Source organism: Macaca nemestrina, chromosome 10 (genome assembly GCF_043159975.1).
Source record: "Macaca nemestrina isolate mMacNem1 chromosome 10, mMacNem.hap1, whole genome shotgun sequence".
Taxonomy (NCBI): domain Eukaryota; kingdom Metazoa; phylum Chordata; class Mammalia; order Primates; family Cercopithecidae; genus Macaca; species Macaca nemestrina.
Window position 1 is genome coordinate 79795539 of NC_092134.1, and position 243793 is coordinate 80039331.

At 45.6% G+C, this 243793-nt stretch overlaps 7 protein-coding genes, 1 long non-coding RNA gene and 2 pseudogenes across 58 annotated transcripts; 3 read left to right on the plus strand and 7 right to left on the minus strand.

Moving 5' to 3' along the window:
• The first annotated feature begins 21510 nt into the window (after positions 1-21510).
• On the plus strand, positions 21511-150204 carry LOC105474264 (cyclic AMP-dependent transcription factor ATF-7). 6 transcript variants are annotated; one of them, XR_011609139.1, is made up of 13 exons: positions 21511-21652; positions 50076-50144; positions 102165-102261; positions 112275-112393; positions 118640-118777; positions 122179-122336; positions 123260-123359; positions 123898-124011; positions 124632-124784; positions 133159-133356; positions 134523-134631; positions 141096-141436; positions 146573-150204. XR_011609139.1 is itself a non-coding variant. In XM_011728763.3 (12 exons), the coding sequence occupies exons 2-12, from the start codon at positions 50097-50099 to the stop codon at positions 141311-141313; spliced, it is 1452 nt and encodes a 483-aa protein (XP_011727065.1). In that variant the 5' UTR covers positions 21511-21652; positions 50076-50096; the 3' UTR covers positions 141314-146424. The 6 variants fall into 6 exon arrangements, 5 of the variants coding, with proteins under 5 accessions (XP_011727065.1, XP_011727068.1, XP_011727066.1 ...); XM_011728763.3 differs by lacking the exon at positions 146573-150204 and having other exon boundaries at positions 141096-146424; XM_011728766.3 differs by lacking the exon at positions 146573-150204 and having other exon boundaries at positions 118640-118714; positions 141096-146424.
• Positions 42915-43455, minus strand: LOC105468028 (developmental pluripotency-associated protein 4 pseudogene; annotated as a pseudogene).
• On the minus strand, positions 112505-124776 carry LOC105474263 (uncharacterized). Of its 2 annotated transcripts, XR_011609142.1 has the most exons (4): positions 124656-124765; positions 118965-119100; positions 117673-117815; positions 112505-112642 (listed from the first exon to the last, which is right to left on the minus strand). It is a non-coding gene; the product is annotated as an uncharacterized lncRNA (long non-coding RNA). The 2 variants fall into 2 exon arrangements; XR_982734.3 differs by lacking the exon at positions 118965-119100 and having other exon boundaries at positions 124656-124776.
• Positions 150205-151261: 1057 nt separating the features above from the next.
• LOC105474262 (neuropeptide FF-amide peptide precursor) lies at positions 151262-152073 on the plus strand. 2 transcript variants are annotated; one of them, XM_011728758.2, is made up of 3 exons: positions 151262-151388; positions 151619-151740; positions 151868-152073. In XM_011728758.2, exons 1-3 carry the CDS (start codon positions 151287-151289, stop codon positions 151983-151985), a joined length of 342 nt encoding a protein of 113 aa, XP_011727060.1. In that variant the 5' UTR covers positions 151262-151286; the 3' UTR covers positions 151986-152073. The 2 variants fall into 2 exon arrangements, with proteins under 2 accessions (XP_011727060.1, XP_070927753.1); XM_071071652.1 differs by lacking the exon at positions 151262-151388 and having other exon boundaries at positions 151508-151740.
• A 254-nt stretch (positions 152074-152327) lies between these two features.
• LOC105474271 (TARBP2 subunit of RISC loading complex) lies at positions 152328-158678 on the minus strand. Of its 4 annotated transcripts, none has more exons than XM_011728805.3 (9): positions 157261-158678; positions 156539-156708; positions 155617-155719; positions 154954-155049; positions 154287-154359; positions 153941-154058; positions 153494-153621; positions 152910-153111; positions 152328-152766 (listed from the first exon to the last, which is right to left on the minus strand). In XM_011728805.3, exons 1-9 carry the CDS (start codon positions 157311-157313, stop codon positions 152609-152611), a joined length of 1101 nt encoding a protein of 366 aa, XP_011727107.1. In that variant the 5' UTR covers positions 157314-158678; the 3' UTR covers positions 152328-152608. The 4 variants fall into 4 exon arrangements, with proteins under 4 accessions (XP_011727107.1, XP_011727109.1, XP_011727108.1 ...); XM_011728807.2 differs by having other exon boundaries at positions 156539-156703; positions 157261-158675; XM_011728806.3 differs by lacking the exon at positions 157261-158678 and adding an exon at positions 157014-157137.
• Positions 158679-159151: 473 nt separating this feature from the next.
• Positions 159152-177909, plus strand: LOC105474270 (mitogen-activated protein kinase kinase kinase 12). Of its 5 annotated transcripts, none has more exons than XM_011728803.3 (15): positions 159152-159297; positions 170783-170956; positions 171056-171264; positions 171593-171776; positions 171967-172158; positions 172744-172902; positions 173052-173210; positions 174035-174143; positions 174382-174491; positions 174679-174795; positions 174916-175053; positions 175211-175826; positions 176017-176087; positions 176174-176447; positions 177110-177909. In XM_011728803.3, exons 2-15 carry the CDS (start codon positions 170820-170822, stop codon positions 177206-177208), a joined length of 2574 nt encoding a protein of 857 aa, XP_011727105.1. In that variant the 5' UTR covers positions 159152-159297; positions 170783-170819; the 3' UTR covers positions 177209-177909. The 5 variants fall into 5 exon arrangements, with proteins under 5 accessions (XP_011727105.1, XP_011727103.1, XP_011727104.2 ...); XM_071071646.1 differs by lacking the exon at positions 159152-159297 and adding an exon at positions 167395-168599; XM_071071647.1 differs by lacking the exon at positions 159152-159297 and adding an exon at positions 167399-168599 and having other exon boundaries at positions 171066-171264.
• A 915-nt stretch (positions 177910-178824) lies between these two features.
• On the minus strand, positions 178825-206735 carry LOC105474267 (poly(rC) binding protein 2). Of its 30 annotated transcripts, none has more exons than XM_011728794.3 (15): positions 206604-206735; positions 204111-204255; positions 203609-203632; positions 203486-203518; positions 202955-203071; positions 199516-199647; positions 197764-197892; positions 196306-196380; positions 194011-194103; positions 192887-192928; positions 191589-191661; positions 191037-191075; positions 190046-190098; positions 186498-186667; positions 178825-179034 (listed from the first exon to the last, which is right to left on the minus strand). In XM_011728794.3, exons 2-15 carry the CDS (start codon positions 204177-204179, stop codon positions 178998-179000), a joined length of 1086 nt encoding a protein of 361 aa, XP_011727096.1. In that variant the 5' UTR covers positions 204180-204255; positions 206604-206735; the 3' UTR covers positions 178825-178997. The 30 variants fall into 30 exon arrangements, with proteins under 30 accessions (XP_011727096.1, XP_011727095.1, XP_011727094.1 ...); XM_011728793.3 differs by having other exon boundaries at positions 190046-190101; XM_011728792.2 differs by having other exon boundaries at positions 196306-196392.
• Positions 206736-216148: 9413 nt separating this feature from the next.
• On the minus strand, positions 216149-221752 carry LOC105474273 (proline rich 13). 3 transcript variants are annotated; one of them, XM_011728811.3, is made up of 5 exons: positions 221600-221752; positions 221401-221489; positions 220664-220702; positions 219604-219977; positions 216577-216773 (listed from the first exon to the last, which is right to left on the minus strand). In XM_011728811.3, exons 3-5 carry the CDS (start codon positions 220680-220682, stop codon positions 216726-216728), a joined length of 441 nt encoding a protein of 146 aa, XP_011727113.1. In that variant the 5' UTR covers positions 220683-220702; positions 221401-221489; positions 221600-221752; the 3' UTR covers positions 216577-216725. The 3 variants fall into 3 exon arrangements, with proteins under 3 accessions (XP_011727111.1, XP_011727113.1, XP_011727112.1); XM_011728809.2 differs by lacking the exon at positions 221401-221489 and having other exon boundaries at positions 216149-216773; positions 221600-221751; XM_011728810.3 differs by lacking the exon at positions 221600-221752 and having other exon boundaries at positions 221401-221573.
• Positions 221753-228225: 6473 nt separating this feature from the next.
• On the minus strand, positions 228226-228325 carry LOC139356937 (U6 spliceosomal RNA; annotated as a pseudogene).
• A 4410-nt stretch (positions 228326-232735) lies between these two features.
• Positions 232736-243321, minus strand: LOC105474274 (anti-Mullerian hormone receptor type 2). Of its 6 annotated transcripts, XM_011728816.2 has the most exons (11): positions 241724-243310; positions 241238-241420; positions 240809-241000; positions 240468-240545; positions 240137-240255; positions 239791-240021; positions 236025-236139; positions 235086-235258; positions 234737-234884; positions 234432-234568; positions 232736-233226 (listed from the first exon to the last, which is right to left on the minus strand). In XM_011728816.2, exons 1-11 carry the CDS (start codon positions 241770-241772, stop codon positions 232933-232935), a joined length of 1719 nt encoding a protein of 572 aa, XP_011727118.1. In that variant the 5' UTR covers positions 241773-243310; the 3' UTR covers positions 232736-232932. The 6 variants fall into 6 exon arrangements, with proteins under 6 accessions (XP_011727118.1, XP_011727115.2, XP_070927756.1 ...); XM_011728813.2 differs by having other exon boundaries at positions 240809-241420; positions 241724-243316; XM_071071655.1 differs by having other exon boundaries at positions 241238-243309.
• Between the last annotated feature and the right edge of the window lie 472 nt (positions 243322-243793).

The window sequence follows — 243793 nt, forward strand, 5'->3', positions numbered from 1 at the left end:
CACTTCTTCTGAGAATCACTTGAACCCAGGAGGCAGAGGTTTCAGTGAGCCGAGATCATGCCACTGCACTCCACCCTGGGCGACAGAGAAAAGACTCTGTCAAAAAAAAAAAAATTTTTTTTTTTTTTCTAGGGGGTTACTAGAGGTAACAATGAGTGGTGTCACTCCCATTTCTACCCCTTGACTCCTGGACCTGTGAATCTTGTCTATGGAAAAAATAACATCATACGTTGGATGCTGATTCAACTCATATGTCCTCCTGGAGAACCTTGCCCCAGCTCTTAATTATATATTACCATCTAGCTGGAGCTGTAACTGAGTTTCCAAAAGGACATTCCACCATTCTATCAAACCAGCTATTGCAGGATGGTGGGGAATATAGTAAAACTAGTGAATTCCATGAGCACAGATCCATTGGTGTGCTTATTTTGCTGTAAGGTGAGTTCCTTGATCAAAAGCAAAGCTGTGTGAAATACCACGATGGTGGATAAGGCATTCTATAAGCCTACTGATGGTAGTTTTGTCAGAAGCACTGCATTCAGGGTAAGCAAATCTGTTTCTATAGTGTCTGTTCCAGTAAGAATAAACGCCACTCCTTCCATGATGGAAGCTGTCCAATGTAATCAGTCTGCCTCCAGGGAGCTGGCTTATCACCCTAGGAAACTGGCCACAGTGGGGACTTAGTGTTGGTCTCTGCTGCTGGCAGATTGGGCACCCAGCAGCAGTGGTAACCAGGTTGTCCCTGCTGAGTGGAAGTCTATGTTAAAGAGCCCATGCATAGGTTCCATTCCTGCCACCATGGCCATTTTGTTTATTAGCCCGTTGGACAATGACAGGGGTGGCTGGGAAAGAGGGCTGACCGGCATCCATAAAATGGGTCACCATATCCACCTTTTTTTCTTTTTTTTGTTTATTATATTTTTATTATACTTTAAGTTCTAGGGTACATGTACACAACGGGCAAGTTTGTTACATAGGTATACATGTGCCATGTTGGTTTGCTGCACCGATCAACTCGTCATTTACATTAGGTATTTCTCCTATTGCAATCCCTCCCCCAGCCCCCCACCCCCCGACAGGCCCCTGTGTGTGATGTTCCCCCCACTGTGTCCAAGTGTTCTCATTGTTCAATTCCCACCTATGAGTGAGAATATGCGGTGTTTGGTCCTCTGTCTTTGTGGTAGTTTGCTGAGAATGATGGTTTCCAGCTTCATCTATGTCCCTGCAAAGGACATGAACTCATCCTTTTTAATGGCTGCATAGTATTCCATGGTGTATATGGGTCACATTTTCTTAATCCAGTCTAGCATTGATGGACATTTGGATTGGTTCCAAGCCCTTGCTACTGTGAATAGGCCGTAACAAACATACGTGTGCATGTGTCTTTATAGTAGCAAGATTTATAATCCTTTGCGTATATACCCAGTAATGGGTCAAATGGTATCTCTAGTTCTAGATCCTTGAGGAATTGCCACATTGTCTTCCTCGATGGTTGAACTAATTTACACTCCCACCAACAGTGTAAAAGCGTTCCTGTTTCTCCACATCCTCTCCAGCATCTGTTGTTTCCTGACTTTTTAATGATCGCCATTCTAACTGGCATGAGATGGTATCTCATTGTGGTTTTGATTTGCATTTCTCTGATGACCAGTGATAATGAGCATTTTTTCATGTGTCTGTTGGCTGCATAAATGTCTTCTTTTGAGAAATGTCTGTTCGTATCCTTTGCCCACTTTTTGATGGGGTTGTTTTTTTTCTTGTAAATCTGCTTGAGTTCTTTGTAGATTCTGGATATTAGCCCTTTGTCAGATAGGTAGATTGCAAAATTTTTCACCCATTCTATAGTTTGCCTGTTCACTCTGATGGTAGTTTCCCTTGCCATGCAGAAGCTCCTTAGTTTAATTAGATCCCATTTGTCTATTTTGGCTTTTGTTGCCATTGCTTTTGGTGTTTCAGTTATGAAGTCTTTGCCCATGCCTATGTCCTGAATGATATTGCCTAGGTTTTCTTCTAGGGTGTTTATGGTCTCAGGTCCAACATTCAAGTCTTCAATCCATCTTGAATCAATCCTTGTATAAGGTGTAAGGAAGGGATCCAGTTTCAGCTTTCTACATATGGCTAGCCAATCTTCCCAGCACCATTCATTAAAGAGGGAATCCTATCCCCATTTCTTTTTCTTTGTCAGGTTTGTCAAAGATCAGATGGTTGTAGATGTGTGGTGTTATTTCTGAGACCTCTGTTCTGTTCCACTGGTAGTTCTATTTTTAGTTCTTTGGGTAATCTCCATACTGTTTCCCATAAAGGTTGTACTGAAATTCTCACCAATAGTATGTAAGCATTCCCTTTTCCGCTGCATCTTTGGCAACATCTGTTGTTTTAGCCCTTTTTTTTTTTTTTTTTTTTTTTTTTTTTTATGAGACAAGGTCTCTCTCAGGCTGGATCGTGGTGGAGTGATCTCAGCTCACTGCAACCTCCACCTCCCAGGTTGAAGCAATTCTTGTGCCTCAGCCACCTGAACAGCTGGGATTACAGTGTTTTTAGACTTTGTTTTTTGTTTGTTTGTTTGTTTGTTTGTTTGTTTTTGAGACGGAGTCTCGCTCTGTCGCCCAGGCTGGAGTGCAGTGGCCGGATCTCAGCTCACTGCAAGCTCCGCCTCCCGCGTTTACGCCATTCTCCTGCCTCAGCCTCCCGAGTAGCTGGGACTACAGGCGCCCGCCGCCTCGCCCGGCTAGTTTTTTGTATTTTTTAGTAGAGACGGGGTTTCACCGTGTTACCCAGGATGGTCTCGATTTCCTGACCTTGTCATCCGCCCGTCTCGGCCTCCCAAAGTGCTGGGATTACAGGCTTGAGCCACCGCGCCCGGCCTAGACTTTGTAATAGCCATTCTGACTGGCGTGAGACGGTATCTCATTGTGGGTTTGATTTGCATTTCTTTGATGATTAGCGACGTTGAGCATTTTTTGTGTGTTTGTTGGCTGCTTGTATGACTTCCGGAAAACGTTTATGCCTTTGGTCACTTTTTAATGGGGTTATGATTTTTTTTTCTTGTAGAGTTGGGTCCCTTAGAGATTCTGGATATTAGTTGTCAAATGCACAGTTTGCAAATATTTTTCCCATTCTATAGACTGTCTATTTACTCTGTTGATTGTTCCACTTAACTATTAAAATCCTCTGCTACCGAGGTCATGCTTTGGTGAGCTTTCATATGGGACACAAATATCTTTCCATTTTTTTTGCCCAAAGAAGTCTATCCATATACCTCTTTTTCGATTTCTTTGTCACCAATTTTCTAATCATGTTCATTCCAAGTCCATGACTAGCCAGCCAAACTATTGGCTACAGACCATGAATCAATATATAATAGAATGTTTGACCATTTCTCCTTCCAAGCAAAGTGAACGACCTGGTGTAATGCTTGAAGTTCTGCCCCACTGGGAGGATTTCCCTTCACCACTGTCCTTTGGAGTGTCCCAGAAAGGGACTCTTGTGTGCAACTGTCCACTTTTGGGTGGTGCCTGTGTAATGTACAGAACCATCTTGTAAATCCAGCCCGAGTCTTTTTTCCTCTGTCAACGGATCATAGGCAACATTCCATGAGGCCATAGGTGCAGGCTGGGAGAGAGAAGGCAGAGTAACAGCAATGGGGGCTAGAGGTATTTGGATCACTTCTTCATGTAACTTACCTGTGCCTTCAGGGGCTATTCAAGCCCAATCATGTACACACCACTTCCATTTGATGATGGAATGCTGCTGTGCACGCCCAATGTTGTGACTTGGTGGGGCAGATAACACCAAGTTCATGATGAGCAGCTCAGGTTTCATGGTAACTAGGTGACCTGAGGTTAAGTATTGAGTCTCTTTTAACACCCGGTAGCAGGCCAAAGAGCTACTTCTCAAAAGGAGAGTATTTCTGGCCTGGCACGGTGGCTCACGCATATAATCCCAGCACTTTGGGAGGCCAAGGCGGGCGGATCACCTGAGGTCAGGAGTTCAAGACCACCCTAGCCAACATGGCAAGACCCTGTCTCTACTAAAAATACAAAAATTAGCCGGGTATGGTGGCAGGCGCCTGTAATCCCAGCTACTTGGGAGGCTGAGGCAGGCAGAATCGCTTGAACCCAGGAGGTGGAGGTTGCAGTGGGCCGATCGCACCATTGCCCTCCTCCAACCTGGGTGATAAGAGCAAGGCTCTGTCCAAAAATAAATAAATAAATAAAATAAAGAGTACTTCTTTGCAGAGGATTGAAGACCTTTGAGAGTGTCCGTATCTGCCCCTGATACTTCAAGCACCACTGGATCTGCTGGATCACATGGCTCAAGCAGCAGAGCTGCTTGCACAGCACCCTGGACCTGTTACAGAGACTTCCGTTCTGGGCTCCACTCAAAACTGGAAACTTTTCAGGTCATTTGGTAAATGGGCTGGAGTAACATACCCAAATGGGGAATATATTGATCCTAGAAGTTTGAGGTTATAGTGAGCTATGATCGCACCCCTGCACTCCAACCTGGGTAACAGAGTGAGATCCTGTCTCTAAAATAATACAATAAGGCAGGGCGAGGTGGCTCAAGCCTGTAATCCCAGCACTTTGGGAGGCCGAGGCGGGCGGATCACAAGGTCAGGAGATCAAGACCACGATGAAACCCCGTCTCTACTAAAAATACAAAAAATTAGCCGGGTGCGGTGGTGGGCGCCTGTAGTCCCAGCTACTCAGGAGGCTGAGGCAGGAGAATGGCATGAACCCGGGAGGCGGAGCTTGCAGTGAGCCGAGATCGCTCCACTGCACTCCAGCCTGGGCGACAGCGCGAGACTCCGTCTCAAAAAAAGAAAATAAAAAAAAATAAAAAAATAAAATAATACAGTAATAATAATAATATCAATGTAATGGACCAGCATAATATCTCATGGAAGAAAACAGCAATCAAGATCTTCGTGAACTAAATTATGACAGTGGACTGGAGAGTTGATATAGCTCTGAGATAGCATAGTGAAAGTGTATTGCTGGCCTTGCCAGCTAAAAGCAAACTGCTTCTGGTGGTCCTTATTAGATACCCCTGTGGTTTCATCTCCAGCCAGTCAATTGTTTCAGTTCCCCAGGCCTCTGCCTGTCAAAGTACCCTTAAAAACCCTAACCTCTGAATTCTTGGAGAGGTGAATTTGAGAAATTTCTCCCATCCATCCTCTTGGCTGGATCTGCAATAATTAAACTCTTTATTTGTGGCAATTCTCAGTGCATTGGTATTTTTTGTTTGTTTTTGTTTTTGTTTTCTTTTTTAGACAGGGTCTCACTCTGTTGCCCAGGCTAGTGTACGGTGGTGCGATCATGGCAAACTGCAGCCTAGACCTCCTGGGGTCAGGTGATCCTCCTACCTCGGCCTCCTGGGCAACTGGGACTGCAGGTGAGTGTCCCCATACCCAGCTAATTTTTTGTATTTTTTGTAGACATGAGGTTTTGTGATGTCGCCCAGGCTGGTCTCAAACTCCTGGGCTCAAGTGATCTACACACCTTAGCCTCTCAAACTGCTAGGATTACAGGTGTCAGCCACCACACCCAGTCTAGTGCACTGGTTTTTTTCAGGGCAGTGGGCAAAAAGAACCAGTTGGGCTATAACTTGACCTACAGAGGAGAGGGATCACAGAGCTCTTTGAGGATGCTGGGGCCCTCTCACAGATTTATTTCTCACAGAACGGTAAGTCATCTGGACCCTCCCAGTGTAGGTAAGTAGGTCTTAAATGACAAATGCACTCTAACATTCCAATTCCCTAAGCCTTTGAATCCCTTCCTCTGCATTAAACCAAGACAGGTCCAGCAATTTCAATTCACTCTACTATGGGACATCTTTGGAATATGTTTTAGCCAACCACTCAAACTGTTAGAGCACTTTCCAACTCCTCAAGCAGCAACATTCAATGCAGTAAGCCCGTATCAATAAACTGGGCCAAATCCAATTTTGTGTTGCTTACACTATTATCCCAACCCTTAGTATCTATTCCCATACATGTTCCCCAAATTTCAATTTGTATAAATTAGAAAACTCAAGTAGTCTTTTGGAGTGTAGCCCACCTCCTCCTGGGTCACACTTTATACCTCACCTTTAGACACCTACTAGGACTCTTTTATTTATTTTGAGGCCAAGTCTTACTCTGTTTCCCAGGCTGTAGTGCAGTGGCACCATCTCAGTTCATTGCAACCTCCACCTCCTGGGTTCAAGCAATTTTACTGCCTCAGTCTCCCAAGTAGCTGGGATTACAGGTGTGCACCACCATGCTCGGCTAATTTTGATATTTTTAGTAGAGATGGGGTTTTACCATGTTGGCCAGACTGGTGTCCAACTTCTGGCCTCAAGTAATCTACCCTCCTTGGCCTCCCTAAGTGCTGGGATTACAGGTGTGAGCAACCATGCCTGGCCAATATATGATTTTAATCATCCAGTTCTCAACAAAAAATTGTGACACATGCAGAGAAAATCTGAATCACACAGAAAAAAAGCAGCCAATATCAATTATCCCTGAGAAAACCCAGATGTTGCACATACTAGATAAATATTTTATTTTTATTTGTTTATGTTTGAAAGAGGGTCACGCTGCTCTGTTGCTCAGGCTGGAGTGTGGTGGCACAATCATAGTTCCCTGCAGCCTCGACCTCCTGGGCCATTGCAATCCTCCTACCTTAGCCTCCCAAGTAGACAGGACCCCATAGGTGTGTACCACCATGCCTGGATAAGGTTTTTTAAATTTTTTGTAGAGACAGCGTCTCTCTATGTTGCCCAGGCTGGACTCGAACTCCTGAGCTGAAGTAATCCTCCCACCTCAGTCTCCCAAAGTGCTGGGATTACAGGCATGAGCACTGTGCCTGTTCAAACAATTAAGGAAACCATGTCTAAAGAATGAAAAAGAAGTGGCTTTGTTTTCTGTTTCTTATAACAGAATACCTGAAACTGGGTTATCTATTTATTTACTTATTTATTTATTTATTTTGGAGATGGAGTCTCACTCTGTTGCCCAGGCTGGAGAGCAGTGACGTGACCTTGGCTCACTGCAACCTCCGCCACCCAGGTTCCAGCGATTCTCCTGCCTCTGCCTCCCCAGCAGCTGGGATTACAGGCGCATGCCCCCACGCCCAGCTAATTTTTTGTATTTTAGTAGAGACGGGGTTTTACCATGTTGCCCAGGCTGGTCTCCAACTGCTGAGCTCAGGCAATCTGCCCACCTTGGCCTCCCAAAGTGCTGGGATTACAGGCGTGAGCCACCACGCCCGGCCGGCAATTTATTTTTAAAAAGAAATTTATTTCTTTGTATTCCTTTTTATTTAATTCAAACAGTCATTGAAGGAATTTGTTTCTTATAGTTATGGAGGCTGAAAAGTCCAAGGTCAGGGAGCTGCTTCTGGTGAGAGCCTTCTTGTTGGCAGGCACTACAGAATTCTGAGGTGATACAGGGCATCACATGGTGAGGGGGCTGAGCATGTTAACTCAGGTCTGTCTTCCTCTTGTTACACTGTTTCCACTCTCACAATAACCTATTAATCCTTTAACCCATTTATCCATGAATGGATTAATCCATCCATCACATCAGAACTCTCATGACCCAATCGTCTCTTAAAGGTCCCACCTCTCAATACTGCCACATTCAAGGTTAAATTTCTACATGAGGCTGGGCGCAGTGGCTCACGCCTCTAATCCCAGCATTTTGGGAGGCTGAGGCAGGTGGATCACTTGAGATCAGGAGTTCCAGACCAGCCTGTCCAACATGGTGAAACCGCACCTCTATTAAAATACAAAAATTAGCCAGGCATGGTAGTGCATGCCTGTAACCCTAGCTACTCAGGAGGCTGAGGCAGGAGAATCGCTTGAACTCAGGAGGTGGAGGTTGCAGTAAGCAGAGATCACGCCACTGCATTTCAGCCTGGGCGACAGAGCAAGACTCCGTTTCAAAAAAAAAAAAATTTCCACAAGTTCTGGAGGGGATAAATATTCAAACCATAGCAGAAAGTATGAGAAATGTGTCACCAAATAGAGAATATCAATAAAGAGATAGAAATTATGACTGGGTGTGGTGGTTCACATCTATAATCCCAACATTTTAGGAGGCCAAAGGGGGAGGATTACTTGAGGCCAGGAATTTGAGACCAGCCTGTTCAACACCCCACCTCAATTAAAAGAAACAAAAAGAAAAAAGAAGAAAAGAAATTATTTTGAAAGAACCAGTCCAGACGCGGTGGCTCACGCCTGTAATCCTAACACTTTGGGAGGCCAAGGCAGGTGGATCACCTGAAGTTGGGAGTTCGAGACCAGCCTGATCAACATGGAGAAACCCTGTCTCTACTAAAAATTCAAAATTAGCTCGGCATGGTGGCACATGCCTGTAATCCTGGCTACTCCGAGGCTGAGGCTAGAGAATTGCTTGAACCTGGGAGGTGGAGGTTGCAGTGAGCTGAGATCATGACATTGCACTCCAGCCTGGGCAGCAAGAGCGAAACTCCGTCTCAAAAAAAAAAAAAAAAAAAAGAACCAAATAGGCCAGGTGTGGTGACTCACACCTGCAATCCCAGCACTTTGGGAGGCCAAGGCAGTCAGATTGCTTGAGTCTCTGCCTACCCTGTCTGTATGAAAAATACAAAAAATTAACTGGGCATGGTGATGTGTGCCTGTAGTCCCAGCTACTTGGAGGGCTGAGGCAGGAGGATTGTATGAGCCCAGGAGGTCAGGGATGCAGTGAGCCAAGATTGCACCACTACACTACAGCCTGGGTAATACAGTGATACCCTGTCTCAAAGGAAAAAAAAAAAAAAAAGAAAGAAAGAAACCGTAGTGTTGAAGAGTACAATAACAGATGAAAAATTCACTACAAGGTCTCAACAACAGATTCAAGCAGACATAATGAGAAAGACTGAACTGGAGGCAGGTCAATTGAGATTATCCAATCTGAGAAAAAACAATCAAAAGGAATGACGAAAAATGAACAGAGCCTCAGAGACTTGTCATATGTCATCAAATAAACTAAGGTGAGGAGAGACGAGAAAGGGACAGAAAGAATATTTGAAGAAATGGCTGAAAACTTCCCAATTTGATGAAAAGCATTAATTTACAAATCCAAGAAGTCCAACCAACTCCAAGTAGGAAAAATTCAAACAGATCCACCACTACACACATCATAACCACACCATCAAAAGACAAAGATTAAGAAAGAATGTTGAAAGCAGCAAGAGAAAAGTTACTCATGTGTACAAGGGATCCTCAATATGATTTATCAACAGAAACCTTGGAAGCCAGAGGCAGTGGAATGACATCCAAGAACTAAAAGAAAAAGACTGTCAGCCAGGTGCCATGGCTCACACCTGTAATCCCAACACTTTGGGAGGCCGAGACAGGCAGATCACTTGAGGTCAGGAGTTCGAGACCAGCCTGGCCAACATGATGAAACCCTGTCTCTACTAAAAATACAAAAATTAGCCTGGTGTGGTGGCACATCCCTGTAATCCCAGCTACTTAGGTGGCTGAGGCAGGAGAATGACTTGAACCTTGGAGGCGGAGGTTACAGTGAGGCAAGATTGCACCACTGCACTCCAGCCTGGGTGACAGAGCGAGACTCCATCTCAAAAAAAAAAAAAAAGAAAAAGAAAAAGACTGTCGACCAAGACACTACATCCAGCAAAGGTATCCCTCAAAAACTAAGAAGGCAGGTGCAAAGGGTCATGCCTGCAATCCTAACTACTCAGGAGACTGATGATCAGGATGATCACTTGAGGCCAGGAGTTTGACACTAGCTAGAACAACATAGTAAGACCCCATCTCTAAAACAAAAATGAAGAAGAAATTAAGACATTCTCAGATGAACAAAAACTGAAAGAATTTGTCACTAACAAATCTGTCCTCTAAGAAATACTAAAGGGAGTCCTTCAGGCTTAAATGAAAGCATACTAGATGGCAACTCTAATCCATATGAGAAAATAAAGAGCTTTAGTGAAGATAACTGTATAAGGTAAATATAAAGACAGTATAAATATGGCCGGGCACGGTGGCTCAAGCCTGTAATCCCAGCACTTTGGGAGGCTGAGACAGGTGGATCACAAGGTCAGGAGATCGAGACCATCCTGGCTGACACGGTGAAACCCCATCTCTACTAAAAAATACAAAAAACTAGCCAGACAAGGTGGCGGGCGCCTGTAGTTCCAGCTACTCGGGAGGCTGAGGCAGGAGAGTGGCGTGAACCCGGGAGGCGGAGCTTGCAGTGAGCTGAGATCTGGCCACTGCACTCCAGCCTGGGCCACAGAGCGAGACTCCATCTCAAAAAAAAAAAAAAAAAGACAGTACAAATATAATTTTTGCTTGTAAATTTCCTTTTCTCTTGTCATATTTAAAAGACAATTATATTTTAAAATTATAAATCTATGTTGATGGGGCTGGGCATGGTGGCTCACACCTGTAATCTCAGCCCTTTGGGAGGCAGAGACGGGTGGATCACTTGAGGTCAGGAGTTCAAGACCAGCCTGGCTAATATAGCAAAACCCTGTCTCTACTAAAAATACAAAAATTAGCCGGGTGTAGTGGCTCACATCTGTAATCTCAGTTATGCAGGAAGCTGAGGCACGAGAATTGCTCGAACCCCAGAAGCAGAGGTTGTAGTGAGCTGAGATTGCCCCACTGTACTCCAGCCTGAGTGTCAGAGTGAGACTCTGTCTCAAAAAAAAAAAAAGTCTATGTTGATGGGCATACAATGTAGAAACATGTAATTTACATGACAATAACTGCACAAAAGAGGAAGGTGAAAATAAAGCTATACAGAAACAAAGCTTTTATTTACTGTTAAAATTAAGTTGATATTAATTCAGATTAGATTGTTATAAATAAAGATACTAATTGTAATCCCCAGGGCAAGCACTAAGAAAATATTTCAAAAGATTATTAAAGGAAATAACAAAGGAATTAAAATGAGACACTATTTAATACAAAAGATAGCAGGAATGCTGGAATGGGAGGGGAAACACAAGACATATAGAAACAAATAGCAAAATGGCAGATATAAGTTCTGTCTTATAGGAATTACACTAAATGTAAAAGGCAGAAATTTGCATAATTAGCAAAAAAAGTATGATTCAACTATAAGCTGTCTACAAAAAACACATTATAGATTCAAAGACACTTATAGGTTGATACCCGATGTGGTCACTCATGCCTGTAATCCCAGAACTTTGGAAGGCTGAAGTGGGAGGATTGCTCGAGGTCAGAACGTTGAGACCAGCCTAGACAACACAGTAAGACCCTGTCTTGCTAATTAAATAATAACCTCACTTTTTTTTTAACAGCAAAAAAAAAAAAAAAAAAAGAAAAAAAGACATTTATAGGCTGAAAGTAAAAGGAAGAAAAAAGATACATGATGCAAACAATAACCAAGTAATCTCAATTGGCTTGTCCGAATATAAGACAAAAAAGCACTGAAAGTCAAAAATTGTTACTAGAAACAAAGAAGGACATTTAAAAATTATTAAATGGTCTTTTTTTTTTTCTTTTCTTTTCTTTTTTTTTATCCTGAATCTTGCTCTGTCCCCAGGCTGGAGTGCAGTTGCGCAATCTCAGCTCACGGCAACCTCCGCCTCCCAGGTTCAAGCGATTCCCCTGCCTCAGCCTCCTGAGTGGCTGGGACTACAGGCACACGCAACCACGCCCAGCTAATTTTTTGTATTTTAGTAGAGACAAGGTTTCACCATGTTGGCCAGGATGGTCTCGATCTCCTGACCTCGTGATCTGCCTGCCTCGTCCTCCCAAAGAGCTGGGATTACAGGCATGAGCCACCATGCCCAGCCCTTTTTCTCTTTTTTTGAGACAAGGTCTCACTTTGTCACCCAGGCTGGAAAGTAGTGGTGTGACCATGGATCACTATAGCCTCAAACTCCGGGGCTCAAGCAATCCTCCCACCTCAGCCCCCCAAGTAGCTGGGACTATGGGCACACACTATCATGTCCAGCTAATTTTTAATTTTTTTTGTCTAGATGGGCTCTCACTATGTTGCCCAGGCTGGTCTCAAACTCCTGGGCTCAAGTGATCTTCCCACCTTGGCCTCCCAAAGTCCTGGGATAACAGGTATGAGTCACTGCACCCGGGCAAAAGGTCAATTTTATCAATCAAGAAGATGGACAAGAAAAGAGAAAAGAAAAAGATGTAGCAATTATCAACATAAATGCACCTAACAACAGAGCTTTCCAAAACATGAAGCAATAATTGACAGATTTGAAAGAAGAAACAGGCAATTCAGTCTGGGCATGGTGACTCATACGTGTAATCCCAGCACTTTTGGGAGGCCAAGGTGGATGGATCACTTGAGGTCAGGAGTTTGAGACCAGCTTGGCCAACATTGTGAAACCCCATCTCTACCAAAAATATAAAAATTAGCCAGGCATGGTGGTGCGTGCCTGTAATCCCAGCTACTTGGGAGACTAAGGCAGGAGAATTGCTTGAATCCAAGAGGCAGAGGTTTTGGTGAGCTGAGATTGTGCCACTGCACTCCAGCCTGGGCAACAGAGTGAGACTCCACCTCAAAAACAAAAACAAAACGGAATAAGCAATTCAATGATAATCGTTGAGGACTTCAATACCTCCACTTTCAATAATGGATAGAACATTTAGACAAAAGATCAACAAGGAAAGGGAGGATTTGAACAATACTATTAACCTACTAGACTTAACAGATATCTATAAAACACTCCACCTAACAATAGCAGAATATATCCTTCTAAGGTTCACATGAGGGTCAGGGGCAGTGGCTCACACCTATAATCCCAGCACTTTGGGAGGCTGAGATTGGTGGATCTTCAGAGGCCAGGAGATCGAGACCAGCCTGACCAACATGGCTAAACCCCATCTCTACTAAAACTGTAAGCATTAGCCAGGTGTGGTGGTGCACGCCTGTAATCCCAGCTACTGGGGTGGCTGAGGCATGAGAATCACTTGAACCTGGGAGGCAGCAGTTGCAGTGAGCCAAGATTGCACCCTGTACTACAGCCTGAGTGACAGAGTCAGACTCTGTCTAAAAAAACAAAGAAAAATAAAGTGCACATGAAACATTTTTCAGTATAAAACATATTTTAGGCCAAAAAATAACTCATAAATTTTAAAGTATTGTAATAATGCAAAGTATGTTTTGTAATCATAATGGAATAAAATTAGAAATTAATCACAGAAGAAAATGAGAAATTCACAAATATGCAGAAAATAAAAAACATATTCCTAAATAAACAATGAGTCAAAGAAGAAATTACAGGGATGTTAGACGACCCTTTGAAATAAATAAAAATAAAAACAAAACCTATTAAAATTTTATCGAATGCAGCTAAAACAGTGCTTAGAAGGAATTTTATAGCTGTAGATGAATGAATTTAAAAAAGAAAAAAGACCTCAAATCAATAGCCTAAACCAAAGGAATAAAACATCTAGGTGCTATGGCTCATGCCTATTATCACAACACTTTGGAAGGCTAAGGTGGGAAAATCACTTGAGGCCAGGTATTTGAGACCCATCTGGTCAACATAGTAAGACCCATCTCTACAAAAAAAAAAAAAATTAGCCAGGCATGGTGACACTTGCCTGTAGTTCTAACTACTTGGAAGGCTGAGATGGGAAGATCACTCGGGGCCAGGAATTTGAGGCCAACCTGGTTAACATAAGTAAGACCCATCTCTACACCACCCCCCACAAAAACATTAGCCAGGCATAGTGACACTTTCCTGTAGTCCCAGTTACTTGGAAGGCTGAGATGGGAGCATCACTTGAGCCCAGGAGCTTGAGGCTGCAGTGAGCTATGATCAGGGTACTGCACTCCAGCATGGGTGACAGAGTGAAAACTTGTGTCTTTAAAAAAAAAAAAATTGTAATTAAAAAAAAGAAAACTAAACCCAAAGCAAGTAGGAGGAAAGACATAATAGAGATATAGGGATTAGACTGGAAATAAATGAACTAAGGAATGAAAAAATAATAGATAAAATCAATGAAACCAAAAATTGATTCTTTGAAAAGATGAACAAAATTGACAAAACTTTAGCTAGAGTGACCAAGATAAAAAGAGAGAAGACTCAGCTGGGCCTGTTGGCTCATGCCTGTAATCCCAACACTTTGGGAGGCTGAGGCAGGAGGATCATTTGAAGTCAGGACTTTTTGGGGGGATTTTTTGGCTTTTCTTTGGGACAGTGTCTCACTCTGTTGCCTAGGCTGGAGTGCAGTGACACGCCACTCACTGCAATCTCGAACTCCTGGGCTTAAGTGGTCCTCCCAACTCAGCCTCCCTAGTAGCTGGGACTATAGGTGTGAGCCAGCACGCCTGGCTAAGTTTTGTATTTTTTGTAGACAGGGATTTCGCCCTGTTACTCAGGCTGGTCTTGTACTCCTGGACTCAAGCAATCCACCTGCCTCAGCCTTCCAAAGTGCTAGGATTACAGGTGTGAGCCACCATGCCTGGCCAAAGTTAGTAGTTTGAGACCAGGCTGGGCAACAAAAGTGAGATCGTGTCTACACAAAACAAAATTCAAAAAATTAGCTGGGCTGGCATGGTGGCATGTACCTGTAGTCCTAGCTACCCAGTAGGCTGAGGCAGAAGGATCGCTTGAGCCCGGGAGCTCAAGGCTGCAGTGAGCTATGCACGTACTTCACTTCAGCCTGGGCAACAGGGCAAGACCCTGTCTGAAAGAAAGAAAGAGAAAAGGAGGAAGGAAGGAAGGAAAAGAAAGAAAGAAAGAAAGAAAGAAAGAAAGAAAGAAAGAAAGAAAGAAAGAAAGAAAGAAAGAAAGAAAGAAAGAAAGAAAGAAAGAAAGAAAAGAGAGAGAGAGAGAGAGAGAGAGAGAAAGAAAGAAAGAAAGAAAGAAAGAAAGAAAGAAAGAAAGAAAGAAAGAAAGAAAGAAAGAAAGAAAGAGAAAGAGAGAGAGAGAGAGAGAGAGAGGAAAGAAGGAAGAAAGGAAGGAAGGAAGGAAGAAAGGAAGGAAGGAAGGAAGGAAGGAAGGAAGGAAAAGAAAAAGAAAGTTTTCCAACTTGGGCCCAGAATGGCCTGCAAAGAAGGGTGGTGAGAAGAAAAAGGGCTGTTCTGCCATCAACGAGGTGGTGACCGAGAATACACCATCAACCTTCACAAGTGCATCCATGGAGTGGGCTTCAATAAGTGTTCCCCTTGGGCACTCAAAGAGATCTGGAAATCTGCCACGAAGGAGATGGGAACTCCACATGTGCGCATTGATACCAGACTCAACAAGGCTGTCTGAGCCAAAGGAATAAGGAATGTCCCAGACCACATCCGTGTGCGGTTGTCCAGAAAACGTAATGAGGACGAGGATTCACCAAATAAGCTCTATACTTTGGTTACCAATGTACCTGTTACTGCTTTCAAAAATCTGGATGAGAACTGCTGATCATCATATACATCAAATAAAGTTATAAAATTGCTTTCAAAAATAAAAATAAAAATAAAATGAGAGAGAGAGAGAAGACTTAAATTGCTAAAATCAGGAATAAAACAAAGAATGTTATCATCAGCCTCACAGAAATAAAAATGATTTTAAGGGAATATTATGAAAATTGCATGCCAATAATTAGATAATCTAGATGAAATGTAAGAATTCCTAGAACGACACAAGCTACTGAAACTGACTCAATAGGAAATTTTAAAAAATTAAATAAATGCATAACAAGAAAAGAGACTGAATTACTCATTAAAAATAAAAAATTTCCACAAAGAAAATCTCAGGACCATATTGTTTCACTGGTGAATTCAGTCAAATGTTTAAAGAAGACTTAACACCCTTCCTTCCTTCCTTCCTTCTTTCCTTCCTTCCTTCCTTTCTTCCCCTCCCTCCCTCCTTTCTCTTCCTCCCTCCCTCCCTCCCTCCCTTCCTTCTTTCTTTTGCCAGGGTCTTGCCTTGCCTTGCCTTGCCTTGCCTTGCCTTGCCTTGCCCTGCCTTGCCCTGCCTTGCCCTGCCCTGCCTTGCCCTGCCTTGCCCTGCCTTGCCTTGCCCTGCCTTGCCCTGCCCTGCCTTGCCCTGCCTTACCCTGCCCTGCCCTGCCTTGCCTTGCCTTGCCTTGCCTTTTTTCTTTTCTTTCTTTTGACACAGTCTTGCTCTGTTGCCCAGTGCAGTAGCATGATCATAGCTTACTGCAACTTCCAACTCTTGGGCTCAAGCAATCCTCCTGCCTCAGCCTCCTGAGGTAGCTAACCACCATGATGCCTGGTTATATATATATATATTTTTGTACTTTTTGTTGAGATGGGATCTCACTATGTTGTCCAGGTTGAACTCCTAACCTCAAGCAATCCTCCTACCTCAGCCTCTGAAAGTGCTGGGATTACAGACATGAGCCACTGCACCTGGCCATACCACCAATTTTTCACAAACCAGCACTTTGGGAGGCTAGGTAGGAGGATCCCTTGAGGCCAGGAGTTTCAGACCAGCCTGGTCAACGTAGCAAGACCCCATCTCTAACTGAAAAAAGAAAGAGGCCAGGCATGGTGGCTTATACCTGTAATCCTAGCACCTTGGGAGGCCAAGGCAAGAGAGAGAAAAAAAAAATTAGCCAGGCATGGTGGCACCCACCTGTAGTCCTAGCTACTCAGGAGGCTGAGGTGGGGGGATCATTTGAGCCTAGAAGTTGGAGGTTACAGTGAGCTATGATTGCACCACTCCAGCCTAAGTGACAAAGGGAGACCCTGTCTCAAAAAAGACAATAAAAAGTATTAGTAAGTTTAACAAGAGAAATGCAAGATTTGTACAATGAAAACCACAAAACACAGCTTGGCACAGTGGCTCATGCCTGTAATCCTATCACTTTGGGAGGCCAAGGTGGGAGGACTGCTTGAGACCAAGAGTTTGACACCAGCCTGGGCAACATAGTGGGACCCTGTCTCTAACTTAAAAAACAAAATAAGGCCAGGCGAGGTGGTTCACACCTGTAATCCCAGCACTTTGGCAGGCCAGGGTGGGTGGATCTAACCCCATTAGAGACGGGGTTTCACCTTGTTGCCCAGGAGTTTGAGACCAGCCTGGGAAACATGGTGAAATCCCGTGTCTAAAAAAATAAAATAATAAAATAAAAATACAAAATAAAAAACAAAGTAAATCTATAAAAAATACAGTTGAAAGACATTAAGAAGCTCTAAATAAATGTTAAGACATTTGATGTCCATGGATTGGAATACGATATTGTTAAGATGGCAATACTCCCTGATCTACAGATTCAAGGGAATTCCCATGAAAATCCTAGATGGAAATTGACAAGCTGACCCTAAAATTCAGGTGGCAATGCAAGGGACCCCATATATCCAAAGCAATCTTGAAAAAAGAGAACAAAATTGGAGGATTCATACTTCCCAGTTTCAAAACTTATTACAAAGCTAAAATTATCAAGCCTTTTGATACTGGCATAAGGACAGACATATAGAACCATGAAATAACATTGAAAGTCCAGAAATAAACCAATATATTTAAGGTCCAATGAGTTTTGGCAAGGGTGCCAAGAGGACTGAATGAGGGAAATAATATTTTTTCCAACAAATGGTGCTGTGACAACTGTGCGTGAAAAAGAACAAAATTGGACCTCTACCTCATACCATATACAAAAGTATCTCATAATGAATCAAATAGCTAAAAACAACAAAATTCTTAGAAGAAAGCACAGTTGTAAATCTTTATGATGCTGTATTAGGCAATGGTTTGTTAGAGATGACACCAACAGCACAAACAAGATAAATTGGACTTTATCAAAATTTAAAACTTTTGAACTTCAGGCTGGGCGTGGTGGCTCACGCCTGTAATCCCAGCTCTCTGGGAGGCTGAGGCAGGTGGATCACGTGGTCAGGAGATCGAGACCATCCTGGCTAACACGGTGAAACCCCGTCTCTACTGAAAATACAAAAATTAGCCAGGCGTGGTGGCGTGTGCCCGTAGTCCCAGCAACTCAGGAGGCTGAGGCAGGAGAATGGCGTGAACTCAGGAGGCGGAGCTTGCAGTGAACCGAGATTGCGCCACTGCACTCTAGCCTGGGTGACAGAGCAAGACTCTGTCTCAAAAAACACACACACACACACACACACACACACTTTTGAGCTTCAAAAGACACTATTAGAAAGTGAAAAGACAACTAACCTGCAGAATGAGATAAAATATTTGCAACTCATATATCTGATAAGCATCTAGAATCTAGAATATATAAAGAATTCTTACAACTCAACAATAAAAAGACCAGGCACAGTGGCTCAAGCATGTAATCCCAACACTTTGGGAGGCCAAGGTGGGAGGATCATTTGAGCCCAGGAGTTCAAGGCCAGCCTGATCTAGTCTCTACAGAATTTTTTTTTTTTTTTTTTTGAGTCAGAGTCTTGCTCTGTCACCCAGGCTGGAGTACAATGGCATGATCTCAGCTCACTGCAACCTCCGCCTCCTGGGTTCAAGCAATTCTCCTGCCTCGGCCTCCTGAGTAGCTGGGATTACAGGTGCCCACCATCATGCCCAGCTAATTTTTGTATTTTTAGTAGAGACAGGTTTCGCCATGTTGGCCAGGCTGGTCTTGAACTCCTGACCTCATGGTCCTCCCGCCTCGGCCTCCCAAAGTGCTGGGATTACAGGCGTGAGCCACCGCACCTGACACGGAAAATTTTTTTTTTTTTTTTTTTTTTTTGAGACGGAGTCTCGCTCTGTCGCCGGGGCTGGAGCGCAGTGGCCGGATCTCAACTCACTGCAAGCTCCGCCTCCCGGGTTTACGCCATTCTCCTGCCTCAGCCTCCTGTGTAGCTGGGACTACAGGCGCCCGCCACCTCGCCCGGCTAGTTTTTTGTATTTTTTTAGTAGAGACGGGGTTTCACCGTGTTCGCCAGGATGGTCTCGATCTCCTGACCTCGTGATCCGCCCGTCTCGGCCTCCCAAAGTGCTGGGATTACAGGCTTGAGCCACCGCGCCCGGCCGGAAAAATTTTAAAAATCATCTGGACATGGTGGCATGTACCTGTAGTCCCGGCTACTTGGGATGCTGAGTTGGAAGGATTGCTTGAATCTGGGAGGTCGAGGATGCAGTAAGCAATGATAATGCCACTGCACTCCAACCTGGGCAACAGAGGGAGACTCTGTCAAAAAAAAAAAAAAAAAAAAAAAAAGGCCGGGGGTGGTGGCTTACGCCTGTAATCCCAGCACTTTGGGAGGCCAAGGCGGGCAGATCACAAGGTCAAGAGATTGAGACCATCCTGGCCAACATGGTGAAACCCTGTCTCTACTAAAAATACAAAAATTTGCTGGGCGTGGTGGCGTGCGCCTCTAGTTCCAGCTACTTGGGAGACTGAGGCAGGGGAATCGCTTGAACCCAGGAGGTGGAGGTTGCCGTGAGCTGAGATCGTGCCACTGCACTCCAGCTGATGACAGATCAAGACTCCGTCTGAAAAAACGAAAACGAACCAACAAAAAACCCCACCAATTTAGAATACTACCTGGAACATAGTAAAATCTATAAATATTAGCTATTGCATGTATACAGTAATAGCCAATTGTTCCAGCATGATTTGTAGAATCCTTTTCCCTCTGATTTTTAAAAATGTATTCGTTTTATTTATTTATTTATTTTTTGAGACGGAGTTTCCCTCTTGTCGCCCAGGCTGGAGTGCAATGGCGCGATCTCGGCTCACTGCAACCTCCGCTTTCCGGGTTCAAATGATTCTCTTGCCTCAGCCTCCTGAGTAGCTGGGATTACAGGCGTGAGCCACTGCGCCTGGCCAATATACAAATTTTTCCTTTTTTTTTTTTTTTTTTGAGACAGAGTCTCACTCTGTTGCCCAGGCTGGAGTGCAGTGGCTGGATCTCAGATCACTGCAAGCTCCGCCCCCCGGGTTTATGCCATTCTCCTGCCTCAGCCTCCCGAGTAGCTGGGACTACAGGCGCCCGCCACCTTGCCCGGCTAGTCTTTTGTATTTTTTAATAGAGACAGGGTTTCACCATGTTAGCCAGGATGGTCTCAATCTCCTGACCTCGTGATCCGCCCATCTCGGCCTCCCAAAGTGCTGGGATTACAGGCTTGAGCCACCGCCCCCGGCCAACATACAATTTTTTCTTACAAATTTAAGGTATGTTTCCATCATTGTATTCTTTTAAGTAGGAATTGTTATAGGGGAGAGTAGTTTGGAAGCCAAGACACCTCTCAACTTTTCTCAATTCACTACATAAGAAAGAAAGTGATTCTACACCTGTGTCACCTTAGATATCTAGGGAAAAATCACCTAGATTCTTCCTACCTCTCAGAGGGTGCTGTGAGGATAGATAAGATGCTAGACAGAAAGTTCAGAAAGCTAAGTAACATAAAGCTGCAAAAGGAGAGAACAGAGATTCTGTAGGTAATATTTTAAGTCAACTACAATTTGTTAAATTTTAAGATGATTATTTTATTTATTTATTTATTGAGACAGGATCTCACTCTGTTGCCCAGGCTGGAGTGCAGTGGCCTGATCTGGGCTCAAGTGATCTTCCCACTTAGTCCCCTGAATAGCTACTACAAGTGCAGGCCACCATGCCCGGCTAATTTTGTATTTTTTGTAGAGCTGAGTTTTCGCCATGTTGCCCAGGCTGGTCTCATATTCCTGGATTCAGGCAATCCTCTTGCCTTGGTTTAGCAATATTGGGATTACAGGCGTGAGTCACTGCAACCAGCCTGTTTTTTGTTTTTCTTTTTTCTTTTCCTGGTTTGTCTTGAACAAGACCTATACATTTTTGAATATAGACTTTGCATTTGATAATTCCCCTGAAATCTTCCCAAGTCATAATTCAACTCCTGGTGTGTTACTTCCTCAAAGAGGTCTTCTTTCAAACACTAGGAGTAAAGCTTCTTCCCCATTCCTAGTAACTTTCTGTCTCACTATCCTGAAGCACTTTTCACTATTTGAAATATTTGTGTTTATTGGCTTTTTAATTGTCTCCCCTTCCTCACTCAAATATAAATCCTACCTGGGTTGATAACTCCTTAACCCCATGCTTAGAACAATGCTTTGCATGTAGTATGCCCTACGTTTTGTGAAAATATTTGCTGAATAATACAGTGATTTAAAAAAAATCCTCAAGCAATTTCATGTACCTCATTTGATCATTACAACAATTTGAATAAAATGAGATTGTTAGTCCCATTGTACAGAGACTAAGAGAAGATTTTCACCCAAGGCAATAGGACTAGTAAAATGGTAGTGTTAGAATTGCTGTGCAGGTGGATTGCTTTGTCCACACATGGACTTCATTTCTAGGGCTAAGGTTATTTTACTTTGCAGTTAAGGAAGCGATGACTCTGAAAGATAGTGGTCACCACCACTACAGGCACCGGTAAAGATCTTCTCTCCTTTTTCCTTTCTTTCTCCCGCTAGATTCTGCAGCCGAACACGTGTGACTTGTGTGGACAGTACTCGCTCAGTCTCCCTCCCCAGCCCTGCCCACAGTAAGCCCAACACCTTCTTTTCCCGGAGCCCCGCCTCTCGGCCGCTTTCCAACTCAGCCCCCACGGATCTCGCCCTTCCCCCGCGGCCCCACGACTTCTCGCGAGAGTTGAGCGCGCCTGGCCGGACGGGAGGAAAGTATCCGTTCCGCCGAGGGGGGAAAAGAGGAGCTGCAGAGAGATTGTAGGACCGAGCGCGGGCAGGCGGAAGGCAACGGAGCTACCAGCCGGTAAGTCCTTTTAACATTAGCTAGCCCATGATCTGACGGGACTCTCCCTTTCAACTCTGGCCAGTCCCAGCGTTCCGGGCTGGGGTCTCCCCTCCCAGTCTGTATTGGACGGGGGCGCTGAGGCGGTGGCCGGGCCCTGTCTGAGGAAGAGGGTGGGGGCATAGGCCAAAGCCGACCAATAGGAGAGAAAGAAGCCTCGATTGGCGGCGATGAGCGCTAATGGGAGATCGCTTTTTCCTTGCCGAGTGCCGCCCCTTTTCTCTCCCTACTCCCGCCTCCTTCCTTTGGGGGGAAGGCGGGGCCAGAGGCTTGAAGTGTGGGGAGAACTTGGGGTAAGTAGCCCCGGGGGGCGCAGGGCGTGGCAAGGAGAGGGGAATTGAATCCTGAGGGAAGGGTAGTCTAGTGGAGCCTAATGGAAGGATCATGGGATGGGGTGGAATGGGAGAAAGAGGAGGGATACTAAACTAGGTTAGAAACCCAGGACTTCCCAAAGAGTGGGATTAGGAGCTTGGAATTGGAAAAGGGTAATAGGCAGGAGGTAGGATGAGTAGATGAGAACAAAGATCTTGATCTGGTGACACAACACCCCGTTGGGTTTATCAGGAAAGATAGATAGGGGTGGATTATAGGAAATGAGGGTCGTGGCATTTCGATTGAATTAATAAAAAGAACATCAGGGACATGATATCAGAGAGAAAGTATGGATTTGGAGAAAATTAAGTGAATGAATTTAAGAGGACAGTATGGGTGAGCTGAGTCGCCATAAGGCATGGCTTCTGGAAGGATATGAGCCTTGAGAGCGATAAGAGAAGTGTTTGGGAAGGAGATGGCTGATATACACATGTCTTTTGCCTAGGTATCAGGTGGTTGGGATATTGATTTAGGGCTTCTCGTGGTTATGGCACCCAGACTGGTGACCAGCCTCCAAGATGCTGGGATGGGAGTTGAGAAGGAGAAAAATAGAACACTTTCATCGCTTCTCTGATTTTCCTTCTCCCTCTCTTCTATTTCCCAAACTCTTCCGAAACACCGAGATGTGGGCTTTGGACTTAAAGCAGTCCAAGTTGGAGCCCCATAGGGACTTATATGTTGCTCTGAATTGCTTGTTATGTTCTCTGACTAGGGTGTTTACAACCCAGGGCACCTCCTACCCAGATTCCCGCGTTGCTACTTTCCTAACTTTAAAAGTTTATTTTCTACTTAACAGAGGGTGTTTTAGTATCTCTGAGGGTCATGTCATATTAAGTACAGGTGTGTGGGGGGTGTGCACAGTTTTCTCAGCAAGCTCACATGAGTCCTGTGTTTAAAAATTTTGCAGTAGTGTAATTCTTGTAGAGATATCAGTCTTTATGGGCATTCTAAGCAGAAATGCTACAATGAAGTTTGTTTTGTTAAATGTGGCTTCCCAGTCACTCTCAAAGAGTTGTCGAATGGGTGGTTGCAGTTTTAGTTAACTTATATAATATGTTTTTAAATGGTGTAAATGAAATAGACATGTTATTTCAGGAAAGTGAAAAATGTTCAGTTTTTTCCTTTGGGTCCAGACTCAGAAACTAAAGCTATGTCATAATGTCTTAGGCCAAGGGCTGGGGAAATCAAACACAATTTGTACCTACACATGGAAGTTGTAAGGTAAGTGGAGGCTCTTGCGAAATGTATCATGTCTGTAAGAAAAGAAGCTAAAGAAAAGTTTGGCAGCTCTACTAAGTAGTCTTACCAGTTCTTAATTCTGTACAGAAGAGGGTCAGGGCTTTGCCCTTTGATAGTTGTGTATCATTTAATAACGAATTGGACTAATACAGCCAATTAATAACTTCTTTGCTCTTGCGTAGATTTTGCTTTTACATTCCTTCTCTTCTCCTTTTATTTTTGAGAAGTGAAATAATGTCCGAAATATCAGGAAAGCTATTATATGAAGAGAAACCAGAGTATGTAGTTGTATTAACCTTTGGTTTTCTGCAATCAGTTGAAACTTTTCTCCCTGGCCAAGAAGTTGCCCCTATAGCACATTGAGACCAATTCATTGCTGACCCTTTAGCATTAACTACTGAGCTGGGTTCTAGTATTTCACAGTAAGAGCATTGCTATTGGACATTCAGAAAATTTCCAGTTTGCCTGGCAGCAGCACAAAAAAATACCCAGTGAGAGAAGCAGAGTCCCTTGTTTTGGTCTTCTGTCCTAGACTTGGTGATTGGCTTTGACTAGGGCACTATTAAACCCAAGATTATTTTTTCTCACTAGTGTTACCATCTAGCAGAGAGCTAGAGTGATAACACCGCTCGTCTTTCAACTTGTGGATCAAAGTTTACACCCTGTGGTAGTTTCAGTGTTGTAATTTTTAAACATGTTTGTTTACCACGGTTTTAAAATGTTAATAGCTCCACTTACTGTATCTTGTTCTCTTTCCTTTCCTCATTTCCAACCTAAAATGAAAATTGTTTTTTCAGCCAACTCTTAGACTAATTCTTTGCCTGGAGTAAAGTTGCTGGCTCTGTCTGAACACAGCTGCTCTGAAGCTCTCAGAAGTTATTGTTTTGTGCATGTCAAGACTGAGTTTTTCCTAGGCTACAGTGGGAGGGAGTTAGTATTACCGCAGCCTCCTATCCACATCTGATAAGGAGGAGCCTTCTCCTTGCAAGGAAGTTTTAGGTGGAACAGATAGAACTCCATGTAAATGTCTAATAAAACTAGCTGTCTTCTTGAGACTAGTTGGCATACTGGTATGTAATTGTCCTTTATCCCTTGATAAAAGTACTAAAGTTAAGGTACAGATGTTTCTTTGAGAAAAACAAATGCAGCATTCATTTAAAAGGAAAAAGCATTCATTTCTTTTGTTGTTGGTTTCTCAGAAAATGGTCCTATGGTTTTGGAGTTCATGAAAAAGTCTTCTGTCTCTTTAAAAATATGTCAAAGAAAATAATTTTTAAGCTTCTCTGACATTTATTCATTTTGACATGTTGCCTTCCTCTAAGAGGTTTTTTTTTAGGAGAGATCAAATAAATTCATGATATGTGAAAACATATCATAGCTGGTATTGCTGATGGTTGGTCTTTTAACTTCTGAATGCTCTAAGGAGAAAGTGTCCACTTCACAGATACCGTGTTCCATTATTGAAGCTTTACTTTTATAACATTTTTTACGTTGTGCTGAAGCTCTTTAGTTCTGTTATCTGACGCCACAATAAATAAATCTAGTTCCTTGTTAACATGGTAGTCTTCAAGTATTTCATGACACTTACCGCTTTCATTCTTTTAGGGATAGGGTCTCGCTATGTTGCCCAGGTTGGAGTGCAAGTGATGTGATCATAGATCATTGTAACCTCAAACTCCTGGGCTAAAGATCTTCTAGTCCTAGCTTCCTGAGTAGCTAGGACTCTTGGCCTCAAGCAGTCCTCCCAGCCTCCAAGTAGCTGGGACCACAGGTGCACACCACCATGCCTGGCTAATTTTTAAATATTTTGTAGAGATGGGGTCTCCCGACATTGCCCAGCCTCTTCTTGAATTCCTGGGCTCAAGCCATCTCCCCACCTTGGCCTCTAAAAGTGCTGGGATTACAGGAGGCATCTCTTTGGGGGTAAATACCCCAAGTTCTTTTTTTTTTTTTCTTTTTTTTTTTTTTTGAGACGGAGTCTCGCTCTGTTACCCAGGCTGGAGTGCAGTGGCCGGATCTCAGCTCACTGTAAGCTCCGCCTCCCGGGTTCACGCCATTCTCCTGCCTCAGCCTCCCGAGTAGCTGGGACTACAGGCGCCCGCCACCTCGCCCGGCTAGTTTTTTGTATTTTTTAGTAGAGACAGGGTTTCACCGTGTTAACCAGGATGGTCTCGATCTCCCGACCTCGTGATCCGCCCGTCTCGGCCTCCCAAAGTGCTGGGATTACAGGCTTGAGCCACCGCGCCCGGCCAATACCCCAAGTTCTTTAAGCTATTTTTTTTTTTTTTTTTTTTTTTTTGAGATGGAGTCTCGCACTTTTGCCCTGGCTGGAGTGCAGTGGCACGATCTCGGCTCAATGCAAGCTCTGCCTCCTGGGTTCACGCCATTCTCCTGCCTCAGCCTCCCGAGTAACTGGGACTAGCAGGCGCCTGCCACCATGCCTGACTAATTTTTTGTATTTTTAGTAGAGATGGAGTTGCACCCTGTTAGTCAGGATGGTGTCGATATCCTGACCTCATGATCCGCCCGCCTCAGCCTCCCAAAGTGCTGGGATTACAGGCGTGAGCCACCTCTCGCGGCCAGCTATTTCTATTATTATTATTATTATTATTATTATTACTACTACTACTATTTATGAGACAGAGTCTTGCTGTGTTTCCCAGGCCAGAGTGCGGTGGTGTGATCTCAGCTCACTGCAACCTCCACCTTCCTGGTTCATGCGATTCTTGTCCCTCAGCCTCCCGAGTAGCTGGGAGTACAGATGTCCGCCATCCTTGCCCAGCTAATTTTTGTATTTTTAGTAGAGATGGAATTTCACCATTTTGGTCAGGCTGGTCTTGAACTCTTGACCTCAAGTGATCTGCCTACCTCGGCCTCCCAAAGTGCTGGAATTACAGGCATGAGCCACTGAGCCCAGCCCGTACAATTTCTTAAGTGACATTTTTAATGAAAGTTCAGGCTCTTCATCAAGTTAGTTATCTGAGTGGTTTATGGTTCCTTATGTAGGTCTGAACATCTCAGATATAATCTAATAAATACAAACTACGGTGGGAAGCACAACTTCTATTTTATTGCACTCTATGCCTCTGTTCTTAAAGCCTAAGATCACATTAGTTTGTGTAGTTGATTTTTTTTTTTTTTTTTTTTTTTTTGAGACAGAGTCTTGCTCTGTCACCCAGGCTGGAGTACTGTGGCTCAATCTTGTCTCACTGCAACCTCCACCCCCTGGGTTCAGGCGATTCTCCTGCCTCAGCCACCCGAGTAGTTGGGATTACAGGCCTGCACCACCACACCCAACTAATTTTTAAAAATATTTTTAGAAGAGACGGGGTTTCACCAGGCTGGTCCCGAACTCCTGACTTCAAGTGATCCACCCACCTTGGCCTCCCAAAGTGCTGGGATGACAGGCGTGAGCCACCACGCCCGGCCATGTAGTTGATTTTTTAATGTAATTGACAATTTTACATAAGTTTATCCCTGTAATTATCATCTTGTTAATTTGGTTTGTTGTTTTAGCTTGATAACGTCATTTCACCTCTTGACCATTTCTCATATGTTTGTATTATTGATAAATTTGATAAACGTGTGTTTTTGTTTTCGGTCACTGGTAAACATGTATAAGGATAGAGCAATGCTATACAACATGAGTAGACTATCATTATGTTAACATTAATCTGTTAGCCTTTTGGATAAAATTCAGTTGTGAATCCCACCTGCTGTTTTATATCATCTAACCTTTATTTTCTATGAAATAGCAAGCGGTATCCTGTTGAAATCCAAATACAGTATATTCTGCCTCTGACATCTCTGAACTCCTAGGCTAGTGACCCTGTCAAAAAAGAAAACGAAGTTGCATATTAGTTGCTGTTTGGGTATCTTATGCTACTGTTTATAGATCATTGCATTACTTGCCAGTGGTTCATAAGTGATCTGTTTAATAATTCATTTAGAATCTTTCTGAGAAATAATATTTCACCAGTCTACAGTTTCTGTACTCGACCTCTCTTGCCCCACATTTTAAAAAATTATAATTTTCCCATTTCCAAGACTTCTAGTCCTGTTTTTTTTTCATTTTCAAATAATTATAGAAAATTAACCATATTTCTTCATAGTTGCAGGGATTTTTTTGTTGTTATTTCGTTATTGTCTTTTGGTTGTGGTTTTTTTCTTTGTTTGGTTGTTTTTTTTTTTTTTTTTTTTGAGACGAAGTCTCGCTCTGTTGCCCAGGCTGGAGTGCAGTGGCACGCTCACTGCAACCTCTGCCACCAGGGTTCAAGCGATTCTCTGGCCTTAGCTTCTCAAGTAGCTGGGATTACAGGCATGTGTCACCACACCTCGCTAATTTTTGTATTTTTTTAGTAGATAGGGAGTGTTCTCCATGTTGGCCAGGCTGGTCTTGAACTCCTGACCTCAAGTGATCCGCCCACCTCGGCCTCCCAAAGTGCTGGGATTACAGACATGAGCCACCGCACTCGACCATGGTTGTTTTTTTTGAGACAGGGTCTCACTCTGTTGTCCAGACGAGAGCACAGTGGCACAATCATGGCTCACACTGCAGCCTCAGTCTTCCAGGCTCAAGCAATCCTCCTACCTCAGCCTCCTGAGTAGCTGAGACTAAAGGCTCATGACACTATGCCTGGCTAATTTTATTTTTTGTAGAGGTCTCATCATGTTTCCCGGGCTGGTCTCGAACTCCTGGGCTCAAGCAATCCTCCTGCCTTAGCCTCCCAAAGTGCTGAGATTACACGCGTACCTGGCCAGATTTTTTGACATTAAATGAAATTCTGTTTCGGAAACTTTTTTTTTTTTTTTCTAGACAGGGTCTCCCTTTGTCTCCCAGGCTGGAGTGCAATGGCGCCATCTTGGCTCACTGCAGTCTCCGCTCCTGGGCTCAAGCGATTCTCCTGCCTCAGCCTCCTGAGTAGCTAGGACTACAGGTGTGCACCACCGTGCCCATCTAATTTTTGTATTTTTTGTAGAGATGGGGTTTCCCATGTTGCCTAGGCTGGTCTTGAATTCCTAAGCTCAGGTGATCTGCCTGCTTTGGCCTCCCAAAGTGCTGGAATTACAGGCGTGGGCCACCACGCCCAGCTTGTTTTGGAAACTACTTCTTTTTTTTTTTTTTTTTTTTTTGACACAGAGTCTCGCTCTGTCTCCCAGGATGCAGTGCAGTGGCGTAATCTCAGCTCACTGCAACCTCTGCCTCCTGGGTTCAAGTAGTTCTCCCTCTCAGCCTCCCAAGTAGCTGGGACTACAGGCACATGCCACCACGCATGGCTAATTTTTGTATTTTCAGTAGAGACGTGGTTTCACCATATTGCAGGCTGGTCTCAAACTCCTGGCCTGAGGTGATGCGCCTGCCTGGGCCTCTTAAAGTGCTGGGATTACAGCGTGAGCCACTGTACCCGTCCTGGAAACTCTTTTAGAAAAAAACTTTATTCCCTGGACATTTTAACTTAGAAATGAAAGAATTAAACTACTCTCTGAAGAACAGTTGTATGTAGCTTCCCCATAATATTGACATCTCCAATTTAGACCTAACTTTTCATTTTCTGTTTTTTTCTTTTGGAGACAGAGTCTTGCTGTGTCACCCAGGCTGGAGTGCAGTGGTGCAATCTTGGCTCACTGCAACCTCTGCCTCCCAGGTTCAAGCAATTCTCGTGCCTCAGCCTCCCAAGTAGCTGGGACTACAGGTGCCCACCACCGTGCCCAGCTAACTTTTTGTGTTTTAGTAGAGACGGGGTTTCACCATGTTGCTCAGGGTGGTCTCGAATGCTTGAGCTCAGGCAATCCGCCTCCTTGGGCATCCCAAAGTGCTGGGATTACAGGCGAAAACCATCGCGGCCCTAACTTTTCATTTTCTGTTTGGAATGAAAACCTATACCAACTATAAACACACAGACACACACACACTTGCCATTTATAATTGTAGTTGATTGGCAAGGATGGTCTAAGTTTACCAGGCTATGTGTTGTAGGTGAAGGGTGCTACAAATGAGATAGAACTTCAGAAGACATCTCTAGGGACTAAAGACTTTATATTGGCAGCCAGCAACTTTTCCTGCTTGTTAATTTTAGACCTGACAGTTGAATTTATGTTTGAGCAATTTTAGCAGATAAATGCATTTTTAAAGTACCTTCCTCTTTTGGCATTTTAGTTTTTACTTTCATTTTTAAAAAATTGCAAATTGTGAATGAATGTGCATATTAAATTAGCATGCTACTAGTCAGGGAACCAATGCATTTTCTTTTGATACTTTCTCATTCATCTGATAGTATTAGTTATGAATTCTCCTGGAAAGCAGAAGGATGGACTTGATAACCCCTCAAGGTCCTTTTCAGGCCAGACATTCATAAATAGAAGTTAAGATCAAGGAATTTACTCTTGAAGAATCAGGAAGAAAAATAGACTGTAAAGAAAATAAAATTGAAATGTTTCTATTGGTGGGAATGGATAAACACAAGTAAGGAACATAAATGACGAGAAATAATAACTCCTTTGAGCTAAAAACAAAACAAAAATCAACAACAACAAATATTTTGCATTGGGGTCATTTTATATCTTAAAAATATTTTATCATGACATTTTCTCTTCGACATTTCCCTTGTGGACACTTTGTGTTGAAAGAATGTTGGGTTTTGTTCCTGTTAAATCATAGTATTTTGTTTCCTTCCTTTCTCTTGTTTGTCCTTTTGTTTAAAAACTTTTTTTTTTGGTCTTCTGTATAATGTACTGACTGCCTGTATACAATGAGGCAAGATTCAATTCCATTTTGAAAGTATTTGCTATATCACTTCCTCAGAAATGAAGGATGAGTGTTACAATTCAGGAAAGGTTGTATGAAAAGATAAACTTGTGTAAAAAGATAAGCTTTTAAATTTTTGTAGGCCAACATTTAAGAAAGGTTCCCAACCAAAGCAAAGGTGAGTTAGTATATTAGTCTTTTTTTTTTTTTTTTAATTTTTTTTTTGAGACATAGTCTTGCTCTGTCACCCAGGCTGGAGTGCAGTGGCACGATCTTGGCTCACTGCAGCCTCCGGCTCCTGATTACAAGCAATTCTTCTGCCTCAGCCTCCTGAGTAGCTGGGATTACAGGTGCCCACCACCATGCCTGTCTAATTTTCGTATTTTTAGTAGAGACGGGGTTTCAACCATGTTGGCCTGGCTGGTCTCGCACCCCTGACCTCAAGTGATCCACCCACCTTGATCTCCCAAAGTGCTGGAATTACAGGTGTGAGCCGCTGTGCCTGGCCTAGTATAGTAGTTTTAAGAAGAACATAATACGTAAGCATTGGCTGGGCACAGTGGTTCACACCTGTAATCCTAGCACTTTGGGAGGCTTGGGCCCAGGAGTTTGAGACCAGCATGGGCAACATGACGAAACCTTGTCTCTACAAAAAATACAAAAATTAGCCGAGTGTGGTGACGCACGTCTGTAGCCCCAGCTACTTGGGAGGCTGAAGTGGGAGGATTGCTTCAGCCCAGGAAGCAAGGGTTTCAGCCAGCCAAGGTTGCAGCACTGCACTCCAGCCTGGGCAACAAAGTGATACCCTGTCTCAAAGAAAGAAAGAATACATAAGTTTACAGTAAAACTCATTACAAACTCTTGACTTCAGGTTGTTAGTTTTTTCTCATCTCTTTTTTTTTTTTTTTTTTTTGGAGACGGAGTCTCGCTCTGTTGCCCAGGCTGGAGTGCAGTGGCACAGTCTCGGCTCACTGCAGTTTGCCTCCCAGGTTCAAGCAGTTCTCCTGGCTTAGCCTCCTGAGTAGCTGGGATTACAGGCACACACTGCTACTCCTGGCCAATTTTTTTTTTTTGTATTTAATTTAATTTTATTTATTTATTTATTTATTTATTTTTTGAGACGGAGTCTCGCTCTGTCGCCCAGGCTGGAGTGCAGTGGCCGGATCTCAGCTCACTGCAAGCTCCGCCTCCCGGGTTTATGCCATTCTCCTGCCTCAGCCTCCCGAGTAGCTGGGACTACAGGCGCCCGCCACGTTTTTTGTATTTTTTAGTAGAGACGGGGTTTCACTGGGTTAGCCAGGATGGTCTCGATCTGCTGACCTCGTGATCCGCCCGTCTCGGCCTCCCGAAGTGCTAGGATTACAGGCTTGAGCCACCGCGCCCGGCCTATTTATTTATTTTTGAGATGGAGTCTCGCTCTGTCGCCCAGGCTGGAGTGCAGTGGCCGGATCTCAGCTCACTGCAAGCTCCGCCTTCCGGGTTTACGCCATTCTCCTGCCTCAGCCTCCCGAGTAGCTGGGACTATAGGCGCTTGCCACCTCGCCCGGCTAGTTTTTTGTGTGTGTGTGTTTGTTTGTTTTTTTTTTAAGTAGAGACGGGGTTTCACCGTGTTAGCCAGGATGGTCTCGATCTCCTGACCTCATGATCCACCCGCCTCGGCCTCTCAGAGTGCTGGGATTACAGACGTGAGCCACCGCGCCTGGCCTTTTTTTTTGTATTTTAGTAGGGATGGGGTCTCACTGTGTTGCCCAGGCTGGTCTCAAACTCCTGAACTCAGGCAGTCCGCCCACCTCAGCCTTCTAAAGTGCTGGGATTACAGGCATGAGCCACCGGGCCCGCCACGCTTTTTCTTATCTGTTGGCAATTTTAATCCTCAGTGTTCCCATACATTTGAAACCAGAATGTGCATAAAGTTTCTTTTTTTCTGTTCAATACTGCATCTCTTTTTTTTTTTTTTTTTTTTTTTGCATCTCTTCTTAATAAATATCGTGAAAGTCTATGAAAGTGTAGGTTGGGTGAGGTGGCCCACACATGTAATCCCAACGCTTTGGGAGGCTGAGGCAGGCAGATTGCTTGAGCTTGGAGTTTGAGACCAGCCTAAGCAACACAGGGAGACCCCATCTCTACAAAAAAATTTAAAAATTAGCTGGGCTTGGTGGTGCACGCCTTTAGTCCTAGCTACTTGGGAGGCCAAGGAGGGAGGATTACTTGAGCCTGGGAGGCGGAGGTTTCAGTGGGCTGAGATCACGCCATTGCACTCTAGCCTGGGTGACAGAGTGAGACCCTGGCTCAAAAAAACCAAAAACTAAACTAACAGGAGCCAAGATTTAGCTAAAAAAGTCATTTCATGAGCTTGTGGCATGGACATCTGTGGTAACATGTTTTGCCACAGCCCCACCTTCTCACAAAACCCAGCTTGCTTCCTTCGAATGGAATTACTTACTGTTTTCTCCTGATCTGATAGATTGCTTCTTTTCGCTGTAGTAGACAGGGAATGTTTGTGTGCTAAACCGGTCAATTTTTGGGGGGCCTTAAAAATTACCATGCAGTAAGAAAAAAACATTCTGTCAGATTGAAAAATAGGGCACAACCATTCTTTTTGAAATAGGAATATGTCTGACTCATTATTATTATTATTATTATTATTATTATTTTTAGAGATGGGTCTGGGCCTGTCACCCAGGCTGGAGTGCAGTGGCGTGATCGTAGCTCACTGGCAGCCTTGAACTCCTGTGCTCAAGTGATCCTCCAGTCCTCCTGCCTCAGCCTCCCAAGTAGCTGGGACTGCAGACACACACCACCTCGCTTCCGATCCAGCCAATCTTTAATTATTTTGCAGAGAAAGGATTTCACTTTCTTGCCGAGGGGTCTAAAACTCCTGGCCTCAAGCGATCCTTCTGCCTCAGCTTCCCAAAATATTGGGATTACTGGTGTGAGCCACCACTTCCAGCCCCTAACTGTATTATAAAATCAGGATGATTTGTTGAATGTGACATAATTAATTACTGTAAATGATTCATGTTGGTACCAAGTTTCTTGCCAGTAATATTTATTTAAGTTGTATCAAATTTGAATGACACCTTGTTGGTTTTATTTAACATCATATTTGTGGTACCAACATGACTCCTGTAGCACCATTTTCTTTTTCTTTTTTTTTTCCTTTTTCTTTTCTTTTGAGACAGAGTCTTGCCCTGTTGCTCAGGCTGGAGTGCAATAGCACAATTTCTGCTTACTACAACCTCTGCCTCCTGGGTTCAAGCGATTCTCCTGCCTCAGCTTCCCAAGTAGCTGAGATTATAGGTGCCTGCCACCACGCCCAGCTAATTTTGTATTTTTAGTAGAGGCAGGGTTTCACCATTCTGGCCAGGCTGGTCTTGAACTCCCGACCTCAGGCAATCTGCCTGCCTTGGCCTCCCAAAGTACTAGGATTATAGGCGTGAGCCACCGTGCCCAGCCAGCACCATTTTCTTCAACTTATTTTTTAAAGTTTTGGTTAACAGTAGTTTGCTAATACTTTACACGTACATGTTTGGGACTGGTGAGAGTGAATTGGCGAGCATTGGAATAACCCCAAATAGATCACTGTTGAAAATATGTGGACAGACTTAGGAAATAAATATTTTTTCCTGAGAACTTATAAGTGTCTCAGCGATTGTCGTTGTGGGATAGTGCAGCTGTTTCCTACCCAGAACCAAGCTTATACTTTAATATTAAAGCCTGTCAGGTTTTTTGTTCTTTGCAGCCTGTTTAAGATTTTAAATTGGTCCTTTAAATTAAAAGATAATTTTAAAAGATCAGTGTTTTGGGGTCGATTACTTTTGGCTTATTGTTTTGAGGATCATACTTTATCTGAAAATGAGCAGGAAAAAAACAGAATTTTTTGTTTAGTTTTTGTTCAGCATCCTATCAGTTTCCAGGAGTTTTTTAACTTCTAAAATGCACAGTGAGGCCAAACATAGATAAATATAATGTTCTCCAGTTATTTCTAACTTTGCTTCCTGCTGTCACTTTAGCAAGTTGTTGCTTCTTTGTTTTTGCTTTATTAACCTTTCTGGGGATAGCTCAAAATAGTCCTGGAATCCTCTGAAAGTCTAGAGAGCCTTAAAAGAAACTTCAGGTAGTTGCCTGTATAAAGCTGCTTCCAGATAGGTTCTAAGCTTTGGCTATGTGTTGCCTAACATGATTCAGCCTAATTCTCACTCTCATCTGTCTTCAGTCATTTGCTGCAAAACTATTTGGTCTATTTAAGCTGGCTCCTTTCTTTGAAGCCAGTTTCTGCATGTCTGAGCTTGAAATCCAGAAATTAATTTCAGCCTTCTGATTGATCAATCTAGGGCCTTCTACTGCTTGTGTATTTCTTGTTTTTTTTTTTTTTTTTTTTTTTTTTTTTTTGAGACGGAGTCTCGCTCTGTCGCCCAGGCTGGAGTGCAGTGGCCGGATCTCAGCTCACTGCAAGCTCCGCCTCCCGGGTTCACGCCATTCTCCTGCCTCAGCCTCCCGAGTAGTTGGGACTACAGGCGCCCGCCACCGCGCCCGGCTAGTTTTTTGTATTTTTTTAGTAGAGACGGGGTTTCACCGTGTTCGCCAGGATGGTCTCGATCTCCTGACCTCGTGATCCGCCCGTCTCGGCCTCCCAAAGTGCTGGGATTACAGGCTTGAGCCACCGCGCCCGGCCAACTGCTTGTGTATTTCTTAAAGCAGTGGATCTCAAACTTTTTGGTCTCAGAATTCACCCCATAATATTCTTAAAAATTACTGAGGGCCAGGCCTAGTGGCTCACACCTGTAATTCCATCACTTGGGGGGGGTTGAGGTGGGGGTGGAGGGATTGCTTGAGTCCAGGAGTTTGAGACTAGCCTAGGTAATATAGTGAGACCTCGTCTCTACAAAAATTTAAAAAATTACCCGAGTTTGTTGGTGCACTCCTGTAGTCCCAGCTACTCAGGAGGCTTAGGTAGGAGGATCATTTGAGCCAAGGAGACAGAGGTTGCAGTGAGCTGAGATTGTGCCACTGCACTCCAGCTTGGGCAACAGAGTGAGACCCTGTCTCAAAAAAAAATAAAATAATAAAGTAAAATTATTGAGGACTCCAAAGAGTATTTGTTTATCTGGGTTATATCTGTTGATACTTAACATATTAGCAATTATGAGATAAGTTTTAAAAATATTTATTAATTTACTTTAAAATAAGAACAAACCCGTTACATGTTAACATAAATATATAGTTTAAAAAGAATTTGGGGGAAGGACTTCAGATCTCTTTAATGTCTGGCTAAATAGAACACAGCTGGATTCTCATATCTGCTTCTGCATTCAGTCTGTTAAGATATGTCATTTTGGTTTAAGTATATGAAGAAAACAATGTAATGGGAAAAGAAAGGATTATTTTCAGGTAATTGTATATAGTCTTCTTTGATACTACGTAAAATCTGGAAAGTGATAGTTTCATAAAGGTTAGCTGTGGTATAGAATTTGAAACCACATCTGTGAACTTTTTAGTACTGCTATGTTAAAATGCATTGGCTCAGGATAAACAGCTATCATTGGGAAATTTTTTTAAAATGCATTGGCCTCACTTGCCTTTTTTTTTTTTTTTTTTTGAGACAGAGTCTCACTGTGTCACCCAGGCTAGAATGCAGTGCCATGATATTGGCTCAGTGCAACGTCTGCCTCCCAGGTTCAAGCGATTTTTGTGCCTCACCCTCCCGAGTAGCAGGGACTACAGGTGCACACCACCATGCCCTACTAATTTTTGTGTTTTTAGTAGAGACAGGGTTTCACAATGATGGCTAAGCTGGTCTTCAACTCCTGGCTGCAGGTGATCTGCCCACCTCAGCCTCCCAAAGTGCTGGAATTACAGGTGAGAGCTACTGCACCCGGCCAGCCACCTCGCCCAGCCTAGCTTGCTCTTTAAATAGATCTTTTACTCACAAATGATTTTAACCTTCATGAACCCCCTGCAAGAACTGTAGGGATCCCTGGAGCCCACTTTGAGAACAGTAGTCTTATAGCACCAACCTTGAAAAATTCAGCTGTTGGGCACGGTGGCTCACTCCTGTAATCTCAGCACTTTGGGAGGCTGAGGTGGGTGGATCTTGAGGTCAGGAGATCAAAACCATTCTGGCCAATATGGTGAAACCCCGTCTCTACCAAAAATACAAAAATTAGCCAGGTGTGATGGCACATGCCTGTAGTTCCAGCTACTCATGAGGCTGAGGCAGGAGAATCGCTTGAACCCAGGAGGCAGAAGTTGCAGTGAGACGAGATCGAGCCACTGTACTCCAGCTTGGTGACAGCAAAAGACTCTGTCTTTAAAAAAAAAAAAAAAAAGGCCGGGTGCGGTGGCTCAAGCCTGTAATCCCAGCACTTTGGGAGGCCGAGACGGGCGGATCACGAGGTCAGGAGATCGAGACCATCCTGGCTAACCCGGTGAAACCCCGTCTCTACTAAAAAATACAAAAAACTAGCCGGGCGAGGCGGCGGGCGCCTGTAGTCCCAGCTACTCGGGAGGCTGAGGCAGGAGAATGGCATGAACCCGGGAGGCGGAGCTTGCAGTGAGCTGAGATCCGGCCACTGCACTCCAGCCTGGGCGACAGAGTGAGACTCCGTCTCAAAAAAAAAAAAAAAAAAAAAGAAAAAGAAAAATGCAGCTGCTGGGCACGGTGGCTCACACCTGTAATTCCAGCACTTTAGGAGGCCAAGGCAGGAGGATCACTTGAGGTCAGGAGTTCAAGACCAGCCTGGCCACTATGGTGAAACCCCATCTCTACTAAAAATACAAAAATTAACTGGGTGTGGTGGTGCGTGCCTGTAGCCCCAGGTCCTTGGGAGGCTGAGGTGGGAGAGTTGCTGGAACCCAGGAGGTGGAGGTTGCAGTGAGCTGAGATGGTGCCACCTTACTCCAGCCTGGGTGACAGAGCGAGACTCCTTCTCAAAAAAAAAAAAGAAAAGAAAAAGAAGTGCAGCTGTTTTCCTATAATTTTCACATATCACAACATATTTTTTCCAATTTTTTTCAACCATTGAAAAATGTAAAAACCGGCTGGACGTGGTGGCTCGTGTCTGTAATACCAGCACTTTAGGAGGCTGAGGCGGGCAGATCACTTGAGGCCAGGAGTTTGAGACCAGCCTGGCGAACACAGTGAAAACCTGTCTCTACTAAAAATTGAAAAAATTAGCTGGACGTGGTGGCACATGCCTGTAATCCCAGCTACTCGGGAGACTGAGGAATGAGAATTGCTTGAACCTGGGAGGCAGAGGTTGCAGTGAACCAAGATCACGTTACTGCACTCTAGCCTGGGCAACAGAGTGAGACTCTGTCTCAAAAAGAAAAGAAAAGAAAAATTTAAAAACTATTCTTAGTTTGTGGGCCATATAAAAATAGGTGATAGGCTAGATTTGGCCCATGAGTTGAAGTTTGCTAACCTTTCATATATGCTATTACAGGATTAAGAATTTTTTTGTTTGTTTGGAGATGGAATCTTGCTCTGTCACCAGGCTGGGTGCAGTGGTGTGATCTCGGCTCACTGCAGCCTCTTAACTCCCTGGTTTGAGCGATTCTCCTGCTTCAGCCTCCCGAGCACATGCTACCATGCCCAGCTAATTTTTGTATTTTTAGTAGAGACGGGGTTTCACCATGTTGGCCAGGAGGGTCTCGATCTCCTGACCTCATAATCCACCCTCCTTGGCCTCCTAAAGTGCTGGGATTACAGATGTGAGCCACCACACCCAGCCTGGATTATGAATTTTAAAATAATTATAATAAAACATGCTTAATGTTAAAAATGTGAATATTAGCTGGGCACAATGGCCCACCCCTGTAATCCCAAAACCTTGGGAGGCCAAGGCGGGAGGATCGCTTGAGTCCAGGAGTTTTGAGACCAGCCTGGGCTACATGGCGAGACCCATTGTCTCTACAAAAAAACAAAAAAAAGACCTGAGCATTGTAGTGTGCACCTGTAGTCCCAGCTACTCAAGAGGCTGAGGCAGGAGGATCTCTTGAGCCCAGGAGATCAAGGCTGCAGTGAACTGTGATCATGCCACTGTACTCCAGTCTGGGTGACCGCGAGACCTTTTCTCAAAACAAACAAAAAAAACCCACCAAAAAAACCAAACTATGAACATCACTTAATTTTCCTAAATAAAATGATACCCCAGAACATGTAACCCCTCAAATTCATGTTTCAGGACATTTATTTATATAATAAGCATATGTAACATGTTTATATATAATAAGCAGATATAATAGTACCTGTTGTGCTCTGAAGTGTTGGTAAAACATGATTCAGTTGTAACTAGTTTTAGGGTTTATAAAAAGATGTGGTGTCCACTCTTGTATCTTTTTTTTTTTTTTTTTTGAGACAGAGTCTCACTCTATTGCCCAGGCTGGAGTGCAGTGGTGCAATCTCAGCTCACTGCAACCTCCGCCTTCGGGGTTCAAGTGATTCTCCCACCTCACCCTCACAAGTAGCTGTGATTACAGGTGCCCGCCATGACACCTGGCTAATTTTTGTATTTTTAGTAGAGATAGGGTTTCACCATGTTAATCAGACTGGTCTCCACCTTCTCACCTGAAGTAATCCACCTGCCTCGTCGTCCCAAAGTGCTAGGATTACAGGTGTGAGCCACTGCACCCAGTCCATTTTTGTATCTTGTTTGGAATGTATGAGAACAGCTAACTAGGATCAGACCTACCTTAACCCGTTGCCTTTTTTTGCCTATATATATTTTTTGTAACTGTCTGCCTCAGTTTTCCAGTCTGTTAGCAAGTGCTTTACAAAACACTGATATAAAACAATAAGGCTAAAGTCCAGGTGCGGTGGCTCCCGCCTCTAATACCAGCACTTTGGGAGGCCGAGGTGGGCAGATCATTTGAGTCAGGAGTTCGAAACCAGCTTGGCTAACATGGTGAAACCCCATCTCTACTAAAAGTACAAAAATTAGCCGGGCATGGTGGCGCATGCCTATAGTCCCAGCTACTCAGGAGGCTGAGGCATGAGAATCTGTTGAACCCAGGAGGCAAAGGTTGCAGTGAGCCGAGATCACACCACTGCACTCCAGCCTGCGTGACAGAGCAAGACCCTGTCTAAAAAAAAAAAGCGTAAGATTTAAAACAATAAGGCTAATTAGTTTAAGATTATAGTGGTACATATATGCTTTCAGCATATCCTTTTGGGACATTTGATTTAGTAATAAGATAATATATGCTAAACTATTATGCTAAATACTTCAATGGAAAATTAGTCCAGAATTTATGAGCTTTTTTTTTTTTTTTGAGACAGAGTCCCAGTCTGTCACCCAGGCTGGAGTGCTGTGCTGTGATCATAGCTCACTACAACCTGAACTCCTGGGCTCAAGGGATCCTCTCATCTCGGTCTCCCGAGCTCCCGAGTAGCTGGGACTACCGGCACACACCACTGTGGGTTGGGTGGCTAATTTTTTTTTTTTTTTAAAGAAACAGGGTCTCGTGGCCGGGTGCGGTGGCTCATGCCTATAATCCCAGCACTTTGGGAGGCTGAGGCGGGCAGATTACCTGAGGTCGGGAGTTCAAGACCAGCCTGACCAACATGGAGAAACCCCATTTCTACTAAAAATACAAAATTAGCCACTCGTGGTGGCGCATGCCTGTAATCCCAGCTACTTGGGAGGCTGAGGCAGGAGAATTGCTTGAACCTGGGAGGCAGAGGTTGTGGTGAGCTGAGAACACGCCATTGCACTCCAGCCTGGGCAACAAGAGCGAAACTCTGTCTCAAAAAAAAAAAAAAAAAAGAGAGAGAGAAAGAAAGAAAAGAAAAAAAAAGAAAAGAAACAGGCTCTTGCTTTGTTGCCTAGACTGGTCTTGAACTCCTGACCTCAAGCTGTCCTCTGACCTCAGCCTCCCAAAGTGTTGGGATTACAGGTGTGAGCCATGGCACCTGGCCTATGAACAGAAATTTTAATACCTAAATAATCTACTGCCTGGTAAAACTTGAGTAGTCTACTTTGTTTTCTGGGGTTCCCATAACCTGCATTATAGTTCATGTGTTAACTGGAATCTTAAGTCAGTTTGCTAGATGTAATGGAAATCAGAGCAGCACTGAGTATCCTATGGAGAATATAAAATGTTGAGACTGCTGTGGCAAAGAACTTGTATTTGTACTCTTTGCTTAATGGCAGCTAAATTTTCTTACAGTCTGAAACGTGGTAACTGAAGTTGTGTGTTTAGAAGAGAGCTGTTTGCATATAATTTCTTTTTATTATCACAAAGAAATGGAGCCCATAGAGCTCTGTTTGGGTACCTTTCTAAGTTTTTCAGCTTGTTTATACTGAGTTGAAAGGTATTCAGTACCTGCCAAACTTGGTTTCAGCTCTATATTCCCTTTGTGATGCATGGTTGGGGCAATTTCTAATTGTCTGGTATAAGCATAATTGTTAGGGAACATTCATGGGATTGTGAAAATGGATCCTGGAAGGTAACAAAAGGAGGAGCTATTTTGAATTGCCTGTTTTACCTTGTGTGTTGATAAACAAGTTTCCACCGTGTTTGTTTCTATATGAAATGGTTTGTAATTTTAGAATTTTTTTATGGCCTTTTTTGAACTTAATTTGTCACTTGGTTCTGTTGCTTTGTAGTTAGAAAATGAGTAGTTTTGTATAATTTTTAAATATACTGTTTAGTGCTTTAGAATAGTCAGACAGATATGGACTTTTTTTTTTTTTTAAAGAAAAAAAGTCTTATTATTTGTTACACTGAACAATTCTGACCACCAATAACCAATGTGGTCCAGGGGAGAAGAACATCTTGCTTCTCAACAAACTTTCCTCCCTTGCTTTAACATTTTTGAGGATCCTTTCCCAAACCTATTACATCTGTATTATGATGGTTACAAATTTTCCAACTCTGCCACTCCTTCCAGTGCATTATTTTTAGTATCTTCATTAAAGGGGCAAAATAAAATAAAATAATAAAGATTCTGTACTTGGCCGGGTGCGGTGGCTCAAGCCTGTAATCCTAGCACTTTGGGAGGCCGAGACGGGCGGATCACGAGGTCAGGAGATCGAGACCATCCTGGCTAAAACGGTGAAACCCCGTCTCTACTAAAAAATACAAAAAACTAGCCGGGTGAGGCGGCGGGCGCCTGTAGTCCCAGCTACTCGGGAGGCTGAGGCAGGAGAATGGCCTGAACCCAGGAGGCGGAGCTTGCAGTGAGCTGAGATCCGGCCACTGCGTTCCAGCCTGGGGGACAGAGCAAGACTCCGTCTCAAAAAAAAAAAAAAAAAAAAGATTCCGTACTTGCAATAACAAAACAATGTTGGAAACTGTCATTAAATCAGGACAAGTGAAAAACAGATCTGTTCCCAGTCCTCACAGTTCTATAAATTTAGGAAGTACACCAAAAAATTAGAAATTAAGTACACTCAATAGGATACATTAAAAATGTACAGTTTTGGTATGTCAATCATATCTAAGTAGTTTTAAAAACAAATGATCCAACCCATACCGCCAGCTAATAAAGAACAAACAAATGAGTCATACAAAAGAAAAATCACACATTTTGGTTTACTCCTACTTTTGAGTTAAGAACACTAAAAATAAAATTTGCATGTAATGAATATGGTTCCCTAAATACAACAGATGAATTATTTTATATACACATCTTATTTTTATTTATGGAGAATCGGTTAATAAACACATTTTAAGTTCAATATGTTATATATTTATGAGTGGGAAGCAACCTTAGACATTTTAAACACCAGAAATATACGAAACAATTATAAGTGAAGTAATACAGACAAAGTCCCTTGTGTTTTGATCCTGGAGTCAAACCATAGAAATCTCAGGTTATTAAGAGAACTTTGAAAAATATTGTTTCGAATATTAAAAATCGTGTGTTTGAGGGAGGGAGAGAATTAACAGCCTTTCTTTGCCTTAAAATACTCTACGTTTTATGAAATTGCAATTGGAATGAAGCAGCTCCTAAAGTAGTCAGTGTTCAGAGGAAGAGAAAATTGAGCACAAGAGCCAACTACCATTTTACTCAACTCCTTCACAATGCTCAGCTGAAGGACTTCTCACTTAAAAGACCTGTTGAAGGTCAGGCACAGTGGCTTATGCCCATAATCCCAGCATTTTGGGAGGCCAAGGCGGGTAGATCACTTGAGTCCAGGAGTGTGAGACCAGCCTGGCCAATATGGGGAAACCCCGTCTCTACTAAAAAATACAAAAAACTAGCCGGGCAAGGTGGCAGGCGCCTGTAGTCCCAGTTACTCGGGAGGCTGAGGCAGGAGAATGGCATGAACCCGGGAGGCGGAGCTTGCTGTGACCTGAGATCCGGCCACTGCACTCCAGCCTGGGCGACAGAGCGAGACTCCGTCTCAAAAAAAAAAAAAAGCTGGGTGTGGTAACAGGTGCCTGTAATCCCAGCTACTCGGGAGGCTGAAGCAGGAGAATCACTTGAACTCAGGAGGCGGAGATTGCCCTGAACTGAGATTGCACAAGTGCACTCCGGCCTGGGCAACAAAGTGAGACACTGTCTCAGAAGACAAAACAAAACAAAAAAGAGCTGCTGCTGAAGTCGTGTCTATTTTAGAAAAGTAGTATGAATGAGTTTTTCTACATATTAACTACAATTTATGGTAATTTGCGAAACATTTTTCTGTTTTTAAATCTGAGAGTCTCTATCTCCACTCACAAAGCAACAGGCGCTACTAGGGCTCTTAGGCTAACATCTGCCACCCCACGAGTCAGCATGGCCCATAAACAGGTGTGCAGAGGACCAGAGTTCACCTGTCAGCAGCCCCACGGAATCCGCCTCTCCAGACTTTCTGCCATTAATTACCATAGGTGTGGCCTTTTTCCTGATATTCTATTCCCATTGGAGGCTTTTTATTAAGACCTTGTTACACAGGCCTCTTGTGGAGATTCCACTGCCTCTGGCATCCTCGCCGTGGCTGAAATTCTCGCCCAGGAGGCCAGCAAAGCCTCTGGGGCAGAAGTTGTCACCACAACAGTATTAACTCCCTCAAGGAGAGCAGTGGAATCTTCCAGGGCAGGCGGCCCCTCCGCAGGGGGAAGGGCCACTTCAGGAGGATGATGTGTCTCAGAACTTTGCAGGGACGTTTCCCCTTTTGCCACCTTTAATTTTTTTTGCAATGATTTCCAGATTTTGACCTCTTTTGCTGTGCTAGGAAAATCCTTTTGATTTGGATAGGCAAAGGCACACAGACGCTTATATGCATCCAATTTCTGGCCTTTGGAGCTGAGCTTCAATTGTTGGCACCAGGCCCGCAGAATGTCCCAGTGAATCAGATTAACAGGTGGCAGTTTAGAGGGTAATGGACAGATTTGGTATCTTCTTCTGAAGTCTGGGGTTGTCAGTGTACTCTGCCTTCTTCTTAGGACAGAGCACTTTATTGCCTTTGACAGACATTTTTCTTTGGTTCCCTTTGCTGATCTTCCTCCTTGCCTTTTGCCTTCTCCATACTTGTAGAAGAAGCCGGACCTCTTTTTTTAAACTCAGACTTCTTTCTTTTTTTATTTTGAGACAGGGTCTTGTTCTGTCGCCAGGCTGGAGTGCAGTGGCGCAATCTCGGCTCACTGTAACCTCCGCCTCCTGGGTTCAATGATTCTCCTGCCTCAGCCTCCTGGGTAGCTGGGACTACAGGTGTGCACCACCACGCCCAGCTAATTTTTTTTTTTTTTTTTTTTTTTTTGAGACGTAGTCTCACTCTGTTGCCAGGCTGGAGTGTAGTGGCGCAATCTCGGCTCACTGCAACCTATACCAGCTAATTTTTTTGTATTTTTAGTAGAGGCAGGGTTTCACCATGTTGGCCAGGATGGTCTCAATCTCTTGACCTCGTGATCCACCCACCTAGGCCTCCCAAACTGCTGGGATTACAGGAGTGAGCCACTGCACCCCACCAACTCAGACTTTTCAATCATGCCTATCTGCATTCTTTTTTCTTATTAGGTTACATTATAATTTTTTGACTTATTAAGACCAATCTGTGATTATTGTAGAGACTTCGAAAAATACTAAAAGTACAAAGAAGAAAATAGAATCACCTAGGATACCATTATCCAGAGATAACCATTATTAACATTTTGATGTTAATTCCCTTATCTTTTCAATGCTTATTATTTTGTTTACTTTTTTATAGATTTACAGTTATGGTGCATGTACAATTTTATATTGATTTTTTTCCTGTTTAACATACAACATTTTCTCATATTTTTAGTTTTCAAAATGTTATTCTTTATAACTTAAATATAGTTTATTATAAGGCAGTACCTTAATTTATATTTATCCATTCTTATTTAATTTAATTCCTATTCTTTTTTGGTGGTAGAGATGACTGTGGTTAAACACTCAATGCAAAAATGGTCCACATGTCTGGTTTTATCTTTAGAGAGTCTGAAAGAAGAATGAACTGTTCAAAGGATATAAAACATTTTAAGACATTTAATATAAATATTGCCAAATTGACTTCCAGAAAGATCATCAAAATATGTACTGCCAAAAGTACTATATAAAAGTGCCAGGCCAGGCACAGTGGCTCATGTCTGTAATCCCAGCACTTTGGGAGACCGAGGCAGGCAGATCACTTGAGGTCAGGAGTTGGAGACCAGCGTGACGAACATGGAGAAACCCCGTCTCTACTAAAAATACAAAATTAGCCAGGTGTGGTGGTGCATGCCTGTAATCTCAGCCACTCGGGAGGCTGAGGTAGGAGAATCGCTTGAATCCGGGAGGCGAAGGTTGCAGTGAGCCGAGATCGTGCCATTGCACTCACTCTAGCCTGGGCAACAAGAGCAAAACTGCATCTCAAAAAAAAAAAAAAAAGAGCCCTTTCTGCTGCATACTCTATTGGCATTATCTTGTACTTGAACATGTATCTTAATAGCTCTAGGTGAGATTTTCAAGGTTTGATTGGGGTTAACTTGACAAATTTCTCCCTTCTTTCCATTTTTAGCACTGTAACCAAAAACTACAGAGCTTCATGTTATTTGGGTGATAAAAGCATAGACTTGGTTGACTGTGGTCATAAAAAGTGCCTTAGACACAAGATAGTCATAAATATGGATTTAAAATATGTGTAGCCTTAAATACATAAATACTTGCATAGCAAATATTTTGTGGATCCAGCAGCTTTCTGCAGAAACCTGAAGTTAAGTGCGAACTTAAATATAGACTTTAAATATTTAGTAAATATTAAATCAATAAATATTTATTGAATATCTACTGTGTTGTAAGAAGAAAGGCTTCCTGAAGTTTTAACCTAAATCTTTATATTCTACCCCATTCCCCTTTTGATTACAGATAATGCAGCCATTCCCTTTTTAGTCAGAAAACCAAAATAGCCCTCATCAGTCACTAACACATCACCTTTTCATTTTCCTTTAATAGCAGTTATCTGCTGTTAATCTAAAATTATTTTGCTTACTTGCTTATTACTTGCTTCTTCCTTTTAGAATATAAGTAAGCTCTGTGAGGGCAGAAATCATGTCTGTCTCATTTGCTCTTGAATTACTTGGGTCTAGGACATATGGCACTGTGCATAGGCACTGAGTAAAATATTTGGTGAATTAATGAATTTTAAAACTCACTAAATGTGTATAATCCAAAAAGCAAATTATGGTTATTAATTTCAAACTTCTTCCTTGTTAAATCTTTTTTTTTTTTTTCGAGACAGAGTTTCACTCTTGTTGCCCAGGCTAGAGTGCAATGGTACAATCTCGGCTCACTGCAAACTGTGCCTCCCAGGTTCAAGCGATTCTCCTGCCTCAGCCTCCCAAGTAGCTGGAATTACAGGCATGCACCACCATGCCTGGCTAATTTTTGTATTTTTAGTAGAGACAGGGTTTCACCATGTTGGTCAGGCTGGTCTCAAACTCCTGACCTCGGGTGATCTGCCCGCCTTGGCCTCCCAAAGTTCTGGGATTACAGGCATGAACCACTGTGCCTGGCTCCTTGTTAAATCTTTTACTAAGACTGTTAACTCCTACTAAGACTGTTAACTCCTCTTTTTTATAATCTGGAGTTGCTAGCAAAATAATTTGATAAATGACCATATACAGTAGCATCTAAATGATATGTATACTGATCAACCTCTGACTGATTGAACTTGTAAATTAAGCCATCATTCTTAATGTCTTTCATGACAGATGAGTAAAAAATTATTTTTGTGTGAAGGCCTATTGTCTTTTTGTTTTTATATCCACTTTGCCTAGCACTTGATCATTCCTTATTAGTGGTTTCTGAATGAATGAATGATAGCTAGTCTTAACATCTTCTAAATTTTTATGACGCTGATACTTACAGTACATTATCCTTCTAATTTTTTTGTACCTAGCAGTGTCTGCTTTTTGTCATTAGGAATCTGAAAACAGGCCCCTGGATGTGTTTGTGTGTGGCTTTTATTCCTTGCTTAGAGTTGGGCCATCTTATTACCAACAATTTCTCTAGTTGGTTACTAGAGAAATGATCACAATACACCATGTCTGCATTCTTTTTTCTTATTAAATTATATTGTAATGGTAATATCACACCAGGTTTAGAGAATTTACTTTGTAGTCCTCAGTGACAGACTCCATACTTAGTCAATTAAAATATATAGATATAGACATATATCTAGATATACATAAATCTGTTTTCTTGCACAATGACCATTTTAGGATCTACTTCTGTCTCTAACAAAACTAACATAGATTTTATGAAATTATCTCAGTTATTAAAAATCATTCTCTAAACCTTGGGTTTTCTTCAGTTCTCTCCCAGCATTTACATAACTTTCTCTTTCGAGTAAATATTAATTTTTTTAATCATTTAAAAAATTCTGGTGACTGAGTACCTGAGCCTTTTCTGCAGATGTTGGCATCTGGGACAGTTTTTTTATGCTTTTTTGTCTTCCCTGTTCTAAGATCTTTGCTGAAAGCAGCCCACTTCCCCCTGTCAGTGCTTCTTAGTGTGTGTATCCCTCTTCTGTCATTTATTGTTTAGTTCTATAAAATGCTTATGTTTCATCCTGAAGAATAGATTGGGAAGGAGATGACACACTGTGAGTGCCATGCCCAGACACATGATCTGCTTGTCAAGCAGAATAGTTATAAATGAGCTGTGAGTTAAATTCTAGTGAGTGGCAGTATTATTTTTCAAGATTTCACTTTATGTCTCAGTCTGTTTACACTACAGAAATGTGTTGCTTTTTGTTTTTGAGATGGCATCAGTGAGACCTCACTGATAATTAAAGATTTAAGTGTTAGATTGAAATCAGCAAAATGACATTATTTATATGTAGCAATTGATGCAGCAGACTAGGAGTGAAGGAGAAATTTTTTTTAAAAAAAGATGTTAGCTGGATTTTTTTTTTAAATGGGGAGACAGATCATTCTTATTTTTGTTAAATACTTAAATTTTTAAAATCACTGTACAGTGAAAAAATTTTTAAACAAGAATAATGGAAACGACAAGAGGCAACAGATTGAGGGAATGATTTAAGAATAATTGTGGGTGTTTAAGAAGAGAGGCTTCTTCCTCTCATTGTGATCTTCCTTTGGTGAAAATGGTAAAACAAAGGCCAGCAAATTTAGAAGGAAGCAGGAAATCCTAGTTAGTGGCTGTCAATTGAATATTTAAGAACAATGAAAATACTTCTGTTAGATTTTAATGCTTTTTCCCCCCAATTTTTTTGTTTTTGCTTTTTTTCTTTCAGAAAGTAATGATTTTTCATCTCTCTTTTCTAGTAAGTGTGCCACCAAATAAAATTGGTAAGCCATATATTGTGATGTGATTGTGCAAAGCCAAGTTACATTTTGAATTTTGTGATATGAGGGAAGCTATTCCAGAATTTATTTCACCACTTCCTATGCCAATACTGTCCCACTTCTCAGCCAGAACTCTTTCCCTCCTCTAAATAGGTAGAAAAATGAGAAAATTTAGCATCAAATAACAGAACCAAGATAAAAGTAAGGAATCCTGCCTGATCCTTGTGTTATGTCTACTCTAGCCCTTGTAGTTTACTTCCTGGTTGAAAATATATTAGAGGACATTGTTGAAATAAAATTCTCATTTTGTGATTATATTAGGGAAGCAAATTCTGGGACATTCAGTGAAATTATCTCTAGCACAGGAGTTACGAATTTTTCCGGAAATGAATTGCTTTCTAGATGTGCTCTGAGTTTTCAGCCTTAATGGCCCTGGTCATTGCATTTATTTACTTTTGTTTACTCATATTTTGTACCATGTTGTAGTTCCCGAAAGTGCTAAAAAAATCATCATGTATTTAAAACAAACCAAACAACCAGAAAAGCCCCCTCATCCTGGGGCTGTGTGAAGAAGAATGAAGCTCTCATTTCCCAGTACCCAATCATCAGCTTGAGCTGGCCTCTCCTAGGAACAGAATTTATTGAAGCAATTTATCCTGGCTAAATGTGATATAAATCTGTGTACATGTATGTATGTACAGGCTCTGTTCCATTACAGCAGTGCTGTAGCATCAGTTTTCTTCCTAGTTAGACCATGTTTCTATCACACTGAAAGATGACCAATAAACCCCTTCTATTTTATGGGGCACCCCACAATTTTAAACACTGATTAGTTGTGGAATTACTGATTGGACACTAGAAATACTGGTTTCTAACCCCAGAGTGAGTCCTAAGAGAGTAGGAGAGATGTTACCTAGCTACCCTCTGCGTTTTAAGCATGGTTTTCCGATTACCAGATTCAGTCTAGCACATTAACATTTTATTTCAATGCGAGCCTGACAGATTGTCCTAACATTTCAGTTTATTTTCAAGATAAAAATTTGAAATTTGGTTACAGTTCTGAAGTTATTTGCAGGCGTATTCAAATTGTAGTTCCTCTCTCATCTTCCCTTGTTCATACTCTTTTGTATACCTTTCTCTTTTATGGAAGGATATTTGATATCCTTTAGGAGTTTATAAGACTACTTTTACCCCCCGCTTCATTTTTCTCTTCCACCTTCCAAAATGCTGTTTATCTTTTAGGAATTGTTTTTACTATGATTTGCATTTCTAATCTTTATCCATCTCCACTTCTATTTTTATTCCTAGTTGGAATATGAGAAATTTCTCCCACACATTCAGATTGGAATTACTGTTCTTCAACAAAGAATTTCAATAAACACTTTGAGAGTTTAGCTTCAATAATTTAAAAACCAGTATAAACCCTGTTAAAGTCTTCAGAGGAATAGAAGGGATAGATGGTGATGCCTTTTAGTGCCATTTCTTTTATCCCCTGCAGCAGCACACATCTGTTGGCTGCAACAGAGCAGCCCAAGAACACTGGTCGGCAGCACAAACAGCCGGAACATATTCTCCCAGTAAACCCCCAAAGAGTCGACATTTGTTTTATTGCTGCTTTTAAAAACCTAGCCGTAAATAGAATCAGAGGGGGGAAGGGCATCGATATTTCTCCATTTGCCACAGACGATTGGTGAGGGGAGGAGGAGGCTGCCGGTTTTTATTTTTATTTTTTTATTAATGAAAACCATTTCCCATGTAGCCCAATAGGATGGGTGCTTTGTTTTCTTTGGCAATAATATGGGATAAACAGCCCTTGCCAACAGTCTCGTAGTTTATACACCAGGGAGCCAGATTATGGCCCTGTAAAATGGAGCACCCCTCCTATAATCCCTTAATTAATTAAATGACAAATTTTGGTCTTCTCTAGTTCAGAAATATGGCTTCCGCATCGAGCGTTCAGTGAATTTATTGACATAAGGAATTGCACTAGTTGTAATTCAGCAGGTTGGAGGAGTGTTATATACTGTAGTAGAAAGAGGGAAAATCTAGCAAAGGTTTGAAACTCCTTGACTATTTAGATCTCAATCTTTCCAATTAAAAGTTTCAATTGAGACACAGTAGATCATATGCCACCTGTCTAATGGGTCTCCCCAAAGTAGCCTGTGTTTACAACTTTGATAGATGCATTTGTGGAACACCTGTTTCTGGGGTTGATATTTTTGAAGCACTTTTTTTTTTGCTCCAGCATATTTAACATAACTTTTTCCCCCACCTCCCCCTCCTCAGCTCCGCTTTGCTATATGAAATATGGGAGACGACAGACCGTTTGTGTGCAATGCCCCGGGCTGTGGACAGGTACGTTTACAATATACTTTATTGTGAATGTCTCGTTGTGAATCAAAGTGGCTGTTTTATCACTAAGGCAAAGAGTTTAAAGCCGGTATTTTACGTGATCACTGGAGGTAATCAGATCAGAGGATTTGCAGTGTGTAAATCCAAGTTATGAGGAAGTGTAGGCACTCTACCATAATGAAATCTGCCTTGCTCTCTTCCATATTGTTATTCTACTGGTGTTTGTTTCCCACCACACAGTGTGGAAGAATACATGTTGCTCTCTCCTCTTTTCTAAAGCTGTCCATCTAAATACAAAGCAGGTTTAGAAATGTTTTCTCTTCATGCCGGGTGCGGTGGCTCACGCCTGTAATCCCAGCACTTTGGGAGGCTGAGATGGGCAGATCACCTGAGGTCAGGAGTTTGAGACCAGCCTGACCAAAACCCCATCTCTACTAAAAATACAAAATTAGCTGGGTGTGATGGTGCATGCCTGTAATCCCAGCCACTCAGGAGGCTGAGGCAGGAGAATGGCTTGAGCCCGAGAGGCGGAGGTTCCGGTGAGCTGAAATTGTGCCACTGCACTCCAGCCTGGGTGGCAAGAGTGAAACTCAAAAAAAAAAAAAAGAAATGTTTTCTCTTCAACCTGCATGGATATAAAAGTCTGTTTAACATATTTGGAGAGGCAGCTGATAATGTACCCACTCATTGTGAACCCCAATTTGCCAGAATCTATTTGGATTTTTTCAAATAAGGAAAAAAAGGCCGGGCGCGGTGGCTCAAGCCTGTAATCCCAGCACTTTGGGAGGCCGAGACGGGCGGATCACGAGGTCAGGAGATCGAGACCATCCTGGGTAACACAGTGAAACCCCGTCTCTACTAAAAATACAAAAACTTAGCCGGGCGAGGTGGCAGGCGCCTGTAGTCCCAGCTACTCGGGAGGCTGAGGCAGGAGAATGGCGTGAACCCGGGAGGCGGAGCTTGCAGTGAACTGAGATCCGGCCACTGCACTCCAGCCTGGGTGACAGAGCGAGACTCCGTCTCAAAAAAAAAAAAAGAAAAAAGGAAAAAAAACCGTTTCTTTTGACTGTTGATCCAGAAAATCATTGTTAGCAGCTACGGCAGATATCTATCTAGAAAAGACAAATCCAATATAGAACTTGAGATCTCACAGCATTATATAAACATTTTCTCTGTCTAATGCCGTAAATGCATTGTTCTGTATGTCAGCTCTCACGTAATTATATTCATATGTGTATATTGTATGTTATTTTTCATCATATGCTTTTTTAATAAAGTATTTTTGTTGAAATTGCCTTTTTTTTCATTTTGCATCTTCTTAACTCTTCTTCCTAGACCTTCCCCTATTGCCATGTTCCACAAAGTATGAAGAAAGGAATACAAAGGAAGTTTTACTTGCCTTCATTAATTCGCTTTATAGAACTCAAAGGGTTGAGTTTCTGTTCACTTAGGAATATGTCATGTGACTGTCCACTGACACTTACTGGTGGTATGTGAGATTACAGAGTAATTATATTAAACATTGTAAATATGGACAAAAAGAAGAGCTTAACTTCAGAGATTCCTATGAATTTGAGAGGTAGATAAAATGGGGGTGGTGACAAGGAATGAAGAGAAGGAAGATTCCAAATTCCAGTAAATGCTAAAATTTTCAAAAAAGACCAACAAAGGCATCGTATTCTTCAGTATTTGGCATCCTAGGGTGTATTTCCTTTCATGTCGAAGTTTTCAACTTTATTATTTACTACGTTTCCCCATGTGATTTCTTTAATATATATATCCATTTATATATGGATGTATATAAATATTTGAAGTAGGCCAGGCGCGGTGGCTCAAGCCTGTAATCCCAGCACTTTGGGAGGCCGAGACGGGCGGATCACGAGGTCAGGAGATCGAGACCAGCCTGGCGAACACCATGAAACCCCGTCTCTACTAAAAAATACAAAAAACTAGCCGGGCGAGGTGGCGGGCGCCTGTAGTCCCAGCTACTCAGGAGGCTGAGGCAGGAGAATGGCGTAAACCTGGGAGGCGGAGCTTGCAGTGAGCTGAGATCCGGCCACTGCACTCCAGCCCGGGCTACAGAGCGAGACTCCGCCTCAAAAAAAAAAAAATAAATAAAAATAAATAAATAAATAAATAAATAAATAAATATTTGAAGTAAAAGCCAGTTGGGAAAATAGAATACATTTGTTTCACTTTTCAGACAGCTTTATTGAAATACATTTCTAAAAATGATCTCTCCTAGGCTGGTATGGCTCATTCCTGTAATCCCAGCACTTTCAGAGTCCAAGGCAGGGTGATCGTTTCAGCTCAGGAGTTTGAGACCAGACCAGACCCTGTCTCTACAAAAAAAAAAAAAAAAAAAATTAAAAATTAGCCAGGCATGGTGGCACACGCCTGTAATCCCAACTACTTGGGAGGCTGGTGCAGGAGGATCACTTGAGTCCAGGTGTTTGAGGCTACAGTGGGCTATGATCATGCCACTGCACTCCAGCCTGGGCAGCAGAGCGAGACATTGTCTCAAAATAAAAAAATGATCTCTCCAAACTTTTACATGTGAATTAGATAATACTATTTACTATGATGCTTATGACCGATACCTCATCCCTTTTTTTTTGTTTGTTTGTTTGTTTTGAGATGGAGTCTCGCTCTGTCACCCAGGCTAGAGTGCAGTGGTGCGATCTCGGCTTACTGCAAGCTCCGCCTCCCGGGTTCACGCCATTCTCCTGCCTCAGCCTCCCAAGTAGCTGGGACTACAGGCGCCCGCCGCCATACCCAGCTAAAGTTTTGCATTTTTAATAGAGACGGGGGGTTTCACCGTGTTAGCCAGGATGGTCTCCATCTCCTGACCTCGTGATCTACCTGCCTTGGCCTCCCAAAGTGCTGGGATTATGGGCGTGAGCCACCGTGCCCGGCCCTCATCCCTTTTTTACTTCTTGCTTTTAGTTGAAAAATAGGCATTTTTGGTGAAAAGATTTTATTTTTCTAATACTTACCATTATTTTTCTTCACTTATTGTTTAAGCTACTCCTGAACTCCTCTTATATGTTATATGCTTAAACCACCCAGACAAGGACTTCGCAAAGAAGTAAAAATAGATGATAAAAATAAGGAATATACGAGAAAAGCTTCTCAAGCTCTCTGAGGAAGAAAGATATGAATAACACCTCTTTAGGCTGTCTCATCAGAAAATAGTAGTATCCACTGAAATTTGTGAAATGTCACAGATTTGTGAAATTTGTTTTTGTTTTGCTGTGTTTTGGACTGGAGGTAGGAAAATATTAGGGACTTTTGACTTTGGTTCCTTCTCGTAAAGTTGCGTTCCACTTACCATAAGCCATTTTCTTCCCCTGCTTCTCTCTCCTGTTTCTGAATTATTTGTTGGTATTTTGGTGATTAGGATTCATTATAACCTCTGAGTTAGGTTCTAAAAGCTTTTTTCCCCTCAGTAGGAAGGTGAGTGTGGAACATTGCTACCTTTTTCTTTTGGATTCAAGATACTTATTTCATTGAAAAAGGATACAAAGGTACAACTTAAGGCTTTGAAGGTAGCATGATTCATCCGTTTACCTCCTTTGCATGTCAAAACTTTATGCTCAGGTGAGATTATAGTTCTTCAGTTATATTTAGTCTCTTCCAAGTTTCTCCGACTATCTGGTAATAAATAACTCTAGATTGGAATCTCTACAAGATTTACTGTGATTGCTTTATGTTATATGAAATAGTGAAAATCTGGCAGATAAGATAAATTTGGTAAAGTGAACTACTCTTGGCCTGTCATCCAACTCCTTAATATCCCTTGAGAATGGTTTCATTCTGGAGCCACCTTGAGCCTTTCAAGCTATTTACAATCCATTTGTCATAGATTCAAGTTCTTTCTTCCAGAAATGGTATAATAACAAAAAGGCTATGTAAATCCCAGAATGGGTAATAAGGACCATGATAATTTTTGCAAGACATGGTTTAGAACCTGCTACCATAGAAGTCTCAAAAAGCAGTGGCTTCTACCGGGTAGAGGAAGTAGGAATGAAAACAATTTAACTCAGGATACTATTTCTTGTTTTCTATTTTTTATTTTTTATTTTTTTTTGAGACAGAGACTTGCTCTATCGCCCAGACTGGAGTGCCGTGGCGCGATCTTGGCTCACTGCAAGCTCCGCCTCCCGGAATCACGCCATTCTTCTGCGCCAGCCTCCCGAGTAGCTGGGACTACAGGCGCCCACCACCTTGCCCGGCTAATTTTTTGTGTTTTTAGTAGAGATGGGGTTCCACCGTGTTAGCCAGGATGGTCTCGGTCTCTTGACTTCCTAATCCGCCCACCTGAGCCTCTCAAAGTGCTAGGATTACAGGTGTGAGCCACCACGCCCAGCCACTATTTCTTAAAAAACAAACAAAACTATAGGAACCTTATATTATGTCAATATCTGCTCCTTCACCAGACTTTACCCTGTGCATTCCTAAACTCAGAAATTGTCCTCTGCCTTAATATTAAGGGAAGATGAAAGGAAAATTCACCTAAAATAGACTAGTGGATTATGCTCTCCACTATATAATCAAAACCACTAGGCTTTCAATGGATACGTAAACATGTTTTGGTTGCTAGGTCTTTAATGGCTGTTATTTTTGGATTCTGTTCATGATCCACTTCCCAACAGTAAGTCTGATGTGACACAGCTGAGTTCTAAATATGCTGCATGTACTTAAAAAAAAAAACGCTGCTGAAGATTGTGCTGTCTGCATTCTTATCAGAAAAGACAGGTGATAGGGTTTTTTAGCCCTGTTATTTCTATTCTCCTGTTGAGATTTTTTTTGTTTCTCTTGAGGCCTCATCAACCTCATGAAGAGGAACTCAGGGAAAGCAATATCCCTGCTAATGCCTCTCTGTGGAATGTGGTAGCAGGAGTAGTTAATAGAGCTGCCTCCTGAGAATGGGGTTAGTGTTGTTAAGGCAACAGTGCCCCAGATACCCTCTTGGCAGAGGACTGGTTGAATTTGAGTTGTGTGGGTTTTTGAAATGTTTATAAGATAGCATCTATTTAAAGACATTGTGACTATAAAACAACTTCGTGTTGTTAAAATAATAGAAATATAGTTTGGTACTGAATCTATTAATAGGAAGTCTTATAAGTTTTTAATACTTTTGGAGGACACTTTTACTGGAATATGGATTATAAAGTTGTTCCATTGTATGTGGAAGCAGGAATAAATACTATGTCTCTGTCAGTAATCTTGAATTTTAGTTGTTATTTCATGCGTATGCAGTTAGATAACTTACCTTTTGGATGCTTTTTGCCCAGTTTTTTATTACTGGGATCAACAAATTCCATATTCCTATGCCTCCCTCTCAGGCATATGACACAGGTTTGCAGTATAAATTATGCTGATTTAAGTAGTCTTTCTGGTTACCATAATCAAGTGTTTGAACAGAAGATGGTCATATCAGCTTATTAGAATGTCAATTTCCTTAAAAACAGGAACACATTTCCTCTGAGGAGATACTATGGAGAGTTAGTATCATCCTGTTCTTAGCCAGTGAGAAAGGTTTCTGTCATATCTATTCTGTATCACCTCTGTCCTTTTTTTGTTTTGTTTTGTTTTTCTGAGACGAAGTTTTGCCCTTATCGCCCTGGCTGGAGTGCAGTGGTTTGATCTCGGCTCACTGCAACCTCCACCTCCTGGGTTAAAGTGATTCTCCTGCCTCAGCCTCCCAAGTAGCTGGGATTACAGGTGCCCACTAACTCTCCCAGCTAATTTTTTTGTATTTTTAGTAGAGGCAGAGTTTCGCCATGTTGGTCAGGCTGGTCTCAAACTCCTGACCGGAGGTGATCTACCCCTCTTGGTCTCCCAAAGTGCTGGGATTTCAGTCGTGAGCCACCACACCCGGCCCACCTTTGTCCTTTTAAGGAAAAAAATCCTTTGATTGTTTCTCTGTCCAGTGTGACCCTGAGGGGCTATTACTCTTTTTTTGCCTGAAGAGATCTACTATCAGATCTTCTCTTCTCCCAGAGGACATTTAGGTACACGTTGAAATTATCTTCATATCTTTCTGACTGAGATACAAAACACATAACTAATTCATAGACCTCTGGGGCCTGCTTTTCCTTTCTAAGGCCAAGAATAGTGATGGAGCCCTAGTTGTGATGGGATTGAGGGCAGCTTCTTGTACCTCCTTATCTTGTCATATAATAGGAATAATGTTTATGGTGGTGTAGTCCTGGCTTCGCTTGGCATTTAACCAACCTCCAAAGCTGTTTATTGCTTCGTATCCTCTGCCTCCATGAACATTATCCCTTAAATCTCTATTGCTCTGTAATATATGAGGCAACAAATAGCTCCTATGATTGGTTAAATGCTGGCATGCTGCAAAGGTGTATGTTTTATTGCCTATATAACACAAATCTATAGAGATTATTCCTGTTATCCCAGCCTTCCCATTAAATGGGCCATACTGGTACTGTGGGACTCTGGATCTTTAATTCTGTCCCTTTGGCAAGTTGCCCTATTATCTGGCATAAGCACAAAAGAAAAGCAGGAAAGAATGAGTTGGTGGTGATTCCTAATTCTTTATGTTAGGGAAGCATCTTGAATTGGAGAATTACAAGGGGAAGCAATGGCTCTGGTAGGTAAATGCCATTTGTGGTAGTATATGCTATGTTTACATGTTTCGACAGGTGAAGGCAATTTCAGGCAAACAAATAAGCCTTTTTTCCCTACCATCTGCCAAGAGTTTTTGAAAATTCTAATTTTTATTTAATAATTCATATTTCATTCAATAATTCATCTAGTTCCCATCTGGTAAGAGTGCCTGCATGCTGTCAGGCAGCTGAAAATCCATGGCATTATACACAAATTAGGCCAAATGCTAACCTTATTTTTTGTAATATGTTGACTTTGCAATAACTTTCAGTTCATTCTCTGGATGCTGCAGTAACCTGTGGTGGAAGTAGACCACTCTTATGCATCATATAGACAAAATTGGGGCTGGGATTTTTTTTTCTTTTTTTTTTTTTTTTTTGAGACAGAGTCTCGTTCTGTCACCCAAGCTGGAGTGCAGTGGTGCGATCTTGGCTCACTGCAGCCTCCGCCTCCCGGGTTCAAGTGATTCTCCTGCCTCAGTCTCCCCAGTAGCTGGGACTACAAGCGCCTGCCTCAGTCTCCCCAGTAGCTGGGACTACAAGCGCCCACCACCATACATGACTAATTTTTGTATTTTTTAGTAGAAATGGGGTGTCGTCATGTTGACCAGGCTGGTCTCGAACTCCTGACCTCAGGTGAGCCACCGCACTTGGCCTGGGACTGGAGTTTTTTAAATGTAGAGATGTTAAGAGTAGGAATTAAACTCAAGTTTTTTAATGTCGGATCTGATACTCTTGATACTTGCCCTTAGAAACATGTAGTTGGTTATTTTTGTTTTTCATGTTGTATTTAAACAAATATATGTATGTTGCTAGAACACAGTAGATTACAAGCATCCTTGCTCTGATCTGCCCCTCCCAAAAAAGGCTGTAAGAATCTAATTGGTACTACATCCAGGAAATTAGGGTGATATTTTTCAGTTATTCAATCTTGTTTTCCTTAGATATAACTTAATATTTGAAACGGGAACCCAGAAACTGTTTTCAGAGCATTCCTGTTAGAAAAAAAATAAAATCCTGTCTTTGCATCTCAGCTCTTCCTAAGTTAAAAGGCCTCTTTCCTATTCCCTTCTTTTGCAAACTGCTGAGTTTACAAAGTGCCTTCTAAATCTTAAAGTCTGTCTTTCATTTATCCTTCTTTTGCCTCTCTGGCAAAACTACATATAGCATATAGCTAGGTTGTTGACTTACAAGATGCTGTCATTATATAGAATTCTTCATTCTTTTTTTTTTTTTTTTTTTTTTTTTTTGAGACAGAGTCTCGCTCTGTCACCCAGGCTGGAGTGCAGTGGCCGGATCTCAGCTCACTACAAGCTCTGCCTCCCAGGTTTACGCCATTCTCCTGCCTCAGCCTCCCAAATAGCTGGGACTACAGGCGCCCGCCACCTCGCCCGGCTAGTTTTTTGTATTTTTAGTAGAGACGGGGTTTCACCGTGTTAGCCAGGCTGGTCTCGATCTCCTGACCTCGTGATCCGCCCGTCTCGGCCTCCCAAAGTGCTGGGATTACAGGCTTGAGCCACCGTGCCCAGCCAGAATTCTTCATTCTTTTATCAAATAGTCTTCCAGCGAATGCAGCAGGTTAAAAAGCAACCGGCGTACTCCCTCTCTCTGGTTAGCCTGTTTCTTTAATGCAGATTGACTTGCTCAGCAGTCACATTCTGTCTGCAGCCCTTGTTAGGGCCTCTGTGTATGTGGATTCATAACACATCTGTGTGTACATCTACAGTGCTGTATAAATAATAATAAGTAATCACCAGATGGCCTATAACTGCTCCTCTGGACCCGCTGGGTCTCTTGAAGCTGTTAGTAAAGTCGTCTGGCATTTTGCTGGGGAAAACTTGTCATAGATTTATTTCTAAAAAAATTCAAACTCACAACTGGGTGTTTAGGACTAGATATTGCTGTCTGTGTTGTAAATATTTAACAGGCTTTGTACAATGACAAGTAAAAGCGCCATTACTAACCACATACAGTGGCTGTGGAGCTCTTCTTCCCTCCTGGCCATTTAGAAAGGAAAAGAAATGCCAATAAATTGTACATTATGAACAAGGTACAAGAGATGCTCTCTGGAAGATTTTTTCTGAAGAGAAAAAGAATTTCAACATTCTGCTCAGAGTCGTGACTGGGCAAACTTAAGCTTTGTAACTATGTGCCAGTGACTTAAACACAATGCCACTTTTATTTTTTTTAGAGATAGGGTCTTGTTCTGTCACCCAGGCTGGAGTACAGTGGTGCAATCATAACTCACTGAAGCCTCCAACTCCTGGGCTGTCAGTCCTCCTGCTTCAGCCTCCTGAGTAGCTGGGACTACAGGTGCACAACACCATGCTTGGCTAATTTTATGTTTTTATTTTTAGAGACAGTGTCTTGCTGTGCTGCCCAGGCTGGTCTCAAACTCCTAGCCTAAAGCAGTCCTCTCACCCGAGGCTCCCAAGTGCTTGGGATTATAGTCATTAGCAACCGCACCTGGCACAAAGTCCCTTTTAAAGTGGACGTTGTAATATTTTAAGAAAAGCCCCATGCCCTGGAGTTCAGTCATACTGAGATTTTGATCTTAATAGAGTCTTTATGACCAAATGATAAACCTTTCTGAAAGAGTTACAGTGCAAGTTGACATTTGGTTAAATGTCAGGCCTTTGGTTATGTCTAAAAACACATAAAGATTAGTGTTTGCCAATATTATTTATAAAACAAAACATCTTTATTTTTGTCCTCTTTCCATTAATTTTTGTGAAAAGGTTATGTATTTTGTTTGGGGAAAATGTTTTTCTGATTTTCTGCTTATAATTTTCTGTGCTGTTTTGCTATTACTAATCCCTTTGCTTCAGTACCTATTGTACTAGTGTACTTAGTACACTAGTACATGTTTTTTAAAATCACAATAGAACTCATCACCCCTAAATTTGAGGGTTTTTTTCTTTGTTTGCTTATCATAAGATAACAACACATATTTTAAACAGAAGTTGGGTATCTTAACTGTCAAGCCTAGTTTTCTTTTGTCTGTTGGGGGTTGAATCTATTTAACCACAGAGAGCTTGTCCTTTAAATCATAGTACATGGATGTTACTTTTGAGGTAGAATGCGTAGAATGGTTTTCTGTTTCAAAATCTCATCTCACAGAATTGATGTACAAATTGTGAAGAAGAAATAGTTTTAATAGTTTATTGTGGGGAGATGTTGCTTTTTAAAGTTTTGTCTCACAAAATTATCATGTTAAGGATAGGATTTCAAGAAGGAAAGCATCATGGAGAAAAGATGGAAGCTTTGAGGTTTATCTCTTTGTAACAGTGCCTTTGTGTTTTTATTTTGAAATTTCTTTGTGCAGTGAAATATGCTACCTTTGTATTTGTGCTTTGGTAAGAATGTGGACTGTTTGCAATTGTCATGTGGAAGTACAAAGAGAATGAGAATGAATTTTGTGAAATTAGCTCATTCCCAGTCTGGCACACCATGTGCCCTGTGTGACTGCTGATTCTGCTGGCAGATTGAAGTGCCGAACCAACTTCTGCTCTAACTACTAAAATTGCCAGCCATCATTCCAAGCTTTTAAATCTTGTTGTTCACATCAGTGATGTCAGATTTTGAGCAAACATAGCTCTGTCTTTAAATCCCAGTGGAATTTGCAATTCCCTGGATTGAAAGGAAAGAGTTCTTCCTTTTTGCCTTTGAAAAACTTGAGTGGCTGTGCAGGGAAAGTCAGCAGAATAAATCTGCAGCCTTGCCGTGTCCTTTGAGTCATTGTAGAAAACTGAGTGCTCTGTTCGACATTCAGCAGATTGGCTGTCAGAGTTGCACCGCTGCTTATCAAAGACATGGTCTCTCAAAGAGCCATTTATGTTATTCCGGAGAGAATCATCCTGTGGCAAAAGGAGCACCTCCTTTCTCCTCCCAAGGGTCAGATCTTCTTTTGATACTGGGCAATTATCCCTTGCTTTTCCTGAAAAATAGCTCAATCCACTATAAAGATTGGCACCAGCACAGGTTGCTGACTTGGTTACAATGACAAGCTCTGATTCCTTAGCCACAGGGAGAGGCATCAGGGTGATACTCGTAAGTATGCCAGAGGCTTAATGGTGGTGATTTTTCTGCTGAGAAACTCAGTGTCCCTTATAAGTGTCTTGGCTTCTGTTCTCTTTCTCTGAGGGAAATAAATTTGTTTTTAGTTGTTTGCACACCAGTCACTATAAAATGCCACTATGAGGTTGTCTTTCTTTCTTTCACTTCCTCAAGCTTCTTTCCTGTCTTTAGTTACTGTCCTTTAGTTACTGTTTGAGATCAAGCCCTATAGTCTAATTTTTTACATTTTTATGTCGTTTTTATACAGCTTATCTTGGCTCTTACTAGCCTTTGTACCTGGTGGGGATTATTCACCAGTGTTTCCTCTATTTAAAAAAATGAATAGATTTTATTTTTTAGAGCAGTGGTAAGCGTATAGAAAAATTGAGTGGAGAGTACAGAGAGTTCCCATATACCTCCTCACTCCACCCCTACTCACAATTTCCTTTATTGTTAACATCTTGCATCTGTGTGCTATATTTGTTAGAATTGTTGAACCAAACATTAATACATTATTATTAACTGAAGGCCATAGTTTTCATTAGTGTTCACTGCCTATACATTCTGTGGGGTTTCACAAAAGTATAATAATATGTGTCTGCTCTAACAGTACCATATGGAATAGTCTCACTGCCATAAAAATCTCTCGCGCTCCACCTATTCATCCCACCCTCCTGAACCTCCGGTAACCACTGATCTTTTTACTGTCTCGTAGTTTCACTTTTTCTAGAATGTTGTGTAGTAGGAATCATATAGCCCTCTAATTTTTTAAAGTTGTGAGTAGAATAAGCATGTGATTGGAAATTGTTGGAAAAAAGGGAGAGAGAAAGACGTGGGAGGCTCCACAGCTCCAAGTTCTATCTAAAACTCCAAGCATTTATCCAGGGAGATTTAGGTGGCCAACCTTTCTTCTTTGCTGGCAGTCTCTCTGATGTTATAGGAATTAGCTTGCCTAGTGACAATTTTATTGGTTCTAGGTATTAGGAGCAAGGACAAGATGAACACTGAATGGGCTGTATCTGCGGAATCAAGGTATTAGGGTTGAGCAAAAGCAAAAGGAAGTAGAGCATTTGATCTATTTTCCGTTGAATAGGTTGAGGACAATAAAATCTCATTCTCTTCCTTCTTCCCATGGGCAGTCTTATATATGATTGAAGAAGATTAGTGCAAAGATTCCTCATCCAGAAATAAACTCTTGTACTTCTATACTAATTAAAGATTCATGTAAATTACTAAGTACTTGGAAAACTATGGAGAACTCTATGGGGGCTGTCATTCACACTTTAGTATGAATTGGTTTAATGACAACTGTGATATTGGCTACATAAAGAAATGAACGTTTTTATTTGGGGTTAGGGGATCACAGATGTGGACTGGCTTAGGTAAAATGGTCCCTGAGCAAAGGAGATATTGAAGTTTATGAGGATATGCAAGATAAGCAGATATACTTTTGCATTTTATTTTGGGCTATCTCAGCTTCTTTTACTAGAAGCTCATACCTGTAATCCCAGCACCTTGGGAGGCCAAGGCAGGAGGATTGCTTAAAGCCAGGGGTTTGAGATCAGCCTGGGCAACAAAGCAAGACCCTGACTCTACCAAAAAATAAAAATAAAAAAAGAAGCTACTTGAGGAGTGTAAATGTTAAGAATAGCCCAAATAAACACTGGAACCAACTTAATTTAGAAAGAAAGAACCATTTCCTCCTTTCGCTACTCTGGAAAATTTAGATTGATAAAATATGGGGGAAGGGAAATACTGATTTCTTTAGTTCTAGGACTCATGGTTCCTGTCTGCTTAGAATTCTAGCTCGTTGGTACGGAGTAGGATCTTTTTCATAGAGATATTGTCTCTTTACCCTCTCGATTTGACTAAATATGAGAATCTCCCAGTCTTGGGTCAGTACTACTTTCCTAACCTATCATACTGAACTGACTCTGACAGGTGGTAAAGTGAACATTAGCCTAGGGAAAGTTCTTAGCATGATTGTCAGGGTTACCATCAATTAGTGCATACTAACAGGTCATGTATGCATACATGCATATACAATTTAGAGGAAATATGTTTATATGAGGTACAGGAAAATGATCTTTCCATCCAGAAAGCATACAGGGAAGGGAGAGAATAAAATACAATGAAAATTGTTTGATTTTATTGATATAACAGAAGCAACAGCAACAATAATTATAGCTCACTGAGTTTTTATCATGTACTGTGCCAAAGTACTTTACAGAGATATTTTATTTAATCCTAGCAACCTCTGAGGGAGAATTACCAGTGAGAAAACTAAGGCTCAGAGAACTAACTTGTACAGGGTTATTCAGTATTTTGTGATGGAATTGTAACACAAACCCAGATGGTTAGACTCCAGACCAGCACTCTTAACCACTCTGCTAAATTGCTTGCTTGTTATTTTCCATACGCGCATCAGTATCCACATCTAGCCTAGAAGAAAGTAAGTAGTGGTTTTTTGGTAAATGGTCCAAATCAGTCAGCTAAGTCTTTTGTATAGTTTATTACTGATCTATATATCTAGCTGCCATACCAGAGAGAGCTAAATCTGTAGCTGAGCTCTGCCTGAGTGGGGAAAAAAAAAAGGTGTAAATTCGTATGAAAATGAAGAAATCTTTCTGCAACTGCCTCAGCCTTAATCTACAATGTTTTTTATCTCCCTGGTAATGATGCTGAAATGTGTCTACTCTCTGAGGTAAACCACCATCATTTTGCAGCAAGGACATGATTCTAAAGAGGAAAGAAAATTAATTTTTGACCAACCAGAAACGTAGACAGAACTAGAAAACTGGGACCTAAAATCGTCGCTTCAGCATCCTCTACTAATAGGCCCAGAGAAGCATTGTGGGTGTCATCTTTGTGCATTCTAGGCTAGGTTACTTCCTGATCCATATTTTCTTCTTTCTCGCCTTAAGTTTTATGCCCATAAGCTCCCACATACAAAGGATGGGTATTTTGTTCTGGTGGCTGCCATACTTATTGGTAAGAGGAAATATGACTAAGGTGGAATTAGGGTATGATTACAACAACACTATAGTGAGATGTATAATCTGCTCAGTGATTGCTAACTTGCTTATTCTCTGACATTTTTGGCATATGGCTACATAGAAGATCTTGCCTGTTGAATAATACAATTCTCCACTCAGGTCTCACATCCTGTCTTTATTTGAATTCATAGCACCTCTACACATCTGCTTTTTCCTTTTCCATTAGAAACTGTGTTGTGTTAATGCAATGGAGATTTCATTTATCATCGCAAGTGAAAATATCTAGCTATGTAGAGTCACGGAAATATTTATGTGAAATAATTTAAGTGATAAAAATATGTAACAGTGGCCAGGTGCGGGTGGCTCACACCTGAAATCCCAGCACTTTGGGAGGCCGAGGCAGGCGGATCACCTGAGGTCAGGAGTTGGAGACCAGCCTGGCCAACATGGTGAAACCTGTCTCTACTAAAACTACAAAAATTAACTGGGGGTGGTGGCAGTCGCCTGTAATCTTAGCTACTCGGGAGGCTGAGGCAGGAGAATCACTTGAACTTGGGAGGCGGAGGTTGCAGTGAGCTTAGATCGTGCCATTGCACTCCAGCCTGGGTGACAGAGCAAGACTTCGTGTCCAAACGAAAAAAACAAATACATATATATATATATATATATGTAGAAGTATACATACAGGATCAAAAGAGACCAGAGCATCTAATAGTTGATATTTACAGTAAAGGGATTCTTTGTATATATTGTCTGAATGTTTTTATCTTTCACTGGAAAGTTGCTTAAAACATACATTTTCCTTTTTTTTTTTTTTTTGATCGTTCTATCACTCAGGCTGGAGTGCAGTGGTCCGATCTCAGCTCACTCACTGCAACCCCTGCCTCCCATGTTCAGGCAATTGTCATGCGTCAGCCTCCCAAGTAGCTGAGACTACAGGTGTGAACCAGCTAGTTTTAGTATTTTTTTGGTAGAGATGGGGTTTCACCATATTAGCCAGGCTGGTCTCGAATGCCTGACCTCAAGTGATCCAAGTGATCCGCCCACCTCAGCCTCTGAAAGTGCTGGGATTACAAGCGTGTGCCACATTTTCCTTTTTTTAAATTTTTTTATTTAATTAATTTATTTTTTTTTTGAGACGGAGTCTCCCTCTGTCGCCCACGCTGGACCGTAGTGGTGCAAACTCGGCTCACTGCAACCTCCACTTCCCAGGTTCAAGGGATTCTCTTGCCTCAGCCTCCCAAGTAGCTGGGACTACAGATGTGCACCACCACGCCCAGCTAATTTTTGTATTTTCAGTAGAGACGGGGTTTCACTATGTTGGCCAGACTGGTCTCAAACTCTTGACCTCAAGTGATCCGCCTGCCTCAGCCTCCCAAAGTGCTGGGATTAGAGGCATGAGCCACCGCACCCAGCACATTTTCCTTCTTGATTCTGATAATGATTCATTGTATGTCTGTGAACCATGTGCAATTAACTGTGTATTTAGCTGCAGGAAATACCTGACTAGAGTCTTGTCTTTTCCACCTCTTACCACGAACCCAAGTTCTTGGCTTCAGAACTGAGAATGCCTCACTGGGTAAGGTTGTAACTGACCAAAATGATCACTCGTGGTATCCAAAGATCTCATTTGTTTATTTTGCTGGGTGCCTCTGATAGAACAGTTAGTTGCGTGTGAGCGTACATGTGTGTGCGTGTGTGTGTGAGTGACGACAGGAGTTCCTATAAAAAAGTAAATGCAAAGAAAAAGTGGTTCAGGGCAGCAGCCTATAGAACTGAGCTAAAAGCGTGGCTCCTGAGAAGTTATCAGAGAGACAATGACAGCTTAACAGGATGGATGAAGACTACATTTTAATGCTAAGCTTTCATTACCTCCATTTTATGTCTCTGTTCTCAAGGTCACTGACAATAACAAGTCTTTCATTGGCATAGTTATTTGAATCAAGTGAAAAGAGGTGTTCAGATAGTTTTAAAGATCTCAGTTGTAGTATATACCTGGAGTTTGTATAATACCGGAATGGGTAAATAGTATTATAGATATCTGTCACTTCAATGAACATCTTTTTTTTTACATGGTGGCAATCTATGCACATTAATTTTTAAAATTATATTATGTTCAAAACTTCAGACATTTGTCATTTTACTTCAGTTTCAGGTATTTTTTAGGACTAAGGGGGAGACGGTAGTGTCAGGTTGTATGTATTGTGAGGGAACAATAAAAGTGGTTACTCTAAAAATTTCAAGGGTCTAAATGTCTGTGTATATTTTATAAAATATCATATTATATTCAACACTTTAGCTTTCCCTCTTCAGTCTTTCCTGTTCTTTCCTTCTAGGCTTTACCTAGATAATTGCAGTAGTGGAAAGGGGAGACTTTATTTCAGCCTTCTTTCACTTTCTATGCAGTTGAAGCTATAACTAGACAAGGCCTTATGGAGGCCTGTACTTTCAGTTACGCATATTTGACTGCCCAGATGAGGGGATTGTATTCACATACATAGCAGCTCTTGGCAGAGTCATGGTTAAAGGTTTAAACATATTGTACCTTGTTGGCTATTCCCATAGTCCTAAGGGAGGCATTTTGCTTCTCCATAGACAGTAATCGGCTTGTCAGAGTGGAGTGGCTTTTTGTTTTTCCTTTATCTAGTAGAATGCAGTGGGCTAAGCCTTTCTGGGAAGCAATTTCTTCCTCCACCGCATGAACGGAAAGGTCGTGTATGCTCTCTCTGAAACAAAGGGGAGGTGGTGATGGAAAGTTAGTGACTAGGGCATAATTGGATTGAAGCTCTGTCAAGGAGACAACAGTTCCTGCTTGGAAGCTGGACTTTCTGCTATGCTTTGGTTTTCTGTCTTAACATTAGAATAATGAGCAATGGATACTCCAAGCTTAAAATTTTAGACTCTTTTCTGAGCACTCTATGAGAATGAATATGCAAGAAGCTATTCACATTTACTTAGTGGTTTTCAGTCTTTTCTTTTTTGGTTTATGCTCTTCCTTTGCTTTTTTTAAATTAAGAAACTATCTTTGTTAGAGCAGTTTTAGATTCACAGCAAAATTGAGTGAAAAGTGCAGAGGGTTCTCATATACCTCCTGTCCTCACACACACTAGCCTCCCCCACTATCAACATACTGAACCACAATGGTACATTTGTTACATTCAGTGAACCTACATTGACATATTATCACCTGAGTCCATACTTTATATTAGGATTCACTCTTGGTATTGCACATTCTGTAGGTTTTAACAAATATATAATGAGGCTGGGCACAGTGGCTCATGCCTGTAATCTCAACATTTTGGGAAGCCGAGGCAGGAGGATTGCTGGAGTCCAGGAGTTCAAGACCAGCCTAAGCAACATAGTGAGACCCCCTCCCTACAAAAAAATAAAAATAAAAATAAGCCAGGTGTGGTAATGTTCACCTGTAGTCCCAGCTATTCAGGAGGCTGAGGTGGGAGGATTGCTTGAGCCCAGGAGGTCAAGGCTGCAGTGAGCCATGATTGTGCTACTGCACACCAGCCTGGGCAACGGCGTGAACTCCTGTCAAATCAGTCAATCAATCAACATATAAAATGACATGTATCCACCATTGTAGTGTCATACGGAATCATTTCAGTGCCCTAAATATCCTTTGTGCTCTGCCTGTTTATCCCTCACTTCCCACTGACCCCTGGCAAGCACTGATCTTTTTACTGTCTCTGTAGTTTTGCCGTCTTCAGAATGTCGTTTAGTTGGAATCATACAATATAAGGCCACTTCATACTAGCGTCTTTCATTTAGTAATATGCATTTAAGTTTCCTCCTTGTCTTTTCATAGCTTGATACCTTATTTCTTTGTAGTGCTGAATAATATTCCATTATCTGAATGTACCACAATTTATCCATTCACCTGCTGAAGGACATCTTAATTGCTTCTGAGATTTGGCAGTTATGAGTAAAGAAAGCTGGTATATAAATATCCATGTGCAGGCTTTTGTGTGGACATAAGTTTTCTGTTCATCTAGGTAAATATCAATGAGTGTGATTGCTGGATAATATGGTAATACTATGTTTATGGTAAGACTATGTTTAGTTTTGTAAGAAACTGTCAAACCGTCTTCCAAAGTGGCCATATTATTTAGCATTCCCACCAAAAATGAATGAGAGTTCTTGTTGCTCCACATCCTTACCAACATTTAACGTTGTCAGTATTTTGGATTTTGGCCACTCTAATTAAAGTGTGTAATGGATTTCGTCGTTTTAATTTGCATTTCCCTGCTGGGCGCGATGGCTCACGCCTGTAATCCCAGCACTTTGGGAGGCTGAGATGGGCGGATCACGAGATCAGGAGATCAAGACCATCCTGGCTAACACAGTGAAACCCCGTATCTACTAAAAATACAAAAAAAAAAAAAAAAAATTTAGCTGGGCGTGGTGGCGGGCGCCTGTAGTCCCAACTACTCGGGAGGCTGAGGCAGGAGAATGGTGTGAACCCGGGAGGCGGAACTTGCAGTGAGCCGAGATCGTGCCACTGCACTCCAGCCTGGGTGACAGAGTGAGACTCCGTCTCAAAAAAATAAAAAAATGAAAAAAATAATAAGAAGAAGAATAATAACAGTAATTTGTATTTCCCTGATGGCATGATGTTGAGCACCTTTGCATATGCTTGTTTGCCATCTGTATTTTTCTTTGGTGAAGTGTCTGACTAAAGTCTGTTGCCCATTTTTTAATCAGGTTGTTCATTTTCTTGCTGTTCAGTTTTAAGAGTTCTTTGTGTATTTTGCATAACAGTCCTTTATCAGGTGTATCTTTTACATTCTTTCCCATTCTGTAGCTTGTTTTTACATTCTCTTGACATTGTCTTTCACAGAGCAGAAGTTTCTTTTTTTTTTTTTTTTTTTTTTTTTTTTTTGAGACGGAGTCTCACACTGTTGCCCAGGCTGGAGTGCAGTGGCGCGATCTCGGCTCACTGCAAGCTCCGCCTCCTGGGTTCAGGCCATTCTCCTGCCTCAGCCTCCTGAGTAGCTGGGACTACAGGCGCCCGCCACCGCGCCCGGCTAATTTTTTGTATTTTTAGTAGAGACGGGGTTTCACTGTGGTCTCGATCTCCTGACCTTGTGATCTGCCCGCCTCGGCCTCCCAAAGTGCTGGGATTACAGGCTTGAGCCACCGCGCCCGGCCCAGAAGTTTCTAATTTTACCTGAGTCCAGCTTATCAATTACTTAGTTCATGGATCATGCCTTTGGTGTTGTATTTAAAAAGTCATCATAGGCCGGGCGCGGTGGCTCAAGCCTGTAATCCCAGCACTTTGGGAGGCCGAGACGGGCGGATCACGAGGTCAGGAGATCGAGACCATCCTGGCTAACACGGTGAAACCCCATCTCTAGTAAAAAATACAAAAAAAAAAACTAGCCGGGCGAGGTGGCGGGTGTCTGTAGTCCCAGCTACTCGGGAGGCTGAGGCAGGAGAATGGCATGAACCCGGGAGGCGGAGCTTGCAATGAGCCGAGATCTCGCCACTGCACTCCAGCCAGGGTGACAAAGCGAGACTCTATCTCAAAAAAAATATATATATATAGTAATTGATGTGTCTATTCTTTTTCTAGTACCACAGTGTGTTAATTACTGTAGCTTTATAGTAGGTTTTTTCTTTTTTTGGCAGGGGGTGTTGATAGAGACAGGGTCACATTATGTTCCCCAGGCTGGTCTCAAACTCCTGGTCTCAAGCAATCCTCCCACTTTGACCTTCCATAGTGCTGGGATTACAGGCATAAGGCACTATGCCCAGCCTATAGTAGGTCTTTTTTTTTTTTTTTTTTTTCCTTTTTTTGAGATGTAGTCTCACTCTGTTGCCAGGCTGGAGTGTAGTGGCGCAATCTCGGCTCACTGCAACCTATACCTCCCGGGTTCAAGAGATCCCCCTGCCTCAGCCTCCTGAGTAGCTGGGTTTGCAGTTGTGCGCCACCACGCTCAGCTATTTTTTGTGTGTGTGTATTTAGTAGAGACAGGGTTTCACCATGTTGGCCACTCTTTCTTTGTTCATTCATTCATTTGACAGGGTGTCACTTTGTTGCCCAGGTTGTAGTGCAGTGGTGTGATCTTAGCTCACTGTAGCCTCCAACTCTTGGGCTCAAATGATCTTCCTGCCTCAGCCTCCTGAGCACCACCACACCCGGCTAATTTTTTTATTTTTTATAGAGACATGGTCTTGCAATGTTGCCCAGGCTGGTCTCAAACTCCCGGCTTCAAGCAGTCCTCCTGCTTTAGCCTCCCAAAGTGCTGGGATTATAGGCATGAGGCATCACCCCTGGCCTACACTAATTTTTATTATTTCTTTTCTTCTGCTTGCTTTGGATTTAATTTGCTCTTTTTTCCCCCTAGTTTTCTAAGGTGGAAGCTTAGATTATTGATTTTAGATCTTTTTCTTTTCTAGTATGTTTATTCACTGCTATTAATTTCCTACTAATCACTGTTTCTGCTGCATCCCACAAATTTTTATAAGTTGCATTTTCATTTAGTTCAAAATACTTTTTAATTTCTCTGGAGATTTCTTTTTTGCTTCTTGTATTATTTAGAAGTATATTGTTTAATCTCTAAGTCTTTTCATATTTTCCAGCTATCTTTCTGTCACTGATTTCTACTTTAATTCCATTGCAGTTAGAAGGCAGACATTGTGTGATTTATTTTAAACCTGTTAAGGTGTGTTATATGGCCCAGAATGTGGTCAATCTTGGTAAATGTTCCATGTGAATTAAGAAGAATATATAATCTGTTGTTGTTGTTGGATGAATTAATCTATAGATGTTAATTATGTCCAGTTGATTGATGGTGGTGTTGAGTTCAACTATGTCCTTACTGATTTTCTGCCTGCTGGATATGTCCATTTCTGATTAGAGGGGTGTTAAAGTCTCAACTGTTAATATAAGAGCAGATTCATCTATCTGTCTCTTTGCAGTTCTGTCAGTTTTTCCTTCATATATTTTGATGTTCTGTTGTTAGCTACATACACATTAATTATTTTTATTTTTATTTTTTATTTATTTATTTTTTTTGAGATGAAGTCTTGCTCTGTCGCCCAGGCTGGAGTGCAGTGGTGCGATCTTGGCTCACTGCAAGCTCTACCTCCCAGGTTCAAATGGTTCTGCCTTAGCCTCCTGAGTAGCTGGGATTATAGGCGTGTGCCACCACACCTGGCTAATTTTTGTATTTTTGGTAGAGACAGGGTTTCACCATGTTGACCAGGCTGGACTCGAACTCCTGACCTCAAGTGATCCATCCACCTCGACCTCCCAAAGTGCTGGGATTACAGGTGTGAGCCACCATGCCCGGCCTACATTAAGAATTTGTATGTCATCTTGGAGTATTGACCATTTTGTCATTATGTAATGCTCGTCTTTATTCCTGATATCTTTCTTTCTAAAATTAATATAGCTACTCTCAACTTTTTTTGGATTAGTGTATATCTGTCTCTATCTTTTTACTTTTCTTTTTTTTTTTTTTTTTTTTTTGAGATGGAGTCTCGCTCTGTCGCCCAGGCTGGAGTGCAGTGGCGTGATCTCTGCTCACTGCAAGCTCTGCCTCGTGGGTTCATGCCATTCTCTTGCCTCAGCCTCCCGAGTAGCTGGGACTACAGGCGCCCTCCACCACACCTGGCTAATTGTTTGTATTTTTAGTAGAGATGGGGTTTCACTGTGTTAACCAGGATGGTCTCAATCTCCTGACCTTGTGATCCACCCACCTCGGCCTCCCAAAGTGCTGGGATTACAGGTATGAGCCACCGCGCCTGGCCTTTTTACTTTTAATCTATATGTGTTTTTGTATTAAAGGGAGTTTCTTATATACAATATACAGTTAGGTCTTGTTTTTTGATCGACTCTGACATTGTCTCTTTTTTTCTTTTTTTGGCAGTAATTTTGTTTTATTAGATAAAACGTGAGGCCGGGTGTGGTGGCTCACACCTGTAATTCCAGCACTTTGGTAGGCCGAGGCAGGTGGATCAATGAGGTCAGGAGTTTGAGACCAGCCTGGCCAACATGGTGAAACCTCATCTCTACTAAAAATATAAAAATTAGCCAGGTGTGGCAGTGTGTGCCTGTAGTCTCAACTACTCAGAAGGCTGAGGCAGGAGGATCGCTTGAACCTAGGTGGTGGAGGTTGCAGTGAGCTGAAATTGTGCCACTCCAGCCTGGCCGACAAAATGAGACTCTGTCTCAAAAAGAAAACATAAAGGGTTTGTGAGAGTAGAAGGAAATATTTAAGGTTTCCTTCTACTGTCCAAGGCTAGTTAAGTGCAAACAGAAAAAACCCCGTTTGACTGTGCTGAGGCATTGCGCATAATTTGTCATGTGCATCTTAGTGCTCACCAAAACACACGTGCTGGCAGGCTTCACAAGCAAGAGAAGTGCCTCTGAGTGTTTCCTCAGGACAGGACCTTTCTATTGAAGATCCTGCAGAGGGAGAAGGTTCAGAGTTCTTGTTAAACCTGCAGACTGCTTTTTCATAATTCCCCAGGATCCAGGCACAGATAGTTCCCTAAAGACACTACCACAGAGACAGTGACTATCTCTTCCTCAAACACAATTACGCACACTCCATGCTATTTTTTTTTTTTTTTTTTTTTGAGATGGAGTCTCACACTGTCACCCAGGCTGGAGTGCAGTGGCATGATCTCAGCTCACAACAGCCTCTGCCTCCCGGGTTCAAGCAGTTCTCCTGCCTCAGCCTCCCGAGTAGCTGGGATTACAGATGTATACCACCATGCCTGACTAATTTTTATATTTTTAGTAGAGACGGCATTTCACTATGTTGGCCAGGCTGGTCTTGAACTCCTGACCTTGTGAACTGCCCGCCTTGGCCTCCCAAAGTGCTGGGCTTACAGGTGTGAGCCACTGTGCCCGGCCCTTTTTATTTAGATGGAGTCTTGCTCTGTCTCCCAGGCTGGAGTGCAGTGGCACCATCTCGGCTCACTGTAACCATCTGCCTCCCAGGTTCAAGCAGTTCTCGTGCCTCAGCCTCCCAAGTAGCTGGAACTACAGGCACCACCACGCCTGGCTAATTTTTTTGTATTTTTACTAGAGACAGGGTTTCGCCATGTTGATCAGACTGGTCTCGAACTCCTGACCTCAGGTGATCTGCCTGCCTCAGCCTCCCAAGGTGCTGGGATTACAGGCGTGAGGCACTACGTCTGGCATCCACACTATTTTCTTACTGAGAAACCACCAGATGCCTTCGTAAGCTCCCATGCTGGGCTGCAGATCCCAACACACAGCATGGGCAGAAGCCAACAGCAACCTCCAGCGGCAGAGATCCCAGTGTGCTTGGAGTTGGAGAGGGCTGATTCGAATCCCAGATTTTTTTTTTTTTTTTTTTTTTTGAGACAGTATCTCACTTTGTCATGTAGGCTGGGGTGCAGTGGCACGGTTGTAGCTCACTGCAGCTTCGACATCCCTGGCTCCAGCAATCCTCCCACCTCAGCCACTGGAGTAGCTGGAACAGCAGATGAGCACCACCATGCCCAGCTAATTTATTTTTATTTTTGTTAGAAATAGGGTCTCCTGATACTGCCCAGGCTGGTCTCAAACTCCTGGGCTCAAGCAGTCCTCCCGCCTCAGCCTCCCAGAGTGTTGGGATTACAGGCATGAGCCACTATGCCTAGCTCATTTTCCTTCTCTCTAAAGAACTTATTTTAAGATTTCTGGCAAGGCAAGTCTTTGGGCAACAGTTTCTCTGTATTTTTGTTTGCTTGAAAAAGTCTTTATTTTTCCTTCACTTTTTTTTTTTTTTTGAGAGAGGATCTCACTGTGTTGCCCAGGCTAGAGTGCAGTGGCGTGATCTCAGCTCACTGTAACCTCAACCTTCTGGGCTTAAGCGATCCTCCCACCTCAGCCTCCCAAATAACTAGGACTATAGGCACACGCCATGACATTTGGCTAATTTTGTTTATTTTTCATTGAGATGACGTCTCACTATGTTGCCCAGGCTAGTCTCAAACTCTTGGACTCAAGCAGTCCATCCGCCGTGCTGGGATTGTAGACGTGAGCCACACTGAACATGGCCTTTCTTACTTCTGAAGAATTTTGCAGGATACAGAATTCTAAGGTGATGGGGTTTTCTCTTTCACTCTACTCTCTGCTTGCATGGTTTCTGAGAGGTTAGATGTAATTCTTGTTTTTGCTCCTCTGTAGGTAAGGTGATTTTCCCTCTGCCTTCTTTCAAGATGTTTCTCTTTCTCTTTGATTTTCTGAAGTTTGAATATGATATATCTAGGTGTAGTTTTTTTTGTTTTTTTTGTTTTTTGGCATATAGCCTGCTTAATGTTCTTACGGTATGGTATCTGACATTGATTTGTAGGGACATTTTTAGTTATCACTTTAGTTATTGTTTAGCAATACCAGATACTGTGTTTGTTTCTTTCTTTCTCCTATTATGCACATATTATGCCTTTTGTATTTGTCCCACAGTTCTTGGATATTTTGTTGTTGTTTTTAGTTCTTCTTTTCTTAGCTTTTCAGTTTTGGAAGTTTCTGTTGTCATATCCTCAAGTTCAGAGATTCTTTGTTTTTAGAGACAGGGTCTCACTATGTCACTATGTTGCCTAGGCTGGTCTCAAACTCCTGGGCTCAAGTGATCCTCTGGTTTCAGCCTCCCAAGTAGCCGGAGCTACAGACACATGCTACCACGCCCAGCTCAAGTTCAAAGATTCTTTGCTCAGCTGTGTCCAGTCTACTATTGAGCCCATCATGGGCATTCTTCATTTCTTTTCTTTTCTTTTTTTTTTTTTTTTTTTTTTTGAGATAAATTCTCATTTGGTCACCCAGGCTGGAGTGCAGTGGCACGATCTCAGGTCCCTGCAACTTCCACCTCCTGGGTTCAAGCAATTCTCATGCCTCAGCCTCCTGAGTAGCTGGGACTACAGGCGTGCGCCACCATACCCAACTAACTTTTATATTTTTAGTAGAGATGGGAGTTTCACCATGTTGGCCAGACTGGTCTTGAACTCCTGACCTCAAGTGATTCGCCCACCTCAGCCTCCCAAAATGCTGGGGTTACAGGCATGAGCCACCGTGCCTGGCCGGGATTCTTCATTTCTGTTACAGTATTTTTTATCTGTAGCGTTTCTTATTTATTTATTTATTTATTTATTTATTTATTTATTTAATAAAGAACAGAAATTTATTTTCTCATAGTTATGGAAGCTGGGAAGTTCAAGATCAAGGCGCCAGCAGATTTGGTTGTCTGACAAGGTCTGCTCTCTGCTTCCAAGATGGTGTCTTGACACAACATCCTCCAGAGGAGAGGAACTCTGTGTCCTCACATGGCAGTTGGAGGAAAGGGTAAAGTGATGCCAAATCCTTTGCCAAATCCTTTTATAAGGGTACCCAGTGCCATTCATGAAGGTTCCATCCTCATGACTTAACTACGTCCTAAACATTCTCTCAATAATGTTAAATTGGTGATTAGGTTTCAACATGAATTTTGTAAGGGACAACATTGTTCAAACCATAGCACTAAGGAAAGTTGGGAGAGCTGCCAGAGGGAAGAACAAAGGGAGGGAAGGGTTGGTGGAGGGGTCCTAGACTGCTGGGCCATCTAAGGAGGTTAGTGAGGCTCTCAGTGCCACACCCACAGCCACTGGCTAAGAACATTCCCTGGGAAGTATGGCATGGCACAGATACAACACTGGGAATATCAGCTCAGTAGCAAAGAGACCACATTTCCCCAAGAGTCCAGGTAATCCCTTCCCCTTACCTGGTATCTTTGTTTCCCAAATCTTGACCTCTTTTCTCAGAATCTCTGGGAATAAGTTGGGCGAAGTTCAGGTTCTCTTAGCCCTCTGGATCCCTTCTACCTTCATGATATATCCGTAAACAAGGTGTACAGTCTTGGCTACAGTTTTTTAAAGGAGCAGAGTTACTTCCCTGAGTGTGTCCTCTGGTGTCTGGTAAGAGATATCTTCAAGCTGAAGTCTTGCCCATACTCCCTGCCCAAAAATCCTTCTCCCCTGAGTGTGCCTTCCAGTGCTTATCGTAGGATGATTTATACCTAATCCTTTGTCCACACTCCTGGCAACTATAAGGCTTCTCTGCCAAGTATGTTCTCTCATGCACAATTGACTTTTGGGTAAAGTCTTGCCCACACTCCTTGCATACAAAAGACTTCTCCCCTGAGTGGGTTTTCTGATATGCAGTGAGAATTGCCTTCTGTAAGAAGCCTTGCCCACACTCCTTTCACAAGAAAGCCTTCTTCCCTGAGTGTGTCTTCTGGTGTGTGAAGTGTGACTTTTTTCTAAAGCCCCTCCCTCACTTATTACACACATAGGACTTCCCTCGTGCATGTGTATTCTGGTGCAAGAGTAATGCTGACTCATCACTCCCTGCATATAAAAAACTAATGCTTGGAGTGTGCTTTTTTGTGTATTAGTAGTTTTTTTTGTTTTGTTTTTTGTTTTTGAGACTGCATCTTGCTGTTGCCCAGGCTGGAGTGCAGTGGTGCCATCTTGGCTCACTGCAGCTTCCACCTCGCAGGTTCAAGTGATTCTCCTGCCTTGGCCTCCCGAGTAGCTGGGATTACAGGCATGCACCACCACACTGGCTAATTTTTTTTTTTTTTTTTTTTTTTGCGAGAGGGAGTTTTGCTCTTGTTGCCCAGGCTGGAGTGCAGTGGTGCAATCTCAGCTCACCGCAACCTTTGCCTCCCAGGTTCAAGTGATACTTCTGCCTCAGCCTCCCGAGGAGCTGGGATTACAGGCGTGTACCACCACACCCAACTAATTTGGGGCTGGTCTTGAACTCTCAACCTCAGGTGATCAGCCCTCCTTGGCCTCCCAAAGTACTGGGATTACAGGCGTTAGCCACCACGCCTAGCCTAATTCTTGTATTTTTTAGTAGAGACAGGGTTTCACTTGTTGGCCAGGCTGGTCTTGAACTCCTGACTTCAGGTTATCCACCTGCCTCGGCCTCCCAAAGTACTGGGATTACAGGCATGAGCCACCATGCCCAGCCAAGTAGCTTTCTTTTCTTTAATTTTTTTTTTTTTTTTTTGGCTTAAGCTCAGTGGCAAGAAAGAGTAATTTTATTTTCTAACTAAAGTCTTGCTCATCCTGTGCACATTTGAATGCTCCCCATCTTGAATTTACTATTTCTTTTAATATTTGTCTGTTTCTTTAAAATTTTCCATTTGGGCCTGGCTAGGCTCTTTTTTCACCACTTGGAAGCTTACTGGTTATAAGCTTCCCCTTGAGCTTACTTGTTGTCTTAGGAGACAACCCTTGAAGTCTGCCGCTCTCTTATAAACCAGGGTTTAGTGCTTTTTTCTGTCTCTTGACCTTCTGCTGTATCACTCTGGCTGCTTTGATGAGAATATTGTTGCTACTGTGATCCTGGGCTACAGGTCCTTTTCTGCATATAAGCCGGGAGACCTCTGAGCAGCATGGCTATGCGGCATGTATTTGCTGAGGAAGTGTTGACTGGAAAAGACCAGTGGGCAGTAGGGACAGAGATGGATTTCTGACTTTGATCTTGCTCTCTTCTGGCTCTCTGAGGTCGTAGGACATTGTCCTGCTCTCCGTGGAGAGAGAAAGCCTGTGGATGGCTGATGTTTACCAGTTTATTATAAAGGATATTACGAAGGATACGGATGAAAGCCAGATAAGGAGATGCATTGGTGGGAAGGGGCGCATCGCTTCTATGCCCTTCCTGGGCCTGTCACACTCCTGCACCTCCGTATGTTCAGGAGCCTAAAAGTTTCTCTTTTTCATTCTTTCTTAGAATTTCCATTTATCTTCTTATATTGTTGTTATATGTTGTTGATATTAATCATAGTGTTTGGAATTCCTGGACTGTTAATTCTGACAGTTCTGCCATATCTCACTGGTTCTGAGGCTTATTCAGTTTCTTCAAAGTGTACTTTTGCCTTTCAGTATGACTTACAATTTTCTGTTGAAAGGTGGACATGATATACTGGGTAAAAGGAATTGGTAAATGCGTCCTTAGTAGAGTTGTGATGAGGTATGACAGGGAGGGGAACTGGAAGTGTTCTATTGTCCTGTAATTAGGTCTCAGTATTTTGGTGAGCCTATGCCCTGGACTATATAAACTTCACCAGTGTTTCTCAGTTTTGTTTTCTTTTCCCCACTTGGATGGGACAGGATGGCTAGACTAGGATAGAATTGGGTATTATCCTTCTCCCAGGTTAGTTAGTCTATGATAAAACTGCAGCAGGTTAGGCTCTGGTAAAGTATTTTCTCCTGAGGGCAGGCCTTGTAAAGAAGAACAGAATGCTCTGGGGTATTTCAAAATGGTTCCAGTAGTCCCCCCTTATTCACAAGGATACATTCCAAGATTCCCAGTGGATGCATGAAACCAGATAGTACCAAACCCTATATACAGTCAGCCCTCTGTATCCATGGGTTTCTTATCCATGGATTAAAACCATCATAGATCAAAAATATTCAGAAAAAAAATTCTGCAGAATTCAAAAAAGCAAAACTTGAATTTGCTGCCTGCCAAGCACTACATTGAATCTACACGAATGAAGTGATATGTAGGTATTGTATTAGGTATTATAAGTAATCTAGAGATGATTTAAAGTATATAGGAGGATATGCACATTTTATATGCAAATACTACACCATTTTATATCAGGGACTACAGTATCTGTGGATTTTGGTATCCTCAGGGGTCTTGAAACCAGTCCCCCATGGATATGGAGGGATGACTATACTATGTTTCCTATATGTACATACCTATTATAAAGTTTAATTTATAAATTCAGCACAGTAAGAGATTAACAATAACTAATAATAAAATAGAACAGTTATAATAATATACTGTAATAAAAGTTATATAAATGTGTTCCCTCTCTCAAAATATCTTATTATACTGTACTCATCTTTGTTGTTTTTTTTTTTTTTTTTTGGCCGGGTACAGTGGCTAACACCTGTGATCTCAATACTTTGGAAAGCTGAGGCAGGCGGATCACTTGAGGCCAGGAGTTTGAGACCAGCCCGGCCAACATGGTGAAACCCCGTCTCTACTAAAAATACAAAATTAGCTGGCTGTGGTGGTGCATGCCTGTAATCCCAGCTACTCAGAGGCTGAGGCACAAAAATCGCTTGAACCCAGGAGACGGAAGTTGCAGTGAGCTGAGATCACACCACTGCATACCAGCCTGGGCAACAGAGTGAGACTTTTATCTCAAAAAAAAAAAATTTGAATAGAGGCAGGGTCTCACTCTGTCACCCAGGCTAGTCTCGAACTCCTGGACTCAAGCGGTCCTCCCACCTCAGCCTCCCAAAGTGCTGGAATTACAGGTGTGAACCACCTTACTCGACCAGTACTCATCTATTTTTGAACTGCAGTTGACCATGGGTAACTGAAACCATGGAAAGTGAAACCATGGATAAGGGGAGATTACTGTACTTTTCCCTTTCCCCCTGCCAAAAGCACAAGAAATTTCCCCTGATATTCACCGTAGAACCTAGTAAAGCCGGGAGAACCTGGAGGTGAAACTCCCAACAGTGTGGGGGCTCCTGTGTGACTGGGTCTCCCTGGTGTTTTTAACTCTCAGACTTGTCCACACTTAGCCTCTAGCTTCATCAATTATACTTCAGGTTTTCCTCCCCTGGCACTTGATTGTCATGCAGGTTTCAGCTCATGGCTTTCTGCTCCTTTAGGTTGTGATGCTCTGTATCTGCCAATTTGGGGAACAGCAGTTTGCCCTGTGAACTAACTTCTCTGATAGATCTATGAAGAGTTGTTAAGATTTTTCAGTTCAGCTTTTTATTTGTTGTTAGGATAGAGTGACAACTGTTATTCTAAGCTCTTTATATGCCAAGCCAAAAACCAGAAGTCTCAATCCTTTTGGTTTATGAATCAGAGTAAGAAATGCATTTTTACATTGCAACTTAAAACACCTTTTTTTTTTTTTTTTTTTTGAAACGGAGTCTTGCTCTGTATTCCAGGCTGGAATGCAGAGTGGCACTATCTCAGCTCACTGCAACCTCCGTCTCCCGGGTTCAAGTGATTCTCCTGCCTCAGCCTGCTGAGTAGCTGGGATTACAGGCATGCGCCACCACACCTAGCTAATTTTTGTATATTTAGTAGAGACTGGGTTTCTCCATGTTGGCCAGGCTGGTTTTGAACTCCTGACCTCAGGTGATCTGGCCGCCTCGGCCTCCCAAAGTTCTGGGGTTACAGGCGTGAGCCACCGTGCCTGACCAAAACACATTTTTTTAATGTAAAAAAAATTAGCCATGTAATAGTATTCACCCTTACCTAATGTGACGTACTCTGTAGTTTCTTTTGCTGTGGTGGTGATATTTCAGTGTGGATTTGTCTCCCTGCTCCCTTTTTTTTTCTCTTTTTAAAGAGATGGAGTCTCACTGTGTTGCCCAGGCTGGACTGAAACTTCTGGGCTCAAATGATCCTCCATCCTCGGTCTTCTGAGTAGCTGGGACTACAGGCCCACACCACTGTGCCTGGCTTTCCCTTTTAAAATGCTGGTAACAGGGGTTTGTGGATATGGGTATAATTGCTTGGAATTTGTCATCTATTGTCTGTTATCTGCCTGCTCCTCTGCTGCTCTTAGAATGGAAATAATTATGTTTAAATTATGAAAAGATAATATGTGTATTAGTTTCCAGTAGGTGTTATAACAAATTACCACAAACGAGGCGGCTTGAAAGAAAAGAAATTTTTTTTATCTCACAGTTTGGGAGGCCAAAAGCCCACAACCAAGGTATTGAAGAGGACCGTATCCTCCTGAGAAGGCTTTCCAGGAGAATCCTTTCCTTGCCTCTTCCAGCTTCTGGTTGCTGCCAGCATTTCTTGACTTGTGGTTACATCACTTCAATCTCTACATCTTTCTTCACATTGCCTTCTCCTCTCTGTGTGTATCTAATCTCCCTTTGCTGCTGTCTTATAAGGACACTTGTGATGGCATTGAGGGCCCGTCTGGATAATCCCCTAATCTCAAAGACCTTAATTTAATCACCATATAAGGTAATATTCACAGCTTCTAAGAATTCGGACATTGATATATCTTTGTGAGCTGTTATGGATTGAACTGAATTTTTATCATGAAGTCTTAACCCCAGGTACCTTAAAATGTGACCTTATTTGGAAACAGGGTCATTGCAGATGGCATTAGTTATTATGAGATCATACTGAAGTAAGGTGGGGCCCTACTCCAATATGACTGGTGTCCTATAAAAAGAGGAAATTGGACATAGACACACAAACATACAGGGAGAACACTGTGTGAAGACTGGATTTATGCTGCGCAAGTCAAGGAATGCCAAAGACTGCCAGCAAGCCACCAGAAGCTAGAAGAGGCATGAAACACATTCTCACTGACGTCCTTCAGAAGAAACCAACCCTGGTAACACCTCTGGCCTCCAGAACTGAGAAATAATAAAGTTCTGTTTAAGCCACCTGGTATGTTGTATTTTGGCAGGACAGGTCTATACTGGAGGCATTATCGGCCTACCATACTGTTCTTGAAATCTGCAATTGCTATATTGTAGTGAGTTGTTACCTAGAGGTGAGGACTGGAAGTTCCAACCTCTTAGCTCCTGCCTGACACCCATCAGTATGTTTAATGGCCTTTGTATTTATCCTTTCTCTCCTGTCTTCCCCTAGGCTGTTGTAATGTGATATGAAGGTTAATAGGATCCCATTAGCACTTCCTGGTTTGTCTACATTATGATATAATAGAGTGGCAGGTTCTATATAATTGGAACAATTTGTTATCATTTTAGACCATAATCAAAAATTGAACATGGGTTTTCCCAAATGTCTCTCATGAGAGACTTAGTGCACACAAATCCCTTGTAAAAATAAAATCAAGGTATTTGATTTGATTTGATTATTTATGTATTCTGCCTGGTATCTCTAACCTTGAGGAAGCCTGGGTTCAGGTTTCCAGAAATTAGTCCATGAATAATTTTCTCAATTCAGTCTCAGACCCTCATAAGCCTTTGTGGATTCAGTTCAATAAAAAATATTTGAACGGCCAGGCGGTTCAGTTCAATAAAAAATATTTGACCGGCCAGGTGCGGTGGCTCACGGCTGTTATCCCTTGTACTTTGGGAGGCCGAGGCAGGCAGATCACAAGGTCAGGAGTTGGAGGCCAGCCTGGCAAATATGGTGAAACCCTGTCTCTACTAAAAATACAAAAGTTAGCCGAGCATGGTGGCACGCGCTTATAGTCCCAGCTGCTGAGGAGGCTGAGGCAGGAGAATCCCTTGAACCCGGGAGGCGGAGGTAGGTTGCAGTGAGCCGAGATCGCACCACTGCACTCCAGCCTGGACAACAGAGTGAGACTCTGTCTCAAAAAAAAAAAAAAAAAAAGTTGAACATCTACAATGTGCCAAACACCATGCTAGGTACTAGTGACAGAGAGATGTATAAGACATGAAAGTATTCACTGCCTTATAGGGGAGACAGACACATGAAAATGTAATCACATTCTAATATGATAAGTATAATAATATACGTATTTGCAAGTACTGAGAATTCTGGTAAACATCAGAGAAGGCTTCCTGGAGGAAATGATGCTTTAACAGGTTTTGAAAGGTAAATAGAAGTTTCCCAGAGAAAGTAGAGAAGAACATTCCATGTATAAGAGAATAGTAGATGCAAGAGAATGAAACAGCATGATATGTTCAGAAAAAATTCAAGTAGTTTAATACTGTGATGGAGAGCAACGGGAGATGAGACAGGAATAAGACAATTTCCCCAGCTGCTGATGTTCTTCTGTGTTGGATCACTATGACTGTCTAGAAGTATGTGGATAAGTGTTACTGTTAGGCAGTGTAGATTCCTTTTTTTTTTTTTCTTTTTTAGAGACATGGAGACCTGCTCTGTTGCCCAGGCCAGAGTGCAGTGGCACAATCATAGCTTACTGCAGCCTCAAACACCTGGGCTCAAGGGATCCTCCTTTCTCTCTCTTTCTCAGCCTCCCAAGTAGCTGGGACTACAGGCATGTGCCACCATGCTTGGCTAATCTTTAAATTTTTTAAGCGACAGGATTTCAATATATATTGCCCAGGCTTGTCTCAAATTCCTCAGGTGATCCTCCTGCCTCAGCCTTCCAAGTAGCTGGGATTACCAGCATGAGCCACAGTGCTTAGCTGCAGTTTCATTCTTTTCCCCTGCCTGCCCACCTTCTTTTAGTGTAGACCTCTAGTCTGTGGCCAGCATTCTAAAAAATACCACTTATGGTTAAAAAGCAAACATCCAAAATGGAAGTTTTCCATTTGCCTAACTGTGTCAAAATAGTTTATCAGAACTTTCCTGGTTAGACACAAAGATAATCAGATGAATATGTCAACAAATTATGCTAAGAATTCTTTGCTGCATTAAATTAAGATGGCAGGGCAGAATTAGAGCACTCGACCCGTTTATAGTTTATATAGAAGACCTGCCAAACTATTTGAGTCTTTATCGTTGCCTATTTCTTTACCAGGCTGCAACCTCTTCTGTGGTTTCTGAGTCCCTGGGCCCTTAAGCTTTGATAGCTTGTTTAAAACAAAAGCTTAATACTGCATTTTGCAATTTTTTTAAAGTGAGAGAGGGAGAGAGAGAGAGAGAGAGTGTGTGTGCGTAATCTCCTTGTAAACTTGGACCATGTTTAGAGACGAGTTTAGAGACAGTTTTAGAACCATGCTTGCTTTCTCTCCCCCTCCTCACCTTCCAGTTATATATTTTCTTTTGGCTTGACTATTACAGCACTAAATTGCATAAAGCCTTAAAGATCAGGGCAGAGTTTTCGTTATTGTGGTTTCGGTACTGACTTGTGTGTGCTTTACTCTGAATGCATTGTAAGCATTCAAAATTTTAAAACTCCTGTATTATCAGGAAGTATTTACAGTATTGTTTTTCCACGGTGAAATTTTCAGCAGCTCAAGCCAAACCACAATGTAGTAGGTTCATACTTTTCACTCTGTAACTTTGTCCTTCCCACCCATTTGTGAGATCCAGGGATTGTAACACTTAATGTGTAGCAAATCAGAAGATAAAAGTATTTGATATATTTTTCAAGGATTTTGTACCTCATAGCATCCTAATAAGAATTTAGGAAGAGAGATGAGATTGAAAAATAGAAATGTGGCCGGGCGCGGTGGCTCAAGCCTGTAATCCCAGCACTTTGGGAGGCCGAGACGGGCAGATCACAAGGTCAGGAGATCGAGACCATCCTGGCTAACACGGTGAAACCCCGTCTCTACTAAAAAATACAAAAAACTAGCCGGGCGAGGTGGTGGGCGCCTGTAGTCCCAGCTACTCCGGAGGCTGAGGCAGGAGAATGGCGTGAACCTGGGAGGCGGAGCTTGCAGTGAGCTGAAATCCGGCCACTGCACTCCAGCCTGGGTGACAGCGCGAGACTCCGTCTCAAAAAAAAAAAAAAGAAAAAGAAAAAAAAAAGAAAAATAGAAATGTATAATGTCAACAAGAACTTAATAGGGCTGTGTGATAATTATTTTGTTTTAAAAAGAACCTTTTCTTGCTTTGTTAAGAAATAAAGTTATCCCTTTGGGGACTTTAATGTTACCCCAGCTAAGTGGCTACATCTGGAAAGTAGAATACTAAAATGTCTACCATTAGGCAAGAGCAGTGGAGAAAGCAATTAGCCAAGTAACTGACACAGGACCAGGCCTGGCTGAATTGCTGCTGGGATTTCTCTGCCTGCTAGGCACTGGTCCTTTAAAGTGTGTTGAGCATTTAATCCATCCAAGTAAGTAGCTGCCATCTAAGGAAAGATAATGGATCTGTCCTTGTTAATTCTTAAGCATAGTTCCCAAGAGTGCCCTGGAGTTTGATAAAAAGCCAAACAGGCCAGACGCGGTGGCTCACGCCTGTAATCCTAGCACTTTGGGAGGCTGAGGCAGGGGGATCACCTGAGATCAGGAGTTCAAGACTGGCCTGGCCAAGATGGAGAAACCCCGTCTCTAATAAAAATACAAAATTAGCTAGGCATGGTGGTACATGCCTGTAATCCCAGCTACTCGGGAGGCTGAGGTAGGAGAATCGCTTGAACCCAGGAGGTAGAGGTTGCTATGAGCCGAGATCCTGCCATTGCACTCCAGTCTGGGCAACAAGAGTGAAACTCTGTCTCAAAAAAAAAAAAAAGCCAAACATTAGGTATTTAGGAAGAGGGGCAGTGAGGAACAAGAAAGTATGTTATTCCAGGCCAGGGCGTCGTGGCTCATGCCTGTAATCCCAGCACTTAGGGAGGCAGAGGTGGGTGGATCACCTGAAGTCAGGAATTTGAGACCAGCCTGACCAACATGGTGAAACCCCGTCTCTACTAAAAATACAAAAATTCACTGGGTGTGGTGGCACACACCTGTAGTCCCAGCTACTTGGGAGGCTGAGGCAGAGAATTGCTTGAACCTGGGAGGCGGAGGCTGCGGTGAGCCAAGGTCATGCCACTGCACTCCAGCCTGGGCAACAGAGCGAGACTCCGTCTCAAAAAAAAAAAAAGAAAATATGTTACTCCAATCTAAAACTCCATTCTTTAGTGAGGAGTGATCTTTAACTGCCTCAGTTTCCAAAGCAGCATTATAAGGTGCCACTCTCTTACCATCTTGTTCTTCCCAGAAGCCCAGTGTATAGCCATTGTTTCTAAGGAAACTTGGGGCAATAGGTGATGATGAGATAGAATTTATTTGGTATATTATGTGAAAAAGAAAACAGAATTCTGCACTAAGATGCAACTGATAAATATTCATGAAGATGTAGAATAAAATACTTTCTTGTATATTCCATTTCTAAGTTCCTTAGATAGAAAATGAAGCAGAGGCCGGGCGCGGTGGCTCAAGCCTGTAATCCCAGCACTTTGGGAGGCCGAGGCGGGCGGATCACAAGGTCAGGAGATCGAGACCACAGTGAAACCCCGTCTCTACTAAAAATACAAAAAATTAGCCGGGCGCGGTGGCGGGCGCCTGTAGTTCCAGCTACTCAGGAGGCTGAGGCAGGAGAATGGCGGGAACCCGGGAGGCGGAGCTTGCAGTGAGCCGAGATCGCGCCACTGCACTCCAGCCTGGGCAACAGCGTGAGACTCCGTCTCAAAAAAAAAAAAGAAAAGAAAATGAAGCAGAATCTATACATACTGAAAATCATATATTGGTTAGGAATGGTTTCAGATGCAAATACCTAACAGTAGCTTAAAACTTTGTGAACACAGGCCGGGCACAATGGCTCACACCTGTAATCCCAGCACTTAGGGAGGCAAAGGTGGGTGGATCACGAGGTCAGGAGTTGGAGACTAGCCTGACCAAATTGATGAAACCCTGTCTCTACTAAAAATACAAAAATTAGCTGGGCATGGTGGCACGTGCCTGTAATCCCAGCTACTCAGGAAGTTGAGGCAGGAGAATCGCTTGAACCAGGGAGGCAGAGGTTGCAGTGAGCCGAGATCATGCCATTGCACTCCAGCCTGGGCAACAGAGCAAGACTCAAAACAAACGAAACAAAACTGTGTCAACACTTATAACACAAGGTGTCTAGAATTAGGACTATTTCAGCAGCTAAGCAAGTTTATCAAGGACCTAGGTTCTTTCTCTCTGCTGTACCATTTTTAGCTTTTACCTTTTAATCCTCATGCCTGTTGCTTCACTATCAGAGGATGGGAAAGAAATAAGGGGCAGGTAGCATCAGGAACTCTCTTGTTCTGGCTTTCCCTTTTATAAGGAGACAAAAGCCTTACTCAGAAGTGCCATCCTCCACCCACCCCACGGTGGATTTCATTGTCTTATTGGCCTGAACTGTGTGACAGGTTTAATACCAGCTGCATAGGAAAAAGGAATATCTCGCTTTTCAGCCTTTATAGTGAGAGGCAAGCAAGAGAAAATGGTTGAAAAATGGGTGTTGGGTTAAGAAACCAATAATGTCTTCCTCAAACCTATTGCCCCCTCCCTTTCACTGCCTTACTCTCCCTTCTCCTAAGCAATCCAGTTATACAAGGCATTAATTGACAACAATCTTCTCAGGACTGATAGTTTATAGTTTATAGCCAATATACTTTGGCTGTATCCCCACCTAAATCTCACCTTGAATTGTAATAATCCCCATGTGTTGTGGGAGGGACCTAGTGGGAAGTAAATGAATCATGAGGAGCAGGTTTTTCCCATGCTGCTCTCGTGATAGTGAATAAATCTCACTAGATCTGATGGTTTTATAAAGGGGAGTTCCCCTGCACGTATACTTCTTGCCTACCGCCATGTAAGATGTGACTCTGCTTCTCCTTTGCCTTCTGCCGTGATTGTGAGACCTCCCCAGCCATGTGGAACTGCGAGTCCATTAAACCTCTTTCCTCTGTAAATTACCCAGTCTTGGGTATGTCGTTATTAGCAGCGTGAGAACAGGCTAATACAATAGCCTTATTGAAATAAGTCATAAGAGTACTATTAAAAAGAGAAGGGGGCCAGACACAGGGCCTCACGCCTGTAATCCCAGCACTTTGGGAAGCTGAGGCAGGTGGATCACTTGAGGTCAGGAGTTCGAGACCAGCCTGGCCAACATGGTGAAACCCCATCTCTACTAAAACTATAAAAATTATCCGGGTGTGGTGGCATACACCTGTAATCCCAGCTGCTCAGGAGGCCGAAACACGAGAATCACTTCAACCTGGGAGGCAGAAGTTGCAGTGAGCCAAGATCATGCCACTATACTCCAGTCTGGGTGATGAAGTAAGACTCTGTCCCCCCTCCCCCCCAAAAAAAAGAGCACGAGAGAAGAGCGAGCAAAGAATTATACTTTGGTTTGACTGTGGTGTTTAGGAATCTCATAGCAGAAACTGCGATGACTAAGACTTTGGCTAAAGTGTATCTATACCTATCATAAGGTTATATTTCTCAATCCCATCAAATAATAAGTAACATTTGAAAACAAACAAACAAAACTAATCTTTTTTAACCCAAACTGATAAGAAATTCTGTTTGCCACCCTCTTTCCTACATTGCCCAGTCCCTGATGGAGTTGGCCTAAATGACCTTTGGAGCTCAGTTTCCTTTTTGCTGTGATTTATTGGGCACCCGCAACTTACTTGGCAAAAAACGTGACCCATGGGGCTCATGAATTTTCACATTTGTCAGGAGGAAGGAACAAGGAACCAAAATAGAAGCAAGTGTTGCAGTATGGCTGAGTACTTAAAACTTAGGATACTTAGAGTAATAGTTATACCATTGGTCTGTATAATGTAAAACAGAGGTGTACAATCTTTTGGCTTTCCTGGGCCACATTGGAAGAAGACTTGTCTTGGGCCACATGTAAAAATACACTAACACTAACGATAGCTGATGAACTAAACAAAAACAAAATTGCCAAAAAATCTGATAATGTTTTAAGAAAGCTTACAGATTTGTGTTGGGCCATGTTGAGAGCCATTCTGGGCTGCATGTGGTCTGCAGGCCGAAGGTTGGACAAGTTTGATGTAGAATAATAATGCATTGATATTAAACCCAGATCATAACAATGAAGACCCAACAACTCAGTGTTGACTATGGGTTTAATATTCTTGTTCTGTTCCCCTCTAACTAGTTTGTTGATTGGATTGTAATATACTTTTCCTTTTGTCAGATACTGGAGTGTACAGTTTTTTAAAGGAGGAATCCAGTGCTTGACACTGTTTGGCACCTATGAGATGCTCATATTCTCCCTGTAAAATTCAAATAATTGGGACCTTAAAAGAAAATGCTCAGAAAGATGGGGTTACAATTACCACTAGTGGTTTGGGGAGTGAAGAAGGAACTTAAAAGGGAATGGCTTATAAATTCACATTTTTTTGCACGGGGTATTTTAGTTTAGTTTAGTTTATATTTTGAAACAGAGTCTTGCTCTGTCGCCCAGGCTGGAATGTAGTTGTGCGATCTCAGCTCACTGCAACCTCCACCTCCTGGGTTCAAGTGGTTCTTGTGCCTCAGCCACCCAAGTAACTGGGATTATCAGGCATGCACCACCACATCCAGCTAATTTTTATATTTTTAGTAGAGACAGGGTTTTGCCATGTTGGCCATACTGGTCTCAAACTCCTAGCCTCAAGTGATCTGCCCACCTCAGCCTCCCAAAGTGCTGGATTACAGGTGTGAGCCACCGCATCTGGCCACACAGGGCTGGAATCAGATACCCTAAGAAAGTGAATTGGCCGGGCGTGGTGGCTCACGCCTGTAATCCCAGCACTTTGGGAGGCCGAGGTGGGCGGATCACAAGGTCAGGAGATCGAGACCATGGTGAAACCCCGTCTCTACTAAAAATAGAAAAAATTAGCCGGGCGCAGGGGCGGGCGCCTGTAGTCCCAGCTACTCAGGAGGCTGAGGCAGGAGAATGGCGTGAACCCGGGAGGCGGAGCTTGCAGTGAGCCGAGATTGCGCCACTGCACTCCAGCCTGGGTGACAGAGCGAGACTCCGTCTCAAAAAAAAAAAAAAAAAAGAAAATGAATTAACCCACAAAGACCATGGCACCAGTGTCCTTTCATACAACAGTGATGTAACTCTAGCATACTATAATTGTCTTAGGTACCTTTCTATAAGAAAGGGAATAAAAAGTATCAAAAAAAAAGTAGGGAAGAGGATACACTAATTCTCACTGATTTGAAAAGTGAAATTTAGGCCGGGCGCGGTGGCTCAACCCTGTAATCCCAGCACTTTGGGAGGCCGAGGCGGGTGGATCACGAGGTCAGGAGATCGAGACCATCCTGGCTAACATGGTGAAACCCCGTCTCTACTAAAAATACAAAAAACTAGCCGGGCGTGGTGGCGGGCACCTGTAGTCCCAGCTACTCGGAGGCTGAGGCAGGAGAATGGCGTAAACCCGGGAGGTGGAGCTTGCAGTGAGCCGAGATAGCGCCACTGCACTCCAGCCTGGGTGACACAGCGAGACTCCGTCTCAAAAAAAAAAAAAAAGTGAAATTTACTTTGCAAATGGAGTTGGAAAGCCATCAGATCTTTCTGAAAGTGTGCCATGTTAAGGTCTGAGAATACAAGAGTAATAAAGCTTCTCAACAGTTACTCTCATGTCACTATATAAAATTGACCCAATCAATGAAGCAAGGATTTATTGAGTACCAAACTGGGCAAGCCCAGAGGTGGGGCAGGTGAGAAGGATAAAAAATAAGTGTGAGACATGTTTTTAACCCTCTAGTAGTTTACAGTCTACTTTGTTTGAGACAGCCTTGTTCTGTTGCCCAGGCTGGAGTGCGATGGTGCAATCTTGGCTCACTGCAACGTCTGCCTCCAGTTCAAGTGATCCTCCTACCCTAGCCTTCCTAGTTGGGACTACAGGCACACACCACCACACCTGGCGAATTTTTTTTTTTTTTTTTTTTTTTTAATTTTGGTAGAGCTGGGATTTCACCTTGTTGCCCAGACTGGTCTCAAACTCTTGGGGTCAAGCAGTTCTCCCTCCTCAGCCTCCCAGAGCGCTGGGATTACAAGTGTGAGCCACTGCGCCTCCCATACTGTCTACTTTAAAAAGATAAAAACAGGCCAGGCGCAGTGGCTCACGCCTGTAATCCCAGCACTTTGGGAGGCCGAGGCGGGTGGATCACCTGAGGTCGGGAGTTCAAGACCAGCCTGACCAACATGGAGAAACCCCGTCTCTACTAAAAATACAAAATTAGCTGAGCCTGGTGGCACATGCCTATAATCCCAGCTACTAGGGAGGCTGAGGCAGGAGAATTGCTTGAACCTGGGAGGCGGAGGTTGTGGTGAGCCGAGATCGTGCCATTGCACTCCAGCCTGGGCAACAAGAGTGAAACTCCGCCTCAAAAAAAAAAAAAAAGATAAAACTGAGACCGTATAGCCTAAAATTCTATATATATAATTTATAAATAAATTTCCATTTGAATACTATACAAGTTCAAGAAAGATCAGTCACTGAAGATTGGAATAATTAGAGAAACTTTCAAAAAGCTATTGGATTTCAACTGCGTCTAGAAAAATGGTAGGATTCCAATAAACGATGGAGAGAGGAATGCATGTCAAGGAACATGGGAATGTGCGTGGTGGCACAAAATTGAAAACAAGTAGACTTTGCAGATCAGTAAGAGACTGACCCCGGTAGAAAGTGTTAGTAGAAGAATAGGAGAAAATAAAATCATAAACAAGGACAAGAGGACAGAAAGGTAATGTATTTTACATTCCTTTAAAATCTCCTTTGGGAATGATTTCAAACCCACCCCACCCCCAGAGTCAAATCCTTCCTAATGATTTAAATCTGCGTTGCTGCCATTTTGTCTTTTTCCTGTTGTTACAATTTTTGAAATTCTATTTGTTTCTTACTCTGATCTTCTTGCATCCTTGCGTTAGGGTATTCTTGGTCCTGTCTGGGCCCAGCCTCTGGTTCTGTAGGAAAAAGTTGGTGTTTAAGATAGATATCAATTGTCCTTTTGGATATGGACAATGAGATTTGTCCCACCATTGCACACATGGGCGAAAGTTTTTTTGTTTTTTGTTTTTTTTTTTGAGATGAAGTCTCGCTCTTGTCCCCCAGGCTGGAGTGCAGTGGCACGATCTCGGCTCACTGCAACATCCGCTTCCCGGGTTCAAGCAATTCTCCTGCCATTGCCTCCCAAGTAGCTGGGATTACAGGTGCGTACCACCACACCCAGCTAATTTTTTTGTTTTTTAAGTAGAGACAGGGTTTCACCATGTTGGCCAGGCTGGTCTCGAATTCGTGACCTCAGGTGATCCACCCACCTCGGCCTCTCAAAGTGCTAGGATTACAGGCGTGAGGCACTGCGCCCGGCCCACATGGGCAAAAGTTTTGTAGGTTGGGGTTTCTTTGTAACACTTTAGTGAGACATGCTAGTTGGCATTTATTCAACAAATATTAAGCACCTACTGTGTACAGATACTGTTCTAGGTGCTTGGGATTTGTCCATAAACAAGCAAATGGAGAGATTCTTGTTCTTGAGGAGCTTACATTCTAGTAGCAGCATGGCAGCTAGACCAACTATCAAATAATATCTCTGCTTTCAAAATTCCTTTTCTTTATACAGTGTACTTATTTGTTAAACTGTCAGAATCTTTAAGATATTCCAACAGCCTTCCCAAAACAGAAAATTCCTCAATCCATAGACAAATGAATTTACCTTAGGTACAGTTTGGTGGGTTGTCCCCGCCCCTCTGTTCAGTTTGTCCTCCTTCATTCCCCTGACAACATTTTATCTTTGAGTATTTTGGGGAAAAGTTTTCTGTTCTTGTTTTTCCTCTATAAATTATCTTGCTCACACATGCAGCATATGAGCTACTGTTGCTGTGGTTGTATTTATTTGTTGAACAATCCTGTACTTTGAAATGATTCATTTAAGAGCCATGAAACATTCAAAGTAGGATGTGTGACTCACTTAGCAAACAGCAGCATCTTTCTTTTTCCTATTTATTTATTTATTTATTGCCCATCATTGGCTAAACATCTTGAAGTAGAGAGCAGGAGCCTAGGACTGACCAAGGTAGAAATGAAAGTTATGTTTAGTTTTTTTTTTTTTTTTTTTTGAGACGGAGTCTTGCTCTGTGCCCCAGGCTGGAGTGCAGTGGCGCGATCTCGGCTCACTGCAAGCTCCGCCCCGCCGGTTTCACACCATTCTCCTGCCTCAGCCTCCCAAGTAGCTGGGACTACAGGCGCCCGCCACCTCGCCCAGCTAATTTTCTTGTATTTTTAGTAGAGACGGGGTTTCACAGTGTTAGCCAGGATGGTCTCAATCTCCTGACCTCGTGATCCGCCCGTCTCGGCCTCCCAAAGTGCTGGGATTACAGGCTTGAGCCACCGCGCCCGGCCTAGTTTGAAGTATGTGTGTATTTAATCTCTTCCTTTTTCTCCCTTTCCCTGCTTTTCCAAACTTAAATGATGTCTGGCATTGGGAACAGAAGCACTGCAGTGAGGGTGAGAAGCCTTGTTAGGACTTTTACAGATCTTCCAGTTTCTTCTTTCAGAATATGTGATCAATTGAAGTGACTAATTAAACAGTGTTCAAAAAAAAGATCAGTTATTTCTCCCTTCACCTGCTTGGCACCAGTATCACTATATTCTAGAACTTACTCTTCATAATTTTTCTCAAGTTTTCTATGACTTTTTTTGTTTTTTTGTTTTTTTTAAAAGAGACAGAGTCTCACTTTGTTGACCAGGCTAGAGTGCAGTGGTGCTGTCTTCTATGACTTTTTCATACTATTTTCTTTCATCAAAATATGCCCAAGTATATGGGCGCAGATAAACCCAGTTCTTTGGAAGGCTGAGGTGGAATGATTGCTTGAGGTCAAAGTTTGCAATCAGCCTGGGCAACATAGCAACACCCTATCTCTAAAGTAAGCAAAACAATAGCCCATGGTGGTGCCAACCTGTAGTCCCAGCTACTTGGTAGGCTGAGGTGGGAAGATTGCTTGAGCCCAAGAGTTTGAAGTTACAGTGATCTATGATCACATCACTGCACTCCAGCCTGAGCTACAGAGCTACAGAGTGAGACCCTATCTTTTAAAAAAAAAAAAAAAAAGAAAAAAAAAGGCTGGGCACAGTGGCTCACACCTGTAATCCCAGCACTTTGGGAGGCCGAGGCAGGCAAATGACAAGGTCAGGAGATCAAGACCATCCTGGCTAACTCGGTGAAACCCCGTCTCTACTAAAAATATAAAAAATTAGCCGGGCGTGGTGGCGGGCACCTGTAGTCCCAGCTACTTGGGAGGCTGAGGCAGGAGAATGGCATGAACCCAGGAAGCGGAGCTTGCAGTGAGCCGAGATCGGGCCACTGCACTCCAGCCTGGGCGACAGAGCCAGACTCCGTCTCAAAAAAAAAAAAAAAAAAAAGCCCCAGTATAGATACTGAACTAAAAAAAGCACTGCCAAACCCAGAAACTTTGGAGAAAAGGGGTAGTTAAGTTTCAGCATAAATTACTTTTCAGACTATCACAAATGTAAACTCGGTTCCTTGTATTATTTCTTGATAGTTTAGGCACTCTGGGCTCATTTCCTAATAACTAAAGAGTTCTGATTGTCTCCTTCACCCAGTCTACTCTTCTAAAACAAGGAAAGGGACATGAATTCATCATAGGTCAGGATATTAAGAGCGTTTTTAAATGTGAGGCAAATCCTCATGAAAACGGGTGCTGTGGTGGCCAAAAGCAACATTTCAGGAATGTATCTGGCTGGGATTTGAGTGCATATTTCTGAGAAATTTCATTGGTCACAATGCTTTACCAAGGATTTAGCTTGAAACTGTTACATTCCTAATCCCTCTATGCTTTGCCTGGCTCAAAGTCAAAAGGCAAAAATTTAATTTTACTTTGGCCTTATGTCTCATTTGCCCTGAGCCTTCTTTTCAGGTCTGTTCAGTGCTGCTTTTTCAAAATACGTCTAGAGAATAGGTTAAATGAGATTAGGAAAAGAACTGCAGTATGTCTAGGCATTTACTTGTTTAGAATTATCCTGAAAAAAAAAAAAAGTTACTTTTTTACTATAATACCCGTCTCTCTTGAAATTTAAAAAAGTAAAGAAGAGGCTGGGCGCGGTGGCTCATGCCTGTAATCCCAGCACTTTGGGAGACCGAGGCAGGTGGATCACGAGGTCAGGAGTTCAAGACCAGTCTGGCCAACATGGTGAAACCCCATCTCTACTAAAAATACAAAAAATTAGCTGGGCATGGTGGCAGGTGCCTGTAATTCCAGCTACTCGGGAGGCTGAGGCAGAAGAATCACTTGAACCTGGGAGGCGGAGGTTGCCGTGAGCCAAGATTACACCATTGCACTCCAGCCTGGGCAGCAAGAGCGAAACTCCATCTCAATAAATAGATATATAAATAAAATTTTTAAAAAGTAAAGAGGAGGGAACTAGTTGAATATGTGCTGTGTGTCCAAGGTACTGTACTGTTTTATATAATTATTTCATTTAAAAGCTTAAGAAAACGGGTACATGGGAGGCTTCTGTGATGTCTGAAATGTTTCATGTGTTGAACTGGGTAGTGATTACACAGGTATATGCAAATATAAAAATTAAACATTCATTGAGATGTACACTAAAGATTTTTGCATTTTCTTTTTTTTTCTTTTTTTTTTTGAGACAGAGTCTCACTCTGTCGCCCAGTCTGGAGCACAGTGGCATGATCTTGGCTCACTGCAACCTCTGCCTCCCAGGTTCAAGCGATTCTCGTGCCTCAGCCTCCCGAGTAGCTGGGACTACAGGCACGTGCCTCCACACCGAGCTAATTTTTGTATTTCTCGTAGAGACAGGGTTTCACTGTGTTGGCCAGGCTCGTCTCGATCTCCTGACCTCAAGTGATCTGCCCACCTCTGCCTTCCTAAGTGCTGAGATTAAGGGTGTGAGCCCCTGCACCCAGCCCATTTTCTGTATTTTATACCTCAGTGTTAAAAGGGCCAGGCATGGTGGCTCATGCCTATAATCCCAGCACTTTGGGAGGCTGAGGCAGGAGGACTGCTTTTGAGCCCAGGAATTCAAGATCAGCCTGGGCAATGTAATGGGACTCCTATCTCTAAAAAAAGAGAAAAGAAAGAAAAAGAAAAAAGTAAAAAAATCTTAAGACTTTATTCATTGAGATTTATTCCTTCTTTACAGTTTCCACCATCTGTGTTCTTCAGGCCATTCCTTTTTTTTTTTTTTTTTTTTAATAGAGACAAGGTCTGACGATGTTGCCCAGGCTGGTCTTGAACTCTTGGGCTCAAGCCATCCTCCCGCCTCAGCCTCCCAGAGTGTTGGGATAACAGGTGTGAGCCACTGCACCCAGCCCATCCTAACTCTTTACTGAGCTCTATTCATTTAATAAGTTTGTGAGGAGGAAGGATTCTAGATTCTCCTATTACAGAAGGATAGGTGAGAGTAAAACTTACTAAAAATGGAAAGAGTTTTTACCAAAGATGTCCCATGGAAAGTTAACTGTTAATAGGAAACTACTTTCCCTGTCCATTCTGGAGGTAGTATCAGTTTTCAGATTGACTTCCTCATAGTCCTGACATTCTATTTTATGCTTCTTAGTATTTCTTAAGTGAAAAGAATCTTCTTTCTCGCTTTTTTTCTTCATAAGGGAGTAAAAATCAAAAGTACCTAAAATTGTTTTGATTAGCTTCTTTTATATTATCTCTTTGTTACTAACAAGGCAGTGCATAAGAATTCCGTTCAGTCTGTTCTCCCAAATACAGTGCCTTCTGTCCCCATCTTCCTAATTTCCCTATCCTAAGTATTTGCAGATCTGGAGTCCATCAGCCATTTTATAAAATGAGGCTGGAAGTTTTTTGCCTGTGCTTTTTTTCTTCCAAGTTTCAGGTCTAAAAACATGTGTTGGCAGTTTGGAAAAGGAAACTAAAAAGCAGCTTTTTTTCTATTTCTTTTTGTCTTCCCGTGTTACTCTGTAGCAGGTTTCTCAACAAACACAACTAATATTTTGAGTTATGCAATTCCTTGTTTTGAGAGGCTGTCCTGTGCACCATACAATATTTATGAGCATCTCAGGCCTCTACCTTCTAGAGGCCAGTAGCATCCTCCCAGTTGTGACAAACAAAAATATCTCCAAACATTGTCAGATGTCCCATGGGGGACAGAGTTGCCTCTGGTTGAGAACCACTGCCACATACTATAAACTGCATTTAAAGAAAATGGATTTAGGAGGAAGATTTAAGATTGGTACATGATTAAAATTCCCGTGGGATCTTGGAGCATATTATCTAGATTAGAGCTGTCCAAAAGAAATATAATGCAAACCACAAATGTGAGCCACATATGTAAGTTTTAATTTTCTAGTAGCTACATTAAAAACTGTAAGTAAACAAGTGAAACTAATTGTAATAATATATTTTATTTAACTTGGTATATCCAAAATAGTATCATTTTGACACGTAATCAACATAAAAATTATTAACAAGATATTTTACTAAGCCTTTGAAATCCAGTGTGTGTTTTGATTTTCAGTACATTTCAATTCAGACTAGCCACATTGCAAGTACTCAATAGCTATGTGTGGCTAGTCGCTACCATATCGGATAGTGCAGATCTAGATGATCTTAGTCTCCAGATGGGGGTGCAAATTAGTCTTGGCATAAAGGAGAGAAACTGTCCTGATTTTGTATTAAGCCTTCTGCTGCCTTGGAGATGGTTATTATATTTACCCTACAGTGAGGGCGAGTGTGTTCCCTGAGTGAGTGGCTATTTGCCAAAACCTTAGACATACGTAATGCCAAAGAACAAAGAAAGATCCTTTAAGGGTATTAACAAATGAGGGGCTGGGCACGGTGGCTCACACCTGTAAATCCCCACACTTTTAGAAGCCAAGGCTGGCAGATCACTTGGGCTCAGGAGTTCAAGACCAGCCTGGGCAACATGGTGAAACCCCGTCTCTACAAAAAATACCAACATTGCCCGAACATGGTGGTGCATGCCTGTAGTCCCAGCTACTCGGTAGGCTGGGGTGGGAGGATTGCTTAAGTCTAGAGGGCGGAGGTTGAAGTGAGCCAAGATTGTGCCCCTGTACTCCAGCCTGGGCAACAGAGCAAGACCCTGTCTCAAACAAACAAGAAAACAAACAAATGAGGGAACTAGATTTTTTAATGGGGAGTAATTTAAAAAGGAAATATTTTGGGGAGTCCCTTCACCCATTTTAATTCAAAAGAATATATTTTTACTTAGGTCAAGATTTTTATCACTTAATAACACTTTAGCTATTTTTAGTCAGGCACAATGGTGTGCACTTATAGTTCCAGCTACTCAGGAAGCTGAGGCAGGAGACTCATTTGAGCCCAGGAGTTCAGGAACAGCCTGGGCAACAAAATGAGATCCCATCTTACTAAAAAATACTATGATAATAATTTTAGCTATTTTAATTGAGAAATTGCTTTCAGAAGGATGATTTCCTAAGCATGAAGTGTATGACTAATCTAGAGAATTTCTTTTTTTCTTATGGGGGTCCATCCCACCCTTCCCTTGCCATAAGTGGGGGCACACCAAGCACCCACAGCCCCCTGGCTTAGGCCCACTCACCCCAGCTGTGGCCAAGGACAGGAGAACTGGGACTCAGTATTCTAGAGAATTTCTGAAGTGTTAACTCTTAATAAATGAGAGAAAATATAAGGACTATGTAAACATAGCCAGATTAGCAATCACTTTGGGGTTTTTTTGTTTTTTTGAGACACAGTCTTGCTTGTGTTGCCCAGACTGGAGTGCAATGGCATGATCTTGGTTCACTGCAACCTCCACCTCCTGGGTTCAAGCCATTCTGCACCTGGCCTGGCGATCACTTTGACAGAAAGCGTCAGTAAACTTTTATTCTCCCTCTAGGCATTTAAGATAAGAATTGTGTTAGAAATAGGTTTCACCATGTTGCCCTGGCTGGTCTCGAACTCCTGCACTCAAGCGATCCACCTGCCTTGGCCTCCCAATGTACTAAGGTTACAGGCATGCGCCACCATGCCCAGCCTAGAGTAATATTTTTAAATTCATGAAATACATAGGATTACAAAGGAAACTAATGATATTATAATATGGTTTTCAAAAATATATGAGAAAAAGGCCGGGCCACTGCGCTGGCCAACATAAGTACATTTTGAAAACTTACAGCCCTGCATAATCTACTACTTGTCATATCCCCTTAAAATTATATTTTTTGACTGGGTACAGTGGCTCACACCTGTACTTCCAGCATTTTGGGAGGCCAAGGTGGGCGGATCACCTGAGGTCGGGAGTTCAAGACCAGCCTGGCCAACATGGTGAAACCCCGTCTCTACTAAAAATACAAAAATTAGCCAAGTGTGGTAGCAGGCACCTGTAATCCTAACTATACAGGAGGCTGAGACAGGAGAATCACTTAAACCTGGGAGGCGGAGGTTGCAGCGAGCCGAGATTGTGACATTGGACTCCAGCCTGGGCAACAAGAGTGAAACTCTGTCTCAAAAAAAAAAAAAAAAAAAAAAAAAAAAAAAAAGGTGCGCTATGGCTCACACCTATAATCCCTGCACTTTGGGAGGCTAAGGCAGGCGGATCACCTAAGGTCGGGAGTTCGAGACCAGCCTGACCAATATGTAGAAACCCCTTCTCTATCAAAAATACAAAATTAGCCAGGCATGGTGGCGCATGCCTGTAATCCCAGCTACTTGGGATGCTGAAGCAGGAGAATCACTTGAACTCGGGAGACGGAGGTTGCTGTGAGCTGAGATCGCGCCATTGCACCACTGCACTCCAGCCTGGGCAACTGAGCAAGACTCCACCTCACACACACACACACACACACACACACATATATATATATATGTGTGTGTGTGTATGTATGTATATGTGTGTGTATATATGTGTGTGTGTATGTATGTGTGTGTGTGTATATATGTGTATGTACATGTATATATACATACACTATTCCCTCCTTCCCCCAAACTCTCACTCTTTTTTTTTTGAAATGGAGTTTCACTGTTGTTGCCCAGGCTGGAGTGCAGTGGCGCAGTCTTGGCTCACTGCAACCTCCTCCTCCCTGTTTCAAGCAATTCTCCTGCCTCAGCCCCAGTGCCCCACGTAGCTAGGAGTATAGGCACGTGACACCTTGCCCAGCTAATTCTGTATTTTTAGTAGAGATGGGGTTTTACCATGTTGGCCAGTCTGGTCTCGAACTCCTGACCTCAGGTGATCCACCAACCTCAGCCTCCCAAAGTGCTGGGATTACAAGCATGAGCCACCGCACCTGGCCACTTTTTTCTTACGGAAACATCTGTAACTGAAAAAGATGGTGCCTGGAGTTTACCAACAATAGAGAAAACTAAAAGTTCTTGGCTAAATTTTACCACATTTTATTGAGTTTTGTCCTAGATCAATCAGAAACCCACTGAGGCTGTCTTTTTTTTTTTTTTTTTTTTTTAAAAAACAGGGTTGTGCTCTGTCGCCCAGGCTGGAGCTCAGTGGTGGGATCTTGGCTCCCTGCAAACTCCACCTCCCGGGTTCAAGCAATTCTCATGCCTCAGTCTCCCAAGTAGCTAGGATTACAGGCACCCACCACCATGCCCAGCTAATTTTTGTGTTTTTTGTAGAGATGGGGTTTCGCCATGTTGGTCATGCTGGTCTCAAACTCCTTACCTCAAGTGATCCACCCGCCTAGACCTCCCAAAGTGCTGAGATTACAGGAGTGAGCCACCACTCCTTTTTTGAGAAAGGATCTCACTGGAGTACGGTGATGTAACCACGGCTCGCTACAGCCTCGACCTCCTGGGCTCAAGTGATTTCCCCCACCTCAGCCTCTTGAGTAGCTGGAACTACAGGTGAGCATCACCACACCCAGCTAATTTAAAAATTTTCTGTGGCGGGCATGGTGGCTCATGCCTGTAATCCCAGCACTTTGGAAGCCCGAGGTGAGTGTATCACCTGAGGTCAGGAGTTCAAGACCAGCCTGACCAATATGGTGAAACCCCGTCTCTACTGAAAATACAAAAATTGGCCAGGCACAGTGGCTCATGCCTGTAATCCCAGCACTTTGGGAGGCCGAGGCGGGCGGATCACGAGGTCAGGAGATTGAGACCATCTTGGCTAACACGGTGAAACCCCGTCTCTAGTGAAAATACAAAAAAATTAGCCCGGCGTGGTGGCGGGCACCTGTAGTCCCAGCTACTCAGGAGGCTGAGGCAGGAGAATGGAGTGAACCCGGGAGGGAGAGCCTGCAGTGAGCCGAGATCGCGCCACTGCACTCCAGCCTGGGCGACAGAGCAAGACTCTGTCTCAAAAAAAAAAAAACCTACAAAAATTAGCCGGGAATGGTGGCATGCGCCTATAGTCCCAGCTACTCAGGAGGCTGAGACAAGAGAACTGCTTACACCTAGGCAGCAGAGGTTGCAGTGAGCGGAGATTGCGCCACTGCACTCCAGCCTGGGCAACAGAGCAAGACTCCATCTCAAAAATAAATAAATAAATAAAAATAAAAAATGTTTATATAGAAATAGGGTTTTGCCAGATTACCCAGTCTGGTGTTGAACTCCTGGGCTCAAGCAGTCTGTCCACCTCAGCCTCCCAAAGTGCTGCAATTAAAGGCATGAGCCATCGCGCCCAGCCTAGGATTTTGGATCTTAAATTGGCTTTAGTTGTAAATTCAGGTAAATAAAGTAGTAGAAACAGTTTAGTGTTGCTTTCCTGACAGGTAGAAGCTGGATGGGGCCAACTCCTGTGTATTTTGTTTGCAGTCAAGAAGAGCTGTGGAAAAGAAGGCTAAACGTATAGTATTTGGTGAGAAGTATACACATGATGAAGAAAGTAAAAAGAGAGGACTAACCAGTCACCATTTTTAGAAGCAAAAAGGCAAATAGAACCATGTTTCAGAGCCTCACTGTGAAGGAGCTGTGGAAAACTGCAGCATCCAGGCTGTAACTGTGTTGCAGGCATGTTTTAATGAAGGAATATGGCCAGGAGCCTCAAAGGGACTTTTGAGAAATTATTTTTTTGAATTACGGCTGTTCATCTGTTCCCTTCACTCTCCCCCTTTTAAGAAGGGGTTGGAGCATAAATTATTGTCCAGTAGTCCTATTTTACTTAGTCATAAACTAGATAGACTTAGCCCACTTTTCTTCATTGTCCTTTCACCCAAATCCCAAACAAACAAAATCTCTATACCATCTCCTTTTCTCTTCCCTCATCCTACCTACAGGCTCCTCCCTACCACTAAAAAAATATTTTTGCTGGCATTTTTATTCTACCATTATATAGTCATCAGCATTGTACTGGCCTTTTTATGGCTGATGGAGCCCAGGCGGGCTGCCCGATGAGGGGAGACAGCATTTGGCCGATGGGGCTGGTATGTGCCATTACTGGCCATTGGGCCTTGGTCCTCTACAGCTCCATCCTGGCTCATTAAAACTCTGAGCCAAATAGCCATGCAGGCGCCTGCTGCAGCACTGTAGGGGCCAAGAAGTTAAATGGTTCTCCTAATCCTGCATAATTTATCTCCCTGTTAGCCCCCTCATAAAAGAGTCCAATTCAGCCCTACCATGGAGGGCTTCATTCTCAATTTCCTGTTTTTGTGATGGCCAACTAGTGCCCAGCCCTTCCCTTTTCTCTTTATTATTATTATTAAAAATTGTTTCCCTTTGTTCAATACGAGTTTGCCTTAATGTTTTTTTCATTTGGAGCCTCCTATTTGGACCCCACTTCACCAACAATCTGTCCACTTCTGTTGTTTGGACCTGATATTACAGAGCAGTTGGTGGTGTGGTCTTCCCCCTCTCCTCTTCTCCCTGCCCTCCAGCATCCTTTTTTCTCCATCTTTTCTCCTCTTCCAGTGCTTCCTCCCTCTTCAGTTCTTCTTTCCAGGGACCAATCTCATTGCAAGATGTTTGGTAGGACATTTTAAAAGGGCACTGAATCAGGTTTTTGTTTTTTCACATCTCCATTTCTGTTTCGTTTCAGAGATTTACAAACGAGGACCACCTGGCAGTTCATAAACACAAGCATGAGATGACATTGAAATTTGGCCCAGCCCGAACTGACTCAGTCATCATTGCAGGTATTTGCTGCCCCAAAAGCCACGTGCCTTGATATCACCAGGCAGTTAAGATTAATACCAGAGACCAGATGTACTGGGAGCTGTACTCCCTTTCTCCCATTAAGAGCCCTTATGTGATCTACATTTAATCAGGAAAAAGGAACACTAAACGCTCCCAAGTTTCTATTGTACCCTCCACTCTGTTTTTAATAACAAGATTGTGTTCTGTGGTTTTTGAGGGTAGGTGTGTTGAGGTTTCCTCTCAGTTTTTTTCAGTCTATTACCGTCTTACTTTCTGTTTATTAAGACTTTGAAAGATTTACAGACAAAAGATGCCTTTGACATTTTCCCTACCCACAGCAAAGGGGTGAACAAAAGAATGCAAAAAAAAGCCAACCTAGCCTGGTTGCTTCTCTTCCACTGGGTGTCAGCTTTCCTCCAGCAGGCAGATTGTCAGTTCATAAATTCAACTTCCCTTGTGAACCCAGACACCACTGAGGGCACATTTCCAAAGCTCAAACAAGACATTTAGTCAGTGGGACTTTTCTAAGCCAATTTGGGTGACCTGGAACCTCTCAGCAGTTGTTTTAGATACCGTCTTGCTTGTATATGCCATTCTCAAGGGAGTCCTCTTAGCAACTGCTCTCAAACCAGGCAGCAATTCTGCTGTACCATTTTCAGCCAGACAGACATACAAACCAAAGTGAGCTTTTTCTTTTGATCTATGAGAGGTTCTGATTTACCTCAATCTAAGCAAGCTTAACTCAATATTTAATTCCTAGGGTATTTAGTTGGTGGTTATTACATTAGTTAATAACTCAGATAAGACAGAGTTTCTCTAAGTATTACTGGCCAAAATGCTACCATAGACATGGAGAAAGAGAGACAGAACTTCCTCATCATACTTCTATACATGATAAAAGGGACTTGCCACTTGCCTTTACAGGCCTCCTATTCCTCCTTAATTCAGCAGATATTTATTTCATGTCTACTATATACACCAGGCACGTTTGCTAGGAGCTTGTAGATTTGTAATCCTTAGGAAAAGGACATAAATGGGAACACTGTCATCAATGATCCTTAAGAAAACCTGGGGGAAGGTCAGGTGTGGTGGCTCATGCGTGTAATCCCAATGCTTTGGGAGGCCAAGGCAGGAGGACTGCCTGAGACTGGGAGTTCGAGACCAGCCTGAGCAACATAGAGAGACCTTGTCTCTACAAAACATGTTTAAAAATTAGCTAAATATGATGATACATGGCTATAGTCCTATCTACTTGGGAGGCTGAGGTGGGAAGATTGCTTGAGCCCAGGAGTTTGAGGTTATAGTGTGCTATGACCATGCTACTGCACTCTGGCCTAGACCACAAAGCAAGACCCTGTCTCTAAAAACAAAAGGGAAACCTGGGGGAAATCTTAGGGAATAGTGGATAGGGTATACATATAGGTAAGACATAATTCAGGGCATATATTCATTAAAAAAATTGTATTTACAGACAGGTATAAGTGAATACTACAAACAATATGAATACTAAATGAGCTAATGTTAAGTAGAATTAATCAGAAGAAGTTTATTTGAGAGGTAAATTTGGGGCAAGGTTATAAAGTTGGAGAGGTTATTCCAAATGGGTGGAAGGGTCTACACCAAGTCTCCAGGGGTGGTAAGAGAAGTCGCTCCAGGATGGTCTCAAGGAGAAAACGTGTTCTCCTGTTACTATTTGCTTTCAGTTCTGGAATGCTTATCTTGTTGCACATGACTTCAGCTATCATATATCTATGCTGGTAATTCTCACATCTCCACTTAAGACCTGGTGTGTCATATGTATCCCAACCCCTTATGTGAACATTTTTACTTGGCTGTCTTTCAAGTCTTTATGTCAGTGACTGAACTTAACCTCCTTGTCTCCTAAACCAGCTCCTTCTCCTTTGTTATTCATTAGTATCTCAAAATCTTGAGTTGTTTTATTCTTCAAATTCTTTCTATTCTATTCCTTCCTATTCTCCCTACCATCACCTTCTTTATGCTTGGATTCCTCTAAAGTCTCCTAGCTGGCCTCCTTGATTAGTCTCTCATTCTTTTTTTTTTTTTTTTTTGAGACGGAGTCTTGCTCTGTCGCCCAAGCTGGAGTGCAGTGGCGCGATCCTGGCTCACTGCAAGCTCCGCCTCCTGGGTTCATGCCATTCTCCTGCCCCAGCCTCCCGAGTAGCTGGGACTACAGGCGCCCGCCACCTCGCCCGGCTCATTTTTTGTATTTTTAGTAGAGACAGGGTTTCACCGTGGTCTCGATCTCCTGACCTTGTGATTCGCCTGCCTCGGCCTCCCAAAGTGCTGGGATTACAGGCGTGAGCCACCGCGCCCGGCCGATTAGTCTCTCATTCTAATCCATGTTGCATATATACTATTGAAAAGCCAGTCAAATTCTACTCTTCTAGTCAAGTCAAAAATCTATCATTATTTTCCTATTTTCTCTTTATTTATATTTATTTATTTATTTATTTATTTATTTATTGAGATGGGGGTCTCACTCTGTCGCCCAGACTAGGGTACAGTAGTGTGATCTTGGCTCACTGCAACCTCCCCTTCCCAGGCTCAAGCAATTCTCCTGCCTCTGTCTCCTGAGTAGCTGGGATTATAAGCGCATGCCACTACCGCTCGGCTAATTTTTGTATTTTTAGTAGAGACGGGGTTTCACCATGTTGGCCAGGCTGGTCTTGAACTCCTGACCTCGAATGATCCACCTGCCTCGGCCTCCCAAAGTGCTGGGATAACAGGCGTGAGCCACCGCCCTGGGCCCTTTTCTCTTTAAACCTACTTAAGCCTGGACGTGGTGGCTCACACCTGTAATTTCAGCACTTTAGAAGGCTGACACAAGTGGGTCACCTGAGGTCAGGAGTTCGAGACCAGTCTGACTAACATGGTGAAACCCCATCTCTACTAAAAATATAAAATTAGGTGGGCATGGTGGATCACGCCCATAATTCCAGCACTTTGGGAAGCTGAGGCAGGCAGATCACAAGATCAGGAGTTCGAGACAAGCCTGGCCAACATAGTGAAACCCCGTCTCTATTAAAAATACAAAAATTAGCCAGACGTGGTGGCAGGCACCTGTAGTCCTAGCTACTCGGCAGGCTGAGGCAGGAGTATCGCTTGAACCCAGGAGGCAAAGGTTGCAGTAAGCTGAGATCACACCACTGCACTCCAGCCTGGACAACAGAGCAAGACTCCATCTCAAAAAAACAAACAAAAAAAAATACAAAATTAACCAGGCATGGTGGTGCACGCCTGTTGTCATCCCAGATACTTGGGAGGCCGAAGAAGGAGAATCGCTTGAATTCAGGAGGCAGAGGTTGCAGTGAGCTGAGATTGTGCCATTGTACTCCAGCCTGGGCAAGAAGAGCAAAATTCTGTCTCAAAAAAAAAGAAAAGAAAAGAAAGAAAGAAAGGGCCATTTATACCTGGATTTTCAGGCTCTTCATAACCTAGCACCATGGCATTCACCCAAGTTTTAATTTGTTTTTTTGTTTTGGGGGGTATTTTTTTTTCTTTTTTTTTGAGACGGAGTCTCGCTCTGTCGCTCAGGCTCGAGTGTAGTGGTGTGATCTCGGCTCACTGCAAGCTCCGCTTCCCAGGTTCATGCCATTCTTCTGCCTCAACCTCCCGAGTAGCTGGGACTACAGGTGTCCGCCACCCCTCCCAGCTAATTTTTCTGTATTTTTAGTAGAGACGGGGTTTCACTGTGTTAGCCAGTATGGTCTTGATCTTCTGACCTCATGATCTGCCCGCCTCAGCCTCCCAGGGTGCTGGGATTACAGGCATGAGCCACCGTGCCCGGCCATTTTGGTGGGTATTTTTTGGAGACAGAGACTCTGTTGCTCAGGCTGGAGTGCAGTGGCACAATCATAGCTCACTGCAGCCTCAAACTCTTGGACTCAAGCCATCTTCCCACCTCACCCTCCCCAGTAGCTGGGACTACAGATGTGCACCACCACACCCAGCTAATTATTTTATTTTTTGTAAAGATAGGTTCTAGTTTTGTTCCCCAAGTTGGTCTTGAACTCCTCGCCTCAGGCAGCCCTCTTGCCTCAGCCTTCCAAAGTGCAGGGAGGCGTGAGCCACCATGCCCAGCCAAGTACTTATTTTTGTACACTATGGTGCTTTCCACATATATTAGTTTTATTTCCTCAACTAGAAAGCATTCTCAACTGAGCACTGTGGCTGACACCTATAATCCCAGTACTTTGAGAGGCCCAGGTGGGAGGATCACTTGAGCCCAGGAGTTAGAGGCCAGCCTGGGCGACATAGCAAGATCCCATCTCTATAAAAAAATTTAAAATTAGCCAGGTGTGGTGGCATGTGCATGTAGTCCCAGCTACTTGGGAGTCTGAGGCAGGAGAATCACTTGAACCCAGGAGTTCAAGGTTACGGTGAGCTATGATCATGCCACTGCATTCCAACCTGGGTAACAAATGGAGACCTTGTTTCTAAAAAAGAATAAAGAAAGAAGAAAAAAGAAAACGTTCTCTGGGGCCTAGTGACACAGTGGCTCACACCTGTAATCCCAGTGCTTTGGGAGGCACAGGTAAGAGGATTGCTTGAGGCCAGGAGTTCAAGGCCAGCCCTGGGCAACATGAGATCCATCTTAACGAAAACTTTTAAAAATTAGCCTCAGACTAGGCACAGTGGCTCACGCCTGCAATCCCAGCATTTGGGGAGGCAGAGGCAGGAGGATTGCTTGAGGCCAGGAGTCAGAGAGCATCCTGGGCAACACAATGAGGCCCCCTCTCTACCAAAAAACATAGCTAGGCATGGTGGCACTTGCCTGTACTCCCAGCTACTCAGGAGGCTGAGGTAGGAGATCACTTGCATTCAGGAGTTCAAGGCTGCAGTGAGCTATGATTGTGCCACTGCCTTCAGCCTGGGTGACGACAGAGTGAGACCCTGTATTTAAAAATACATACATACGGCCGGGCGCGGTGGCTCACGCCTGTAATCCCAGCACTTTGGAAGGCCGAGGCGGGCGGATCACAAGGTCAGGAGATCGAGACCATGGTGAAACCCTGTCTCTACTAAAAATAGAAAAAATTAGCCGGGCACAGTGGCGGGCGCCTGTAGTCCCAGCTACTCGGGAGGCTGAGGCCGGAGAATGGCGTGAACCCGGGAGGCGGAGCTTGTAGTGAGCCGAGATTGCGCCACTGCACTCCAGCCTGGGCGACAGAGCGAGACTCTGTCTCAAAAAAATAAATAAATAAATAAAAAATAAAAATAAAAATACATACATACATACATACATAGCTATGATCATACCACTGCACTCCAGCCTGGGTAACAGAGTGAGACTCTGTATCTAAAAATAAATACATCATATATACATACATAAAATTAGCCGAGCATGGTGGTGCACACCTGTAGTCCTAGCTACTTGGGAGGCTGAGACAGAAAGATTGCTTGAGCCCAGGAGTTCAAGGTTTCAGTGAGTTATGATCATGCCGTTGCACTTCTGGATGACAGAGCAAGACTGTCTCTTAAAAGAAAAAAAGAAAATGGGCAAGTATGGTGGCTCACACCTGTAATCCCAGCACTTTGGGAGGCTGAGGTAGGCGGATCACTTGAGGTCAGGAGTTCAAGACCATCCTGGTCAACATGATAAAACCCCATCTCTACTAAAAATACAAAAATTAGCCGGGCCTGGTGGTGCACACCTGTAATCCCAGATACTTGGGAGGCTGAGGCAGGAGAATCATTTGATCCCGGGAGGCGGAGGTTGCAGTGAGCCAAAATTGTACCACTGCATCTAGACTAGGTGACAGTCTGAGACTCTGTCTCCATAAAAAAAAAAGAAGGCTGGGTGCGGTGGCTCACGCCTGTAATCCCAGCACTGTGGGAGGCCGAGGCAGGTGGATCATGAGGTCAGGAGATTGAGACCATCATGGCTAACACAGTGAAATCCTGTCTCTACTAAAAATACAAAAAATTAGCCAGGCATGGGGCAGGTACCTGTAGTCCCAGCTACTCAGGAGGCTGAGGCAGGAGAATGGCGTGAACCTGGGAGGCGGAGCTTGCAGTGAACGGAGATCACGCCACTGCACTCCAGCCTGGGCAACAAAGCAAGACTCTGTCTCAAAAAAAAAAAAAAAAGCCAGCCTGGGCAACATAGTGAAACCCCATCTCTACAAAAAATACAAAAATTAGTTAGGCATGATGGCGCATACCTGTAGTCCCAGCTACTCAGGAGGCTGTGGTGGGAGGATCACTTGAGCCTGGGAGGCGGAGGCTGCAGTGAGCCGAGATCGTGCCACTGCTCTCCAACCTGGGTGGCAAAGTGAGATCTTGTCTCAAAAAAAGAAAAAGAGGCCGGGTGCGGTGGCTCATGCCTGTAATCCCAGCACTTTGGGAGGCCGAGGCAGGTGGATCGCATGAGGTCAGGAATTTGAGACCAGCCTGGCCAATGTGGTGAAACCCTGTCTCTACTAAAAATACAAAAAATTGGCTGGGCATGGTGGCATGCACCTGTAATCCCAGCTACTTGGGAGGCTGAGGCAGGAGAATCACATGAACATGGGAGGTGGAGGTTGCAGTGAGCCAAGATGACACCACTGCACTCCAGCCTGGGAAAGAAAAGAAAACATCATCTTAATTTTCTACAGCCAAAAGCCATGTTTTCTTTTTTCTCTCTTTTTTTTTTTTTTTTTTTTTTTTTAAGGCAGGTTCTGGTTCTGTCACTATGGTGGACTGCAGTGGCACAATCTTGGCTTACTGCAACCTCTGCCTCCCAGGCTTAAGCCAGTCTCTGAAAAAACTAGGATCACAGGCATGCACCACCACACTGGTTAATTTTTGTTGTGTTTTTTTTTTTCTTTTTTCTTTTTTTTTGTTTTGAGACGGAGTTTCACTCTTGTTGCCCAAGCTGGAGTTCAGTGGTGCAATCTCGGCTCACCGCAACATCTGCCTCCCAGGTTTAAGCAATTCTCCTGCCTCACCCTCCCAAGTAGCCGGGATTATAGGCATGCACCACCATGCCTGGCTAATTTTGTGGTGTTAGTAGAGACAGGGTTTCTCCATGTCGGTCAGGTTGGTCTCAAACTCCCAACCTCAGGTGATCCACTCGCCTTGGCCTCCTATAGCTTTGGGATTACGCTCTAGTGTGATCCACCGCACCAAGCTGATTTTTGTTTTTTTTATAGAGATGGAGTTTCACCATGTTCCCCAGGCTGGTCTTGAACCAGGTGTGAGCCACCGCACCAAGCCGATTTTTGTATTTTTTGTAGAGATGGAGTTTCACCATGTTGCCCAGGCTGGTCTTGAACTCCTGAGCTCAAGAGGGGATCTACCTGCCTTGGCCTTCCAAAGTGCCGGGATTGCAGGCCTTAGCCACTGCCCCCAGCCTAAGAGCCATCTCTTAAATCTGAGCAATACTCCTATATTCCTATCCCTTCCCTCCCCCAAACATATACACAAGTGTATGCATGTAGCACCAAAACATATAGAAAGTATTCAGTAAAAACTTACTGATTTTTTTGGCTAGGCGCGGTGGCTCACGCCTGTAATCCCAGCACTTTGGGAGGCTGAGGCAAGTGGATCACCTGAGGTCGAGAGTTCGAGACCAGCCTGACCAACATGGAGAAACCCCGTCTCTACTAAAAATACAAAATTAGCTGGGCATAGTGGTGCGTGCCTGTAATCCCAGCTACTCAGGAAGCTGGGTCAGGAGGATCCCTTGAACCCGGGAGGCAGAGGTTGCGGTGAGGCGGAGGTTGCAGTGAGCTGAGATAGCGCCATTGCACTCCAGCCTGGGCATCAAGAGGGAAACTCTGTGTCAAAACAAAACAAAACAAAAACTTACTGATTTTTTTTTAGGATTCGTTAGAGCGGGTTCAGGGTTCTCTGATATATTTTCAGTCTGTTTGTTCACAAACCAGAGCCATTTGAAAGTTAGAGGCCACCTGCAAAGTGAGGAATTAGATTTGACACAGGGGAGCCTTTAAAAAACCAGAAATGAGCCTGAACAGCAGGGCGCAGGAGAAGTTTGTTTGAGCCTCATATCAAAGGTCTGAAAGTCCCTCCTCTGCCGTAGCCATGCCCTTAGCTGCCCCCTCCTGTTCCACTTGAGTTGTGATTTTGGGTATGCCCTTATTAAAGTACTCTCTAAGCATAAAGGATGATATTACTTCTACTCACCCAGGGATGGAGGGAAAGTGGCTTTATCATTAGCCAACCAAAGCTGCCAGAGAACCTTTTAAAACTATTTTGAGAAGTAGTGGTAACTTTTCCAAACACTCTGATTCAGAAGAGGTTTTGTTTAAATTTTTTATAAAAATCGTGCTATTTCCTTTTTTTTTTTTTTTTTTTTTTTTTTTGAGACAGAGTCTCGCTCTGTCACCCAGGCTGGAGTGCAGTGGCGGGATCTTGGCTCACTGCAAGCTCCGCCTCCCGGGTTCACGCCATTCTCCTGCCTCAGCCTCCCGAGTAGCTGGGACTACAGGCGCCCGCCACCACGCCCGGCTAATTTTTTGTATTTTTAGTAGAGACAGGGTTTCACCGTGGTCTCGATCTCCTGACCTTGTGATCCGCCCGCTTCGGCCTCCCAAAGTGCTGGGATTACAGGCGTGAGCCACCGCGCCTGGCCCCTGTGCTGTTTCCATGGAAAGTCCCACTGTACTATTTTCAACTGATCAGGCTGGAAGGGGTGTGGTTTTTTTTTTTTGTATTTTGTTTGTTTGTTTGTTTTGAGACAGAGTCTCACTCTGTTGCCCAGGCTGGAGTGCAGTGGCAGTAATCTCGGCTCACTGCAGCCTCCACCTCCTGGGTTCAAGGGATTCTCCTGCCTTGGCCTCCTGAGTAGCTGGGACTACAGGAGCCTGCCACCATGCCCACCTAATTTTTGTATTTTTTGTAGAGACGGAGTTTCACCATGTTGGCCAGGCTGGTCTCAAACACCTGACGTCAAGTGATACACCCGTCTCAGCCTCCCAAAGTACTGGGATTACAGGCGTGAGCCACTGTGCCCGGCCAAGAAAGGGTGATTTTAACCCCAGGTCTCACTCCTTAAAGTATCATTTAAACATTGTTCTCTATTTTTGTCATTCATTCTAGTGGTTTAGGGTATAAGATGAATCCCTGAAGTAGCATGCCAAGGAAAGCCATCGTAATAGAGTTAGGATCCGTGAACAAGATTCAGGTCTAAAGAAGCAGGATTGGGAGGGAGAAGCTCAAATGTAAAATTCAGGTTGCTTAAAAAGTTCCAATGGTTTACCAAGAGCCTTTCTCTTCCCAAGGGCAGAGGCACAGTGTTGAGGAGAGATTCGTGCAGCCCCTGTGGGCATATTTTGGCTGGCAAAACTAAATCCAAATATCCTGGTTTCGGGAACTTGCTCTGGGCCTAGGTCTCTGTGAAATTAGGTCTATTGTTTGCAGTTTCCTTCTCCAGCTCATGATCTTGCTGTCTTACTCCTCAGCCCCTAGATTTGCCTGGAATCCTTCAGAAGGTAACAGACCATTATTACCTCAGTGACCACTGAAAGACAAGGCACTATTTCTTACTTGGTAGCTTTAGTCAGCAAACTCAACCATCTGATCCTCAGTTTCTTCTCATCAGATTTTAACATCCATCTGCTTTTTCTGCTCACTTCAGACCTAGCTAGCAGGGAGTAAGTTTACAAAAGAAAACATTGCTTAACTATACTTAGTTTTCAAATCTAGAGGTTTCACAAAACCGTGTCACCTGTGTGGGTAGTTTGGTTTGGTTGGAGGTAAACGAGGTAAAACTAGCACTGAGAGAAAAGTGGGTACATGGATAGTCACACAACAAAACGCTGTTCTGTCTTCCCCCTGCTGGCTTTGAGGCAACACAACACAGACACCCTCTGGTGGCCTAGCACCAGCCTTCACCTACTAGAGTTCCATTAAAGCAAATTTGCCCTAACACAAAGACTCTATCTCCAAATCAAAAAGTACAAATGCATTATCTATATACTATTTAATATCAAGTTTTAATTTCAGATCAAAATTAAAACAGTTTCCTTTTCTTTCATGTCTACAGATCAAACTCCTACTCCAACTAGATTCCTGAAGAACTGTGAGGAGGTGGGACTCTTCAATGAACTAGCTAGCTCCTTTGAACATGAATTCAAGAAAGCTGCAGATGAGGATGAGAAAAAGGCAAGAAGCAGGACTGTTGCCAAAAAACTGGTGGTATTCAGACCTAGGCTATTTTCATTGTGCTTTGGATAATGTTCTTAATTGGTTAAAACACAAAATCATGGGCTTAGTAGAGTAAAACCAGATAGTAGTCACTAATCCCAGTCAGCCATTCAGGTCTTTAGGAGTTCCAGATGATGGATCAGCACAAGTCTGTTGTCACCGAAAATTAGTCCTCTTGTTCTTCCAGGGGAGTATTAGTTTAATAATCTGTTTTTTAAAAAATATTTATATTATAAATATGTTGAAGATGTTAAAAGGTGATAAATTACTCAGATTTTGTTAGATAACATATTCGTTGCCAAATCCCACTCTTTCCTGAGCTGATCAGACTTCTCAGCTGCACTGTTTTTTTGAATCAGCAAGTCAAAATAAACATTTATCAAATTTCCACTCTTCTTTGTTTCAGTATATGTGGTTTTTGCGTTTAAGTAGCTTTCTACTATTATTCAAAGTATTAAAGATAAGGATGTTCTCACTGTCTTTCAAAGGAGATCAACCAGGACGGTGAAAGAACTAGAAACTATGTCACTTCAGGAACTTTTAAAGAAATCGAGTGGCCAAGTACATTGGCTCATGCCTGTAATCCCAGCACTTTGGGAGGCCAGAGTTTCAGGAGTTCAAGACCAGCCTTGGCAATAGCAGGACCTCCATGTTTACAAAAACAGTTTTAAAGATTCATCAGGCATGGTGGTGCATGCCTGTAGTCCTAGCTACTTGGGAGACTGAAGCAGGAAGACTGCTTGAACCCAGGAGATCAAGGCTGCGGTGAGCTATGATTGCACTACTGTGCTCCAGCCTGGGTGACAGAGTGAGACCCTATGTGTGTGTGTGTGTGTGTGTGTGTGTGTGTGTGTGTGTGTGTAAATTTTTTTTTTTTTTTTTTTTTTTTGAGACAGAGTCTTGCTTTGTTGCCCAGGCTGGAGTGCAGTGGCACGATCTCAGCTCACCGCAAGGTCCACCTCCCAGGTTCACGCCATTCTCCTGCCTCAGCCTCTCGAGTAGCTGGGACTGTGGGAACCCACCACCACACCCAGATAATTTTTTTGTATTTTTAGTAGAGATGGGGTTTCACCGTATTAGCCAGGATGGTCTCAATCTCCTGACCTCATGATCTGCCCACCTTGGCCTCCCAAAGGGCTGGGATTACAGGTGTGAGCCACTGCGCCTGGTCTGGAGACCCTATCTCTTAAAAAAACAAATGGGCCAGCGCAGTGGCTCATGGCTGTAATCCCAGCACTTTGGGAGACTAAGGCAAGCGGATCACAAGGTCAGAAGTTCAAGACCAGCCTGACCAACATGGTGAAACCCCGTCTCTACTAAAAATACAAAATTTATCCAGGCATGGTGGCACACGCCTGTAATCACAGCTACTCAGGGGGCTGAGACAGGAGAATTGCTTGAACCCAGGAGGCGGAGGTTGCAGTGAGTCGAGATCGTGCCACTGCACTCCAGCCTGGGCGACAGAGTGAGACTTTGTCTCAAAAACAAAGAAAGAAAGAAATTGAGGAAATTTTGGTTGGAAAAGAGATTCAGTGTGAACAAATTGCAGTCTTCAAGAATATTCATTAAAAGAGGGATTACATTTATTCCATGTGGCCCAAAGGTAGAAGTAGGACCACTAGGTGGAAGCTCTCACAAAACATGTTCAATTATATGTAGGCCACTTAGTAGAGATATTGTAGAGGGGATTAAAATGCTGGAATCCCTTCTAATCCTGAGGCACTATGATTCTCTGATTTTAGCCTTTATATAGTCCAGATCCCTAGAGAATCCCTTAGTTTGGAAGACCAGAGGAAATACTCGAAGAAGCAGAGTTGAAGGGAGATAGTTCCCATGGAATAAGGGGCTTGGAGGAAAAAGAAAAATGCAAAGATCAAATTTTACTTTAGAATTAGAATTCTAGGTTATTGGTCACTATTTTATTTTATTTTTTTGAGACGGAGTCTTGCTCTGTCGCCCAGGCTGGAGTGCAGTGGCGCGATCTCGGCTTACTGCAAGCTCCACCTCCTGGGTTCACACCATTCTCCTGCCTCAGACTCCCGAGTAGCTGGGACTACAGGCGCCTGCCACCACGCCCAGCTAATTTTTTGTATTTTCAGTAGAGACGGGGTTTCACCGTGTTAGCCAGGATGGTCTCGATCTCCTGACCTCGTGATCCGCCCGCCTCGGCCTCCCAAAGTGCTGGGATTACAGGCGTGAGCCACCGCGCCCGGCGATCACTATTTTTAAAATCAAGTCTGTGTTCCTGATTTTCTGGAATCATAAAAGATTCCAATATCTCTATCCCAAAACATATATATAAACACATTAACCTCACAATTGCATGGTATAGTGAGGCATGGGATCCTATCAGAATATAGAATAGCTGGAACCGCTTTTATTTTTCCCTGTATTTAAGAAGAAGTTCCCCGGGAGCTCTTTCCTTCTAAGAGGGCATAACAGGTAAATCTAGATAGTTACACATGACTTTTCCATCCAGTTTAAGTGGTAAGAAAGCAAGATAGTGTCTTTATCACTGGAGTTATTTCCAAGTTCCATGGATTTCTATGAGTTTCTTTTTATGCTGTCTCCCTCAAACTAACAGAAAGTGGGCTGCACGAGGCATGGTGGTTCATACCTGTGATCCCAGTGCTTAGGGAGGCCACAACAGGAGGATTGCTGGAACTCAAGAGTTCGACACCAGCCTGGGCAGCATGGTGAGACCTATCTCTACAAAAAATTTAAAAACCAGCTGAGTGTGGTAGCACATACCTATGATCCCGGCTACTTGGGAGGCTGAGCCTAGGGAGGTCAAGGCTGCAGTTAGCCATGATTGAACCACTGCACTCCAGCCTAGGCAGTGAAACAACACCCTGTCTTTATTTTATTTTATTTTATTTTATTTTTTTATTTTTTGAAACAGAGTCTCCCTCTGTTACCCCAGCTGGAGTGCAGTGGCGCAGTCTCGGCTCTGCAACTTCCACCTCACAGGTTCAAGCGATTCTCCTGCCTCAGCCTCCCAAGTACCTGGGATTACAGATGCATGCCACTACGCCTGGCTAATTTTTTTGTATTTTTAGTAGAGTTGGGATTTTGCCATATTGCCCAGGCTGGTCTCCAACTCCTGAGCTCAAGCAATCTGTCCACCTCAGCCTCCTAAAGTGCTGGGATTACAGGCATGAGCCACCGCGCCTGGCCCAGACCGTGTCTTTAAATAAATTAATTCAGCGGGGAAACTCAGTAGCATATATTTGTAGTTCTACTTTTTCTTTCTTTTTTTCTTCTTTTTGAGACGGAGTCTGCCTCTGTCATCCAGGGGGAGTGCAATGGCGCAATCGTGATGGCTCACTGCAACCTCCGCCTCCTGAGTTCAAGTGATTATCCTGCCTCAGCCTCCTAAGTAGCTGGGACTACAGGTCCGTGCCACCATACCTGGCTAATTTTTGTATTTTTAGTAGAGACAGGGTTTCACCATGTTGGCCTGGCTGGTCTTGAACTCTTGACCTCATGATCCACCCACCTCAGCCTCCCAAAGTGCTGGGATTACAAGCATGAGCCACTGCGCCTGGCCTCTTTTTTCTCTTTTTTTTTTCTGAGACAGAGCCTCACTCTGTTGCCCAGGTTAGAGTGCAGTGGTGCTTGCAACCTCAAACTCCCAGGCTCAAATGATCCTCCCACCTCAGTTCCTGGAGTAACTGGGACTACAGGCACCACCACACCCAGCTAATTTTTGTATTTATTTTTAGAGACAAGGTTTTGCATTGTTGCCCACACTGGTCTTGAACTCCAGGGCTCAAGAGATCCACCAGTCTCAGCTTCCTAAGGTGCTGAGATCACAAGCGTGAGCCACCATACCTGGTCTTGTAGTTCTACTTTCAAATGGCAGAAGTAGCCACAGTCTTCTCATCATTCTTTTTCATTCATTCATTGACAGGATCTTGCTCCGTCTCCTAGGCTAGAGTGCAGTGGTAGAATCATGGCTCAGTGCAGCCTCCACCTCTTGAGCTTAAGCAGTTCTCTCACCTCAGCCTCCCAAGTAGGTGGGACTACAGGCACATACCACCATGCCTGACTAATTTATTTCATAGAAACAGGGTCTCACTATGTTGCCCAGGCTGGTCTCAAACTCCTGGGCTCAAGCTATCCTCGCACCTCGAATTCCCAAAGTGCTAAGATTACAGGTATGAGCCACCACACCTGGCAAGAGGGTTTTGCTATGTTGCCCAGGCTGATCTAGAATTTCTGGCCTCAGGTGATCCTCCCACCTTGACCTCCCAAAGTGTTGAGATTACAGGCATGAGCCACCACGCTTGGCCTATGAGGGATTTTATACCCAATTTATTGTAGGCAAATTCAAGAAAATTAGCATCCCATAAAAAGCTTCAAGTCTTTTTCATTGCCATTTTAGCTCAGTTGACACTTCTGGGAGACTAGTTCATAGTTAGTCAGCCCTTTCCTCACTGGGCATTCCTTGGTGTTTCCTCCTGCCTGTACAGGAGTGGTCTTTACTTCCCCTTAATGAGAAGTACAGGCTTAGTGGAAGAGCCTCCAGAAGCAGAACTTTCCTGAACCACAGCTTTGCTAGGAGATGCCCTAGAGGATTTCAAATCTATGTTTGTATTTACTTAGAGCCTTCTCCTTCCCACTAATCTCTGACTTAAGAGATCTCAGAATTAGCTAAATTGGACCTGACATCTTAGCAATGTAGAAAAAATGAGGCAGAAATGAAGCCACCTTTGCTGTTGCTCACCCTCCTCAGACTGGGGAAAAAGAACCACTACTACCATCTCTAATGTAGTAGATACCACATTGTCTTTAATTTACTCAGCTAGCTATCAAGAAGGTTTCTGAGGGTTAAGGTGGCAAGGGAAGATCTTGAAACAAGCAGTTGCTTCACCAAGAAGCCTGGGATATGGAATAGATAGAACAAAGGATCTACTTTGTTATGAAACTGAACTGCAATGCCAATGCTCCTGTCTTGGTACAGTGTCAAGGCCATTATCTCAGATGGTTTATTGTTCCCTACAAGGCCATTTACAGCTCCACAGTTCTGTGAGGTGATTGCATCACTGCCAGGAAAGTGCTCTCTTTCCTTCCTGGTTTTCTCCAGTCTTGCTCCTAAGACTCATTTATTTCACCAATCAGATGATCAGCCTTTCTTTTCTTTGTTACCCCAAAACCCTTATCTGCCTGATACATCCAGTAGCAGATTTTGGGATGAGATCACCATCAAGCATGGTGAGTTTCCCAGAAAATACCTTTCCTATCTGGTTTGTAGTACTCGAATAGCCAGTTTGTCTTTGTTTGCCTTTGATAATTGGGTAATCTAGTCATCCTTGTTGGCAGAGAAAGTGTTCACAGCTCTCCAGTGGCCAGCAGATTCAGGAATCATTTTTATTTCCTGAAAAATATTATAATATTTGCATGGATTTAAATGACATCTTTTTTTTCAGGTCTTTATAAATATTTGCTTACCATTGGTGAAGCAGGTATTATCTTCATCTTATAGTTGGGGAAACAGAAGCCCTGAGAATTACCAACAAAATGATTTGGCCAGAATTGTACATAAAACATAAGGAGCCCACATTTCTTGGCCAGGCGTGGTAGCTCACACCTGTAATCCCAGCTACTCGGGAGGCTGAGGTGGGAGAATCGCTTGAACTCGGGAGGTGGAGGTTGCAGTGAGCTAAGATCATGCCCATTGCACTCTAGCCTGGGCAACAAGATCGAAACTACAGGCCAGGCGTGGTGGCTCACGCCTGTAATCCCAGCACTTTGGGAGGCCGAGGCGGGCGGATCACTTGAGGTTGGGAGTTCGAGACCAGCCTGACCATCATGGAAAAACCCCACCTCTACTAAAAATACAAAATTAGCCGGGCGTGGTGGCATGGCTGTAATCCCAGCTGCTGGGGAGGCTGAGGCAGGAGAATCGCTTGAACCCAGGAGGTGGAGGTTGTGGTGAGCTGAGATTGTGCCATTGCACTCCAGCCTGGACAACAAGAGCAAAACTCCATCTCAAAAAAAAAAAAAAGATCGAAACTACGCCTCAAAAAACAAAACAAAACAAACATAAGGGGCCCACATTTATTTGACCTGCAGTTCAGTGCTTTGAACAAGAGCTGAACTTCTTAGAAGCATATTCCCTTATCTTGGAAATGGGAAGGTATAGATTCAACCTGAAAGGAATCACAGGGTTAAACTCTGTTCATTTTTCTTTCACAACAGGCTGCTGCTGGGCCCCTTGACATGTCTCTACCTTCCACACCAGACATCAAAATCAAAGAAGAAGAGCCCGTGGAGGTAGACTCATCCCCACCTGATAGCCCTTCCTCTAGTCCCTGTTCCCCACCACTGAAGGAGAAGGTAAATTCTGTACCAAGGGTCATCTCAAATGTTAATTGATAAAGCTTTGATTCATTAATTATATAAATAGTGTGTCCTAACTACTCAGGACACCAAGATGGTAGAATCACTTGAGCTCAGAAATTCAAGACCAGCCTGGGCAACATGGAGAAAGAAACCCCATCTCCACTTAAAATCCGTAAATTACCTGGGCGTGGTGGAACATGCCTGTAGTTCCAGCTACTTAAGAGGATGAGGTGGGAGGATCACTTAAGCACTGGAAGTCAAGGCTGCAGTGAGCTGTGATTGCTCCACTGCACCCCAGCCTGGGCAACAGAATGAGACTGTCTCAAGAAAAAAAAAAGTACGTGTTATAGGAGGACTGATTGTATTTAAAGGAATGATATTTAGAAGATTTCTGTAAATTATACCTATTCTTTTTCCCAGCAATTCCATTTATAAGTCTATATAGAAAAGAAATTAGTGCATATGTCTACCAAAAGAAGTATGTTAGAATGTTCATAGCAATTGTATTCTTTTTTATTTTATTTTATTTATTTATTTATTTTTTTTTTTTGAGACAGAGTCTTGCTCTGTCGCCCAGGCTGGAGTGCAATGGCCTGATCTTGGCTCACTGCAACCTCTGCCTCCTGGGTTTGAACGATTCTCCTGCCTTAGCCTCCCAAGTAGCTGGGACTACAGGTGCATGCCACCACGCCCAGCTAATTTTGTACTTTTAGTAGAGATGGGGTTTCACCACGTTTGTCTTGAACTCCTGACCTCGGGTGATCTGCCCGCCTCGGCCTCCCAAAGTGCTGGGGTTATAGGAGTGAGCCACCGTGTCCTGGCGAGCAATTATATTCTTAATAGCCAAAAATCAGCTGGGCACGGTGGCTCATGCCTGTAATCCCAGCACTTTGGGAGGCCAAGGCGGTGGAATCACTTGAGGCCAGGAGTTCGAGACCAGCCTGGCCAACATGGTGAAACCCCGTCTCTACCAAAAATACAAAAATTAGCTAGGTGTGGTGGCGTGTGCCTGTAATCCCAGCTACTCGGGAGGCTGAGATAGGAGAATTGCTTAAACCCAGGAGGCCGAGGTTTCAGTGAGCCAAGATTGTGCCATTGCACTCCAGCCTGAGTGACAGAGCGAGAGTCTGTCTCAAAAAAAAAAAAAAAGTAAACTGACAATTACACAGCAATGTGAGTGAATCCCACAAACATATCCAACAACAACAAAAACAGTCATACACAAAATTACATACTGTATAATTCAAGAAGAGGCAAAACTGTTTGACGATGATAGAACTCAGGATAGAGTTTACCTCCTGTGAAGGAATGATGTGGATTGGAAAGGGACATAGAACTTTATGGGGTGCTGGAAATGGTCTGTATCCTGATTTTACATCTGTAATAAGTCATCTTGTTTTGTTTTGTTTTTTCTTTTGAGACATAGTCTCACTCTGATGCCCAGGCTGGAATGCAATGGTGCAATCTCAGCTCACTGCAATGTCTGCCTCCCAGACTCAAGCAATTCTCTTGCTTCAGCCTCCCAAAGTGCTGGGATTACAGATATGAGCACCGCACCCAGCCTAAAAGTCATTTTGTTGTTATGACTTTAATGCACATCACTGTATGTTATACTTCAATTAATAAGTGAGAAAGAAAAATTCACATAATTCATAAATGACATCAAACAGTTTAGAAAAAAATGTCATCCTAGAGGGAAGTGATTTAAAGAAAGTATCTACTAGGAGTCTTATTATTCTTTTTAAAGGAAGTACTTTCATGAAGTACTATTTCTAATACATTTATTGAAATATAGTGGGCCGGGCGCGGTGGCTCACGCCTGTAATCCCAGCACTTTGGGAGGCCGAGGCGGGTGGATCACGAGGTCAGGAGATCGAGACCATCCTGGCTAACACGGTGAAACCCCGTCTCTACTACAAAATACAAAACATGTGGCGGGCGCCTGTAGTCCCAGCTACTCGGGAGGCTGAGGCAGGAGAATGGCGTGAACCCGGGAGGCGGAGCTTGCAGTGAGCCGAGATCGCGCCACTGCACTCCAGAATGGGCGACAGAGCCAGACTCTGTCTCAAAAAAAAAAAAGAAATATAGTACATGTACAGAAAAGTATATAAATTGTAATTATATAACTTACTGAATTTTCACAAAGTCAATAGCCTGTATAACCAGCACCTAGATCAAAAATATTTTATTAGAACCTCAGAAGCCCCCTCATGCTTCCTCCTCCTTTCAATCTCTGCTGCTCTGCCAGTGGCTATTAATTTTAACATCCACTATGGATAGAGCGTCTATACCTCATGTTACTTCCCTCCAAATTTGGCTTGATAACTTCACAAATCTGTCTTCTCATAAACATTACAACCATCCCATCTCCTCCCCTTTTCTTTTATTTTTTTTTTTTTGTTTTTGAGACGGAATCTCTCTCTGTCGCCAGGCTGGAATGCAATGGCACCATCTCAGCTCACTGCAACCTCCTCCGCCTCTCTCCTCCCTTTTTCATCAGCAACAAAGTCCTAGAGACTGTCTGGAGATGCTCTCAAGGCCCTTATGACCACTGGCAGTCTGAGATCTTAAGAAGTTAACAGTGAGGCTGGGCATGGTGGCTCACGCCTGTAATCCCAGCACTTTGGTAGGCCGAGGCAGGTGAATCACAAGGCCAGGAGTTTAAGACCAGCCTGGCCAAGATGGTGAAACCCCATCTCTACTGAAAATGCAAAAATTAGCTGGGCGTAGTGGTGGGTGCTTATAATCCCAGCTACTCGGGAGGCTGAGGCAGGAGAATCACTTGAACCCGGGAGGCGGAGGTTGCAGTGAGCCAAGATCGTGCCACTGCACTCCAGCTTGGGCGACAGAGTGAGACTCTATCTCAAAAAAAAAAAAAAAAAAAAAAAAAAAGGTTAAAGAAGTTAACAATGAGAGCAGTTTGTTTTATTACAGTATGATCATTATCCAAACTTCTATAGCCCTTTTTTAAGAGGTGTATTGGAGATATTGGGTTGCCTCGTCACCAGTATACCTGCCTTTTCCCATTGAAGTTCAGAGGACACTTGGCATCGAGTTTGGAATGAGAATATCTAGATTGTGAAAAATTGTAACAGTCTCTAGAATTTATATGGTACTACAGTGCTGCTTCAAAGATTTCAAGTGATATTCCAACTGTCATCTTATTTATGTAGCCATTGTCTCTGAAGGGGGAGATGGCCAAGAGATCTTAATACACCATTCGTCCTGAATGGATGAGTGAGTTATGGGTCCCTGATCCTGATGGAATCAGGTCATGATTTAATGAGTGGCTCTAATGCTCTTTCCAATAAATTTGTACTAGATGTTACCATCTATATATTTCCCTATAAGCACACCTTAAAGCATTTTGTGATCTGTTGTTTTCTTCTCTCCAGGAGGTTGCCCCAAAGCCTGTTCTGATATCTACCCCCACACCCACCATTGTACGTCCTGGCTCCCTGCCTCTCCACTTGGGCTATGATCCACTTCATCCAACCCTTCCCTCCCCAACCTCTGTCATCACACAGGCTCCACCATCCAACAGGCAAATGGGGTAAGTACAGAGAGCAGGGAGAAATAGTGAAGGCTGCATTTCTTTCCATTACATGAAACTATTTGATAAAACTGAGACAGTTTTTCAGTACTCAAGGAAAATAAGTCACTGAGATTATCTCTCAAAATAAAATTTTTCCCCGTAAACAGAATCTTCTTTACCTTTTTAATAGACAAGCAAAATATTTATTTGGGGGTAATACTTTCTTAATTTAAGGGTAATAGTTCTTTAATCTAAAAAGAGGAGCTCTTAAAACATTAAAAGTTCATTATGGTATAGAAACCACACCCTATAGAAGTCTGTTGGGGTACTGCTGAATGAAACGCTGAAACCCATTAAGTCTCCTCAGTTCCAGTTAGGGTTCTTGGTCTTTGCCATCTCTAATTTTATTTGTCTGTTTGTTTTCACTCCTGGCACGGTACCCATGGGTTAAGAGGCTGTTGTCAGGATTCAGATTCTTAGAGCTTATTGTTCTCTGGACCCACTAGGAAAAATAAAAAGAGACAGCTTCTTTTTGAGGCAGGGTAGAGCAAGCCATGGAAAGGAACAAGAGAAACATTCAGATTTGGCCATCATGTGACCTAATCAGTTTTGCAAAATGACGACTTTGATCCAACTCCCCCTTTCCCAAGGCTAGCCAGTGGTAGGGATGTTTAATTGTTCTAAACCCTTTAATAGGATTAGCTTTCTACTATTTGAGTTTGCTTAATTTGCAAAGTATAAAGATGTTGCCATTTTTCTCCATCTATAAGGTAAGTTGAATAGGATTCCCTGCCTTCCCACATGAGGGTGTCAAGATTTTTACCATGCTGCCTTATACCTTCGCTAACTAGAGAAGACTGGAAAATCTTCTGTAATTATAGGAGGTAGATCCATGGACAAAAGGTCTATGTTATGAGCATTTCACTTCATGTCTCCTCTAGGTCTCCCACTGGCTCCCTCCCTCTTGTCATGCATCTTGCTAATGGACAGACCATGCCTGTGCTGCCAGGGCCTCCAGTACAGATGCCGTCTGTTATATCGGTGAGCTCTGTAGTTGGGGCAGCCAACCCTACCAACATGGTAATCCTTCCCTTCCACCTGAATGATCATAAAACACACACAAGCCCCAGGGAAATGTGGGCTCTGATCTATATTAGTTGAGCATGGCAGCCTGCCTAAACTCTTCGCTAACCTCTGCCAATCCAGCACTATGGAACACTAGATAAAGACTCATCTGGACAATTGGCTCCTAGTCTAGGAATTGATCTTGCCAGCCCACTGATTAGTTGCTTTCACTTGGCACGTAGCACCTCCCAAATTGTCCAACATTTTCCTCAAGATAACAGCCCCAACCCTTCCCACAGAAATTGTCCCAACACTGAAGGATTAAATTCCCTACTCTGTGGTGCTCCATGGAGAAAGGTATTTCCCAGGCTGTCCCTGCATGCCCTATGGGCACATTGCACACAACAGGCCCTGATGTGCCAACCTCAAAAGCACTTCATTTTAGGGAAACTGTTGCCCCACTGATAGTATTATGTTCCCTTCTGTTTTTTTTTTTCCCCTTCTCTCGATCCAGCTGGCCAGACCTGTGTCCATGGTGCCCAACATTCCTGGTATCCCTGGCCCACCAGTTAACAGCAGTGGCTCCATTTCTCCCTCTGGCCACCCTATACCATCAGAAGCCAAGATGGTGAGTACATCTCAGCCTGGGGCAATGTTGGCCTTTCTGAAAGAAGTGAGTGATATCAGCCTAGGTCTTTCAAGTGAGCCAAGCAAAGGAACCTTCTGGGACTTGCAAAGCTAAGGACTCCCTGCTGTGGGGTCTGGAAAAGAAAAGACTCTGATTCATAGCTCCCATCTCCTCTCCTCACCTTTAGAGCCTGGTACATAGACCATGGCAGTGAAAAGAGGCAGCACAGATTGTTTGGAATGGAACACTTGCCGTTTTAGTTTTAGGGGTGACAGATGGAGGGTGGGTGAGTGGGCAGGGGAGCTGGCCAAGAGGTGAATAGCTGCGTAACCAGCATTTGGCCAGGCTCCAGAGGAGAGCTTTCATCTGGACGCTATTGTTTTAACAACCCCCAGCCCCCAACTGTGCCCAGGATGATAGCCAGGGAACAGAGTAGGCATTTTAGGGATCCAGGTGCACATTTTCTCTGCCTGTCATTTTCTCTTAATTCCTCTGTTAAGGGAGAACTAGAGTGGGAATTTTGGCTATCTATAAGGTCAGTAATAAAATCTAAGGCCACTCTTCTCATCCTTGATAGAATCTCATCTGTAACAAGCGTTTTTTCTTATCTTTGCCTGCAGAGACTGAAAGCCACCCTAACTCACCAAGTCTCCTCAATCAATGGTGGTTGTGGAATGGTGGTGGGTACTGCCAGCACCATGGTGACAGCCCGCCCAGAGCAGAGCCAGATCCTCATCCAGCACCCTGATGCCCCATCCCCTGCCCAGCCACAGGTCAGTGGCTCTTACTCTTTATGTCATATCTTTATGACGTATCTTTATGTCATATCTGTTTTTCAGGGAGCAGAAAATTAGAGAAGAATGGACTTCAGCTTTCTGGGTTTCTTCCTGCTTACTTTGGTTCTTGATGGCAGTTTGACTACAGCAAAACGTACCATTCTTTTTATTATTTATTTATTTTTATTTTAACTGAGACCATCATTTAATAGCAAAAACACACCATTCTTTTTTTTTTTTTTTTTTTTTGAGACGGAGTCTCGCTCTGTAGCCCAGGCTGGAGTGCAGTGGCCGAATATCAGCTCACTGCAAGCTCCACCTCCCGGGTTTACGCCATTCTCCTGCCTCAGCCTCCCGAGTAGCTGGGACTATAGGCGCCTGCCACCTCGCCCGGCTATTTTTTTGTATTTTTTAGTAGAGACGGGGTTTCATCGTGTTAGCCAGGATGGTCTCGATCTCCTGACCTCGTGATCCTCCCGTCTCGGCCTCCCAAAGTGCTGGGATTACAGGCTTGAGCCACCGCGCCCGGCAAACACACCGTTCTTTATTCACCCTTGTGTTAGACTTTCATACAAACAGACTGAGTAATGCAGAACTGTTGCGGCAGCAGCCTCGCTTTTTTTTATTTTTTTGAGACGGAGACTGGCTCTGTCTCCCAGGCTGGAGTGCAGTGGCACGATCTCGGCTCACTGCAAGCTCCACCTCCCACCTCCCGGGTTCACGCCATTCCCCTGCCTCAGCCTCCCGAGTAGCTAGGACTACAGGTGCCTGCCATGACGTCTGGCTAATTCTTTTTTGTATTTTTAGTAGAGCGGAGTTTCACCGTGTTAGCCAGGATTGTCTCGATCTCCTGACCTCGTGATCCGCCCGCCTTGGCCTCCCAAAGTGCTGGGATTTCAGGAGTGAGCCACTGCACCCAGCCGCTTTTTTTTTTTTTTTTTTTTTTTTTTTGAGACAGGCTTTTGCTCTTGTTGCTTAGGCTGGAGTGCAGTGGCGCAATCTCAGTTCACTGCAACCTCTGGCTCCCAGGTTCAAGCGATTCTCCTGCCTCAGCCTCCTGAGTAGCCGGGATTATAAGCACCCACCACCATGCCCGGCTAATTTTTTGTATTTTTAGTGGAGTCGGGGTTTCACCATGTTGGCCAGGCCGATCTCGAACTCCTGACCTGAGGTGATCCACCTGCCTCAGCCTCCCAGAGTGCTGGGATTCCAGGTGTGAGCCACCATGCCCAGCCCCATTTTTTCCATATGTGAGTCATGGTTTAGTGTATCTGCAGAATCCTCTAAAATATGACACAGACTTACTTCAAGCCACACACTAAACAAAAGAGGCTCCCCTAGTCTCTTTCCCATCTATTAAGTCTTTTTTTTTTTTTTTTTTTTTTTTGAGACGGAGTCTCGCTCTGTCGCCCAGGCTGGAGTGCAGTGGCCAGATCTTGGCTCACTACAAGCTCCGCCTCCCGGGTTTACGCCATTCTCCTGCCTCAGCCTCCCGAGTAGCTGGGACTACAGGCGCCCGCCACCTCGCCCGGCTAGTTTTTTTGTATTTTTTAGTAGAGACGGGGTTTCACTGTGTTAGCCAGGATGGTCTCGATCTCCTGACCTCATGATCCGCCCGTCTCGGCCTCCCAAAGTGCTGGGATTACAGGCTTGAGCCACCGCACCCGGCCTATTAAGTCTTAAAAAGTAGTAACTTACCTGATAAGATTTTACAACAAAAACCATAACAATTTATTAATGAAATGTGATGTTATAGTACTAAGATACCTCAATAAAAAATAGGCCAGGTGAAGTGGCTCACACCTGTAATCCCAGCACTTTGGGAGGCTGAGGCAGGTGGATCTCCTGAGGTCAGGAGATCGAGACCAGCCTGGCCAACATGCAAAACCCTGTCTCTACTAGATATACAAAAAATTAGCTGGGCATGGTGATGCGTGCCTGTAGTCCCAGCTACTCAGGAGGCTGAGGCAGGAGAATCGCTTGAACCTAGGAGGTGGAGGTTGCAGTGAGCTGAGATCGCTCCACTATGCTCCAGCCTAGGCGATAGAGTGAGACTTTGTCTGGAAAGAAACAAACTAACGACAACAACAACAACAACAAAAACGAGACACACACCAAAAAACACCTCATTACCAATTAAATCCCTTTTTATCACAGAGAAACTAAAATCCTAAAAAAGGCAGAGGGGGTCCCATTTAGTTACCCATTTCTCTTCTCAAGGAGGTCTCAGTTTTAACAAGATTCTTTGGAAACTGAATAGTCCTCAGTTTTCATATCATCTGCACTGGACAGGTGACAGCACCTGAGATTGGTTTCTAGAATTATACCCTTTGCCTGGCCCCTCTTTTCCTGATGTCACCACCTGCTTCATCAGTTACTGCCACATGTCCAAACATTTCATGGCCATATGCTACGGTAAAGCTTGGCCAACAACAAAAGCTTTCATTTGAGTTTTTCTGTTGGAAGCTAAGCCTGCCTACCCTCCTGTAACCCCACTGAAGCCAATCCTGAAGATGGCAAAGCAGTAGCCCCCTTGCCTGAGTTGTGCTGCCTTCTCTCTTAGGGAAATGACATAGCTTCCTTTTTAGTGTTACTTGTTTGTTTTTTAAATTTTTATTATAAATAGGCCAGGCACGGTGGCTCACGCCTATAATCCCAGCACTTTGGGAGGCTGAGGTGGGTGGATCACAAGGTCAGGATTCAAGACCAGCCTGACCAACAAGGTGAAACCCATCTCTACTAAAAAAAATACAAAAATTAGCCAGGCCTGGTGGCGCACACCTGTAATCCCAGCTACTCAGGAGGCTGAGGCAGAAGAATCACTTGAGCCTGGGCGGTGGAGGCTGCAGTGAGCCAAGATCATGCCACTGCACTCCAGCCTGGGCTACAGAGCAAGACTCCGTCTCAAAAAAAAAAAAGAAAAAAAAAATATATATATATATATATTATAAATAATAGTAGCGGGCTAGGCGCGATGGCTCACACCTGTAATCCCAGCACTTTGGGAGGCCAAGGTGGGTGGATCACCTGAGGTCAGGAGTTCTAAACCAGCCTGACCAACATGGGGAAACCTACCTCTACTAAAAATACAAAAAAAATTAGCCAGGCATGGTGGCACATGCCTGTAATCCCAGCTACTCAGGAGGCCAAGACATGAGAATCACTTGAACCCAGGAGGTGGAGGTTGCGGTGAGCCCAGATCACACCACTGCACTCCAGCCTGGGCAACAAGAGCGAAACTCCATCTCAATAAATAAATAAATAAATAAATAAATAATAGTAGAAACAGGGTCTTATTATGTTGCCCAGGCTGGTCATGAGCTACTGTACCTGAAGCCAGTCCTGAACATGGTAACATGGACTGGCTTGGAACATTCCAGCTTCCTCTTTTTTTTTTTTTTTTTTAAATAATTTTAAAAGAGATGGAGTTTCACCATGTTGCCCAGGCTGGTCTCATACTCCTCAAGCAGTCCTCCTGCCTCAGCCTCCCAAAGTGCCAGGATTATAGGCCCTAGCCACCATGCTCAGCCCCAGTTTCCTTTTTAATCAACACTGATTCCTTTCCTTGTCATTCTTCCCCTCTTTCTCTTGGCCTAGTCTTTCACCTCCATTCCCTGCATGACTTACTGAATTGCCTATGACAGAATAGGAACCTTTCCTTTCCCCTGTCCTCCTGAAGAACTAATTTTTTGGCCGGGCGCGGTGGCTCAAGCCTGTAATCCCAGCACTTTGGGAGGCCGAGACGGGCGGATCACGAGGTCAGGAGATCGAGACCATCCTGGCTAATATGGTGAAACCCCTTCTCTACTAAAAATACAAAAAACTAGCCGGGCGAGGTGGTGGGCGCCTGTAGTCCCAGCTACTCGGGAGGCTGAGGCAGGAGAATGGCGTAAACCCGGGAGGCGGAGCTTGCAGTGAGCTGAGATCCGGCCACTGCACTTCAGCCTGGGCGAAAAAGCGAGACTCCGTCTCAAAAAAAAAAAAAAAAAAAAAAGAACTAATTATTTTTTCTTTTTTTTTTTTTAAGATGGAGTCTTGCTCTGTCACCCAGGCTGAAGTGCAGTGTCACGATCTTGGCTCACAGCAACCTCCGCCTCCCTGGTTCAAGTGATTTTCCTGCCTCAGCCTCCCGAGTAGCTGGGATTACAGGCACCTGCCATCATGCCCTCCTAATTTTTGTATTTTCTTTTTTTTTTTTTTTTTTTTTTGAGACGGAGTCTCGCTGTGTCGCCCAGGCTGGAGTGCAGTGGCCAGATCTCAGCTCACTGCAAGCTCTGCCTCCCGGGTTTTTACGCCATTCTCCTGCCTCAGCCTCCCGAGTAGCCGGGACTACAGGCACCCGCCACCTCGCCCGGCTAGTTTTTTGTATTTTTTAGTAGAGACGGGGTTTCACCGTGTTAGCCAGGATGGTCTCGAACTCCTGACCTCGTGATCCGCCTGTCTCGGCCTCCCAAAGTGCTGGGATTACAGGCTTGAGCCACCGCACCCGGCCAATTTTTGTATTTTCAGTAAAGATGGGGTTTCACCATGTTGGCCAGGCTGGTCTTGAACTCCTGACATCAGGTGATCCACCTGCCTTGGCCTCCCAAAGTGCTGAGATTACAGGCATGAGCCACTGCGCCTGGCCAATTTTTTGTATTTTAGTAGAGATGGGGTTTCACCATGTCACCCAGGCTGGTCTCAAACTCTTGAACTCAGGCTATCCGCCCACCTTGGCCTCCCAAAGTGCTGGGATTACAGGCATGAGCTACTGTACCTGGCCATAAAGGACTAATCTTTACATATGCTCCAGTCAGTTAAAGAAAAAGCCGAAATTCTCAGGAGAATTATTGTAAATTTCTTATACAAAGAGAAGCAGTGACCCAAGGCCTCTAGTTCATTAAATTGAGTTGGAAATTTCCTCTCCATTTTTTTTATTTTGGGAGAGATAATATTAGTCTGAATTTTAAAAAATTATTTATTGGCCAGGCAGGTGGCTCATGCCTGTAATCCCAGCACTTTGGGAGGCTGAGGCGGGTGGATCACGAGGTCAGGAGATCGAGACCATCCTGGCTGACACAGTGAAACCCCGTCTCTACTAAAAATACAAGAAATGAGCCGGGCATGGTGGCAGGCGCCTGTAGTCCCAGCTACTCAGGAGACTGAGGCAGGAGAATTGCTTGAACCTGGGAGGTTGAGGTTACAGTGAGCACCACTGTACTCCAGCCTGAGCACCACTGCACTCCAGCCTGAGCGACACAGCAAGTCTCCATCTCAAAAAAAAAAATCATTTCTTAATTATCTGTATTAATAGAGAACATAATTCAGTATGGCCTAGAGTAGAGTACGAGATTCTTTTTTTTTTTTTTTTGACAGAGTCTCACCCTGTCACTGTGGCTGGAGTGCAGTGGTGTGATCTTGGCTCACTGCAGCCTCCATCCTGGTCTAAGCCATGCCTCAGCCTCCCAAGTAGCCGGGATTACAGGTGCGCACAACCACTCTCAGCTGATTTTTATATTTTTAATAGAGGTGGGATTTCACCATGTTGGCCAGGCTAGTCTTGAACTCATGGCCTGAAGTGACCACCTGCCTTGGCCTACCAAAGTGCTGGGATTACAGGCGTGAACCACCATGCCCAGCATCTTTTTTTTGTTTTTGAGTCAGGTTCTTGCTCTGTTGCACAGGCTGGAGTGCGATGAGACAGTCATGGCTCACTTGCAGCCTCAATCTTCTGTGCTCAAATGATCCTCCCACTTCAGCCTCCTAAGAAGCTGGAATGACAGGAATGCATCACCATGCCCAGCTAATTTTATTTATTTGTAGAAATGGATCTCACTGTGTTGCCCAGGCTGGTCTCAAACTGCTGGGCTCCAGTGATCCTCCCAACCTCGGCCTCCCAAAGTTCTGGGATTACAGGCATAAGCCACTGCACCTGACCTCACATGTAACTTTTTAATTTTTTACTTTTTTTGAAATGGAATCTTGCTCTGTTGCCCAGGCTGGAGTGCAGTGGCGCAGTCTTAGCTCACTGCAACCTCTGCATCCCAGATTCAAGCGATTCTCCTGCCTCAGCCTCCCGAGTAGCTGGGATTACAGGCGCCTGCCACCACACCTGGCTAATTTTTGTATTTTTAGTAGAGACGGAGTTTTGCCATGTTGGCCAGGCTGGTCTCGAACTCCTGACCTCAGGTGATCCACCCGCCTCAGCCTCCCAAAGTATTGGGATTACAGTCATGAGCTACCGCATCTGGCCACGTATAAGTTTTGACTCCCCAAAAACTATACTAATAGTCTACTGTTGACCAGAAGCCATCCCAATAACGTAGAGTTGTTTTAACACACATTTTGTATATGTATTATCTACTGTATTCCTACAATAAAGGATGCTAGAGAAAAGAAAATATTAAGAAAATCATAAGGAAGAGACAATATATTTACTATTCATTAAAGCAGAATTGGAGTATCATACAAGTCATCATCCTCCTCATCATCTTCGCTTTGAGGAGGAGGAGGAGGAAGGCTTGGTCTTGCTGTCTTAGTGAAGGCAGAGGCAGAAGAGGTGGAGAAGTTGGAAGGGGGGCCGGAGAAACAGGCACACTTGATATAACTTTTTTTTTTTTTGAGAAGGAGTTTCACTCTTGTTACCCAGGCTGAAGTGCAATGGCTCGATCTTGGCTCACTGCAGCCTCCGCCTCACATGTTCAAGCAATTCTCCTGCCTCAGCCTCCCGAGTAGCTGGGATTACAGGCATGTGCCACCACACCTGGCTAATTTTGTATTTTTAGTAGAGATGGGGTTTCTCCATGTTGGTCAGGCTGGTCTCGAACTCCTGACCTCAAGTGATCCGCCTGCCTCGGCCTCCCAAAATGCTGGGATTACAGGCATGAGCCACCGTGCCCCGCTGGTCGGTATAACTTATTTTTTTAAATCTGCATTTAAGTGGACCTTTGCAGCTCAAGCCTGTGTTCAAGGGTGAACTTTTTTCTACAGATGATTGACCTTTCTACATTTAAAAACATTTTTGGCGGCCGGGCGCGGTGGCTCAAGCCTGTAATCCCAGCACTTTGGGAGGCCGAGACGGGCGGATCACGAGGTCAGGAGATCGAGACCATCCTGGCTAGTGCGGTGAAACCCCGTCTCTACTAAAAATACAAAAAACTAGCCGGGCGAGGTGGCGGGCGCCTGTGGTCCCAGCTACTCAGGAGGCTGAGGCAGGAGAATGGCGGGAACCCGGGAGGCGGAGCTTGCAGTGAGCCGAGGTCCGGCCACTGCACTCCAACCCGGGCGACAGAGCGAGACTCCGTCTCAAAAAAAAAAAAAAAAAAAACCTTTTTGGCTTCTGTTATAAAATTGGCCTTTCTTCTCCAAGTGCATTCCAACTAACAGAAAGGGATGATCTAAAAGTGCTTTAGTGACAAGGGACTTCAGCCTGAACTTTAAAAACAAAAGACAGTCCTGTATCACCAATTTGTAAGTGATTAAACATTTTTTGTTTGTAAACAAAAGTGGGGGGTTGTTCTTGAGGATGATTAATAACTGATTATAAATAAAAATAATATGGTTATCTGTATCTCCCCATAATAACTCACATGTCCCTGGTAATGAAATGGATGAGAACATTTGTCTCCATTTCTGAAACCTGTAATAGTATGCAATTGTTTTTACATGTCACTTGTCCAAATCAGTGATTCTCAAACTTTTTTATTTCACAGTCTTCTAAAAGTTCCCCTAATATCCTTCCCCAATTCTGATTTCCCTGCCTATAAGATTCCCTTTTGTTTTGTTTTGTTTTGTTTTTTGAGATGGAGTTTCACTCTTGTCGCCCAGGCTGGAGTGCAATGGCATGATCTCAGCTCACTGCAACCTCCACCTCCTGGGCTCAAGCAATTCTCCTGCCTCAGCCTCCCAAGTAGCTGGGATTACAGGCATACGCCACCACGCCCGGCTAATTTTGTATTTTTAGTAGAGATGAGGTTTCACCATGTTAGCCAGGCTGGTCTTGAATTCCTGACCTCAGGTAATCTGCCTGCCTCGGCCTCCCAAAGTGCTGGGATTACAGGCGTGAGCCAACCGTGCCAGTCAAGATTCCCTATTATTAAGAAACAAAAAGTAACTATAGTTTCATTTGTCTGTCTGTCTTAGAAATAATCAGAGTTTCCAAATGAACTGTAGTTTGTCTAAGTATGAGACTGAGAAGACTGGAAGGAAATAGGAGGCAAAATTGAGGACTCCTACATAAGAGAAGCTCAGGGACATAGTAATGAGACTTGCTGTGGTTACCAGAGGCTGGTACATCCTTTTACCAGGTCTTACTACTCTACCTAACATCAGGTGTGATTTGGAAAGGATTAATGTTCTCATCAGGTAACGTCTCTTCCTTCCTGGGCACCAGGTCTCACCAGCCCAGCCCACCCCTAGTACTGGGGGGCGACGGAGGCGCACAGTAGATGAAGATCCAGATGAGCGACGGCAGCGCTTTCTGGAGCGCAACCGGGCTGCGGCCTCCCGCTGCCGCCAAAAGCGAAAGCTGTGGGTATCCTCCCTAGAGAAGAAGGCTGAAGAACTCACTTCTCAGAACATTCAGCTGAGTGTGAGTGGATGCTTACTGGAATTGTTGAAAATCCAGAAAGTGGAATGGAATCAGAAAAAGTGGTACAATTTGATAAAAGATGGTAATTCTCTAATTAGGACAGATCTAGAAGTTGTTCCAGGAAGAATCTCTTTAACAGTAAGAGTTGAAATCTCTTTCATAGGGATTGGTGAAGACACTCATCATCTACCCCCAAATCTCCTGCTAGAGTCATCCATAAACGCGTTTGGATGAAGGAATTAGATTAAGCACCCCAGGGTGCTCTTTTAAATCATCTGTAGAATCTGACTGGGGTCATGAAAACCCAAAGGGAAATGTGTTTGCCCTAGATGATGCAGCTTAATAAAAGAAAAAAAGTGCTACAAGGACAAATAGAATAACTATAATCTATAATCCATACATTCTCTTGAATGTTATTTTTCCTTCTGATTAAAATATTTAATTTAAAAAGCAATATATAAATACATTTGTATTATAAAATATACACACAAATGTATAGAATAGAAGCAAAGTCTCTCTTTAATCTGCCTTTTCTAGTCCCGTTCTCTTTCCTGTAGATACATTTAATATGTACCTTCCAGATAGATTCATATTCCTAAATATTTTTTATTTATAGTTTTTATGTAGGGCTGGAAGGGTTGTGTGCTTGTTTTTAAGATAAACAGGTTAACAGTATTTCCCGGAGATCTAGCCATGGGTATGGGAGATCTACCTCATTCTTTTTAATAGCTGTATAGTAGTATATTCTGTAGTGTAGTGATGTTATAAGGTATGGATATTGATACTGCTCTAATTTTTTGCTAGAACAACGTTGCAGTGAACATTGCATGCACCTGAGTAAACAGTTCTGTTACGTAGATTCCTAGAAGTAGGCCTTCTTAGTCAAAGAGCATGTGTATTATTAATTTCAGTATAATCATATTTATCTTAAATAGGAGTAATTTTTCCATTATAAATCCTGACTTTTCACTGTCAGCAACTCCTGTCATTGAATTCATGACTATACTGGCCCTGGACCCTGTGAAAACTTGCTGGATGAGGAGTCTTGTCCCAATTCAGGGAAGAAAATCGAGGCACTATTCTCTCCTTCCTTTGGGAACAGCCACTGAGGGTGCAAGAATAGAGGATGAATTTTCTTGATACTCTTTTCTTCCCTCCCTCCTCAGAATGAAGTCACATTACTACGCAATGAGGTGGCCCAGTTGAAACAGCTACTATTAGCTCATAAAGACTGCCCAGTCACTGCACTACAGAAAAAGACTCAAGGCTATTTAGGTGAGTGGCACACAACCTAAGTTCAGTCAGTCAGTAAACTGCATGTCCTGAGTGTCTCAACTGTTTATAATTTTGTAACTCCATTCTGAATGTTCTGGGGACCCCACACTGATGAGTGAGTAGCCCTTGTGGAGCAACCAGACCTAGAAAAAAATTGTTTTTGACAACAATATAGAGTTATCCTAATTATCTGTTATAGTTGGGGGTTAAAGGATAGCAGTATTTACTGGGTGCATATTTTGTGTTAGGCGTGCTACAGTGTTCCCAAATCTCTCATGAATTGGATATTACCTACATTTATATGTGAGAAAACTGCACTCAGATTAGGTCATTTAGCTGAAGTTACCAAGCTGGGAAAGTGGTGAAGCCAAGATTTACATCTATGTTTTTTTGCTTTGTTTTGTTTTGTTTTGTTTTGTTTGAGGCGGAGTCTTGCTCTGTCCCCCAGGCTGGAGTGCAGTGGCGCGCTCTCGGCTCACTGCAAGCTCCGCCTCTTAGGTTCACGCCATTCTTCTGCCTCAGTCTCCCGAGTAGCTGGGACTACAGGCGCCCGCCACCACGCCCAGCTAATTTTTTGTATTTTTAGTAGAGACAGGGTTTCACCATGTTAGCCAGGATGGTCTCGATCTCCTGACCTCATGATCCGCCCACCTCAGCCTCTCAAAGTGCTGGAATTACAGGCGTGAGCCACCTCGCCTGGCACATCTTTTTTTTTTTTTGAAACGGAGCCTTGTTGTGTCGCCCATGCTGGAGTGCAATGGCATGATCTCGGCTCACTGCCACCTCTGCCTCCCAGGTTCAAGCAATTCTGGAGTAGCTGGGACTACAAGCTCCAGCCACCATGCCTGGCTAATTTATTTTGAGTGGAGACAGGGTTTCACCATATTGGTCAGGCTGGTCTCGAACTCGACCTCAGGTGATCCACCTGCCTCGGCCTCCCAAAGTGCTGGGATTACAGGTGTGAGCCACCGTGTCTGGCACATCTAGGTATTTCTTACTCCAAAGATACTGTCTTGGCCTAGAAAAGACATAAACCACAGATGATACATTGGGATATAGCGTATATTTTATCTAATGATAGGCTGATGTTGGTTTCAGTTTGTAATGTACGAGCACACATAAAATACTGCTAGAAGGCAATGGCCACAGAGTTGTGCTCAGGACGTAAAATTCTGAAGTTAAAATTACTGTGAATAATTTGCTTATGGGCAATAAAAGCTAATAAATGCTAGTTTTCTTTTTGCAAATTAAATTCATAGAACTATTGCTATCAAATTTTGATATATTGAATTATTTTTTCCGCTGTCTTTATTATTTCAGAGATGTGTTCCCATAGAAAAGGAGTAACCCTATCACCAATTTTAAACATCTCTATTTAAATTTTAATTTTAATATGTACTTCAGGGTGCATTCATTCATTAAGCAGATATTGATGGAATGTCTATTCTGTGCCAGGCACTGTTTTTCATGCTGGGGATATAATAAGGAACCAAATAAATTAGATTAAATCCCTGCCCTTGAGGAGCTTGTATTTTAGTGGGTGAGACAGACAATAAACAAGATAAATAGGTAAAATATATGACATGTTAGATAACAGTAAATGTTAGAAGAAAAATAAAACAGGGAAGGGTAATATGAAATGTTAGCAGCAGGACAGAAATTTTAGATTAGGTGGCTTTTGTATGAAGACCTGAAGGAAGTGAAGGAGCTATATGCATTTATATGGAAGAAAAGTACTATAGGGAGGAGGTTCAGCAACTGCAAAGATGCAAAGTCGCAAGGTACCTGGTACATCTAGGAACATCAAGGAGGCTCAGCTGGAGTTGGGTGTAGAGAGTAGGTGAAGACCAAGTGGGAGAGGTAATAGCAGCATTTCATGTAGGGTCTCATCAGTCATGGTAAGGATTTCAGCTTTTACTCTACACTGGGGGCCATTAGAGGGTTTTCAGCAGAAAAGTGATACAATTGATCTGACTAGGCTGGGCGCCGTGGCTCACACCTTTAATCCCAGCACTTTGGGAGGCCGAGGCAGGCAGATCGCCTAAGGTCGGGAGTTTGAGACCAGCCTGGCTAACATGGTGAAACCGTTTCTACTAAAAATACAAAAAATTAGCCGGGCGTGGTGGCACATGCCTGTAATCCTAGCTACTTGGGAGGCTGAAGCAAGAGAATCACTTGATCCTGTGAAGCGGAGGTTGCAGTGAGCTGAGATCGCGCCATTGCACTCCAGCCTGGGCAACAAGAGCGAAATTCTGTCTCAAAAAATCAAATAAAAAAAACTGATCTGACTTACATTTGTACAGGATTCCTCTGTTAGAGACATCAGGGGTACAAGGGCAGAAGCAGACAGTCCACTTAGGAGGCTATTACAGTAATACAAGCAAGGGATGATGGTAGTGAAAGCGATGAGAACAGGTTGAATCCAGGATATATTTTGAAGTCAGAGTGATGAGAGCAGATGGGGTGGTATATACGACAAAAAGAATAAAAAATTGCACCAAAGTTTTTGGCTTAAGCAACTGCAAGAATGAAGTTGTCATTAATTGAGATAGGGTAAAGTGTAGGGGAAATGGTTTGGGAGGTCTGTCAGGAACTCAGTTTTGGACAAACTGAGTTTAAGGAGCCTATTAGGCTTATAGGTGGAGATGTCAAGCAGTTGGTTGGTTATATGGATTTGTAATTCAGAGGAAAGGCTGAAGATAAAACTTTGGGAGTCGGCAGCATATAGCCAGTTTTGGTTTTATTTGGTGTGGGATTTTTTGGAGGCAAGGTCCACCTCTGTCTCCTAGGCTCTCAAGTGATCCTGCCCCCTCAGCCTAAGTAACTGGGACCACAGGAGTGCACCACCATGCCCAGTTAATTTTTTTGTTATTTTAGAGATGAGGTTTTGCCATGTTGGCCAGGCTGGTCTCAAACTCCAGGACTCAAGGGATCTGCCCGCCTTGGCCTCCCAAAGTGCTGAGATTACATGTGTGAGCCACCACACCTGGCTATAGTTTTTAAAGCATTGAAACTAGATGAAGTTCCCAAGGGAGACAGCGAAGATAGAAAAAGAGAAGTCCCAGGAATGAACAATGGGGTACTCCAACATTTACAGGTCATAGAAATGAGAAAGAAGCCACAAGAAACTGAGAAGAAACAACCAGGAAGTAAGGAGGAAAACCAGCTACAGAGCTGAATGTGGTATTCTGTAAATCAAAATAAAAAAGTGTTTCAAGAAGTTCAGTGATTTTAAATCCTGTTGCTGGGCACAGTGGCTCACGCCTGTAATCCCAACACTTTGAGAGGCTGAGGCAGGCGGATCACAAGGTCAGGAGATCGAGACCATCCTGGCTAACACGGTGAAACCCTGTCTCTATTAAAATTTTAAAAATTGGCCGGGCGCGGTGGCTCAAGCCTGTAATCCCAGCACTTTGGGAGGCCGAGGCGGGCGGATCACAAGGTCAGGAGATCGAGACCACAGTGAAACCCCGTCTCTACTAAAAATACAAAAAATTAGCCGGGCGCGATGGCGGGCGCCTGTAGTCCCAGCTACTCGGGAGGCTGAGGCAGGAGAATGGCGGGAACCCGGGAGGCGGAGCTTGCAGTGAGCCGAGATCGTGCCACTGCACTCCAGCCTGGGCAACAGCGTGAGACTCCGTCTCAAAAAAAAAAAAAAAAAAAAAAAAATTTAAAAAATCAGCCGGGCGTGATGGTGTGCATCTGTAGTCCCACCTACTTGGGAAGCTGAGGCAGGAGAATAGCTTGAACCCGGGAGGCGGAGGTTGCAGTGAGCCAAGATAGTGCGACTGCACTCCAGCCTGGGTGACAGAGTGAGACTCTGTCTAAAAAAACAAACCAAATCCTGTTGATGGGCTTAAGAGGATAAGGACTGTTTATCAGTATATAATCTATATAGGGTCAGTTTTCCACTTAGTCCTTGCAAGAACTCTGATACGTAGTTAGTCCATTAAACTACTTATTCTTTTTTTTTTCTCCTGCCCCAGCCTCCCGAGTAGCTGGGACTACAGGCGGGCGCCACCAGGCCCAGCTCGTTTTTGTATTTTTAGTAGGGACAGGGTTTTGCCATGTTCCCCAGGCTAGTCTCAAACTCCTGGCTTCATGTGATCTGCCCACCTCCGCCTCCCAAAGTGCTGGGATTACAGGTGTGAGCCACCACACCCGGCCTTACTTATTCATTATAGCAAAGATGTGTTTAGTTCCTGCTGTGTGGTATAGACATTATGTAAGTACTTGACACATGATGAATAAGACATTGTCACTACCTCTGAAAGAATCATAGGGTCATATAAACCTGTGGATGAGGTAAGGATGGATATCCCAGTCAAGGAGCCCCTGAACTGGGAGCTTCCTAAGGGCTTTGTGTTCCCGTTTTCTTCTCTGTGTACCCATGCCTGGCACATGGATGATGCTCAGTAAATGTCTGATGAATATACACTGTGAAAACACAAAGAATAAAGCAGTTAATGTACTGAGGGTAACAAAGATGGCTTCACAGGGGAGGCAATATTTGAGTCTATTTTTTTTTTTTTTTTTTTGAGATAGAGTTTTGCTGTGTCGCCCAGGCTGGAGTGTAGTGGTGTGATCTTGGCTCACTGAAAGCTCCGCCTCCCAGGTTCACGCCATTCTCGTGCTTCGGCCTCCCAAAGTGCTGGGATTACAGGCGTGAGCCACCACGCCCGGCCATATTTGAATCTTAAAGGAAAACTCAGGCATTCATCAGGGTGTCAGAAATACAACTGACTATGGAAAGTTTGCCTTTTTTCCACATATCTCTGTTTAAGCAGCTATAGAGGCTATCTGATGTTTAATAAAACTCCTTGACTTGCTGAGTATGATGACTCATACCTACAATCCCAGCAATTTGGGAGTCTGAAGCAGGAGGATGGCTTGAGGCCAGGAGTAGAAGGCTGCTGTGAGCTGTGATTGTGCCATGGCACCTCCAACCTGGATGACAGAATGAGACCTTCTAAAAAAATTTTTTTTTTTTTTTTTTTTTTTTTTTTTTTTTTTTGAGACGCAGTCTCGCTCTGTCGCCCAGGCTGGAGTGCAGTGGCCGGATCTCAGCTCACTGCAAGCTCCGCCTCCCGGGTTCACGCCATTCTCCTGCCTCAGCCTCCCGAGTAGCTGGGACTACAGGCGCCCGCCACCTCGCCCGGCTAGTTTTTTGTATTTTTTAGTAGAGACGGAGTTTCACCGGGTTAGCCAGGATGGTCTCGATCTCCTGACCTCATGATCCGCCCATCTCAGCCTCCCAAAGTGCTGGGATTACAGGCTTGAGCCACCGCGCCCGGCCTAAAAAAATTTTTAAAATATTTGACAGATGAGCAACATGGAGTTACCATGGAGTTACCATGGAGTTACTGAGCTACCCGAGTATGTAGCTCAGGTAGTTGTGTTTGGTAGTCAAATGTTAATATCACTTCAGGTGGAGTGGCATAGGTCATAATGTTTTATAATCATTAATGCCTAGCTAATTTTTAGTCAGGAGGGTCTTAAGATTTCTTTGTAGTTTTACATGTTGACTGAACCTGGGCCAGGGACTGGCCATTCATAATATCATTTTATTATAGCTCGATATTTATCAGACTTACCTGTGGTACAACTACATGGTAAAGGAACATTAAAAATAATGGAATAGGCCTGGCACAGTGACTCACGCCTATAATCCCAGCACTTTGGGAGGCCGAGGCAGGCCGATCACTTGAGGTCAGGAGTTTGAGACCAGCTTAGCCAACATGGTGAAACCCTGTCTCTACTAAAAATACGAAAATTAGCTGTGTGTGGCAGTGTGCACCTGTAGTCCCAGCTACTGGGGAGGCTGAGGCGCGAGAATTGCTTGAACCTGGATGGCAGAGGTTCAGTGCCATCAGATGGTGAGCTGAGATCGTACCACTGCACTCTAGCCTGGGCAACAGAGCAAGACTCAGTCTCAGGAAAAAAATAATAATTAAATAAAATAATGGAATAATTCAGTTCCTCTGAGAATTAATCAAAGAGGATGGCTAAAAAGAGATCTGTTTTAAATCACCTTTGAAGAAATGAAGGCCAGGCACAGTGGCTTATGCCTATAATCCCAGCACTTTGAGAGACCAAGGCAGGAGGATCACTTGAGACCCTGTCTCTTAGAAACAAGAAAGAATGGAAGTAATGAATAATAAGAAGAGTTGGGTAATGAACTATGCAAAGACCTAGAAACCAGACAGTGTAATTAACATGTTGGAGATTCATTTTATTGGGATAGATAGGTTAATTTTGGCCTAGTTCTTCCCTTCTTACAACTTCCCATTTCCTAGCCCATTTATGACTTAGAAGCCAGGATTCTGGGAAGTGTTTCCCAAAAAAAGATGGGTTTCATTTCCCTTTTGGTCTCCTTTAGAATTATGGCAAAAGGTAGTCCTGCCTCTTTCCCCATTCTGTTTTCTAACCAATTGCTCTCTGCTCTTTGCCCTTCTTCCTGGCAGAAAGCCCCAAGGAAAGCTCAGAGCCAACGGGTTCTCCAGCCCCTGTGATTCAGCACAGCTCAGCAACAGCCCCTACCAATGGCCTCAGTGTTCGCTCTGCAGCTGAAGCTGTGGCCACCTCGGTCCTCACTCAGATGGCCAGCCAAAGGACAGAACTGAGCATGCCAATACAATCGCATGTAATCATGACCCCACAGTCCCAGTCTGCGGGCAGATGATGCCTCCTCTGGTGGAGAGGTCCTCAGCCAGAGCTCGCCCGCCCAAGAGCCAAGAGAGATGTCATCTTATCTCCTCCCATCTGCCTTGGACATGGCAATATGGGTCAGGGGGAACTGTGTGTTGTGAGTAATGGACAGACATGGGGCTTTTTAGCCACATGGTCATGTACGTTTGACACCTGTGCTGGGGGCCTCCCAGCCCCAGAGCCTCATAGATCATCCCCCAAGGGTGGGGTTTCTGATGCACCCACAGCCAAAGGCCTTTCCAGATGGTCCGAACAATCACCCTTGCCCCATGCACGTGTATCTGTCTCTTTTAACACTAACCCTTGGCAGTTCTAGGTTTGGGGTTTCTCAGTTCCCTCTCTTCCCACTAAGCTGTGGCTGTTACCTTTTTGTTCCTTACTAGCATGCCACTTCCTGCCAGATAGAGGGAGGCTAGATTTGATTTCATATCACTCACTGACCCAGCCCCAGCCACCCCATGGACTCAGGACTCTGTCTCCCATAGCTGCTTATTTACCCCTGTTTCCTTTTTCCCCTTCCTTAATTCTAGTTAAAACATTCACTTACGGAGAATATAAGGTTACTTTTGATGTATGAAGTAGCAGTATTTTCCAGTTCTTCCATAAGCTTTATTCCTTCTCCCTACCTGCCACCAAAAAAAAAAAAAAAGCAAAAAGAAAGAAACTCTCAAGAGTTCTAATTCTTTTTCATCTATTTCCAGAGCTATTTGGGTACCTCATTTTGTTGCTTGACTTTATCTAGTGTAGTGGTGGGGTCTTTCCCACCACCCCACTAGGCCTTGGCAACCTCGTTTTGTGGCCTTATTATTAAAGATTGCTTGGTAGTGAAAAGGGAAGGGCCCAGAATCTGACTGGCTGATTCTGTCTCCTCCCCTCCCTCCTTCTTCAGTTTTAATCATCAGGGCAGACAGGAACAAAATATTTCAAAGCTTGGTCCATCAGGTTAGGGATTAGTTGATTCCTTTATGTTTTATAAGAGTTTACTGGCCAAAGCGTACATATTGTCATCTTTGGTCATCTTTCTGCTCCTGCCTCTCCCTCTTCATTCCCCTGTCAAGGTTACCCGCTCCCCACCCCCCCCGTCTCTCTTCTATAACTACTTCAGACACAGCCCTCCTGGAGGCTGTCATGTAGGGGACTCTCGAGTTCCCTTGCTCTACCCCATCTCTCCCCCTCACACATCTGTCTGCTTTTCTGAGCTAGAGTCTTCTGTTCATAAGTGCCCATCACCATCTGGACTATCTTCTTTGTCTTTCACCAGGTTCCTAGCTTAGCCACTAGGTCTTCCAGGTCCTCCAGAGTTTCTTCAACCCATTTCTGCTCTCTTCCCCTTACATGCAGTGCTCCAGGATCTTGAAGCATCATAGCCAAGGTCCTGAGTGGGTTTACTTGAGTACAAGATTGAAAGGAGGGAGGAAGGGAAGAGGGAAAGTACAGAACTGGCCCCCCAGCAAAGGACCCCAGGGTCTGGCCTGGGAAATTGATGACTATTGCTCTCAACCATTCTTTGAAGAGTTGGGTTGCAGAGGGAGCAGTTCATCTCTCTTGTCCCTGTTTCTTCCACATTAAGGTTTCTCATCTCCCCTGGGCTCTGAACTATGCAGTTTCTACCAGGACCATAGGAAGCAATTCAAAGCCAGAGGCCTGTGGATAGATAGGTCAGCTTTAATTGCCTTTCCGTATGAAACCCTTCCAGTTGTCCCAGAGCCACTTACTGCCATCTGTGCAAGCCAAGAATGTCCTTCTCTCCATCTTTCCTACCTCCATCTTAAACATACAAAATAACTGCCAGCTTCCTTTCTTATTTTGCCTCCAAAATTCACTGTCACAGGGGAATGAGAAAATGTTTTAAGCTACAAGATTCCCATTTCCTTAAAGTGATATCCTATCCTAGTGAACCAGTCAGGTAGCAGGTTCTGCTGCATTTGTTTTAAATTTCCCCTCCTGCTTTTCAGAGCTGGTGCTGAACAGGCCACACCCCTAAAGAAAAAGGAGAGAAAACATGGTTTTCTCATCTTCTACCACCAGGTACCCAACAGGAATAGGCCCTGAAGTGATTCAGACTAGCAAATGTTATGGCAGATGGTCAGGATGCAGGTTACCACATCCAGGGACTTCACTTTTGCCTTTAAAAATTCACAGCCATAACTTGTGCTCAGGACTTCCCCTTTAGCCGGCTGCTCCCTGGGATTTTCTCCTGCTTTTGTTTCGTTTTTTATTGTCTTGATTTCCCAGTAGCAGCCTTGCCCTAAAGCTTGACTGAGTTTATGGCTCCTAAGGAGCTTTCCTAAGACTCTTGACTATTTTTCTTCTGCCTTCAGTCAAGTGTTTTTACAGTTAAGGATTAATTTGTCACTGCATACATGTCCTGCCAGTCTGTCCCTGTGTTGGGTGACTAATTTATGTAGAGGGTCTTTTTTATTTCTTAGCCCCCATGACTAATTATCTAGTCCTAACTTCATTTTTATCAGTGGGAAGATGTATACGGGACCTCAATGAGGAGCACTGCCAGAACCACAGTAACAAAATGGCACTGAATTAAGGAAGTAGCAGGTCAGAACCCCCCCCTAGATAGTTCCTGAGTTGGTTCTCAGTCTCACTAAGGAGGCAGAACAATTGCCTACCCTGAAACTTCTCTAATAGTCAAAGGTAACATCACTTACCTTATTATTGCTACCAGCCAGATCCATCCGGACCAGAACCAAACATCATGGAAGGTGTCACTTGGCCCTTCCTAAAGTCCATGGCCTTCCTAGAGGCCTAAGGGAGGACACTTTCAGAAAGGAGCTGAGTGTATGGTGGGTGTCCTGAATTCATTCACGTGAATACAGGACTCAGACTTCCCACCCCACTCCAATGTGAGTGCTCAATACACAGGCACTCTAGCTAGCTGCCACGTACCCAAGGCCACAGAGGAAGGGGACAGAACCAGGTCTTCTGGTCTGCTCACTTTCTGCCCCATTCCCCTAACAGAAAGCTTGCTTAGAGTTGAAAAGTCTGAGAAAGCCTCCCACACTACTAGAGAGGCCACAAAAAAAAAAGTCATGCCCCCTTTACTTACTCTTTTGCTGCTGTTTATGCACCCCAAATCTGACTTCCTTGGCCTTCACCTGCCTCCTTGGCCCCAAGCATTAGACCATGTACTCTAAGTAGTGGTTAAAGAGGGACTGGGCAAACTGAACCTCCTCTTGCTCACTTCTCTATCCCTGTTCCGTTGGTTTTGGCTCCTTTCTTGATTCACTGCCCTCTAGCACCACCCATCCTGATAGATGGAGAGTGCTTAACCCCAACCATGCTCTATATACAGCCTGAACCACCAAGCAGACACCAAAAAAATTCTTCCTGTGGTTTCTGGGGCTCCCCTGCTCCACACTGAGAGGCTCCTTAAAGGTGCCAGCCCCTGAGACAGCTATCCCCACCAGTTTTCTCCTTTTTTCATAACTTTCTTCCCATCCCCAAATCATTAATTTTTCATTAATATTGTACATTGTATACACAGGAAGGAAATATGTTATTTTTTTTAATTTCATAACCAGTCTGTTTAGATTCCAGTCTTCCTAGCTATATCACATATGCCTTGTTGATATGCTCTTTCTGCTTTCTTTAGACTTAATGTTTGACGGGGGTGGGGGTGTTTGGCAGAACAGGAAAGGTGGGGATCCTAAGGCAGATTAAAGGACTCCCTCCACCCCACTATAGCCTCCCACAACTCTAGTCATCCCTCTCATAGTACAGGACTGATTTCTCTGTGTCTGTTTGTACACACAAATGTGCATACAGACATAAATTCCCCCACCCCATACCAAGGTGGTTACCCAGCAGGAATGAGCATAGGTGGCTGCTAGCCACCATTACCACTCTCTGCACCAGTTGAGTTGTCTCTCTTTGGGGTAAAGTCTTACCCCAGAATGAGAAAAGGCTGGGGAGAGTAGGGCAGGTTAAAGGAGCTTATGTCCTTTGTAGATGTAGGTTTGTATCATAGCTACTAAGGTTTATTTTTTTAATGGGGGGGCTAATAGCACAGAGATATCTCACCAGCAGTAGCTACTGGTGAGTGATGTTTTAGCTGTAAGAAGTGGCTATGAGCAATAGTTTCACTGACTTTACCTTAGGGCAGTGGTTCCCAGAATATGGTCCAGGACCAGCAACATCAGTGCCACAATATCTGGGAACTTGTTAGAAATACACATTCTCAGGCCCCATCCCAGACCTATTGAATCACAGACTCTGGGGGCAGGATTTAAAAGCACTCCAAGTGATTCTAATGCACACTAAAGGTTGAGAACCATTTCTTAGGGATAAGCTGGGAAAGTATTACAGGTGTGGAGGATATTTCAAATACATATTTTGCCTTTGCACTAACATTCTTCCATTTCTTTCAGTCTCTTCCTCCATTCCCATTAAAGTAATCCCCATCATATCACTGATCTCAAAATCTAGATTTGTCTTCTTTCTAGTCGTATTCTTAAAACCATGCATTGGTCTGGACAGGAGTTGTCCCATATTCCCTTGCAGACTGGTCACTCCATGTTCTCTGTTACAGTAAGGACCAGCCAGAGCTTCAGCTGTCCCGTTCCTCCCCGCACAACACACACACCTTTCAGGCAGGGAGGAGATGAGCCTCCAGCCCCAAGAGTGGAGGCTGCCACATCCTAACATAGTATCTATTGAAAAGGAAGCAGTGTGTATCTATGATTATATCTCTGATCATCTATATATTTTTGACGTGTAGCAACACCTCTCCATCTTATCAAGGAACTCGGTCTGGGTCTCCCCAGTGCCCAGTGGTGGCCTTTGACAGGTAGGAGGATGCAGTGCTACAGGCTATTTTGTTTTTTGTTACAAAACTGTCTTTTCCCTTTTCCCCTCCACCTGATTCAGCATGATCCCTGTGAGCTGGTTCTCACAATCTCCCGGGACGGGGCTGAGGCAGGGGCTTCGCTCTATTCTCCCTAACCATACTGTCTTTTCCCCCTTGCCACTTAGCAGTTATCCCCCCAGCCATGCCCTCTCCCTCCCTTCCTTGCCGTGGCATATATTGTGCCTTATTTATGCTGCAAATATAACATTAAACTATCAAGTGAACCACTGTTATGTCTGATGCTTCACTCCTCTATCCACAGGCCCCATTGTCCACTCTTCTGGGAGGTCACTGGCCTTTCGCGTCTGTCATCTTCCTCACTCCCCCATTTCTTAGGACAGAAGGAACAGGGATTCTTGTCTTTTTATGCAGGGGAGACACAGCCTATAGAAGGTGGATGATTTCTATAAATTACAAAGTATGACAGAAGGCCCGGGACAAAGCTCCTGTGGACTGCCTTGGAGACAAAGGCCCTTGGCATCCTGGCAGCAAGCACTCACCAGGAAACTTAGTATGTGCTTTATGTGGATGGTGGGTGGGAGAGTTGCTGATGGCAAATGGCCTTTTACTTTTCAGTGTTTTGTTGCCAACCCCCACCCAACCATTAAAAAAAAGTTGCCGGCCGGGCGCGGTGGCTCAAGCCTGTAATCCCAGCACTTTGGGAGGCCGAGATGGGCGGATCACGAGGTCAGGAGTTCGAGACCATCCTGGCTAACACAGTGAAACCCCGTCTCTACTAAAAAATACAAAAAACTAGCCGGGCGAGGTGGCGGGCGCCTGTGGTCCCAGCTACTCCGGAGGCTGAGGCAGGAGAATGGCGTAAACCCGGGAGGCGGAGCTTGCAGTGAGCTGAGATCCGGCCACTGCACTCCAGCCTGGGCGACAGAGCCAGACTCAGTCTCAAAAAAAAAAAAAAAAAAAAAAATGGTTGCCATTGTGACCAGGAAGCACACACACAAAGACAGAAAGTATAGCTTTCTATGGTAAGGAGGAGGCTGGTCTGGAAATGAGGGGCAGAGTTTATTTAGAAGCAGGTAAGAAAACCAGGCATGGTGGCTCATGCCTGTAATCCCAGCACTTTGGGAGGCTGAGGCGGGTTGATCACCTGAGATCAGGAATTCAAGACCAGCCTGGCCAACATGGAGAAACCCCGTCTCTACTAAAAATACAAAAATTAGCCAGGCGTGGTGGCACATGCCTGTAAGTCCCAGCTACTCAGGAGGCTGAGGCAGGAGAATTGCTTGAACCTGGGAGGCAGAGGTTGCAGTGAGCTGAGATCACGCCATTGCACTCCAGCCTGGGCAACAAGAGTGAAACTCCATCTCAAAACAAACAAAAAAAAAGAAGCAGGTAAGAGTTCACAAGAAAAACAGGTAATGCTCAGAGACTATGGGAATCAGGAAGACGTGTAGGGAAATCACAGATAATTTATTGCATCTGTATATTCCTTTATAATTAACATCACAAATGAGAACAATGAGCCAGGCTGAAGAATTTGACAAAAGAGATAGCAGGTGTCTCTGGAGTTTCCCAGTAGGAGAGAAGTGATTTAAGAAGCTATCTGTGGCTGGGGTTTGGTAGACACTTGACACAAATAGCCTGTGCCTCCTGAGGAGAGCAGGAAAGGCAGTGGTGGTCTTCACTGTGTTGTGGCCAAGAGCACATGGGGGTCCAGATAAGGGTAAGAGAGGAAATTGCTAAAAGCCAAATACCAAAGCCCAGATTATGAGGTTTTGGAGGTGGGAATGCACTCTGAAAACTGGGCAGTTTACCAAATTAGAGGAATCAACCCATTCCAACTTCAAAGGAGACCAGTCACCTCCATCCTAGACACAGGAAGCCCCCTAGACCAGCCTCTTTCTGAATGCAGCTCATCCCGGAGCCACTTGTAATTGATGTTTAAAGAAATACTAGAAGCAGCAGGATGGTAAACATGGAGTGTCTGCCCTATGCTACATGGAATGGTAGATTGCTTTACTGTTCACCTCATGATAACAGGAATAGTCGCTTCATTTTATTGATGATGAATTGAGGTTTAGCCAAGTCACACAGTGACGTTCAAGAGCTAGGATTACAACTGAGTTCTGTCTGACCCAGAGCCAGCTCTGCAGTGTCCCATCCACCCTCACACTGCTGCTTCTCTGGACCTCTGTCAGATAGGAGCAGACAAGGATCATGCTGGGATGCAGCAGCTACTGCCCACAGAAGAGCCATCTTCCCATGTCCTTGATACTCCGTTTTAAGAAGTGGTAAACTGGCCGGGCGCAGTGGCTCATACCTGTAATCTCAACACTTTGGGAGTCCCAAGCGGCGGATCACCTGAGGTCGGGAGTTCAAGACCAGCTTGACCAACATGGAGAAACCCCATCTCTACTAAAAATACAAAACTAGGTAGGTGCGGTGGCGCATGCCTGTAATCCCAGCTACTCGGGAGGTTAAGGCAGGAGAATCACTTGAACCTGGGAGGCAGAGGTTGCAATGAGCCGAGATCAAGCCATTGCACTTCAGCCTGGGCAACAAGAGCAAAACTCCATCTCAAAAAAGAAGTAAAACTACAAGATGCCATGATGATGAATGTCAGGTTCTATGCTTGGGACCAACCATGAGACAAAGCTTACAAAAAGGTTTACCCTGGCTTAGTCTGCATTAATAGAAATACGGTATCTGGAGCATCCAGATCCAAACTGCTGTGATCTGCATATCTAAAGGATAAGTTGGTTCCTAGATGCCTTGCCTTAAAGAGTGGGGTGCTTCCCCTTGAGCAAAAAAGACTATGGAGTGGGCCGGGTGCGGTGGCTCACGCCTGTCATCCCAACACTTTGGGAGGCCAAGGCGGGTATATTGCTTGAGGCCAGGAGTTCAAGACCAGCCTGGCCAACATGGTGAAACCCCAGCTCTACTAAAAACACAAAAATTAGCCAGGCATAGTGATGTGTGCCTATAATCCCAGCTACTTGGGAGGCTGAGGCAGGAGAATCACCTGAACCCAGGAGGCAGAGGTTGCGGTGAGCCGAGATCGCACCACTGCACTCTAGCCTGGGTGACCGAGCCAGACTCCATCTCAAAAAAAGACTGGAGTAGAAGAATGAACTCTGTCTTCAAAAATATGAAGAGCTTTTACACATGAAAGATATGAGAGACGTTCTGTTGAGACTTAATGGAGCAAACTAAGACCCCCAGTAGAAGTCACAGGAAGCCCAAAGCCCCCTCAGCACAAGGATAAATATGTCTGAAGACTGAGGAGACGGTAAGTTCCCCGACTGGGGCACGTGAGGTAATCACAGCTAACGTTTTGAGGATACCTGTTCTATGCCAGCTGTTTTACTGAATGGATTACAAAAAGTATGTGAAGTAATGCACACCCTAGGAAGGAGTTCCTTGTAAAATGGGCCCATGTTTTAGGTGAGGAAACTGAAGCTCAGAGCGGGAGACAACTTGCTCAAGCAGAGGCCAGGGCCTTTATGTCTTGGCTCTTCCTCGGCACAGGCTAGAGACCCACACTGGTGGGGATTCTCAGAAATGGACTCGAGGATTAGAAGGAACCTGCACCATATGGCTTTGAAGGCCTCTCCCTGAGGATTAGTGATTCTGATTTTTCTTAAGACAGGATTCGAGGCTACCCTAGTATGTGAGAGCCAGAGCCAGGCAGAGGCTGTGGTGACCAGAGTTGGGGGCAGAATGATAGTCCAGCCCCATAGTAGCCTGCTCCTGTCTTTCTGGGACTCCCTAGAGTCTGGACCCTAGCACCTCCACTGAGCCTCACCCTCCTCACTTCCTCTGCAGAGGTCTATTCTAGGAAAAGGAAATGGCCGGAGCTGGCAGTGAGGAGCTGTGACCACAGGGTGGCAGCAGTGCTTCAGCTGTGGAGGACAACTCTGTAGCAAGGGCAATGAGGCCAGTCCGAAGCAGTGCTCTCTAGTGAAGATGGGGCTCTGTCTGCAAAGATTTGAAGCCACACCCATTCAGTGGGCTCCAAAACCCTGTAGCCTCCTTCTATATCTTAATAGTTTTTCTTTTTTTTTGAGACAGAGTTTCTCTCTTTTTGCCCAGGCTGGAGTGTAGTGGTGCCATCTCAGCTCGCTGCAACCTCTGACTCCCGGGTTCAAGCGATTCTCCTGCCTCAGCCTCCTGAGTAGCTGGGATTACAGGTGACTGCCACCACCCCCAGCTAATTTTTGTATTTTTATAGAGACAGGGTTTCACCATGTTGGCCAGGCTGGTCTCGAACTCCTGACCTGAAGTGATCCACCCACCTCGGTCTCCCAAAGTGCTGGGGTTACAGGTGCAAGCCACTGCACCGGCCAAAAAAAATTTTTTTTAATTAAAAAAAAAAAAGATACAAGTTGGGCATGGTGGTTCACACCTGTGTAGTCCCAGCTACTTGGGAGGCTGAGGCAGGAGAATCGCTTGAACCCGGGAGCCAGAGGTTGCAGTGAGCCGAGACCGCGCCACTGCACTCCAGCCTGGGCAAAAAGAGCGAAACTCTGTCTCAAAAAGAAAAAAAAGAAAAGTTAAATTCTCTGCACCATCATGAAGTTGAATATATTTTTTATCCACAGGCAAATCTGAGTAGCCTCCAAGAGGCACACAAGCAGAGGACAGGCTGTGTGGCCCTGCCTGGTCATCCTGACAGACTCTGACCCTGGATCTTCCTACTCCTCTTCCACTCCAGGACATCCTACTTAACTAATCCTGACATGAGTTTCTTGTGCTTTAGTCTACAAGTTAGGAAAGAGGGGAAGTGATAAACTGAAGCTCTCCAACCTGTTGAGGGATTAGGGGTTCTTGTAAGGCTCCCCAGGGCCTAGCTCTGACAAATCGTCTGCAACTAATGACGCTTCTTGAGCTCTGGAGACAGGATTTATGCATCTAATAAAGTCTATAACTCCAGGCTTAGGGGCCTGGGGCAGGAGGCTGAGAGCATGAAGTCCTGGGGGTGCCATGGGAGGAGATCCCAGGCGGCTCCTAATGAGCCCTGCATTTCCATTTGCCTGCTCTAGATTCCCCTAAGGCTACTGTGAGGCTGGGGGTGGGGGGGACAGCAGGTATAAGAGGCTGGGGTGGCTGTAGGAGGGTGGATGGCAGCATGGATTCTAGGCAGACTGCTGCACTGCTGGTGCTGCTGCTGTTAATAGACCAGGGCTGTGCTGAAGGGCCAGGAGGCCAGCAAGACCACCAGCTCCCCGCGGTGAGTGTGTGTCCTATCCCCATATCACCATTGCCTCTACCTCGGTTAAGACTTGTGCTCTAGGTTCTGATACTTTCTCTGGCTGCCAAGGTTGCCATTAGGTCCTCAAATCTGAGGAAATGGTTCTGCAGCCTCCTACCCCTTGCCCCTGGAAGCCAGTCCCTTCCCCTTGTGACTTACACGTCCAGGGTATTTGCCCATCTTCCTTCCCTGATACCCCCTTGGCACAGGAGGAAGACAGTGAACCCCTCCCGCCACAGGATGCCCAGACCTCTGGGTCACTGTTGCGCTACCTGCTCCAGGCAATGGAGAGACCTGGCCGGAGCCAAGCCTTCCTGTTTCAGCCCCAGAGGTGAGTCTGAAAGGGACACAAGCATGGCAGGGGTTGGGGGTAGAAAGGGCAGGAGACAGAGGACGAGGAGAAGGAAGGGGGCTAGAGAAGAGAGACTGCAGGGACCTGAGGACAAATCTTTCCTAAGGTTTGGCAGAAATACCCGGGGATCCTGGAGCAATGAACGGCTGAGTCCCCGGGCTGGAGAGGGGCTGAATTCCGAGTTCTGGAGCCTGGCTGCCCCTCAACGCTTTGGGAAGAAGTGACATGTCATCCCTTGATATGTTTGCATGCAAGGCCCACACCCAAAAGTGTCAATATTTGCCCCCCAAATAAAGTTGTCTGGCTTCTGAATCCATGTGTGTCTGTGTGAAACTTTACAGGGCTGGATGGAAGCCCAAGAGCGAGAACCACTGCCCTTCCCTCTCCACCAAACCCAGCCCTCCAACAAGGCAGCCGACAACATTCCAGGAGGCCACTGCACCCAGCCTCCTCCCACCAGAAAGGAAAACATGAGAATGGCTGGAACAGGAGCTCAGGGAAGGCACACAAAAGTCATGTGGTGACCTCCTCTGCTATCCACACTGCTCAGGAAACGAGAGAAGGGCTTAAAAATCTACAAAGCAGCATATTTATTCCAGGCTCTAGTAGACAGCCCCGATTTCATTCCCATTCATCATCACCAATAAAATGAGGACGAATCCTGGGCTGGCTGAGGCCCTGTGGTCCTTGGCTCCTTGCCCTGTGCCTTCTCAGCCTCAAGGCAGGCAGTCTGTGTCAGAGGTAGAGATGGTACCCACAGAGGGTACCAGAGCTGCGCAGATACATGAGCCCAGAGGCAGAAAGAGCAGGGAGCAAAGGGTGCACATCCATGAGTCCAGCTGGGGCTTCACTTGCTGCCTGCCATGATCTTGAGGTACTGCAGGGCACGGCGGGCAGCCTCACCACGGGCTGCCTCCCTGGTGGTTGCAGAGCCATGACACACAGTGGCCGGCTGGGTGGACAGTTCCACCAGGCACTGGCAGAGTCCACTCAGGCTCAGTTCCTCTGGAGAGCAAGAGAGAGGAGGGAGGCAATGTTGGGTGGGGAGGTAGCCCTGGGGAGGGGTGCGTTCACGTCATCATCACCCCCTTCTACTTGCTCCAGTCCAGCCCCCACCATCCCCTGGCTCACTCCTCAGCTAGCCATACCAATATCCAGGTAGCTGACATGGAAGGCCTGCTCCTCAGAGAGCTCACTGAGGACACGGCAGCAGGCAGGGCCCAGGGCACCCAGGGAGCCCAGGGAGCAACTGCGGAGGGACAGGATCTTCTCTCCCACTGAATTTCGTAGAGAATCCCAGGTGCAACCTGGGCCCCGGTTTCGAAGACCATCCAGGCGGGAGCCCACACCCTGTCAAGATGGGAACAGTGAGAAAGATGAAGCGAGAGACTGTGGGACCCAGGCATTGAAATATTCAACGTCAAAGGAGAAGAACAAAGAATGCTTCCTCCAGCTTGCCTCCCCCCACTCAATCCCTGGGTGGCCCCTTCTAACTACCAGGTCCTGGGCCAGATAGCCAAGCATCCCTCCTCATCCCAGTAACAGAGCTACAGAGCGGGCCTACAGTCAAGGCTGAGTCGGCCCCAGGAACCCTGGGTCTGGTAGGAAAAGTGTGGCAGAAGCAGGCCTAGGACCCAGAGAGGCTCACTGCTGAGTCACAGACCCAAGTCCCTGGAGCCCTGCCCTGGCATGGAGGATGGGCCACGGTGCCCAGCCCACATGAGCCACTCACAATGGAGAAGTGGTCATCATCAGGCTCCACCTCATTGCCATCCCGGGCATCCAGAGGCACCGTGTGCACTCGAAGCAGCATTTTGGCCGCCGCATTCCGCTTTGCCAATTTTTTGGAAGTGCCACTCCCTGCATGTGGAGAGAGGGCTGCTGGATTATGATTCCCCACAGACCCAGTGCTTTCACCCAGGTCATACTTGGATTAAGGGTCCCCCCAGAATGTCAACTGGAAAGGGGAACTCAGGACCTGCCCGTGCACCTGAGAACCTGGTCGGCCAGGAAGAAGGGGACAGATAGGGTGCCAAGAAGCTAAAAGGAAGGGGCTGAGCCAGGGACTGTAAAGCTAAGAGAGCAGGGGGTGTAGCAGAGTGAGGCTAGGAGCTGCTCTGGGGCTGGGGCCAGAGTGCTGCGGGAGAGGAGCTGTGAGAACCCCCTCCTGCCCGGTTACCAATCTCAATGAAACGCTCCACTCGGCAGGTCATGGTGAATTCTTTGCGGTGGGCTGGTCCGGACTCCTGGGTCACTGTGTACTCTGGCAACCGCCAGCCTTTCTGCACCACCAGCTCCTTGGAAGGGAGACACAGGGTGCATGAGGCTGAGTGAAAAAAGGCTTCTCACACCCACGCTGGTCCCCACGCAGGAGCCTCAGACTCTAGGTGAGAGGAAGGAGAGAGGGGGGTGGAAAGGGCCTCAGTACAGGGAACCGCCCCCACCCCCAAACACACATAACCTTCCCTCATGGCCCCTGACTCAAAGGAAGACAGGCATGCATGCGAAATGAGGATGGAGCACACCTGCAGAGCACCAACGGGATTGCACTCAGACTGCTGAGGGGAGACAGGGGGCTGCAGTTCCATGGGGGGGCTCCTGAAGGAAAAAGGGCACAGGGCCAAAGTTGAGGTGAAGGGTTCCATCTGAGCCTGCCCATGAGCTCCAAGCCTAACCACTACTTTAGATTCCTGACTACCATCTCCTGATTCCCACCGGGCAGGCAGCTGTCTGTTCACACATCGAGCCTGCTCCCTCCTGCTCTAGCCGGCTTCCTTCCCCCTCCCACTCAAGGGAGGCCTTCTCCAGGCCCCAGCCCATTTCCAATCTGGAACACTTGTATATCATCCAAGCCGGGACAGTGGGAGAAGAGCTGTATTTCCAGTCCCAGAAGTGCCTGATGGGCCTCAAACACAGAACTGACATGTGGTCAACCCAGAAGAAAATGGGGCCTGCGAGACCCTTAAATATGGTCGAACATCATCCATAAGGCTATCTGAAAATCACAAATGACCTTCTGTCCCAAGAGCTTACCCCAGCTGCTGTGATTTCTTCAAGTTCTGGTTCCCAACTATTCCATTCTGTTTATTCTCAGACTTCCTCATGCCTGACCAGCCTGGGTCCAAAGACTGAGGAGCCAAAAACCAGAACCCCTTCCTCCACCCACCTCAGGCAGTCAGGGAACACAGATACCTGGTTAGGACAACAGATGGAACTGGGGTAGCAGCTGCTGCAGCAGTAAAAATCGGAATGTCCTCAGGCAGTGAAGAGTCTAGGGGAGAAAAAGAACTTCCCGAGGGGAAGGGGGCCTTTGATTCACACCCATGTATAGGGGGAAGAGAGGGGTGGGGGACCCACGTCCTCCTGACCTCCCGATCCCCTAAGAGAACTTCCAAATTGAGCCAAAGAATCAGGGAGGCTCAACCAACAGCTTCCTCCTGGGATCCTTTGCCGCCAAACACCGGCAAAAAGACTGAGAAAAGAGGTTCTCTTTGTACCAAAGAACCAGAGGAGCAACAAACTCCAACCTGCGCGTGAAGGAAGGACATCTTGCTAGAACAAGGAGGTATGTTGGGGAGCAACTCCCTTTAGCCTCAGCCTCCACCCCTCTCCCTCCCTAACCCAGGTCCCAAACTACTGCCACAACCCCTCTATGGGGCTAACCAACCCCTCCACCCCAAGAATTCTTCATAGCAGCAGACGCCCTGGAAGACCCTGTTCAGGTCCAGAGGGACTCTCAGGAAGAGGCCAGGTCAGGGTGGCTAAGTGTCACCTGGCCAGGCCTGGTGGCAGAGGGGGTGGTGCAGGGCCTGGGTTCCTTGAAGGGCTTCTGGGATGCCTCGGTTCCTCCCTCACCTGCTGTCCTCCAGGGCCGGCTCCAGCATGCTCCCCCCTTTGAGGTGTTTGAGGGCCACCTCAGCTGCCTTGTGCTTGGCTGCCTTCTTGCTGGGGCCCTGACCTGAGAGAGGGGGCATGGGCAATACTGGAGGTCACTGGAAGGATGGGAGAGAAACCAGCATCCCACAGCCTCTCTCCTCAGAGCCAGTGGGAATCCATCAAGCCCCTTCTGACCAACCACCCCCTGCTGAAGACTGGAAGTGTTTCACTAATTGCTAGAAGGAAGAGCCCTTATCTTTCCATTAGCTTCCAGAATTAAGCCATGCCAAGCAGGACTTCTGAGCTCAAACGCCTTGGGTGGACTTCTGAACTCAAATGCTTTAATTTCCTTTGCAAAGCACTTTCTTTTCCCTCAATAAAAACAGAGAGCTGGAATAAGAGAGGGTAGGCTCTGGAGTAAAAGCCCCACTCCGCCACACACTAGGCATGTGACCATGCACCAGCCATTTACTATCTCAAATACTCAGTTTCCTCATATTCAACATGGGCGGGCGGGGGGAGGAGTGGGGGGGGATACTGCCACCTACATCACTGGTTAGACTGAGGTTTAAAATTAAATGGGAATTTGGTTAAGCACCGGGAACAGAGCCCAGCATGCCAGGCACTCACTCCCCCAAATACTCCACTGGGATTTCAGTTATCTTCGCTTCCTTTTCCTCTAGGGTGATGTGGCAGTCCTGATCGATCCTCTAACTCTCCCACGTCCTACCCACCTTCTCACAGCCCTGTTCTCCCAATCCAGTCAGTAGCTTTTCCCCTGAAATCTCTCCTTCCCTCACTGGCCTTGAAGAAAAGGACTGTGAAGAAAGAGACTCCAAGAAACAAAGCCATGGGGACCTGCAAATGCACACCCCAGCCAGGCTGCCCAAGCCTTCCTCACCAGTGCAGCTGGTGTCGCCAACGGTGACCCGGAAGGTGAAATTAGGCTGGTGGGCTTGGCCCTCGGCTTTGAGAAGGTCGTACACAGGCGTCTTCCCTATTCTGGTCCCATACTCCTGCAGAAGGCTGATCGGGGTCTTGCCTGGGTTGGCGGCCAGCATTTGCTCTATACTGGGGGAAGGGGCACAGACCCATATCACACCTCCCCTCTCTGCACCCACCTGGCCAAGCACTTCCATACCAGACCTAGGCACATTATGGGGGACATAGGGTCCAAGGAACCCCAGGCAGTCTAGCATCCATTGGCTGGGTTCCAAGTGTAGGTGCAGGCTGGAAGAGTAGGGCCCACTACCTCAAAGCAAGGGGGGAAGAATGCACTGCTCCTGCCTCAGTTAAGGTGGGCACGATCCTGTGCCCCACGCAGGTTGAAAGTGCATACCCCCTGACACAGTGCAAGCCAGGAACCCAGTACCCACCAAATGCACTGAATGTGGGGGCATAAAGCCCAGTGTTCCAGTGCAGTCTGGGAACCGGGCCAACCCCAAACTATTTAGAGCTGAAGGCAGCAGCCACTGCCCCGGTGCACGCCGGGAACCACTGCCCACTGCCCCAGTGCTTGCCGGGAACAACCCTCAGGCCAGGTGCATGCTGGGGCCGCGCCGCTACTCCCTCCGCACGGCCCCACGCTTTTTGCCCAGAAGGAATCGGTACGAGGCGGCTCACCTAGGCAGCCCGCAGCCCGTGGTAATGCCGGAGCCTTGCTCCTCTTCACTCATTCCCTCCTCCGTCCCCGCGGGCGCCACCGTGACTGCAGCCTCCACGCGCCCCAATACACCGCCGACGAGCTAGGGCCGGGGCCAAGCCCGGAGTCGCGGCCGGTAGGGCCCGCCGAGGGGCACGCTGGGATATGGAGTCCCCCGCCCACCCTACTTCATGAGCCTCCATCTGGAGGGGAGCTATCCGCCCCACAACCCTCCGCGTGGCTCGCCCGGGCCGGCTGCACCGCCTTCTGGGAGGAGCGGGCTCTCCGCAGTCGCTTCTCGAGAAGGCTGTATTTTTTTGTTTGTAATACCGTCCCGCCTCCTTCTTTCCGCGCCCCCTCTCTCCCGGGCCGTGAGGCTGTGGACATGCGTACTAGCGGAGGGGAAGCCGCTGGGTAGCGGGGCGGTAAGGACTCACTTGGGCACGGAGCCTTTTGGATCCCGAGAAAACTACAGAACCCAGGAGCCCGCGCGCCATCTTTGCCGCAGCTGGAGGGGCAGGGTCAAGCACGCACGAGAAGCTTCATGTTGTCATTGGTTACTCCCATTGCGTTTACTTCCTCTAGGCACATTGGAATTGGTTACTTCGACCAAAGGGGCGGGGACAAGGAAAAGTCAGCCCCCTGACCCCGCCCCCTTGGTGAAGGAAGGTTGTGATTGGTCCGGAGAGGTTGCTGTAGGATCCGGGCTCTTTGAGGTCTGAGAGGGTGGGCTTTACCTAGACGCCGGAGGGGACCGATGTCTGTCTACGCAGGGCTCTGGAGCTGGTGCAGATCCAAGTCAGTCTCAGACAGTCCCCTCAACCCACAGCCTAAGCCCCTGGCCCTTGGGCCTCCGTGACACAGAACTTGCTTCCTCTTCCTAGGTTGTCCTTCACCTCCCTTCAGGTTTTGCTTCTTTTGTAAAACCTTTTTAGAACGGTTCTAGTCAACCTCTCTAACTGGCAAGGAAATCTCTGGGGCCTGATAATCAGGCTGTGGTGTGGGGCGACAGGATTAGAAGGACTAGGCACCTGGTGGTCTCGTTCCCTCTGCCATGAGTCTTGGGTCTCTCAGCTGAAGAAAGCAAGAGTGAATTTTGGCCGCCTAAGACTAATCAACTGATCTGGGTGTTGAGCAGACGCAAATTTTTTAGTCCTAGAGCCCCATTGCCTCCTCCCCCAAAGTCGCACAACCACTGGGCTAAGGGAAATCTTGTGACCTTGGAGAAAGGGAGATATCACATTTTTAAAAAATAAATAAATAAATAAAGGTTCTAATGAGTGTTCTGAGAAGGGGTCAAGAAAGAGATGTCTTACTCTGAGGCGGGGCTGGAGGTCCAGAGGAATCTTTAAATGATAATGAGGGGTCATCCAGGAACACTGGAGGAGGATGGGGCCTAGAGTCGAGTGAATTCCAAGTGGGTGAAATTAGAGTGAGCGGTGACAATCAAGGGAAGGAGAGCTGGCAAGATCAGTATGATAGGGGGAGCAATGCCAGAGCGCTAGGGATCCCAACTGAGGGGCTGCTCTCTCCGATGTAGAAAGGAGTCTATAAGACGAGTCATAGGGGGTTCCTGTGGAATCAGCCTAAGGCCTGAGGTGGGACCTCCATAGGACACCGCCAGCAGGGAAGCGCGGGGCCCAGGCGGGCCAGGGACGAGAGTGGAGCGCGCCGGATGGCAGCAGCGGGCTCCTTTAAGAGGCCGGCGGCTCCATCGCAGCATCCCCCGCTCAGGGCGTGTCCGTCCCGGGGGGCCAGGGGCGGGGGCCCTGGAAGGAGCGGGAGTTCAAGCCGAGCAGGGACGGGGCTAGGGGTCGGGGGGTGGGGGCAGCAAGCTGAAGCTGACACCCGTGCATCCGGACACCGCACGAGCATCGCCTGTGACAGCGCCCCGGGTCCGGTGGAGGGCAGCGGGGGGAGGAGGGAAGGAGGAGGAGAAGGAGGAGGAGGCGGGAGCAGCATCCGGAGCGGAGCTGCAGCAGCGCCGCCTTTTGTGCTGCGGCCGCGGAGCCCCCGAGGTGAGAGCCTGGCCGAGTTGTGGGGGGGTGGGGGGCAGGGATGGGTCCGGGTCCTGGGATCCGGGCGTGGAGGGAGGGTCGGGATGCAGATGTGGCCTGGTGCGGGTGGTGGTGTGGGGATGCTGAAGCTGTGGGGATGGAGGAACTGGGGACCTGGACCCGACGCGTGTGGGGCTGGGAAGGAAGGGAATGGAGCGGAGAGATGCCGCGGCCCAGCTTGGAGACGAAGGGCCTCCAGAGCTGGAAAGGACCGTATTGGGGTGGGGTGGAGGGTGATTGGGGGACAGACTTAAAGGACAGAGGGCAAGAGAACATCTCCTCCCACTCATCCTCAGGAAGGGAGAGAGGGAAGGAGGAGGGAGAGTTTTGGCCCCCTCCAGGGAAGGAAAGGAAGGGCAAGGACTGATGTACCCACATCTCCCTCCACACACACACAGACACACACACACACACACACACACACACACTTAGCAGGCTGGACCTGAAGATTAGTCAGAGAGCACCTGTTCCTAGATGCCCAGGCGTTGGTCCCCTCCCCTTCCAGCTGTGATCCTCCTAATCCCCTCCAGCTGTGGCATTCACCTCCATCCAGCTGTTGCATCCTCCCCTCCCCCATTCACGTGTGGGTTTCTCCCTCCTCTTTCTCTCCATCTCCTCTGGCTCCCCTAACCCGTCTCCCCCAGTCACACCCTCCAAAAACCTCCTCCCTTTCCCACAAACACTCCTCAAACTCATTGGCTTAAAAATAAGCAAGAGTTGAGACTTGCTGGTAACCAAGGCCTTGACTGAGAGGAGGGAAGAGTCAAGGCTCTGTAGACAGTGGGAGGAAACAGTGAGGTGTCCCTTAGAATTAAGGGAGGAGTCCTACCTTGTAGATGCTCATCTGCTGCCTTTTTCAGAGGAGCGTAGGTGAGTGGCCTCCAATCAGGAGGGAGTGCACATGAGGTCTCCTTACCCCACCCAGAGTCGTCTCAAGCCACAGTCAGTGCGTCCCTCTAAACACATTTCCCTTGCAGTTCTCAAGGTGGACTCCATCGCTCTAGGAGCTCTGAGTTTCAGCCAGAGGGTCATACCAAGCCAAGGCTAACAGAAAGGATTTAGGAAGGAAAGGACTCAAGTGCCCCCTGAGCCTTCCTGTCCACACACTGAAGTTTCTCTGAGCTTTAGGGCCCCACTCCCTCCTATCTCACACAGGTGAAAAAAACATGTGTGTCCCCTCAAGCATACCATTCATCCACTCACTCCCATTGTCAACTGGGGTAATGTTGGGAAAACCCCAGCTCTCAACATGTAGACCACCAGCTAAATACCCATCCCAGTTACAGACAGAGGAGGCAAGAAGTTAGATGTGGCTCAGGATTTCCTAGGCTTCCTTATAGCTGAAGAGGGCAGAACCCTTCTAAAAACCAATTGCGCCGGGCGCGGTGGCTCAAGCCTGTAATCCCAGCACTTTGGGAGGCCGAGACGGGCGAATCACGAGGTCAGGAGATCGAGACCATCCTGGCTAACACAGTGAAACCCCGTCTCTACTAAAAACACAAAAACTTAGCCGGGTGAGGTGGCAGGCGCCTGTAGTCCCAGCTACTCGGGAGGCTGAGGCAGGAGAATGGCATGAACCCGGGAGGCGGAGCTTGCAGTGAGCTGAGATCCGGCCACTGCACTCCAGCCTGGGTGACAGAGCGAGACTCCGTCTCAAAAAAAAAAAAACAAAAAAACCAATTGCTCTTCCCCTGGTGGTGACAATATGGTAGGATCAGGCTTTTCTAGGAAGAGGACCCTTGGTTCTGCCACTCACGGCCCAGACTGTTGTAATCCACAGTCCTCCCTCTCCCCTGCCTGGATCTGGAGAGAAAGAAGGAATGAGAGAATCAGCCCCGTAAGAAGTCCTTGCTAGGGTGGACTGGAGATCACCCCTACATTCAGGTCCTCAGCCCTATACCAGTCAAGCCCTGGGACCCCCAGCTGCCATGCTTCTTCCAGTGAGGTGGAAATGTCTGCCCCTCATGCCCACCACTCATCCACTCACTCACACTGTTGACTGAGGTGATGCTGGGAAGAAGGATACTGTTGAGATGATGCCAGCAGGGGACATAGGGGCTTCATGAGGGCCTGGCCACAGAGACTAGTCTGTCCGGTTCATTGGCTCCCAGAAGCACTGGGGTCATATGTGTGTGTGGGGAAGGTGAGGAGACTGCGACAGTGACCAGATTCCAGAGGAGGCTAAAGATCATTCAGGATAGAGCCCTTGTCCTTTGGTTTCTTCATTCTTTGGTCTTTTTTCCCTCTTGTTTCTCCACCTCCCTTTCCACCTATACCCTCCCTACTGGTACTTGCTTTGAGAAAGAACAAGGGAAAGAAGGGAAGGGAATCACATTCATAAAAAACTTACAACTGTGTGTTAGGCACTTTCCATATGGCTAATGCTTAGAGAGAGCTTCCTGTGTGCCAGGTCCTGGGCCAAGAACTTTATTTTGATTGTCTTAATCATGCCCTTAACAAGACCAAGTGAGATAGTGTTATCATCATCTCTGATGGAGGAGAAAACTGAAACTTAAGTAATTTGTTGAAAGTAAAAAAGTTAGTATGTGGCAAGAGGTAGGATTTGAACCCAGGTCTGTGTGACGTAGAACCTGTGTTCTTACCCACCACATTATGTACTGCACTGCCACTGTGGGACATAGGTACCACTGTCCCCATTTAGCAATGAAGAAACTGAGGTTTGTTGAGAAGTCTCAAGCCAGGTCACCCAACTGGCCAGGAGCAGAGACAAGACCTCAGGAAGCCACTCTGAGTTTGAGGCCTGTGTTCTCTCCTCTACCACCTACCCTCTCCCTATTGCACAAGTGTCCTAATAAGCTAAATGAAGGAATGCATGAGCAGTCCATCAATCTTATTTTCTCTTTTACAATTTAAAATAAATGTTATATCTTACTTTAAAAGCAATTCAAAGTTGTTACTGAAATACTAGGAATAGACGTAAACCCAAAGGAGAAAATTAAAACACTCATAATTCCAACTACCTAGAAACTGTTGTTATACTTTGGTATTTATTCTTCCAGATTTTTAAAAATGTCCATCCAGCTGAGAAACTATTTGTTAACATCCACTGAACTTCTTCCTGGTCTATCTGAGGTCCTAGGTTGGAGGGACTCCTGAGGCCCATCCTACCCTGCTCCTGCCCTCCCCTTCCCCGAGGCCTCTATGGGTAAGGCTGAGGGGTGATCCAGGGCCACATGATCAAAGGGAGGATCTTAGCAGTATAGCTGCTTAAGAGAGCAGATTCCAGAGATAACTGGTCAGGGAGTGAGGATGGGTGCAGAAAATTAGGCCTTCCCCCTTAGTCCAGAGGAGACAGAATGGCAGGATTTACAGAGGAAGGCCTGGTGATCTGGTAAAGGAATGACTGGAGACTCCAGCACAATCACTAGCACTGTGACCTGGTTCTCCTGGAACCTGAAATCACGGTTTGTCCTGGGAAAGCAGAAGGTCAGAGACCAAGTCTTCAGCCTCTCCAGGATCCACAAAGAAAGACCTGGTGTCCAGCCAACCAGGAAGACAAAGCAAGGAGGAAGCATGCTGCTCCCTGCACCCCCTCCATCACCTCACTTAACCTTCACCACCCCAGCAGGGAGGGTTGGGCACCATGGAGAGATTACATTCCTTAAACTAATTGGTGGCAAAACTGGGATTCTAGCTCTGATCTCTCCAAATCTGAAGCTGATTCTTTTTTCCTAAATAGTACTGTCCCTCCCTTCCCTGAACCCTTTCACTGTCCACCCCATTGGAAGAAGTGTGGCAGCTAGGGGTCTCAGGGCTTGATTTTCCAATCAAGGACCCGAATTTAGGGGTGATCTCCAGTTTTCCCCCAAGTTCTCAGGGGAAGTCATTTCCTCCTCATGAGGGCACTAAGAAAAGCGATAGTACTTTCCATCTTGGGACCCTGGGGCCAGGACCACGAATCCTGTAAAAAGGAAAATAAAAACAAGCTGCAGGGCAGGACACAGTGGTTCATGCCTGTAATGCCAACATTTTGGGAGGCCGAGACTGGTGGATCAGTTGAGCCCACGAGTTTGGAACCAGCCTGAGCAACAGAGTGAGACATGGTCTCTACAATTTTTTTTTTTTTGAGACAGAAGTCTCGCTGTCTCCCAGGCTAGAGTGCGGTGGGGCGATGTCAGCTCACTGCAAGCTCCGCCTCCCGGGTTCACGCCATTCTTCTGCCTCAGCCTCCTGAGTAGCTGGGACTACAGGCACCCGCCACCACGCCTGGCTAATTTTTTGTATTTTTAGTAGAGACGGGGTTTCACCATGTTAGCCAGGATAGTCTCCATCTCCTGACCTTGTGATCTGCCTGCCTTGGCCTCCCAAAGTGCTAGGATTACAGGCCTGAGCCACCGCACCCAGCCTCTTTTTTTTTTTTTTTTTTTTTTTTAATTTAGTCTGGTGTGGTGGTGAGTGCCTGTAGTCCCAGCTACTCAGGAGGCTGAAGGGGGAGGATCACTTGAGCACAGGAGGTTGAGGCTGCAGGCAGTGAACCGTGATCATGCCACTGGACTCCAGCCTGGGCAACAAAGCGAAACCCTGTTTCAAAAACAATACAAGCTGCAGCCAAGCAGACAGGAGGCATGGCCGCGATTCATCAGAGACCTTTATCCTCTCAGGGCCTCAAAGCTTGCAGAAGTGGAATTAGGACTCCAAAGTCTTGGGTCTCCTTTCCCTTTGAAGACTCCCCTCCCTAACCCCACTCACGAGAGAAAGGGAATCATCCTTTTCCTGAGTAAAAAATGAGGTCTCAGACAGTGGAGAGCACTTAGTGTGACAGCCCAAGATTTAGGCAGATGACCTGGCCTCTGAACTGAGCCCCTAAGACCACCAAACAAACAGCTTGACATTGACATTCTGCTGTTATACAAGAAGGAGCCAGAGAGAATTCAGAGTTTACGTGCCACAGGCTTCCAAAATCTCAGGCCAGAGAACCTGGAAGGTGGGATAGATGGGGGGTGACTTTCTACCCCACTCTACCCTGTAGCCTCCTTATGGAGTCACTTTGGGGCCACCAGCAAAGCACTGAATTAGGGCCTCTTGGGTGTCCAAAGAGCCTCCTCCCCTGGCAGTTGTATGGCTTAGAGATCATTCTGTCCCCTCACCCAATGTGAGGCAGAACCACCATCAACACATGGTAGATATGGTTGACAGAGTGACAGAGAGACCCACCCTCCTGTCACATTGCTGCCCTTCCCCCATGCTCTGCATAATTGATAACCGAGAGACAGCTCCCATCCCCCAGGGTGACTGAACGTCTGGGCCAGGGGCTCCTAGTCATCCTAGACGCCCCTCCAAAGCTCTGGCGCCAAGGCCCTGCCAGGGGGCAGTGGGACACAGCTGGCAGGTCAGAAATAAAGGAAACAGAAATGGGTGTGTGTGTGTGTTGGGAGAGAGGAATCTCCAGTTTACTATAGCTCCCAGGGGCAGCAGCTTTCCCTCCACTCCAGGTCAATCTGGAAGAGCTGTCATTAGCCTGATATCTTTCCCTTGGTCCCATCTCCTACTTCTTCAGCTATCCCCACTACCCTAAAAGACAAACAGGTGAAATGGCTTCTCTCCTCTCCCCAGCTGCTGGCCCTGGATACCAGAAGGGCCTCTGGGGAAGCCTGGTAAACTGGAGGGAGGCTCTGCTGGCTGCAAGTGTCTCTGAGCATGTCACCCTTTCTATGCCTAAACCACCTAGTCGTCAAACAACCAGATGACGGCTGAAAAATTCCTTTAAAAAGTCAGGTGTGCCTACTCAAAGCTCGGCTTCTAGATAGAAAAGGAGATGGATGCTGTCCGTGTTTCTCACTCCCCTTTCATCTCCATTTTCTCAGGGTCCTCTGCTTTTCCAAACATCTTTTCAAGCCATCATTCTCGGGCTTGACACCGCTTCACGCTGCTCCGGTGTCTGTATATGTCTTGGCTCCTTCCTCCTCCTCTAGCCGTGCCTCGCCTTTTCTGTGCCGTCTCCCTTTCTCTCATTTCCTGCTTTCCTTCCCCGTGGTACTGCACCCCCAATGCCAACCCCACAAGTCCCCTCCTGCCAATACCCGACGCCTCAGCCGAAGAGCTCTCTGCATGCGGGGGCAGGGGAAGGAAGGGAACACAGATGGGGCAGACCGCTGGGTGGGGGTCCGCACCTACGATCCTCGCAGTCATCCAGGCAACCAGCCACCTGGGCCGGCCCAGGTCAGGGGCGGGGCCCAGGCACAGCCCCGCCCCCACGTCGCGCTCACGTGATCCGGGGCTAATCTTGTCCTGGTGACTTCACGCGCCGCCTTGGGCCCAGTCGTCATGGTTACGCCGCAGCGCCCAGCGCTTCCCCCAGCCGGCCGTGTCCCCTCCCCTTCCCCACCCGAACCACCCCCTTCCGCCGCGGCGGCCCCCGCCTCAACCACGCGCCACGTGACGGCCGGGAAGGAAGTCGGGAAGCGGGAGAGGGCGCTGTGGCCGTAACCCCTTCCTCTCCACTTTGAGCTGCCCAGACTTGGGCTTCGGCCTTCCATTGCCGGTGACCAAGCTGTCCAGGGGACGGCCCCAGCTCCTCCCCGAGCGCTCCAATCCCGCCATCCCTCCCTCCTGGCCTGCCAGGCGAGAGCGTCCGAGTCCTGGGCCTTGTTTCTGGGTGGTCCAGAAGCGAATCCCCTGCTTGCGGCGGAGTGGGAGGTCGTGGGGGCGCGGGGGGGCAGGGTGGCAGGCAAAATCCCTTGGGTCCTCCAGACGAAATTCTCCCATATGTTGGCATTTTACTTGGTCTGTGTTTGTCTGTGATTTGCATTGCAATCTACACCTTATCTCTTGAAGCCACAAATACCGCGTGGGATATGTTGGGGATTTGGAAGCTGAACTTTACTGTGATTTGTGCTTTCTGGGCCTCAGTTCTATCAAGAATATAATGGCACCAGTAGTACTTCCTTCACCTGGCTCTTCTGAGGATTCAGGGAGCTAATTGTGTGTGTGTGTGTGTGTGTGCGCGCGCGCGCATAGAGTGTGCGGTGCTTAAGGCGATCCTCCGGGGGCGGTAGAGCAGTGGTACCACCTTACCAAGCACCTTCTGCGCGCCAGGTGCTGTTGCAAGCCATGTGATGCGAGCCTTGTGATGCGAAGTCGTCTCTCTAAAGGCTGTCCAGGCTCTCAAAGGAGCCAGAGCCCCGACCACATTGTACCTCCAGTATAATGGGAACCATGATAGAGGAAGCATACCGGGGCTGTGCCCGCCCAGAAGGCGCATTAACCTGGAGCGGATCTGGAAAGAAGGACGTCCAGGATAAAGTGACACCTGGAGAGAGATGAGAAGCGCCTTCCAGGCTGGGGATGAAGCTTGAGCTTCTTTTTCTTTATTTCTTTTCTTTTCTTTCTTTCCTTTTTTTTTTTTTTTTTTTTTTTTGAAACAGAGTCTTACTCTGTCACCTAGGCTAGAGTGCAGTGGCACACTGCAACCTCCACTTCCTGGGCTCAAGCGATTCTCCCACCTTAGCCTCCCAAGTAGCTGGGACCATAGGCATGTGCCACCACGCCGGCTAATTTTTTTGTATTTTTAGCAGAGACAGGCTCTCCCCATGTTGCCCAGCCCCATGTTGCCCAGGCTGGTCTCGAACTCCTGAGCTCAAGCGATCCGCCCACCTCGGCCTCCCAGAGTGCTGGGATTACAGGCGTCAGCCACCGCACCCAGCCGAGCTTGAGCTTCTTAATAGCTATGGCACTGTGGGCAGGTTATTTAATACCTCTATGCCTTAGTCTGTAAAACGGGGCTAATAATGCCCAGCTTACAGTTTTGAGGATTAAATATGCAAAGTGCTAATGCACCTTTACCGGAAGCTAAAAAATAGTAAGCCTTTTTTGTTTTGTTTTTCTTTTCTTTCTTTCCTTTTTTTTTTTTTTTTTTTTTAAGATGGAGCCTCACTGTGTTGCCCAGGCTGGAGTGCAGTGGTGCTGCAGTGCAGTGACGCGATCTCAGCTCACTACAACTTCCGCCTCCCAGGTTCAAGTGATTCTCCTGCTTCAGCCTCCCGAGTAGCTGGGACTACAGGCGACCGCCGCCCCGCCCGGCTAATTTTTTGTATTTTAGTAGAGATGGGGTTTCACCGTGTTGCCCAGGCTGGTCTCGAACTCCTGAGCCTAAGCAATCCTCCCGTCTCGGCCTCCCAAAGTGCTAAATTACAGGCGTGAGCCACTGCACTCAGCCGTAAGCCTTCCTTAAGTTAGCCATTATCATTGGGTGTCCTGGTTCAAAAACCTGACATGGCTAAGTTCCGGTGTTGGTGCGGGCGGTTGTTTTTTCTTTTGTGACAGGGTCTCGCCTCTGTCGCCCAGGCTGCAGTGCAGTGGTGCAGTCACTGCTCACTGCAGCTTCACCCTCCCAGGCTCAAGATATCCTCCCACCTCAGCCTCCCGAGTAGGTGGAACTAAAGGTGCACATCACCACACTCGACTAATTTTTTTTCTTTTTTTTTGAGATGGAGTCTTGCTCTGTCACCCACGTTGGAGTGCAGTGGCACAGTCTTGGCTCACTGCAACTTCCACCTCCCAGGTTCATGCCATTCTTCTGCCTTAGCCTCCTGAGTAGCTGGGACTACAGGCGCCCACCACCACGCCCGACAAATTTTTTGTATTCTGTACTAGAGACAGGGTTTCACTGTGTTAGCCAGCATGGTCTTGATCTCCTGACTTCATGATCCGCCTGCCTCGGCCTCACAGAGTGTTGGGATTACAGGCATGAGCCATTGTGCCTGGCTGGCTAATTTTTATATTTTTTGTAGAGATTGGGTTTCACTGTGTTGCCCAGGCTGGTCTTGAACTTCCAGGCTTCAGTGATCCACTTGCCTTGGCCCCTCAAAGTGCTGGGATTAAAGGTGTGAGCCACCATGCCTGGCCCAATCTGTTTTTGTTGTTGTTGTTGAGACAGAGTCTTGCTTTGTTGCCCAGGCTGGAGTACAGTGGCCTTATCTCGACTCACTGCAACCTTCTCCTCCCAGATTCAAGCAATTCTCGTATCTCAGCCTCTCAAATAGCTGGGACTGCAGGTGCACACCACCACGCCTGGCTAATTTCTTTGTATTTTTAATAGAGATGGGGTTTCACTATGTTGGCCAATCTGGTCCCAAACTCCTGACTTCAGGTGGTCCGCCTGCCTCGGCCTCCCAAAGTGTTGGGATTATAGGTGTGAGCCACCACACCTGGCCCCCAATCTGTTTTAGAAAGATCCTTCTGAAGGAGCTGAGTGAAGAATTGGGGGTAGAGAGAGCACTTGGAGACCAGCTGTCCTGGGCCAGGTGAGGACAGCTAATGAGACTTGAACTAAGGCAGTAACAGTAGGACTAGAAAATAGCATGCACTGGGTTAGAGCTTAACAAATCTAGAATGCTTGTTAAATATGCTGATTCCAGGCCTACCACCCTCACCCCCCCAGGAAAAAGTCTTCAAGGGAAAGGCCTGGTAATTAAGTATTACAAGAACTATTGAAGTTTCCCAAGCCTTCTTGTATGCCTGTGTAATCATCTACTGAACCCTTCTGCATGTGGAGATTCCTGCCACCCCTTCCCCTGTAATTCTCCACTGTAATTCAGAATGTATGGCAATAATTTCCAGACTAACCCAGGGGCTCATGGAAGGACCCTGCTAGCTATGAGGAACAATTAGAGGGATGCTTGTTCTAGGGAATCTTCAAATCTCAGGATTTGGTAACTGACAAGTGTGGAGTGAGTTGGGAGACCAGGATGGCTCCTGGTGCCAAGTTCTGGGCAAATCTCATGTAGCATTAAGGGTTTGCTGTGCCTTAGTGACAGCCAGTTTATTCCTTTGTATAGCTGGAAAAACTGAGGCTCAACCATAGCTCGCCTGAGGTCATATAGCCATTATGTGGCAGAAGCAAGTCAGGATTCAGGGTTTTTTTTGTTTTTTGTTTTGAGGCGGGGTTTGGCTATGTCGCCCAGGCTGGAGTGCAGTGGCTTACTGCAACCTCCACCACCTGAGCTCAGGCAATCCTCTCACCACAGCCTCCAGAGGAGCTGGGACCACAGTCACAGGATCACCATGCCCGGCTTTTTTTTTTTTTTTTTTTTTGTATTTTTGGTAGAGACAGGGTTTCGCCATGTTGCCCAGGCTGGTCTGAAACTCCTGAGCTCAAGTGATCCACCTGCCTCAGCCTCCCAAAGTGTTGTGATTACAGGCATGTGCCAACACGCTGTGCCGGATTCAGGTTTTTTAATGGTTGTGTTTTATTTATTTATTCATTTATTTATTGAGACAGAGTTTTGCTCTTGTTGCCCAGGCTGGAGTGCAGTGGCATGATCTCGGCTCACCACAACCTCCGCCTCCCGGGTTCAAGCAATTCTCCTGCCTCAGCCTCCCAAGTAGCTGGGATTACAGGCGTGCGCCACCACGCCCTGCTAATTTTGTATTTTTAGTAGAGACGGGGTTTCTCCATGTTGGTCAGGCTAGTCTCGAACTCCTGACCTCAGGTGATCCTCCCACCTCGGCCTCTCAAAGCGCTGAGATTACAGGCATGAGCCACCACACCCGGCCTAATGGTTGTTTTTTTAATAGCACCCAGCTATGAACTGGGACACATCCCCATTGCCTGCAAAGTTTGAGGAGCAGGGGATAGGGCAATGAAGAGGAAAGAGGAGACAAGACCTTGTTTGACCCCTGGGAGAGCCGCTGGACTGAAGGGAGGGCTAAGGGGGATGAAGCAGTGGCCTTCTGTGACAGGTGTCTGCATCCCCATTGGCTGCTTCTGCCAATGTTGGGGGGACACAGAACTCTGTGGTTACAACCTTCACTTACCTTGGAGAGGCCCAGGAGTGTGTCTTAGAATGAGGCTGTCACCTGAGTTGAGTGTTCCTGAGAGGGCCTCAGTAGTACCATGTGTAAGTACCTGGGCAGGAGGCCTGGGGGTGTCACCTTATGTAGGCAGCTCAGGAATGCTGTCCAAGGGTGCCTGAAAGGTTTACCAGCATCCTGTGTGTGCTTCAGTGTGAGGAAGGTCTAGGTGTTACTATTGTGTGCCTGAGGTTGACCCCGAGTTAAAGGTGTAAATGTGAGACACTCCTGATACCTGTGTGCCTGTGAGTCTCAGGTGAAAAAAATGTGCCGCAGCAATGAATTAGTCATCTTACAGGGAGAAGGGAACTCATCTGTTACCATTATACTTGAATTTGAGACATATTTTACCAGTGTGTACCCACGTGGGGCTGTTACCTGAGAATGATACCCAGGTACGATACCTGTCTACCTATTACTTGCCTTACTAACATGCCTGAGAGGAAGCCCAAGTGTATCAGATTTCCTAAGATGGGTCAAGGTGCAACTTGGAGGGGCATGAGAAACGGAGCCACAAGTGTTACCTCCAACAGGGCTTCTGTGAACCCGGAACCCCAATCTGTGCCTCTGGGGTAAGCATCCTGAGCGGGCACGCCTGGGGCTTTAACAGCCCCTCCTTCCTTCATTCCCACAGGGCCCAGTGTTCACCATCACACCAGGGGCCAGAGGCCATGGCTTGCCTCCATGAGACCCGAACACCCTCTCCTTCCTTTGGGGGCTTCGTGTCTACCCTAAGTGAGGCATCCATGCGCAAGCTGGACCCAGACACTTCTGACTGCACTCCCGAGAAGGACCTGACGCCTACCCAGTGTGTACTTCGAGATGTGGTACCCCTTGGTGGGCAGGGTGGGGGAGGGCCCAGCCCCTCCCCAGGTGGAGAGCCGCCCCCTGAGCCTTTTGCCAACAGTGTCCTGCAGCTACATGAGCAGGATGCAGGGGGCCCAGGGGGCGCAGCTGGGTCACCTGAGAGTCGGGCATCCAGAGTTCGAGCTGATGAGGTGCGACTGCAGTGCCAGAGTGGCAGTGGCTTCCTTGAGGGCCTCTTTGGCTGCCTGCGCCCTGTCTGGACCATGATTGGCAAAGCCTACTCCACTGAGCACAAGCAGCAGCAGGAAGGTAGGCCACGTCCTTGTGGGAGCCTCCTCCCTGTTTCCCTGAGCCTGAGATCTGTTGGTCAGCTCCACTAAAGTCATGCAATGGTCCCTTCCCTCCCCATGACATGGCCCTAGTCCCTTAGCCATCCATCAGCCTCTAACTTCCCAACTTCTTTTAAGGTCACCCATTCATTCCTTCCCTGTTCCCTTGAACCTTCTTCTCGGCCTGTTTTTGGCTACTTTTCTGCCTCACCCTCCTTAAGTCAATTCAGCCAACCCAATGCTATCCCGTCCCTGGCCTTGAGTGTGGCTCTTTCTGAGGCTTGTGGCACTGTGCCTCCTGCCCACAGACCTTTGGGAGGTCCCCTTTGAGGAAATCCTGGACCTGCAGTGGGTGGGCTCAGGGGCCCAGGGTGCTGTCTTCCTGGGGCGCTTCCACGGGGAGGAGGTGGCTGTGAAGAAGGTGCGAGACCTCAAAGAAACCGACATCAAGCACTTGCGAAAGCTGAAGCACCCCAACATCATCACCTTCAAGTGAGGTCCAGGGCAGGGGCTGGGTGTTGGGGATACTATGCTAAGGCCTGGTACCCTCCTGGGCAGTGGGACCTACCCCATCCTTCCCAGAGGAGACCCTTAGGTGGAATGGGTGGGAATGGGGGTTCCAGTTATTAATCAGGTGAAGGCTCAGCCAGCTGAGGCCTTCATACCATCGTCTGTCTCGCAGGGGTGTGTGTACCCAGGCTCCCTGCTACTGCATCCTCATGGAGTTCTGCGCCCAGGGCCAGCTATATGAGGTACTGCGGGCCGGCCGCCCTGTCACCCCCTCCTTACTGGTTGACTGGTCCATGGGCATCGCCGGTGGCATGAACTACCTGCACCTACACAAGATTATCCACAGGGATCTCAAGTCACCCAAGTGAGTAAGCAAGCAGGGAGCAACAGATGTGCATGCAGGTGACCCACTCAAGTCAGTGTGGCCTTCTCCGCACTTCCAAACCATGCCCTACGTCCATGTGGCCATCTCAGAAACCTCTTCCAAGTGATAGTCCCATCTCAGGAGGGCTGTAGTGAGCCCCTCACCTTTGGGTGTCCCAAATGATTTAAAACTGAAAGGCAGGCCGGATGCAGTGGCTCACACCTGTAATCCCAGCACTTTGAGAGGCCGAGGTGGGTGGGTCATGAGGTCAAGAAATCGAGACCATCCTGGCCAACATGGTGAAACCTTGTCTCTACTAAAAATAAAAAAAAATTAGTGGGGCATGGTGGCACATGCCTGTAGTCCCAGTTACTTGGGAGGCTGAGGCAGGAGAATCACTTGAACCCAGGAGGCGGAGGTTGCAGTGAGCCGAGATTGAACCACTGCACTCCAGCCTGAGTGACAGAGTGAGACTCCAGTCTCAAAAACAAACAAACAAAAAAAAACCTGAAAGGCAGAGTTGCTGCAGAGTTAGATGAGGTGTGTGGAGGGGTGTGGACCCCAGCTGACTACACTCTTTACCAGCATGCTAATCACCTACGACGATGTGGTGAAGATCTCAGATTTTGGCACTTCCAAGGAGCTGAGTGACAAGAGCACCAAGATGTCCTTTGCAGGGACAGTAGCCTGGATGGCCCCTGAGGTGATCCGCAATGAGCCTGTGTCTGAGAAGGTCGACATCTGGTGAGGACTAGGCTGAAAACTGAGAAGAGTGGGTGGCCAGCCCTGGGGGCATGGTGGGCAACTTCTAGGGCTTGAGCACAAGTGATGGGCCAGTAGCAACCAGGACCTCTGGAGGAACCCCCTCCCAAGTGATGTCCCCTCATCCCCAGGTCCTTTGGTGTGGTGCTGTGGGAACTGCTGACTGGTGAGATCCCCTACAAAGACGTAGATTCCTCAGCCATCATCTGGGGTGTGGGAAGCAACAGTCTCCATCTGCCCGTGCCCTCCAGTTGCCCAGATGGTTTCAAGATCCTACTTCGCCAGTGCTGGTAAGGATGGGCTGAGCTGGGATACTGGGCCTGGAGAAGTTGAGAACAGCAGTACTGATGGACAGCCAGTACCTAGAACCCTAGGTGGCCAAGTTCAGAGTCCTTAAGAGGGGAAGGGTGTCAGGGCTCCCAGATGTGGCTCCCCAAGTACTGAGGACTCAGGATGTGGAGCCAGGGAACTACAATCTAGAACTGAGAGGGGCTGGACTGACCAATAAATAGCAGGGACATTTAATACAAAGGACTGACTTGCATCTGAATCAGGCTCATTCTACCTTCTGAGCTGAGTCACCAGGGACAAGTGGTATCACTCTGAAACTGTTTCCTCATCTACAAAATACAGTTAACAATATCTGCATTCCTGGTTTGTCATGAAGTGCCAGTGAGTGCATACAAGTACAGGGAAGGAGCAGCATAACCACCAAGCATGGTTCATTGAGCCTCAAGTAAACAACCTTAGAACACAGAAGGAAAGGGTCCCAGACCCTCATTTGGAACCTAGACCCAGGGAAGTTTGAAGATGGCTAATCTGTCATTGAGCATCTCCCAAAGTGTGGTTCCTTCAGTGAAGTTATTCAGAAAAGGCCTTTATTTGGGGAGACAAGTTGGAAAATATGGGGTTCAATAGGTTTCCTTACTGCAGGATTTTGACACACTAATGAATAGTGTTTAATATTCCCTGAGACCATTGACCATAAGTTCTTTTGTCACAGAGTACATTCTAGGATTGGATTCTCCAGGACACACTTTGGGAAAGGATGCTCTAGTTCCTATCTGGTCCTCCCTCAAATTCTCCCCTCTCCTTCTAACTCCATTCCTTTCAGGAATAGCAAACCGCGAAATCGCCCATCATTCCGACAGATTCTGCTGCATCTGGACATTGCCTCAGCTGATGTACTCTCCACACCCCAGGAGACTTACTTTAAGTCCCAGGTGTGCTGTGGGTAGGAAAATGAATACCTAATTCCCCTTCTTTGCAGAGATGATGCCATTTGAGGGGGAGGCTGGGAAATGGGTTAAGTGGGACTGAGGAGATTGGCTCTTAGAGAACGGAGTCAATCCACTCCTTTTTGCTCCAGCCCACACATTGGTAGTGACGTGTGGGCAACCTGCAGAGCCTTTCACTGGGTGAAGGGATGGCTCTCACTCCTTGTCTGCTCTCCACCCACAGGCAGAGTGGCGGGAAGAAGTAAAACTGCACTTTGAAAAGATAAAGTCAGAAGGGACCTGTCTGCACCGCCTAGAAGAGGAACTGGTGATGAGAAGGAGGGAGGAGCTCAGGTGAGTTCCTGTGCTTGGGGAGGTGATTTTACCAACAGCAAGGACTATGCACCCAGTCAGCTCCTACCCAGCCCCAGGGCGGGTGGAAGGACTATGAAAGGACTGTGGACAGGAATTCTGAGACTGCGGATCTATTATGGCCCTAGATGAACCCAGTTCACCTTTGGGAACCTTCTGCCCGTTGCAGACATGCCCTGGACATCAGGGAGCACTATGAAAGGAAGCTGGAGAGAGCCAACAACCTGTATATGGAACTTAATGCCCTCATGTTGCAGCTGGAACTCAAGGAGAGGGAGCTGCTCAGGTAACCCTACCTGTCCTTATGCACCAAGCCCTGGCGCTGTGCCTGCCTTAGAGATCCTACTGAGACCGGGGTGCCCCTTCCTGGTCATTTGCCCAGCTGAGAAGGTGCCTGGATCTTTAGGCGAGAGCAAGCTTTAGAGCGGAGGTGCCCTGGCCTGCTGAAGACACACCCTTCCCGGGGCCTCCTGCATGGAAACACAATGGAGAAGCTTATCAAGAAGAGGAATGTGCCACAGAAGCTGTCACCCCATAGCAAAAGGTGGGACATGAATGGTGGTTCCAATATGGCGAGAGGGATACTGAAGTGGCAGCAGATGTTTAGCAGGGAGATGCGTACTTTAGTGTCCAAAGATAGGGAGTGCTTTTGAGTACATAGATTTGGCAGTCTCAACCTTTTACTTTTTCTCTCCTTCCAGACCAGATATCCTCAAGACAGAGTCTTTGCTACCTAAACTAGATGCAGCCCTAAGTGGGGTTGGGCTTCCTGGGTGTCCTAAGGGTCCCCCCTCACCAGGACGGAGTCGCCGTGGCAAGACCCGTCACCGCAAGGCCAGCGCCAAGGGGAGCTGTGGGGACCTGCCTGGGCTTCGTACAGCTGTGCCACCCAATGAACCTGGAGGACCAGGAAGCCTAGGAGGGGGACCCTCAGCCTGGGAGGCCTGCCCTCCTGCCCTCCGTGGGCTTCATCATGACCTCCTGCTCCGCAAAATGTCTTCTTCATCCCCAGACCTGCTGTCAGCAGCACTAGGGTCCCGGGGCCGGGGGGCCACAAGCGGAGCTGGGGATCCTGGCTCACCACCTCCGGCCCGGGGTGACACCCCACCAAGTGAGGGATCAGCCCCTGGCTCCACCAGCCCAGATTCACCTGGGGGAGCCAAAGGGGAGCCACCTCCTCCAGTAGGGCCTGGTGAAGGTGTGGGGCTTCTGGGAACTGGAAGGGAAGGGACCTCGGGCCGGGGAGGAAGCCGGGCTGGGTCCCAGCACTTGACCCCAGCTGCACTGCTGTACAGGGCTGCCGTCACCCGAAGTCAGGTAAAGTATGGGAAGGCTCCTGAGCTCTTTCCCTTTTTCCTTATTCTCCCTGGGGTCCAAGTGTAATCCCCCACATTATGCTCAATTTTAAGCCATTCCCTACTTTACCCTTTTAAACTATGTTCCCTTCTTCTGGATTCTTAGTGACCTCTTTCCACTTCTGACCACAGTCCCCCCATCTCTCCTGCAGAAACGTGGCATCTCATCAGAAGAGGAGGAAGGAGAGGTGGACAGTGAAGTAGAGCTGACATCAAGCCAGAGGTAAGTGATGGAGTACAGGAGTTAATGGCATTTTTGTTTTCTGTAAGGGGCAGAACCAAGCTGTAATCCCCCTCTTCGACATGTAGGTGGCCTCAGAGTCTGAACATGCGCCAGTCACTATCTACCTTCAGCTCAGAGAATCCATCAGATGGGGAGGAAGGCACAGCTAGTGAACCTTCCCCCAGTGGCACACCTGAAGTCGGCAGCACCAACACTGATGAGCGGCCAGATGAGCGGTCTGATGACATGTGTTCCCAGGGCTCAGAAATCCCACTGGACCCACCTCCTTCAGAGGTCATCCCCAGCCCAGAACCCAGCTCCCTGCCCATTCCACACCAGGAACTTCTCAGAGGAAAGCAGGTGAGTGGCACAACAGCAACAAGCAGATATTGAACAGGGAGAGCTGTAAGCAGATAGATGCCTTATCTTTTGACAGCTTTTGGGGAGACAGCTGCACAGGCCAGAAAGTACCATAAAGAGCAAATATCCACGTGGTGGAATTTCAGAAGCCTCTTGCAGAGCATCTATTATGGTGCCTGACCAGTAGCTTGTATGTAGCTATAAGTTGCAGCCAGGGAAGGATTCTGAAAGGAGTCTGACACCCTGGAGAATGGCCTGAGCAACTGAAATCTGGAAGAAATAAATCAGTAAGCCGGTCGGGCACGGTGGCTCACACCTGGAATCCCAGCACTTTGGGAGTCTGAGGCAGGTGGATCACAAGGTCAGGAGTTCAAGAACAGCCTGACCAATATGGTAAAACCCCATCTCTATTAATAGTACAAAAATTAGCCGGGCATGGTGGTGCGCGCCTGTAGTCCCAGCTACTCAGGAGGCTGAGGCAGAATTGCTTGAACCTGGGAGGCGGAGGTTGCAGTGAGCTGAGATTGCGCTATTGCACTCCAGCCTGGGCAAAAGAGCAAGACTGCTGTCTCAAAAAAACAAGTCAGTAAGCCACTGGCTATTAAAATGACCCCAGCAAAGAACCCTAAGGAATCTCACTCCATTTCTACTCTTTCTCACAGGGCCCTCCCAATTCTGAGGACTCAGACTGTGACAGCACTGAATTGGACAACTCCAGCAGCGTTGATGCCTTGCGGCCCCCAGCTTCCCTCCCTCCATGAAAGCCACTCATATTCCTTGTACATAGAGAAATATTTATATAAATTATATATATATACATATATATATATATATATATATATGCGCCACATAATCAACAGAAAGATGGGGCTGTCCCAGCCGTAAGTCAGGCCGAGGGAGACTGATCCCCTGACCAATTCACCTGATACTCTAGGGACAGTGGCAGCTGTGGAAATGAATGAGGCACAGCCGTAGAGCTGTGCCTAAGGGCAAACTGGCCCCTTCCTGCCCCACCCCATTCCTTATATTCAGCAAGCAACAAGGCAATAGAAAAGCCAGGGTTGTCTTTATATTCTTTATCCCCAAAGATTGGGGGTGGGGGGAGGGAAGGGTGGGAGGGGCAGGAAAGAAAACCACTTAAGACTGCACTTTTCTGTTCTGTTTTACTCTGTTTACACATTTTGCACTTGGGAGAAGGGAGACTAAGGCTGGGTCCTCCCCTCTGAGGATTCTCAGGTGGCAATGTAACTCATTTTTTTGTCCCTCCATTGATCTTCTCTGCCCAAGCCCTGTCTTAGGTCCAAGGGGAGGTTAGGAGACTGATAGCATGTGATGGCTCAGGCTGAAGAACTGGGGTGCTGTTTAAGTCCCTACTTTCTTCCTGGTGCCTGATTGGGGTGGGGACTGTCCTACTGTAACCCCTGTGAAAAACCTTGAAATATAACCACTCCATGCAGGCCCAGCTGTTGAGGGTTTTCTTGATGAATGAATGGGGTACCATACATGGTTAAGATAAAGCCTTGGGCTCCGGACTTCATCTAAGGTGTCTGGACAAGTTCTCCTGCCCCTCCACTTTTTTGCATCTATTCTCACTAAATTGAGTATAATGTCAAGCCCCAACTTTCTAAAATTATAGGAATAAATGGTAGCAGGTACATCCTTCTAACTCGTTATGGAGGACTATAAATGAAGTTACTAAAAACAATACACTGAAATTTTTAGTTTAAAATATGCAAGCCTGAACAAGGGGACCAACATTCCCAAGAAACTGGAACCCAGTCAGACATATGACCAACTGCTTAATGTGTATGCCATGTATGTCATGTGTCATTCCTCCCCCCCCTCAAGTGGACGTGCTTGCCTGCTTGTAGGACAGGTAAGTCCTAGGAAAGTCTAATCCTCAATCTTTTGGACACAAGTTTTGTAAGGGCCAACCAAGCATGAAGTCAGGGAAAAATAGGATCAAGGGCCACAAAAAAAGATGGAAGTGGTAAAATAGAGGAAAACATCTTAACCGGAATAAAGGCTTCTATTCAAAACCCAAGAAGGGTCCTTTGAGGGATAAAAGGTACAAAAATAACAGCAAGACAAGAGGAATAAAACCCACATGAATCACTGTGGCATCCAGTTTCTATTCACAAAGAAAAAGCTCCAGTCCATCTTTTAATTTTTTTGAAAAATTCCTGACATTACAGAACTAAACTGAAATGTATTAATATTCCACTCTTACATTTCCATGACAAACAGAAAAATTCATGAGCCAAAAAAACAAAACAAAAAACCAAAAAAAAAAAAAAAAAAAAAAAAAAAAAAAAAAAAAACCAGGGAGAAGCTTATAAAACTAAATATGGATCTCAGCATCAACAGCTGAACAGAGAAAGGAATTAAAACGCTTTAATTAAAAAATCACGAGTGGATGATAAAGTGTGTAGAAACTGAAAATTTACAAACTATTTAAAACCTGGAATCGCTGACTGTTCAGAAACTACACAGATGGATCATGGGTGGTGGTGAACAGCAGAAAGGGATTATGGATGAATCTGCATTGTTCTAGCTGCTCCCCATGCCACCCGTCTCCGAGGAAAGCCTGTAACACAGAAACAAGAACTCAGTTAGTTTCCCCAGTGCCCAGCTGCACTTCATCTCTACCTGGTCCATGAAATGTGAAGAGTAAATAATCAGTGCTGGAGTACCAAGGGAGACATTTTAAGGTTTCTTAAATTTACCAGTACCATAATCCTTTAATCCTTGCAATCCAAGCACGTGGAGGTCTATCACCTCAGAACCGAGGGAAACAGCCCTTGGTTATCAAATGTCCCTCAAACTATATTCTTTTAGTTCCACCTCCATGGTGGGCTAACCAAGGAGCATACTTTCTGGAAACAGGCCCCTCTAAAGAGTGCTCACAATACACAGAAGCAATGTTTCTTTATTGCTGAGCTCACTTTGGCTCCTCCCAAACAGCTGACAAAATACCAGTTTAGGAAAGAAACAGTCATCTGAGAGTAGTCTCAAGGGTTTAATGCTGAGACAACTCAAGGCCTTTAAAGCCCTGAAGTTCTATCAATGTGTAGGGTATGAGGTAACACAGTTTTAAAGGTAAAGAGATGTTAAAAAGAGATGTAAAAATAATTATGGGTCAAGAATTATACTCAAATTTATTTATTTAAATTAATTGATTTATTTTTTGAGACAGAGTCTAGCTCTGTCACCCAGGCTAGAACGCAGTGACGTGATCTTGGCTCACTGCAACTTCCGCCCTCAAGCAATTGTCCTGCCTTAGCCTCCACCCGATAGCTGGGATTATAGACAGCCACCACCGCTCCTGGCTAGTAGAGACCAGGCTTCAACGTGTTGCCCAGGCTGGTCTCAAACTCCTGACCTCAGGCGATCCACCTGCCTTGGCCTCCCAAAGTGTTGGGATTATTACAGGCGTGAGCCACTGCGCCTGGTCTTATTGTTTTTTTTTTTTTTTTGAGACCAAGTTTCACTCGTCACTCAGGCTGGAGTGCAATGGCGCAATCTCAACTCACTGCAACCTCCACCTCCCGTGTTCTACCGATTCTCCTGCCTCAGTCTCCTGAGTAGCTGTGATTCCAGGCAGCTGTCACCATGCCCAGCTAACTTTTGTATTTTCAGTAGAGACGGAGTTTCACCATGTTGGCCAGGCTGGTCTCAAACTTCTGATCTCAGGTGATCCACTTGTCTTGGCCTCCCAAAGTGCTAGGATTATAGGCGTGAGCCACCGCGCCCGGCCTTAAAAAGTTTTTAAAAAAGTTTTCAGGACTTAAAAGTAGCAGACAAAATAATTTGTTTTAACTCTGTAGCTCACTCTACAAGCTCCTAGATCTTGTCAAGCCATATCCTCCATCTAAACATACCTGGCTACAATGCCTTTCTGTTTCAAAGAGATGGTCATTTAAGGTCCTGGAATCCAATTTAGGGCTTTCAGGGAAAGGTATTCAAGGACTTGGTATGCTTCATTGGTAGGTAGGTAGGCAGGCAGCAAGACAGGCAGGCAGCTCTCATTTTGAATAGAACCAAATGTGTAAGACTTCATTTCAGTTCATGAAGTTATTTCATAAGATTTTAAATTGATTGGCATAAAATATTTGTGATATGTGGTCATGAAAACATGACTGGTAATTCACCATCTGTATCCCTTCCACAACAATGCAAAGCCAAAAGCTGGGTAGAAAAGCAAGGACCAAAAAACTGAAAAGTCCTTCAACTACAAACTATTTATTTTTAGTCAGAAATGGTTTCTCCACCTCAGCATTAAGGGAATATTTAGTTCTTAAAAGGGGGGTAGACTAGTGCTATTTCAAAACACAATGATCTACCGAAAGGTAAACAATAGCTGTGAATTAAAGGGTTCAGTAAGAACTGAAGGTCTAAGGAAGGAACTGCTAGATACCATTAGACCTAGGACCTAAAAATTTAAGTTTATAAAAATTGGTGGTAGCACTCTGGCCCCACCAGAGCTCTAAAAGAAATGTCCTGAATGTGTATCAAGCCCAAATAGGGATTTGCTGGAGTAGGGGAGGTGAGGCAAGGAGAAATGCTATGAAATACTGAGTCAGGTATTCTAGGATAGAAGACCACATGGGGGAGCTCTAAGCTTTAAAAAAAATTAAAACTGAGGTGTTTTGGAAGTACTGATGGTAGCTAGCCCCTTAAACATGTGGAATCCTTCCTTGGGGAATAGCCACTAGATTAAGAGGCTTTCCAATCAAGAACTACATGAACAAAACCAGGTCCCTGGGGGGAGATGGTATCAGCATGATTAAGGCCTAACTACAGAAGGAGAGAGCTTACCAAGGGAGAGACCACATAATAAAGGAGCAACTAAATAAAACTCTTAACTGGACAGGTTTGGCCATCTAATCCTTTATGCATACTTGGGAGCTGTAACACTTCTTCATAGGCCCAATCTGGGATGGAAGGGCCACAATAACATCAGAGAATGAGACAATATATTGGAATACTAACAGCTTTTTTTTTTTGTCAGCCAATGGGGATGCTGGGAAAAAGTCATCAGGGGAAGTATCTCTACACTGAGTTCTCTAACGCCCTGGGAAGAGCATTATACTTTCAGCACTGTGGCAATGTGTACTCTGGTTGAATGGAAGGCTATCAGAGGCCTTATGCCACTATATAAGTATATTTGTGTTTTATGAGAGGCCTGTGCCCATCTTAGCATAAGAAAATGAACAAGGTTTCAGGGAGGTTAGTATGATATGAGTAAAAGTAAAGCTTAAGTTGTTAGTCCTGGCTAGTCACTCATAACCTACGAATTTAAATTATCTTAGGGCCTCTATTTTTTAATCTGTAAAATAAGGGGATCAATGCGTTACAGATTAGTTGATCCTTAAGGTTCCTTCCAAATCTAAGCATGTCACTTCCTACTTGTGATAGTGTTGGTGAGGAGGAGAAAGGATACAGCAAGGAATAGAAAAAAGGGTAAAGAAACTTGGTTAACAGAGTTGGTTTAGGATGAGTGGATGGCATCATGTCAAGTTGTGGATAATGTCATGCGTTGGCTGAGAGATACCCTAATGTCACAGAAAGAGGCATAATGGTAATTCAGAGGAATGCAGACAGAAGCTGCCTAATTTTATTAGACTTATCCCACTTTGCCCCTCCCCTTCATTCTGGGTAAAGAAGTACATTCTCTTAATGTATGACTTGGAAGAGATCCCTCACGGTAACCATTCACCAGAGGAATCCTGGGATGAACACCTTGTTAGCCGCTGCTGGCAAGGTAAGGCCATCTGAGAAGTCAGACAAACTTCGTCATTAGTGAAGCTTGTTGCCAATTACAGAGGACCCTCAGGATCTAAACTGCTGCAGGCTTTTATTTCTTTGTGGGAATATTGACAAAGGACTATAAAATTCACTTGGGATTCAGAAAGCCCATGTCAGTTATACAGGCTTCCTAGTTGAACAGCCACAGGTCACAAGCCCCCAACCCTTTACCCTTCACAGCACACAGTATACTAAGGTTCTTACTGCGCCAACTTTATTACAGCTAGAAACACAAATATGGCCAAGAAGGCGTGCTGATAGCTTCACCATTAAATAATTATTTAAAAAAAAAAAAAGGTTAAAGAAGCAGCTTTTATTAATTAACACAGAGCCTAACACATTGTTATATTGCAAGGCAGAATAAAGCTACAAAGAAGAGTAACAAACAAGAAAGAAGAGAAAACTGTGGCTCTAGATAAAGAATTCAAGTCAGACCCTGAAACAGGCACTCAGCTGAAATGGCCTAAACCTAAACAAGGGTTACCACTCCCCCCACCCCCACCCAGTTATCCCCCAAAGTAGTAAAAAGGAAAGGGTAACAAGCTCACAATAGTTTCATTCTCACCAATGTTAACAAAGGAAAACAAAATGAACCAAATAATACTGGAGGAGGTGCCTCAAGATATGCAATCAGTAGGGAGAGAATCTCTGTTTCTCGCCTTTCAGTTTGTTAGTTACACATGGCACGGCAGAGGTGGTGGTGGTGGTAGCTGAAGCCCCGGTACCCTTAGCAGCAGACACAACATTTAGAGCCAGGAGAGGGATGGGTTTCATGCCAAGCAGACTGGAGACACAAGGGGCGGTCGGAAGAGGGTTGGGGAGGCTGGAGGGTGCGTCGGAGGTCCCCGCTGTGGCGAGCGAGGGGGTGGTGGTGGAGGAGGAAGAAGAAGAAGGGGTGGAGGGTTGAGAGAGGTTGATGCTGAGGTGATCAGGGATCGTGACGGAGGCTGCCTGGGAGGAGGGTTTAGCGTTTTCTAAACTGTAACAGAGGAAAAAAGGAACAAAAAAAAAAGGGTGGGTGGAAGGGAAGACCACAAAAGGGAATAAGTACAGGACAAAAACTGCTTCAGTTATATCAGTAAGTGCCTCTGGTTGACAATTAGGAAGACCTAGTGTCAACTTGTGACAAGCTTTCTTTTAGCCTGTGTCCCACCCTCTAAATATGTATACTTCCATTCCACAGAGCTACTTAAAAACTGCTATGGGGAAGAAAAAGCTGACAGAGAAAAAGAAAACATAGGGCACATACTTTCATGTGTCTGACACACTGACCCAACCCAGACGTTGAAGGAATGATTTCAGGTAGAAAAAAGACACTCATCAATCACCCAACAAGGAAGAAATGTTTCCTCTAATCAAATGTCAATTTCCCATTCTAACAGAAAATCAATTATCCCGTAATTACTTGTGAAGCTTTGAATATTTATAAAGCAGAATTTTAAAAAATCCTTCCAGCTGTAGTATTAAAGTCTGCTTATATTTCCACAGCAAATAAACCAATATTAGGGTAGAAAGAGACAAGAGTCCAAAGTAGGTCACTGACTAATTTCAAATTTCAAAGAATGTAGCGTTTTCAAAGAAAAATGCTGAGAACAGAAGTGTAGATAAGAACTAGGGAAACTTTTCTGGTGGGAGGCGTATAAAAAGTTGTTTTTGACCGATCATACTTTTAATGTGGACCTTTCAGAAGTGGAAAAGAGAAACTCAAGTATCACCTAAAAATTCATACTTAAAAAGCAAAAATGCTGCTGCTTCTACTCCCAAAATAAGCTCCACAGAACAGTAAGGATATGTGTCTCCCAAATGCCTGTGTCTAAGCCAGAACCACATATATTTGGGAAATTTGCCTGGACAATTAAGCCCACAAGGCTAAGTCTTCAAGAGCAGAAAGGCTCCTCTTAAAACCTCATTTTGTTACCTATGTCCAAAGACAGCTGCAATCCATAAATGAGAGGGAGGGATACAGAAGTCCACTAACTATATAAAAGGACCCAGACTGCCACCATGAAAAATCAAGAGACAGGAGAAAATGCCCAGAATCCAGTGAAATCCTTCTCACCTTAAAAAAATGAAACAAAACAAAACAAAAAAACCCTTTGACTTCTACATTTAAACTGCACCAAAGAATGGAAAGAATAAGCTTTGTGCATGCAGTCTTTGCTTTGGTGTTAGATGAAACTTTGACCCTAATCCAAGGCTTCGATGATACTCAATTGCTATTCAGTAACAATGATCCTGAAAAGAGTGACTCTACCAAGAGAATTCTGCTTCCTGAAATGTAGCCACTGACCTATTGCAGGGGCTAGACAAGCAGGTGACATTTAAACAGTCACAATTTAAATTACATGAAAGGCAAGCCTACCGAAAGAACAAAACAAATTCCAGCTTTCAAAAACATGATTCTTGCCACTGAAAACCGAAAAATTCTTGCCCTCCAAAATCCTAATTACAAATACGAAAAGCCAGGCGCAGTGGCTCCTGCCTGTAATCCCAGCACTCTGGAGGCCGAGGCAGGCAGATGATGAGGTCAAGAGATTGAGACCATCCTGGCCAACATGGTGAAACACCATCTCTACTAAAAATACAAAAACTAGCTGGAAGTCGTGGTGCGTGCCTGTAGTCCCAGTTACTTGGGAGGCTGAGGCAGGAGAATCACTTGAACCCAGGAGGTAGAGGTTGCAGTGAGCCGAGACTGAGTCATTGCACTCCAGCCTGGTGACAGGGCAAGACTCTGTCTCAAAAAAAAAAAAAAAAAAAAAAAAAAGAGGCCGGGCGTGGTGGCTCACGCCTGTCATCGCTGCACTTTGGGAGGCCAAGGCGGGCGGATCACGAGGTCAGGAGATCGAGACCATCCTGGCTAACACGGTGAAACCCTGTCTCTACTAAAATACAAAAAAAAAAATTAGCCGGGCGCGGTTGTGGGCGCCTGTAGTCCCAGCTACTCGGGAGGCTGAGGCAGGAGAATGGCGTGAACCCGGGAGGCGGAGCTTGCAGTGAGCCGAGATCGTGCCACTGCACTCCAGCCTGGGCGACAGAGCGAGACTCCGTCTCAAAAAAAAAAAAAAAAAAAAAAAAGACCTCTTTGCAAACAACCTTGGTGTGAAAGTCTACTACTACCATTTCATTCTCAACATAGAACCTAGTGTGCTTGGTGGATAGACAAGAAAACAAATAGAGGAATGGGAAAGCTTTTCTACACAGAGTAGCAGCACCTAAAGAAATGAAGAGACTTAAAGCAAGTGTCAGACTGCTACTGGGGAAATGGTATGTTCTTAGCTAGCACTAAATAACCATGGCATACAAACATGGTCAGTACAAGCACAACAATACAGACCTCATAGGAATTCCTTTCCCCTGTACTAGATTCAGGAACTCATGTAAAACTTTTATGACAAAGAGACCAAACACTTGTAAGAAAGGTAAATGATAACTAGACAACACTTCCCATTAAAACAGACCTAAGGGCTTCAGGGCTAACAATGCTTTAAAATATTAGTAAGCAATTAAGGGTGTGACTTCAGCACATGAGTTGAGAAAGCAAGTAATATAAATGACTGTAGGATCCCATTTGACTGTGAACAGTGTCCTCAAATTCTCAGAGTAGTAACATTACCTAGCCATGGGTAAGGGAAATAAAACCCTTAATGGAAGCCATTAAGGGATGAGATTGGGGGAGGGGTGAGATAGAAAACACACTTCACACTTCCAAAACATTCCAATACCTGTGCTTCCCACATTCCCACAAGCTCTGAATAAAACACGTGTGCAATCTGAGAAAAATGGGTGTTTCCAGAACAAATGGTAATTGCTGCCTCCAAGAAACTGCCTTGTTGTCCTATTACTCTATTGTCATTACAATTAAGGGTGCTTTGGACTCCAAATCAAATCAGTGAAAGAAACAGTAGTCTATATGCTATGTAGAACAAGAGACCCACAATTGATTTTGAGAGTGCTCTAGCCAGAGAACTCGTATTATTGAAGACATGGGCCACTCTTTCCTCTTCCCATATCATCAAGTTAAATGCGGGCAATCTGTGCTCCCTATTCCCCAACCCCTTGCAAACTTATTGCAATTTGTTTACTTTTTCTGCTACACTCAAAGTAGGGCTACCAAAAAAAAAATTTTTTGGCCATCTTTACCCATTGCCCATGTAATCCCACATTTAATAACATACTGCAGCTCTCCCTCACACACACATTACTGTGTTGGCATAAGTAAGACAAAAGGTAGGGCAATCTTACCTGACATTGATTAGATATTGAGCCAGGCTAATGCTGGCAGCAGATCCAGTGATGGTAACCTGCCTATCAGTAGATCCTTCCACTGGGTTCGCAATTTTGATCTGCGCCCCAGACATCTGACGGATCTCATTGATTTTGGCGCCTTGACGCCCGATTATGCAGCCAATCAACTTAAGGGAGAAAAACAAGGCACACCAAATTAGAGTTGCATGGCTAGGTCCAAGAATCCCACCCCTGCCCTCTAGCTTCTACAACTGTGGCCAGGCTGGAGTGCAGTGGTCTGATTTCACCTCACTGCAATCTCAGTCTCCTGGATTTGGGCAATTCTCCTGCCTCAGCAGGACTACAGGGACATGCCATCATGCCCAGCCTACTTTTGTATTTTTAGTAGAGACGGGGTTTCACCATGTTGGCCAGGATGGTCTCGATCTCTTGGCCTTGTGATCCACCCGCCTCAGCCTCCCTAAGTGCTGGGATTACAGGTGTGAGCCACCGCGCCTGGCCTTTAAAAAAAAAAAAAAAGAAACAGGGTCTCGCTATGTTGCTCAGGCTAGTCTCAAACTCCATGGTTGAAGCCATTTTCGAACCTCAGCTTCTGTATCTCTGTACCTGGGATTACAGGTGTATACCGCCCTGCCCAACTTTATCCTATACCCTTTATCCATACACTTTTGATCAAAAAACTCTTGACCCATTCTTCAGTCGGACCATGGTGAGAGCCAGTTCTGAGCCAACTTTAGGTCCAAGTATTAGCTCTTCATTATTTCTGTCCTCAGAGTATTAATTCCAAAGACAAAATAAACCAGAGCCAAAACAAAAATAAATTTAGACAGCTAGAAATAGATAAAGGTAGAAATACATTGCTTCTGGCAGCAAAGATGCTTAAAGTCATCCTGCCGTAATTACCACCTTGACAAGAATTCTGGCCAATTCCTAAGGTGTTTTTGCCTTGGGAAAAGGTGGAGGAAAAAAAAAAAAAAGGTCGGCCGGGCGCGGTGGCTCAAGCCTGTAGTCCCAGCACTTTGGGAGGCCGAGACGGGCGGATCACGAGGTCAGGAGATCGAAACCATCCTGGCTAACATGGTGAAACCCCGTCTCTACTAAAAAAAATACAAAAAAATAGCCGGGCGAGGTGGCGGGCGCCTGTAGTCCCAGCTACTCCGGAGGCTGAGGCAGGAGAATGGCATAAACCCGGGAGGCGGAGCTTGCAGTGAGCTGAGATCCGGCCACTGCACTCCAGCCCGGGTGACAGAGCGAGACTCCGTCTCAAAAAAAAAAAAAAAAAAAAAAAAAAAAAGGTCAACATTTGCACTAATACTGTAAACAATATGACCTTGGATAGCACAGATCTAAAGTTCATGAACCACTACACTGTGGTGGGGGACAGTGACTCATGCCTGTAGGCTGAGGTGGGTCAATCACTTGCGCTCAGCAGTTTCACAGCGAAACTCCATCTTTACAAAAAAATACAAAAAAAAGCTAGCCAGGCATAGCGGCATGTACCTGTGGTCCCAGGTACTCAGGAGGCTGAGATGGGAGGATCTCTTAAGCCTGGAAATCCAAGGCTGCAGTGAGTCAGGATCATGCCTCTCTTGCTCCAGCCTGGGCAACAGAGGGAGACCCTGTGTCAAAAAAAAGAAAGCCACCACACCTTTTTTTTTTTCCTTTCTTGTTTTTTTTTTTGAGACAGAGTCTTGCTCTGTTGCCCAGGCTGGAGTTCAGTGGCACGATCTCGGCTCACTACAACCTCTGCCTCCCGGGTTCAAGCGATTCTCCTGTCTCATCCTTCTGAGTAGTGGGATTACAGGTGTGTGCATGCCTGGCTAATTCCTGTACATTTAGTAGACACAGGGTTTCACCACGTTGGTCAGGCCTGTCTCCTGATCTCATGACCCACTTGCCTCGGCCTCCCAAAACTGCTGGGATTATAGGCATGAGCCACTGCACCCGGCCGAAAACCACTAAGGATAAGGCTTTAGCTTCTACAAAACAAAGGCAGGCTGGACGCAGTGGTTGACGCCTGTAATCCCAATGTAATCCCAATGCTTTGGGAGGCTGAAGGGGGGATCGCTGGAGGTCAGGAGTTCAAGATCAGCCTGACCAACATAGAGAAACCCCATCTCTAATTAAAAAAAAAAATACAAAAATCAGCTGGACATGGTGGCACACACCTGTAGTCCCAGCTACTCGGGAGGCTGAGGCAGGAGAATCACCTGAACCCAAGAGGCGGAGGTTGCAGTGAGCCAAGCCTGGGAAACAGAGCAAGAGCAAGACGCCGTCTTAAAAGAAAAAAAAAAGGCAGCAAATGTACAGGAATTTCTTTCCCTTTTTTTTTTTCTTGAGATGAGAGTTTCACTCGTTGCCCAGGCTGGAGTGCAACGGCACTATCTCGGCTCACCACATCCTCCACCTCCCAGGTTAAAGCGATTCTCCTACCTTAGCCTCCCAAATAGCCGGAATTACAGAGATGTGCCACCATGCCCAGCTTTTTGCATTTTTAGTAGAGATGGGTTTCTCCATGGTAGTCAGGCTGGTCTTGAACTTCCAAGCTCAGGTGATAAGCCCACCTGGGCCTCCCAAAGTGCTAGGATTACAGGCGTGAGCCACTGCGTCCAGCTAGGAATTTCTATTGTCAACAAAAAGTTACTGCTGTCTTGTCATACCTCACACAATAATTCTATCACAGCTGTCATCACAATTCTACATACTATAATCAACTTATTTTTGTATCTCAAAATTCCCATTTTCCATTCTTGGGGTATGAAGAACAAAAACAAAAATAAAGATAAAATTATAGGCCGGGCGCGGTGGCTCAAGCCTGTAATCCCAGCACTTTGGGAGGCCGAGACGGGCGGATCACGAGGTCAGGAGATCGAGACCATCCTGGCTAACACGGTGAAACCCCATCTCTACTAAAAATACAAAAAACTAGCCGGGCGAGGTGGCGGGCGCCTGTAGTCCCAGCTACTCCGGAGGCTGAGGCAGGAGAATGGCGTGAACCCGGGAGGCGGAGCTTGCAGTGAGCTGAGATCCGGCCACTGCACTCCAGTCCGGGCTACAGAGCAAAGACTCCGTCTCAAAAAAAAAAAAAAAAAAAAAAAGATAAAATTATAAAATTCCCAGTTTCTTTCCCTAGGGCTTAAAAGTAGCAGGACATGTAGGCCAAGTGCAGGGACTCACGCCTGTAATCCCAGCACTTTGGGAGGCCACAACGGGCAGTTCACCTGAGCTCGGGAGTGCGAGACCAGCCTGACCAACATGGAGAAACCCCATCTCTACTAAAAATACAAAATTAGCCAGAGGTGGTGGCACATGCCTGTAATCCCAGCTACTCGGGAGGCTGAGGCAGGAGAATCGGTTGAACCCAGAGACAGAGGTTACAGCGAGTAGATCACGCCATTGCACTCAAGCATGGGCAAGAAGAGTGAAACTCTGTCTCGGGGGGAAAAAAAAAAAAAAAAAAAGGTAGCAGGACACTGCTGAAACGACATCTATTTCTTTAAAGTCAATTTTCTCATTTTCATCCTACACAACCTAACTACACTTACATCATTTGGAATGGTGAGTTCATGAGAAGTAGTCTGAGCAGATGCATCCAAACCTGCTAAAAGACAGAAGAGAGCAAGCAAATTCAATGCACAGCATTCAAAACCCCACTGACTTGCACATTAAACTAACAGAAGGAAATAAACTGGAAACCCAGCATCATTGGCTGTTGGGATTCATCACTAACTTGGAAGCCTCCAAAGAGGAAAGAGGGGGGAGAAGGGTGTAGAAATAATGCTCGAAAGGTTCTTCTGTACACTCAGAAGAGCTGATTTCATGCCATTTCCTGCAAAGCCCAGCCTATTAGGGACAGGGGATGGAAGCAAGGGCAAGGGAGTATGGTATCCTCAAAGAGGACCAATGTCTAAACAAGTCCTTCTGTACTTCTACCCCTATCCTGCTGTTGTGCTCCAAACTGCATCTCACCTGATGCTCACTAGCACCAGTGCCAATATTACGCCTGTTAATGGGTACCATGGACTTTTGGCACACATGCAGAGTTGTTTTAAATATACCTGTATCAGATTAAGGCCCTCCACCCCCTATCCTCCTAACCTAGACTGGAAGGTCAGATAGAATGAAATGGCAGTCAGGTGAGGGGACTTCATTTCTCCAGATTTAGTCCCTGTCTTTTGTTCAGTAATTTTGTTCTGGCTTTCATTTTGTTTTCCAAAGAAAAAGAAAGAAAAAAAAAAATCCCATCAGCAAATACCCATACCCATCTTTAACAACACCTGGACTGAACCAGGCCAGCTGGCTAATACTCAAGCTTAGTCCTGATCTCAACTATGGCTGCTGGTCTCATTTTTAGAAGGGGGTTGGCCAGATCCATCAAGGGACCCTCGGGGGCACCAGGCCCACCCCTTCGCTCTCTCAGCTCCTCTCTGCCATGTGCATGTTGCTGGTATGGTTCATGGGCAGTGAAACAAGACTCCCACCAGTTTATTAATATAACAGTAGAATACTACAGATTTTTTTTTTTTTAATCATTACCCCAATAGCCTTTCACCTCTGGAGAGCTGGATTCAATGCCTGTTAAGATACAAGTGAAAATGAGTTTGGTGGTCTCATCCTAACCCTATCGGACAAGTTATTCCTTATACAGAAAAGCCCCAAAAACAGAAATAAAACAAAAACAAAAACAAAAACAAAAAAACACTACACAATTTGGCACAAATGGATGGTCTCTACCCAAGCCTGTGAATTGCTGGTGGAGAGAAAGGGGGTGCTGATCAGATCAAGGGGGCAGCAGTCAGGATGGGCTCAAAGAAATATCAGCCTACCCTTTGCCTGACAAGCATCCCCAAACCTCACCCCCAAACCTTCCAGGGCTTTTTTTTTTTCTTTTAGAATAACTGACCCCAAATGAAAACCACGTTAACAAACACATTACCTCCTTGGGCTTAGCCATAGTAGACAGGCAAGTTTAAACCAGCAGGATGCTGGATAACGAAGTTTGTTTTAAACAGATGTCAAGCTGAGACCTTGGGACTGGCCTCTCTCTTGCACTACACCTTACAGAAATAAACACTGAGGTATCCATACCACTGAATCCGGTGTTGCCATGCGTCATGGGAAAATGAGACTGTTGCATTGCCAACTGGTGCAGCTTGGTCAACTGCAAGGAGGAAACAGGAGGTTGGCATTAGAAGATTTAAAAAAGCCAGGGCTCAAGCACATTCAAATTTGAAAATGCAGGTCCTGATCCCCAAAATTCACTCTACTACTCAAACTACAACAGAGGGTAGGGATGGGGCTTGCATCGCAATCCTGGGGATTGGCAGAATATGATGGGTAAGGGTTAGAAATAGAAAGGGTGCCTGGAAGAATAGAATGAATGCCTTTTGGGTGTGCGAATAGAAAAGCAACAGCACTTGCCCAACGACCATCCCCTTGGGAGCTACTTAATGAAGGTAGTTTGCAGCCATTGCAACAGTTGCCGCAGGAACAAGCACAGACAGGCTAGGTAAACAAACTGTGCAGTGGTGCTAGGGAAAACACACCATGCAGGGTTTCATCAGTATTGGGGAGAGGGAAGGAGATGAGGGGGGCAGGGAGACTGCGAGGAGGAGAGGTGTAGAAACCATACTGGGTTTAGTCCCATCACCGCCACCACTGACTACTACAGCTATTTTTATTCATCTATATAAACTGTCCTGTCATAAAATAATCCTTCTTCACATCTACTACTCTCTCTCCTGGGGCCTACCACTAACCAAGACTGAAACTCAATTTCCCAAGCCTAATGCTCAGCACCTGGAAACGTTAGTAAGAATAAAAGTGCAGAAAAAAAATGCCCGAAGTCTAAATACCAGCACTTTTAAATAGGTTTTAGCAGCAAGAAAGGTTTGAGTTGAATTCTGAAATGTTCAGGTTCCTATCCTTCTCTGTGTAACATAAGCCCCTTCCCCATCCCTCCAAATACTTTTGATATTGTCATCTCAGATTGAGGAGTTCCCAAAGGCAAACCAAACCTCCCACTACCCTCATGGAAAAGAGAACTGCATGCAAGGAAGTACAGTCCCAATGTCAATTTAAACTGTGCCCTGAGATAACAAATCACAGTATACCACGGAACATTTCCCTTTTAGAACCAGGGTAATCTGAAACACAGGGGGAAAGGAGAAGCTAATATGCTGAATTTCAGGGGTTAAATGTTAAAAGGCAAACAAGGCATTACCCTGATTAAAGGGCTGAAATATGGGATTGACCTTGTGAAGAAAACAACTTAATATTGCAAATGCTGAAGACCCAACTCACTTCTGGCTACTTGGGAGAAAGGAGTGAGACAATTTTGGATGGGAGAGGGAGCTTTTCAAAACAGAAGTGAAAACAAAACTTACATCTGGCTGTGGAATGGCATACTGTCCTTGAATGGTATAGGCCTACAAAAGGAGGAAAACAGTTCCTATTAAAAACCAATCACGGACAGCCACCCAGTGGGGGAGAAAAAGACATTTCAACTAGCCAGGAAGCCAGAGTTGAACTACAGAATGGGGGAGGCCAGAGATTGAGGCAGTAGATGGAATCTCACAAATACAGTCAGACCCAAATTGGCCCTCTTTGAAACCTAAATATGACTTTGTTCCAGGGATCCTATAAAGATAGCCAAGTTTCCTGCAATCAAAGGCAAAATATACATAACTGTTTCTTAATGAAAATGTGGGAAGTGAGATTAGCAATGCCTCGATTGACCAAGCCCCACTCTTCCTCGCTGTATACAAGATAGCCTAGGAGGAATAATGATCTCTTCCCTCACCACCCCAACCCTTCTACCAATTGTGGTGATGTGGAAGATCTCTATCTGCACAAACCTACATGGCATGTTTTGAAACACTTCCCTTTCTCCAACTTATTTTTCTATCTGCCTAAAGACCTTAAGAACACTGGATGCTAGCTGAGTCCCTAACACTAGGGAGCTGATCACAGGTAAACAAAAACCACTGTGTTCTAACTCCTGTCTTCTCCCACCTCCCCTCCATACGCACTTGCAGCTCCCACTATGCCCTCCTCCCCCCACAACATAACCTCCCAAAAAGGGAGCTGGGTCTTCAGGGCAATGGGGTAGGGAACAGGAGGAAAGGAAAAGGGAACGGGGAGGGAGGGGAAGGAAGGAGTGGCTGGTTAACAGGATGTGAAGCTTCTCACATCACAGTGGCCAGTACCCCCAAAAGTACACCCAGGTGGGGGTGGAAGGAAGGTGAAAATGGGGTGGGAGGAGTGGGAGAGGGGAAGAGGGGTTGAACAAAAAAAAATTAAAAAAAAAAAAAAAAAAAAGTTGGTGTTACCATCTGGTGGGCTACGCGGCCTGGGTGAAATGAGGTTGGGGGGGTCAGTCCAGGTCCCCGTGGACAGGTGGTGTCCACAGCACCAAAAATCACCAGCGCCACTGGCCCCCCGTGTGTTGGCAGTCTCGGCTGAGGCGGAAGGATTGAGTGAGCCTTGGAGACTGAACATCCCCTCTCACCTCTAGAGGTGGTCCCTCCAGGTCAGGGTTGAGGCACATGGACGGGGTGGTGTGGGGAAAGCTCGCACTGTCGCTGCCTGTGCTGTACCTGTCCTGTGGATAAATAGAGGATTTCAGTCTCCAGGGCTGTCAATCCGGCACCTTGTCACCAGCATGAAATTCACACAAAAAAAGTTGTTTATTTTTTTCCTTTTTCCTTTAAAAAGGAGCTCAGACACAATTTGAAACGAGCTGTAATCAGTGAATTAAAAAAAAAAAAGTTACCTAGTGGCAGATTTCACACTGCACAATTGGGCTATTTTCAGTAAGAATGAAGGGATGGGGCAACAGAGCTGACCCCAGCTCCTGGTCAGTGTGTGGGATTAAGTTGAACCCCTACAGAGCCCACTTTGCCACAAAGGAACAAAAGACACAGGTCCATCTGTGGACATGGTATATTTAAAAAGGCCTGTGGGAACGATCCATGATAGGGCCACTCATAGAAGAAACTGCAAGTTTTTAGACGGTGGTCCATCAACTAAATAAAGGGAAGGGAGGGAGGAAGGGAGGGAGGGAGGGAGGGTAGGGAAGCAAAGAGGTATGAAGGGGGAGGTGTGATGGGGAGGGGGAAAAAAAGGAAGTGAAGGAAGAATTTTAAGTACAGAGGATTGCTGCCACCCAGTATGGGACTCTATATTCTGAAGGGGGAGTGGGAGAATCCAGAAGAGCAGGAACCTGGAGTTCCTGGGAAGGAAAAACTAAGGCTAACCCCTTCTGGCTACACTGACTCTGGGTCTTTGCTTATCCTGCCCAACTCTAACTAGACTGAGAGCCCTTTGACCAAACCAGTTTGTACTTGTCTAAAAGTAAGGTACTAAACTGACTCCAGGTTAACACTGTGACATAACCGGCCTTCCTGTGAAAACTCTCGTAACTACACAACAAACTAAATCCCTAAAAACTTGTTCATTTTTATGCCAATTCAACAGAATGTGAATGAGATGGACTCCCAAGTTTATGCTTGCCCTCTAAATGGCTCCCAGATCAAACGCAAATAAGATGGAACTAGTTAACTAAATATGCTTATAACAGACCAACCCCAAGTGGGAAAAGGTTTTGAGCAATGCACTTGCTTAGGCAGCTACCAAAATCAGTCACTATTTCAACCTGAATCCCAATACAGTTGTCCCTAAGTTATCGGTGGGAGATTAGTCCTAGGATCCCCCCCATAGAAACAAATATCCATGGATACTCAAATCTTTTACATAAAATGGTGTAGTACTTGCATATAACCTAAGCATATCCTCCCATATAATCATCTCTACATTACTTATAATATCTAATACAATGTAAATGCTATGTAAATATTTGTTATACTGTATTGTTTAATGACAAGACAAAGCCTGTACATGTTCAGTACAGATGCAACCACCCATTTTTTTCCCTGAATACTTTTGATCTGAGGTAGGCTGAAGGTGGAACCCACAAAGGGCCGACTCTATTTTAAAACCTGACCTACCTACTCCTCAAATACAATCAGAGCATAGGACTAAGTCCTCATCAATGCTTCTGTCATAATAATCTAACTTCAGAATAGTCCATGTGCCAAAGATCAAGAGTTTAGGTTGATGAGGAAGGAGCAGAGAGAGGCCATGGTGGTGCTTTGGTGTTCTTACTCTAACACGAAATGTCACAGCACCACAGTCCAACACGCTCACCCCCTTCTATTCTTGCACACTGAACTCTTACCCCAGCTGATTTCAGTTATGCCATGTGGGTTCAAACCAGTGTTTATGAGGTTAAGAGCCTAGGGGACAACACACTGGAGTTTGGGAGTGAAGGGGTAGGAGTAGGGGAGGTGAGGTGGAGGGAAGGGGAAGTTTGTAGGACACTCAAATTCAGGACCCCCAAATTTTGAGACCACCATCCAGAATCTCCTTCAGAGGTCCGATTCTTTGCTACCTTTTATTTATTTAGACCTCTAAATATCACCCCACACACATAAAACATGGATGGGGTGGGGACAGGGAGAGAAGTAGAGACAGTAAGGCAATTCAACTCTTATATTCTAACCCAACCCACCTTAAGTAACCAAGTAAGTTACCTCTTCCGAGTGCCTACAAAACTTCCATTGCCTGCTAAAAATTAAGGCATTCAGCTTTCTCCAGTACAAAAAATAAAACTAAAAGCAGGTCAAACTATGGCCAGAGTATAGGTTTCAGCAAGCATGCAGAGTGGCTTGGTGTGATGCTGGCAAAGTTGACATTTCATATATAATCTCTGTTCATTCTAGCCCATCAATAAGAATTTTCTTACCTGACCACCTGCAAAGATGACCGGAGAGCTGGACGGCTTGGGCCGGTACGGGATGGTCACGCCCTTCGGGGGGGACTGGGAGAGAGTCAGAGGGGAAAAAAACAAAAAGAGATAAGGTTTCAAAGCTGCTTCAGCTGTGTGGCTTTAGCTCACACAGGTCAGTTAAATTAAAAACTATTTCCATCCCTTTACCTACCAAATTGTCTCTGGCTAGATCTAATCTCAAATCATCTACTAAACGTTATTTGCCTTTAATGCAGTAAGTCCAAGGACTACACAATTGAAACTAATTTTCATCAAGGGAGATGTCCATGTAATAATCTTCGGCACTATTTCCAAAATTTTAGATAAATTTAATGAACATGAAAAACTGTTGAACACATACATTTTAGTTGGTAATTTTTAGTATCTCACAATTTTTTTTGGCCTGAATAGGAAATAAAGCCAAAATAGGAAGTAAAATACTCAAGTGTTATGTCCAGAGTAATACAGACACTATCTATAAATAGTTCAAAGGCCCAATCAAGGTTTTTCTAATCTCTACTTGAAAATCCAGTTTCCAGGCCGGGTGCATCGGCTCATGCTAGTAATCCCAGTACTCTGGAAGGCTGAGGCGGGTGGATGGCTTGAGCTCAGGAGTTCAAGACCAGCCTGGGCAACATGACAAAATCCCATCTCTACAAAAAATTAAAAAAATTAGCCAGGTGTGGTGGCGCATGCCTGTAGACCAAGCTACTGGGGAGACGGGTGAGAGAATCGCTTAAGCCTGGTAGGCAGAGTTTACAGTGAGCCAATATCGCGCCACTGCACTCCAGCCTGGGTGACAGAGTGAACCCATCACACACACACACACACACACACGCACACACAATAAAAAAAGAAAGAAAAAATTCCAGTTTCATTTCTCACCAATGAAACCGACTCCGTATCACAAATCTGAAAAGGCTTAATTTTCCTGAATTTTGCTAGTCTTTTAATAGAATAATAGTATATAATGAGGACCTCATTAGTCATTCGGAAACATCATCATACATACGTTTTTCTACTCTTTATAACACTTTGAATACCCTCCTACAAAGTGACAAGTTGTTAAAGAACATGTCCAATTTCCATGTAACCAAAATACAGCAATTCAAAATGTAATAACTCAGCTACTCAGGAACCCAAATACATCTGTGGCCCCCTCAGTCCATGCAGTGCATCTTCCCCCTCTGACTCTGGTACACAACTGCTGTGAACCAAAGATCACTGCTGCTTAGCAGTTTCTATTTTTGCTCACAGACCATAAGAAAAGTCAAAGCTAGGGGAAGGAAAATATGAACTCAGGGAACCTTTTACCCCCACCCCCACTGGAAGCCTTAACAGCTTCACTTAATTCTAGTCTTACTAAATATAGATCAGTCCCTCTGTCCCCAGAATGGCCCTCCCCCCATTCTCAGCATGAGCCTGAGGGCTTACCTCCAACATGACCACGCAGATCTGTTTGACACACTCAATGATGGATTGCGGAATGCCAGCGATAGTGATGGCCCGCTCAGTTGAGTTGGGTAGCATATCCCCTGCCACCTGGACCTGAGCCCCTGTACTCTTTGGAGTAAAAAGAAATTCAAAATCAGAGAAAAACAGCTCATGCTTTTCCAATTCCTCCCAACAGCAATTTCAGAGTCTAAAACTCTAATGGATATCCATCCATTTCCAATCTTCCCTTTTTGTTCTTTGTCCCACTCTTCCCTTATTCCACATAGAACTGTTTAACAAATTAGAGTTAAAAATAAATTAGCCACTGAAAGACAAGAATAAGCCTCAATAACAGCCTAAATTTAACCTACTCTCAAGCAAAAGGTCCTTCTAAATAGTTTCCTCTCAACTAATGATAGTTCCTCTGGGCAAAGCAAAAGCCCCACCAAGTATCACCCACCTTTCATTATCTTACTGAATAAATATTTACATCAAGGCCATTCATGTGCCAGGTACCGGGACAAGTGCTTGGAATACAGCAATTAGCAAAATGAAGATCTCTGTTGTCATGCCATGTACAATACACTCCCAAAAACTCAAGCAGCCATTCGAGTTTCATTCCAACACATTCAGTAACATCTAAATACAATTAAAAACTTCCACAATTCAATGTAACTTCCACAGTTAAACAGGAAGTAGGGGCCATGCACGGTGGCTCACACCTGTAATCCGAGCACTTTGGGAGACCAAGGCAGTCAAATCACTGAGGCTCAGGAGTTGGAGACCAGCCTAAGCAAAACAGTGAGACCCGTCTCCATAAAAAATAAAAATAAAAAAATTAAAAAAATTAGCCGGGCATTGTGGAGTAGGCCTATGGTCACAGCTACTCAGGAAGCTTGAGGTAGGAGGGTCACATGAGCCTAGGAAGTCGAGGCTGCAGTAAGCCATGATCATGATTATGCGCTGCACTTCATCCTGTGTGACAGTGAGACCCCGTCTCAAAAAAAAAAAAAAAAGTAGAATTACATCTATTTCCCAATACATCTTCCTATTTTTCTCCTTGCTGTTTATAAGCCTGGTCAAGAAAAATGACATTGTAGGCAAGCAGGTGTGCTGGCTCAAGCCTGTAGTATCAACACTGGGAGACTGAGGTGGGTGGATTGCTCGAGCTCAGGAGTTCGAAACCAGTCTGGGCCACATGGCAAACCACCTTTTCTACAAAAAAATACAGAAATCTGGATGTGGTGGCAGGAGCCTGCAGTCCCAGCTCCTCAGGAGGCTGAGATGGGAGGATCACCTGAGGCTGGGAAGGTCGTTGTTTTCCTGCAGTGAGCCATGACTGCACCACTGCACTCCAGCCTGGGGAGACAGAGTGAGACCACGTAAAAAATAATAATAATAAAAATTAAAATTAAAAAATAGAAAAACTGTTGCTACTACTGCAAACTCATCCCTTGAGACATGAAAAAGAACTATGTAGCCTCATGGAAAAGTTGCCAAAAAAGAAAAAAAATGTTATATGTAATAGTTGGAAATTCTGATTAACTTTCTCATGTTCTGATTTACTACAATTTGTGAATTATGCAAAATAATTATATTGCAAGATAGTTTTCAGTACAATCACATTGTAACCCTCTAGAACTGTTAATTCAACAAAAATTTTCATCTCACTGCTAACTTTTCCTAGCCATACAAAGAGTCAATTTGGAACAAATACTTAACATTTCTAAAAGGAGCACAAAAGTCACTAACCTCTCGTATTTCCTTGATCTTGCAACCACCTTTTCCAATGAGAGAGCCACACTGACTTGCAGGGACCACCAGCCTCAGGGTGACCGGGGGTCTACTGGCAGCTGTGCTATTGGTCATAGAGCTGCTTATGTCCTACAGAAAGAAAGAACACCAGGATAAGCAGATCCCTGGAAACCAATAACTGCCAGTGAAGAACCACTTACCCTTGATCTCGTAAGGACTTGTGAGGTCATAACCCACCGTAGACAAAAGTTCCAATACCATGCCCCTCTCAAACTATTTCTGATGTACCGATAAAAGCTCTTGAAAAAATTCCTCAGAATTAGCCATAAATATATTTTCCTTCACCCTGAAGAAATGTACTTGGTAGGGATAAAAGTGATAATCTATTTTGCAGTTACATTGGCCAGGCAATGGGGGAAAAAGGTGATATCAAAATTAAATCAAATACTGCCAGGCACGGTAGTTCATGCTTGTGATCCCAGCACTTTGAGAAGCTGAAGCAGGTGGATCATTTCAGGTCAGTGAGTTCAAGACCAGCCTGGCCAACAGTGAGACCCCATCTCTACTAAAAATACAAAAATTAGCCGAGCATGGTGGCTGGTACCTGTAATCCCAGCTACTCAGGAGGCTGACACAGGAGAATCACTTGAACCCAGGAAGCAAAGTTGCAGTGAGCCAAGATTGTGCCACTGCACTCTAGCCTAAGCAACAGAGTGAGAATATCTCAAAAAACAAATAAATAAATAAATTTAAATCAAATCAAATATTAAGAAAAAATATAAAACAGGCCGGGCACAGTGGCTCACACTGGTAATCCCAGCACTTTGGAAGGCCGAGGTGGGCAGATCACCTGAGGTCAGCAGTTCAAGACCAGCGTGGCCAACATGGTGAATGCCCGTCTCTACAAAAATACAAAAACTAGCTGGGTGTGGTGGCATGCACTAGCTGGGTGTGGTGGCTACTCAGGAGACTGAGGCAGGAGAATTGAATTCAGGAGGAAGAGGCTGCTGTAAGCTGAGAATACACCACTGCACTCCAGACTGGGCAACAGAATCAGACTCCATCTCAAAACAAAACAAAAAACAAAAAAGGTAGATATAAAACAATACAACCCTACTTACACCAACTCTACCCTGTTAGAAAACTAAAAACAGGCAGGGCACAGTGGTTCACGCCTGTAATCCCAGCACTTCGGGAGGTCAAGGCAGGTGGATCACCTGAGGTCAGGAGTCTGAGACCAGCCTGGCCAACACGGTGAAGCCCCATCTCTACTAAAAATACAAAAATTAGCCGGGCATAGTGGTGAGCGCCTGTAATCCCAGCTACTCGGGAGGCTGAGGCAGGAGAATTGCTTGAACCCAGGAGTCGGAGGTTGCAATGAGCCGGAAACACGCCATTGCACTCCAGCCTGGGTGACGAGGAAACTCCATCTCAACAAAACAAAATAAACAAACCCGTAGATTTGACTGTATTAGTTCAAAGCCTATACTCTTTCCCATAAACACATGCTGCATCCAAAAAGTCATGGTTTTAATCTAGTTAAATTTAGCCTTCTGAAGATTAAGTGGTTTAAATATCACTTACTAGCCTAATCTCTAGGCTGATAACTAAAGACCTGGAAACTGCTTAAGCAGTTAAGACCTCTAAAGACAAGGACATGTTTATTCCTTGGTTAAGAAATAAACAGTTCATATTCTAGCTTACAATAAAATAAAGGCCTGGCCTGGTGGCTAGTGCCTGTAATCCCAGCACTTTGGGAGGCTGAGACAGGAGGATTGCTTGAGCCCAGGAGTTCAAGATGAGCCTGGGCAACACAGGAAGACTCAGTCTCTACAAAACCCATGAAAACTAGCCAGACATGGTGGTTTGTGCCTGTGGTCCCAGCTACTGGGGAGGCTTAGGTGGGATGACTACTTGAGTACAGGAAATTGAGGCTGCAATGAGCCAAGGTAACACAACTGTACTTCAGCCTGGGTAACAGAGCAAGACCCTGTCTCAAAAAACAAAAAAAACAGTTCATGCTGGGCATGGTGGCTCACCTCTGTGATCCCAACACTTTGGGAGGCGAGACAGGAGGACCACTTGAGGCCAGGAGTTTGAGACCAGCCTGGGAAACATAACAAGCCCCCATCTCTACAAGAAAAGGTTTTTAAAAAGTTATCCAGGCAGGGTGGCATGCACCTGTAGGCCCAGTTACTCAGGAACCTAAGGCAGAAGGATCACTTGAGCCTGGGAGGATGCAGTGAGCTACAGGTATACCACTGCACTCTAGCCTGGATGACAAGAGCACAACTCTGCCTAAAAAGAAAAAATAAATAAATAAATACTATGATGTATAAAAAAGAACTAGTTCAAATTTATTCTTGAACAAGAATTAAAACGTGTTTTTTAAACCATGAGTTCTGGACTTCTAGAACTTCTAGTTCTGGACCCTGGGGGTCAAAAGATAACATTTCTAATCTTGGCAAGGATAAGATGTCAGGCACCGTTTAAGTACCAACCACCAAGGAAGCAGCACTCCTCTGCCTATCAATTGCACAATTAGCTGCATTACTGCAGAAGGGGGAGAGAGAGGGACTGAATACAAGACCCAGGACAATAGCTCAGCCTCTGAAGGTTGGCGGGGGAAAAACTTCCTCTTGATAAAACCTCTGCTGTTGAGCATTTCAATTCTGATAACCTAGGTCTCTTCCCAACAAGTGTAATTTTGACACAGTGTTAGCAGATTGACTTTTTAACCTAAGAGCAACTCTTTGATACAATGTTAACAGATTGACTTTTTAACCTAAGAGCATCAGGATTGCAAGATTGTTTGTGTTTATAACATCAGGTAAACCGTATCAGTTGGGTATATACTCAAGCCTTTTACCAAAGCAATGGCATACTTTCAACAGATGCTTTTCATGCAAATTATTTACATTAAGTCCGTGGCAAAACTCAAACTGTTTTGATGATTCAAGTGACTTTTTTTTTTTGAGATGGAGTCTCGCTCTGTTGCCCAGACTGGAGTGCAGTGGTGCAATCTCGGCTCACCACAACCTCCACCTCCTGGATTCAAGTGTTTCTCCTATCTCAGCCTCCCGAGTAGCTGGGATTTCAGGCGCACACCACCATGCCTGGCTAATTTTTGTATTTTCAGTAGAGACGAGGTTTCACTATGTTGGTCAGGCTAGTCTCCAACTCCTGACCTCGTGATGTGCCCGCCTCAGCCTCCCAAAAGTGCTGGGATTACAGGCACAAGCCACCGCACCCAGCCTCAAATGACTCTTTTTTACCTACAAATGGTTGAATTTTGTGGCAGGCTACAAGAAGCTAAGGACCCATTTACGGAGTCTCATGGTCCAGTTTGTCCTTAAATTTAAAAAGCTCTTAGAAAATCAACAAGCTCTCTGGAAGCACTTAAAAACGAAGAATGAGGGAGTGGGAGACAACAAACCTCTTCCAGTTTGTCAATGATCATAGCAAAGGCTTTGAAGATGGCATTAGTGGGTCCAGCCAAAGTGATAATTCTCTCAGGACAATTCCCTTCTGAGATGTTGATACGTGCACCACTCTAGATAGGAAACAAGAGCCGAAAGAAGTTAAAGAGACAATAAGATCTGAGTATGTACAGGATCTACAGTCCCTTGTAAAAGGGACAAGGAACTGCCAATGTACACGATCCTGATGCAACGCAAAGTCAGCATCATTCCAACACTGCTGCTCCATGTCTATCCTCAAATATAGCCTAGAGCAGCTGCCTTAAGTCTTGAACGAATTCTATGACTTGTCAAAACCACACTTCCCGAATAGGGAAAAAAAAAAATACACTTCCCAGATTGTCATTACAAATAACCAGGCTGGAAAAAAAATACAGTTTTTCCCTTATTGAGACTTTCCTCCCTAATTTCTGAAAAAGAATTTTCACTTGTTTTAAAGGTTTTGTTACTTCCCAAAGTTAACAATCTCAAAGTCTTTCATAACTTACCTCCTCGCGCATCTTCTTAACTGATTCTCCTTTCTGTAAAGGAAAAGTCAAGCATGAGCTCCAACTGCTATTTCAATCCAGAACAACTAAATGGTAATTAAAGTTGAAATGAAATTATCTTACCTTTCCGATGATACTGCCAACTTCCTGCAATGCAGAAAACTAACATCAGTAAGAGGAAATCCCAAAGTATTTCTTTTTAAAAATATATTTTATTTTTCCTTTCTCTACATGTTCTAATGAAGTATTCACCACGAAAAGGAATTTTAACTGTCCAGCTGACAGACTGCTATCTATGCTAATTATTACCCCAAAGGAATGGAAAGATTTGAAGATTTATTGGGGGGAGTAGACTTACTATAAGCAACCTCCATGAGAAAAACCTTACCATCCAGGTATGAGACAGTTTTTGGCTCCAGCCTCTAATTAAGCCTTTCCTGCTCAGTGGAGCTTCCTAGTCAAGTCTGTCCATTCTCCCACTACACTCACATCTACTCCATTAGGGAAATGTGCTAAAGCCAGATGCCCCACAGTGCTAATCTGATGAGCTCCAAGATGCATGTCTGTTCTTCCTGGCCCCTCCCCTAGCAGTTACTATGACCCAATTTCCCAAGCTGGAGCATACCTTTCCATGCATAAGTAGCCGGATGGTGAGAGTGACATTTAATCCACCTTCAATCACACCGGTGTCCATGTCGAGCAGTGTTCTGGGGAGCTGGACTTTTGAGTGGTCAAGTCTTTGGTCACTGGTAGGGAGTGAAAGCCAAAAACTAAAATGCAAACATGACCAAATCAGAGGAGTAAAACAACAGGATTATTATTTCCCAAATTATTTTCACTTTATCAATATTTTCTACTTTACATTTTTCCTTAAATGACAGTATGTCAGACTTATATACACACCAAGCACAACTGCATGACAAAATATACAGTTCAGGTTCTGTTACAGAGTATAGAAGGCAATTTTCCAGTTCCTCTCATTAATGATAGGGTTTCCGCTGACTCTCGGGATGAAGAAGGTTCCTTCAATTGGCAATGGTTCTAAGGGAACTGCTGAACGTGCACCACTTGTCCTTCAGCAGAAAAAGCTTCAAAGAATTCAGAAACACCTGGAAATTATGAGAGCAAACTTCCAACTAACTAGTGAGGGCAAATGACCTTTTGTCTCCCCGCTGGGGAGCAGTTTAAGTTGAAAACTAGAGAGAACACATGTAAATTTTCTTCGTAGTAGCAATTTCTAGATAACGAAATTGAGATATATCCCACATTATAAATTTCAAATGCTGATGGCTAACACCAAATGATTTCTAAAAGATTTAGATCAACATCCTCACTGAAAAGACATTATCTGAGATGACTTCCATGCGGGCTGGGGTTCCATATTCCCCTTTAGAAAATGACTCAATACATTAAGTACACTTAAGTCCTTTTCTCCTATTCCTCCTTCCAACTCGTTACTCAGATTTGAGATGTCTTCCTTGCTTTTGTGTCTACCATCCAGTTTTTATTTCAAGTCTGTTAAATTTTAAATTTCCTTCCAAAGAAAACAACCAAAATAAAACTGGCATTCCTAAAATTTTATTTTTGTTTTTAGGAACAACAGCAGTGTACCTTTCCTATACAGGATGGCCCTTTTCCCACCTATGAAACAATTCCTAATATTGTTCCTAACATTTCTGCTTTAGAATAACTAGTTACGTGTAGAAAGAAAATTTGGTTTTGGGTATGCCTTTGCCTTCAATACCTTCTTTAGCACCTAATCGTGACAGCTTTAAAAAGGACGTCTCCCAAGTTGTAGAATGTCCCCAATGACATTTTAAGTATCCATCCTTTTAAAACTCAACATGTCATCTCTCTCCTCCCACAGCTAGATTCCCTCCTTCACAAAACCAGTCACTGTGTTAACTTTCCTCTAACACAAAGCCCATACCCTAAATATCTTAGGTGCTTAAGTGGCTGTCACACCATTCTGTATATGGCAAACTGTCCTCTGGCTACTCCAAGAATGTAAGTGATTATATAAGTGCATCCCCAAAGCACACCATTTCCCCTTTTTCAGAATACAATTAATTGCTGGCAAAATCCCAGAATTCAATACTTTTCACTCAAGGAAAAACAGTGCTTGGTGGGGGAAGAAGCGTTAGGTCTGTAAGAATGACTTTCTTTTTTTAATAAGGTATGGTAAAAATCTGGCAGTTTAATTCCTTATCCCTTGCAGATATAATAAGAAGCCCTTTACAAATATCACAATAACGCAACTTCGAAAAGGCAAAAAAAAAAAAAACAAAGAGGAAACCTATTTGAAGCCATTTCTCGAGGTAAAGTACAAAGATGCATTTTTAACTCCAAACCATCTAAACAACTTAAGAAATCTGTCAAATTTCCCTCCTGACTAGGTCAAGATAAATGTACCCCATTCCAGCAATCCAGCTGCTAATACTGCTGTCCAATACCCCTTCCATAAATAGCTCGGTCTGGGTTTACACCGGCAGGCATTTTGTAATTTAAAAATTCGTTACCCGGAGAAACGTCCTGATTAACTCGGCAACTGGGAGCCCGTCTACCCTTTCTTCAACTCCGCAGCCCACTCTCCCCTCGGTCATCCAAGCATTTTCCACTTAAGAAAAAAAGCCCCCCCTTCCCTTGACTAGAAGAGGGGGGAAAAATAAACGGTTCGGTCGGGGGGGGGCGCTGCGATACAGGGGGAGGGGCCGGACTAGTAGCGCCTCCTCGTGTGGCTGCGCCAGCGCCTGACCCCCGCGGGGAGCCGCGCTCACCCGCCCGACCAGCAAGCCGGCCATCGCCTCCCCCAACCCCCCACAACCAACAAATCCACCGCCGCCCCCCCTACCGCGCGCGCGCCCTCCCTGACTCCTGCGCAGCCGCCACCGGGAAAAGGCGGGGGGAGGGGGGAAATAGGCCTTGCGCGAGGCCTACTAGGCCGCGCCAGAGCCACGGCCTCGCGTGAATGACCGGCCAGGCACAGTGAGGTGGTAAGCGCTCACGCGGGACTACGCGAGACCGGGGCTCGTGACTAGGACCCGAGCCGGCTAAGAAAGAAGACGAAAGTGGAAATGGTAGCCATAGTTGGGGGCGCAGGGGAAATTTTTAGGCTTACCTGCAGGCGCGAGGCGACTGAGGGGAAAAGGGGAGCGGGCGGGAAGGGGAAGGGCGGGAGGCCGGGGGCGGAACAATAGGGGCGGGCGGGAAGGCGAGGGGGGCCCCGCGGGCGGGCGGAGGAGGAAGGGGGGGGTGGAGGAGGAGGAGGAGGAAGGGGGAAAGAGACCCCGGGGCGGGTGGAGGGCGGCGGAGGGCGGGCGGGCGGGCGGAGGGCGGGCGGGCGGGAGAGGGCGCAGGCTGCGGCTGCTCCGGCTGCTGCCTCTGCTGGTCTGGGAGGGGGACGGGGCGGAGCGGCCTGCTTTCAACCCCGCGCACCCTTCGACCCCGGAAGCGCTAACCGCCCCGGGGGCCGGCGAGGCGATTGCGTCGTCCAAACCTTCCCCACGCAATGCAGACGGCCTCCCAAAAGCCTAGAGTGGCTCCTTGGACAGCGTAAGCACCAGCGAGACAACGGCTGCTAGCAAGCGGCGAACTGCGATAGAGAGGAAGCGTGGGGGCGGGAAGGAAACCAGTGGCCCCTAGTGGACTGACTGGAAAGTTCAGGCGTTAGTGCGGAGACGGAGCAGTCGCCATGGATCAAGAAGTGGAGAGTAGAGAAAAGGATGGGTGGAAAGAGAATAAGAAAGGATGAAGAAATCCTAGTAATCTACAGGGATACTCAAAAAAGAAAAGGAAAGAAAACTAACTTTCCACGTTTGAGGTGACCATTGTATCAACGCCTTACTCTTAAAAGGAAAGAATTAAGCATTTAACTTTCCTTTTAGGAAGAACTGTGTGTAGTTTATCTGTAACTGATAAGGGAAAGCTCTTTTTTAAAGAGTTCCATGAATAAATGTAGAAGGAATGAAAGAAATAGAAGGAATGGGAGTTGAAAAGTCACCATTCTGCAACCCAGAATGAAATAATTGATTCAGGCAAGTGTATCAATCATTAAAATTTTGAGAAAGGTTGTTAGGGAACAGGATATTATCATGACACCAAGTATCACCACACAAATTTGCAAATATTTTTCTTTTTTTTTTTAAGTAACTTCAAATGGGCCAGGGGTAGTGGTTGGGAGGCTGAGGCAGGCAGATCGCTTGAGCTCAGGAGTTTAAGATACCATCTCTACTAAAAATACAAAAATTCGCTGCTGTGGTGGCACACACCTGTGGTCCTAGCTATTTGGGAGGCTGAGGTGGAAGGATTACTTAAGCCCTGCTGTTCTCGGCTACAGTGAGCCATGATGATGGCCACTGCACTGCAGCCTGTCTCAAAAATAACATTTTTTTTTTTTTTTTTTTTTTGAGACGGAGTTTTGCTCTTGTTGCCCAGGCTGGAGTCCAATGGCATAATCATGGCTCACTGCAACCTCTACCTCCTGGGTTCAAGCGATTCTCCTGCCTCAGCCTACCCAGTAGCAAAAATAACAAATTTTTTAAAAGCAACTTCAAATGGAGAGATCTAGCAGTTACCACCTTACCCAAGTACATAAATGATCAAACTGCATCACTCATAGTAGGACAACTTTGACACCGTGTGGTCCTTGGAAAAATGCAACAAGAAGTACACCACATCATCTATTAAATATTCTTGCCAAAAGTGCTTAATCTTAATCTAATCAAGCCATTAGATCTGATTTGCAATTTATAGGAAATTTGATACAACGCAAGGAGATATTTTGCAAATCCAGAACATTCCACAAGACAGCTAGCCAGTCTTGTCAAAAAAGCAATAGAATACAAAAAAAGAAAAAAATTGGCCAGGTGCGGTGACTCACACCTGTAATCCTAGCAATTTGGGAGGCCGAGGCACATGGATCACTTGAGGTCAGGAGTTCAAGACCAGCCCGAACAACATCTCTACTAAAAATGCAAAATTGGCCAGGTGTGGTGGCGCATGCCTGTAATCCCAGCTACTCTGGAAGCTGAGGCAGAAAAATCACTTGAACCCAGGAGGCAGAGTTTATGGTAAGCAAAGATGGTGCCATTGCACTCCAGCCTGGGCAACAAGAGCGAAACCCCGTCTCAAAAAAAAAAGATTTAGTTGAACATGGTAGTATGCATCTGTATAGTCCCAGCTACTCAAGAGGCTAAGGTGAGAGGATCACTTGAGTCCAGGAATTCAAGGCTGCAGTGTGTTAAGATGGCACCACTGTACTCTAGTCTGGGTGACAGAGCAAGACCCATCTCTTAATTAGTAAATAAATGAAACAAAAGCAGGAATTTAAAAATGTTTAAGGCAATAACAACCAAATATAATATGTAGCTCTTGCTTGGATCCCGGGTTTTTTTCTTTTTTTTTTTTTTTGAGACGGAGTCTCGCTTTGTTGCCCAGGCTGGAGTACATTGGCACCGTCTCAGCTCACTGCTACCTCCGCCTTCCAAGTTCAAGTGATTCTCCTGCCTCAGCCTCCTGAGTAGCTGGGATTACAGGCACCTGCCACCAAGCCCGGCTAATTTTTTGTATTTTTAGTAGAGACAGGGTTTCACCATGTTGGCCAGGTTGGTCTCAAACTCCTGACCTCGTGATCCGCCTGCCTCAGCCTCCCAAAGTGCTGGGATTACAGGCGTAAGCCACTGCGCCCCGCCTGGATCCTGGTTTAAAAAAAAAAAAAAGTTGCTGCATAAGACATTTAAGGAACAAGTGAGAAAATTCAAACATTAGCTGGGAGCAGTGGCTCACGCCTATAATCCCAGCACTTTGGGAGGCCGAGGCAGGTGGATCACAAGGTCAGGAGATCAAGACCATCCTGGCCAACATGGTGAAACCCTGTCTCTACTAAAAATACAAAAATTAGCCGGGCATGGTGACATGCGCCTGTAGTCTCAGCTACTCAGGAGGCTGAGGCGGGAGAATGGCTTGAACCTGGGAGGCGGAGGTTGCAGTGAGCCGAGATCCAGCCACTGCACTCCAGCCTGGTGACAGAGTGAGACTCCGTCTCAAAAAAAGAAAAGAAAATTCAAACATTATCTGAATGATAATATTAGGAAGTATTTTTAATTTTCTTTTTTTTTTTTTTTTTTTGAGATAGAGTCTGGCTCTGTCGCCCAGGCTGGAGTGCAGTGGCCGGATCTCAGCTCACTGCAAGCTCCACCTCCCAGGTTCACGCCATTCTCCCGCCTCAGCCTCCTGAGTAGCTGGGACTACAGGCACCCGCCACCTCGCCCGGCTAGTTTTTTGTATTTTTTTAGTAGAGATGGGGTTTCTCCGTGTTAGCCAGGATGGTCTCGATCTCCTGACCTCGTGATCCACCTGTCTCGGCCTCCCAAAGTGCTGGGATTACAGGCTTGAGCCACTGCGCCCGGCCGTATTTTTAATTTTCTTAAGTGTAATAATGGAACCATGGTTATGTAAAGAAATGGTTTTTAGGATGTACATGATGAAATATTTAAGGGTAGCCACACGCGGTGGCTCACACCTGTAATCCCAGCACGTTGGAGGCCGAGGCAGGTGGATCACAAGGTCAAGAGACTGAGATCATCCTGGCCAACATGGTGAAACCCCATCTCTACTAAAAATACAAAACTTAGCTGGGAGGGGCAGTAGGCGCCTGTAATCCCAGCTACTTGGGAGGCTGAGACAGGAGAACCGCTTGAACCTGGGAAGGCGGAGATTGCAGTGAGCTGAGATCGCGCCGCTGCACTTCAGCCTGGCAACAGAGTGAAACTCCATCTCAAAAATAAATAAATAAATAAATAAATAAATAAATAAGGTAGCCAGGTATGGTGGTGCACACCTGTGGTCTCAGCTACTAGGTATGCTGAGGTGGGAGGATCGCTTGAACCTGAGAGGTTGAGGCTGCAGTGAGCTGTGAGTGTGCTACTACACTCCAGCCTGGGCAACAAAGCAAGACCTTATCTCAAAGAAATAATCAAAAAAAAAACCAGAGGGATGGCCGAGCATGGTGGCGCATGCCTGTAATCCCACACTTTTGGGGGCAGAGCAAGGTAGGAGGATCACTTGAAGCCAGGAGTTCGAGAGCAGCCTAGGCAACATAGTGAGACCCTGTCCCTACAAAAAATTAAAAATTAGCCATGTATGGTGGTACACACCTGTAGTACTAACTACCTGGGAGGCTGAGGTGGGAGGAGCACTTGAACCAGGGAGATCAAGGCTGCAGTGAGCCTTGAACATGCCGCTGCACGCTAGCCCCTTGACTCTCAGTCACATTTTATTGGGCAGCCCCAAACTGATGGAGGCAGCTTCCTTTACCTTCTTCCTAAAGAGAGGTAGCTTCCTGAAGTGGAAAATTAGGCTTGAGGACTAAAATGCCTTTCCTCCCACCCCCTAAATTGTATTAGGAACAATGTGAAATAGAAAGAAAGGGCCAGGCATGGTGGCTCACTCCTGTAATCTCAACACTTTGGGAGACCGAGGCAGATGGATTGAGGTCAGGAGTTCAAGACCAGCTTGGCCAACCTGGCGAAACGCCGTCTCTACTAAAAATACAAAAATTAGCTGGGCATGGTGGCACTTGCCTGTAGTCCCAGATACTCGGGAGGCTGAGGCAGGAGAATCACTTGAACCCTGGAGGCAGAGGTTTCAGTAAGCCGAGATCGTGCCCCACTGCACTCCAGCCTGGGCGACAGAGTGAGACTCCGTCTCAAAAAAAAAAAAAAAAGAAAGAAAGAAAAAGATGGCCAGGCAAGGTGGCTCATTCCTGTAATCCCAGCACTTCTGGAGGCCAAGGCAGGAGGGCTGCTTGAGGCCAGCCAAGAGTTGTAGAGACCAGCAAGAATCTCATCTCTACAAAAAAATGTTTAAACATTAGCCAGCGCCACCTCTAGCAACTCAGGAGGCTGAGGCAAGAGCATAGCTTGAGCAGCCTGCTGCACTCCAGCCTCGGCAACAGTGAGACCCTGTCTCTGAAAAAAGAAGAAAAAGAAGTCTGTCATCTGGGCCGGGCGCGGTGGCTCAAGCCTGTAATCCCAACACTTTGGGAGGCCGAGGCGGGTGGATCACGAGGTCAGGAGATCAAGACCATCCTGGCTAACATGGTGAAACCCCGTCTCTACTAAAAATACAAAAAACTAGCCGGGCGTGGTGGCGGGCGCCTGTAGTCCCAGCTACTCGGAGGCTGAGGCAGGAGAATGGCGTGAACCTGGGAGGCGGAGCTTGCAGTGAGCCGAGATCGCGCCACTGCACTCCAGCCTGGGTGACACAGCGCGAGGCTCCGTCTCAAAAAAAAAAAAAAAAAAAGAAGTCTGTCATCTGGTAAGGGGCAGACCAAGTGATGAAAGGGAAGAAATGAAGTAGGAAAATGTTAAGACACCCAGGAAAAACCAAACTAAGGAGTGTACTTATGTGAAGCCCTGGCTGAAGGTCACGTTAACCTTAAGATTTCACAGTGGGGACATTCATACCTCTGAGAGCTGGGGTGAATCTATCCATGAAATCATCTCTAATGTGGGGGGGGCAAAACAAATATCAAATGTCCGTATTGGAACTGGCCAACAGTTGCACCCAGCTTTAAAAGAGAAAGATGAGATGCCTCTGATAGCCATACCTGATAATTTTATGAATCAATAAATTATTCCCAGAAGAGGAACCAAACTAAGTCAAGAGAGTGAATCTGCCTAGGGCCATGAAGCAATCTGATATAGGGAGTTGATTCCAAAAAGGCAGCAAACTAGATAAAAGATTCATCCCATTAACTCACAGTTCCTAAACTAAAATGTCAACTTGTATTTTTAGATCCCATGGATTTCCTATCTTTCCCATTCTCGTGTGAATGGAAATCTTGCTAGTTCCTAGTAAAAAAAAAATAGCCTGTAATCCCAATACTTTGGGAAACTGAGGTGAGAGGATCATTTGAGCCCAGGAGTTCAAGACCAGCCTGAACAACATAGTGAGACCTTGTCTCTACAAAAAATACAAAAAAAAATGGCCAGGCGCGGTGGCTCATGCCTGTAACCCCAGCACTTTGGGAGACCGAGGCAGATGGATCACCGGAGGTCAGCAGTTCACGACCAGCCTGGCCGACATGGCAAAACCCCGTCTCTACTAAAAATACAAAAATTAGCCGAGCATGGTGGCACACGACTGTAATCCCAGCTACTCAGGAGGCTGAGGCAGGAGAATCACTTGAACCCGGGAGGCAGAGGTTGCAGTAAGCCAAGATTGTTCCACTGCACTCCAGCCTGGGGGATAAACCAAGACTCTGCCTCCAAAAAAACAAACTAGCTAGGCATGGTGGTGGGACATGCCTGTGGTCCTAGTTACTCGGGAGGCTGAGGTGGGAGAATCGCTTGAGCCTGGCCAGGTTGAGGCTGCAGTGAGCCGATATCACACCACTACATTACAGCCTGGATGACAGAGTAAGACCCTGCCTCAAAAAAAAAAAAAAAAAAAAGAGAGAATGACAGAATCCCAGAGGTTCTTGTATGAGATGCTGAAGGCATAAGACAAAAACATTTGTGAACCACCATCTTAGTAGATTTATACTGAGGCACAAAGCAGGGACACAAACACAAAGCTCTCAAGAGCCAAGGATTAATCTAATCTGGCCTACAGAAAGATAACAGAGTTGAAAAGACTATGGGAAGACCCATCTATACATAATTATTACTACTCATAGTCACAAATTTCTTCCTTCAGGAATGTGGGCCCACTCTTGCTAGAGTTGCCAGTTTGAAATCTGAATCTTTACTGAAAATGCCTGATATTTAACATAGAGAAGGCCGTGCGCGGTGGCTCAAGCCTGTAATCCCAGCACTTTGGGAGGCCGAGACGGGCAGATCACGAGGTCAGGAGATGGAGACCATCCTGGCTAACAAGGTGAAACCCCGTCTCTACTAAAAAATACAAAAAACTAGCCAGGCGAGGTGGCAGGCGCCTGTAGTCCCAGCTACTCGGGAGGCTGAGGCAGGAGAATGGCGTAAACCCGGGAGGCGGAGCTTGCAGTGAGCCGAGATCTGGTCACTGCACGCCAGCCTGGGCGACAGAGCGAGACTCCGTCTCAAAAAAACAAATAAAACATAGAGAGCGATCTCTCCAAAAAAAGTCTCAGACCCAGGTATAACATGGGCTCCCAATTTTTCAACTTTTGATAAAGATGTATGAACCAAAATGTTCACAACAGTAGTTAAGTATATATCAAAACTAGAAACAAATATAAAATTATAGTAATAAAAGATTGGTTGAATAAGTTGGAATGCTGGGGCCAGGCACCGTAGCTCAGGCCTGAAATCCCAACACTTTTGGATGCTGAGGCAGGCGGATCACTTAAGGCTGTAGTGCACTGGCACAATCTCGGCTTACTATAACCTCAGCCTCCCAAGTTCAAGCAATTCTCCTGCTTCATCCTCACAAGCAGCTGGGATTACAGGCTCAAGCCACCATACCCAGCTCTTTTTTTTTTTAATTTTTATTTTTTGAAGAGACAGGGTCTCGCTGTGTTGCCCAGGCTGGTCTTGAACTCCTGGACTCAAGAAATCCTCCTGCCTCAGCCTCCCAAAGTGCTGGGATTACAAGTATGAGCCACTGCACCTGGTCACCATCTATTTCTCTTCACCTCACGATCTGTCCCATGCCCACCATCTCCCTCTCCCCTCCAAAAAGGAAGAGCTGATAAAGGAAAGCACAGTGACTGGGGGGAAAACAATTAGAAAGCTGGGCGCAGTGGCTCACGCCCATAATCCCAGCACTTTGGGAGGCCGAGGTGGGAGGATCACCTGAGGGCGGGAGTTTGAGACCAACCTGACCAACATAGAGAAACCCCGTCTCCACTAAAAATACAAAATTAGCCAGGTGTGGTGGGACATGCCTGTAATCCCAGCTACTCGGGAGGCAGAGGCAGGAGAATCACTTGAATCCAGGAGGCGACAGTTGCGGTGAGCCGAGATCACGCCATTGCATTCCAGCCTGCGCAACAAGAGCAAAACTCTGTCTCAAAAAAAAATTAGAATGGCCCCCAAATCCAAGACACTGGAAAAGTGGACCTTGGCTTTGGATTTTTTTTTTTTTTTTTTTTTTTTTTTGAGACAAGTCTTTCTCTGTCACCCAGGCTGGAGTGCAGCGGCAAGATCTTGGCTCACTGCAACCTCTGTCTTCCGGGTTCAAGTGATTCTCCTACCTCAGCCTCCCAAGTAGCTGGGATTATAGGCACCTGCCACCATGCCCAGCTGATTTTTATATTTTTAGTAGAGACGGGGTTTCACCATGTTGGCCAGACTGGTCTCGAACTCCTGACCTCAGGTGATCCGCTCACCTCGGCTTCCTAAAGTGCTAGGATTACAGGTGTGAGCCACTGCGCCCAGCCATGGATTTTCTAATAAAATTAGAAGCTAGCTGTAAAATATAAGAAGATCTCAGGCATTTATTTCATAGAACTCTTTCCAGAGAAGTTATGGATGCAGTATAGCCAACTCAAAACACTCCTTCTTCCCTGTTCCTCCTCAAGCCCTACACTCAATGCCCAAACCCATGGGTTCCACCTCAGAAACATCTGTTAAGTCTACTCCTTCCTCTAGCCCCATGTCCCCAACTGCAGCCTCATTTCCTGCTTTCAGGAACTCAGGTTCAGGAGCTCCTTTCATCGTACACTTTTTGCAACTTGGCACCTTTGTAAAACTACTGCTTCTGCCTGGAATCCATTGGGTTAAGAGCAGAGACTCAGAAGCCAGGCTGTCTTGAGCTCCAATTCTGACTGAACCTCTGCCTCCCGGATTCAAGCGATTCTCCTGCCTCAGCCTCCTGAGTAGCTAGGATTACAGGCATGAGCCACCACGCGCGGCTAATTTTGTATTTTTATAGAGATGGGGTTTCTCCATGTTGGCCAGGCTGGTGGTCTGGAACTCCTGGCCTCGTGCTCTGCTTGCCTCAGCCTCCCAAAGTGCTGGGATTACAGGCGTGAGCCACCACACCTGGCCCACAGTTTCTTAAATATACTGATTTGTAGGGACACATGTAAAAAGTCTTAGCTGAGCACGGTCGCTCATGCCTGTAATCCCAGCACTTTGGGAGGCTAAGGCAGGTGGATCACCTGAGGTCAGGAGTTTGAGACCAGCCTGACTGACCAACATGTTGAAACCCTGTCCCTACTAAAAATACAAAATTAGCCGGGCATGGTGGCAGGTGCCTGTAGTCGCAGCTACTTGGGAGGCTGAGGCAGGAAAATCACTTGAACCTGGGGGGTGGAGGTTACAATTGCGCCACTGCACTCCAACCTGCGCAATAACAGCGAAACTCCATCTCAAAATAAATAAATACATAAATAAAAATAAAAAGTTTTAGGAAAAAATTAAAAAAAAATAAGTATTATTCAATAGATTTGGGGTAAAGCCCCATATTACTCTCATAGCTGATGGGCAGCCAGAGTTAAAAAAACATAAGCTAAAGGCCTATATCCATTGACCCAAGGGAAGACAATAAAGATTCATGCCACTCTGCCTGACCCAATTTTGAAGAGTTCTCCCACTTAAAAAACATAGGAATCACATGGTGTCTTCCTCAGTGAAGCTCTGGTTCCCTTCTATAAAATTGATACGTGTCTGTGGAAGATTAGCAAAAGTTGTAGAATGTGCCATACCCAGCCAAGGTGATAGCACAGGTGAACAGAGACCAGGAGAAATATCTTTATTTGAATAGGACCTGAGACAGCATATTGGGCTAAGGAGGAAAGGTAAGGTTCCAAAATGGCGGTCAAAGCTGATCGACCAAAGGGACTCTACTTCCCAGCAACTTTGCAGTTAGTGCAACCAACAAAAGGCCTGCTGGGGAATGTATTTGCCACTAAATTCCCCAAGTATGGCAACATTACAAAAAAGATAGAGGTTTTTCATCATAATTAAATTTCCGCAAACCTCCCCAATCACAAGTATCATAAGCGGAAGTAAAAAAATCACATTTTACAGATCTCAAACTTGTCTTCAACATTTAGTTCATCATTTTCAAAAAATAGCTCCCCTGCCTAATTCATTAGCTATATGATCTATCCAAGCAGCAACAAGATGGCCAGGCCATGGCAATCCTCTTCCCATTTCCCCTAGCCACTCAGGGCTCAACAGCAGGGTGATGCTCAGGTGGAGGTAGGGGGTGGGGAGCACAAGGGCTACTTTCCCCCAGTACAACATGGCATCTGAAGCTTGGTGGGAGAGCAGAACTGATGAGACTTGAGGGAAGGGTCCAGGGCCTGTATTCAGTCAGAATCACTGCTGGAAGAGGAGGAGGAAGAGGAGGAGGAATGCTGCAAGGGGAAAGGGGAAAGAGGAAAGAAGCATCAGATCCAAATGACCTTTCATCACTCCGTGGGCCATTCTTTGGTGCCCTACCCCTCTACCCAAGTATCCCTTGCTTCCCTAAGAAGGTCAGGAGTCTTGAACTGACTGTACCTAAACAAAAGCAAGGGTTTCCTTCAGCAGTGAGCACACAGGAATGGATTAAACCATCCTAAATTATCACACAGAATTTTAAAAATTTAACATATTGCCTTTGGAGCAAATATCCAACTTTCTTTACCTGAATCGATGCCTAGGCAAGGAATAAATTACAGGCCCAAGCATAGTATGGTGCCAGGAAACAGCAGTTACCTTATAAATGCTTATTTATTAGCTGCATGCAAAGTCCTATGATTTTAAGAAATTGGATTCTACAAATCTAAGAAGACAGTAGAAACAGCAGTTGTGTGTGCACGTATCTCTACTTTTTCCAAAACACAATAGGAAAAAGTGGGGAAGATGTAAGAAAAGGCTGGGAGTTCTATTAAATGTTCCTTAAGCACATACTCCCAGCAATGCTACAGTTATTAAATAAAAACATTTTTCAGTCTCTCCAGGGTAATTTCTCCCCCTTCTTCCCCACTAAATCTCAATTCTCTTCAGACTTCTTTTTGTTTTTTCAGATGAAGTCTCACCCTGTCGCCCAGGCTGGAGTGCAATGGCATGATCTCAGCTCACTGCAACCTCCACCTCCTGGGTTTAAGAGATTCTCTGCTGGGTGCGGTGGCTCATGCCTATAATCCCAGCACTTTGGGAGGCCAAGGTGGGAGGATCACAAGGTCAGGAGATCGAGACCACGGGTGAAACCCCGTCTCTACTAAAAATACAAAAAATAGCCGGGCGCGGTGGCTCAAGCCTGTAATCCCAGCACTTTGGGAGGCCGAGACGGGTGGATCATGAGGTCAGGAGATCGAGACCATCCTGGCTAACACGGTGAAACCCCATCTCTACTAAAAAATACAAAAAACTAGCCGGGTGAGTTGGCGGGCGCCTGTAGTCCCAGCTACTCGGGAGGCTGAGGCAGGAGAATGGCGTAAATTTGGGAGGCGGAGCTTGCAGTGAGCTGAGATCCGGCCACTGCACTCCAGCCCGGGTGACAGAGCGAGACTCCGTCTCAAAAAAAACAAAAAACAAAAAAAACAAAAAAAAAATTAGGCGCTGTGGCGGGTGCCTGTAGTCCCAGCTAGTTGGTGGGGGGGGGCTGAGGCAGGAGAATGGCGTGAACTCTGGAGGCGGAGCTTGCAGTGAGCCGAGATCGCACCACTGCACTCCAGCCTGGGGGACAGAGCGAGACTCCGTCTCAAAAAAAAAAAAAAAAAGAGATTCTCCCGCCTCAGTCTCCGGAGTACCTGGGATTACAGGCACACAGCACCATGCCCAGATAATTTTTTGTATCTTTAGTAGACATGTTTCGCCATGTTAGCTAAGCTGGTTTCGAACTCCTGACCTCGTGATCTGCCTGCCCTGGACTCCCAAAGTGCTGGGATTACAGGTGTGGACCACGGTGCCTGGCCTTCTCTTCAGACTTCTATCAAATACCCAGAATCAGGAATTAGAATCCACAAGGCAAATAAATTTACTGGGCAGTTAAATGTAAATGGAGGCCTCATCAAGATGCAGATTGGTTTAATCCTTCCAGAGTTGTCCTCAGAGTTGCTTTTATCCTTGCACTTTTTTTTTTTGAGATGGAGTCTTGTCTGTCATCGAGGCTGGAGTGCAGTGGTGAGATCTGGGCTCACTGCAACCTCCGCCTCCCGGGTTCAAGCAATTCGCCTGCCTCAGCCTCCTGAGTAGCTGGGATTACAGGCATGCGCCACCACACCCAGCTAATAATTCCCAAGTGCTGGGATTACAGGCATGATCCTTACTAATTTATTTATTTTTTTTTTTTTGAGACGGAGTCTTGCTTTGTCACCCAGGCTGGAGTGCAGTGGCCGGATCTCAGCTCACTGCAAGCTCCACCTCCCGGGTTCACGCCATTCTCCTGCCTCAGCCTCCCAAGTAGCTGGGACTACAGACGCCCGCCACCTCGCCCGGCTAGTTTTTTTGTATTTTTAGTAGAGACGGGGTTTCACCGTGTTAGCCAGGATGGTCTCGATCTCCTGACCTCGTGATCCGCCCGTCTCGGCCTCCCAAAGTGCTGGGATTACAGGCTTGAGCCACCGCGCCCAGCCGATCCTTACTAATTTTTAACAGTCCTCTAAAACAAAGATACTCAGCCTTGGGGCTGAGTATAAAACCTCCTTAGTCCTAGGCTGTTAAAGGCTGAGTCACTGACTGCTCTTGTCCTCACTTTTTCTGCTGGATGATAGGGCAAAGGGCCCATGTAATTAACACAAGGCCCTAAGAACACTGAAAGAGAGAAAGAACTCCAGGAACTAGGGCCATATTATTATTCTGTTAATTATTATAAGACTTTGCTTTGTCAAAGGAATGACTTTAATTGATGTTTTGATAATGTCAGTGAGGGGGTCCAACTTGCTAGAATATGCACCTGCGGGGAGGGGAGCAAAAGTTCTGGGAGAGAGTAGGGCAGAAAAGATTTGGCTTTTGATTCTAAAAATCTATTTTAAGGCTCACCCTAGCTCCCCCCAGATAGGAGAAGCCTGATGTTTCTTTTCAAGATAATCAGATTCTTCCCAGTAGCAATCTTTTACAAAAAGGAAGAATCATCGACCAGAGTGACACAATCGTCATCCCCCACGTCCACAGAATGTGAATCCCCCTCACCCAACCCCTGCCTACCTAGTCCCTCTGAGGGGGCACCCCTTCCCTAGCCAGGCTCCAGAGGGTACTGACCTTGCCATGCTTGTGGTGCTTGTGGTGCTTGTTCATCTTTTTATGAGCTTTCTTCATTTTCTTCTGCATCTTCTTGTCCACTATCACTGCTGGTCCGACCATGCCAGGAGCCAAGGGATTCACAGGAGGGATTCCAGGGGCAGGAGGTGGGTATGGAGGAGGGTAGGGACCCAAGGGTTGGCATCCTGGATACCCTGGCTGTGGCACAGGATGAGGGGGCCCACCTGGGGGGAAAGCTGGATTGCCCTGGGGAGCTCCTGGGGGAGGAGGACAGGGGCCTGAGGGAAAGAGTGGGTTAATAGGTGGTGGGTGGGCAGGATTGGAACCTCCAGGGCACCCGATGTTGGGGGTATATGGATTTGGCCCTGGCTGCCCTGGGGGAAGAAGCAGATTATAAACATTAGTATTCCCCAGAGTCTCCGACAACAAACAACAAAAAGAAAGAGATTCTTTCTCACCCAATACTTAAAGGGAAATGGAAAAGTGACAAAGGAGAATAGAAGGTAGGGGAGACAAACCTGAGTTGGGGATAAAAGGGGGAATGTCCCCGTAAGGGCTGGAGAGAGGAGGGAGACAGTGAACTCTGAGGAAGACAAAAGTACTGGTCAGGCCGGTGGGGCGTGGTGGCTCAAGCCTGTAATCCCAGCAGTTTGGGAGGCCGAGGTGGACAGATCACATGAGGCCAGGAGTTCAAGACCAGCCTGGCCAACATGGTGAAACCCCGTCTCTACTAAAAATACAAAAAGTAGTCGGGCGTGATGGCGCACGCCTGTAATCTCAGCTACTCCAGAGGCTGAAACAGGAGAATCGCTTGAACCCAGGAGGCGGAGGTTGCAGTGAGCCGAGATCGCGCCACTGCACTCCAGCCTGGGCGACAGAGACTCCGTCTCAAAAAATAAATAAATAAAATAAAATAAAAAAGCACTGGTCAGCTGTAGACTAAGGACTTTGCTTTTGCGGGTGTGGCGGGTCGGGGATGGGGCAGCTGATAGAGAAACTTCCTGTTACAGAGTCCATCAGAAAAAGGGTTAGGGGTCGTACAGAACCCCCAAACACCTACCGGCATTGGGATTCCACATGTTTAGGTGTGTCCTCCAGCCTGAGGAGAAAGAAATGAGGCAAAAAAGATGACAGTCTAGAGGTAGGAAGTGGACTTAGCACCGGAGCCCAGCCCTAACGTCTTCCACCCCACAGTAGGCTCTCCCACCTGGAGAACTACCACGACTTCCACATAAGACACATCTCTTTTCTGGCTGGGCGCGGTGGCTCACGCTTGTAATCCCAGCACTTTGGGAGGCCAAGGCGGGTGGATCACGAGGTCAGGAATTCGACACCAGCCTGGCCAACATCGTTAAACCCCGTCTCTACTAAAAATCTAAAAATTAGCCGGGCGCGGTGGCGGGCGCCTGTAATCCCAGTTACTCGGGAGGCTGAGGCAGGAGAATCGCTTGAACCTGGGAGGCGGAGGTTACAGTGAGCTGAGATCGCGCCACTGCACTCTAGCCTGGGCAACACAGCGAGACACCGCCTTGAAAAAAAAAAAAAAGAAAGAAATGTCTCTTTCCACTTGTTTCTTCGCCCTCAATACCTACTTGGTTCCTAACACAGGAATCTAGTTCCCAGGGCCCCTCCACCTAGGTTGAAGCGTCTAACTCTTCGCAAGAGGGCATACATAGCCCGCGAGTCTCGGCACCCCCATCATTCATCCTCCTTTCCTGGAACTGAGTCCGGAGGCCTTTAACCACCCACAGAGTAAGAAAGGATCTCAAACAACTTTCTCCCTGGGGAGGACCTCACCTCAGGCTAAGAAAAGGATACACCTGGAGGCGAAGAAGGAAGTTGCTCAAGAACCTCAAATACTTAAATAAATGGACACAGCCCAATTCCTCCAAAAAAGAAAAAAGGCAAATGAAGATCCTAGCCCCAAGCTGCGAAGGGGCTCTTAACCCAGCAATGGGAAAAGGAAAAAACCCATGGAATTCAGATACCACGTCACCTTTCCACCGCCGCCTGGACTTGATGCGTTCTTCGCAGTCTCGGCTCTTACTTCCTAGTCACACCTAGTCACCCAGACCCCGTGCTTCGGTACCCGCCTCTGCTACTGCCTAATTGGTAATTATGTGGCTACTCGGCTGATGATTGGACAACAAACTAATCAATCACTCTGGTCCAACTGAGGAGGAAACGGTTGCTCTAGCTGCAGACCGGAGCCCTTTACGACTAGGCAAGTACTGAGAAGCCGGAAATCTCCTGGGGGCGGAGCTAGGCGGAGAGCGCTAGAGGGGGCGGGGCCAGCTGCTGGGCAAAGTCCTAGAGAAACCGAGAAGAAACTCTGCCCTTGTTCTCTGCTAGTCATGGTTCACTGGGTGCAATACCTTGTAAAGTGAATACACTATGGTAAGTGTTGTAATACAGATATAGACAGAGTTCTCGGCAAGGGCAGAGGAGCTGCTGAGTCCTAGCCCCAAGCCTCAATGTTCCCGGCTCCCTCTTACACTCGCAAGGGAAGCAAACAAACATTCTTGCGGAAAATACAGAGATTTCATAATCTCTCCCAGGATTCCCTCTCTCAATTGCATAGCTCCGCCATCTGACATGAAGCCTAAACCAGAAACCAAGGAGGTCTTCCGTGATCCCTCTGTCTCCTTCACCTCCCTTACCCCAAATTACCAGTTTTGTCTCACAAATACATCTGGAATCTCTCCACTTCTCTCCGTCTTCCCTGGTCTAAACCTCCCATCATCTCTCGCCTGGATTCATTTCTCCCCTGAATTGCTACAATGGCCTCTTTTTTTTTTTTTTTTTTTTTTTTTTTTTGAGACGGAGTCTCGCTCTGTTGCCAGGCTGGAGTGCAGTGGTGCGACCTCAGCTCACTGCAACCTCCGCTTCCCGCGTTCAAGCGATTCTTCTGCCTCAGCCTCCCGAGTAGCTGGGACTACAGGCGCGGCTAATTTTTGTATTTCTTAGTAGAGATGGGGTTTCACCATGTTGGCCAGGATGGTCTCCATCTCTTGACTTCGTGATCTGCCTGCCTCGGCCTCCCAAAGTGCTGGGATTACAGGCGTGAGCCACCGCGCCCAGACTTTTTTTTTTTTTTTTAAAGAAAACAATACAAGTGGCCAGGTACATTGGCTCATGCCTGTAATCCAAGCACTTTGGGAAGCCGAGGGGGGGCGGATCACGAGGTCAGGAGTTCGAGACCAGCCTGGCCAATATGGTAAAACCCCGTTTCTACTAAAAATACAAAAATTAGCCGGGCGTGGTGACATGTGCCTGTGATCCCAGCCACTTGGGAGGCTGAGGCAGGAGAATCGCTGAACCCGGGAGGCGGAGGTTGCAGTGAGCCGAAATCGTGCCACTGCACTCCAACCTGGGTAATAGAGTGAGACTCCGTCTCAAAAATAATAATAATAAACAACAACAACAAAAAAATCACACACAATACAATTAACAAACTTGACCTGATGAACATGCATTGAACCATGCTCTCAAAACTTAATGACTGCTAATTCTCCTTAAGCATGCTTAGAGCATTTATAAAAATTGGTCACATTCTAAGTTAAGCATGTCTCAACTGATGCAATTCAATTTTGAAAGAACTGTTCAATACGTGTTCCCTGACCACGATGTAAAATATAAGCAAACATACAGCTAGATTTTTTTTTTTAGAAAAAAAATTGTTTAACTGTCATCCAGGCTGGGCACAGTGGTTTATGCATGTAATCCCAGCACTTTGGGAGGCCGTGGCTGGAGGATCACTTGAGGTCAGGAGTTCAGGACCAGAATGGGCAACTTAGTAAGACATCATCTCTACAAAAATAAAAAATTAAGGCCGGGCGCGGTGGCTCAAGCCTGTAATCCCAGCACTTTGTGAGGCCGAGACGGGCGGATCACGAGGTCAGGAGATCGAGACCATCCTGGCTAACACGGTGAAACCCCGTCTCTACTAAAAATACAAAAAAACTAGCCGGGCGAGGTGGCGGGCGCCTGTAGTCCCAGCTACTCGGGAGGCTGAGGCAGGAGAATGGCGTAAACCCGGGAGGTGGAGCTTGCAGTGAGCTGAGATCCGGCCACTGCACTCCAGCCTGGGCGACAGAGCGAGACTCCGTCTCAAAAAAAATAAAAATAGGCCGGGCGCGGTGGCTCAAGCCTGTAATCCCAGCACTTTGGGAGGCCGAAACGGGCGGATCACGAGGTCAGGAGATCGAGACCATCCTGGCTAACACCGTGAAACCCCGTCTCTACTAAAAATACAAAAAACTAGCCGGGCGAGGTGGCGGGCGCCTGTAGTCCCAGCTACTCCGGAGGCTGAGGCAGGAGAATGGCCTAAACCCGGGAGGCGGAGCTTGCAGTGAGCTGAGATCCGGCCACTGCACTCCAGCCTGGGCTACAGAGCAAGACTCCGTCTCAAAAAAAAAAAAAAAATAAAATAAAATAAAATAAAAATAAAAAAAATAAAAATAAAAATAAATAAATAAAAAATAAAAAATTAGCCGAGAGTGGTGGTGCACGCCTGTAGTCCCAGCTACTCAGGAGGGTAAGGTGGGAGGATCACTTGAGCCTGGGAGGCAGAGGTTGCAGTGAGCCCAAATCACACCACTGCACTCCAGCCTGGGTGACAGAGCAAGATTCAATCTCTAAATAAATAAATAAATTGCCTTAAAATAACCACAGAAAGAATAAGCCCAATGGAAATTAAATACTTAGAAATAAGTAGGTGGGCACGGTGACTCATGCCTATAATCCCAGCACTTTGGGAGGCCGAGGTGGGTGGATCATGAGGTCAGGATTTTGAGACCATCCTGGCCAACATGGTGAAAACCTGTCTCTACTAAAAATACAAAAATTAGCTGGGTGTGATGGCACACGCTGTAATCCCAACTGCTCAGGAGGCTGATACAGGAGAATCGCTTGAACCTGGGAGGCAGAGATGGCAGTGAGCTGAGATGGTGCCACTGCACTCCAGACTGGCAACAGAGCAAGACTCCGTCTCAAAAAAAAAAAAAAAAAAAGGAAGGAAGGAAGGAAGAAAGAAGCAGGCCGGGTGTGGTGGCTCACGCCAGTAATCCCAACACTTTAGGAGGCTGAGGCAGACAGATTCCTTGAGTCCAGGAGTTCAAGACCAGCGTGGGCCACAGGGGAAACCCTGTCTCTAATACAAATACAAAAATTAGCCGGGCATAAAAATACAAAAATTAGCCGGGTGTGGTGGCTCACACCCAGTTGTCCCGGCTACTTAGGGCTGGGGTGGGAGAATCACTTGAGCCTGAGAGGTGGAGGTTGTGATGAGCCAAGATCATGCCACTGCACTCCAGCATGGGCAAAAGAGCACAAAAAGAAATAAGCCATAATGAAAATATTAGATCCAAAATTTGTGGGATATAGGCAGAACATGGTAGCTCATGCCTGTAATCCCAGCATTTTGGGAGGCCGAGGCAGGTGGATCACATGAGGCCAGGAGTTCGAGACCAGCCTGGCCAGCATAGCAAAACCCCGTCTCTACTAAATATACAAAAAAATTAGGCCAGGCGGGGTGGCTCACGCCTGTAATCCTAGCACTATGGGAGGCTGAGGCAAGTGGATCACAAGGTCAGGAATTCAAGACCAGCCTGGCCAACATGGTGAAATCCCATCTCTACTAAAAATACAAAAAATTGGCTGGGCACGGTGGCTCACGCCTGTAATCCCAGCACTTTGGGAGGCCAAGGCGGGCGGATCACGAGGTCAGGAGATCGAGACGATCCTGGCTAACACGGTGAAACCCCATCTCTACTAAAAATACAAAAAAAATTCGACGGGTGTGGTGATGGGCACCTGTAGTCCCAGCTACTCAGGAGGCTGAGGCAGGAGAATGGCGTGAACCTGGGAGGCAGAGCTTGCGGTGAGCCGAGATCGCGCCACTGCACTCTAGCTTGGGCGACAGAGCAAGATTCCGTCTCAGAAAAATAAATAAATAAATATATATATATATATATATATAGTGTGTGTGTGTATGTGTGTGTGTTTAGTAGAAATGGGGTTTCACCATGTTGGCTAGGGCAGTTTCAAACTCTTGACCTCAAGTGATTCACCCACCTTGGCCTCCCAAAGTGCTAGGATTACAGGCATGAGCCACCAGGCCTGGCCTGTTATTTCTTGACTTTTTAATAATCAGCATTCTGACTGGCATGAGATAGTATCTCATTATGGTTTTGATTTACATTTCTCTGATGTTCAGTGATGATGTGCTTTTTTTCATGTTTGTGGGCTGCATGTCTTCTTTTGAGAAGTGTCTGTTCATGTCCTTTGCCCACTTTTTTTTTTTTTTTTTTTTTGAGACGGAGTCTCGCTCTGTCGCCCAGGCTGGAGTGCACTGGCCGGATCTCAGCTCACTGCAAGCTCCGCCTCCCGGGTTTACGCCATTCTCCTGCCTCAGCCTCCCGAGTAGCTGGGACTACAGGCGCCCGCCACCTCGCCCGGCTAAGTTTTTGTATTTTTTTTTAGTAGAGACGGGGTTTCACCGTGTCAGCCAGGATGGTCTCGATCTCCTGACCTCGTGATCCGCCCGTCTCGGCCTCCCAAAGTGCTGGGATTACAGGCTTGAGCCACCGCGCCCGGCCCTTTGCCCACTTTTTAATGGGATTGTTTTTTTTTTCTTCTAAATTTGTTTGAGTTTATTGTAGATTCTGGATATTAGACACTTTGTCAGATCATAAAAATTTTCTCCTGTTCTGTAGGTTGGCGGTTTGTTCCGATGTTAGTTTCTTTTGCTGTGCAGAAGCTCTTTAGTTTAATTAGATCACATTACAAATTTTTGCTTTTGTTGTGATTGCTTTTGGTGATCTCATCATTAAATCTTTGCCCCTGCCTATGTCCTGAGTGGTATTGCCTAGATAGTGTTCTTTTATTTTGAAATAATTTTAGACTCACAAGAAGTTGTAAAATTTACCCAGCTTCCCCCAGTGATAGTATCTTACATAACAAGACTGCATTTTGGCCGAGTGGGGTGACTCATGCCTGTAATCCCAGCACTTTGGGAGGCCGAGGCTAGTGGATTCCCTTGAACTCAGGAGTTCGAGACCATCCTGGTCAACATGGTGAAATCTTGTCTCTACAAAAATTAGAAAAATTAGCTGGGCGTGGTTGTGTGCACCCATAATCCCAGCTACTCAGGAGGCTGGGGTGGGAGGATCACTGGAGCCTGGGAGACAGAAGTTACAGTGAGCCAAGATCATTCCACTGCACTCCAGTCTCACTCACAGAGTGAGACCCTGTCTCAAAATAAACAAACAGGCTGGGCGCGGTGGCTCACGCCTGTAATCCCAGGACTTTGGGAGGTTGAGGTGGGCAGATCACGAGGTCAGAATTTTGAGACCATCCCAACGAACATAGTGAAACCCCATCTGTACTAACAATAAAAAAATTAGCTGGGCGTGGTGGCACACACTGTAATCCCAGCTACTGGGGAGACTGAGGCAGGAGAATCCCTTGAACTAGGGAGGCAGATGTTGTAGTGAGCCGAGATCGCACCACTGCACTCCAACTTGGGGGTGACAGAGCAAGACTCCGTCTCAAAAAAAAAAAAAAGTTTGCCTACTCTAGAAGTTTATTTTTTCTTTTCTTCTCTTTTTTTTTTTGAGATGGAATTTCGCTCTTGTTGCCCAGCCTGGAGTGCAATGGTGCCATCTTGGCTCACGGCAACCCCAGCCTCCTGGGTTCAAGTCATTCTCCTGTCTCAGCCTCCCAAGTACCTGGGATTACAGGTATGCACCACCACGCCTGGCTAATTTTGTATTTTTAGTGGACACAGGGTTTCTCCATGTTAGTCAGGCTGGTCTCAAATTCCCGACTTCAAGTGACCAGCCCGCCTCTGCCTCCCAAAGTGCTAGGATTACAGGCATGAGCCACTGCACCCAGCCCAGGTTTCTAAAAAGTGTATTTACATGCCTAATACATCTCCAGGAGCATGAAATCACTACTCATAGGAATATCATATTAGGCAAACATTGGATTTGGTAAACTCATCTTCACAATTGGAACTTTCATATTTTATCATTGTATCACAGAATCATGGAACTATAGGGTTGGAAATGACTTAGAGAAACATTTATTCAATTTCCTGAGAAAAATAAACTTTCCTAAGAGTTCACAGTTAGGAGAGACAAGATTATAACCTATATTTTCTGGCTTTTAGCGATTATTTATTTATTTATTTATTTATTTTGAGACAGAGTCTCACTCTGTCACCCAGGCTGGAGTGCGGTGATGCGACCTTGGCTCACTGCAAGCTCAGCCTCCTGGGTTCATGTCATTCTCCTGCCTCAGCCTCCCGAGTAGCTGGGACTACAGGTGCCCGCCACCACGCCCAGCTAATTTTTTGTATATTTTAGTAGAGACGAGGTTTCACTGTGTTAGCCAGGATGGTCTCGATCTCCTGACCTCATGATCCGCCTACCTCGGTCTCCCGAAGTGTTGGGATTACAGGCGTGAGCCACCGCGCCCAGCCTAGTGATCCCTTCTATACAACATATTACAATACACTCATTCAAAAATACAAGTAGAAACTGTAATACCACAACACTCCCCTTGTCTTTTTATTTATGGCCTCTCTGATGTTTGGGATATGGTCATTGTTTGTTTGTTTAAAATACGGAATGCTTCACAAATGTGCATGTCATCCTTCCACAAGGACCATGCTAATCTTCTCTGTTTTTTTTTTTTCCTTTGTTCGTTTCGATATGGAGGCTCACTCATCCAGGCTGGAGTGCAGTGGTCTGATCTCAGCTCACTGCAAACTCCATCTCCCGGATTGAAGCGATTCTCCATCCTCAGCCCCCAGAGTAGCTGGGATTGCAGGTGTGCACCACCATGCCCAGCTGATTTTTGTATTTTTAGTAGACACAAGGTTTGTCATGTTGGCCAGGCTGGTCTCCAACTCCTGACCTCAGGTGACCTGCCCTCCTCAGTCTCCCAATCATAGGCTTATTTATTTTATTTATTTTTATTTTTATTTATTTATTTATTCATTTTTTTTTCTTTTTTTGAGACGGAGTCTTGCTCTGTCGCCCAGGCTGGGGTGCAGTGGCCGGATCTCAGCTCACTGCAAGCTCCGCTTCCCGGGTTCCCGCCATTCTTCTGCCTCAGCCTTCCGAGTAGCTGGGACTACAGGCGCTGCCACCTCGCCCGGCTAGTTTTTTGTATTTTTTGGTAGAGACGGGGTTTCACCATGTTAGCCAGGATGGTCTCGATCTCCTGACCTCGCGATCCGCCCGTCTCGGCCTCCCAAAGTGCTGGGATTACAGGCTTGAGCCACCACGGCCGGCCTATTTATTTATTTTTTTTTTGAGACAGGGTCTCACTCTGTCACCCAGGCTGGAGTGCAATGGCACAATCTTGGCTCACTGCAACCTCCGCCTGCCGGGTTCAAGTGATTCTCCTGCCTCAGCCTCCCAAGTAGCTGGGATTACAAGTGTGCACCACCACACCAGGCTAATTTTTGTATCTTTGTGTTTTTTTTTTTTCTGTTTTTTTTTTGAGACAAAGTCTCGCTCTGTCGCCCAGGCTGGAGTGCAGTGGCGCGATCTCGGCTCACTGCAAGCTCCGCCTCCCAGGTTCATGCCATTCTCCTGCCTCAGCCTCCCAAGTAGCTAGGACGACAGGCGCCCAGCACCATGCCCGGCTAACTTTTTGTATTTTTGGTAGAGACAGGGTTCCATCGTGTTAGCCAGGATGGTCTGGATCTCCTGATCTCATGATCCACCCGCCTTGGCCTCCCAAAGTGCTGAGATTACAGGCGTAAGCCACTGGGCCTGGCCTAATTTTTGTATTTTTAATAGAGATGGGGTTTCACCATGTTGGCCAGGCTGGTCTCGAACTCCTGATAGGTGATCCGCCTGCCTCGGCCTCCCAAAATGCTGGGATTACAGGTGCGAGCCACTACGCCCGACCCATAGGTTTATTTTTGATTGAACATAGCCTTATGCTCATCAGCATGTTTGTACATTCTTTTCTTTTTCTTTCTTTCTGTTTGTTTTTTTTTTTTTTTTTTTTTTTTCTGAAACAGAGTCTGGCTCTGTTGCCCAGGCTGGAGTGCAGTGGCACCATCTCGGCTCACTGCATCCTCCGCCTCCCAGGTTCAAGGGATTCTCCTGCCTCAGTCTCCTGAGTAGCTGGGATTACAGGCGGGCATCACCATGCCCAGCTAGTTTTTGTATTTTTAATAGAGACAGTGTTTCACCATGTTGGTCAGGCTGGTCTCGAACTCCTGACCTCGTGACCCTCGGCCTCCCAAAGTGCTGAGATTACAGGCGCATGCCACCGGGCCCAGCTTCTTTTTTTTTTTTTTGAGAGGGACTATTGCTGTGTCACCTGGGCTGGAGTGCAGTGGTGCGATCTCGGCTCCCTACAACCTCCACCTCCCAGGTTCGAGCCATTCTCCTGCCTCAGCCTCCCAAGTGGCTGGGACTACAGGCATGTGCCACCATGACCGGCTAATTTCTCTATTTTTTGTAGAGATGGGGTTTCACCATGTGGGCCAGGCTGGTCTCGAACTCCTGACCTCAGGTAATCCATCCACTTTGGCCTCCGTCAAAAAAAAATTTTTTTGTGAGTGAGGCTCCGTCCGAAAAAATTAAAAAAAATAAAGAATATCCAAAGAGTACTGTTTAGCCTAGATTAGGGGAAACATAAGCTGCCAGGGGGTAATTATAGTAGTTGGGGCCTGCAAGTCCTAGGAAGAAGGAAAGAGAAGGTGCCCAGAAGCAGGCCCTGCCCATCAAAGTATGATGCAGGTTGATTAAGAAAGGAAAAGAAGGCCAGGCGTGGTGGCTCACACCTGTAATCCCACCACTTTGGGAGGCCGAGATGGGTGGATCTCGAGGTCGGGAGTTCGAGACCAGTCTGGCCAACATAGTGAAACCCCATCTCTACTAAAAAACACCAAAAATTAGCTGGGTGTGGTGGCGGGCGCCTGTAGTCGCAGCTACTCGGGAGGCTGAGACAGGAGAATCAGTTGAACCCAGGAGGCAGAGGTTGCAGTGAGCCAAGATCCCACCATTGTACTCCAGCCTGGGCAACAGAGCGAGACTCCATTTCGAAAAAAAGAAAAAGAAGAACTAGCCCCTGCCTAGGTTGCCTCAGTGGGACTTGAGAACTGACTGGATGTGGATGAGAGCTGAGTCACAGGAAGGGACAAGAACACGCTCCTGGGAAACTCTTGCTCAGTTAAGACACAGCTCAAGCATCCTGTGCTCTGTGAAGCATTCCTGCTCAAGTCTCTCCTGTTTCCCCCAGGACAGTGTACAGGACCCCAACAATGTGATGTGCAGGTCTTTGAGCACCTTTAGGGCAGTGATTTTTGTTGTGTTTACCCTTCTTTCCCCAGTGCCCACCACGAGATCCCACCTTTAAAAATAAATGTTGAGGCTGGGTGTGGTGTCTCATACTTGTAATCTCAGCACTTTGGGAGTCCTAGGCAGGTGGATCCCTTGAGCCCAGGAGTTCAAGACCAGCCTGGGAAACATGGCAAAACCCTGTCTCTATGAAAAAATACAAAAATTAGCCGGGTGTAGTGGCACGCATCTGTAGTCCCAGCTACTTGGGAGGCTGAGGTGGGAGGATCGCTTCAGCCCAGGAGGTCAAGGATGCTGTGAGCTATGATCACAGCCTGGGTAACAGAACAAGAGCTTATCTCAAAAACAAAAATAATAAACAATTTACTTTGGGAGACCAAGGTGGGCAGGTCACGAGGTCAGGAGATCAAGACCATCCTGGCTAACACAGTGAAACCCTGTCTCCACTAAAAATACAAAAAAAAATTAGCCAGCTGTGGTGGCTGGTGCCTGTAGTCCCAGCTACTTGGGAGGCTGAGGCAGGAGAATGGCATGAACCCGGGAGGCAGAGCTTGCAGTGAGCTGAGACCGTGCCACTGCACTCCAGCCTGGGCAACAGAGCAAGACCCAGTCTCAAAACAAATAAATAAATAAAAATTTTAAAAAATAAACAATTTGCTGGGCGCGGTGGCTCACGTCTGTAATCCCAGCACTTTGGGAGGCCGAGGCGGGAGGATCACAAGGTCAGGAGATCGAGACCACGGTGAAACCCCGTCTCTACTAAAAATACAAAAAAAAAATTAGCCGGACGCGGTTGTGGGCGCCTGTAGTCCCAGCTACTCAGGAGGCTGAGCCAGGAGAATGGCGGGAACCCGGGAGGCGGAGCTTGCAGTGAGCCGAGATCGCGCCACTGCACTCCAGCCTGGGCGACAGAGCGAGACTCCATCTCAAAACAAAACAAAACAAAAAAACAATTTAAAATGCTGGGTGCAGTGGTTCATGCCTATAATCCCAGAACTTTGGGAGGCTGAGGAACGAGGACTGCTTGAGCTCAGGAGTTTGAGACCAGCCTGGGCAACATAGCAAGACTTCATCTCTACAAAAAATAAAAAATTAGGCCACATGCGGTGGGCCTGTAATCCCAGCGCTTTGGGAGGCCGAGGTGGGCGAATCACGAGGTCGGGAGATCAAGACCATCCTGGCTAACACAGTGAAAACCCGTCTCTAGGCCAGGCGCGGTGGCTCAAGCCTGTAATCCCAGCACTTTGGGAGGCCGAGACGGGCGGATCACGAGGTCAGGAGATGGAGACCATCCTGGCTAACACAGTGAAAACCCGTCTCTACTAAAAAAAAAAAAATACAGAAAACAAACAAACAAACAAAACAAAAACCCGTCTCTACTAAAAATACAAAAAATTAGCCAGGCATGGTGGCGGGTGCCTGTAGTCCCAGCTACTCGGGAGGCTGAGGCAGGAGAATGGCATGAACCCGGGAGGCAGAGCTTGCAGTGAGCAGAGACTGTGCCACTGCACTCCGGCCTGGGTGACAGAGCGAGACTCTGTCTCAAAAAAGAAAAAAATAGCTGGGTATGGTGGTCCATGCCTGTGGTCCCACCTATTCGGGAGGCTGGGGTAGGAGGATCACAAGAGCCCAGGGAGGACAAGGCTGCAGTGAGCCATGATCGTGTCATTGCACTCATGCCTGGACAGAGACTCTGTCTCCAAAAAAAGAAATCAGATAAATAAAAAAAAATAAATGTTAGTGGAAGAGAAGAGAGACAAGAGGGTTCCTGGATTACAGGAATAGAGGAAGGCCCAAGGATATGCGTCAGGAAAGCTGACTTTATTCTGTTTCCTGCACACCTACACCGAGTCACTGGTCAGAACTGCTGTGGACTGGATGCCCGCAGAAGAATCCAAGGATTCGGCAGGTGGGAAAGGCAGTGATGAGGCAGACAAGACAGCTATGCAATCGCCATGTTTAGGTTGGCATGTACATTGATTACACATAAACTGCATATTTACATAGGAGAAAGGGTACAGGCAGGCTGAGGATTCCTGGAACAAGGGCCTTGCTGAACACTGAAGTGGCAGGCACTCCGCTGAGGCCTACAGGGCAGGATGGTAGGGGCAGGAGTTGAAGTACAGTCTTCTGGGCAGAGAGGTGTGCAGCCACGTGGACAGCTCTCCGGCAAGGGGCTCTCCTGAGGATGGGCCAGGGCAGCCAGGCGCTGCTGTACACACTCAGCCGTCAGCCGTGCTTCTGGGTCTGCATCCCAACAGTCTTCTAGGAGCTCCCTCAGCCCATCAGGATCCTGGGAGGAATGACAGGGAGGGAGGGTTGACTCTAGGATCTTGAGTGGGCCACAGGGTTAAAAGGCATCTTCACTGTCCATCACTCGCCTGCTTTCAACACCCACTTCTGATCTTTCCTGGAGCCTCCCTCCTTTCCCTCTTGCTGAATTCCAGCCTTCTGAATCTTGTTCCCTATGAAACAGGCTCTGCGGGGGCCTTCTGTACAGCCCACTGTTTCCTCTGAGGAGCTAATATAGGTTGAAAGCTTAATATGCTAATGGGAAATTACTCTCTTTCCTCTCAGAGAGCCAGAGTCTTCTGCAAGTAATGCCCAGTTTCCGTTAGCTAACTTAACACTTGTGCCGTGGAAATTTCAGATCAGGTAGCAGAAGGCACATTCTGTTAAAAAAGTATTTGTGGCCAGGCGCGATGGCTCACGCCTGTAATCCCAGCACCTTGGGAGGCCGAGACGGGCGGATCACGAGGTCAGGAAATCGAGACCATCCTGGCTAACATGGTGACACCCCGTCTCTACTAAAAATACAAAAAATTAGCCGGGCATGTTGGCGGGCACCTGTAGTCCCAGCTACTCGGGAGGCTGAGACAGGAGAATGGCGTGAACCCAGGAGGCAGAGCTTGCAGTGAGCCGAGATCGCACCACTGCACTCCAACCTGGGTGACAGAGTGAAACTCTGTCTCAAAAAAAAAAAAAAAAAAACAGTGTTTGTGCAAAGCCCTGAACTTTCACTGTGAGGCCACTGCTTTCACCCTTTATACCCAGAACTGCCTTTTATTGGGTCACAGCAGAAACATCATCAATGTATGACAGAATGGGGACTTACTGAACTGATTTTTGGGCTTTACTGTATTAGGAGAGCAGATGGGGCAGAGCTCAGGACAAGAGCAAAGCCAAGGAGGGCATCCTGGAGAAGGGGACTGAGGAACAGGACTAACTGATGGTAGAGAGGAGAGACAGGCTGGGCAAGGCTGAGCAGGAGGAAGGTGTGTGTCTCAGGTAGATGGAATGGACTGTGTGAGACTTAGGGTGGAAGAGGATGAACTGAGGGGGAGAGCAGGCTTGCCCAGTTCCAGCTGAGCATGAACCAAGGAGTGATGGGAGATGAGAGGAGATAGGAGTAGACAGATGCCCTGGCAGAGATGTCCTTGAAGCCCATGCCCAGCCCCCACTCTCCAGGTTCCCAGCCCAACAGCCTAGGCCTCTTACTGTAGCAAAGCAGCGCCAGGTGGATGGGATGTAGGGACGCCTCCTCTCTTGCACTGCCAAGGCCCATAGCTCATCAGAGGTAGGGGTATTGCCCAGTTCTGCCTCATAGGCCAGTTGGAAGGGTGGTGGACTGCTGTCTGGAGGGAGGTAGAGGGGCTGGGTGTCAGTTAGTCCTAGGGGTGCCTACCATATAGAAAAGGCAAGACAGGGAAGAGCAGAGCTTTCTCAGGACCAGGTCAGGTTGGGGTGAACCTAGAATGGGTGAGGGGGAGCCCAGGGGAAGGGACTGTACCACTTATCCTTACCAGGCCTCAAATCTGGGCAGCGGCTCAGTATCTCCCACAGGAGCAGAGCCAAAGAGTAAATATCAGCTCGTCGGAGGGCCATGCCCCAATCCTGTAGGTCCAGAGTCTTGTCCAAGAGCTCTGGTGCCATGTACCTCTGGGTGCCAGCCTGGAGAGCAAGGCACGAAGGGCCAAGAATCATCTCTGTGGCAACCCTCATTGCAGCAATGGTCCATGCAATATCCCCAAACAGACTCAGCAATGTCCCAAATGCTATAGGTATTGCTACAACTGTTGACACACAATGGCTGCATTGCCATCAGCAGCACCACCATCATCCTGGGCCTCACCAGTTAGCCAGAGAACTCACTTCCATGATGGCAGCTGGGCCTTGTGGTTGAGTAGGGGTCCAGGCAGGGGGCTGAGTGAGGCCAGGGAGCACCAAGGCAAGGCCCAGGTCTCCAATGGCACACGATCCATCTTCCCGAATGAGCACATTCTGGCTGCTCAGATCTCGGTGGGCAATACCTGGTTTATATTGGCCTGTGGGGGAATCAAGGTCGAAGGAACATGGATGTTCTTCCTCCGTCTTTTTTTTTTTTTTTTTTTTTGAGACAGAGTCTTGCTCAGTCGCCCGGGCTGGAGGGCTGGAGTGCAGTGGCCGGATCTCAGCTCACTGCAAGCTCCGCCTCCCGGGTTTACGCCATTCTCCTGCCTCAGCCTCCCGAGTAGCTGGGACTACAGGCGCCCGCCGCCTCGCCTGGCTAGTTTTTTTTGGATTCTTTGTAGAGACGGGGTTTCACCGGGTTAGGCAGGATGGTCTCGATCTCCTGACCTCGTGATCCGCCCGTCTCGGCCTCCCAAAGTGCTGGGATTACAGGCTTGAGCCACCGCGCCCAGCCTTTTTTTTTTTTTTTTTTTTTTTTGAGTCGGCATCTCGCTCTGTTGCTCAGGCTGGAGTGCAGTGTCGCAATCTCGGCTCACTGCAACCTCCACCTCCCGGGTTCAAGCGATTCTCCTGCCTCTCAGCCTCCCGAGTAGCTGGGACTACAGGCACGTGTCACCACGCCTGGCTAATATTTTGTATTTTTAACAGAGACGGGGTTTCACCGTGTTAGCCAGGATGGCCTCGATCTCCTGACCTCATGATCCGCCTGCCTCGGTCTCCCAAAGTGTTGGGATTAAAGGTGTGAGCCACCGCGCCCGGCTCTTCCTCCCCCTTTTGACCCAATCCTTCCCCTCCAAACTAAGGGAGAATCAGAAACATAGCAGTGTGGCTGCCTTGACTTCCTATGCCCAGCTCACCCACCATTCTGCCAGCGCTCCTCATGGAGAAATGCCAGGCCCTGGGCCAGGGACAGTGCCATCCGCAGGGAACTTCCCCAGTCACTGGTGTGCTGGGTCAAGTAGTGGTACAGGGAGCCCTGGGAAAAAACAGAGAGAAAAGGACAGTACACAAAGCTGGAGGTGGCTGATCCATCCCAGAGAGCAGAGATCAATTGACAGTCTTCTCCCTGCATCTCCCCAGCAGACAGACACACCGACGGATGCTGGCCAAGACAATAGGTAGAAGGAGTAAGACTGTGCATCAATTGACATGAAAAATAGTAACTCGAGATCAAGGTTACTAGGCACTTACTGTGGTCCAGGCCCAGTGGATGTGGCCTCCTGTAATCCTTGTAACAACCCTAGGAGGTAGGTCTTCCTGTCACACCCCCATTTAACAGATGAAGAGCTTTTCCTCAGAGAACTAAGGAAACTCGCTTGAAGTCAGTCGGTGAGGCAGGAGTGGAGCTTGAATCCAAGCAGTCTGACTCAAGATCACTTACTAATAACCACCAGCTTATACTGACTCAGAAAATGTGGGGCAAAGACAGTAACAGAGGAGGCAGGGTAAGCTAGTCAGGGGCATCCCTCATGAGCCACCTTGTCTGAGGTGTCAGGCATGTGTACACATAGACAGGCAGAGCCAGTAGATAACAGAGTAGCAGGTGGAGGGCAAGTGGGAATTGGAGGGAAGGGAGCAATAGAACCCCTCATTCGACAAGTGTCATCGAGCACCTTCAGTGGCCATGAGTTGTGTGCAGGCACCAAGATGGCTCAGATGAGAAGGTAAGAGATAAAGAATGCAGTAAACCCCAAGATGGGAAAATTAACCGAGTGCCAAGGGGCATAAAGCAAGAATGACTAACACTGCCTGGAGAAGTCAGAGAAATTTAAACAAACAAACAAACAAAAAAACAGTGATTTTTGAGCTGGGCCAGGAGGTACGTGGTCAAAGAGGGGATTTTCCATCATTCAAGATTTCGGAGGTGCAGAAGCTATAGGGGCTGAAAAAGTCCAGGGAAGAGCCACTGCATGTGGGCACTGAAACAGGTGGTGGAGGTTGAACTACTTACAATAGGGCAAAGTGAGTTGTGGGGAGCTCTTCTACGTGGACAGAGACACACACAGTCCTGGTGGAGGGGTAAACAGGAGGCAACAGACATGATGATGAGGAGCCAGCTCTAGAGTCACATAGATTCTGGGCAAATGACTTTCCTTTTCTGAGCCCCATGTGGATAATCATTCCTACCTCATAATGTGTTTGCAAAGGGTGTGTTTGGAAATGTTTAAAGTGTGTAGCATGGCCGGGCGGGGTGGCTCACACCTGTAATCCCAGCACTTTGGGAGGCCGAGGCAGGCGGATCACTTGAGGTCAGGAGTTTGAGACCAGCCTGGCCAACATGGTGAAATCCCATATCTATTAAAAATACAAAAATTAGCCAGGAGTAAGTAGTGGCGGCACGCCTGTAATCCCAGCTACTCGGGTGGCTGAGGCAGAATTGCTTGAACCCAGGAGGCAGAGGCTGCAGTGAGCTGAGATCGTGCCACTGCATTCTAGCCTGGGCAACTGAATGAGACTCTGTCAAAAAAAAAAAAAAAAAAAAAAAAAAAGTGGGTAGTGTAATGCCTAGCAGGAAGCAGATGGGAAATGGTATGAAAGCTTTAAAAGTCCCAAATCTTTAGCAGGCCCATAGGGCCTGGTGTGGCTGGCCCCTGCCTACCTTTTCCTCTTCTTTTTGCTCATTGATCTCCCCTTCAAGTCACATCTTATTATTCTTATAATTCAGTGGCCCTCTCTTCTAGCACTTAGCACACTTGACATTTGACACTTGTGTTTACTTGATCCATTTCTGTCTCCCCTGCTAGTCTATAAAATCTGTAAAGGCAGGGATTGTGTTTTTTCTGGCCTCTAGCAGAGTGTCTGACATATAGTTCATAATTATTTGTTGAATGAATATATGAATAAGTTTGGAGGGTTGTGCCTGAAGGTATTTCTTTAACATTGTTTTTTTTTTTTTTTTTTTTTTTGAGACAGAGTCTCGCTCTGTCGCCCAGGCTGGAGTGCAGTGGCCGGATCTCAGCTCACTGCAAGCTCCGCCTCCCAGGTTTACGCCATTCTCCTGCCTCAGCCTCCCGAGTAGCTGGGACTACAGGCGCCTGCCACCTCGCCCGGCTAGTTTTTTGTATTTTTTTAGTAGAGACGGGGTTTCACTGGGTTAGCCAGGATGGTCTCGATCTGCTGACCTCGTGATCCGCCCGTCTCGGCCTCCCAAAGTGCTGGGATTACAGGCTTGAGCCACCGCGCCCGGCCTACATTGTTTTTTTTTTTGAGATGGAGTCTTGCTTTGTCACCCAGGCTGGAGTGCAGTGGCGCGATCTCCACTCACTGCAAGCTCTGCTTCACGGGTTCACACCATTCTCCTGCCTCAGCCTCCCGTGTAGCTGAGACTACAGGCGCCCGCCACCACGCCCGGCTAATTTTCTTAAATGTATTTTTAGTAGAGATGGGGTTTCACCGTGTTAGCCAGGATGGTCTCGATCTCCTGACCTCGTGATCTGCCTGTCTCGGCCTCCCAAAGTGCTGGGATTACAAGCGTGAGCCACCGTGCCCGGCCAACATTGTTTTTTTTTTTTTTTTTTTTTTTTGGCTGGGCACAGTGGCTCATGCCTGTAATTCCAGCACTTCGTGGGGCTGAGATGGGTGGATCACTTGAGTTCAGGAGTTCGAAACCAGCCTGGCCAACATGGTGAAACTCCGTCTCTACTAAAAATGCAAAAATTAGCCAGGCGTGGTGGCAGGCACCTGTAATCCCAGCTACTGGTGAGGCTTAGGGAGGAGAATTGCTTGAACCCAGGAGGCAGAGGTTGCAGTGAGCCAAGCTATGCCACTGCACTCCAGTCTGGGCAACAGAGCAAGGCTCTGCCCCCCTCACAAAATAAAATAAAATAAAATAAAATAAAATAAAATAAAATAAAATAAAATAAATATATAAACATGTATTGTTTATGTAATAAAAAATAAAAATAAATAAAAATTATTATTATTTTGAGACAGGGGCTTACTCTGTCACCTAGGCTGGAGTGCAGTGGCACAATCTTGGCCCACTGCCAGTCTTGACCTTCCCAGGCTCAGGTACTCCTTCCACCTCAGCCTCCCAAGTAGATGGGACCGCAGGCACGTGCCATCACACCCAGCCAATTTTTTCTTTTTTGTAGAGGTGGGGTTTCACAGTGTTGCCCAGACTGTTCTTGAATCCCTGAATTCCTGGGTTCAAGCAATCCTCCCAAGTTGGCCTCCCAAAGTGCTGGGATTACAGGCGTGTGCCACCGTGCCCAGCTTGTTACTATTTTTTGAGATGGTCTCACTCTGTCTCCCAGGCTGGAGTGCAGTGGGATGCTCACGGCTCACTGCAGCCTCAACCTCCTATGCTCAAGCGATCTTTCCACCTCAGCCCCCTGAGTAGCTGGGACTATAGGTGTGCACTGCCATGCTGAGCTAATTTTGCAGTGATAGGGTTTCCTCATGTTGCCTAGGCTAGTCTTGAGCTCCTGGGCTTAGGCGATCCACCCACCTTGGCCTCTCAAAGTCCTGGGATAACAGGCGTGGGCCACCTCACCTGGCCATTTTTAATGTCTTAGAAAAGAGAAAATCGAAAGCAGAAGCATCAACAAGGCCCAGCTACCATGTAGCCCCCACCTCCATACATACACACAGGCACACACACACATATATACTCCTTGGTGCTCACCTTGGGATGCAGTTCCAGTACCAGCAGGGGCCCAGAGAGCATGGGGCCAGGGCCCCCCCAGCTGGCGGTGATAAATCGGACAATGTGGTCGTGCTGTAGGCCTGGAAGTTCGTACAATGCTCTCTCAGCTTGGAACTGAGCCACAGACCTCGGTGGAAAGGCCTTGATGGCAACCAGTTTGCCTTGCAGCTGCCCGGCCCAAACCACTGCATGACCTCCTTCCCGGATTACCTGGTAGGGACACTGTGCTGAGTGTGGGCCTCTGAGCTATAATAGGGCCAGGCTTCCTCCCCAGCACAACCTCCAGGAGTGCCCAGAGGATCCCTTCTCTCCCTCCCTGGGGCACCTGGGAGAAGCACAGCTCGGGCAGCTCCTGCAGCTCCACACTCCAGTCCCTGCCCAAGTCTGGCCCTGGCTTTGGCACTGGTTCACTTCGCACTCTGTAGTTCTTTCGCTGTAGCAGGGCTGGAACAGAGAAGAGCCTTAGGTTCAGGGTGCACATGCATGGGGACAGGAAAAGGGACTCTATGGAAAGGGAGCTTTGTGAGAGGTCATGGGAGTCTGGGAATCAGGCTATAGAGATCCCAAGACCATGGGGTCAGGGGTGCCTGGAGAGGGATCAGAGCTCTGGGGACAATGTCTTGGGGTCACAAGGGAGGGATGGGGTGGATTAGTACCCAAGATGATGCTGCCCAGCAGCAGCAGGAGGAGGAGGAACAGCCCCAGCAGCACCAGTGCCATCCAGATGGACTCACCTGGACATCAAGGCAAGAATGCAGGCTGGCAAGCACTGACCCAAACCTGCTCTCCGCTGTTCCCCTCCTGAGAGCTTGCTTCTCAACCCACCCCCACCCTGGTCACAAGACCCCTTATCTCCCAGTCACCAGGGCAACCAACTTCCCAAGGCCAGGAGGAGGAAAGTGTGGGGTGGGAGTAGGGTGAGAACTGGCCCTAGTTCCACCTCTCATCCTAACCTGGGCCCAGCCCCCACCAGCCTTCAGTACCCTTGGGTGGCTACCTGGGGCAGCCTGGGGACCCTGGGAGCCAGGAGTCCCAGGGCTCCCTGGAGGAGGCAGATGGCTGTAATTGGCATTGCAGAAGTCAGTGCCACAGGAGCAGGTGAAGAGAGTGGAGCCAGGGCTGGGGTGGGCTCGGGGACTTGGGTCACAGTGGAGGGACTCACAGCCTGGCTCATCACTGTCTCGGCATCCTGATGGGGTGGGATTAGGGGAAGAGGAGAGAAAGGGGGAAAAGGGAGAAAGCACAATGGCGTGTGGAAACAGAGGATAAATCCCTTCTCTATCAGAGGCATCCCTTCCATCTCTCATGGGCTTTTCTTTCCCACCACATGTTCTATTTCTCCCCTTCCCCCTTGGTTGCCACCCACACCCCAGGATGTGTCTGTCTCTCACCCTAGCTATCACCTGCCATATACTTTGCCATTCACCTTGCATTTCCACCTGTGCCCGGTCTTGGGTCAGGTTCCAGATCCCAAAGCAGCAGCGGCTGTAGAGGCAGCGGATAGCTCTAGGGAGCTCTGGGCCTGTATCTAGGAGCTCTCCCAGTGTCTTTGTGCTTCCCTGCACTCCAGGGGCCTCAAAGAACACACAAGTTCGCCTGTTTGGGGGTGCTGAGGCCCAGGGTGGGGAAAGGAAAGGATTCGAGATAGGAGTGAATGCAGAGGCAAAAAAGTGGCCAAAAGAACAGACAAAAACGTTCCACATCCCAGCGTCAGTATGGTAAAGCCACAGGAGGAAGCAAGGTCAGCAGAGGGCTGGAACCTGAGCCCCGCCATGGGGACACATGGCTCTGTCCTTCACCCTCACTCACCCAGCCCACTCACCACTCTTCCAAAGGGGTGGCTCTTGCTTCAAGCGCCCCTTTCCCTCACGGGATGGATGGAAAGACCCTTCCCCTCCCTGTAGACGCTTACCTTCCACAGCTGTGGGAAGTAATGCCCAAAGCCCCAGAGACCCTAGCATCTTGCTGGAGGATGGCAGCAGCAGAAGGAGGAGAGCATGAGCCAGCACAGCTGCCCCTGGCCAAAGCTTTCTTCAGATACAGGGCATCCTGGGGCTTCTGATCCCTCAGTCCCCAACTCCGCCCCCCTCATTCTATCCCAGCCTCTGTGGGGGAGAAGGCTGCTGTGGGGGAGAGGGTGGGTGTGGGGAAAGCAGGGAAAGAAAGGGAGGAGCAGAGAACCAATCTCATATCCTCTTCTCTTCTGCAACCTCCTCTTTGCTCTGCATAGTGGGAGGAGGGGACCTTGCAGGCCCAGCTGAGAACCCAGTGATGCCTAATTTCAAATCTTTGCCCTTTTCTGACCTTGGAAGAAGATGCTGGACTCTGTTGACTCTTCTCAGGAGGAAACTAAGGTGAGGTCAAATGCTTAGAGCCATTAAGCTCTGCCCGAGATCCCTTCTAGCCTAAGATCCCTTTATATTCAGGGTTCATATCTGCAGCTGCTTCGGCAGATGAAGGCCTCACAGCCCATATTAGAGGTTACCTTGTTTTCCAACTTAAGAATCAGAAAGTACATAAAACTTACCTGAATTAAAAAAAAAAAAAACACATTGAAAACAGTAACAATGGTAAATTTTGCTGTGTGGATTTCACTTAAAAAAAAAATCACATTGGTTCACAGGCTGAACAAATAACCATTATTAAGGAGGTGACAAAGTTCTTATCAAGCACCTACTATATTCTGGGTCACAGCTAGGGCTATGCATTTTACAATCGTCTCATCTAATTCTCCCCTGAAATATTTTTTATTATTATTATTATTTTATTTATTTTTTGAGACTGAGTCTTGCTCTATCACCAGGCAGGAGTGCAGTGGTGCCATCTTGGCTCACTGAAACCTCCCACTCCCTGGTTCAAGCGATTCTCCTGCCTGGGCCTCCCCAGTAGCTGGGACTACAGGCACACGCCACCATGCCCAGCTAATGTTTGTATTTTTAATAGAGACAGGGTTTCACCATGTTGGCCAGGATAGTCTCAATCTCGTGACCTCGTGATCTGCCCGCCTCGGCCTCCCAAAGTGCTGGGATTACAGGTGTGAGCCACTGTGCCTGGCCTATTATTTTTATTATTTTCACTTTATAGGTAAGAAAATTGAGCTTAGGTAAGTCGCCCAAAGTCATTCAGCTAGGAAATAGCAGAGCTGGAATTTGAACTTAGGCAGGTCTGACTCCAAAGTCCAGGTTCTATTTTTTTTTTTTTTTTTTTTTTGAGACGGAGTCTCGCGCTGTCACCCAGGCTGGAGTGCAGTGGCCGGATCTCAGCTCACTGCAAGCTCCGCCTCCCGGGTTCACGCCATTCTCCTGCCTCAGCCTCCCGAGTAGCTGGGACTACAGGCGTCCGCCACCTCGCCGGGCTAGTTTTTTGTATTTTTTTTTTAGTAGAGACGGGGTTTCACCATGTTAACCAGGATGGTCTCGATCTCCTGACCTCGTGATCCGCCCGTCTCGGCCTCCCAAAGTGCTGGGATTACAGGCTTGAGCCACCGCGCCCGGCCTTTTTTTTTTTTTTTTTGAGACGGAGTCTTGCTCTGTCACCCAGGCTGGGGTGCAGTGGCGCGATCTCTGCTCACTGCAAGCTCCGCCTCCCGGGTTCATGCCATTCTCCTGCCTCAGCCTCCTGAGTAGCTGGGACTACAGGCGCCCGCCACCTCGCCCGGCTAGTTTTTTTGTATTTTTTTAGTAGAGACGGGGTTTCACCGCGTTAGCCAGGATGGTCTCGATCTCCTGACCTCGTGATCCGCCCGTCTCGGCCTCCCAAAGTGCGGGGATTACAGGCTTGAGCCACCGCGCCCGGCCTATTCTTTTTTTAAAATTATTATTTTTGTACTTTTAGCAGAGACAGGGTTTCACCATGTCACCATGTTGGCCAGGATGGGGTCCATGTTGGCCAGGATGGGGTCGATCTTTTTTTTTTTTTTTTTTTTAGACGGAGTCTCGTTCTGTCGCCCAGGCTGGAGTGCAGTGGCGCGATCTCGGCTTAC

What these genes read in the sequence shown, in the direction of transcription:
- LOC105474264 (XM_011728763.3), top strand. Translation starts at nt 50,097, where the DNA reads ATGGGAGACGACAGACCGTTTGTGTGCAATGCCCCGGGCTGTGGACAG. An exon ending in ATGCCCCGGGCTGTGGACAG is followed by an intron (nt 50,145 to 102,164) that starts GTACGTTTACAA and finishes GTTTCGTTTCAG; the next exon opens with AGATTTACAAACGAGGACCA. An exon ending in TGACTCAGTCATCATTGCAG is followed by an intron (nt 102,262 to 112,274) that starts GTATTTGCTGCC and finishes TCATGTCTACAG; the next exon opens with ATCAAACTCCTACTCCAACT.
- LOC105474262 (XM_071071652.1), top strand. Translation starts at nt 151,508, where the DNA reads ATGGTTCTGCAGCCTCCTACCCCTTGCCCCTGGAAGCCAGTCCCTTCC. An exon ending in TTCCTGTTTCAGCCCCAGAG is followed by an intron (nt 151,741 to 151,867) that starts GTGAGTCTGAAA and finishes ATCTTTCCTAAG; the next exon opens with GTTTGGCAGAAATACCCGGG.
- LOC105474271 (XM_011728805.3), bottom strand. Translation starts at nt 157,313, where the DNA reads ATGAGTGAAGAGGAGCAAGGCTCCGGCATTACCACGGGCTGCGGGCTG. An exon ending in CCATCTGTTGTCCTAACCAG is followed by an intron (nt 154,360 to 154,953) that starts GTATCTGTGTTC and finishes TTTTTCCTTCAG; the next exon opens with GAGCCCCCCCATGGAACTGC. An exon ending in ATGATGACCACTTCTCCATT is followed by an intron (nt 153,112 to 153,493) that starts GTGAGTGGCTCA and finishes CCATCTTGACAG; the next exon opens with GGTGTGGGCTCCCGCCTGGA.
- LOC105474270 (XM_011728802.3), top strand. Translation starts at nt 168,397, where the DNA reads ATGGGGTTTCACTATGTTGGCCAATCTGGTCCCAAACTCCTGACTTCA. An exon ending in AGACTTACTTTAAGTCCCAG is followed by an intron (nt 174,144 to 174,381) that starts GTGTGCTGTGGG and finishes CTCCACCCACAG; the next exon opens with GCAGAGTGGCGGGAAGAAGT. An exon ending in AGAAGGAGGGAGGAGCTCAG is followed by an intron (nt 174,492 to 174,678) that starts GTGAGTTCCTGT and finishes TGCCCGTTGCAG; the next exon opens with ACATGCCCTGGACATCAGGG.
- LOC105474267 (XM_011728768.3), bottom strand. Translation starts at nt 204,179, where the DNA reads ATGGACACCGGTGTGATTGAAGGTGGATTAAATGTCACTCTCACCATC. An exon ending in TTGGCAGTATCATCGGAAAG is followed by an intron (nt 203,519 to 203,608) that starts GTAAGATAATTT and finishes TTTCCTTTACAG; the next exon opens with AAAGGAGAATCAGTTAAGAA. An exon ending in ATGCCATTCCACAGCCAGAT is followed by an intron (nt 191,662 to 192,886) that starts GTAAGTTTTGTT and finishes TCCTCCTTGCAG; the next exon opens with TTGACCAAGCTGCACCAGTT.
- LOC105474273 (XM_011728809.2), bottom strand. An exon ending in AGCACCACAAGCATGGCAAG is followed by an intron (nt 216,774 to 219,603) that starts GTCAGTACCCTC and finishes TTCCCCTTGCAG; the next exon opens with CATTCCTCCTCCTCTTCCTC.
- LOC105474274 (XM_071071653.1), bottom strand. Translation starts at nt 241,514, where the DNA reads ATGTGGAACGTTTTTGTCTGTTCTTTTGGCCACTTTTTTGCCTCTGCA. An exon ending in CCGAGCTGTGCTTCTCCCAG is followed by an intron (nt 240,022 to 240,136) that starts GTGCCCCAGGGA and finishes TGTCCCTACCAG; the next exon opens with GTAATCCGGGAAGGAGGTCA. An exon ending in TGAGGAGCGCTGGCAGAATG is followed by an intron (nt 235,259 to 236,024) that starts GTGGGTGAGCTG and finishes ATTCCCCCACAG; the next exon opens with GCCAATATAAACCAGGTATT.